The sequence below is a fragment of the Lepidochelys kempii genome, chromosome 10 (genome assembly GCF_965140285.1).
Source record: "Lepidochelys kempii isolate rLepKem1 chromosome 10, rLepKem1.hap1, whole genome shotgun sequence".
Taxonomy (NCBI): Eukaryota; Metazoa; Chordata; order Testudines; family Cheloniidae; genus Lepidochelys; species Lepidochelys kempii.
The window spans coordinates 6,879,898-7,123,690 of record NC_136389.1 but is presented as its reverse complement, the minus strand read 5'-3'; the positions used below and the strand labels follow the sequence as shown (position 1 = coordinate 7,123,690).

The 243,793-nt window shown below is 49.1% G+C and overlaps 4 protein-coding genes across 12 annotated transcripts; 2 read left to right on the top strand and 2 right to left on the bottom strand.

Moving 5' to 3' along the window:
- The first annotated feature begins 224 nt into the window (after positions 1-224).
- SLC5A10 (solute carrier family 5 member 10) lies at positions 225-82,756 on the top strand. Of its 2 annotated transcripts, XM_078854521.1 has the most exons (15): positions 225-355; positions 2,173-2,244; positions 4,758-4,862; positions 5,507-5,566; positions 6,470-6,574; positions 18,215-18,320; positions 21,669-21,749; positions 27,953-28,158; positions 31,893-32,028; positions 65,754-65,861; positions 68,466-68,616; positions 76,829-76,997; positions 79,500-79,715; positions 81,693-81,798; positions 82,524-82,756. In XM_078854521.1, exons 1-15 carry the CDS (start codon positions 242-244, stop codon positions 82,715-82,717), a joined length of 1,929 nt encoding a protein of 642 aa, XP_078710647.1. In that variant the 5' UTR covers positions 225-241; the 3' UTR covers positions 82,718-82,756. The 2 variants fall into 2 exon arrangements, with proteins under 2 accessions (XP_078710647.1, XP_078710646.1); XM_078854520.1 differs by lacking the exons at positions 18,215-18,320; positions 21,669-21,749; positions 27,953-28,158.
- Positions 27,496-60,433, bottom strand: FAM83G (family with sequence similarity 83 member G). The gene is made up of 5 exons (XM_073361792.2): positions 59,252-60,433; positions 44,071-44,238; positions 36,680-36,804; positions 34,598-36,056; positions 27,496-28,673 (listed from the first exon to the last, which is right to left on the bottom strand). Exons 1-5 carry the CDS (start codon positions 59,738-59,740, stop codon positions 28,248-28,250), a joined length of 2,667 nt encoding a protein of 888 aa, XP_073217893.2. The 5' UTR covers positions 59,741-60,433; the 3' UTR covers positions 27,496-28,247.
- Positions 82,757-83,624: 868 nt separating the features above from the next.
- GRAP (GRB2 related adaptor protein) lies at positions 83,625-120,013 on the bottom strand. 2 transcript variants are annotated; one of them, XM_073361789.2, is made up of 5 exons: positions 119,677-120,013; positions 111,770-111,867; positions 106,548-106,670; positions 91,235-91,403; positions 83,626-86,908 (listed from the first exon to the last, which is right to left on the bottom strand). In XM_073361789.2, the coding sequence occupies exons 1-5, from the start codon at positions 119,752-119,754 to the stop codon at positions 86,723-86,725; spliced, it is 654 nt and encodes a 217-aa protein (XP_073217890.1). In that variant the 5' UTR covers positions 119,755-120,013; the 3' UTR covers positions 83,626-86,722. The 2 variants fall into 2 exon arrangements, with proteins under 2 accessions (XP_073217891.1, XP_073217890.1); XM_073361790.2 differs by lacking the exon at positions 106,548-106,670 and having other exon boundaries at positions 83,625-86,908.
- A 42,120-nt stretch (positions 120,014-162,133) lies between these two features.
- EPN2 (epsin 2) lies at positions 162,134-232,028 on the top strand. Of its 7 annotated transcripts, none has more exons than XM_073361783.2 (9): positions 162,134-162,238; positions 193,735-194,504; positions 209,978-210,090; positions 211,714-211,806; positions 212,061-212,217; positions 219,313-219,486; positions 222,572-222,664; positions 223,895-224,110; positions 227,942-232,028. In XM_073361783.2, exons 2-9 carry the CDS (start codon positions 193,910-193,912, stop codon positions 228,277-228,279), a joined length of 1,779 nt encoding a protein of 592 aa, XP_073217884.1. In that variant the 5' UTR covers positions 162,134-162,238; positions 193,735-193,909; the 3' UTR covers positions 228,280-232,028. The 7 variants fall into 7 exon arrangements, with proteins under 7 accessions (XP_073217884.1, XP_073217887.1, XP_073217881.1 ...); XM_073361780.2 differs by lacking the exon at positions 162,134-162,238 and adding an exon at positions 162,933-163,054; XM_073361781.2 differs by lacking the exon at positions 162,134-162,238 and adding an exon at positions 188,669-193,042.
- The last annotated feature ends 11,765 nt before the right edge of the window (positions 232,029-243,793 follow it).

The following is a 243,793-nucleotide window of genomic DNA, read 5'->3' as shown; positions in this document are numbered from 1 at the left end:
GACTTGGCTTTGGCTTCCTGGAGCTGTGAGGAGCCATATGTTAGCAAAAAGGGGGAGGGAGGCAGAAGCCAGTCTGTACTTTGACAACCCGTCTGTCCACACAAACTACTTCGCAAAGCAAAAATCCCAGCTCCGGCTTGTTTAATGATCAATTCCCACAAGCAGCCAATCAGTTACTGAGTCAGTGATTGTCTCTCTGACACTCTGCTGCTTTCTCTGGGGCTGGGCAGGGAGCGGCGGGATGATGGGCGACAATTCCACCGCTGGATCAGTTACCCCTCTGCAGCCGTTCAATGTTGCTGACGTTATTGTCATCGTGGCTTATTTTGCCTTGAACGTGGCTGTGGGGATATGGGTAAGAGGGTTTTTGTTTAATTAATTTTCCTGTTATGTACTTAAATCTTTGCAATTTCTGTCTTCTCTCTCAGGACAGGTTTCTCAGGTGCCATCTGAAAGGATCGGGAACCTTGTTTTTGAAATCCTCATTAGTTAATTGCTTTATTTTGCTATTGCACCTTAGCAACGTGCCTTTCTGGACTTGAGCCTGTGAGGTGCTGTGGACACTTAGGTTCCACTCACTCCATCCCAAAGGTTCCCAAAGTGCTTTGCAAACTAAGGCCCTGATCCTGTAATTGGGTCTACCTGCCTGGCTTGGATTGCAAGATAAGGGTCTACACTCCTGATCCTGCAACTTAGTAGTCCTCAAACAATGAAAAAGGGCTCCTTATGTGAGTAGGGGCTGCCGGATTGGGCCCCAGACCACTCCGGTGGATCGCAGAGAGGGGCAGCTTGATTATCAGAGGGGCTGAGCACCTTCAGCTCCAAATGACTTTCAGGGGTGGCTGAGCACCTTGATAATCAGCCTGCTCCTACTTATCCTGCAGCACAACAGGGTGGAGAGAGGAAATTTTGGCCCAGGGAAAGCTACTCTTACTAAAAATGTCTTGGTTTCTCCAATCTTCTCTGAGAGACCCCAGCAAACTGCAGAAAGCTCGGTTTATCTGCATAGAAAGGGCTGAGTCAGTCCAACTAGAATTTGAATCTTGCAGCTTTCAGAACATGTGAAAAAGAAGCTTTATTTCTAATTGCGCTCATTGAGAAATGCTGTCTGAAAGATGTTCACTGGACTTGTGTGTTTAAAGTGAAGCATGTGTTTAAGTGTTTTGCAGGACTGGGGCCAGAGTACTCAGCGCCTTGCATGGCTGAGTCTTAAGAAGGCCAGGACACATGGCAGGTGTGGCCAGAGGGAGTCTGTCCAATAGATCCTACTTTAACAGACACAGATGCATTTGCAAATGTTTTTACCGCCCCTACATAATCCTTAACGGGAAATAATTGTTTCTATTTTTATGATGCTAACTGTTCAGCGAGACACGAGGTGAGGCCAAGTTAGAGCAGAACAGTGTCTCCTGTATGGGAACAAATTGAACAGCCTGTTCTACCTGTCTGGGGTCTGATATGTTTGTTAGTCAATCCACACACACACACACACGCCCTCAGTAGGAGGATCTATGGCTCCTGAAAGCACACCCCTCTCCCACTTGAGCTAAAGGAGAAGCTCTGTTAGTTGTGGTAGTATTAGGGGCCTGCTCTAACATCCGTTTCAGTCCATAGGAGGACTCCTGTTGACTTTCCGGGGTGTTGAATCAAACCTCTGCCCAGGCAAGGTTCTCAGCCTCTGTTGGCCTCCAGCCGTTGGATGTGAGCAGGGCTGAGTACATCCATGGTAGGATGGTGGTACATCCAGGCCAAGTCTTTCTGCTCAGCACTGAGGCTGAATATGACAGTCCTCTATGATTCCATGGCCACTCTTGCCTGATTGGCTCTATCCTGCTCAAGGAGCTGCCACAGCTGTCATATAATCATATGGCCTAGTAGCTCGTGCACTCGACTTGGACTCAGGAGACCTGGGTTCCAGAGCTTGCTCTAGCGTTTTTCCTCAGTTTTCCCATCTGTAAAATAGGGATAATGCTGCTGCCCTTGTGTGTAAAGCTCTTTGCAATGTACTTATCAATAGCTCTAGATAAGAGCTAGGTGGTGGTGTTATAATCATCCCTCCGTCACATGGCTCTTGCTAGCCATCCAAAGGCTCCTGCCCCTTGGTTGCTCTCCAGGATGGGTTTACGAGAGCAGGGCTGCTTTCTTTCCATGCTGATCTCCTTTTCTTCTCAGTCCTCATGCAGGGTGAATAGAAACACGCTCAGTGGCTACTTCCTTGCTGGCAGGAGCATGGCGTGGTGGCCTGTAAGTAGATGCCATCTCTCTCTCTCTCTCTCTCTCTCTCTCTCTCCCCCTTGCTCTAGCTTCTCTTCTGTCCCTTTATGCAGGACAGTTCCCAGCAGTCGGGTCTCACTCTTGGAGGTCTGTTGCAGAGCCATTGCCCCTATGAAAAGGAGGGAAGCGGGGTCTCTGGAGCAGTGGTGGCCCATGCTGTATCAACCCACCAACACCTCCAGTGCCCAGGGAGATGGAGCTAATATCATCACTCTTCATATGTCAGGGAGTTGCAATCTTCTGCTGGGTGTAGCGGCCTCAGTACCTGGCTTGCCACATGGGGTATCTCTTGTAATACACTCAGTTCAAACACCTTGCGATGAATCACCAGGCATCTCAGATCATGCCCCATGATGCATAACACAGGAACACACTGGATTCCCACCCAGGAGGCAGCCAGCATCAGCCCGCCCCTGCCTGACTTGGAGCTACGTCTCATTTCTCCAGTGGTGGGGTCCCTCTTTGCTGCTGCCCCTCTGAAGATCTGTGATCTGTTGGGTCCTGCCAACCAGGACTCAGACCCCAGATCAATGGGATCTATGCTTAACCTACCACTGCTCGGATGGCTTGGGGGGATCCAAGCCCCATGGTCTCCTATGAGATTTCCCCATAGCCCAGTCTAAGCTTGGGTAGGGCCATTTGGAGCAGCAGGATCTGAATTCTGTCCCTGCTATTTCCAAGCAGCCGTGCCTGGTTATGACAGCAGTGTGGTGACTCCCGCAAAGTCATAGGTGGCCCCAGATTTGTTACAACCAATATATTCATTCCGCAGTTCGTTCTTGTCTAGAAGTGCAGGTTAGCTGATCCCCTTCCCCGTTCCCCTTCCTTACGGCTCAGGTCTGGGCAGCATTGCCCAGTAATGGCATTTCTGCACTGTGGCAAATACAACGACATGTGATTCTCTGACAAGTGTTTGCATGAGGAAAAGAAAGCCCTGGGCTCCCAAATGCCTCCCAACAACAAGAAATTTGGTTAGCAGCCTTGTGAGTGAGCACATCCCAGGGCGCCTCTTCTAGCCCATGGGCCCTTTAAAACTGGAAGCTGTAATTGCACATCCCAGGCCTGCTGACTACAGGAAATCATACAAGTTTTCCTGGCTCTTAGGCAGAGGAGCAGATGCTCCTAGGAGCTGTCTGGGCTCTGAGGAAGGGAAGATCTGGACACAAGGGCTAGATGAGACCCTGAGGGGCAATGAGATTGCTTGAGTGGCTGTGTGTTGTTTTGGATCCTTGCTTCTAAGGCAATAGAGCAAAGCCCTGAGCAAAGGAGCTGGAATGGTGCCCTTGTTTGGAGCACGGCTTTGTCTTCTTTAGCTGGTGGATCAGCCCCTCCAGCTTACGTGGAGACGCCTCGTGGCCAAGCTGGCTCCTTGCAGTCTGCTGGGCGCTGCAGCCTGCTCTTTGCCATCCAGGTGAACCCCGTTTGAAACCTGTTCAGCTAACACGGGTTCCTTTGGCAGCATAGATGGAGCCACTCTGTTCTGCTTCAAAAAGCAGGTACTTGCTGTTGCCTGATTTTTAGGGGATTCATATTCTTGTTTATGTAATATGGGTTACAGGCTCACCTATTGATCTGATCAGAAGATAATAAGGTTCTTGTCCCAGAATCATGGATGTATGACTCAGCTGAGAACCAAATTCAGCCTTGCAGATTTTTCTGGAGATAAATGGAATAATAATCAAATGGAAAAGTAATCAATCAGAATGACAAAGGAAATAATATTGTCCTAGAGATACATGTGGTATTATACACCATAAAACTTCCTAGATTAACACTCACCCTTCCTTGGTAACCTGGTGGTAAGAGACGAAGGATCAGCCTCGCCTTTGGCATGCCAAGAGAGTCTGATGGTCCAAGTTCCTCAATTCTTGATTGGGAGGTGCAGAACTAAGGAGAAGCTAGAGAGCTGAAAGACTATAGAAGCTAAAACGAATCAACTAATTAACATGATGGTTTGCTTGTGTTATTGAGCCTGACCACTATGTGCCCACCTTCCGTGTCCAAACTTAATCTCCTCACCCACAAAATATCGGGGTATGCTTACACTCTAGGCTGGCATGTTCATACCTATTAATGACCATTAGCTCATCCTCACATCTCTCATTTCTGACCTAACCGGTTATTTCCACGTTCTTTGTGGTGTACTTGCTGAGCTTAAAGAGGCCATAACTTAGGTAGCCATCTATCTATGCCAAAAGTCTAACTTGCTTTAACTCATCCTCACTTTCCTAGGCTAAAGGCCGCGAACACATGTATGCTAACTTGCTTTAGCTCAACATACAGGATGTGGCCTGTAGGGTCCTTGCGGTATGGCCAAAAATGCTGTAGCCCAAATCCATAAATCTATTAAAACAAACAATCAAGCCCATAAGGGAAGATATATAAGCAAGCAAGCAGGCTAGCCCTATGGGATACGTAGCAAAGATGTTGTTGCCTAGCTAAGCTGTGCCTGCTCATGGCGCCTCCTCGCTTTTGGCCTGCAGATTGGAGCCTCCCTCTTTGCCAGCAGTGAAGGATCAGGGCTCTTTATTGGACTGGCTGGGACTGGAGCTGCTGGGGGAATTGCAGTTGCTGGCTTTGAATGGAATGTGAGTCACTTTGCCTTATTAAGCTAATCAGTCACTGGAGTCAGCAGGGACAGACAAAGCCTTACCCAGCTAATGGGGCATGGACATAACCCCATTAGGGCTGACGGGGAAATATGTGTAAGCCATGCTAAGCTCTCTGTATCCCGTTATAGGCGGGGCCACATATAGATGTTCAGGAGCCTGCAGATGTACTTGGTGCTTTAGTTCATCCCCTAGGAGCTCATGCTTCCAGATTCAGAGATCCCAAGTCCAACCCCTGCAGATGTCCCGACCGCGGCTGTTATGGCAAATTGATAGACCAGAAACAGGCTCCCTGGTTTTCCAAGCATTTCTCCAGAAGGGGGTTGGGCTCTGCATTAACGTAAGGCGTTAAAATGAAATCTCTGGTCATCTGGGGAGTCGGCAATGCCAGGTGCTAAGTGCTGAGATGGGGAGTGTCCATAGGGGAGTTCTGTATCCCACCCTCAGACACACCCATGCTCCACAGAGCCCATGGAGATCAGAGTGTGCATCTCAGGGCAGGGCTGGGCCCAGCTTGGGCCTCCTGCATGGGACCCAGTGACATTGCTAATATTAAGCTGGAGGCCCTGCTGCGGACAGAACAGTGATTTATCAGACTGTGCTGTGCCCCTGCTTCTCCGTAGGCTACCTATGTCCTGCTGGCGTTGGCCTGGGTGTTTGTACCGGTCTACATCTCCTCGGGGGTAAGTACCGTCGGAGTCTACCAGACACAGCCGGACAGCCCCACTTCCATAGCCATTACCAGATACTGTCACTGACTGGCTGCGACTCAGGGCAGGATCTGCGGAAACCCTAACCCTGGGTGAACTCTGCTGTCTTTGCCCAACCCTGTGTGAAATAGACCCCACCAGCCTGCAGGATGGGGTCCATGACACACACCTGGGCGGTTCTGATTCCACCCAGCAGAGAGCAGTGGGGTATGTGCGTGCGCACATGTGGCATGGTTCCTTGGTTGCAAACGCTGATTCCTCACTGAGGTGGCGTTATTAGCCATGCTCCTATTTCTGATTATATTGATACTAACAATGACTCTGTAGTGGTGCCTGCAGTGAAATCAGGCCTCCCACTTGTAAGCCGAGCTCAGTTCCTAGACTCATTGGTTCATTTCAGGATCTTACTGGCTGAGGGGCTTTTATAGCTTTGGCAAGGGGTATAAGACCCTAGACAGACTGGCTTTGTGTAGGGCCCTACGAGAAGCCAGAGGGCTTGGTCCTAGCTATCTCCCTCCCTGCCTGGCACCAAGCCCCACTCCTAGCCCCATCACCTGCCTGCTGGTGTCCTTTGGAGTACAGCGTGTGCCTGCATGCTGGGTGGCATGTGTCCTTTGTGGAGGTGAAAGCTATGTTTGCCTGAGGCTGCGAGGCTCCCCACAAAGCCCCCTTCCCCGTCCCGCTCTGGGTTAAGAGGGAGTGCAGCCATTCCTGGGCTCCGTTCGGCAAGGGGAGGTGTCACTCGGTCCCTCAGGCACAGAGCTCCCATTAGCCATGCTGGTGTTTCCTCATTCTGACTTGGGCTGCAGCTGCCTTTGGCAGGGGGCTGCCATGCCATGCAGTGACCCTGGGTCATACCTCATCTCTACCTCTCAGATTGTCACCATGCCGGAGTATCTCCAGAGACGGTTTGGAGGGGAGAGAATCCGGATGTACCTCTCAGTCCTGTCACTCCTGCTCTCCATCTTCACCAAAATATCGGTGAGTAGCCAGGACTCTGTATTGCACTGAGGGCTCTGAAACACTGGGTGTCCTAGAAGGCATCTGTCTGGCGCTCTCTGTCCACTGAACACCTGGGCAAAAGCCATGCAAACAGTCAAACCTGTCCAGGAGGGGTTTGGCTGCTTTGATGGTGTTTAGGGATTTGATTTCCAGCCAGTAGAGAGTTAACTCTGTACTCAGGCCTCTGAGGGAGAGCAAGGCTCTGGGAGGGAGCCCAGGGGACGCTATAAAAGCAGCTGTTGGAGGTCATGGAGGACGCAGAGCTGAACACGCAGGAGTTAGAAGAGTTGGGAGCCAGTGGGGGGTTGTCTGTACACCAACGATTAGGCCAGGTCTACACTAAAAAGTTAAGTCGACCCAGCTGATGTAGACAGCGCTAGGTTGATGGAAGAATTCTTTTGTGGACTTAACTACTGCATCTCGGAGAGACACGTTAACTGCTGGGAGAGCTGCTCTCGTCACTAAGCGAGTGGCTACACTGAAGCGCTCCACTCGAGTTACTGCACTGGAGCGAGCCCAGCGGGAATGGGAGTAACCAGCCTGGCACCACGCTCCTCTGGCTACTCTGGGCGATGGGATGAGCAGAATGATTGGCTTAGCGGCTGAGGAGTTCTACCTCAAGGTGCTGTGTCCCCACCGCATCGCTAGCTCTGGAGCAGAGGTTCCCAAATGTTTCTTGTTGCGTCCTGCCTTCCAAATCCACCAGCGGCCCCGTACCCGTACCCCTCTCATCACTGACACGTTGTATGTTCTTCTTCACGCTTCCTGTCTTGAGCCATCGGTCCATATTTCACTGTTAGGTGCGTACGGATATAGTGACAGTGTGCTGTATATATTATCGAATCCCACCCCCTAAGTTCTGAGCTCAGATTGGACGGGTGCTGGGCCCCTGAACCCGCGCTATACGGTGATTGGATGGGAGGGCTCCATATGTCAGCGTCTGCGTGTCTCTGTGTTCTCATTGGTACATCCTGAAGTAAATTAACTACCGTATTTTATATAACCAATTCCCACAGAATTGTAAAGCATCGTCTTGAGTCGCCTATTATGAAAATACAATAAATAAAATAATAAATCCACCATTACACAATTCCTCCCGCGTACCTCCCAGAGATGTCTCACGTGCCCCCAGCGGGACACGTACCGCAGTTTGGGGACCACTAATCTTGAGTCAGATGCACTCTGAGCTTCAATCCATCTTCATGGGCCAGCTAGCTTGAGCTCAAAGCACCACTTAACACGAGCTAGAGATTTTTGTGTGTGGACAGAGTTTGGGTTGGGGCAACACTCGCGTCATACTTTGACCTAGCCCTGTAGTGATGACCAGCCCTTAGAAGACGCTAAGTGCTAATAACTAGGACACTTTGTCTTCCAAATGAGAGGCACATTTGTGATGCTGTGGAGAGACTGACGGATAGAGATCACGATGCCGAACCCACAACATGCTCAGCGCTAACTTGCCCATTCTTGGCAGCCTCAGCAAAGAGGGAAATGGGACTGGGGAACTGAATCCCCCTCTCCCTTGCCTGTCACTTCTCAAGCAGCGATGCTTCCTGCTCGTCTGGTGGAAAAATGTAGCTGTGAATGTCAAATGTAGTAGGGAAGAAACCAACAGGGCTCAGTGGGAATTAATCTAAAGACCTGTAGAGTTTAATTAAGAACAAGATCCTTGCCCTGGGGTTTTGGAATCCTCCCATAAAATTGAGTTGCAGGGAGAGGGAGCTTTATTGCATTCCACTGGAGGGTCCTAACACCTGCAGGAAGTGTCTGATTCCCACAGGGTGGGTATAGCTGAGTCCTGGCCTTATTCAGGGTTTCTAGACCCTCACAGAACTTCCTCTCTTCATCCTCCTGGGCTGCTCGATGTGTTGTGAGTTTCTTGGGTGTAAACTGACCTGTAATCCAATGACACCAGCCTGGAGCATTGCACCCAGGGGCCAGGCCTAAGGTGCAGAGTAGAGTTGCCTGTTTTGGTTGGATGTATTCCTGACATAATCTTTCATTCCTGGAGACTCTAGGTCGATCCTGGAAGGTTGGCAACCTTACTGCAGAGTGACCTGGGACTGCAGGCAGTGAGGGGTGACCCAGATCTGAGCCACCTGCCACCTGCACCCCCCCAGAGAGGAAACAAATAGCCCAGGTGCAGAATGGAGGAAGAAATGTGCTGTAGGGCAGTGGTTCCCAAACTGGGGTTCACGAAACATTACAGGGGATTCTCGGGGACGAAAGTCTCTCACGGTGGTCAGAGCTGTCCCTAGGGACCATGGGCAGCCCGGGGCGGGCAGCCCGGAGCCCCTGGACTTCCAAGCGCTAAGCAGATCAAAGCAAGCATATCTATCACACTGAGGAGATTTAAACTTGAAGACTCCTTATAAGAACTGGAAAGGGAGGTGGATATTTTTTGCTGTTTTTAAAATTAGATAGGCAGCTAGTGCTGTTTTTTAAATTATTATGAAGAACAAGTTTCAGCTTTGTTGCAACATGCGTTATTTGCCTGGACTGCTCAAGACCTGACCGCTTGTGTAGGAGGAATTCTGTGAGTTGGGTTCTTAAATCCCTTCACGCTGTTTCACAGCTGATACTCCCTGATGAAACCTAGGAGCCTGGTCTTATAACAGGCTTATTCCAAGTGATACAAGCTACAAAAGTGAGCTCTTGGAAGAGTGTTGCCTTTTTCATAATGTAATAAAAATACTGTAATGATTAATAATAATAATTAATAATAATAATAGTGTATAATAAGCATGTCATAAAAACAAATGTTATATTTCCAGGATCACTGCTTTTATAATTTATACTCTGGGAAAGGAGAAAATCCCTGGAAATATTCATTTTTAGGAGGGGGTTCACGAGACTTGACATTTTAGTGAAAGGGGTTCACAGGTTGTTAAAGTTTGGGAACCACTGCTCTAGGGGGACAATCCTGCATGGCCTGCTGGGATAGGGATTGGATGATCTAATGCCTGGATCTGACGAGGTCTTGGCATGTGCACAGGTGAAACAAGAAGCAACTCACTAGTGGTAACACAACCTTGCGGGATCCGTGAAGCACTGTACCAAGGGATGTTAATAGTGAAATGTAGCTATTGCCCCACCAGAGGGCGCTCACAACCAGTTCACGCTTGTGCCTGGTCTGTGTAGTGTTGCCAACCCTCCAGGCTTGTCCTGGAGTCTCCAGGCATTAAAGATTAATCTTTAATTAAAATGATGTCATGTGATGAAACCTCCAGGGATATGTCCACCCAAAACTGGCAACCCTAGCTCTGTGTGTTCTGCCACTCCGAGCTGGGTGGTGACTGCTGCCCCATTCTCTGCCCACGTGGCATTTCCCAACACGGCCGCGGCTTTCCTCCAAAAAGGTTCATTCCCTGGATTTGCTTCCAGGAGCCCCAGCCTCGGCCCCAGAGCCCCCCCAGCTGCGGCCCCCTTACCCTTGTCCTCCATCTCCTGGTGGGGGGCAGGGGCGAGGAGGCGCAGACAGGGGCGCAACCCTCAAAAGTCTGGGGACCGCTGCTCTAGGCAGACTGATGGCGGAGCTGGATATAGTCATGATAACAGACAGGCCTTTGGTAGGGAGTCCTGGCCTGGAGGGACGAGAGGTTCGTGTGCTTGCCTACTGCGCATCCCAGTGAGAACTGGCTCCACATGCCGAAGTTCTTGAATCGGGCAGAGGCGTGATAGCCTTGGAAGGACTCGTTTGCCGTGGGAGCCGAGCACCTTCAAGTCCTGTTGTGACCTGTCAGGCAGATCTCCAGGTGTGCTGCTTCCCTGGTTCTGGGAGCTGAACATATGTTTTCCTTGTGCCCCGGGGTGGGGGTGGGGGGCACACCATAGTTTGGGACCTGACAGTTCTGCAGAGTGGCCCACAGCTGCACGTGTATTGTGAGGGATCGCAGCCTGAGTCTGAAAACGTGTGGACTGTTTCAGAGCTGTGGTGGGGAGTGGTGTGGCAAACTCTGAGGGCCACTTGAAATACAGGAGGTACTTCAGCTTGTAAGACTGGGATATCTGAGTTAATTTGATCCTGCCTTTATCCGACACAGCCATTCAGCCTTTCCCATGGGAAACAGCTGTTTTCAGAGGTTCAGCTCCTGCCCACTAATGTCTGTCGTGGGCTGAAAATCAGCCGGCATCAGGAGTAACGTTGAAGAAATGCAAGTATGGAATCCCCATTATTTGACAGCTAGCACTGTGTGATGCCACGTCTCTCTCCAGAGTGGCAGAGTTGCCCTCTCTTCCCTGGTCCTCTTTCCCACTAGTTGCTAGTTGCTAGTTGCTAGGATGCTTCTTTGATTTGTCTGGCTTCCCTTGGATTTGGATCGCAAATATCTAACTGTGCAGCTTGTAATGGCTGTTGACCTACACATTCATTCCTGGATGTGAAGGTCAGAAAGGACGGTTGCGATCATCTGGTCTGACCTGCATAGCACAGGCTGGAGGATTCCAAAGAAGATGAACTTTGCACCTTCAAGTCACTCATTGTGTTCTCCCTGCCGGGCACAGATTATATCTTGAAAGCTTTGCTGTTATTCTGGTGTTTCTCTCCACGCCTGGGCTTGGTGTCTCAAGCCCTGAGAGTCGCTCCCCACCATGTGTCTCTTCTTTGCTAAAACTGTAGCTCCTCAAAGATTTATTGTCCCTGCATTCCACCACGTTGGGCATTGTGATTACTGGTGAGTCTCAGCTGGTCTCTGACTCACTCAGAATGCACTTGTAAAGGAACTCGCCTAGACCAGGAGATTACACTGGCTGCTTGTGTAACCCACCCACCTCCTGGGTGTGGTGTTCTGTCCCATCTAGTGGCACCAAGACCACTTAGAGAGAGTGAAATGAGTCTGCTCTACAGCCTTAGCTAACAGCCAGTTGGCTTTTAGCTCATGCGGTAGAGGCTCATGCACTAAGCTCCAGAGGTCCCCAGTTCAATCCTGCCCGTTACACGGGCTCCATTCCTGGTGCATTTGGATCCAATAGTTGTTGCCAGCCGTATGTTGGGATGAATGTTTGCAAGCACACAGGGACAAACTGATCCAGTGTCCTGCCTCCTATGTGGACTGCTGCGGGATGCTTTAGAGGAATGCACCCAGCTAAGCAATGCTTTAGAGGAATGCACCCAGCTAAGCAATTCTATCCCTTGGGGGAAATTTCTTCCTGCCCCAGCTGGTGCCCTGAGCATGAAGGTCAAGAGCTCTATAGTGATTTCCTAGCTAGCACGTGCTGTTCTCGTGCATACGTCTGGAACACCCTGCACCGCAAAGCTGAGAAGCCGTGTCCCCGGCACTCCCTTTTTCCAGCAAAACAGCCCCTCGTGCTCTTGTACCTACCACATATGGGCCCACAGCTCTTATTCTGGCACAGCATCTGTGTGGGGAAGTGAGCCCTGCTGAGCGCTGCGATCAAAACCAGTGTCACGCCCACTAAGAGTGTGTCTTTGTCTCCCCCTAGTGGCTGGTCCACCGAAGACCGTGGTTTTCAACCTGGAGTCCATGGACCCTGGGGGTACGCAGACTATCTCCAAGATTTCCAAAGGGGGTTGCACCTCCATTTGAAACTTTTTAGGGGTCTACAAATGAAAAGAGGTTGAACACCCCTGACCTAAGAGATATATAAGGCTGCTGCTACTTCACCATCCAAGGGATTGTCTTTTAGCTCAAGCGGTAGAAGCTGATGCTCTTTGTGCTGCAGTGTGGCAGGTTCAAATCCTACTGCCAACTCAAGTGGGGTGTTAGACTTCAGGCACTCAGGATGGGCTTCCCAGGGGTCTTTGTCCCCAGCTAGAAGATGGCATCCTATAAGAATATACTGGAGCACCCTATCTGGGCTGGGCAGCACACTGTGGGTATCGGCCTGCTTTAAAGATCATGTATGGTCCCTAGCTGCTGCATTCCAGTGACGTCCTGGCTTCACCAGGGTCACAGGGTTCACCCCATTAAATCAAAACCCTGCCTTGCGCCTGTTTTCTCTCTTGTGCAGTGCTGACAGCATTGGGTAAGAGCCAGCTTCCAAGTGAGGTCACTCATGGGTGCAGGGAATGGCAAGCCTCCTGCCAAGGCCGTAGGGCCTGACTTCAAAGGCTTTGCCCTGCTTTTACAATGGAATTGACTTGTCTCGTGGATGGTTCAGGCCTGCTTTTAATGAGCTTGTTTTTGTCTTTGGGACGTCTTATTAACAAGTCACATGTTCTCTCATTGTTTGCCACCCTAGCAAAATTACAAAGCAGGCGGAGATGCCATGGCCTCTTCAGAGCCAGGAATTAAAGGCATTTGCACCAAGTGTAGCTGGCAGCAAACATTGTGAGACCTTAAGGAACCCAGGAGGAACAGTTATGAAATCTGCTCTCCAAGGCTGGGTCCTACCAGCCGGGCGAGGGGGGAAAAGTGGAGGCTTGCTGGGGTGGGATCGTTCCCAGGAATGGCAGCTTAGAAGCTGGCAAGTGCTGACATGAAAGACAGTAAATCATTCTGGAGAAGAACATTGGGAGCTCCAGGGAACGTGACGGACAATGGCCCCTTTTAATCCCAGCTCTATACTGGGATGGAACTGTGGTTGGCGGAAGCTGATGGTTCTTCATGCTCCTACCAATGGAGAATGACCCCCTAAATTAATAATACCTTGTGCTGGGACTAGTAGCTTAGGGGAGCGTGACCGGCATCCCGAGCCTTCCCCCTTAGAGTCTCAGGGTGGAGCACAGCCCTGGGTATCATTATTATTGTTATTGATGAGTTTCTGCTGGTCTCTGACCATTGCAGTGGAATTGCCTAGTCCAGGAGATGATGCTGGCATCTGGTGCCATTCCTGGGGGGCTGGTTAAGATAGCTGACCCAAAGTCCTATTAGGGCTTAGTTGCGGCTTCAGTCATGTGTTCTCTGTAGAAAGGTGCCCACATCAAGCGCAGCCAGTATTCAGTGCCACCCCCCTTGCCAGCCGCAGCAGAGAATCCAAGATCTTAATGGACCCTAGGTACTAACCTGGCCTCTCCTTTAGAGATGGCCTGGCCAAAATAGAGTTGAGGCAAATTCATAACCTAGCTAGAACATTAACTAAAACACTGACCATGAATGGGCCACAGCCTCATCTGGTGTAAATCAGCAGAGCGTGATTGACTCCAACACAGCTCGGTGGACGTCAGCTGAAGTTCTGGCCCCAGCCTGGGTGTTACATCATACAGTCATTAATTACGAACTGCACAGCTCTTCGTTAAAAAGAGTCAGATGTTTTGTTCAGTTAGGGGACAATCATGGTTCCCTTCCCTGAGGCTCTTGGCTGCTGTAGAAGGCTGCAGTAATGGCCATGGTGGGACTCCTTGGCAGACTGATGGGAGGATTCCTTCTTGCTTACCCCCAGCCCTTGGGATGCTGCAGAGAGAGATCCGCAATGCAAAGCCCAATTGCTTGAGCTGGGCACCGGTGCGGGGTCTGTGTCTTAGGCACCGAGAGCAGCAACAGCTCACATATCTCCAGCAGGGATGGAGCCTGGCAGGTCCAGCCAGGGGGCTGATTCCATGCAGCTCGGCAGAACGTGCTGTGGACACTCTTTGGAAGATTAGAGAACAGCGCGGGTCCCTCCCGTGTCCTGGCTGGCTGGCTCCTGGGAATGTTAGACAGGGCTGGTTCATTCTCGTCACCCAGTGTGAGGCTGGGCCCACGTGGCTGCGGTTTGCACCTCGCCCTCAGAGAAGCCTTGGCCTTGAGCTTGATGAGCTAGATCTTGCCCTCGATTCCACCCGCACAGCCCAGCCGCTAATCCCATGGAGAACGTGGCTGCCCCGCTTTGCTGAGCTGAGCATGACGCAGCTCTGCTGCGTGCATTGGACTGCAGCCCAGCACCATTTGTAGCCGGGACCCTCCTGATTAAATTGGCAGGCATCCCACCAGCTCGCAGAATATCCACAGGCTGCATTCGTGAAGCTCCCATGGGGCTGAGTCTTACCAAGTCCTCCTCTTCTTCTGAACTTGTCAAGTTAAAGGCCTGGGACTCTTCCAGTAACGTCTGTTGGGCCAGTCCAGCTCCCACTGAAATACTGCAGGCATGTTGGAGATCCTGCTGGCGAAGGAATGACTCCTGCACCCGGGTTCTGTATTGCAGAGGAAGGTGCTACAATCCCCCGTGACCTGCGGAGCTTGGGGCTCTTCCTGCTCCTTCCACCATCCTGTCTGCACTTCTGGGACTTCTCCTTCCTCCTTCCCTTGCTCCAAACAGAAGGCACTGCCCCTCTCAGGCCAGAAGCTGAGATCCTGGCGTGGAAGGTGCTATAGAAAGTGTGCGAGGGGTTAGGGTATGAATTATTATATTTAGCCCTTTCCTCTGTCGATCTCGGTGCTTTCTCAGGCTGTGAGCGAGTGTGGTTATCCATGTTGTACTCACAGGGAAACTCACTTGCCCAAGGTCATCCAGCAGGGACTGGAATAAAGGCCAGTTCTCTTGGCCCCTTGTTTGCTGCCTCCCAGGGCCAGTCTGGTCTGGGACCAAGTTTCATCCTGGAAAGGGTCTTTTACTAATAACCACCTCTCGCCCTTTGTCAGCAGGTCTTCCTGTGACCTCTCTGAAAGGCTCTGCTTTGGAAGCCTGACTAACTGGGGGCTGGCACAAGGAGATATAAACTACACATCCTGCACCAGCCTGGCAGCCCTAAGAACTCAGGCTGACTTTCACCCGAAAAGGGCTGAGATCCTTAGCTGGGGTAAATGAGTGTCCGTGGAGTTGGGCTGATTTGCACCAGCTGAGGATCTGGCCCTACATTTTTAACTAACCTCCCACTTATCTTTCCATGCATGCTCTCCGCTGGGCAATGGAAAGTCTCCCATGGGTGGCCATTTGTTTGGGTCCTTCCGTCCAAGTCCCATGGAGCCGCGTGATTCGAATACAGTGTGACGCCAGGAATGAGCTGAGCCCAGCGTGGTTTGTGAGAACCCGTGTAACTCTGGGCCAGCCCCCTGTGTTCCCTTTCCCGTCGCTGCTGGGTATCTAGAGAGTTGGGCCAAGTCCCCTGTGAGTCCGGCCAAGTCCCCTGTGAGTCCAGCCAAGTGCAGGGTCTGTGATGCTGAAACCACTTGTGATGGTCCAGCCTTCTGACCAGCTGTGATGCCACAAATGAATGAGGCTCGGCTGGACGGTGCCCTGGAGAGAGCTCTCCATGTGGGTGGGCAGGCCTCTCCCAGGTGTCCTAGCAGAGCTGCAGGGCTGGGGTTCCTCAAGGCATCTTGCTGCAATCTCATAGCAACATCTCCTCCTTGTGCTCCAGAAGCTGGTCTCACAGAACCCCTGGTGTGTGTTAGAACGGCTCCTTTGGCTGATCTCAGCGTACACCCAACCCTGGCGGCTGCAAATCTGGTGTGGTGGCTAGAGCAGGGGACTGGGAGTCAGGGTTGCTGGGTTCGATCCCTCACTTTGCTACTCTTTGCTGCCCAACTGCAAGCAACGCCCATCGCCGCTGAGTGCCTCAGTTTCTCCATCTGTCAAATGGATATAATCCTTAATTAGCTTTGTGGGGGGTTGAGCTTATTTTTGGCTCTGAGATCCTTGGATAAGAGGTGCTATAGAAATACAGACCTAGTGATTCCTCTAGTGTTTGCACTCAGCCTGTTTGCTCCTCTCCTGGCGTGGATCCTATCTGTGGTATGCTTGGCAAGAGATTCCCGCCCCCTGCCCAGTGCCATCTGCCCATGTGAACACCCCAGCTCGTGGCCCAGTGCCCCGCTGGGGATGGCCCAAAGCTCAGACAGGGTCAGCGTCCCACTCCCGCTGGCGGGGAGCGGGGCTCTGGGAAACGGCTTGGCAGGCTTTTCAAAGGTGGCAGCGGCTGCCAAGGGAACAAATCCAGTCAAGCAGAGAGGGATAGACCAGCCCTCCGCCCTTGCTGCACGTGTCACGTGTGCCCGCTGGCCTGCCAAAGGTTGGCAGAGACGGCAGATGAGTTTGCTGAGTAGACAGAAAACAGGAACCGAGGGGAAGAGCTGAGCTGCGGCGCAAAGCTCCTGCTGGCTCTGGATTTGGGGGCTCCCCTCCAGCCGTCTCTAGGTTCAGGGTCTATGGGGGGTCTGGATGCTGCACAGCCCCTGCGGCACCCTGCCTCCACGGGGGAGAACAACTCTTGTGTGTTTCCTGGGCTCCATTTCCTCCTGGGGGCCGTGCCCTCTTCCACTCTGCCTCCGGCTCTCCCCAGCCACCACGGCCTCTCTTTGGGACCGGCCCGATGGTGGATGTTGCAGAGATGAGGCAGCTTAATGGCCTTTCACGGCAGAACTGAGTGCCTGGCCTGGGGACTGGGAGCAGCCCGCCCCTCTTGTCCGCCTGGTCCATCCTCCCCTTGGTGCTGCGCCAAGTTCGCTGCCTTCCAGGCATGGGCGTGCCCCAGGTGAGAGACTCCAAGGTGTTGGGGCTCTGTGCCATTGTGCGTCCTATCAGCGGTTCAGCATAACTGGGAATTAGCATCTCTAGTTCCGAGGTAGCTGAGCTAGAGACCCCACCAGGGTCGTCTCCTCTCCCTAGAGCACCAGGGGAGAGCTCCCGCTCTGAGAGGATGACCTGTCCTTAGCCTGAAACGACAAAGATGTGAGGCAGTGGCATGGGGGACTCGGGGCTCCCGGGTTCTGCTCCTGAATCTTCTGCTGACTTGCTGCGTGACCTTGGCTGAGTCACTTGGCCGGGCCCTGCCTCAATTTCCCCACCTGGCGCTCACCTGCCTGTCAGGCTTAATGAGTGAATGTTTCTAGAGTGCTTCGAGATCCTCGGCTGAAAGTAGTGCTAGGAGGAGAGTATGCTAGTGAGGAGTTATATACCCTGGGGAGATGCTGAGTCTGGCTGGGTCCAGTTCTGCAGTGACCATCTGGCTTCTCAGCGGTAGGGTCAGCAGTGGGGCAGGGAAGAGGAGTAAATGGGTCAGTGACAGGCCTGATCCTGGCAGGTGCTGACCACCCTTAACTCTCCTTCATTCTGAAGGGACTGGGGGCATGCCAGCGCCTGGCGGGATGATAATACTCCCAAGCTTTTCTATAGCATTTGTCCTCCAGAGAACCGAAAGTGCGTCACCTAGGCGTTTGGTATCATTAGACTCGTTTTACAGCTGGGGAAACTGAGGCACGGAGCAGTCAACTGATTTGACCAAGGTGCCCCCAGCAGGCCAGCCCCAGAGCTGGGAACCGGAACCCAGGTGTCCTGAGTGCCACGCGAGGGTGCTAGCCACTAGACCACACTGCCTCCTCGTTAAGGATTAGACTCCTGCGTGAGAGCGAGAGAGGCTGGGTTGCCAGCCCTGACGACTATCCTACTCTATTTCTCTCCAAATGGGCCCACCGCGGGGAAGTGGCATTTGGAGCTTCCCTTGGCGTTGCTTGCCCAGCACGGCCCCGCAGGGCACTACTTGGGTGGGAAGGGCAGGTCACTCCCCGGGTTAATACCAGTGGTTCTGTGCTCAGCTGAAGCGGGCTGAGACCTCCAGCTCACATCATGCAGTGCCCATGTGGGGAAGCACTTACCTCCAGTTGGGTGTATGGAAGAAGGTGCTAAGCTCTGTGGTACCCAGGTTAGCTCTGGGTAGATTGTCCCCATTCCCACCTCTCCGGGTGTTGGCAGGGCATAGCCCTGGGCCTCACCCAAACGCTGTGTTCTTTATTTCACATGCAGACAGATCTGTACTCGGGGGCCCTGTTTGTACAAGTTTGCCTGGGCTGGAACCTCTACCTCTCCACCGTCCTGATGCTGGTGGTCACGGCTCTCTACACCATCGCTGGTAAGCCGCGAAGTGTTCATAGATCATAGGATCATAGAATCTCAGGGTTGGAAGGGACCTCAGGAGGTCATCTAGTCCAACCCCCTGCTCAAAGCAGGACCAATCCCCAACTAAATCATCCCAGCCAGGGCTTGGTCAAGCCTGACCTTAAAAATATCTAAGGAAGGAGATTCCACCACCTCCCTAGGCAACACATTCCAGTGCTTCACCACCCTCCTAGTGAAAAAGTTTTTCCTAATATCCAGCCTAAACCTCCCCCACTTTGGAGCAGGAAGGACTCCGAGGCCGGCACTCTGCTGGGCACACAGCGCTTACATTCCGCCCCTAGCTCCCGAAATACCTCTGGGCTCATTGGCTCGGGATTCCCTGCCCTCTGCGGCTGCACTCCTGATCGCGCAGCCTTTGTGTAGGTCCAGGGAAGTCAGCAGGACGACCGGGGTGAGGGCTGCATGAGTGAGGTTCTAATGTGCAGTAACTTCCGCCCTCTCCAACATGTGCCTTGAATTCTCTCTTGTGTATACGAACGGGTGCAAACGTCCGCACACGGGGGTGGGGGGGGGAGCTATTATTAATGGCCACCATTGTGACATCCCTACACTGTGACCATCCTAAGAGGGTCCAACCCCTTATCTGAAGGGCCTTAGCGAACGCACTTCACCACCGACCTCTCCGCGTGTCGTAATCTGTCGTGCTCTTCGGCTGCAAAGAACACCAATCTCAGCTCATTCATGCCCGGAGGGGAGGTAGTAACAAGTGTTCTCCCTGTTTTACTGGTGGGCTGACCAATGGGATTTCCCCACTCATTCATGGATAGTGAGGCTCAGGGCTGGGAGTAGAATTCATGAGTTCCTGGTTCCCACCCTGCACAGACCACCGGGTCCGATATCCTTGGCAGGCCCCTGAATTATTATCATAGAATACCAGGGTTGGAAGGGACCTCAGGAGGTCATCTAGTCCAACCCCCTGCTCAAAGCAGGACCAATCCCCAATTTTTGCCCCAGATCCCTAAATGGCCCCCTCAAGGATTGAACTCAGAACCCTGGGTTTAGCAGGCCAATGCTCAAACCACTGAGCTAACCCTCCCCAAAGAAAGAGTATCCTGAATTCTGGCGGCTGCTGTATCTCACACTGGCTGCCCACAGCCCATCTCTGGAGGTGGTTAGGACACCCAATCCTGCAATCTGGGTTTAGCAGGCCAATGCTCAAACCACTGAGCTATCAGAGGAGGTTCCCTTTGTTGTCCATGTCAGGGGAGTCACGCCAGCCCAGAAAGTTTGGCTCAATCTCTTCTCTTCTGTCAGTCAAAGCAATACTCCTCCCCAGTACCTCTAAACCAGGGGTGGGCAAACTATGGCCTGTGGGCCACATCTGGCCTGTCAGACCATTTAATCCGGCCCTCAGCTCCTGCCGGGCAGCAGGGTCGGGGGTTTGCCCCACTTCGTGCGACTCCCAGGAAGCAGCCGGCATGACCCTCCTCAGGCTCCTACGTAGTACACATCCGCAGGCACCGCCCCCGCAGCTCCCATTGGCCACAGTTCCTGGCCAATGGGAGCTGCGGGGGTGGCACCTATGGAAGGGGCAGCACACAGAGCTGCCTGGCTGTATCTCAGAGCTGGAGGGAGACATGCTTCTGGGAGCTGCTTGCAATAAGCACCACCCGGAGCCTGCACCCCTGAGCCCACCCTGCTCCCCAATCCCTTGCAACAGCCCTGATCCCCCTCCCGCCCTCCAAACCCCTCGATCCCAGTCCAGAACCTCCTCCTGCACCCCAAACCCCTCATCCCCAGCCCCACCCCGGAGCCTGCACCCCCTGCCAGAGCCCTCACACCCCTGCCCCAGCCCTGATCCCCCTCCTGCCCTCTGAACCCCTTGGTCCCAGGCTGGAGCCTCCTCCTGCACCCCAAACACGTCATCCCCAGCATCACCCCCAGAGCCCTTACCCCCCCGGAGCCCCCTCCTGCACCTTGAACTCATCATTTCGGGCCCCACCCCAGAGCCCGCATCCCCAGCTGGATCCCTCACCCACTCCCGCACCCCAACCCCCGATTTCATGAGCATTCATGGCCCACCATACAATTTCCATGCTCCGATGTGTCCCTCAGGTCGAAAAGTTTGCCCACCCCTGCTCTAAGCTGTATTCGGATGTCACTGTGATTCTCTGGTCCCCAACAAATTGTGTCCGCATGTTTTCTGGTCCATAGAGCATATGTTGGTGTTGGGTATTTAACTCTATGAGCTCAGAGAGTGGGTGGGGTCACTGAGCCATTGAACCAGGAGAACATCTCTTAAAATTCATGTAATCGAATCGGATGTTACGGGTTATGGGAAATCCAGAAATTTTGCCATGAGACGTGAGTCAATAGCTTCAAACCCTTTGCTACAGCTCAGCTACGTTTTAAGCCTCTTCTCTCCACTGGCCGAATTCCCGTCTCCCTAGGCGAGCAGGCTCGGATCAACCACAAGGATAAAGGGGTTGCTTGGTCAAGAGGGTGTGGAAGGGCTAAATGCACAGCGCTGGGCTAGACAATGGTTAATGGGGGACCGGCTAAGAGTGCCAGGAGCTGATGGGTGAGAACACCAGGGGAGGGTGTGGAATTGCTTGGAGAGTACGAAGCGGGAGACTTGGGGGCAAGGGGATGAAAGGAAGGAAAAGGAGGGATCCATTTCTTAGCAGGGCTCATGCGTTGGCTGGAATGGGGTCCACAGCCGAGTGCAGGAAGCCCCGTTGCTGGGTTAGTTACAAACAGGGCAAAGCGCCAAGGAATTATTTATTTGTATCCCCGTAGCACCTATGCGCCCCAGGCCTGGACGCGCGCGCACACCTAGTAATCACGGCTACTGTTCGGACAGCCCCGTTCTGTGACCTTTCTAAGAGGCTCTAATGGACTGAGACCCTATTGTGCTAGGAGCTGTACAAACCCAGAACACAAAGCTGGTCCCTGCCTGAGAGAGAGGACTGGGCTCTTGTGCTAAGGAGAGCGCCGCTGCGTGGCCGCTGCGTGGCCACAGCATGGCCTTCTGCGCAGGAGCGTGAGAACATGGCGCTCTCGCTTCAGCTCCTCTTTCCAGATGAACCCACCCCGCCCTGCCCCGTCCCCTTCCTTTTTATCCCGTGCGCTTGGGACTCCTGCTCAGCCCTGACGGCAAGGCCTGGCACTCAGCCGCCTCTGCACCGTCCTCTATGTTTGTGGGGGAGCGCAACACCCTTACGCTCCCCGCTCTGCAACTGGAGGATCAATAACCGACGGACACGCCTCCAGGTGAATGGTTCGCTTTATTGTTGACATACCAACAAAGCCTGGCCCTGTGCCAACTGAGACCCCTGTATCTCGTTCCTGTCTCGTGCAGGGGGGCTGGCAGCTGTGATCTACACTGACGCTCTGCAGACGCTCATCATGATAATCGGAGCTGCCATCTTAGCTGTAACAGGTAAGGCCAGGGAGCTGCACAGACATACCCCCTCCAAGGAAATCTCTTTCCTCATGCAACTCGAGCAGTCTTAAAAATAAATTAAAATACCTGATCTGAGCGAGTCACGTGCCCAGACGTTTAGGGTGAGATTCGCCGCTCTGCGGACGGCTAGCCAAAGCCTGCACCACTTACGCTCCCCTGTGGCCGTACCCCCATGTGTGCACGCCCTGTGGGTCTAAGTGCTGCACAGACTTCGTGCTGGGTCTCTGCACTGGGGTGAATTCCCCGCCGCGTGCCCTTCCTGTTTAATTGTTCTACGTGGCAGGCTCCCGGTATCCATGTGATCGATCTAGGATGACAGGCTGGTTAGGTGATTGATTATCAAGTGGAACTTCAAGTTTTTCTCCAGGTAATTCCCAGCTGTTGACTCCCTGGGTGTTATTTGAGGCATACCCGGAAGGGATCCACCCACATCAGAACGCAGCTTCCTCTGATCTTCTCTGAAACATGCACAGCAGAAGCCAAGGCGTGAGAGAGTCTGCGTTCCATGTGCGTGCAGCCAGGGAGCTGGAACCGGCGCTGGGCACTCTCCTCCCTTCCTCAGGGTCTTCCTCTGGCTTTGCTCTAACTTCATTCACAGGCATTTCCAGGTGCTCCTCACTGGAGCACCTGAGTGAATTTAGCCTCACAACACCCCTGTGAGGTAGGGAAGTCTCGTTCTCCACCTTTTCCGGATGGGGCACTTAGGCGCCGAAGGGTTAAGACACAATTTTCACAGTTGGGTGTCTACCGCTAGAGCAGGTCTACACCCAGAACGTACAATGGCACAGCTACGTCTCTTAGGGGTGTGAAACCCCCCCCCCCCGAGAGACGAAGCTCTGTTGCCCAACCCGCGGCGTAGACAGCGCTAGGCTGACAGAAGAATTCTTGTGTTGAACTAGCTGCTGCCTCTCGGGGAGACGGATTGCCTACGCTGCTGGGAGACCCCGTCCCGGGGCCGTAGTGAGTGTCTACACTGAAACACTGCCGTTGTGCTGCTTTAGCCGTTGGAGTGTACACACCCTAACTCCAAAGTTAGGTACGTCTACACTGGGGGGGGGGAACAATGTGGTGAAGAGTCTCGGAGCCTAAGTAACTGGCCTGATTTCAGAGGTGTGTCCCCCCCCGCCGCGCGTACAGCTCAGCACCTGTTCTTTGAGGGGGAGGGAAGGGCACAGTCTCTGATGCCATGTATTGACAGAAATCAGACCAAAGGCAAACAGCAGCCAAGGCTTCAACCGTACAAAAAGGAGCAGGACAATTTCCCCCCAAGTAGTAACCAGACCAGAACCACTGTCCTGACCCTAACAGAGGTGCAGATCAAAAAGAGGGCCGCAGAGAAAAGAGAACTAAAGGCCCTTGCATACTGCTGGGCATTCGGTGGCACCTTAAAGACGAACAGATTTATTCGGGCATAAGCTTTCGTGGCTAAAAACCCCCACTTCTTCTGTTAGTCTTTGAGGTGCCACCGGACTTCTCGTTGTTTTTATGGATACAGACTAACACGGCTACCCCCTGATGCTGGGTATTGTCACAGGTTTGGAGCAGGCAGCTGAACAAGACATCCTCTGTGTATACTGGTTTTGAATCTGGCCCCTGTGCAGGAGTGCAAGTTTGGGAATGGCATGCACACAGGTGTGCTAAAGTTCACAGTCCACTCATGTGGGGCTGTCATTCCCAAATGCCTCTTTGTCACCCTTTAGCGGCTAGATCACGCAGACAGGGTTGAATCCACTACTGCCACCCAAGTGCAAAATATCTGCTCCTTGAGCTCAAGCAGTAGAGGCCTGTGCAGAGGTCACAGTTTCGGTCCCCGCTGACTACTCATTCTGGGCTGTCATTGCAGAAATAGTCGACAGCACAATACTTTGAAGAATAGCCTCAAGTGGCCAAATCCTGGTGGGAAATACATGAACCACGTGATTGCACAGAGACCGAGTTTGTATGGGGTTCATATAACAAACAGCTTCCTCCACCAGGCTGTTCTACAAAAACTGAGCAATGACCACACAGTTGGAAGTAGAACTGGGCAAAACTTTTCATCTGAAATTTTTGACAGTTGAAACTTGCAGATCCCAGTCAACTGAAACATTTTGTGAACTTGGGTCGATTTCCGCAAATATTTCCAGTAAAAAAAAGTCGAACAAAACCCAATCGCCCTAAAAACAATTCCAAAATCTTGAAATGAAACATTTTGACATTTTCAGAAAGAAAGATTTCAGTTTTGGGGGTTGAAATGACTTTTGGTTTTGGAATTTCCTCCCCCCTATTTTGTTTACCCCCCCCCCAAATTTTATTTAGAAAACGCAAAAATGTAAAAAAAAAAAAAAAAAAAAAAAGTTTGAAATTGAATTAAAATGTTTCAGTTAACAATTTTTGAAAACCTGTTTGGAACTGCTAGCAACCCGACCTTATTGTTGTTAGTAGGTAAACTGAAGCAGATCGACCCAGGCCTCTGGGCTGGGATCCCCCTATCCAGCATTAGCCCGGGGCCGGCTCTCCCAAATGTGGGCATGCTCACCCCCTGCAGCACTCATGCGAACAGTCCTTGTCCCGCACGCACCTTGTTGTTGTGGCTCATGGCATGGTTACCACGGCAAGTCATTGAAATCACGGCCTAAATCCCTGATCCCTTTTGGCGTACACCACAAAAACGTTAATCCTGGTGTGTGAACTCATTGGGCGTTAACGAGGCAGCTGTGGGGCAAATTCTCTGCAGGCCTTCCAAACTGCAACATCCCTTTGTTGGTCCACACCTCCTGTGTGTGCAAATGCCAATGTTGCTGCATGAAAACTGCTGCCTTTGGAAATACTGCAGGTCCCGGAGCCCTGAGTGCATCTACCTGCTTTCCACTATGATTCAGCATTTGCTAACTGCCCGCACTTAGAGAGCATTTATTGTTGCTTCCCATCCGCCCAGGTCTTTGGCTCATCCGCACCGGGATTAACCAGGTGTGGGCGTGTAGCCACTTCCCCTTTCACAAGGACAGGGTGAGTTTACAAACACTGATCCTCTCCCCAATACTCAAAGTGGTGTTTGCGTGTGAGATGGCTCGAGTCCTCAGACAATGCTCGGAAAACATCCACCTGCCCCCTCTGGCTGTGGTCTGGGATTGAGGGTCCCAGGACTAAACCGCAGACTTCTGGGGCAGAAGAGACCATCAGGATCATCTAGAGTCTGACCCTCCTGCCCATCGCAGGATGTAGAACTTCGTCCAGCCGCTTCTGTAGTGGGCCCATAAGCTCTCCCCGAGTTACTGAAGTCCCCATCTCGCATGGCCATGGAACTGCACTGAAATGGCAAGACACCAAGGGGGGAGTAATGTGCAGTTCTGGGGCGTTTGGATCAGAGTTTAGCCAGGCTCATTTCTGGGAGGGGGGAAAGCCCCATCCCAGCATCCCTACCGTGCAGGGAGCGGGGGCGGGGGATGAAGAGGAGAAGGTAGATGGATGGATGTTTTTCTACAAGAGCTGCTCACGCTCAAACCGGCAGGAATCCAGGGCAGTGCTGGGCTGTGTCCTGCGGGAGGTCAGACCAGTGGATCATAATGGGTCCATTTGCCCTTGGAATCCATGAATAAAGTCTGGGCTCGGGGCTGCCATTACCAGAGTGTGAATTCTCAGTAACGAATTCCCAGCCAAGGATGCCTGTTTTTGGGAGCATCCGGCTTAGGAGTCTGAAGATTCGGACACAAATCCGCAGCAGGCTGGAGTGTGAAAGGCTCATAAGAACATAAGAATGGCCCTACTGGGTCAGACCAAAGGTCCAACTAGCCCAGTATCCTGTCTTCCGACAGTGGCCAGTGCCAAATGCCCCAGAGGGAAATGAACAGAACAGGTAATCATCAAGTGATCCATCCCCTGTTGCCCATTCCCAGCTTCTGGCAAACGGAGGCTAGGGACACCATCCCTGCCCATCCTGGCTAATAGCCATTGATGGACCTTCCCTCCATGAATTTATCTAGTTCTTTTTTGAGCCCTGTTATGGTCTTGGCCTTCACAACATCCTCTGGCAAGGGGTTCCACAGGTTGACTGTTCTTTGTGTGAAGAAATACTTCCTTTTATTTGTTTTAAACCTGCTGCCTATTTATTTCATTTGGTGACCCTTAGTTCTTGTGGTATGAGAAGGAGTAAACAAGACTTCCTTATCTACTTCCTTATCTGCTCCATGGGGCAGACCCAGCAGATGGCCAGGCCTTTCACCTGGCCCCCAGTTTTGGCCTGGGCCCAGAGGAGCATTACCAGGGCGTTCGGTTTCCATGGGCTGCACTGTTAATTCTCTCGGCTGCCAGCCGCTGTGACTTACGGGCACTAGCTAGTCATGAGGGTGGCAGCCCTGCCACAGACCCCTTCAAAGGGCACAGAGAGGAAGGGTGAGGGGACGGTGGGAGGGTCAATACTGATCTGGTAACCCCACGAATCTAACCTGCTGCTAATGCCAAGGTGCTGAGAGTTGGGCGGTCAGAGCTGGGGGTGGGGGGGCATTAGATCTGGCTCCCAGTTCAGGCCCCGCTCTGATTCTCACAAAGCAGCAGCGCAGAGGAGGAACGGAAGGCGAGATAGGGACAAGCTGCTCCCTCCACCCTGCCCATCGCTTTAAAATAAATTCAGCCCCAAACACGACAGGTTGTGCTAAAAGCAGCCCCTGATATCCGGGCCTGGGGTTCGCCCAGCCCTTCATAGTGGGGCTGCTTCCTCAACCTTCCCCCAGACGGCTACCTCGCCTCTGCCCCGTCCGCTGCGGCGTGGGAGTCTGTGCTTGGTGCCCAGCGGGGGCCTGGCCTGGGCAAGAGGAGACTCTGGCAGCTCCTCCTGGGCGTGAGTAACGGTCGCTGTGCCGCACCGTGTGCTGGGGATGGGATGCAAACACACCTGCAGCACCTGCTCTCATGTGAAGCTGCCAAAGACGGGGGTGTTCCCGCTCCCGCAGGGATTGGCTTGGAAGGGCGTGCTGAGGAAGGGGAGGGGCATCCTCCCTCCTCCTTTTGCAAGCCAACTATGTTGCCTTCCCATGCATCCGTGGCCAAAATCTCCTCCCGGCTAGCCAGGGTAATCCCACTGCCTTTAGCGGGGCAACTGCAAGGTGAATTTAGCCTCCGTCTCCCACCGGCTGCGAGGAAGCAAGCCTGGATTCCCGCATGGCAGCTCCACTCGGGGCTGCAGGCATCAGGGCTGTCGGGCAGCTGGGTGCTCCGCAAGACCCTTGTGCCCCAATGAGTGACACCACTACTTAAGCTGGCAGGACTGGGAGTGGCGGGGTGGCGCTGAAAGCAGGCTGCTGGTGGGGGGGGTCTATCGCATGGGGTTCATTTGCGAGTGGTTGCCCAGGCCGGGGATGATTTGGGGAGAGCGGGGAGCTAGGCCTTTTGCACAGGTGTCACTTTCACCCCCGGGGAATTAACTGCCCCAGAGAGAAGATGCCATTTCTCAGGGTACATCTGCGCTGCAGCCGGAGAGGTGAATGCAGCATGTCCAGACATCCCTGCGCTAGCTTTGGTCTAGCTAGCTCCTGTCCCAATAGCAGTATGGTCTAGCCACTCAAGTACCTACCCAGGACGCCTGGCGGGCTTGGACAGCCCACGCTCGCTAGGTCAAAGCGAGCTCAGATATGTCTACACCTCCTGCAGTCACACCTCCGCTCGCAGTGTAGATGGACCCTAAGAAAACCCAGCGAAGTGAGTCTGTATTGCACTTGGGTCTAGGTGCCCAGAGACGATGGGGCTATCAGGTCACTACCTAGATCGATACAAAATGGTCTGACCCCTGAGCCAAAGGGTGGACCCTGCACTTAGCCCCATCACGAATCAGGTCAGTCGCTACCTCCTCTGGTCGCGTTTACCACTTCAACAAGAATGTCCCACTGCCCGGGGACCTTTGTGCTTTAATAAAAGTGACTCGTTGGAAATACAAACTCAGTGGCAAGAGCGTCCCAATGGGGAGCCTGGATCCAGGACCCGGGATGTGTCCCCTGGGGGGGAGCATGAATCTACCAGGCCCAACTATGCAAAACACTAGCTGATGCATGTGTCTCTTAAATAAGAATAAAATTCCACTGTAACGTGTAGTGGTTCTTTCCCAGGCCCCGCCTCTCGGGGCAAGCGGGAAGGGAGGAAAGATTCTGCCAGCTGATCTGCTTGTATTTCAGTGCTCTAATCAGCCTCCCCTCCCCATTCCCTTCCAGCCTTTAGCAAGATCGGAGGATACCAGAACCTGGCAGAGGCTTATTTAAAGGCTGTTCCGGCCAAGATTATCCCCAACACAACATGCCACCTGCCCAGAGTTGACGCTATGCACCTCTTCCGAGATCCCGTCTCGGGAGACCTCCCCTGGACCGGCATGACTTTCGGGCTCTCGGTTTTGGCCACTTGGTACTGGTGCACCGACCAGGTAAATGTAAACATGTTCCCCCTCCCTCGCGGAATTGCACCTCCCCGCTCAATGGCCTCTGAATACTTGCAGTCCACCTGCTTTGGTGCCTACTGGTCCTTGCAGCTGGCGGCCCCAGGGAGCCTCCGTTTGGAGTCGGTGGAAACCTGCTGGCCTCCGCCCGCCTTGGTCTTGAGGTGCTTGAACTGTGAGAGTTTGGTGAGCGGGATGCCAAGTGGCATCCTCACTTCGTCCGCTGTCCTCTGGTTTTCTGGGAGGGAGGACAAGGGCTTGCCAGTTACTCTGCTGATGCCTTGTGAGAGGTGGCCGGGCTGCACGTTCCTGGTAGAACTGAAACCTTTGCTTTGCCAGTATGGCCGGGGGCTGGTGGTTGCGGTGGGTTTTTTAGCACTGGTTCCGTCTGCCTTGTATTTGCTGGGCCCTGGGTTTTTCTCATGTCTCAGGGTATGGACGCCCCCTCTGCCTTGTCCTGGGCATGCTGGGTTCCTGGATACATAGTGGTGGAAAGGCTGGCCCTGTTTGATAAAGACAAGAGAAGAGAATAATGGTTACTGGCAAGAACTGGTGGGACACACGCTCTTGAAGTGCTATGAGTGGGCCTGGCTTTGCCACTGACTCACTGTGCAACCTTGGGCAAGTCCCTTTGCTGTTCCCTAGCTATAATTCTCCTCGGGTTTGGGGTCGCTGGAAACCCCCAAGAGAGAGAATTAAGCCTTAACCCAGCATTTCCCAATGGGGTTTCTGTGATAGCTTGTCCTCTATTTCCCCCAGAAATTCACAGCATCCCGTAAGTCTCCAGAGATACCTCAATGCTCTGCCTCTGTACGGTAGCCTAAACACCCATTGTGACCCTCTGTGTGGCTTAAGGCAAGATTCATGCAGCTGCAAGTCCAGGCTCTGGGCTTGGAGGGGCCCACGGGCCAACCAATCTGAGTGGTGGGGAAGATGGCACCTGAGAAGGATGGAGCAGGAGGTGACATTGGTAGGGCAGGGAGCCAGCAGCACTGTAGCATTGTGGGAGTTGATTAGTTGTGTAGAGGGGCCTTTACATCGGGTCCGGGCCCCAATAGTCTTAATCCACCACTTACATAGACTGGATATTTGTCTCCCTCTGTTTCCATCCTATTAGCTGGTTAAATACCCTGAATGGCTCCTTTTCGCCCCAATCCTGTGCTGTGGGCTCCCATGCCAGTCTGCAAAATGGACGCAAAACCACACCCAAATCAGATGCCTCCACTCGTGCGGGAGGTCGCATTTCACACCCACTTCACCCCGGGGTAAATGTGTCAGCACATCCTGGGCGTGTCTTTGTCCCAGCTCTGCCCTGAGGCTGACATGGCCCCACACCCAAGCCAGAGTGGCCTCTTGGCACTGGATCCATGCAGAACAAACCCAAAGGTACCCAGCTGGACGGTGCTGTGCAAAAGCCCGAGCTGCGAAGGCTTTGAATGTGTTGAGACAAGAGCAAATATTTAGATAACAGAGACAATTGCTAGGAGCCCAGGCAATGCACCATGCGTGTTTCCACCACGCCTCGTCAGCAAACAGGATCCCTGGCACGAAGGTCTGAGCCAAAACACATGGGCTCCTTGCAGGTGACCCATTAGGCTGCAGGTCTGGCCCTGCCTCTCTGTGCCTCCTTCCCATAGCCTCCCACTCTGAATGGCTTGGGCCTCCTGACACCCCGCTTTCTAGATGGGAAACTGAGGCACAGCGAGACGAAGTGACTTGCCCAAGATCTCATGGAGTCTGTGGTGGAACAAGAACTCGAAGCTGGGTCTCTCCAGGCCCAGGTTGGCATCCCAACCCAGGGACCGTCCTTCCTCTCGAAGAGCTTTGGATAAGTGATGAGTGCCCCGATTGATGCTTGTCAGGTGGCACCTCCCCATCCTGCCCCTGTGCCATCTACTGTGAATCAGCCTCATTTTGGTTCCTTGTCAGGGGAAATCCCAGGCGAGACTGGCAGGCTGGTTCTCGTGCCGCGTGGCCGTGATTCAGCCGTGCGACTTCCTCTGAGTCACTGCGACAGGGACGCGAGAGCAGCCTCCGCACTCGGCATCTTCCCCGGCTGGTTGGACGGAAAGGCCGGGAAAGAGCCACTCGACTACCTGGGCCAGCCCCCGCCTGGGTTGGTCGCTTGGGTCTGTGGGCCTGAGGCGTGAGGAGTGAGCCCGCGGTAACTTCGTGGTGGCTGTGGGGTGCCTGCTCGTTGCAGCTGTAGACGACGGGTCAAGGCACAATGTCAGGGAAAGCCTGGCCGTTCTGACTTGGGACAAGGCTTCCGGCCCCTCCAGAGCGATGCTGCTGCTTAGGGAGGTCACCGACGCAGGCCTTTCCCGGGCCCCAAGATTACAACAGCAACGGGTCAGGGTCAGGAGCACTTGGCACCTCTGAACAGGTGGCCTAGTAATACAGAGAGCTGCTGAGCCCCTGAGAATGAAGCCGTGGGGGTTGGCAGGGGCTGTTTAGCTGAGCTGGGTTTTTTTGCAGCCCTTCCACTGACTTGGCTGTTTTAGGAGAGGCTCCGAATCCAGCCCTGCCATTGATGGGAGAAGCTTGGTGCCAGCAGAGACCTGGGAACCAGCCACCCTTGCTCTACGTTCTTGGCTTTGCTATTGAGTTGCTTGGGCAAGGCACTGAACGCCTCTGCCTCGGTTTCCCCATCTGTGAAATGGGAGCACTAATGCAACAGCCCCGTGAGTGAGGCTGCGTGGGCGGGTGTCTGTTTGGTGCTTGGAAGATGACAGTGTCAGGCCTCGCACGCTCTGGGAATGCTCCGTCCATTGTGTCCCCCCTCCTCCACTCACTGCTACGGCACCGCAGAGACGGGGACGGAGCAGTGGGATGCTCAGCCCGCGTGTAAGGACAGCACAGAGAGGCACAGCAGGCAAAGCAGGAGGGGCACGCATGGTCATGGGACGCAGTGAGCACTAGTGGGTTTGTGTGTGTAGGGTTGGATGGCAGGGCTGCCGTTTACATGTAGGTATATGTTTTTGAGGGGAATCTGGAATTTAATTGTGTGTGTGTGTGTGTGTGGGGGAAACGGCTCCTTCATTACAGGATAGAGAGGGTCAGTGTGAACGGGAATGTGCCACACTGAACCGAGGACTTAGCAATGCTTCTGTCTCTCAATATACACGGGCACATTCTCCTGCAAATTCTCCCCTTGCTCGAAGGCTTTGTCTACGCTGCACTTTCGGCGGTAAAACCCGCCCCCCACCGCGTAGTACACGACTACCGCGTAGTGTAGACACAGCCTCCCTGACACTGGGAACAAAGACCAAGAGCCTGTCACCGAGCAGCACTCCCGCATTGCCAGACTGAGTGTCGCGTGAGCCGCTAGCTCGGAACCCAGCAATCCCACCTGATTGATCTCAACCAAGGCCGAGCGCAGCGGCGTTCCTGCTCTGTTGTGCAAGGCTGCGACCTGCGGAGACGACCTATCCCAGCATGCAGTGCTCTCGCTTCAGCCCCGTGGCGGGCGAGGTGGAACCTTGCATGCAGGGAGCTGGGATCTCCAGCGGGGGAAGTCCATGGGCGGCACTGGGCCGTTCTGATCTTCTGGAATAATCCCAGCAGATCCTGTTCGGAGCAGAACTGCAGCCCTGCAGGATGCGAGGACCAGATGGGCCTGGGCTGCAAAATTTGGGTCGAGTTTGGACATGACACGGGGGTTGAGGCCCAATTTCTCAAGCACTAAGCTGCAACTGGTCATGTCTCCATCTCTTTTGCAGGTCATTGTGCAAAGGTCTCTCTCGGCTAAGAACCTGAGTCACGCCAAGGCCGGCTCCATCCTGGCGAGCTATTTGAAAATGCTGCCGTTGGGGATTATCATCATGCCGGGGATGATCAGCCGGGTTCTCTATCCAGGTGAGGTACAGACACAGCAAAGGGGAAGTGTCGGCAGGGTTTTATAATTTGCCTGTCACTGAGCAAAAGCCGCTGCGGTTCAGAAGGGCAGCTTGTGCCACATTGGGACAGCATGCTGAGTCCCTCTGCATGGACACTAGCCAGCCCGCAGGGTGCTCTTCAAAAAGCATGGGATTTGCCTGAGTATCCTTGGTCAAAAGTTCCCCTTTTCCCCTCCTAGTGTGTGCAGGGCACCGTGGGCTGCAGTCCCCCACCACAGAGGTGGCTGCATTTCAGTGGTGGTGTATGCATACAGCTAGTGAAATGCTTTGGAAGGAGTGTTATGTTGTTGTGTTGGAGATGAGGTGTTTCAATCCCAATTGGGTCTAGGGATATGTGTGTGGGCGGGGGGGGGGGGGGGGGGACAGGGTTAGGGCTGAAATTCAGTGGCACCAGCTCTTCTTATAGACTCATAGATATTAAGGTCAGAAGGGAAAATTATGATCATCTAGTCTGACCTCCTGCACAATGCAGGCCACAGAATCTCACTCACCCACTCCTGCGGTAAACCTCTCACCTATGTCTGAGCTGCTGAACTCCTCAAATCACGGTTTAAAGCCTTGCAAAATGGTGCAAGCTTTGCAAGATCATCTGATGTGGTGAGATTTCAGCAGCATCCAAATGGGAAATAGGCCCTTTCCACTTCGGGGTTCAGTTTGGAGCCAAAACTCCACAGACTGGCTGAGCTTTGGGATGCTGGATCCTTAATGCCCCACCGAAGTTCACAAAGGTTCAGAGGAGAGGGTTGCCGTTTAGGCCCATCGCTAGCTGCTGGGCCACATTCCTATCTGGTGTAACTCTTCCATTAATGACCCTGTGGATTCTGGGCTTCTACAGGTTACACCAGGGAGGAATTTGGCTTGCTAACGGCTGGTTGAGATTTCTTGTGTGTTCCTAATGACGACCACTTGACTCCTTGGTGTCTTTTTCCTTCAAAAAGAAGCTACTGTAAGAACCCTAATCACAAGACAAAGCTACCTGGCCAGTTTTTGGACACAGTGGCTGGGAAGCGGGGCCAGAGCAGACTGCTTTATAGCAATGCTTGAAAGGTTTTGGCACAGCCAGCTTTACGCAGTGCTGGGATTTTCGGATGAATGAGTAAAACTGCATTGGCTGTTCGCTTAGCATCTTCGCAGGGACGTATATTGGGTCTGGGCTGGTAAATTTCATTGCCTATAGAGATTAGAGCTACATTGAGGACTGGATCCTGAGATCCTGTATACCTGGGTAGCTCCAATTTCTGCCCGTGGAGGATCAGTTCCCGAATGACGGAACGCACTGAAAGGTGGAAAGGGAAAGCTGGCCCTGGACTAATTTTTGTGCCTTTAGAAAAGGAAATGTAGCAAGAGGTGAGCAGCGAACCAGCAACCTCAGTGTTCGATGCTAAAAAGCGGGGTGTGTCCAGGCACGGCCACACCTTGTGGGAACAGCTGTCCCACAAATAAAACCAAGCCCAAATGATCAGCATGTTCCTTGCTGTGGCTCTGCAGCGTGAGTAGGCCTGAAAAGTGCTGACTGCGGACTGTTGCAATGTTCTCCACCATCCCTATTTCACTGCACTGTCGCCGTGTGCCTCTGAGTCATTCCGCGCCAGGTGCTGTTCTCTTTGATGCTAATCGTTTTTTTATCAGGAGCTAAACAGCAAGCCTGGGAGGGACCTGCCTGCCTGGGCCACCCTGGCCCCACCTGTGCGTCATGCCATGGCACATGTGTTTGTTGCTGAAAGGGCCTTTTCCTGGAGCCTGAAATATGGCTTGGTGAAAAGAGCTTCACAAGGGGATGTGGGGGGCTGTTTCTGCTCTGCTCCCAGGTGGCCCTTAGCCCCTCTCGCAGGTTATGTCTGCACAGCAGCTGGAGAGGTAATGTCCCGCTTGGGTAAGCATACGGTCGAGCCACCCCTGGACGTACCTAGGATCCCAGAGGTAGCAGCATCAGGGCTGGCCTTATGGGTGGACCACATGGGCAACCACCCAGGTGCCGTGGTCTAGAGGCATGGACTGGGGAGGGCCTGGGGTGCGAGGTTGTAGAAGGGAGCTCTGGGCAAAGGTGGGGAGCCAGAGGGGCCTGTTGGCCAGGGGGAATGGTAGGGGGGGAGCCCCGAGAGGCAGTAGGGGTCTGGGGGGATGGATGGAGAGGCAGTGAGGGTCTGGGGGAGTAGGGAGCCCAGGGAGGCAGTGGGAGGGTGGGGAGGCAGCGGGGGCCAGGGCAATGGGGGTCGGGGGAGCCTGGGGAGACAGCGGGGGCCGGGGCAGTGGGAAGGAGCCCAGGGAAGCAGCAGGGGGTGGGGGAGATGGGTGGGGGGCCTGGGGAGGCAGCGGGGGGCAGGAGGAGTGATAGGGGAGCCTGGGGAGGCAGCAGGGGCTAGGAGGGATGCATGGGGGGCCAGAGGAGGCAGCAGGGGTGCCAAAATACAAGCTCGCCCAGGGTGTCATGGTCCCTAAAGCCGGCCCCGAGCAGCACGCGGAGCACAGGCAGGCTCCAGGGCAGGAGAAGGAATCAAAGAAGAGGCTGATATGACAAGCCATCCTACCTGCCCGGCCTTGCTGGCGAGTGCTCCCTTTCCATCCAGGACAGCATGCGGGCTATTGCCCGTTCCCAGCACACACCTGATCACCTCGGTAGCATCGTCCCGTCTCAGGCCCGTGTCCTCCAAGCGCACGTTTGGCGGCGACTGCAGGCTCCCCAGGGGGCTGACGTAGGTGCCCCGGCTGATGTGGGGGTCGCTCATTTTCCTTTGCAAGTGCAGGTTCCCCCCGTTGGGGATGTGATCGGAGTTGGTTCTCCGGAGCGGCCCAAAGCGACCTCTCACCTCGAAGAGTTCGTCCGAGGTGGAGGAGGCATTGGAGGGGTGGTAGCTGTGGGTGGCCGAACTGCTGGAATAGCTCTCCTGATCGCTGAGTGTCAAATAGTCCTCTTCATCGTCCTCCCCTTCCAGGCCGTTTGCGGGACACATGGCTGCTGTGCCCTGGGCTTCCTGGAATACGGCCGCCTGCCTCTTCAGCTGGTGATGGCTGGCCGCGGCTGGAGCTTGTGCGGGGTTTTCATCCGGCCTGTAATCTGCGTTTGCTTGCTCGGCCCCGTGGTGCAGCTGCTCCTTGGCGTCCCCGAGCAGGGCAGCCGTGTCTTTGCAGAGCACACCGCTTTTGGAGATAAAGTCCGTGACGTCAACTGTCCGAGGCCTTGGCACAGGGGGCCTGACGTCCATCTTCTGTGTCTCTGCGGCTGTGGGCTGCTTCAGGTGCTGGCTCATGGCCAGGATAGCCAAAGCTCCTTTCTTGTCCTCCCCAGGACTCCTTGCTTTGGGGCTTTCTACTGGCTTGGGAGCTTCCTTGATTGGGGTCGGAGAGGTGGCTGGAGAAGGCTCTTGGCTTCTCTTGGCTTTCAACTCCTTGTTCTTTAGCATCTGCCTGTGCTGGACATTGGCGTGGGCGACGTCACAGACCTTGATGCGGTTCATCTGGGACAGCTTCACATTCTTTATAGTGGGGTCAATGATGTTGATGTACCCCAAGATTTCGCTTGGGTCTGGGTCTGGCTCCACCCAAGTGGGCAGGTAATCGAACATGTTGGCCTTCTCCATGTTGAGGAGGCCAGGATGGATGGGTGGGGCTAGGTCAGCCATGTCGTTTTGCTGCTCGGCACTTTGGCCCTCGGGAAGGGCCTTGTTTTTGCTGTCCATCATGTTTCTGCCAGTGCCCACCTGCCTCTCGGACGACATCTTGCTGATCTGTTCTGCGCTCTTGGCCTTCACCAGGGCATATTTTGGGTTAATCAACTTCTTCACCACTGCATTGGCTGGGGTCACGGGCATGAGAGAGGGCAGAGTGAACGGCTCAGGTTCTGGCTCCTCGTCCATGGGAATGGACTTCAGGCTGACCCCCCGGGACATGAGATAAAGCTCCTGGAACTGCTTGTCAAACGCTTCCACCACCTGGCCGGAGAGGACTGAGATGACATTCCTGTCGGTCCTGGCTGCGGACCAGGTGAAGCTGGAATGGAAACCAATCAGAAACAGTCTGAGTGCATGGCAGCAAACCCGGCCTTGGTTCCCCTGCTCCCTGGCTTGCTATTGAGACTTGAATAACTCAACCCCGGGCCCAGTTCTGTGCTCTCTGGGGCTGGCTAGATCCTGCGGCCTTTTGGGCCGAGTTCATAAAGGGCTGCCTTCTACTGCTGCAAGGGCTTTATGTGCATCTCAGCCTAGTTGCTTCCTCAAACACATGTTCTAGTCCGGTCCAAGGGGCAGGAGCGGGGCCTTAGAAGCAAATCCTCACAAAACCACCACCTAATTTAGCAGGAGCAGCAGACTTATCTCAAGGCAAGTCTGGGGTTTGATGACCGGAGGTGAGAGATTGGGATTGCTGGGTATCGGGGGTGGGGGGCAGGTCAGGTTCACTGGGTGTCGAGGTTTGCAGGTCAGGATCGGGGTGCAGTAGCAGCTGTTACACCCACTGCATGCTGCCTGGTTCTACCCACTGCTCTGACTCTGCACTATCACGAGGATCAAAATCCCCTAAAAAATAAAACGCCGACCCGCACGGTTCCTCTGTGGCCCAGCTGAGGCTGACCCCGTCCGGCGTGGGAATAGCTGACAGAGCTGTCTCTGGATTACCTGTAGGAGCCGCACATAGCCCGGTCGCCATCCAGGAACATGAACTTCTGGGCTAAGGCACCTTTGAACTTCGTGGCCGAACGGGTGAAAAATTCCGTTCCCCCCGTGCAGCGAACGCGGAGATTCTGCAAAGCAAAAGCAAGGAAGCAGGTGGGAAAAGAGTCCCGTGGCCGGACAAAGATGCTTCTGGCCTGCCTCAGTGGACTCTTGTTTAGGGCTGAAAAATTGAGTCTCTCTCCCTGTTGATTTGCTCTTTTTTTAAATGGCCATTTCCATTTATTGCTCCCTCTGTTGGCCAGCTTGGGCTTGATTCTGCTCTGAGTGGCGCTGTTATAAATCTGGATTAACTCTGCAGAATTGGTCAGTGGTGCTCTGGTTTCACACCACCGTCACTGGCTCTGAATTTGGCCCCTTGCCTCAATAAAAAGGCAGAGCTCTTATCTTCAAAGCACCATTCAGACCTCTGCATAGACACTGACTAATCCCCACAATAGCTCTGAGAGGTGGCTCAAGCCTGGTTTACATGCAAAATGTCGATTGATTTAGCTACGTCACTCAGGGGTGTGAAAAGTTCACTCCTCTGAGCGCTGCCGTTAAGCCAGCCTGAACCCTGGTGTAGATGCAGCTAGGTCGATGGAAGAATTCTTCGGTCACCTGGATACTGCTGCACGGGGAGGTGGATTTACCTCCGTTGAGGGGAAACTACCCTTCCATCGATGAAGGAAGCGGCTATGGTATGGCGCTGCAGTGGTTTAAGTGAAGCGCTGTGGTAACACCCGTAGTGTAGACATGGCCTAAGTATTATCCTCCATGGCTGAAGGGAACTGAGACACAAGGAGGTTAACTGACTTGCTCCAGGCCCCACAGTGAGTCAGTGAGGCTCACCTGGGACTAGAGTTCAGGAGTTTGCTGCTTCCCCAGAATGCCTAACCTGGCTTTGTGTGGATTTTCTGCTTTCTGCTGTGATTATACCCTTTTCACGGTCACCCACTGGCTGGAGCCTGGGATGGGATCGGCCCTGGGTGAACCGCAAATGCTTGTCACCTGGAACGGACGTTCGGAGAGTGTTCCAAACTAGCTTGTACAGTTGTATTACTGACGGTGAAATAACTGGCCGCCAGTTAACTCAAGGTAAGAACGCTAGTGTGGACTGACCCGTAGGGACGTGGAGAATACCCCCATGTGCCTTCAGATCCCTGTATGGGAAGCACATTAGAAGCTAAGTGTTGTTGTTTACATTTCCACATCCAGGAAAACAAGCTAGAGGCTGACCTCATTCTGTCACCAGATTCAGTGCATCCCTGTTAACTTACTATCCTTTAACAGCGCATTAATCCAGCTCCTCCGTCTAGGCCAACCCTTTTCATAAGTTCACAAAGGACCATTAGAGGCTCTCGGGTCACACCCAGCAGAGCAAAACACCCAGGTCTCAAGGTATGTTTCATTCTCCCTCCTCCTCACTCTCATAGCAGCAACTGCTTTAAGTAAAATGTGTTAATCTCCAGTGGGAAGAAAACAAAAGTGAGCGCACACAAAGATAGATGACTGTTCAGAAAACACAACAGCCGCTTCCCCCAACCCCTGAATCACTGCAAACACTCAGCAGCTGCTTAAGAAACTGTCTGGCTTTCCCAAGCCTGTGCGGTATTCACCAAGTGCATTGAGCCTGCTTTGTAGACACTGAAATAACGACTTACATTTCTTTAGCAGCTTTTATCCTGCATGATCCGGCTCAAAGCACTTGCCAAATAGGGTCAGGTTCTCTGAGGTGTCCTGGCTGCTTTGCACCATTCTGGCAATTGACTTCCGTGGGTATTTCTACACTGCCAGCCTCCCAACCCAGGTAGATAGATTTGGGCTAGTGTGACTCTGTCCACCGGTGCCGGGAAGCTCAGTACCAGAAGCAGTCTAGACACCCCCAGTGAGAGCTAGGTGGGAGAATCCAACCTGGACTCTGTCTCCAGGGATCTGCTGTTCCAGTCCTGGCCCCGTCCACAGCTCTGCCAACGCACCAGGGTTCTCGCCGGCATCCCCCCTTGCGACTAGCCTGGATCTTTCCTGAGCTGAACATTAATCTTAATCTCAGGGCTGGGTGGCTGACATTTAAACACCACACAGCCCAGACGTATGGAAATCACTTCCCCATGCAACCCTGGCCAGGTAATGTGATGGGTAAGAGAACACCAGGCACCTGTCGGATGCCGGGGCTGTGTTGCCTACACATATATGAGCTTTCGTTTCTCTCTGTGCCGCAGTCCCTAGGACAAAAAGAAAAGGAAGACTTGTGGCACCTTAGAGACTAACCAATTTATTAGAGCATAAGCTTTCGTGAGCTACAGCTCACTTCCTCAGATGCATATCGTGGAAACTGCAGCAGGCTTTATATATACACAGAGAATATGAAACAATACCTATTCCCACCCCACTGTCCTGCTGGTAATAGCTTATCTAAAGTGATTTCCAGCACAAATCCAGGTTTTCTCACCCTCCACCCCCCCACACAAATTCACTCTCCTGCTGGTGATAGCCCATCCAAAGTGACAACTCTTTACACAATGTGCATGACAATCAAGCTGGGCTATTTCCTGCACAAATCCAGGTTCTCACATCCCCCCCACCCCCATACACACACAAACTCACTCTCCTGCTGGTAATAGCTCATCCAAACTGACCACTCTTCAAGTTAAAATCCAAGTTAAACCAGAACATCTGGGGGCGGGGGGTAGGAAAAAACAAGAGGAAACAGGCTACCTTGCATAATGACTTAGCCACTCCAAGTCTCTATTTAAGCCTAAATTAATAGTATCCAATTTGCAAATGAATTCCAATTCAGCAGTTTCTCGCTGGAGTCTGGATTTGAAGTTTTTTTGTTTTAAGATAGCGACCTTCATGTCTGTGATCGCGTGACCAGAGAGATTGAAGTGTGCTCCGACTGGTTTATGAATGTTATAATTCTTGACATCTGATTTGTGTCCATTTATTCTTTTACGTAGAGACTGTCCAGTTTGACCAATGTACATGGCAGAGGGGCATTGCTGGCACATGATGGCATATATCACATTGGTGGATGCCTGCACATCCACCAATGTGATATATGCCATCATGTGCCAGCAATGCCCCTCTGCCATGTACATTGGTCAAACTGGACAGTCTCTACGTAAAAGAATAAATGGACACAAATCAGATGTTAAGAATTATAACATTCATAAACCAGTCGGAGAACACTTCAATCTCTCTGGTCACGCGATCACAGACATGAAGGTCGCTATCTTAAAACAAAAGAACTTCAAATCCAGACTCCAGCGAGAAACTGCTGAATTAGAATTCATTTGCAAATTGGATACTATTAATTTAGGCTTAAATAGAGACTTGGAGTGGCTAAGTCATTATGCAAGGTAGCCTGTTTCCTCTTGTTTTTTCCTACCCCCCCCCCAGATGTTCTGGTTTAACTTGGATTTTAACTTGAAGAGTGGTCAGTTTGGATGAGCTATTACCAGCAGGAGAGTGAGTTTGTGTGTGTATGGGGGTGGGGGGATGTGAGAACCTGGATTTGTGCAGGAAATAGCCCAGCTTGATTGTCATGCACATCGTGTAAAGAGTTGTCACTTTGGATGGGCTATCACCAGCAGGAGATATTGTTTCATGATTTCTGTGTGTATATAAAGTCTGCTGCAGTTTCCACGGTAAACATCTGATGAAGTGAGCTGTAGCTCACGAAAGCTCATGCTCAAATAAATTGGTTAGTCTCTAAGGTGCCACAAGTACTCCTTTTCTTTTTACCAGCAGGAGAGTGAATTTGTGTGGGGGGGTGGAGGGTGAGAAAACCTGGATTTGTGCTGGAAATCACTTTAGATAAGCTATTACCAGCAGGACAGTGGGGTGGGAATAGGTATTGTTTCATATTCTCTGTGTATATATAAAGCCTGCTGCAGTTTCCACGATATGCATCTGAGGAAGTGAGCTGTAGCTCACGAAAGCTTATGCTCTAATAAATTGGTTAGTCTTTAAGGTGCCACAAGTCCTCCTTTTCTTTTTGCGAATACAGACTAACACGGCTGCTACTCTGAAACCAGTCCCTAGGACAGCCATTCTACTGCTAGCTGGAGAGGTGAGAGGCTCACGAGTGCTCTTGGGGGCCAGGGCTGGGTTAATACCCTGACGGTGAGCAAATTCTATGCCCTTTTTAGGGCAGGAAACCCTTCAGTCAGAGAGCCGCTTGATGGCTGGAGCCATGTGGCTGCATTCCTCAAGGTAGATATCTGCTGTACCAAGAGTGGTTTATGGCCCAGTGGTTAAAGTACAACCAGGAAAATCAGGAGTCAGGCCTGAAAGTGAAACCAGAAGATTCCCAGCCATCAGGAATTCGTGATAACAGCCACACGCCCATCTGGTGCACGAGGGCTTTTGATCATTGCTCTGCAGGTAGGTAGGATCAAAGGCGTGCCCTGCTGGCTTCAGTCACTGCTGGGAAACCCGCCCATCCGCCCTTTGCATTCACACAATGCCTGCCCTGGCTGATGGGCTTATGCATCCAGTGAGACTTGGTAACACTGGCTAGCACGGTCCAGATCTCTGGCCCTAGCACTGGAGAGAACTTTCTCACACAGCTTGCCAAAGTACGCAGATCCCTGACCTGGAACATTCTTGGATGTTTTCCAGAACAGAGGCTGCCAAATAGTGCTTGATATTGTGGGAGCAGGTGAAATGCCAGCTGAAGGACTAGCTTGAGAGCACCAAACCCATGGTGATGCCCTGTACCCAGTTTCTTATTTCTGTGTCGCAGACATTCGTGATGCTGTCCAGCCAGGAGAACCTGATCCCTGCCCCCCACAATGCACGGGCCTTGGACACAGGAACACTTTGATCTTCCCTGTTTTCTGCGTGTGGCGCACTATAGTTTAATCTCTGTGATATTTTGCTCTGCCTAGTTGTGATTCTTGATCCTACATGTTTCAGAGTAACAGCCGTGTTAGTCTGTATTCGCAAAAAGAAAAGGAGGACTTGTGGCACCTTAGAGACTAACCAATTTATTAGAGCATAAGCTTTCGTGAGCTACAGCTCACTTCGGTCAATATAAAAACCCCACCAGCATGATAATTCTCTGTTAGCTCAAGTGGCAGGGGCTTGTGTTGGGAGGGTCTGCGTTCTAGCCCTGTTGGGCCTGGTGTGGCCGATGTATTTAGCACAGAGGCAGCCATGAGATCCTGTTGCCAGGGCCTGGTTACAATACGTGTCTCTCCTGTTAAGATAAGGGGACAGGAGGACAGGGACATTGAAGCCAAGTTGCTCCCTGCCTGAGTGTGAACACACCCTGTGCTGGCAGATTCCTTCCGTTGTTACTCTCTCTCCATGGGTGCCGTGTCGGGCTGGGTGTTTGACATCACCGTGGTTGGAGCCAGCAGCTGTTCTGCTGCCATCTGGCCCTGCCTGCCATTAATGGGAATGACCAAAACATTGTTGACAGCTCGCAGGAGACGCTGGGGGTGTGTGTGTGTATCCCCCCCCATCCCGCCTCCTTGCTGTTGCAGCGTGTGGAGGCCCTGGAATGGGAAAGCCTTGTTTGTTGTTTTCAGCGGTCTCTTCTCTTCCCCTGGCTGCAGGGTTGCCTGAAGGCGATAGACCCAATCATCCCATAGGCTTGCCACAGAGCTACTGACCTGGCGGCCAGAGAGCCTGGCTGGGCAGAACCAGGCATGCGGGGCTGGAGACTCCACAGATCTTCCCCCTGCTGAATGGCTGGGCTGGGGGGCTGCAGAGGCAGCTCCGGGACCTTGGGGGAGGATTCCTAGCCCTTCCCTTCCCCGCTGTGTGTTTCACCTGTACCCAGATCAGCTCTTCGGCCTGCGTGCAGTGGGGACATGGGGCTGGATTACGCCTTCAGGGCCAATGCTCCTTGCTAACTTCTCCATCATGCCCCAGGCCTTTCCCACCTCCTCCAGCAGCCTCCGGGTCTTACACGTGCTACCGATACGGATAGCCTCCCCCACGCCTCAGAGACGCCTGTGCCCTGAAGAGACAGCCGGCCAATGGATCCTGGCCTTCCAAACATCCCCTTTCCCAGCAGCAGACAGAGCTGGGTGGGTGGGCTGCTGTGGTTTGGGCCTCACTGGGCACCATTATTAATTTGTATTTGTGCCCAGCCAAGCAGCAACGTCGGCCATTTCCCAGACAGGTCCACTCAAGGGCCTGCGGGCCAGCGAGAAGGCATGGATTGAAGCCCTATGTGGCAGCATGCTGGCCCAGGCATCAGCCAATCTGTCCTGCTCCTTCCCTCCACTTCAACCTCTTTGTATTTCACTCCAAGCCTGGCTCTGAGCTGGCTGCCAGCCACGCTTCGCTGGACGGCCTAGGCCTGGACATCAGCTTCGGCCTTGTCTACGGGAGAAACCGGCACTGATTTAACTCGACCGCTGCCGCCTGCTTTGTGGATGCTCTCAAACTGAAATGAGAGCGGGGGCTGGGGACACTGGTAGAATAACTCACTAGTTCTGAGCAGGTGATCTCTCAGCACTCTGCGAAGGAAGGCAGCATCGTTATCCCCATTTTACAGCTGGGGAAACTGAGGCACATTGCAGGGAGGTGACTTGCCCAGGGGAAGAGCTGGGACTAGTGCCAAGGATGCCTGATTCTAAGTGCAGCACCCTAGCCACTAGGCCCCACTACCTGGCTTAGCCAGCACTCCCCTTCATTTTATACAAACACTCCCTTCCCCCAGAGGTGCCCAGAGGGGCTAGCAGGGGCCTTGCTGGAGATCTGCACCCCATTTGTGCCTAGAAGGAAAGCTGGGCCTCAGGCGTGCTTGTGGGGATCACATGCCCAGCTGGCCTCTTTCTGCCCCCTCCTGAGCCAAGGCAGAGCTCTGAGAACGAACCAGGAGACGTTGCAACGACTCATGGCACCATCGGCTTTTCGGCCTTTGAAACGATAATTACAGGCAGCGCGAGCGCCGTTGCTTGTAAACTGGGTGAAAATACCAGCTGGAATGGTCTCCCCTGCCGCCGAGCTCCCTTTGTTTAGCCAGCTGTGGGCCCAGCTGTGGCGTCCCGAGTGAGAGGCAGCCCTCCATTTCAGGTTGTCATCCTGTGGGCGTGAGAGAAATGTGCTGGCCAGGGCACTCGCCAGTCTTAACGCTGTGTGCAGCTGCAATTCAGTGCCATTGCCTTGAGGATGCCAGTGCAGTGGGCCTGGTTCTCCCACACCCGGCACTGTGCATCGTCACCCAGCCAGGCTCGTGTCTGACATCCCTTTTCATGCATTCGCTGTGCACGGAGGTCACCTAGGACACCAGGGCAGAATCAAGTCCGATTTTTCTATCCTAGCTTCTGGTTGACTAATCCTGCTTGCCTATAGCAACCCACAGCATGGCACCATGCCCTCTGTGCCCCTCTTACCTTCAGGTGCCCGGCGTGCATCTGTGCTCGCTCGCACATCTGAAGGAAGTATTTCACGTTGGTCTCATCCACAATGATGTAGACGCCGACTTTCCGCTTGAAGCCTGCGTCCAGGAGGTCCTTGAAGATGTCGACGTCCGTGAACATGTCCATGACCACAGCCACGACCTGTGGAGGGAGGGGAAAGGGCAGGAGAGAGTGAGTTCAAATGATATACACAGGCTAGAGTGCCGTGAGTAGCTTCACTGACTGACCCCTGCTGTTCCGCCTCAAGTCAGGGACTGAAATTATTATTACTTATTACAGGATCCACGCCCCCCTCCAGTTGTGTCCCAGGTCCCCATTGTGCTAGGCGCTGTACAAACACAGAACAAAAAGACAGTCCCTGCCTTCCCTGATCCCTGGGGCAAGACCAGCCCTGTGAAATGTTTACTAGTCCTCAGTGTGGTTATACTGGTGCCATCCAAGTGTTTCTAGCCCTCTAAGGGAGTGAGATTTCCCTCTGATTTACCACGCTACTTTCCCCACCAAGGCAGTTCTCACATGATTTTATCTGCCTCTGGATTGACACCCGCTATGTAGAATTCTGCGTGGTACCAACAGGAAGCCAGCAACCCCCCTGTTCAAAGAAGATCCAACATCAGTCGCCAACTCTAGCGGACTGGGATGTAGCACGTGCTCAGTGCACGTTGGAGCTGAAGTTGGAAGCATAGCAAGACGGACATCAGGGTGATGTGAATTGAACTGCCAAGATCTTGTGATCTGACTAGGATGCAAACAAATGGGGCTCACCTGGTGAGGACCCCGTATTTCCCTGGCAGGGAGCTGCACTCGGAGCAGGTCCCAAGACTAGGACCAGTAGCACGAACTCCCATCAGAACCACACACACCCCCCCAGCTCAGGGCCCTGATCTTGCAGGTGCTTATGCACTGGTGGTACCTTTACCCATGGAAGCAGTCTCCTAGAAGTCAATGGAAATTACCCCTGAGGCCATGTCTTTATGAGAGCTGGACCTTACTCAGCTCTGCAAACTCACACTGTGCCTTGAAAATTCAGCCCCCCGCTGTGAATGGAGCCCTGGGGCTCTTGCTGGGTCCCCCCCACCAATACACAGAGGATATGGGTCAGTTACAGCTGCCAGCTATTGAGCCTTGACTCTTTAGCTCAAACTGTAGCAGCTCATGCTTTGAGCACCGGAAGGCCCTGGTATGTTGGCCAAGATGGCAGCCTTCACACACGCTTTGCAGAATGGAGACACCAAGATATATTATCCCCCTCTCCGAGAAGCTGGGCCTAGAACCTGGGTCCTTTAGCTCCAAAAACACAAGCGTCTACTGCTTGAGCTGAATGCACCCCCCCGTTTCCCCACCGCTGGTCAGAAGAGCCCCGTGGAGGAAGCACCCCTTGAAAATCCCCACGCTACAACTCCACTCTCCAGTCTACCTGAGGTAAGCGCCACCCGGAGCCCACGCCTCAACCCCCAGCCCCAGCCCTGAGCTCCCTCCCACACTCTGAGCCCCCTCCTATACCCCAAACCCCTCATCCCTGGCCCCACCCCAGAGCCTGGACCCCAGCCGGAGCCCTCACCCCCTCCTGCATGCCAACCCCCTGCCCCAGCCCAGTGAAAATGAGCGAGTGAGCGAGGGTGGAGGAGAGTGAGCGACAGAGGGAGGGGGGATGGAGTGAGCCAGGGCAGGGCCTCGGGGCGGGGTAGGGGGCAGGGCGGGGCAAGGGGGTTTGGTTTTCTGCAATCAGAAAGTTGGCAACCCTAGCCTGCAAATGCCTTACCTCTTGCTGCTCCCAGAAACACCCAAGATTCCCATATCCGAAGGATGTCAGAGCTCAGAGTATTGCTCCCAAATGCTATCCTCCAAGAAACGAGGCCTCCGTGTGTTAATTACTCATGTCAGGCCAGGCCTCAGCTACAGTGTGCCTCTTTGTAGACGGCCAGTTTCACGGCTTCCCCTTTTGGTTTAGGTGTGTCTTTCGCTCTGCAGCGGGGAGGAGGGGAGCAGGGAAACCTGACCGTAAAGCCACAAACATTGCCCGGATGATTTAGGGCAGCATTTCCCCACAGGTGTGCTGCGGAATTTTTTGAAAAACTACATATGAGAACCAAAAACCCTTCCCTTGTAGTTTGATTTGTGTCAGAGCCGTACTCTAACATCGTTAATTTTATTGTCTAGACTATGAATTGCAAGGGCGGTACACAGCTTAAACTGCGGCAATAAGAGGGTGAGTTGATTTGGAGACAATATGGTGACGTGCCTCAAAATAATTAAAGGTATCAATGTGTGCCGACACAGAGAAAAGTTGGGAGCCACGGACTTTGGGCCAGAGGTAAGACCTGCAGTGACGTTTCCTTCCTTCTTAAAAACTGGCTCGGCTGCAGGCCGGCAGTGTTGCTTGAAAGTCGCTGGCAGTTTGTCGTACTTACAAGGGATCACGCCTAGCTGCTCTGTTTAATCAGGTGCCGTGACTGAGGAGAATTTGTGCAGTTTGGCTCACTGGGAAATATACACTGGGTAGAACCAACCGTTCCTTTGTTGGATGGAAATACGTGTGTGTCCCTTCCACCGGGCTGCCTAACTACAGCATGTCATGGCTGGCTGTGTCGCGTCTTGCTGCCTGTCCTGTTTTGTTTATATGACCCACTGTGCTGGTTAGGATGCCGTTCCCTATGTGCAAACAAACACAGCTGTCAGAGTAGCAGCCGTGTTAGTCTGTATCCCCAAAAAGAACAGGAGGACTTGTGGCACCTTAGAGACTAACAATTTTATTTGAGCATAAGCTTTCGTGGGCTACAGCCCACTTCAAAAGATCCAGTGGGGGGGAGCTGACTCCCTGCTGGTTCAAAGCCACCTCCTGGTGCGGTTCCCCACCACGGGGACGTGTGCCATAATCCACCATAGCACGAGCTGTTATTTTGGGGGGGCCAGTAAGGAGCCATGGCAGGTTGCTGTGGCAGGGATGAGCGGCAGGGGGGCGATGCTGTTAGCCTGTATTGCGTGTGCGGCATTACTGTGTCCATAGCCATGGGCCGTCATCTTTGGGGCTCCAGTCCTGCCATTAGACAGCTCCATGACTGAGCTTTGCCCTCCGCAGCAGGAACGTCACCCGGCTCTTTAAACGCCTCCTTTCGCAGGGTCGTTTTAAACCCCAAAGCAGCACTCGGTGGAGCTTCGCTTGAGCTGTCCAGAGGAGAGCCGCATACCTGCCGTGGCCCCTGCGGGCTGGCAAAGCCTGCAGCTGGGCTGGGGAGAATTCCCTCGGTGTAGGCGTCGCACAGGGCATCCCTGTGCCCATCTCCCCTCATGAGCCCTGGTGCAAGAGAGGTGTGTGTTGGAGGGGTGGGTGTTTGTAGCGCCAAGTCCTGCAGGATTGCCATCCCTCGGATCAGCCCCCAGCCTCAGCTGCGCTTGGGCATTTGCTTCATCCCCAGGAGGCTTGGCAGGGCACACAACGGGGGCTTACTGTCACATTTGCCCTCCTTCTGCCAGAGCTGCGAGTTGGCGTGGCACAGAATCTTACCCTGTGTCTGTCTGGGAATTCGCCCCCTCCAGCAGGGCCTGATCTCAGGGTTGAGCTCAGCAGAACAGCAGTCGGAGCTGCATGGGGTTAGTCAAGTGACATGCAGGGCGAGGGGAAAGCACAGCTTAAAGCCAGCAGGGGTCTGTTCAACAGCCCGGCAATGCGGAAATGCCACGCGGGGATAGGAACCCAGGATCAGACCCATGTCCAATAGTCCGGTACCCAGTCTCTGAGAGGGCCAGCCCCAGGAGGTGTGCAGAACCCGGCAGTAGGCGCTCTGGGGAAAGTTTCCTCTCACCCTCTAGATATACTAGCTGATGCGTTGTCCCTTGTCTGCTGAATACCCCATCATTTATTTTGAGGCTCGGAGATTTTGGAGCCTGAGTTTCCCATGAGGCTTTGCACGCTGCATGGAGAGAGGCCATTCTTTCCCAGAGCTCTTGTACGTGGCACATATGTCAATCACATGTCAAACAGCTGATGCTCCACCTCCATTGTGCTGAAGTGCAAGCTAAAACCGGGACTCCATTCACTGCCTTGCCCGGCACGCTTGGGAATTCTCCTGCAGTTGCTGTGGGTCAGGAGACAGCACAGAGGTGCTGAGGTGTGAATCGGCTGGCTCCTGGTCTGGTTCATCACTTGCAACGCTTTACTTCTCTGTCTCCTCAGTTATTCCTAGGAGGCTCTGGGTTAGTAACTGCTTGTAGGAGGAGAATGGAGTTGCCGCGTGTACCGTGGTTCCCCCACTCCGATGAAGTGTGAGGCTCTGATGGGAGATTATCATTTGAGCTGGACAGTGAAAGTTAGCTGTGATGGGAGTACGTTGTCTGTGCACCAAACCCAGACACACATGTTGATACTAGGAGAATCCCTGGAATGTTTTCCTCGTACAGGTGCAGTAGAATCAGAATTATGCTTGACACGTATATTGCACCTTTCATCCAAGGCCTTCAAAGCAGCATAATTAATTTAGCATCACAGCACCTCTGGCAGGCGGGGAAGATTGATTATCATCAATGTATAGATTAGGAAACTGAGACACGGAGAGCTTAAGTGACTGGAGTGTACAGCATGACCTGATTTCCACATCCTGGTTATGTTATTTAGACTGCACTCCCAGGTGGAGTTTGTTCTGTTTTATGAATGGGATGCGATGCTGGGGTTGCCTGTGATGGCAAGGGACTGGTCCTTTCCTATCCTCTGGTCCTATGTCGGCTTGCACCTCCTGCCCCTGCCAAGTCATCTGGATTCACTGGAGGGTTGCTGGGTGTAGAAGCGTTTTAAGCGTAACTCAAGGAGACATTGGAGGGAGAGCTTTTCAAAGGAGCTTAGCATTGGCCTATATCTGCTGCTCCCACTTTGTCCCGTGGGAGCTTTGCCGCTGCCCGCAGTGGGAGCAGAAAGAGGCCTATCCCGAGCAGGTTTGAAAAAGCCACCCTGGAAATCTGCCTCCCGCCCATTGTTCCACAGAACCCCGAATCTCCAGGCCCTGGGCGTGTGTGCTCACGGCTGTTCGCATTGCAGCAGCTCGGGGTGGTGGGGGCACTGTGGCTTTGCTGGGGGAGCTTCCCGTGGCTGCGGTATGGTGATAAAGGGGCATGACCGAGAGGACATTGCAAAGGCAGACAGAGCCAACCTGGCACCCGAAACAGTGACTCGGGCCTGCTGATTTGTTTGTTTGCTTGCTGCTTACTCAAAGGCTCAGAGCTCGGCTGCAGCTCCCTGGCTGTACTTTGCCTCCGGAGCAGGGACATCACACGGCTCTTTAGACACCTGCTTTCACATTCCTGCGGGGGAACTTTCCCTTCAGGAGCAAGGAGAGTTGGAACAGAGCTCCCAGGAGGAAAGGAATCTGGGTGGTTCACTCACTTCGAGGAGACGTTAGGGTGCACGCCCACCCCTCATTGCCCCATTGGCTACCAGGAGTTGCTGCGAGAAGGGAAATGTTATGCTGGGTCTTTTATTGCAGGCATCAAAAAGAATCATTTACAAATGTGTTCTCCCTTCTCATTTACCTGGCCCTTAGCAAGGTTCAAAGCCCTTTATGAGCAACAGTGGATGAATCCGCCCACGTCCCATGTGCTGGGCATGGCAGTATGATCACTCCCATTTTACAGGTGGGGAAACCGAGGCAGAAGGGTTGACTGCCTGATTTGCAAGGATACGAAGTCCTCCTAGCTCCCGTTGACTTCAGTGGGGTACGTGGACTTATGAATATCAGGCTGTGAATGGCTCGCTGAAGGCTGGAAGGTGCCTCAATGTCATAGCCACAATTAGAACGGAAAAAGAAAAGGAGTACTTGTGGCACCTTAGAGACTAACCAATTTATTTGAGCATGAGCTTTCGTGAGCTACAGCTCACTTCATCGGATGCATACCGTGGAAACTGCAGCAGACTTTATATATACACAGAGAATATGAAACAATACCCCCTCCCACCCCACTGTCCTGCTGGTAATAGTTTATCTAAAGTGATCATCAGGTGGGCCATTTCCAGCATAAATCCAGGTTTTCTCACCCTCCACCCCCCCACACAAATTCACTCTCCTGCTGGTGATAGCCCATCCAAAGTGACAACTCTTTACACAATGTGCATGATAATCAAGTTGGGCTATTTCCTGCACAAATCCAGGTTTTCAAGAGGCCCTGGTTTTCCTTTCACTGATAGCGGTGTGAATCAGGAGCGGCTCCATTCCAGTTAATCAAAATGCATGCTGTAAATGAGGCCAGAGTCGGGCCCTGGAAAATTCCCAGTCCTGCTTTACTCCAGCACGATCTGGAGCCAGAACCTCCTGTGTCTTGAGCCCAGCTCTGACACCAATTTCCCCTTATGCCTTTGGACAAGTCTCTTTAGGCACCTAACCCCTGGGAGTGAGATGCCTAAATACCTCTGAGGATATGGGCCTTAGCCTCTCTGTTTCACTCCCTCCACGTGGAACCTGAGACCCTGGAAAATGGGGATGCTAATACTTAGCCCCTGAGGGTTAGCTGCAAAGGGCTTTGAAATGAAAAGAACGAAGTGAGTGCCAAGGAATAATCACCTACAGAATCTGTAACGTGGGAAACACCTTTACAAATAAAATCAACGAGAAACAAACCCACAAACCCTACATGATGCAGGTCCCTTCTAGTGACTGCTGGCCACGGGCAGTGGAGTTGGGATGGGTGCCTCCAGGCAGCATGTGTCCTAGGGTCTTGATGTTGCAAGGTAGATGGTATTCCCAGCCCCGAAGGAAGCTCTGTCCTATCTCCTCTTTGCATCGGCTGCTTGTTTCTGAAGGCAAAGCTCCCTGCCAGGAATCCGAAAGGAAGCATTTCTCTCTCTGCAGAGCAAAGTTGAGAGCCAGCGCTGCAGCAAAGCAACTGTGGGCCTCCCAGTGAAAAAACCCAAACCCCTCAGCACGTTCTGGCGAGTTTGCCTTGTCCAGGTTTGCTCACTGCCCTGCCACAAATAGCAGGGAACCATCCGGCCAGTGAAATCGATTGGCTTGTGGGATAGCCTCCCATGGGAATCCCAAGTGATCTAGAACACTAGGCTGAGCAAAGCCCTAGACAATGGGCTGTAGGGAACAACTGGGGTCCTGCTGCTAGGGCAGCGAACCAGGTCTCGGGAGACCTGGCTCCATAGAGTTCAAGGCCAGGAGGGACCAGGAGATCATCTGGGCTGACCTCCTTTCTCTCAGAGATCATGAAATGTCGCCTTGGGTACCCCTGTATTGCACCCAGTAACGTGTGTTTGGTTGACGCACATCATCCAGAAAGGACACCCAGTCTTGACTGGACAAGTTCTATTTCTGCCGTGGACAGAATGGGTGGTTGAATCGTGGGCAAGTCATGGCCCCTCCCTGTGCCTCAGTTTCCCCTTGTGTGCTCTTGTCCGTTTAGCTTGTAAGCTCTTCAGGCAGGGATTGTCTCTTGCTGTGTGTTTGCACAACATAGCCGAGCGCAAGGCGGGGCTCACGCTCAGTTTGGATCTCTAGACGCTGCTGCAAGACAGATTGCATATGAGGACCATGATTGCAATTGGGTGTCAGCAGGGGGTGGGCGAGGTGGCCTAATAACAAATCATTTCCATCCCCCATTCCTGTGAGAGTTCAAAAGCACAAGGTCAAACCCTGCTCACAGGTCCACCCGCAGGAACCTCCTGAAATCAGTATGAGAAGGGCAAAAATTCAGCTGCAGGATTTAATCCGCAAAGAATGAAGTCCTGTGTGCTAGAGGAAGCAGGAGGCCGGCACTCTATGCTGATTACAGCCCTTTCCGAGGCGTGGGGCACAGCACTGGCTGCTTCCCCGGCTCTGGAGAAAAAAGACTTCATCTGAAATCCTTCCCCTTGTAACTCAGATAATCAGTTACTCCCCTGCAAAGGGACCGGTCACTGCTGCCTTTCTGACTTTGGAGCATTTGACAGTATAAAAGCATTATGCTGGATCCAAGGCAGTGGGGAATCGGACCCTTTGCACACGGCGACTTTCCCCTCTCTTCGCCGGTGTGTCGTCAAGACAATTCCCCCCACTGAAATGCTTTCAGCTAGGTAAAAAAAACCCAAGTGGAGGAGAGCCCTAGATCCAAGCCCAGACACTCTCCACTCCATAGCAGATTCCAATTGGCTCCGTTGTCTTCCCTCAATCCCAACTCGTTGGCAAGGTATTTAGAACATGCAGCCGTGCAGCATTTTTGGATGGATCAGGTATTGAGAAACAATGGGGTGTTTTATCTAGGTCTCCAGCTCACAGTCCGTCTAAGGGACGTTGCTGTGCCACGTACAAAACCCGTTCCCATCCAGGAAGCACAAGGGAGGTCAGAATCATTTCAGGGTGCTTTGATCAAAACATGTGAACTGTGGGATCATTTTTTATAGGGGAAATTGGAATTCCTATTAACCTACTTTCTGCATCATCAAAGACCAACGTTTGGGCCTACTGCCTGTTTGTTTAATGAGCATATATTATCAGCGCAGAGTAAGCAGACAATTAGAGAAATAATGTGTTGGGAAAGCTATAAGTGGGATGACTAATATTAATTGTCTCTGTCCCTTCTCTGGTACCTTTCATCGGTGTCTCATGAAACATTCTGCAAACAGTAATTAATTGAACCTCACAACTTCCTTGGCAGGTAGATAAGGTTGATTATACTAGACATGAACCAGACCTAGAATCTCTAATGCAAACTCTGAGGGCAGATTCAGAAAACACTTCCTACAGTTTTGTTCCAGGCCAGTATTTTTGATACATTCTGATTTCAGCTCCGCTGGAGCCAAAGTCTTGTGAAAACAACTGATCGCTTGAGAATTCCCCTATTTGAGATGGGAGTACTCTTGAGCCGGTGAGGTTTTCAGCTGGTTGGGGTCAGAATTTCATGAGAATAGTCCATGAGATTTCAATGCCATGTCAAAACTCAGGTCTGCTTTAATCCTGGTGTGTTCTTGAACCTGAATCCTGCCCTAAAACTAATCTGAATAGTGCCTCTTTGTCTCGTGTCTATAGTTCCCCATTGTACAGATAGGGAGCACTGAGGCACAGCAAAGTCATTCACCAAGTCACTGGAAGAGCTGGGAATAGAATCAGGGGTTCTGCATTCCTTCCTTTGCTTTAATCACTAGGGAATACTCCCACCCAGAGACAGGAATAGAGCTCAGGACTCCTGCCTCCACATCCATAACCACTTTTTCTCCTGGTTACCATTCCAACTATGTCCCAAAACTACATTTAGTCCCTAAACTCAGCAAAATGTTTAGCCATGTAGGCCCCGATCCTGCAGATACCTACATGAGGGCTTAACTTTGTGTTTGTAGGATTTAGTTCTGACTCCCATCCTGTCCCATAACCACTAGGCCAGCGGTTCTCAACCAGGGGTACGCGTACCCCTGGGGGTACACAGAGGTCTTCCAGGGGGTACACCAACTCCTCTAGATATTTGCCTAGTTTTACAACAGGCTACACAAAAAGCACTAGCGAAGATAGTACAAACTACAATTTCATACAGACAATGACTTGTTTGTACTGCCCTATATACTATACACTGAAATGTAAGTACAATATTTATATTCTCATTGATTCATTTTATAATTATGTGGTAAAAATGGGAAAGTCAGCAATTTTTTAGTAATAGTGCGCTGGGACACGTTTGTATTTTTATGTCTGAGTTTATAAGCAAGTAGTTTTTAAGTGAGGTGAAACTTTCGGGGGAACGCAAGACAAATCAGACTCCTGAAAGGGTACAGTAGTCTGGAAAGGTTGAGAGCCCCTGCACTAGATAACGCTGCCCTGCCTGAACTTAGCACCCGGTGGGCATACATCCCCTTCGTCAGACTGAATCAGCGCAGACAGATGCACGTAGCTCTGAACAAGCTCTGAGAAGCTGTAGTCTAAATAACTGGAGTTTATCTTGAGAAAGCGAGCTGCTTCCCCCTCCGCCAAAGGAGAATTTGCTAAGTAATAAACACCCAGTGGAAGGGGTGTATGCCCTCCTGGCTTCCCATGGAGCATGCAAACTAAGCTGATGGCTGTGCTGGCATGGGTGCCCGAACTTTGCTCTTATGTAGACATCTAGCAGCCCCAGCGTTTTGCTTTGGTGTTGGGATTTTTCTTTCTTTTTCTTTTTAGTTTGGAATGGGCCAAATGTGCTCAGCCTCCAAATTGCGGCTGGCATCAGGGCTCAGTGCTGAGTCTGCATGAAGGATCGCTATCCTAAGCCAGGGAAAGAAAGGCCGCTGTGCTTCCCAGCTGCTTCAGAGCCAGACGCAGGGCAATGCCCACCCAGAACATGAAGCAACAAGCTGTCGGCAGGAGACAGTCACGTTGGCTGTAATAGGAAATTCCAGATGATGTAGGTAAAATGCCTTGTAGCACTTTTTCCATTTCATCATGGGATGACCCAGATGATCTAAGCGCAGTAAGAAGAAAACCTCTGAAGCTAGAAAGCGGCAACCGTGGGTATGGCAGAGAGAAGGTCTGACCTGGCTAACTTTGCAGGGATAGCAACTGCAAGCCTGCTCCATAGCTGATGGGGCTGCTACATCCCTTTACACCAGGTCAGGATCTGGCTCATACTCTCTTGAGTGGCATAAACAATGGAATGACCAGAGAAATCCAGCTACTCGTAAACTCCTAATAATCCCCATTCCTTTTAGAGCACCTTCTGCTCTAGGATCTCAAAGCACATCATGGAGGGCAACGAACAGAGTCTCACGATGCCCCCTGCCTGGGAGACTATCCTCATCAGCTGGGGAAACTGAGGCACAATGGGGCAGTGACTTGCCCACGGTCACACCGGGAATCTGTGGCACTGCTGGGAGCAGAACCCAAATCTCCTGAGCCCTTCTTGAGCAACTGGATCATACTTCTTGTCTCTCCCACTCCCCACCCCTTTGCACAAACCCTGCTCCCCAGCTAAATCAATCTGAAAGGCGCTGAATTGGTATGCTGTTGCAAAAGGATCCCCCTCCCCGCCATGCATGCATCTCTGGTCTGTCTGGAGCAGGGATTCCTGCTGCTGCGAGGCTCCAATGCAACCTCTTTATTTCCCCCCTCTGGGAGCTCAGCGTGCGGACGGGGCAGTGGTGGACACGGCCAGGCCCCCACGGGTGCTTGCTCCATTCCGACGCGCGCACACAGGGATGGCGACAGGGAGGCGGCTGGACAGGCGCGAGAGCTCGTGATGTCCATGAAATGCGGTGGCAGCGTCCCAACCAGCCAGGCCGCCTCCAGCAGCCGGACGAAGGGGTCTGGGCCAGGGGAGGGCCAGGGGCCCAGCCGCAGGCAAGGAGTGGGAATGCAGAGCCCATCTGCCTGGTGGGATGAGTCAGAGGGAAGCGACCAGAATGCAGAGCCAGCAGGGAGCGTCTGAACCAGGGTCAGGGACGATAGGCCAGGCCGTTCTCCCTGACGGTGAGGGGATGCTTTGCCTGGGTCCGTTCGCCCCGTATTCCATCTCCTCCCGCCACGTCTGCCACACAGCGATCGAACAGATGCAGAGCAGACCCGGCTGGGCTCTGCCTGCGTCACGGAGTCAGGGCGCAGGTGGGCGACCGTAGTCCATGGCCCGTTGCGGGGAGTGCTGGCTCGAAGCCCTCCCTGGCTTCGTATTCGGTGCCTCCTCAGGGGACCGCACCCCGTGGCTGAGGTGTCGACCGTCCGCCTGGCCCTAGCACCCTGCAGAAAGCTGGACCACGCTCCGCAAGCTGGGGTGTGGCTGTTCATTAGGCAGCCATGGGGATCCGCATTTCCGCACTCCCCAGCGGCAGCTCCCGGGACGTCGGCTGCAGTAGAAGTCGGAGGGACTTGGTCTAGCCCTGCATCGTGTGAACAGAAGGCTGCTTTGGCTCCAAACACCTCTGGGGGCATGTAGGGACAGGCCAGAAAGCGTTATGCCAGGGGCACAAGACAAAAACGACTCTCTTGGATCATCCCCCTGGAGCCCCAGTTTGTGCCTTCAGAGCCGAGCGTACAAGGGGGGGGATGAGAAACATTCTCCCCTCATTTTTGGGTTCCTTCAGCCAGCCCTTCCTTCCCTGGGAGACTCCAGCTCGGCTGCAACGACAGCCAAGCGGGCTGAGAGGGGAATTAAGCGCCTTCCTCCCCCCATCCCAAGCCAGGCTGAGGCCCACTCAAACGCAAAGCCGCTCTGCTACCGGAAGCACGTCCTGAGTGAGAGGTTTTCAGTCTGGTTTAAAGATGGCTCCCCTCTAAACTGGTTTCAGATGCTGTTTGGCTGGCGGCGAGGACTGATCATGGCACGTCTGAGAGAGTGAGGCCCCGGCCGCACCCGGCAGCCCGCGTTCAGAACTGGTCCAAACGTGTTCTCAGATCATGCTCTCTGCCTGCTACGGGGCCCGCTGGAAACCTGCCCTCTCCAAATACACAGCCCTCTGGCGATAAGGGCCTTGAAGACACACTTGGTATGGTTTATATTTGGATGAAGATTGGCTGTTATTCCCGTTGGGATCTAAAACATCAAGGAAGCTCCCTGCCTTGCTTTTCTGACTGAAAAGCAAGCAGGGGAGAAGGCAAATGCTCAGGACATGTGACCTCTGTGGCTGCTGATCCCCATTTTCTGTGCAGCACACACGGTGCAGCCTGCAGAGAAGGATCTGTGTGTACGTCTCAGATTACGCCTGGGGGAATTTTGCACCCCTGCGCACCTGCAGAATTTACGCCCCATGCAGATTTCTTTGGTTCCCCGCAGAAAAATGACTTTCTGATGGGGAAGCAAAGAGAAACCACAAGAGTGGTCATGCGACCCTCCCGAGCAGTTTGTTTCGGGTGCCCAGGGCACAGTAAACCACAGTGGGGCAGAGGACAGGACTGGGGAAGACCCAGCTGGTGGCTCCTACCCTCTGCCAGGCTCAGCTGCTAGTCCAGGCAGGGCTGGAGGAGATGGGAGTTCCTCTTCCCCTGTATGGCATCCGGCTCTGTGTCAGACCCACCTCCAGATTTCTATCCCAGCTGCAGGAAGCTCTGCAAACCTCCCCCACTGGCTTCCTTCACCCATCACTCCTCAGCTGCAGGGGGAGAGATCCCTGTACAGGGAGCTGCTTCCCCATCTGCCCAGCCCCCGTTCAGCCAGACCCTCACATACTGACACCCTCCTGCCGAGCCTCACCCTCCCTACACTCAGAACCCCCCGCCAATGAGTCCCACTCCTTCTTCACCTGAACCACCCCGATGAGCCACCTGGATCCCTACCCCACAGAGCCCCAACCAGCTGCACCTGGATCCCCACCCCACTGAGCCCCACTCCCCAGCTTCTGGATTCCCAAATGAGCCCTCCACATCCAGACCCCTCCCTGCTGAGCCCCAACCACCTTCACCTTGACCTTCCTGCAGAGTCCCATTACTGTTGCACCCAGAACCCCCCAACAAGCCCCTGTGCATCCAGATCCGCCCACTCCCAGATTCCTCACTGAGCAGCCCGCACCCAGATTGCCCCACATGGAACCCTCTCAATCCACACCTGGATTCCCCTCACACTGAGCCCCTCTACACTTGGATCCTTCCTTGCTGAGCCTGCCTGTCCCACACCTGGTGCACGTGGCACAGGGGCAGGGCCCTGGGGTGTTTCTGAGGCAGGCCTGGTCCTTGCAGCCTCACCGCTGAGTCCGTGCCCTGGGGGCGGGGGATTGCACAGTCGTCTCCCACCTCTGTGCAGGCAGTGGTATCTGCTCCCCTCTGCCATGCTGGAGCCTCCGCATTTATTTGACAAATAAAATTTGCAGAATTTTGAAGATTTTTAAAATATTGTGTGCAGAATTTTTAATTTTTTGGCACAGAATGCCTTCAGGAGTATCAGGTGGAAGAGTTTCCATACTGGAGGAAAGTGCCAACTCACGGCCCTCCTCTTTCACCCCAGCGCTAAGGTGAGGTAGGTCGGAGTCAGTGGGGACACTGAGGCAGGGACAGGTCAAGGCCAAGGTTGGTCAAAGCGGACACTGATTTTGGAGACACCTACTTTTCCGAGGGGCTGAGCCCCCCCCCCCCAGCTCCCGACGCGGCGCAGTCATGCAAATCACTCACCCCAAGCTGGGGGGCAGCAGAAGTCTGAGGTCACCTTTGAAAATGTTGGCCTGATGGCTAGCCTGGAGTCACACAGCCAGGCTGGGGCAGAGCCCCCGTTTGAGCCTGAATCTCCATATGTGGCATCATTGGACACCAAGGCTCAGCGCCTGCTCAGTCCCTGCGTTATTGCGGAGGGGGCATTCCACACGCTGGTCCCAGGAGGCCCTCCATACACAGCCCTCATTTCCTTAAACATACCTGTTCTATCTGCTTCCACCGCTTCCCCCGTCCCAGTCACCCTCCCTCTGGGTGAAGACACTTCCCAGACCAGTCCATCTCCATATCACGACTTCTCCATGTGCCATTCACTGCCCTCCACCAATATATTGTGGCTAAGTCGATCTCAAGGTCTTGATCAGAGCATTATTACATGCCAAGATACAGCAAAGCAGCTTGTTTTCATTTTTGCGAAGGCTGGATGTAATCAGGTGTGGGACCTTTTCCTTGGGGAGGGTCTTACCGAAAGTCTGCTGCAGAAATGGGGCAGATATTGTTTTTGATCAAACTTTCCTGGACTGTGCAAGCCACTAATCAATTTTGCATCATCTGTTAACCAGGATGAAATTGACAAGGACTAGCAGGAAGACCTTGGGCCAGATTCAGCCCTTATGTAAGCTGGTGCAATGCCAACAGCCGTCACCTGTTCACACCAGGGCAGAATTTGAACCCTTGTACTCTGCAGAGCCACGTGCGGTTCCCTGGGGCCCTGGAGATAATTATCAGGGGAAAGCTGATACTTTGGGCTTGGAAAGAAGTAGCAGCTCAAAGAGTTTGTGTTTTCTTATCCCCACAGCCTCTGGGTTGCCAAGGGTCCAGGGCAGTCAAAGAAAAGATTCCCATTGTTTCCAGGGGAAGCTGGATCAGGTTTCCAGCTCTTTCTCTCACCTGCAGCAAAATCTGAGCCATAAGTATGGGTGTGAAGCTTAATGGGGAAGAACAGATAATACATAAGATTGGCCCCTGCAGTCATCACTCAGCCAGACCTCCCTTGCAGGGCACTGGGGTAAGGGTTGCCTGGCTGAGAGGACTTTGGGATCTGGCCCGCTCTGGACAGCTGAGTTAACTCGTGCTCTAACAATCAGCATGCATCTCACCTTCTGAGCCTGGACAATCATCTTCCTGACCACCTCCTTGATGTGCGCTTGCCCGTTGATGGGCGGCTGCATGTACACCATGGCCCTGGTGACTCCCCGGTAGGCGGCGGTCTCGGGCCAGCCCAGGTCCAGCTGCGGGATGGAGCGGTCGGATCTCTGGGGCCAGTACTGCAAAGAGGGCGCCAACTCTCCCTCGCCCCCGTGGCTGGTGCAGTCACCGTCGCTGTCCCCGGCCCCGTGGCGTGGGATATACTCCGAACCCGGGTCGTACGTTTCCAGCGACTCCATGATCTTTTTAAGCTCCAGCTCGGAGAGGAAGTCCCGGATGCTCTCTTTCTTGAGGACCTCGTAGAAGGCCTCCGGCCCCTTTGAGACCAGGGCTTCCAAAGCCAGTCTCTGCTCCTCGCTGTAGAAGAACTCCGGCTTGGATTCGCTGGATCTCCAGTTGACATGATTGTCATCCAGACACTGCACCTGGGAGAGAGCCATAGCCCCAGCAAACCGTCAGACACAGAAGGGAGCCGATGACACCAGTGAAGGCTAGACCCTGACAATAAATAAGAGTTAATTATTTCCTGTTTTTTAAATAACTTAGCTTTTTTTTCTCCTTCTTGTGTTAGACACAGCAGCGGGTCCCCCTTCTCCTTCCTCCGGCTGGCTTGGCTTCTCCACAAAGCGCTCCCACACTCTGCCTCAGGTCTCCTGCCTCTTTGGCTATTTCCGCTCAGGAGATGCTGGCTTGGTTTCTCATTTACTCATCGGCTCTGCCCAGCCCAGGCGACCTCCGTGTGAGACAAAACCAGAGAAAAGCTGATTCTTCCTCTGACTCCCAGGTCTCCAGTGCTGCCAGCCAGGTGACAGGTGACTCGCTCGCACGCACAGATGCTTTGATAGGGGCACAATCCCTTGGAATCTTCTACCACCAGATCCACTTCCCTCTCGCCGCCTGCCCTTCCCCACAATGAGACTATAGAATAGAATAAAATAAAATACGAAGGAAAATAACCGTTTAAAAAAATCCAGAAAATCAGATAGGCAGCAGCCGTGGGGGTTTCTCTGTCTGATTCTTCCTGTCTTTATTTCTCTCTCCCTTGATCTGAAGTTCTCCAAATGGGATCAGCCGTTTTTTTTCCCTGCAGCAAAATCCTGCCTGTTGCTGCCTGATCAGTTTCTCCACGGTTCCTGGGGCCGGAAGCCGGATTCTTGCAGGGCTCTTGCCGGTAGGCAGTGTGGACATGGACAGGTAACAGCAAGAAAGGAAAAGAAGAGGGAAAAAAAAAAAAGAGTGATTCATAGCTCCGCCCTGCCCCACCTGCAATCACATGCTGCTGTCTTCAAACATTCCCAATATCTGCCTCGGCCATTAACCCCTTCGGGGGAGCACACACGCTTGCAAAGCCAGCCCTAGGCAGGAGGAGCACAGGAAGCTGATTCATCAGCCCTGCCAGCTCCAGCTCCCAGCACTGCTTCCTGGATCTTGCTCTGATGAGCAAAGGAGAGGGGCTGTCTGGGGCTTTCACGCTCTCGCTCCTGGTTCGTGGATTGCCAGCTGTCTGGGTGTGTTGGTACGGTGCCCAGCTGTGGTCCTCGAACTACCACCAGCTCCTGGAGCACTGGCTAAGCATGCTGAAAACTGTCCTTGGAAATGGTTATTTGAGTGGAAAATGGGGGTTTGAGGACAGGATGGGTTTGAATTGCCATGAAAACAAAACAAAGCCCCCAAGCCCAAAAGGTTTTCAGTGGTTATGAAAAATCAAAGGTTTCTGCGGGTACCACCCCACTCCATTTTCGGACCGGTTCTAATTGTTAACCCTTGCTGTACCAAGTACTACCAATCCTAATGGCGGCATTGGAACCCAGGGCCAACAGTGCTAACAGGATGAGTCCTTACCAACTGAGCTAAGAGAGTACCTCCTGTAGCTAGTAGCTATAGTAGACTTTTATCTTTTTAGGTGAACCAGCCTCTAAGGATGGCTACAATTTCATGTGCTTCCTAGAACTTGCTGCAGGAGAGTAAGTTAAATGAACAACTGGGAGAAAGAAAGAAAGAAAAAAAAACCAGGCTTTGTTAATGGACCGTGACAAAATCCCTTTGAGACTGTTCACTCTGAATTCAGCCAACTCTAAGGCAGCGGTTCTCAACCTGTCCAGGCGACTGTACACCTTTCAGGAGTCTGATTTGTCTTGTGTATCCCAAGTTTCACCTCACTTGAAAATTACTTGTTTCCAAAATCAGACACAACAATACAAAAGCCTCCCAGCACACTAGTACTAAAATTGCTGACTTTCTCATTTTGTCTGTATGAAATTTCAGTTTGGAAGGCTCACGAGGAAGGCTCATACAATGCCTCTTATTGGACCAGCTGCTAAGGGGAAGAGGGATCCATCAGGTCATAAAACCTACAATGGGATCACACGGTCTTGGGGAAGAATCTATTTGAACGAAGCATCAATTGGAGAAGACATGCACGGTCCAGTGGTCTGATCCCCGGCTTGTATAAAGTGTCTGGCCCTTAGCTTAAAGCTTGAATGTGCTGTACTCTGTGGAGTTAGTTAACCCAGGATGCATTTGGTGGTGATAGTGGTAATTATTTGTATTTCCGTGGTGCATAGGAGCCCCAGCCGCGGAGCAGGACTATGCTCTGCTAGGCGCAGTATAGACACACAACAAGATAGGCTGCCCCGAAGCTCTTACACTCTAAGACAAGAGACAGCAGGTGGACACAGGCAGACAGATGGGGGAGTACAAGGAATCAAATGAGAGGGTGTCTAAGCACACCAGTAACCTAGAAAGTTTCTGGGAGGCTTCGTGGCAAAGGAGGGATGTGAAGGAGGATAATGAGGTGGCCTTGTGGATGTTTATAGGGTTCTCCTCCCAGGTGGGAGGGGAACTTGGAGCCAGCACAAAGGGGATTGTTTGAAAGATTAAGACTGGGGGGAGGGATAGCTCAGTGGTTTGAGCATTGGCCTGCTAAACCCAGGGTTGTGAGTTCAATCCTAGAGAGGGATCTGGGGCAAAAATTGGGGATTGATCCTGCTTTGAGCAGGGGGTTGGACTAGATGATCTCCTGAGATCCCTTCCAACCCTGAGATTCTATGACATCTGGACTAAGTTCTACATCTGGGGGTTCAGGTTCTACATCAGTTCTACATCTGGGGGTTCAGGTCACCACTTTATGGGCTAATCTGCTCATTGGGTACTAAAACAGCCATCTGCCCATCCCAGAGCTGGGCCCCTTCCCTTAGGTGCCTATAGGCAAGAATGGGGCCCGTCCAGGCTTTTGTGTCTGCAGTGAAGGATCTGGGTTGGAAGTCAGTGGAGCTATGCCACTTTCTGCCCCTATGTTTGGTTTCAGTCACTGCCTGCCCCTGTGTGGGACCCAACCTGCCCCCTTTCTAATGGCCCCATGGCTCAGGCTGTGGCTTGTTTGGAACCGTCCTGTGTTCGAGTGTTTGTTGGAGCTCTGAATGCCTCTGTGTGGGGGGTGTTTCCTACATCCATCAATTACTTCTGATGATTATTTTATTAGCCACCTACTTGGTAGGGACGAGTTAAACCCGTGCCAAGAGCCAGGGCGGGCGCCCGCATGGCTGGTGTTGCCCAGTTGAGTGTTGTGATCAGGCACCCTCCACCCATTGCCCCCGGGCTGCCGCCTTTCCCTGTCGCTGGCTGAGCTGAGCTCCGCCCCTGCTGGGCTTGGGAAGGGAAGTTGTCAATCTGTGCCATCCAGCTGCAGCTCAGGAGTTCGGGCCTCAAGAATTCGTAGTATTTATTTTTGCCTCCTCGGGATCGATGACCCTGACCCAAATCCAGGAGTAGCCCGTAGCTAGCCAGAGGGAAGAAGACAATGCCCCTTTAGTTCGGTAGGGGGTCGCACAAGCTCGGCCACGGTCTAGCCCTGAGATTGTAACGCATCCCACGCCCTGAATAGTCTGCTTGATCCTGCCCCGTTGAAGTCAATGGGAGTTCGATCACTGACTCCTCAGGATCGGGCCCTTAAATCCGCCCTCCTGCTTACCCGCATCTGCTTTGGCTCGCCCTGCTCTGATTACAGCTGAGAGAGACAGCCAGGGCTGCTTTTCCCTGCGAGCTAGAAGACTTCCCTTCCCTGGCTCCAGGAGTCCAGGCGCCATGTTTGAGAACCGCACAGCTCGCTCAGCAAACTCAGACAGAGCTAACAGACAGGACCAGCCTTGGGTCCAGAAAAACTGGAGGCAGAGTTAGGAGTAAAGGATGATGCTAATTAGAGGACAGGCCATTTTGGTTATTCATTAGCTTTTCATCTGAAACAAAACTGGAAATCGCAAAGCGAAGCATCAGCACATGAGGGGCCTGGGATCTGTGCTTAGCTCCGCCACTGACCTGCTGTCTGACCACGGGCCTGTCACTTCACCTCCCTGCGCCTGAGATTCCCCATCTGAGAAATCCTGGGCTATGGCGAGGCTTCGTTAACTCCTGTTTGCAATTCACTGCGGTGAGAGGAGCTGTGGGCGGGCAGAGCTTATTGTTTTGGCTGCTTCATTACTAGTGCTGGACTAATACGAACATAGTACTTCGCCCTTCTAGAGTGCCGTCGTCCATCCAACGAGCTCAAAGCCCTTCGCAACCATTAATTAAAGCAGCTTTTTACAGATGAGGAAACGAGCCATTCAGCAACTTGCTCATGAGCACACAGCAGAGCCAGGACTAGAACACCAGATTTCCAAATGCCCAGACCCACCCCAGCTCTAACCATTATGTCATCCTGCCTAACCTGGGTTTGCTGGCTACAGACGGCTTGTGAGCTGCAGAATCTGGCTCGGAGTCTGCTCACTTGCAAACGTGAGGGTTTGCTCAGCTCAGTTTTCCCACCGGACTCCAGGAGGAGTCTGGCCTATTCTGTTCTTCTTATTTCTAACAGGCATCTATGCTGCTGACAGGTCAGTCCTGCTGTGGCTGTCCATGTTATCCCTGCCTGAATATTTAGGGCCAGTCAGTATAAGAAGTGCTGGGTGTTGTGGGGAGGAGGAAATGGCCTCTTCGCAAAAGTCCTTCAAACAGTCTGTACAAAGATCAGTCATGGGCTGGAAGGATGGAGACCTGTCTCTGCTCTGCCAGTCTGGTTTGCTGGAGAGCCTTGGATCCAAAGGCCCAGTCCAACCACCACTGATGTTCCAGGGAGTGACTCTAAAAGGAGTTAGATATGGGGAGTGGCTGAGGGTCATAAAGGAGAGGTGGAAATGAGTGTGGGCTACTCCCTCCCTTTGTTGAAAGGATTAAGAGGTGTGAAGCTGTAGATGGATGCGCTGATATTTACGCCCTTCGTTCAGTTCTGTCAGTTCCGCCCCATGATTTGCAGTGACGATAAAAAAGGACTCAATGCCCACGTAAACCCCTAAATAATTCGCATGCTGGTGCTGGGTGCTGGGCCCTTTGGGCCTCTGCCCTCAGAGACATGACGGGAGCTGCTGGGTACTGGTTCGGTTCCAGTGATTATCACAATGCCAGCTTGATGCCCTAGCAGTGATGGTTTTGAGTCAGGACACTGGGGGGCTGTAATCCTTTGGTCTAATTTTGGCGGGTGGATTCAGTCTGTGGGTGCGGGGGGCCCATGATGTGCAGGGGGTTGGACTAGCTGATCTGATGGCCCCTTCTGGCCTGAAACACCACAACACCGGCAATCACACCGCACTTTGCCAGTCCTGATCCTAACGAACGGATGGAGTGATGCTGAAGTGGGTTAGGAGAGTCCCGGTGATACCGTCCCTCTGCCCTGGGTGGGGACCAGGTCAGCTCAGAAAACTGTTAATAGACCATTGCTTCTTTCTATCGATGACACTTATCCGCTTCCTGTCCCCCCATTACCACAGGAGCTAAGCACCCCACAGGCTGTCATGTAATCATCCTCATCATACCCCTCTGAGGCAGGGCAGTGCTATTATCCCCATTGTACAGATGGGGAAACTGAGGCCTACCGAGGCTAAATGACTTGCCCATGGTCACGCATCTGGTGCAGAGCAGGGAAGAGACCCCCAGGTCTTCTAGAGCCTAGGCTAGTGCCCCTAACCATCAGGCCACCCTACCTTTCTTTCATTGCTAAGCCTCTGGTTCAAATCCAGTCCCAGGCCAGTAGCGACCAAAGGTTACTATCTGGTGGCAGGGGCGGGGCTCAGTCCAGTGCCCGAAGACAAGAGTCCCCGTTACCAAAACACTGATTGGCAGCCTTGTTGGCAGCCCAGGATGAAACAGATCCTGGGGAATGACACTTCACCCTCCCTGCCTTCGCAGGCGTCCACCCGGGGCAGGGCTGATGCCCGTCGGTGGGGGAAGCTTGCTCGGTAGCCACTCTGTGGGCAATCAGGACCCAGCTCTGCTCTCAGGCCTGCAGCTGGAGCTCCCGTGCGAGCCCTTCCTGGGGCAAGGGCTTGTACTCTGGTCACGCTGTGGCTCCCTTCGCCTGGAGCGGCTCCGCGGCCGGGTGCTCTCGGCGGGGTCGAGCTGCTTCTCTCCGTGTCGTTGCAGACGCTGTCAGCTGCGTCGATCCCGACGAGTGCGTCCGAGTGTGCGGGTCCGAGGTGGGCTGCTCCAACATCGCTTACCCCAAGCTGGTGGTCGAACTGATGCCCAGTGGTAAGTCCGGGCCACGCTGCTGGCAGTGCCGGGCCGTGCTGACGGTCTTGCGTGCCCGGGTGTGTCCTGTGGGGGGTGGGGCTGCTTCCTTTTTCCAGCCATGCCCAAGGGAGCGCTCTGCCAACAACAAAACCACCTGACGGCCTTGGGGCTTCCCACTGGAGGGTTCCAAATGAGGAAGCGGAAAGCGTGACAACTGGGGAATTAGCCAGGCTGTTCCAGGCCCTGGCAGGATTACAGCTGCTGCTGCATTTAGCACCCTGCTGGCCACCCCCTGGGTGTCCTTCCTAGGCAGAGGAGCGTGGGTTTCTTTGGGGGGGGGGTGGAAGGGGAAGGAAACCAGGATTTGTGCTGGAAATGGCCCACCTTGAGTATCATACACATTGTAAGGAGAGTGATCACTTTAGGTAAGTTATTACCAGCAGGAGAGTGGGGTGGGGGGAGAGAAAACCTTTTGTAGTGATAAACACCCATTTTTTCATGGTTTGTGTGTATAAAAACATCTTCTGTATTTTCCACAGTATGCGTCCGATGAAGTGAGCTGTAGCTCACGAAAGCTTATGCTCAAATAAATTGGTTAGTCTCTAAGGTGCCCCAAGTCCTCCTTTTCTTCTTCCTAGGCACTGATAACAGTCGCCTCTTTGTTTCCCTTGCTGTAAAACCACAGGTCATTGAAATAAGTGCCTGGTCGAATCCAAGAGCACAAGGCGTGGCGGGGGAATGGGATCTCCCCCCTGTAGTGAGGTCAGCAGTCCCTTCCACGCTTGGGTGAGCCAGGCCAGGAATCGGGGGATCCTCACTCGGCGAGTACCACAGCCTGGATCTGCGACCAGAACCCTCCCTTTATACCCCTTGTTCCTCCCCGGCCCTGTCTCTTCTCTCCCTCCAAGGACTTTGCACTTGGGTTGCACTGATTCTCACTTCGGGGGAGGAGGTGGGGCAAGTCGCTGGTTTAGGATACCTGGCCCCGCAGGTCCTGGTCCCCAAGAGGGCAGGTTAGCCTGTCACCCCTCGGGGGTGACATCAAGCACCACGGATGCATTGGCAGGAACAGGCGTCAAGCCATTGTATAATAATCCTTTGTCATAGGATCATAGAGGATCAGGGTTGGAAGGGACCTCAGGAGGTCATCTAGTCCTACCCCCTGCTCAAAGCAGGACCCATCCCCAACTAAATCATCCCAGCCAGGACTTTGTCAAGCTGGGCCTTAAGGATGGAGATTCCACCGGCTCCGTAGATAACCCATTCCAGTGCTTCACCACCCTCCTAGTGAAATAGTGTTTTCTAATGTCCAACCTAGACCTCCCCCACTGCAACTTGAGACCATTGGTCCTTGTTCTGTCATCTGCCACCACTGAGAACAGCTGAGCTCCATCCTTTTTGGAACCCCCCTTCAGATAATTGATGGCTGCTATCAAATCCCCCCCCACACTCTTCTCTTCTGCGGACTAAATAAGCCCAGTTCCCTCAGTCTCTCCTCATAAGTCATGTGCCCCAGCCCCCTGATCCTCCGCTGGACTCTCTCCAATTTGTCCACATCCTTTCTGTAGTGGGGGCCCCAAAACTGGACACAATACTCCAGATGTGGCTTCCCCAGTGCCGAATAGAGGGGAATAATCACTTCCCTTGATCTGCCGGCAGTGCTCCTACTAATGCAGCCCAATTTGCCGTTAGCCTTCTTGGCAACAAGGGCACACTGTCGACTCGTATCCAGCTTCTTGTCCACTGTCATCCCCAGGTCCTTTTCTGCAGAACTGCCGCTTAGCCAGTCGGGCCCCAGCCTGTCGCGGTGCCAGGGATTCTTCCATCCTACGTGCAGGACTCTGCACTTGTCCTTTGTTGAACCTCATCAGATTTCTTTTGGCCCAATCCTCCAATTTGCCTAGGTCACTCTGGACCCTATCCCGACCCTCCAGCGTATCTACCACTCCTCGCAGCTTAGTATAATCTACGAATTTACTGAGGGTGCAATCCATCCCATCCTCCAGATCATTAATCTTTATTTAATGCCTCTCACATGAGGACCTCAAAGCCATTTACGGAGGTGGGAGCGGTCTCACCTCTTATGTTCAGGGTAGGGAGCCTGAGGCACAGCTGATTAATGGCAGTGTTGGGAATAGAACCCTGGTGTCCTGGCTCAGAGTAACCTGCTCTAACCACTAGGCAATCCTCCGATGAATGTGTACCATGCCATGAGGCCAGCTGAAATCTTAAAAAGTGAGCTCCTGTCTGCTCTTTGTGGAAATTAACGCTCCCATGGTACTTTCCAGAAGTGCTAGAGATTGGCCACTCGCTGCTGTGCGGCATGCTAACCGGGCTGCTGCCTCCCTCCTCAGAGCTGGCTGCATTTCAGTGGTGCTGTGTGCGTCTTTTTTTATAGCCCATGAGTGTTATTTACATTATGGCGTCACTCAGAGGGCCCAGGGATCAGAGCCCTGGTGCCTGAGGTGCTGTCCATCCGAAGAGCTCACAATCTAAACTCACACAGCCTGATCCCAGGCCCCGTCAAGTCAATGGAAAGACAGTGGGCTTTGGATCAGAGCCGTATCACGGCTCCTTTGAGATGAAACCTGAAGGCCGATGGTCCATCTTTTTCTCCTCCAGGGCTGCGAGGGTTAATGATTGCAGTGATGATGGCTGCCCTGATGTCCTCCCTGACCTCAGTATTCAACAGCAGTAGTACCCTCTTCACCATGGACATCTGGAAGAAGATCCGGCGGGATGCCAAGGAGCGGGAGCTGCTGCTGCTGGGAAGGTAGGGGGATGGGTGGGGGGCAGGTGACAGAGTCAGACAGTCATTTTCCTTTTCATGAAGATTAATGTACAACCTATTAAGTAACAGCTCGCAGAAGGGCTGCAAAACCCTGTGGTTAAGAAGGATTTAAAATAGTATTTTATTCTTTATTATGATTTCATTTATAAAAGTGGTTCAAGAGCAAGTGGTGCTTTAAAAATAGCTAAATAGGCCTGATTGTGATCTCATTTGAATGGGTGTGAATCAGGAGTGACTCCACTTAAGTCAATAGGGTTCCACCAGTGTAAATCAGGAGTGACTCCACTTAAGTCAGTGGAATTATACTAGTGTAAAACCAGTATAAGCAAGAATAGTCTTGAGCCCCTGATTTTTGACCAGACAGTGTCCCTTTACTGTTGTGCTGTGCTTAGGACAGGGAATGTTTCATTTAGGGGGAAACAGTGTATGGTTAACCTAGTTCTTTTGTGTGATGGGGAGGGCCCTCTGAGGACTGGGAGCGAGGCAGAATGCAGGTGACAATAATAATAAAGGAATCTAGGTCATCACTTCAGAAGAGTTAGTTTTTAAATTCATCTACGTTTTGTTGAGACAGTTTGCGCTGGTGATGGATTGATGGCTATGGAGATGAAATCCTCTGATTTCCCCCCACCCCCTCTCTGGGCCTCACCCCTGACCTGGAAGCCCTCCCATGAAGGCTGAGGGGGTAGGGTCGTCTCCCCAGCTCTCTCCCTGCACACGTGGAAGGTGCTATGAAATGCAAAGTGCTCTGGTGTGCTAATGATGTTCATGTTGCTAATGGAGCAAATGACTTAGCTTGGGATGGTTCCTACAGACAAGATGGTCGGGAGGTCTCTCCTGTTTCCCCCCGCACATTCCCATTTCCTGATTCATCCCCCAGTGGAACCCATGCCTCAGTTTACCTGCCTATAAAATGGGTATAATGACACCGAAGCCACGCTCACAAATGCCTTGTGAGCACAATTAATTACTGCTTGCAAAGTGCTTTGATTGCCCCATGTTGAAAGGTGCTCCCTGAATGCACATGGTAATTGCTAATCCATTATGCTGGCCCATTTTACTGGGCTCCGTGTGCCAATCAAGTGCTAGACAACTCCTCATGAACCCAGCCCCATTTCCGGTGGCTGGGAGTGCTGGTGCCAAGTCAACCTCCTTGGCATTATTGTTGTCGGAGACACTTGATGGCAGGGCGAGCGATGCCAGGCAGAGGGCTGGCAGCAAAAAAGGGCAGGTGGCTTCCCGCCGCAGTTATTGTAACTTGTTGCTGGCTGGAAATAGAGCCTGGCTCCATATGGGGCAACTCATCTGATCCCATGCCACTGGCCCTGAGCTTAGCTCGCCTGGCACCAATGGGAGCAAGGCTTCCAGGGCTTATTACAGACAGCCTCTGTTTGGGAGGCTGGGGGCACATGCTGCTGCTCCCTTGGGTCCTGGGCTGAACAGGGCAGCACCTCGCGCCTTTCCCTGTGAGTGTCCCCACTGCCTCTGGCACCTGGGAGCTCCATGGGTCAAGGCTCTGAGGGCCCACTGCGATGTGGGTCCCTGCGATGGCTCTCTGGATAGGGTTGGTGCACGCTGCCTCCCCTCTGTCTCTGGGATGGATGAACCTGCCCCGAGACTCCGTAGCAAAGGGCGTAACTATGGCTCTGACTGCGATCTGCCTCACACCCGCTTTGCTCTGTTGGCCTTGGCAGAGTCACTCCGGATTTCCCCCGGAGAGCCGGAGCCTGGGCCCTGAGCCATCTGCTTGGCAGCACAAAGCGACCCCAATGCCAGTTTCACTGGCCCGGGGAGGATACCCCTTGCACTGGAATTGTTGAGGGACATGGAGCTGCCCCAGAGGCCCCCTAGGCCACCTCCCAGCACAGATTGCAGGATTGGGTGTCCTAACCACCTCCAGAGATGGGCTGTGGGCAGCCAGTGTGAGATACAGCAGCCGCCAGAATTCAGGATACTCTTTCTTTGGGGAGGGTTAGCTCAGTGGTTTGAGCATTGGCCTGCTAAACCCAGGGTTCTGAGTTCAATCCTTGAGGGGGCCATTTAGGAATCTGGGGCAAAAATTGGGGATTGGTCCTGCTTTGAGCAGGGGGTTAGACTAGATGACCTCCTGAGGTCCCTTCCAACCCTGATATTCTATGATTCTCCCTACAGTGTCAGGAGGGGTTCTCCCATCGCTCTAGGTAATCCACCTGCCTAGAGACAGTAGCTAGATCAATGGAAGAACTCTAGCGCTGTCTATGCTGGGGGTTAGGTCGGTTTCACCGATGTGGGTTTTTCAGGCCCCTGAGCCACGCAGCTGGGTTGACCTAACGTTTTAGCGTAGACCTGGCCTTAAAGTCAGCTTTCCCCTCCTCCCTCCGGTCGTGCGCTGAATGCAGCTTTCCCAGATCATGGAGGTTAGTTGCATACAGTGTTGCCAAACCTCCATGCCTTTAAAAAACCATGAGAATTTAAAAATAATACACATGAAGGTCTTGATTTGCATTCTGGTTTCAGAGCCGTCAGGGTGCATGTTTTCAGGCTTCTCTCTGCGACCTGGAGGGCTAGGAACTTAGTTTGTTTTAAATGCGAGCAGAGAGTCTCACGTAGTCCCCTGAGTCCAGGAGGTGGGGCTTTAAGAAGAAACACCAAATGTTGTGAGTGTAGGCACCACCGCATATATCTGGTAAAACCCTACAGCCACGTGTCTTTTCCTGTGTTCCCACTAACCCCCTGTGATTAATAAGAGCAAAATAATTTTAAAATACCAGTGTATTTTCTGCCTTTGAAGCTGTTTGTTTACTACTTGGACTTCTCTCAGCTCTGACACTAAAACTGGGCATGTCAGTTTCACCTCGGTTTATAGTCAGTTTCACTTTGTGATTTTCTTGGGCTAACACAGTGCTGCAATTTAGGGGTTGCAAACAATACAGAGAGAGGCGTATTTATTTTTAAACTGCAAGCATGTTTCCCTATGAATTTTAAAAAGAAAACACATGGGTGGCAAAAAATTTCCCCCCCATCCTTGGCTTTTCATCAGTGTGTTTTTTACCATTTGGAAAGCTGGCTGGTAGGGCCCCTTTATGGCCCAGCTTTTGCAAAGGATCATGTATTTTCACCTGTAAATATGCGGGGACAATTCCCCTGGCTGGTCCATCCAACTGAGACCAGATCTGATGAAACAGGAACATACCTCGCCTAATTGTTTTTCTTTCGTCTATTTTTGTACTCGTGACAATCCACTTGCTGGTGGGGCGTGAGCAGAAAGAGAAAGAGGCTGGAAAATGAAGTAACCTAATGTTCCTGTAAATAAAGATGCTGTCATTAAAAACCATCCAGCAAAAGGAAGTCTGGGAATGAGGCTTCTGCCTGCTAGATGATTCAACTTATTAGCTTAGCTCTTTCACAATGTGCTGATTAATTCTGGGCCAATAATACAACCAACTCGGCATGGCTTAGCCTAGGGAATCTGTGCTGCATAACTCAGTGTAGCAATAGTGATGTGATGTTGCACTCACCTAACACCTTTCATCAGAGGATGGTTAAGTGCTGTAAAAAATTATGAATCTGCAGGAAGTCAGGATCCCTGGGTCTTTATTCTTGGCTCTGCTGTTGATGGGTGTAAGTGGCTTAACCTCCGTGAGGCTTATTTTTTTGTTGTTGTAAAATACTTCAGGCTCTTGGGATGAAAGTGTAATTGTTTATTTTATGATTGTTCCTTGGAGTGGAGGAAGATCCGGGGCCTGTCACTGGTAACATGACAAAAATGCACATGTCTCTTATATACATTTACACAAGTTATTGGGCTCAAGCCATTGTTTGTGTAGTATGGTGTGTTTCCTAGGTATGGGGTTTTTGGCCTAAGAGATGGAGCTTCCCCAGCTTCTCTGGAGATACCAGCTGTTCCAATACCACAATGATGGGCACAGTATAACATAGCTCGATTGTAAGCTGTTTGGCGCAGGGACTCTCTGTTCTGTGTTTGTCCAGCACTTGGCACAACAGGGTCCTGGTGCATGACTATTGTTCCTAGGTGCTGTGATAATACAAGTAATAATTACTAATAATAGATGGGAAGACAGAGAGATCGACTGTGCTTTGTGGATACACTGTACAATCCACTGTATCTTGCTTCCAGGGAATACGTCCTAAGATTCAGGCTATAAATTCCTTTTTTTAATATCACTCCATTCCCCCTGCCTCCACCCCCGTGGATCACACTCATGTCTCTTGTTCTTGGCCCTTTACATCTTTCCATGGCTCGTAGCCTGTTACTCTCTCTCTCTTAGTCATCACTTAGCCAGGCTCTATAGATTTAGCTCTCTTGGTCTTGCCTTGTAAGCCAGTCCGCCCGGCCACCCTCCCCCTCGTCATCCTTCTTGCGCGTCTCTGCACTCCCTCTAGTTCCCCGGTCCCTTTCGGATATAGAGGCTCCCAGAGCTGGGGTGCGGTCTTCCCCGTGCGATTGCACAGTGCCGCGAATCACGATGATTAAGAATGACACACCTGGGGGGGCTTTCAGAGCTTTATCAGCACTAACGAGCAGATGACTAAACACAAGCTGATTCGATGGGCACAGACAAACCCTGATGGGGGAATTCAGGCCAGAGCATGCCTCAAAGAGTCAGAAAGTCAAGTGTGCCAGAGCCGGGGAGAGGAAATGGGAGAGGAATAGAGGGTTGCTGCATGGCTGAGGTGCTGCTATGTTTCACGGCACTCATAATGGACTGGAATTACCCGAGGCAGGGTTGCTCAGAGCTGTAACAGGAGAACGCTGCTTTGATACGAGGATGAGACCTAACCCCTTTAGGGTCTGTCTACACTGCAATGAATATCTGCGGCTGGCCCATGCCGGCTGACTCAGGCTCCCAGGGCTCGGGCTAAGGGGCAGTTTAACTACAGCGTAGCTGTTCTGGCTCGGGTTGGGGCACGGGCACTGGGACCATTGCAAGGTGAGCTACCCTGCAGTTAAACAGTCCCTTAGCCTGAGCCCCATGAGCCCCGGTCAGCTGCAGGTGTCTAATTGCAGTGCAGACCTACCCTTAGACATAAGCTAGGCAGGCCCCGCTGCTGGCCTGGGTTTGAGTCCTGAGCCCAGCCACCGTCTCCCTGCCACAGCGCTGCAGAGCGCAGGGAGAAAGTGTGCCACTCAATGGCGCCCACTGCTGGCTGATTCAGGAGCAGCACTGCTGCGTCCAACGCCAGCCCGCCTCTGCCCAAAGGATGCAGCCTTTGGGTGCATCTGCCCTGCAAGCGAAGGCGGAACTGTAGCCCGGGGAGCTTTAATCTAGCTAGTGCAGGCAATTGCAGTGACCATGTGGTGGCGTAGACATGGCAGCAGGCCAGCTACGTCCCCAGAGTCCCCAGTGGGCTTATCCTGGGCTGGCTAGCTCATGCCAAAGCCCACGCCACCACGTCCTCACTACACACGTTACAGGGCAGAGTCATTCCCGCTCCCTGGGGTATCTAAGCCCTGCGCAGAGGTGGGGGAGTAAAAAGCCCCCTTCGCCTGTTCTGTGGATAAATGGGGTAGTTCAGCCCCTAGGAGACAGACTCCCCCTGCCCTGCAGGACCCAGTGTCTCCCGGGGAAGGGGTTTCCCCCACAGGATCTTGTCCCTTGAGCTCCATGTTTGTCGGGGATCTGAGGGGTTGAAAGCTCCAGTTCGGTGATCAGCACTCGTCTGTACCCCTTGCAAGACTGAGTCCCGCTCAGAGATCTCCTGGCTGAGGGAGCGAGATGGGACTCTTTCCACGTCAGCGAGCTTTCTGAGTGCCAACCAGAGGCTGCCGTTGTGGTCACTTGACCACAGCGCTGCGTGTTCGCCCTCCCAGGGGTTAGTGTGTGGCCTCTCCAGCGCTCCCACACCTTGCTGCCCGGGGAGCTCCGGATCCATCTCAGGCTAGGACCTTGCCATTAAACTGCTGAGCCAGCCTTCTGCATAGGACCCTTGCAGAGCACTGACCGCACCCCAAAGCCAGGGTGCCACACGGACGTGAGAGAACTAGCCACAAACCGCGCATATCGCTGCAAGTGAAAAAGCCTTCTCCCCAATGAGGCGTGCATTTGCTTTAGGACGCAAGGCCAGACCACGACAGCAGGTGTCTGGGCGCATCCCAGCAAGCCCTGTGGTTCCAATCCTGTGCCGAAGAAATGCTCACGCTTCCCTTACGGACTCGTTTCTTTGGGCTGGCCGGAGTCCGTCTAGAGGAGGCTGAGGGCGGGCGTGGGCTTGGTTTGGATCTCACGCCGTCTGAGAGGCCTGCTCTCCAAAGCATCTGACCCAGAAGGAAGGGCCTTGTGATTATTATAATTAAACGGAGGGCATTTTGGCTGGGATATAAATAAAAGCAATCCCAGCCCTGCAGGCCTCAACCCTCTCCCTGACATGCAGCACCCTGCAGCTGGGGACGCAAGGTCAGAGTGCTTGGTAAGCCAGCCTGTTGTTGGGAGGGGTTTGGGTACCTCCAAGGCGACTTCAGCATGGACTTGCCAGCTGCTTTGGGAGCGGCAGGGACACAGGGTGGCATGCTCCATGAGCAGCAGCAGGTCTGCACTGGTGACAAAGTCGTCGGCGGTGAAATATGACTGTCATTAGCGCACTGAGCGGCTCCTGTCCCCAGTACCGTGCTCAGAGCGAGTGTTATGCAGATCGCGGTCCAGGTTTCGCGCAGTGTTTAGACAGACTCTGATGCACTCTGACCCTGGATCCGCTCCAGGTTAGTGTTCAGTGCCCCTTGGAGCACACAACACTGTATGGAGTGAGTGAGTTTTGTCGCTCTCTTCCTGCAAAGGGATCGGGCTCGGGGCAGTGTTCGTTGTTAGGCCCAGGAGCCGGGACCGAGGACGCAGCTGCCCTGGCAGGCTGGGGATACGTCGCAGCCGGGCAGCCAGGAGAGCAGGGGACCCTCAGGAGTGGCCGGTGTCCAGCCCGCAGCTGCGTCCCGCCAAGGAGGTGTAGTTGCATGTCTGCCAGGCGCAGTGCGGGAGCAGGGTGTCTCTCAGGGGCAGGGAGCGGAGAGGCAGCGGTGGAGCTGGGACTCACGGAAGTGAAACAGCTGCAGCCCTAGGCGCGCCCGGCTGGAGCCAGCAGGCTGCTTCGCCTCGGGTGCCAAGGCCCCCTATTGTTTCAGTGAGAGGCAAGAAGAAAACGAACCCTGAGCGTCTTTTCTCCATGTCTGGCTTAGGGGTGCGGCTCCGTGCTCTGCATTGCCCTGCAGGGCTCCCAGCCCCGAACCTCAGACACTGGGAACCCTGGCGCCCGTGCCTGGCATTTCGAACGGTTTGTCTGAGCTGTGCCAGCCGCACCCAGCACAGAAGGGCTGCAGTACAATCCACTGATTGGGGGGAGGGATAGCTCAGTGGTTTGAGCACTGGCCTGCTAAACCCAGGGTTGTGAGTTCAATCCTTGAGGGGGCCATTTAGGGATTTGGGGCAAAAATTGGGAATTGGTCCTGCTTTGAGCAGGGGGTTGGACTAGATGACCTCCTGAGGTCCCTTCCAACCCTGATATTCTATGATTCTATGATCCTCCCAGTTGCAACTGAAATACCTAGCGCTGGAGAAAGCCACAGTCCACTCTGGTTTCTGGAATCAGTAAAGGCCCGGCTGGCCTTGTGCTTTGAACTTCAGTGTGCGTCTACCCCGGTGTGTGATCGACTGGTCCAGGGGCCACAGACTCTTCCTAATGGGGGAGCATGAGGCCTCACCCTTCCCCAAGGCCTCGCCCCTGGGCTAGCCAGAAGCCGGAGTTGGGTTGGGGTAAGATCTGTGTGGGCAGCTGTGGGGAGCTGCAGACCCTCCACCTGCCCTGGATGGGGGGACTGGGAGGCGGGGACACAGGCTGGGGGCTGCTCTCAGAGCCCCCCACCCTGGGCAGGTGGAGGGTCCATGGCTCCCCATAGCTGCCTGGGCTCCCTGGGCCATTCTTAGCTGGGTTGGGTGGGCCCCCTCTGTTCTGGCGCCCCTGGACTGGTCCCTTCTGGCCTTAAACCCTATGCCGTGGGCACCATAGACAAGTGCCCCCCTAGTACCTTATGTGCGCTGTATGCTAAGCTCATGCCTGTACCTTGTGTGTATTGCATGCACTGGGCGGGCTTCACACGTGCATTCCTACAGGAGCATGTTACATGCCACCCGCTGGGGACAGCTCTTCCTCCTCTCTGCAGCTGGCAGCACGGCCGTTTCTTCACACGTGGCATTGCTGCCTCTTGCAGGATCGTCACAGTGGTTCTGGTCGCCGTCAGCGTGGTCTGGATCCCCATCCTGCAGAGCTCCAACAGCGGCCAGCTGTACGCCTACATCCAGTCTGTGACCAGCTGCCTCGCCCCGCCCATCACGGCTGTGTTCGCCCTGGCAGTTTTCTGGAGACGAGCCAACGAGCAGGTAAGCTCTCTGCCATTTCGTGGGGAGGGAGGGGGCCTTTTAACGCGCAGATGTTACACCTGGAAGAGACCATTGCGATCACCTAGCCTGACCCCCCTGCATATCACAGGCCAGACGACCTCCCCTGCTGATTCCTGCGTTGGCCCCGCTGCTTCTGGCGGAGCTGGAGCAGGGCTGTGCAGCCTTCTTCCATTTGCAGACCTCTGAAGCATTTCGAATGGCGCTGCAGACCCCTTTGGAAATCTTCGACACAGTCTGTGGGTCCCCAACGGTCCGCGGGCCGCAGGTTGAAAGCCTCTGAGCTCGAGCGTCTCTTGTAGAGTGCTGGCCTGTCTTAGCTGATGCGGTTCCAGTTGCCCTGGCTCACCATTGTTATTCCAGTGCATGCTGGCCGTCCCCTTGGGGAAGCCTGGGGTCAGACCCCGTTCGAGGTCACAAGGGAAAATCTGTTTGCTGCATCTCTGCATCGTCTCCACATTGAGACTCCCCATGCGGGCACATGGCCAGCAGGGCGGCAGTACCGTTCCTGGAGGGAGCCTTTTCCCGTCCATAGCATTGCACAGATGGCCTGTGAATTCTGAGGACGTTTCACCTTCCTCTGAAGAATCAGGTGCTGGTAACTGCTGGAAGCAGAGGATTGGTTTGGATGGGCCAGGGGTCTCATCTGAGGTGGAAACGCCTGTATAGCTGGGTCTCTCGTTAGGGGCACCTGGAATAAACAGAGGGGTGCAGGTAGCCTCTGGACCCCAGCCTTCCTGCAGGGCGTTGGGCTAGTCATGTGACTGTTGATCGGCTGGAGGGGCCCTGCATTGATTTGTGAGTTGTTGTCTTACCTGACTGCTGGTGAAATGGTCCCGTGACCCTCCCACCAAGTGGGACCCCCCCAGTTTTCCCTTTGTGGTAAGGAGGCTACTAGAAAGTGGAGGAGGTGTGGCAGGGCACGCAGCACATTGAGTCTCTTCAGGCCAAGGATCAGCCCCAGGAACCTTACACTCCTGTGCTCCTGAGGGCTTGAAGATCATTGGTTGCTTCTTCGGTAGGGCTTTTGGGGTCAGGCTCATCCATGAGGACGTGGCCAGTCCAGTTCTGGCTGGCTGGTTCTAGCTGCTGGCCCTGTCAGGGATTTCTGAAGAGTCTTGTTTGAGGAACCGAGTCCCAGTCCCGCAAAGAAGAACTGAAATCGTGCTTGCCTGCGTTTGAGAACAGAGCGAGCCGGTGGTTCCCCAAGGAACTGGTGGGTGGGTCATGTGCAGCTGGCATGTGAGCAGAGCCCAGGTGTTGACATGCAACGCTGCCCGACTGTGGCCTGGGAAGTTTTAAGCAAAGTGTCACAGAAAACTGCCAGGCAACTGCGCTAGCCAACAGCAGACTGCAACACGAGGGACTTTCCACTGCATAAATACGTGTTTGTTACATTCTCTTTAGTTAGCATCCTGGAAAGAAAAGAACCCAGCCAACGGCAGAACCTGTGCAAAGGGTCTTATGGCTGGCCAGAGAATACCGTTTGTATTACAGTACAGGAGAACCTCAGAGTTACGACCCGCTTGGGAATGGAATTTGTTCGTAACACTGGACAAAACATTCTTTCAAAAGTTTACAGCTGAACATTGACTTAATGCAGCTTTGAAACGTTACTGTGCAGAAGGAAAATGCTGCTTTTAACCATCTCAATTTAAATGAAACAAGCACAGAAACAGTGTCCTCACCTTGTCAAATCTTTGTTTTAAACTTTCCCTTCATTTTTTTGGTCGTTGACATTTAACGCAGTACGGCACTGGATTTGCTTGGTTTTTGTTTTGTTTTGGTCCCTGCTGCTGTGTGTATTTCTGGTTCCAAATGAGGTGTGTGGCTGACTCGTCAGTTCGTAACTCTGAGGTTCTACTGTATCACCTAACTACGATCCGGGTCCCTTGGTGGGAGGGGCTGTATATGCACAGTAAGAGACGTTGTCCTCGTTTTACAGACGGGCACCTGCAAGAGAGGAGATATGTCTGCACTGCGGCTGGAGGTATAATTTTGAGCTTGGGTAGACGAGCCTGGGCTAGCTTTGATCAAGACATTGCACTAAAAATAGCAACGTAGCCACTTGAATGGTAACCCAGGACCCCAGACGGGAGTGCACTCTGGCAGCTGGCCCATGTGGCTACTCTGCTATTTTTAATGTGCTAGCTCGATTCAAAGCTAACGTGTGTACAGGAAGCTGAGCTGCACCTCCGGCTATGCGGAAAGAGACTTATCACATGGGAAGTCTATGGCACAGCTGGGATTTGAACCTAGAACTCCCGAGTCCCACCCCAGGGCCTTAACCACAAGACCTGGCCGGGTCACCCAGGCTGCGGACACGGTAGGAAGCGCTCGCTGACAGAGGTGAGCTTGCAGCCGCGGCTCAGCCAGGAAGGGAGTTCAGTAGAGGAGAGCGTTCTTCAGCCCTCGCCCACCCTAGGGACATGACGGATTCCCGCCGGGGGAGGTGCCGTCGCCCTGAACGTCTTTGTTTTGCAGGGAGCTTTCTGGGGCCTGATGCTGGGGCTGGTGCTAGGCCTGGCCAGGATGGGACTGGAGTTTGCGTACCCTTCGCCCCGCTGTGGCGTCCCGGACGAGCGCCCCTCCCTCGTGAAGGACGTTCACTACCTCCACTTTGCCATCCTCCTCTGCGCTCTGACTGCCGGCACCGTGGTGGGGATCAGCTTGCTGAGCAGGCCCCCTGCCGAGTCGCAGGTGGGTAAAGTCGCCCGGCCCCGATGAGGATCAAGCGACATTTGACCTGCCCCTTGTTTCCCTCCCTGCTGCCAAGAGGCCATGGTGGCCGCCCTTCCTCGCAACCCCCTGCACAGGCCAAGTCCGATGTTGTTGGAATCTGGCGGGGGTGCCAAGGTGGGCACGTCAGGCAGGAGGCAGGTCCTGCGAGCAGGTCTCCTATTTCCACTTGCCCCCGCAGGGAAAAGACACAGCCCGCACCCTCCCTCCGCGAAGCCCTGATGGCACATGGCTGGCAGCAAAAGTCCAAAGCCACGGCCCATGGGCAAATGTACAGGTAAAGCAGCCCTGGGCTCAGCTTCTGCTCTTGGACCGGATTGAGGTTGGGTAGCCACACAAAGGAGCGCAGTGTTGAGCACAGTCACTGCTGTGGCATTCAGATCCACCCGGCACGTGCGCCCAGGCACGCGGATCCTTCCTTCGTGCAGGGAAGCCCCCATGTCCGGCAAGGGATGTGTCTCCTTGGGATAGGCGGCTCCTTCTCAGGATGGGAACAAGGGCAGTGATCACTGAGCTAAGGGCCAGGGAGACCTATCCAAATCCTCCAGCAAGAGGCACAGAATAGCTGTCTCTGGGGAACCGCCTTCGATGTCCTCTCTGCTCCACCCATGCCAGAAGGCATCCTGACACCAGACCGACCCGCTGTGTTCCGCTTGTTGGCGTTGCCCTACGCCTGGTGGACGTTATGTCACGTGAAAGCGGGGATGGGGCTTCGGAGCAGGGAAGGGTGATGAGCTCGCACCCAGAACACGCTATGGGGGGGAGGGACCCACACGCACATGGAAATTCCCCTCCTCCCCCAGTGCAGTGGCATTTGGGGTCAGGCCATTGTAGACAGAGGCTCCAACCATGGAGCTGGGCTCTGGGTCTGGACTTCCCCAGGGGCTGGGGTGTTGGTTCTGCTGTCCTAGTCTGGGGCCAGGGCGAGGAAAGGGAGATGGTTGTAGGTGTCAGAGCATGGGGTTTATTTCAGGGGAGCCCTGCAGCATGCAGGAGTTTGGGGTGCAGGGAGCACAAGGACCTGCCCCGGCTGTGGGCATGGCCAGTGACTCTCCTGCCCGCCGGCCGCTGTCCGAGCTCACACTATTCTGCACTGACCCACGCAGGCCCTGGGCCAGAGCCTCAGCTGGTGGACCTCCGAGTAGCTCCACTGAAGGGGGTGGAACTACCCTGATTTACAGCCAGCTGAGGATCCGGCCTGGAGAGGTCAGAGCGGGGTTCGAATCTGGCAGGTGTTTAGGGGAACTGTCTGCAGAGACACTGGCCAGGCTGAGCAGCATGGGGAGATCGCTGGGTGACCTCCCACCTTGGGGACTGGGTATGTCCCCGGGAACGGGCTGTTCCTGTCCTTCACTACAGGCTCTTTGCTGGGCATCCTCAGAGGAATAACTGGGCTCCTCCAATTCCCACCCTGCGGGTGAGGTGAGACGATGCTTCCCAGACACTGCTGCATTAGCTCCCCGGGTCTGGACACCCCCCCACAACAAGCTGATTCTTTGGGTTTACTAGGGTAGCACCCAGCGCAGGGGCCAGGATCAAACCCTCATCTGTGGGGCCGTGTCTGGAGGGCATGAGTGCTGCCAGGCCAGGTCGAGGGACCGCAGGGTAGCTGTGGCCGCACCGCGGGGGGAGAGCGCTGTCTCCGTGCTCAGGTAACGCAGGCCATGCGACCTCAGGTGTGGCCTCCTCTCACCCTGGGGGGAATTGGGGGCGGCTCCTCTGCGGGGGAGGAGAATCAGGCCTCAGACTCCAGAGCCTCAGTTTGCCATAGCAGCTAGTGACGCTGGGGGCCTCCGTTTTCAGATGCCCAACTTGAGACACTTGAAAGGGGCCCGGTGTTCAGAGGGTGGGTACTCGTCTCGTCTCCTCTCACTGTGCCGCTCTTCTCCTCTGGCTTGGCTGCTCTGGCCCCTCTAAGCTTCCTGCTCTGCGTTCCAGATAAAGAACCTCACCTGGTGGACCATTTCCCGGGGGTGCCTGCCTCCCGAGATCTCCATGGCCAGCGCATCAGCAGGGACCCGCTCACCCAGGAGAGGAACGGAGGGTACGTGTGATCTGATATTGGCCGGCCAGAGCTTGGGATGGACCCAATGCTGGGACTAAGAACCCAATGCCGAAGGGGTGGGCTGCGCTTTGAGCTGGGGGTGTCATTCCCACCTCAAGGAGACATACTGGATGTAGATCTGATCGTGCTTGGGCACTAACATCAAGGCGTGGGTGTGTGAGTGGCGGGAGGGGCTGGCCGGCATGAGTGCGTGCCTAGCGTCCTGGATGGGGATGTAGCCCAGCGGCTAGCCTCTCCCGCTGCTTGTGCGGTCGTGGCTATGCTCTGGCACGCTAGTTCGCTCCCAGCTACGGCCGGGATGTCTCCTCAGCCTGGGAATCCCAGCTGCAGACCTGCCTTTAGACCTGGAAATCTGCTGTGGCCTGCCGCATGTTCTGAGCACAGGGCTGGGAGCCAGGACGGTCCTGAGTTCCAATCCCAGCTCAGGGGGTTGGGGAGGGGTCAGGGTGCTGGGGGGGGGAGGGGTCTTTGTTTGTTTCAACCAGAGCCACGTGGGTTTGGGGATCAGGTTCTGCTTTGGGGTTGGGTCCAGTTCCCAAACTGGCTGCTTGGCCCTGCTCCCTCACCCCTTGAAACAGGGGCCCTCTTGCTCTGCGCATCCTCAGGCACAGCTCTCTTTGGCCAACCCTGGCCCATGTGACGTGTGCAGGGCAGGTGGTCCCCATGACTCTGTCCCCCTCATAGTCTCTCTCCATCTGTGACAGATTCCCAGGAGGGGGCGCCAGGGACCTGCCCCGGCATGGATTTCTTCCGCAGTTCCCAGGGGGCGAAGGCTGAGGGACCCCCAGCAAAGGCCCTGAGGGACGCCACAGAGGCCCCCTTCTGGGCAAGGATCTGCTGCATCAATGCTGTCATCCTGATGTGTGTCAATGTCTTCTGCTATGCCTATTTCGCTTAACCCGACTGCAGCCAGGCCATGTGGGGGAGATGATCGGGGGAAGGGCCAGGGGGCGGGGAGGGATGGGAGGAGGGGTGAGGGGGAAGGGGAGGAAGGTGTAGTGGGGAGGGATGGGGTGAGGGAAGGTGGAAGGAGAGAGCTGTGTGATTAATGCCCCTACATTCTGGGCATTGGAGGGTTTTGCAGCAGCTAGACTTGTCCCAAAGTTTTTCGTGGGCCAGAAGGTTGGAGTACCAGGGTTGGCACAACAGGTCCCTCCGGCCTCTTTCCCCCCCATAGATGTGAGATAAAGCTTGCCATAGCTCCTCGGTGAAATGTGTCGGATGCTCTCCCCAGTTCCCTCTGGCAAGGGGAGGTGGTGCTCGGGAGGGGCCCAGGCATTGAATAGCTGGGGGGTGTTTCAGCTCGGGGGAGAGGAGAGATTTGTGGAAGATCAAGGGCTGGAAAAGCAGGGGGGCTGCAGGTCAGGGCTGAGGTGCATTGGCAGAGCTGCATGGGAGCAGCGTGCATACCGGGGTGCCGTCAGAAGCTGAAGTTGGCTTTTCCAGACTTGTCCATTTTTGGTTTCTCCATTGAATATTGTTTGAGATCTAAGCCACTGACTCTAAAGAAGCTTATGGCAAAGACATTGCATGGTGCAGTAGCTTTGGACAAAACTGTCCTGCAGTTCTCTTATGCATACAGTAGACTGTTATGTCAGCCCTGGAGCATCTGTCTAGCCTGTATTTCTAGCTCCAGACGGCCTTCCTAAAATTGGAAATGGAAACCAGTCTCAGGTGTGTACCCCTCTTCTGTGTGTACCCCCCTGCCTTGTGTTTTCTCAGAATAACTTTTTATTTACTCTGAATTAAAATGCAGTTTGCAGCTAGAAGTTATATCTGCATGACCATCCGCAGTGCCTGGGGCATCCCTTGGCTATGCCGTCTGCTTGGTTGCTTGCAAACGATCACTGAATTATTGAAGTGTGTCGCTCTAGCACTGAAATCTGGGTGGGTTTCACATCAGTCCTGGAAGTACCGCCTTTCTGGAGGCTGTACTTCTGGGGAGTGACGCAATATTAGCCAATACGCTCTGGCCTAATGGGATGATGTCATCATAGAAGTAGCAGGTGTGTGTGTGCATACACAATTTCCCTGGATATGACACAGGCTAACAGAAGATGGTGATATCTGAATCATGGTGATATTGAACCGTGGTACATTGGTGAGATTTGTTTCCCTTGCCAACCACGTCACATTAACCTGGTCTCATTGTCTCTGGAGAGAGAGATCTGCTTTACTTTCTTTAATGACCTCAGGAAACAAGCTATAGATAAAAAATCAAGCTGATTGAATAGTAGTTTGGAAATAGAAGCTAAAAAGAGGCTTCTCCTTCCCCCTGAAGGTGTAGTCAAAACGTGACACCCTAATGCACCCCCGATATTAACAAGGAGCCCACTGCGTGTTCTGGGTTCAGACTGGTCTCGTGGAATTTACAACCTAGCCAGGTTTGGAGCCAGTTGGAGGGGAGCGGGAAGGTAGATGACATTTCACACGGTAGCACATGATGCTGTGTCGGGGGTTCTGTGGCTCAGTAGCTCGGTGCCGTCACGATGTCCATGCAGCTGATAAGCCGAGGCAGCCCACAGGTTTGGCTCAGATGTGGACCACAGTGGTCGTTCTTCGTTGCTAAGGAGGCCTGCCTCAAGCCTTCTTCAGCCAACTCAGGACAAGGCAAACATTAGTTCAGTAGCCTTTAACTTAGGTGCCCGTGAATAAAGTAGCCTTATAGTCCCAGGCTACCCTCTGGTTTTCAGTCGATCAGCAACGCACAAAGTCTGAGTGAAAGACCAAGGCACTAGTGCCAGTTTACAGCCTGAGTTCGGACGAACAGAAAATTGCCAAACGGACATGGACCGGCAGCCTATTTTGTCTGGTGCCGCCTGCTGCCAGTATTGACCAAAGCCTGATGCCGCAGAAGATGATCCCCCATAATGCACCTGACTGTTCCATGGGGTAAAACTTCTGCCCATGGGGTAAAATTTCTCTGGTGCTCTGAAACACTTGGACTTATGGTGCCCTTTGGAAGCTCTGAACCTAGCTATGAAACATTTTGCTTATTCACAGAAGTGGCTAATCCTCTTTTGAAGCCAGTTAAACCATTTGCCTGAATGACATCCTGCAGCAGTGAGTTCCATAGATTCATTACATGTTTCTTCGGAAAGCATTTCCAGGTTGACCCCTTATCTTTCTTCAGCTCAGTTTGCTGGCCACTCTTGTGGCCACTTTTTCCCTGAGGCTCAGGTAAGTATAGAAGTAGCACGTGTTAGACTCCTCAACTATAAGAGGCATTTGTAAGGTGCTATATGCTTTGTTCAGGCCACAGCCTTAAGTTTAGACCATTAATAGCATCTCGCTGAGCTCGCAGCTTGTAGCAAGCCCTGAAGCCCTTGTGGTGAGTTGGAGGAGAACAAAAAGGGCATCTTATGCCTCTGACCCCCCTTCTCTAACAGGTTTCACCAGTCTTTGCTTTTTAAATACACCATTTCTTCTCAGGGAGGCAGCCTGCAAGGGCATGGAGTTTTAATCTCTTCCTTCCCACTTGGCAAGATTCCCAAGTGTGACGCTGGCTTCTAAAAGTGGCCAAAACAACCTCCCCTCCCCCTCGCCCAACACACAATCCGCATGCAGTTTCTAATCATTGGGTCAAATCCTCAGCTGGCGTGAGGATGTAACTCCACTGACTTCAGCTGCATCACACCTGCTTTGGCAAGGTGGGATCTGGCCCAGAATTGTGCCATCCGTTGATAATGGGATGACACCAGCCCTGGGTGGGACAGAGCTACATTTGCATAAACAATGAATTCAATCACTCCACCCCGGGTGAGCGATGGAACACAGCTGGCAGCGTGTCAGAGTCGGCTCGTAACCAGGTGCCGTAAAAACCGTAGGGCCTTTTTGGTTGTTTTGTGAAGCCCTATTAAAGGTGCCAGGAATGCGCGGTCCCCTCCCACAGCCTCCTCGTTAATCACTGTGGATTGCACTCGCGCTGTTTGCTCAGGATCACTTCAGTGCAGAGAGCATCCAAGCAGGTCCTCGTGGCTCCAGGCTGAGAAAGATGGGAGAGATGCCCAAGCTCAAAGATATGTCTCCTGAAACGGCAGCTGGGGGCAACCTCTGTAAACCCCCCTGCAGTTTCAGGATGCAGGGAGAATGCCCAGGGACCCGCCAGGGGGACGGGACAGCTGCATCGAGGGCCCTGGTGTTCTAGAATGGAGAGGAGGTTTGGGCAAGGGGCAGGTTTGGGGCAAGTTGGGCATGGTGGCACCATGCCTACCTTTGCCCACCTACAGAAGTCAGTGTGCTCGGTTGGTCACGTCTGTATGAGAAACCCCCACTGGAAAGCCCCTGGCCCTGTGCCTGCCTGTCTGAGATCTGGGGAGGGAAAAGGGCTGATTCTAGAAGGAGGCAGGCAGTCAAAGGAACGCGCATTGGAAATACTTGGTGGAAGGGTTAATCTTAATCCTCTTGGCTCGACAGCTGCCTGACCCGGCTGCTCACAAGCCCAGGAGCTGGGAAAAGCCAAGCCCCACACGCCTTGCCCTCAGAGAGCAGGCTCAGTCAGTGGGATTATGATGGTTTATTGTGTGCTTGGCACTTAGCAGGAAGGTGTGAGGACAAAGGTCCCTGCCCCAAAGGGCTTGCAGTGGCGCTAGACGGAGGACGAAGAAGAAGGGATACACCACCAGTTGCCTCCTCTTCTGTCGCACTGAACACCCCGTGCGTAAGTGCCTAATGCAGGCTGCTTCTGCGGCGCACGGGGCTTCACCGGAGCACACAGTTCCCAGAGGTCTCAGGTCCGTCCAGTGCAGCATCCCCCAGTAGGGCTTTAAGCCTGGGAAAGGTCCTTGGTGCTCTGGTGACTTGTCCCCTAAAAGCTCTATGGCGTCAGGGCAAGGGGATTGCAGTTTATTTTGTAAGGGGCAGCCAGGGGGCGCCGGCGTCCCGGCAGCCACTGGCTAGCAGGTCACATGTGAACATGGTGCACATAGTTCCGTGGAAACAGGCCGATGCGCCCACAGATCTTCCCTCTCCACCAGTTGGGGTCGGGGCAGTCTAGGACCTCGATGATGTCCCCTCGGTAGAAGGCCAGCTGGGACGGATCTTGGGAGGAGAAGTCAAACTGAGCCTGGACGAACTTCGGCTTCTTCACCTGCAGTGAAACCGAGCGAGAGAGGAGTCAGGAGGGAAAGCCAGAAGAGGCATCAAAGCTACACAGGCAAATGCTGCTTCCCCCCTCTGCCCTCAGCTGCAGGGAATTACGGGCAGGTACTGTAACTAGTGCGGGGAGGGAATGCTGTCCGCCCACATGGGACACTGGGAGCCTCCCGGCAACGAATGGGCAGGGATGGAGGCGAGTGTCTGAAAGCGTTCGCTAAAGGGACCGTGCCCTGGCTGATGAGCCCAAACACGGACCTGTCCACGACCCACCATCACCTCTTTCCCCCGACTGACAACGTGGGGTCCTAGCCTCCACTGGGGTAAATCCACAGAACCCTTCCGAAGCCAAAGATTCAGGCTGATTTACTGAGAATCTGCTCCCTTCTCTTCACAGCGTGTCCTTAGGGAAAAGGGCCTCCGGAGATCCAGGATTGGGCCGCAAAGTCTGCGTCCTGAGCCGAACGTTCCCAGCCATTCAGATCTGCTCGCTCTGGCTCTAGATCCCTGCAACATTAGCTGCCCACTTACAATCCATCGACTTTCATCACATTTCCTTATGGGCCCGGGGCCTTGCTTTATCTGAGCAGCGTCCTAGAGGCCCTTGCGGGCCATCTGCCCCTTCAGAGGCAAAACAAGTCATGCCCCCCGGAAGCAGAGCTGCCTGTGCCCAATAAAAGTGAACCGAGGGCCAGCGCTCCTCTGCAGATTGCTGTTCTGGTTGGTGGTGGACTGAGTACACTGCCGGTTCCCACCCCAGCCCTGAGTGGCACGCTGTGCATTAGCCGTCAGCTAGCACTGTTACTGCTAGCCCAGGGATAGACCGAATCCAGCCCCTTTTCAGCCTTCCTCTCCTGTTTGCTTTGTTTTCCGCAGGCCTTCCATTTCTCCGCCATCAGCACGTTTAAGGACAGCTCTGCATGTCTCGGGCTGCACTGCGCTCCTGCGATTGGCTTCCCAACAGAAGCTGCAGGCCCAGAGCCAGGCTTTGCAGCTGAGTGGCAGGAGAGAGACTGGCAGAACACCCAGGACTCTGCAAACCTGGCAGCATGCAAAACTGTCTCACCTAGAGCTTGCGGAGGAGAGAGAGGCAGGAACCCCTCCCCCAGCAATGGGTTCAGCCTGAGCAAGGCCAGGATCCACCAAACACTTGAGACGCCCCTAGGCTCAGCCTTCTGCTGAGCTCCTCACTCCACAAACCTCTTTCCTTCGCTACTGTTTGGCTCCTTTACATTTACACTGCATTGTAAACCCAGGTCTGTGGGCTCCAGGCTTGTGGCTGCCGTGTTTCCTAGCCCATGCTTGAGCAGCCACATTGCGCTATAAACCTGGGGTTACAATTGCTGGAGCTGGTCTCACTGCCATGCTAATGCAGTCATTCTGCACTGCACAGACCTTCTGACTTGTGTCTGGGGCTTGAGCTGCGTCTACACTGCAAAACAACAGGACTTGACCCAACTCACAGTGGGACTCAGGCTCTGTCCCACCCCCACAGCATGGTCCTAGCACCCAGGTCCTGAGTGCTTGCTGATTCGAGTCAGACTGATTTGTGTGTGGACAGAAGGTGTGGGCTTGGGCTCAAACCTGAGCCCAGGCTTAGGGTGCAGTGTAGACATACTTCTCTCCTCCGGCAGGGGAGTCAGAGCAGCTAGCCTAAGCCCTTGCCAAAGGTAACCAGCAGCTGGGCCACCACTGCAGCGTGTGGGTCTCCCTGACCTTCATATGAGCAATGAGTTGGTCTGTTTACAGGAAGTGAAAGTTTCATGGCTCTTCCAGCACTCACATGGTATTGGGATTGTTTGTGGAAAGTGCCAGGCTGGTGAAAGCTGTGCGAATATGTCCTAATCTCGTGCAGGGCAAACAGCTTGTGAGTTCCCGTGTGGATTGGTGTGCGTGTGACTGCAATCCAGATCTGCCAGGACAGTTCTTAGGGCAAGTCACTATTGCAACCTAGGCTCTTTGCATTAATTAATCTGCCGGCACAGCAGGAGCTCCTTTCCGTGTGTGTGTGTGTGTGTGTGTGTGTGTGTGTGTTTCTAGCTGCAGACTTCCAGTGCTGCCAATCACCAGCAATGCCAGCCATCAAAGGGCTAGGAGGAGTCTACAGTCTCTGCAGGAAATCCTGCTACCATGGAAATACCTGCACGATGGGTGTTTCTGAGGAGCAGTGCCGAGGGAAACGGACACGGTGCTGCTGGGCGATGAGAGAGGAAGCACGCTGTAGTGGTTAAAGCATAGGGGCCAGGAGACTGGGTTCTGCTCTTGGCCCTGCTGCAGAACTGCTCAGTGCAAGTCACTTCCCCTTGCTGTGCCTCAGTTTCCCCACCAATGAAATGGGGATAATGACCCTTCCCTTCCCCCTTTAGGTGGTGCTGAGGCTGAAGTCATTACTCCTTGGGAGCTTTGTGTGGACAACACTAGAAAAGGGCAAAGTACTAACTGCTAGTGATAATGGCTGACATATTCAAAGCAACCTAAAGGGGTTAGATGCCTAAATCCCATTGACATGAATGGGAATTGGGTGTCCGGACCCTGTAGGCAGCAGCAGCTGGGTGGAAGTGTAACTGGCCATTTGTGTGAATGGCTGCCAGGATTCATGGCACTGACCTCTGCTGAACTATCAAGCCCCTATTGTCTGCCAGTCTCTGGTTCACATGCCAGTCTGTGGTTTTCCTAGCAGGCATGCGGTTTGCAGTTCTCCCTCGGATGACTCTCTAGAGAACGCATGTGAATACCTTGTGTGGAAACACTGACACATGCTAGCCACTGTCGAGTGATCTAACTCGAGTTAAGTACATTTGAGTGACTATAGTATAGACATAAGAATGGCCACACTGGGTCAGACCAATGGTCCATCTAGCCCAGTGTCCTATTTGCCGACAGTGGTTGGTGCCAGATGCTTCAGAGGGAATGAACAGAACAGGGCAATTATCGAGTGATCCATCTCCTGTCGCCCTTACCCAGTTTCTGGCAGTCAGAGGCTATGGGACGCTCAGAGCTTGGGTTTGCACCCCTGAGCATCTTGGCTAACAGCCACTGGTGGACCTATCCTCCTTGAACATACCTAATTCTTTTTTGAACCCAGTTACACTTTTGGCCTTCACAGCACCTCCTGGAAACGAGTTCCACAGGGTGACTGTGCGTTATGTGAAGAAATACTTCCTTTTGTTTGTTTTAAACCTGCTGCCTATTCATTTCATTGAGGAAATTCTAGTTCTTGTGTTATGTGAAGGGATAAATAACACTCCCTTATTCACTTTCTCCCTGATTTTATCGATCTCTATCATATCCCGGCTTAGTCGTCTCTTTTCCAAGCTGAAAAGTCCCCGTCTTATTCATCTCTCCTCATATGGAAGCTGTTCCATACCCCTAATAATTTTTGTTGCCCTTCTCTGTACTTTTTCCAATTCTAATGTATCATTTTTGAGCTGGGGTGACCAGATCTGCACGCAGTATTCAAGGTGGGGGCGTACCAGGGATTTATATGGTAGCATTATGATATTGTCTGTTTTATTTTCTATCCCTTTCCTAAGGGTTCCTAACACCGTTCGCTTTTTTGAGTGCCACCGCACTTTGAGCAGATGTTTTCAGAGAACTCTCCACCATGACCTCCTGGAGTGGTAACAGCTAACTTAGATCCCCTCCTTGTGTATGGATAGTTGGGATTATGTTTCCCTATGTGCATTACTTCTGCATTTATCAAGGTTGAATTTCATCTGCCACTGTTGCCCACTCACCCAGTTTGGTGCGATCCCTTTGTAACTCTTCACAGTCAGCTTTGGGCTTCATTATCTTGAATCATTTTGTATTGTGTGTAAGCTTTGCCACCTCACTGTTTACCCCCTTTTCCAGATCATTTATGAATACGTTGACCAGCACTGGTCCCAGATAGATCCTTGGGGGAAGCCCACTGTTTACCTCTCTTCACTGTGAAAACTGACCATTTATTCCTACTTTTGGTTTCCTGTTTTTTAACCAGTTACTGATCCATGAGAGGATCTCCCCTTTTATCCCATGGCTCCTTACTCTGCATAAGAGCCTATGGTGCGGGACCTTGTCAAAGGCTTGCGGACAGTCCAAGTACACTGTGTCCACTGGATTGCCCTTGTCCACATGCTGGTTGACCCCCTCAAAGAATTCTAACAGCCTGTGGCTGTCCTCTCTGTGTCCATTATACCACGTGTATTGTGAAGTGGCTGCACTGGGGCCTTGCCTTGTGATTTGGCTGGTGAGCAGTGGACATGCTGGGCTGGGCACTGCCCTCTCCTTCTTTCGCAACCCTCCTGGAGTGACCTGTGTGGACAGCCGAACAGCCCTGTACCTCATGGTTCTGGTTGTCGTCTCTCAGGAAGATCTGTTGCTTTTTGGCGATGGTTGTGGTTCTGTAGAAATCCACCAACTCATTCAAGGAGTTGAACTTTTCTTCCCAGAGGAAATATTTGCCATTCCTCTCTCGGAGTACCTTGAAATGCTGGACATGCTCCCCGTAGCTGTGGACACATTCAGAGAAGAAGGCTGTTATTCTGAAAGGTGGGTTTTAAAGCAGGGGTGTCACAACTCCCCTCCTCTCCTCCCAGAACCAGCCTGTAGAGAGATTTATCCAGCCCCTCCGACAGGATCTGATTCTATAGCATCTGAGCTTTTGTTTCTGGCCTGTGTGTTGCAAAAGCCAACCCCCTGGTTCCTGAACACATGGCTCTGCAAGCTAGTCCCTAAGGCCTCAATCCCCCGTGCGGACCCCTGCTCAACTTTACACCCACGATGGGACCAGTCGCACACATGACACTGGGCGTGTGCCCAAGTGTCTGCAGAACGAGGCCCAAGTGTGCAAGCTGATTTACGAACCTGATGGAGAGGAACTGTGGGTTCCAAAACACGGGCTACACATCACCCGCTTGGCGTCCTGCCTGCATTTGACTCTTCCCATCACTTGCACAATGCTAATAACTAATAACCTGCCCTTCACCAGCCCTTTTCATCTGAGGCGTGCCGGGTGCTTTGCACCTGTTAATTAATTACTTAAGCCTTGCAACACCCCGAGGAGTAGAGGAGTATTTTTCTAGCTATTTAATGGATAAGAAAACTGAGGCAGAATGAACATAAGTGGCTTGCCCACGGCTTCTCAGTGAGTCAGTAGCAGAGAAGGCAATACAGCCCAGATGTGGTGCCCAGCTGCCTCTGCTGACCATTCCTTCCATTGCAATCTGCTCTGTTAGCATGAACCAATATCTCCCCTTGCAAACAGAGGAATGGTCAGTATCTACTTCACAGAGGTGCAGACAAGGCCATATTCCTTGTGAACTACAGGACAACAGGTTTGTTTCCCACGCACCCTGGTAGTGGTAAAGCAGAGTGCGGCTAAAGATAACACATCAGGGTAGGTGTGTTACAAACACATGGATGGTGTTGCTGATAGATAAAAGGGTTGCATCGGCACTTTTATCCCACCCAGCTCATAATTATTCCTGATGCTTAATTGCTATTGATTGACATTGCAGGCCAATGACGGCTGTGTGAGGTGCTGGGCATGGCAATCTCAGCAAATATTCACTTCCCACTGTCGGCTAGAACTGCCCAGTGAGATTAAACATGTCTGTGGATAAAAGGAGGGGTGTATTCGAAAGTGGCAACATACAGCTTGATTTGCCTGAGTTAGGACAAACTTGTTTTTGTTTCAACACGAGCCCAGTGTCTGCTCAGGGCTGTGTGTGCTGATGCAGCTAAGGGGGAATGGAAAACACAGGATAATGCGGTGTTGGCTTTATTATGCTGTGAAGAGACACTTGCATTAATACTACGGATGGGCTGATAGATGTTGTTAGCAATAAGTGATCAGAACTGGGCTTTACCTGTCTGTCTACTCTCTGCTCTCCATTAAGGCAGAGTTAATGTTGATCATCAGTGTCTCAGAAGGCCAAGTGGATCTATGCTTAAACCTCTAAAAGCCAGGGAGTAAACAGTTAAGGTACATACCTAGTATAAACCCAGAGTAACTCCACTTAAGTCAATGTAAACCAGTGTAACTGAGATCAACCTGGGCTCCGGGTCGCTCAGGTGTGCAGGAGAAAAAAACCATAAAGGGTTTTATAAATCCAAGCTGACGCCTTGCACTGCCCCAGGACATGAACGGTGCAGTTGATGGAGTGCAGGTGTAATATGCTCCCCTGGGTGGTAGGGTGACCATATTCCCAAAGAGAATTGTCTCATTGTGTCCTAGGGCTCCCACCTCTGCCTGTGTCCATCTGTTGTCTCAGACTTAAACTGGAGGCTCTTGGGTCAGGGACTGCCTTTTTGTACTCTTTGTACAGAACCTAGCACAATGAGGGCCTAGCCCACGACTAGCGCTCCTCGGAGCAGCCAGTTGCACTGAAGAATTGGAGGGGAAGAAAGGAACGCACCTTCCCAGAAACTATATACAGACTCGGCAGCTGAAAGTCAGAAAAGAACAGCCCTGTTACTCTGCAGGATCTGTGCTGCGGATCAGAACCCTGCCCTGGTGTCTAAAGCCCATAAAACAGAATAGCCACCTGCATGCCATGGGCAACACAATGTCTTTTTATGAAATGACTTTCCGTGCCGGGAGGCTGACGTTCCCGGGCAGCTGGGATCACATCTCCCTTTTACAGCCCTGCTGAACAGGGAAACTTTCGGCACAGGGGCGTGGAGCTGAGCGTGCCTGGCCCTGCTTACCTTTCCCGTAATGACGGCAGGGCCCAGAGACACAGTCAGAGAGTGGCCTGGACGTGCCGTGGGGTGGTTGGGTGCTAACTGCCCTTTGTGACTGTAAAAATCTCCCCCCTGGATTCTCAGTTACTCCATGAGGCAGGACCAGAGGGCAGGGGGTTAAGAGGGCTTTAAGCTGCCTTTACGCTGCTGGTACCATGGGGTGGGTCGGGGCCCTGTGGTAGGTTAGATTGGCTTTGGGGTGGCTCTAACTTGTGCTTGGCTTCCCATGGACCCTAGGAAGCAGAAAATAGCCATCATGCAATTTGTATCCGCCGTGGTGCCCCTCGCCTGCCTCCTAAGCTGATGGCCCTGTTGTGGCCCTGTGACTGTTGGGCACCATCGCGGCGGGGGGCTTGGGCAGGGGGCTGTAAAGGGGCTTTAGTGGAACTGAGCCTCAGCCCTTCTCAGGGTTAGCATGCCAGATACATGCGGGCGCTAGGGGTCATGGGGCAGGGGAGGAGGGATGATAAACCCAGGGCCTCAAACGCTCAGGGACACAGGTGCTGTGTGCTCAGAACTCCTATGGGCTCCTGCTACGCCTGTGGGTGTCCAGCACCCCTGAAAATCCAGCTCCAAATCCTTTATCCCTTGATTGCTAGTGCTGCAGTGGGACAAAGCAAAGCCCCGGCTCGGGACATCTGGATCCGGAGCCAAATGCGTCTCTAATCTTAAGGCTGGCTGTGAAATCCCTCCCTCTTGTTTGTCCTGGCTTTGTTTCAGGGGGATATAAAATCTTCCCCCAGACTTCCTCAGCATTGTCCCCAGGGATCAGGGCAGGCTGAACCCTGGAATAACAAGGCTGGTGACTGAGCGGTGACAATTAGAACAGGGAGTGGCTCTTCGGGGCAGAGAGGCTAGCGGGTCTGGGCATGCTGTGGGAAATGCTGGAGGCCAGTTGTAAGGAAGGGGCAGCAAAGAGTTAACAGCTGTCTGAGCCCAGAGTTGCTGCAGATATTCAGCACAACAGGGGAGTGGCATGAGCAGGGTCAGTATAAATAGGAAACCTTGGGGAGGGTGGAGTTGGCTGCGGAAGGGCTAGTGTGACATGTTGTGTTGTTGAGGTTACAATACTGTGAGCGAAGGAAATGTTAAAACCCAGAGACGCATATGGCAAAATCCTTCCTTAGGGAGAGCAAGAGGTATGTCAAAGCTACTTTAAATGCAATGCAGGGCAAAGGAATGGTAACAAAGCCATGTTCTGTGCAGACACAATTACTCAATATATCAGGTGCACACACGCTCAGAGCTGGGTCTAGAGCCGTGGGTCTCAAGCAGGAGTTCGGGACCCCCTTGGGGGGGCTGCAAGCAGGTGTGGGGGGTCCGCTAAGCAGGGCCAGCATTAGACTCGCTGGGGCCCAGGACAGAACGCCGAAGCTCCACTGCATGGAGCTGGAGCCCGGGGCTCCAGGCCCCACCCCCTGGGGCTGAAGCCGAAGCCTGAGCAATGTAGCTTCGCGGGGCCCCCAAGCAATTGCCCAGCTTGCTGCCCCCTAACGCCGGCCCTTGCTGCTGGCCTGTAATTGCCAGGATCGCCTCTGGAGCCTTTTTTTTTTTTAAAAAAACTCAGCATCACATTAGCTATTTGCCTGTCATCTGGTTCAGAGGCTGATTTAAGCAATAGGCGACATACCACAGTTAATAGTTGGGCAATTTCACATTTGAGTTCCTGCAGAACGCTTGGGGGAATACCATCTGGGCCTGGTGACTTTTTACAGTTTAATTTATCTATTTATCCCAAAATCTCCTGTATTGACACCTTAATTCGGGACAGTTCCTCCATTTTGTCACCTACAAAGAATGGCTCAGGCGTGGGAATCTCCCTCACATCCTCTGCAGTGAAGACTGAGGCAAATAATTCGTTTAGCTTCTCCACAATGACCGTGTCGTCTTTGAGCGCTCCTTTAGCTCCTCGACTGCCCAGTGGCCATGACGCAACTCCTGCCCATTCGCCACCTACACTCTGTCACTTCTATCCTCTGCTCTTGAGATTAGGGGATGGACACGTAGAGGGTTTAAGACGTCTGTTCGGGATGGAGGGCTATACCTAGTGCTTCTCTCCAATCCCTGTGTACCGCCTGGAGTGCAACAACCATGCCTGCTGCATACAGGGCTGCAAACATGAAGGATGGGCTTTTCCAAAGCACTTTGTGTTGGCCTAACCCTGCTCTTAGTGAAGACAATGGGAGTTTTACCCTTGACTTCCATGGGTTCAGAGTTGGGCTAATGCTGACAGCTGTCAAAAATCCCAGGGACGGTGCCAGCCAGGCTGGAGTTTGCTGATGCAATCAGAGTTGTTCTGGGCAGATCTCTCTGTGATGCTGAGAGGTGTTGTAGACTGTCTAGTCATCTTCTATCCGGCAGTGGAAAACATATGTGAACTGATCAGATAACAGCCTCTGTGGGCCAGGTGTGAGGTCTACGCTCCCTTACTAGCTAGCAGGCACCATTTCCCTTGATCATCACACTTTTTTTAAAAAATGGGGGTGGATGGTCACGAGAGAACAAAACATCAGAGTACTTCCTAGCAGCGGCTCCACCAGATGGCCGCCCAGCGGATAAATACCCCTAAAGAAGGGGTACCCCAAAAGAAGCAGGCTGGGACAACGGCATGATCCAAAGCGTTTGGGAAGCATTGCAAGTATCAATCCAAGCAGCTGCACACAGCTGCCTTGTGGAACAGGACATACTTGATATCCTGGCGCGGTTTGACAGTGTCATTCAGGGGGCATGCAGCTCTCTATAGGGAAATAAAATGACAGTATCCCTGCTCCAAGAAGCGAATCATCTAAATCAGACACAGCACAGCCAAGGCAGAGACTAAACAAAGGAGGGTGTGTGTGTGGATCTGGGAAGGGTGGGGGAGTTCATGCAATAAGCATATTATATTGTAATGCCTGCAACCCAGGTGAGTTCCTGTTCTGTTTTCAGCTCCCATAGTAATATAATTAATTGTTAGGTGCTGACAATGTGCGTGACACAAACCAGACAGCCCCAGCCCCAAAGATCTTGCAGTCTATGTCCACAAGTCTCCAGGGAGACAGGATGCCCTGGGGAAGCCAGGACTATGGTTTGTTTATTATTAATATCATTGCTGTGAGTGAATGGAGGGCAGGCTGGAATGGAGAACATGTTCCCAGCGGAGCGGATCAGAGAGGGGCCAGATGCAGAGGAAGTTGTGGGGGAGCTGGAGGAAATGGGGAATTGATGTTGGTGAATAAAAGAAATGTGTGTGGGGGAGTGATGTAATAAGAGATTGTGTTGGGAGATGTAGGGTGAAGCTTCACCTGATTTAAATTGGGTGGCTCCATTGAAGACCACCTACATTGAGCTACACCAGCTGAGGAACTGGTCCATAAGATGCAAGGGGCGAGTACACTGCTGTGAGGACTGAATCTTGAGGTTCCTCGTGAGTGCAGGGATCTGCCTGCATGACTCAGATTGCAAGGTAGAGACCAACTTTTGAACTTGCCAACCCCACACTAGCACAGTTAGAAACCTCAAACTTGTCTTGTTCTGTAGCTCTCTCGAGATCTAAACATCAGGCCAATTTTGAAGTAAATCAATTTGGATTGAATTGAAGTAAATCAAGTGGTCAGAATTTAAAGTTTAAATTTGATATGTTCACATCCCAAGTGCTTTACCTCATGAACATTGGCAAACGCAACATTAATGAAGACAGAAATCTTAAACTTCTCTGGGTTTTCACTGATAAAACAACGCCTCGGGCATTTTTTCACATTACATTAAAAAAAAAAACAGAAAAAACCCTGAATTTTTTTTTCTATAATGAATTTTCCCTTTTTGTTTTCTTATTAATGTTTTTGCGGGTGTCTGCTCGGAGTTGATTACTGGAAAGTTAAACAGGGAGGGGGAGTTGTATAATGCAGTATTACAGCTAATAGCTTTGTGTGTGCTAATTAAGAAATAATTGAAAAGGAGAATAGTGATTAAAAAGCAGACCAAACTCTTGCAACATAACTGAAGCTGCTAGGCCTTTACCTCTTGCCGAGTCCTAACTGTGTGTGAACAATGAAGGGCTCGCAGCGCTGGCCAGGCTCTGGGCTCGGTGAGGCCCTGGGTGGCACACTGCTCCATGCCAGGCTGCAATGGCATACAGATCCCTCCCCGCAGTTGCTCACTTTCCACTGGGCTTCGGGGCAGAGAGAGCAAACCAGCTCCGTTGTCCCCGGGCAGTGTGTCTCTTTAGGGAGAGGAGGAGCAGAGTTGGTGACAGATGTGGGGGTGGGTCTAATCCTCTCCCCGCTCCAATTATACCCCCACGGTGCTACTGACACCTTCTGCCCCAGCACCTGATGGGTGGCTGGTCCCCTCCGCCGGGAGGCTGGAACATGCAGTGGCCTCTCGGGGTGTTCTCTGGAATATCGGTTTGACTTCTTCTTGCCTTCCCTCCAGGCCATCTTCTCTGGGTAGGGAGCTGGTGAGGGTCAGAAGGGGGATCCTGGCAAAGAGCCAGCGGCAGGCAGCAAGGGATTCCCCGCCGGAGAGGTGCACGTATTGTAGCACCGGGTGCTTTTGGTGCACAGAATGCAGGACCTGACACTGCAAGTCACCCCATGGATTTCCAGGGGAGCTAGTCAACCTGCGGGAGGGTGGCCCAACCAGGCCCCATGGATTTCCAGCCTGATTCTCATCTCATGTCAATTTTACACTGGTGCCCCTCCATTGACTTGGATGGAGTTATTCCTGATTTACCCCAGAGGGAGAGGAGAGTCAGGTTCATTGACTGCCGACTATCTGGGATCCCAGCCATGGCATTTGGTTCACCATGGTTGTTTGCAGCCTGACAGAGTATCAGAGAAGATCAGGCTGGATTCTGAGAGAGGAGCTCTCTCTGCCCATGGCGGATGACAGACAAACCCTGACAGATGCTTCATGGACACCTGATGGCTTCTGCCTCCATGGAATTGGAGTCTGGGTGGGCGCAGGGAGGAGCAAGGTGAGTTGGTGGGAACACACCCCATGGTCTCAGGTATAAGGGCTGCTTATAGTAGGACCTTTGCTCAAATCATTTGTTAATTGGCGTCCCTGGGCAATTAGCCTGCTGGCTGGGTCTCCCTAATTTCTGGATAGATGGTCAATGGTGTGTTCTGTGCTCCTGGCTTTTGGGAAACGCATCGCTATTGGCCTAAAGCATTTGGAAGGCATTGAGATAAATGGTGCCGGGAGCTCGTAATGAATGCGCACTCATCACTATAATAACACAGTAGCAGTGCTGATGTAGGCTGTGGCTTTGGGTGAGCCATACCCAGAATGCACACAGAACTGATCTCAGTGTTTTGTGAGTTACCTGGCTGGCTTTCCACCACCGGCCGATCGAGAGGCCTCCTCTGTCACCTCCATGTCAGCCGCGCTCCCCCTAGATTTCAGGAGGGGGCATGCATGCATGTTCTGAGAAACCTTTGGGCCCATGAGTAAATTAGAAATGCCCCCAGGCCTGAGTGGTGAAGAATGAGGCAGTTTAGCCGGGGGCTGATCTGAGGAAACGAAGAACATGCTAGAAAGGCAGCGATTCCAACAAGCGGCCACACTGTTAAAAGAGAAAAAATCCTTGAGCCTTTTCTTCCTGGTCCTAATTTCCCCAAACACCTTTTTAGCAATTCCTAAAATTAAACCTTAAGCCCCGATCCTACAACTGGATTAGGATGGGCAGATCCCTGCCCCCAGAGCAGATTCCACTGGCTGTCGGTGTATCAGCTTGTCGGACCAGGGCCATCCTAGGTATGGCAGTTCCTTGGAAAGTCGGTTGCATCCCAGGGATGGAGGCTAGTTTGAATGAAGGCAGCTAGAATCCAGACTGAGAGACTCTTCAGAGGAACAGACGTGTGCTGAGAGTGCACAGGGGAAGCTCGGTTGATTATTGCAGGGATAATAGCAACGTGTCTGCTACATGAGAGTAGAATGCATTGAACTAATTAGTGAATTCTCTCCCACCGAGCAGCTTGCAGTGTGTTTCCTGCATGTTACAGCAGGAGAGATTAAACCAGCCGGACCGGCTGCCCAGTTAGCTAACCGGGTGCCTTTCCCGTGGCCAGGTTGATGGGACCTGTGCTCTAGTTTGTTTCTAGCAGCAGAGTTCAGTGGACTCCTTGGGGTGGAATTTTACACCTGATTACATTATTCAATACTAATCCTTAGTACTGTTGTAGCATTTGTCTGGAGATCTCAAGCTGCTGTACAAAGGAGGAGAAAGTATCATGCTCCCCATTTTACAGATGGGGAAACTGAGGCACGTAGAGGGAAGGGCTGTCAGTGCTCACGGCAAGCCCTGGAGTCCTTCGGCAATTAGTCCGCTGGCTGGGTCTCTGTCATTTCTGGGTAGACGGATAGTGGTGAATTCTGTGCTCCTTGTTTTTGGGAAACATCTCTGTTGGCCTAAAGCATTTGTAAGTGCTTTGGCGAAATAAAAATGGAAAAGCAAAACCAGCAGGGAAGTTGGTGCCAGGCTGTCTTTTTGTTCTGTGTTTGTAAAGCACTGAACGCAGTGGGGTCCTGATCTGTGACCGAGGCTCCAAGACTCTGCCATAAATAATGCAAATAAAAATAGGACCTTGGCTTATGAGACCAGCTGTAGGAATGGCTGGGTGCAGCTTTGTGGCCTGTGCTGTACAAGGGGTCGCTTTGGATGATCATGATGGTCCTTTCTGGCCTGGAAATCAAGAATCCACAAATACATCTTCTAGTCGGCGGTATAGGAGAATTCCCCTTGGTTGCAACGGGCTTCTGCTGTTACTTTCCCTGCCGCCCGTGCCTGCCACTGAGCATGAATGCTGGAGTAAATCATCCACCTTATCTCTCCGATCTTGAAAGCAAGAAGCAGAGCAGCTGCAGAATCAGGCATTCAGTTGGAGCTCTCTCCCCCCAAACCCCGCCTCAGGATGGGGGTTTGTTGATCCCTCACAGGGGCTCATTCAAGAACAGCCACATGATTCAAATACTTTCAGGCTGTTGAGCTGGCCTGAAATTTCCTGGCGAGCGGGGCAGCTGCATGGAACTGGCTCCTCTAGCTTGGAGGCATCCAGTGGCTGGCAGGCATGTGACCGAACAGCTAAATCAGCTCCTGGGATAGCAAAACAACAACCCCCACGGGAGAGAGTGGTTTGGAGCCAGCAGCTTACAAAGCTTTGCAAAGGCACCGCTGACGAGCTGCTTTGCCAAATGATTTACTTGGCCTGATTTTTCCACCCTGTGCTTTGGGCCTAGTTCCGAGGGCCCCCAGTGGGAAACGTGCGGAGGCAGGGGCAGGGCTGTGCTTTTGCAAAATCGGCGGCGGCGCGGCCTAGTGACCTGGAAGACCTGGCTTCAGTTCCTCGCTCTGCCACTCGCCTGCGCCGTGAGCTTGGGCAAGACTTGGCCGCACGCCGTGCCTCAGTTTCCCCCTCTGTTAAATGGTGATAACGAGACTTTGTGAGGTAGCTGGAGCTCGACTGATGAGCAGTGCTAGGTCAGAGCTAGGGTTTATTGATATTAAAGCAGCTCAACCTAAAATTCATGAGTGAAGTGTCCCCACGAAGGCAGCATAGCTTGTAGCGGAGGGCAGGCTGAGAAAATCTCTGTGTGCTCCTTATAATGGACATGGACAAGCCATTCCCCCAGAGTCCATCCCTGCGGTGGCTGAGCTGTCACAGGGTCCTGTCTGATCGCCATTGTTCAGAGACTCTTATTTTTAAGGCCAAAGATTCCACTGGGATTTCCGATCCCAGCAAAGGAGAGGCGTCCCCAACAGCTGTGAGCCAAAGTGAGCTTGCCGGGGGAACCGGAGCCAGCCAAACACTGTGGCAGCCGAGCAAAGAGCTGATTCACCCCACTGCAATGAGGCCGTGACGGGGATTCCACAAGCTCCTTTGCGTGCCTGGTCAATACGCCTCAGGCATGAATAAGGATGTAGGTAAGAGGGGGACCGCGGGTCAGTGGCAGGACACTTGGGCTGGGGGTCCCAGTTTTGCGTGATCTTGGGCAAGTCCCTTCCTAGCTGTTTCCCTTCCTGCCTGCTGTCTGCTTAGACAGTAAATCACATGGGCTGTGCTGTGTTTTATGCAGCCGGGAATCAAACAGTGGGGTTGGGGAGGAGGCGAAGAAGGGATGTTAACGAAGCACTTGGGGGCTAAACTCACTCTGGTCCCATCCCAGAGTCTTTCCACTGACTCCTCTGGGCTTTGGATCAGGCCCCTGGCGTGTGACCTGGGCTCTCCTCGGGGCTGAGGTTTGGGATCCTCACAAGCAGAGGATCTTTGCACATGCCTGCCAGAGAGATTCACCAGATTAAATCCTGCCCTGTCGGGGTGGGACTGAGTCTGCCTCAGCCAGACATCACTCCAGTTGTGTTTTACAAACAGGACCAACGTTCTGCTAAAAGGGGCTGTAATCAGCATGTGGGAGCCAGAACGTGCCCAGGAACTGGACCTAGACTGTGGAACTCACTGCCACAAGAGACGAGAACCGCCACTGCCCTCGCCACTGGCGATGGGGATGCCAAACTCATTTCTGACATTCCTCCCGCCAGGCACAACACAAGCAAACAAACAAAAACTCTGTCAACTAATCACACTCTTTCTCCTGCAGGCTGGGAAGGCCGAAAAAAAGAGGTTAGAATCATAGAAATTTGACCATCGATTGCTGTTGTTTCTCCATTGAAATATTTAGAGGGCACTTAGGGACTGTGGTGGTCGCCTCCAGATAAACAGATAGACAATGGGTATGTCTAGGGATGGACAGATCACTGAGGAGTTCATTCCCCTTCCATCCCATCTTACTGGTAAATGGATCCAAACATTTATACTCCTGTGAAACCGACGACCCGGAACAGATGGAGGAAGAGGGGGGGTTGGAGAAGGGGCAAGGGCACTTGCAAAGATCTGCTCTCTTGTGGTCCCCCGGTTGCACATGCAGCCCGGGCAGGTTTGCAGAGCTGGGCTGGCGCTGTAGGCAATGCCAGCTCCACAGCGCCTGGAAGCAATTGCTTTCATTACCAGCAAGAGCCTCCTTAAATGCTTAATTAAAGATCTGCGGCGGGAGACACTGCCTGGCTGGAAAGCACCCAGACCGGCCTGGTGAACACCCAAGCCAGGGTGAACGGTGAACTGAGAGCCAAGTGGTCCATGAAACAGGCAGGGGTGTGGGAGACTGGGCATTTAGCTGTGCCTTAGACTGGAAGGGGCAGAGACTCTGATTATGTGGTGTTTGTACAGCACCCAGCACACTGGGGCTCTGATCTGACTGGGGCTGTCGTTTTCAAGGCTGACGGGCCCAGCTTCATCCTCTGGAGATGTTTGCAGAGCCATTGCACGTCCGAGCCTGGAGTGACAGGCAAGGCACGCAGGGTGACCGACTTTCTCCAGGGAGTGGTGCCCAGTTCCTTTGCCGCAGCCCCTTGCGAGATGTGCTATCGGTGCCCGGCTCTGGGAGCTACCGGCTGGTGGCTCCCGCCCAGCTGCCGTGCGTGGTTCTAGCTGGCACGCAGAGCTGTGTTGGTGCAGAGATAAGATCCGACCACGTGTGGCAGATGGCTTCGTACCCCCCTGCCGGTGCCGGGGCATGCGTGGGAGGATCTGGGGCTGGAGGAAGGCCTGCAGCGAGGGAGGGGACAGGTTTGCAGAGCAAAAAATAAACACACCAAAACCGAGGGCTGGGCCAACCGGCGTGAGATCAAGTGAGAAGCATACCTTCCCTCTGAGTGGGAACTGACCTGTCCTGGCTCCCAGTCCCCTGCTCCTACCACTCAGCCACACTGCTTAGTTGTGAGACAGTCCCCCACGCACCCCGGCTCCCTGCAGGGGATGCTTTACAGCCCCCAAGCCCACCACAGGGCCTCTGAGCCTGCCGGAGAGCAACAGCTGAACTGGTTTCAGTCTGGCTAAGATCCGGGGCAACAGGGCACCTGCTCCCCCTGGGTGTTGGCCAGAGCCCCCAAGGGGTGGGGGACATCACTAACACCCAGTGAAGCAAGAAACACTCTGCTCCCTGCTCCTGGGCCACTGAGGGGCTGAGACGCAGGGGCGATGGAGGCGCGCCACCATGTGGCTCCTCTCAGCCACTGCAAGCGGGTGCGCTGGCTGGCTCTGGAGTGGGGGAAGGGAAGGCTCTCTGTAAGGAACCAGAAAGCCAGCGTCTGGTTTCAATGGGCCTGTCGGTCATGTGAGAACAAGCCCGGGGTGCTTGCCGCACCAGCTGACCAGTGTGCCTCGGGCAGGGTGACAGCCCTCATGCTGCAGGGCACAGGGACAGGAAGAATTCGTCCCTTCCCGCTTCCTACCGTGCTGTGCAATGAGCTAACTGCTGTGCTGAGTTACGGAGGGGCTGGAAGCAGGATGCCTCGACGAGCTGACCCACTGGCCAGCTCTGCTCCCACGGCGCCTCTCTTCCGGTGAGATCAAACAATCTGTGAGCGCTAGCCAGCTGCTGTCAAAGTGACAGGGCCCAGCATGGACACCAGAGGCCAGACTGGCTTTGCCCATGTGCCTGGGAGCCCACTGAAAGCAGCCGCATTGCATGGGGCACCAGCGGGCCAGGTAGCCCCTGAGCTGAGTCCCTCTTTCACCTGGCCACGCTCCCAAACCAGAGCCCCTCTTGGCTCATTTGGGAGCTGTGTGGACCATGTTGCTGAGCGGCTCTGTGTCCGTGCATTAGGGTGAACAGGAGAGACTGCAAACCCGGGGAACAAAAATCACCAGGGTGGGAAATGCAGCTTGTGTCCGGTGTAGGGGAATCACACACCAATACTCTGTGGGAGGTATAACACGGAGACGCTGATATAGACCCAGAATGGGGAGGCGTTTGCTTTCTCTGTAATATCCCCCACTGGTGGAGGCGTCTGCCTGCAGATCCCGTTAGTCTAGCTCAGAGCACGGCCTGATACCTACAGTGGTAGCAATCCCCACTTCCAGGCATGCGGGAAGGAAGCCGCCCACCCTGAACCCGCTCTGCTGGCACCATATGCAGCAGCCCATCTGCTCACAGTACCCAAGGGCTCCAGACTCTGCACTGGCTCCCAGCTGAACAGACAGGCCAGTGTCCTGACAGGCAAAGCCTCCTGGGGGATTGGGTGTCGCTCCCTCCATGCCTATGATTTTTCCCAGCTGGCTGCGCTCCACTGAGACAATGCAATGGGGAGGCTCACATGTGTGGGAACTTCCCCAGGAGCTGAGTTTAGACTCTGGAACTCACATGAACTAAGGATCACCTAGGCCTCTGTTCAGAGCTAAATGCAACCCCCCCCCCTTCCTTCACATGCATCTGCCACTGCATAGCCACACAGCCAGCCCCACTGAACCATACACACATCAAGGTGCTTCTCCTACAGACCGGACAGCCACAAACAGCTGGGATCCCTGGACCCTCGTCTTGGGGGGGTGGTGGGTGCGGGGATCCCGGAACTCCTACATGGTGTGTGTTAATCCCATCAGCTCAATTTCTGGGGCATTGGCATCTCCTCCTGCCCCATACGCGGGCTCTGCCCTGCAGCCTTGCTTGTGGCCTCAGAAGATCAGTGCCTGGCATGGAGGGACCCCCCGGTGCTGTTGTTTTGGGGCCCCATTGCTCACACCTACAGCTTAAAGCCAGGTGCAGGTACCCAGCCCAAAGTGCCTCAGAGCATCAGCTGTCAGCATCAGGTGCCCTATTAGCCACCCGCTCTGCCCCTCCAGGGGGGAGCAAACAACATGCAGATGGGCACAGGAAAGCGCCATCGGCCCAGCAGGAACCATTGCGGGCTGGCCCCTTGTTCTATTCCTGGCTCCCACCAGCACGGCCTCCCTCTCTGCCCCGGCGCGCATTGCTTGGCCGCTCTGTGCCACGACTTCTCCACCACGCACCATGGCCATGATGCTGCCTGCCTCCCAGGGGGAGCTGTGAGGGCCAGTTTAGCCCTCTCCAGCACTCAGCTGAAATTGAAATAATTAATGTTAACGAAGGATGCTTGTCAAGCACCAGCGAGCACAGTTAGTACAGGCTACAGTCAGTATACCAGGCTCACTCAACCACCACTGAGATACAGCCACCTCTGGGGTGGGTTGGAGCAGCTGCTCGACGGTGAACAGCAACACTTCACAACCACTCAGCATAGGAAGCCACAAATAATACTGGCTCCTGGTGAAGCAGCAGGAGGGTGGAGTTTAAAGCCCTGGGCAGGGGGGCGGGGGGGTGTTAAAAGGAGGAAAACAGCCTTGCCCAGCATACCGGAAAGCAAACGTGACCTAAAAGGCTGGCGCATGCCGCCTTGAGAATATGCTGAGTTCTGTGCCGGTGTGATCCTGCCGGACTAAGCCCCAGAGCAGAGGGCAATGAAGTGCAACGACCTCTGTCAGGAAACAGCGGAGGAAATGCGAGTGCAGAATTTCCGCTGGTCGGCTGGGTTGGCCTCTGTTCAAAATTCAAGGCACTCTCTGTCAGTTCCAAGGAGCCCTGGGCCGGGGAAAACCCGCTCGCAGGGGAGCGAGGCCAGTGAGCCGCTTGTGCCAGGCAAACTCAGGCCGTGACCCGACATGGTACGGGCTACGCTGCCTTCTCGACGCGAGACGGTGCAACGAGTTGGTGCAGACGGGCAAACAAGACACCTTGAAATGCCAGCCTGGTCGTAGCCGCAGGGGCAGCCAGCTACGCCTCCGTAAGGGAGTCTGAGTGGGTATCGTTTAAATGTTGAGGGGCTGGAAGTGAAGGATCTAGGAGGGGAATCAGCTCCTCGGAGGGTGTAAAACCAGGTGTAAGGTACCGCCCACCTTTGACCGCCGCTGATGCCCTCTAGTGTTCCCAGGTGCAAATTGGAGCAGCTGACTATTGCTCTATTCCATCAGCGTGAACCACAGCGGCTTCATGTCCGACCCAGCAGGGATCCTGCCAGGGTACTGCCTGCGGGCCTGAGCCGTGAGCATCAGAGGAAGGAGCCAGCCACTTACTTCACAGAGATGGAGAATTCCCCCGGGGCGCTCTCGCTCTCGCGGATCAGGAAGGCTCCCAAGTGCTTGCGTTTCAAGAGGATTTCTTCAGCCAGATGCCTGGAGATCCTTCCCGCGTACCACCTGGAGGGGTCACACAAAGAACCGCCGCTGAGCAGGAGATGGCAGGCCTGTGACCCCCCACACACCAGCAAGAACTCGGGCCAGGCCCAGATGGGGCAGGAAGGTGTGAGATGACGCTGGGCGTTAGGTTACATTGAAGAGGGGGCCTCTGGCTGGACTGTGCAGAAAAATTTTAATGCCAGCTAGTTAGCCCTCCTGCGTAGCCCAAGCCAGAGATTCTTCCCCAGTGACTCCCATATGGAGCCCAATAACTTGGGGAACAGGGGCATGTGACATGGTCATGCAGCAGCTCGGTGGCAGAGCCAGGATTAGCAGCCAGGTCTCCGGAGTTGCCGTTCAGTGCCCTACCCACTAGACCACGCTGCCCCTCGGAGTCCTAGAGCTCAGGCACCTGCCAGAGCCTTGGTCACAAGCTGGTGTGGAGGCATTGCTCTAAAACGCAGCCCTCAGGAGACGGGAAGGGTCGAATGGGACACAGAGACTGAACAACCTTCTTTCACCCCGGAGGGGGGTCTGTGTTCACCTCTCCCTGAAACGCAGCCACCTCTGGGGTGGAACACAGCACTGTGTGGGAAGGGAAGTGCAGACGCCCGTCTCTGGTTGAAATGGTGGGGAAGACGTTAGGGCGGGGCAGGTGTAAAATTATCCCAATTTGTGCCCTTTCGCGTAAGCCGAGCAAAGCTATAATTAGAGCCCCATGAGCAGCCCTTCCACCTCTGCAGCACGGTTACAAAAGCCTTTCGTTGCACGTGTGCTGGTTTGTAGCATCCTGGCCCCGGCAGCAGCGGCTTCCCCGTTACTATTTGTGCACCACACAGGCCCGCTCACCCCATTGTTTATGTCTTCATCTTGTGGTTACCGTGGATCGAGGCCTGGCCAATTCTGGTGCCTGTCATTGGAGGGCCGTGATGCTAGCTTGGCTGGCAGGGAGGGGACACAGGAAGAGGGTGGACAATTAGACAGAGACAGCTACTGTGGCTTGGCTGTGTCATCCGGCTACCTCTGGCAAAAGCACCGGGTGTGTCTTAGATCAGAGTCCACCTGGAGGGAGGAGATCGTGCGGAGGACAGCGAACGACCTAGTGCAGGACAGCCGCAAAGGACGTTGCCATCATGGGGACAACTTAGGGTGGAGTCCACCATCTTGCTCTGCACAGAGAGCAGTGGGGAAAATGGGTTGCCCCATGGGCCCCTCGGGAGAAACGATTCAAAGGCTATGTCTACACTGCACCCTAACCTCGGGTTCTGACTCTGGTGTGAGCCCAAGCCCCCCTTCTATCCACATGCAAATCAGTCTGATTTGGGCCCAACTGTGATTTGGGGCCAAACCCTGTCATTGTGCAGTTTGGATGCAGCTTAAGCTGCAGACCCAAGTCAGGTCTGCGCAGAGCAGTTAGCATGGCGGTGAGACCCGGGACCAGCAATTGTAAATCCAGGTTTCCAGTGCAGTGTGGACACTCAAGTCCAGGCTTGGAAACACTGAGCCCACAAGCCTGGGTCCCCTGATGGAAGGGCAGCGAACCTCTCACATTCTCCAACTAGGGTCCTGTTTCTCCTGCCGCTCCCCCCTTAGGTCCTGCTCCCCGGTGTGTCAGGGAGGAGAGGGGGTGTGTGGGGATCAATCAAGGAGAGAAGGGGGGAGCTGTAACTTTGAGCCTCTGCCCCTAGCAGGGGGGTGCAAGGGCTGTGCATGCTGAGGGGACAGATCTGGTGTCCTCGAGGCTCTAAAGAGATGGGCTAAGCCACCCTGAAGGGACGGGCTGAGCTGGGGAGAGCGCAGGGGAAGCTGGGCTGGGATTGGTGGGGAGGGAAACAGCAGGTGAGTGGCCAGGGAGGGGACCCTATGGAGAAGTGAAGCAGAGAAGAGAAGGCGTCCCTAGCCGGGAGAGGGGGTGAGGCAGTGTTTGGGGAAGGGGCACCACCCTTTGCTATTAGCTTTAAACCCACGTGTGGCTTGAGCCCTCACTGTGGAGACATGACAGCCGCTAACAGCACCTGGGACGATGGGAACCCCAGCGATTTTGACAGGCAAATGTGCTGCTCACCAGTTAGTTTCACTTCTCTTTCTGGTCTGTTTCTCTCTGGAGCTAAAACTGTCCCTGAGGTTGGGGCTGCAGACGCTGCGGAGGGGGTTAGAGCTAGACAAAAGCCTTTGTCCTGTGGCCTGAAAATAACTCCCCGTCTAAGGGGACATGGTTGTCAGGCCTCGGGTTTGCAAATCCTTTGTCTGCTCAGTGTTTTAACCAGCCCTAGATCAGGGTCTTGAGGGCGTCCCTGTGACTCAAGCCATAGGGAGAGAATAAGGATGGAGAGAGCAAGAACCAACTTAAACCCACCCCTCCCTGGGCGGGCCAGGCTCCGGCTGGAGGCACTGGTGACCCACCGCCATTGGCTGGCTGGGCCCTTTTGATTTTATCATGCCATGCCGCAGCACCCGACAGTTGACCGTGCCCGGCCTGGACCTTATTGATGAAGCCCACACGCGAAATCCCTACGCCCATCACAGGACGTGGGGGAGGGATATCATGGAGGAGGACATGGGACTTCGCAGAGGAGGGGAAGGCCTGGCTGCCTGGCAAGTCATCCTGCCGTCTCAGCTGGTTACCACCCTGCCCGCTGCCCTGCCAGAGACTGGGAAACTCAGCCACAGACGGAGGCCCGGCCAGGGGCTGATTGCTTCCTGCATGAAACACCCCCATTGGCCTCGGCACCTCTCGGGGTGGACCCTACCAGTGGGAGTTAGGCACCCAGTGAGGATCTGGGCCCCAGCTCAGAGAGGGAGTCAGTGTCTGAGCTGGGGTTGGGCCGCTGAGTCCAGATCCCTGCGTTCAGGCCAACAGACCATGCCTCAGAAGAGAGGGGTGGAGTCCACTGGGAGACTGGGTCCACTGTGTGGACTGGGTCCACTGATGCTGAACCTGCCGAGCGGCCCCGGGCTGGCGTTACTCAGAGGGACAGAGTCTTCTCTCTTTCCCTGGCTCCAGCACACGACTCTCCCTCTCCTCCCCGCAGGGGGAAGTCACTGAGGATTCGTGGCCCCCTCATGCCAGGATGCCAGGAGAGAAGCGTGATCCGGCTCCCCCTTCTCCCCCGCAGGGGCACAGAGTTGTTTGCTTTTCCCGATCCTGGCCCAGTCTGATCCTGGCTGCTTGACCCAGGCCAGGCCTGCATGGTGCCACTGTGCAGCCCAGCCTGGCATGGTCCGAGAGCCAGAGAGAACCGCAGGGTCCCGTGTGTGACGCGGGATCCCCAGCCCCAGTTACTCCCCTCCCCCTTTATGATCATCACAGCATCACCCCTGGCTCTTCCGCAGCACGGGAAGTGCTGGGCTCGTCCCTGGTAAAGGCCGGTGAGTGGATTGGGTGCCTCGGCTGCTGCTGGATCCTGGTGATTATGCAAGGCTGCGACTGTGCTCCCGGCTGAGAGACGAGCCGTGCAGAAACACTGACTTAACCCTAGCCACATCCTGTCACTCGTCTCCCACGCTAAGCTCTGCACCCTCTCCTTTCCTGCAGCGGCTGCTTTATCTGGGGGGCACATCCCCCGGGGTCGGCAGTGCAGGGGCCGGAGCGATTCCCAGGGCCACTGTGAATGTTGTGGGGAGCAGGCGGCCACCCAGTCTGGGCAGGGTTGTACAGCAGTTTTGGGAGCACTCCTTCAGCTCCTCGGTTCCTCTTGCCCCTTGTCGCTCGTGAACATCCGTGCACGTGAGTGCTGGTGGGCTAGGAAAACCCTGGGGGTCACGGGTGGATGGGGCGCCAAGAAGAGCCTTCCCGATTCCTTTACAGCGTTACAGATGCCCAACCAGGGAGTGGAGACGATGCTGTGTGACTCGGGTGCCCAATCTTACGCCACAGGTGAGGACAAGAGTGGGACAGTCCCCGAGGCCGACACGCGCTGGGGTCAGTTCATGGTGCAAGAGGGAGTCACTCGTACAGGTGTGAAAAGCAAAGCTGGGCACAAACGACTTGCAAACAGCAAAAGTGGCTTAATTCTTCAGATCAACTATTTGGCCGGATCGGCTGAACAGTTTAGAAGAAACATCCTCTGGGCCAGACCCCAGTTGAACAGTGCTCATACCAGGGCAGTGGGGGGCAAAGGTGCCTGATGCCAGGGTGCAAGGAGAGAAGCGTGGTCCAGCTCCCCCTTGTCCCCACAGGGGCACAGAGTTGTTTGCTTTTCCCGATCCTGATCCTGCCCTGAGTCCCAGCAACTGCCAGGGGCTTAATTAGCCCAGGCACAAATTAGGGTAGCCCCAAGGTTGTAGTTTTTGCCAGTGGAGAAGAGCTCCCAAGGATCTGCCCCATTGGCCAGTCCCGCCCCAGCCTATTCCTTACACAGTGGGAGCTCGAAACAGCTGCATATAGTTGGCTACATCAGCCCTGGGCCAGCTGAGAATTAGCCTGAACTAAGGGTATCCGCAACTAGCCTTTTCGAGCAGCTTTCAACCCTCTTTGTGGTGCTGGAGCCATGCGAAGGGCCGTGGATCTCTGGGCTAGTAGGAAGGTGGTGTAAGATGCGGTCGCGTTAGTGGGAGTTGTGTGCCATTGGCGAACGAGTGGTACCTGCTGTTCTGCCAGCGTCCTTGGAAGGGACACCTCTGTGCCAGGGGATGGGGTCTGGAATCTTTGTGCCAAAGGTGGCACATCGCTTGACGGGTGATTTTTAAAAGGATAGCGCCTCAAAAATAATACTTTGCCTTTAATGTGTTTTCCAACTACAGATCACAAAACGCTTGATGAACAAGAGTGTCATTAGCCCTGGATTAACATGGGGGGAGGGGGCGGGGAAGCTGAAGCACAGAGATGTGACTGGCTTGGTCTGTGCCTCGGTTTCCCCTTCTGTGAAATGGGGCTCATGAATTACTTTACAGGCTTGGCGGACCACAGCTGCCATTGTGCTTTGAGACCCTCTGAAGGAAGAGGCCTTGCACAGAAATACCAAGTCCTAGTGCTCGTTATTTCAGGGGGGGAATACGGTCATTTCATTTTGTGCTCAACTGCTACCTTCTGAAGCGGGGTTGGCTGCCTCGTGGCCCAGGGCGGGCCTGCTTTGAACCCTCCAAGGCCCATGCGAGGTGGAAGCTCAGGAGGTACTTACGGGTGTGGCTTGACTTTGATGTAATTCTTCGGGATGAATCCTTCTGAGCCGTACAGCTCGGCTTTATACCAGTTCTGGTCGTCTTCCATATTCAGGATCTAAGGACACAAGGGAAGAGAACGTGCTGTTGAAATGTTTATTTCACTCTGAGCTGTTTCAAACAGAGAAAACGACCGCAACCTCCCATGCTGCCAGCTCCAGGAATCGAATGGGGCGGGATCGGAGCTGGCCCACAACGGAATATTTTTTCATAGGGAAACTGAGGTTTTGTGGAAAACAATACTTTTTGTTTCTTGCAGCAATAATTTGACGCGCTGTGCCTGTCTTTAAAACCGGCTTGATCCAAGTTCTGGGGCTGAACTCCCCTGGACTTCGGCACATTCCAAATCCAGCTCCAAATTTTGCCAATCACGTCCATTGCTAGGTCGATGGCTGATGAACTCAAACAGCAATTTCTATGCTGCTGCTCAGGCAGATACAAGCAGGAGGGAACATTATGGGCAGCCTTGAGCATTGATTTGGGATTTCTAGGAGAGCCTGTGCAAATGGCATACCCAGCCCTTTAAAATCCCTCCTGTCTTGTTGGAAGGGAGTATTCTTTTTCCTTTCTTTACAGAAACGCAGTGTTATTCAATGGAGCGCCTCCTGCAGGGCAGGAAAACCCTTGGAGGACAGGTGGGATTTTTAAAGGGCCAGGACAATAGGTGTGGCCCTGCGGTTTCAGGTTGCCAGTGCAGCAAAGTTTGGATACTCCTGCAAGAGACTGGCACGGGTGCCCATGGGGTACAGCTGTTCTATGCCAGCACCTCAGGTGACAGACAATATCTTACATGAGCATCTAAAGAAAGATAAATAGATCCATAGATGAACAGACAGATGTGGAGTTAATCTGGGCATCTCTATTTTAACCAACAGGAAATGTCGCTATATAAATAGAAGGGCCGATGCCCAGTTCAACTCTCACAATATTTTCCAGTACTCCTACGCAATGGGAAGCTCTGTTCAGTGCAGCTGTGCAAACAGGATTTGAAACCATTCACATCACAGTGGGCCTGAACCTGCTACTACTCAGATCAGCTTGATCCTGGGCGCCAGGTTTGTATCATTTTTGGTGGTGCCCAGAACGGGTCCAGGCAGAGTCGGGGGCAACCGCCTCTGGCCCTGCGCTTCGGGGGGCCCCGCACTTCAGGGGGACGTGGGGTCCAGGGTGGCCTGGGGGGTTAGCGGGGAACCTGGCACTTGCAGCAGCAAGCGACCTGGCCCTGGCCCGTTCTGCGTCCTGTGGTGGAGCTGGGCCCACATTCCTGAATATTGGTACTGATGGAAACCTGCATTTGGACCCGCGACCTGCACCATGTCTGCATGCCAGACTGGAGAGGCGAACGAGCATTTTAAACAGCAACGCGCTGAATAAACACAAACCAGGCTTTTCCTCCAAAGCACAGCAACCCCCCAACCCTGCCAGCAGCGCTCAGACCTGCAGAGGGGGTCCAGGCCCGAAGGCAGATTCCAGGATCTCTGGGAACAGACCCCGGGCTCCAGAAATGCTTCTGAGCAAGGCAAAGGGGTTAGGACCGGGGGGTGGGGGGGGAGCCTAGTACAACCAAGGCTGTGCCTGAGCAAATGGACCGGGCCAGCCCCCTGTAGGTGGGTCGAGGAGCTGAGATCCGGCCGATTCTTCTTCTGGCTGGGGGCACCGGGCTTACAACTAGAAGAGAGCCAGGTGAGTACAGCAGAGGCAGCCGGCTCAGCCCCCCACCCCCCGCTCTCTAGTGACCCCTTCTGGTTGATGTGAGGAACAGCATTAATGAGTGGCCCCAGCTCCCTTTGCACTGGGTGTCTTTGACAGTTCTGGGGTCTGAGCGAGTCCCTCCGGGAAGTGGGTTTGTGACCATGGAGACACAGAGTCTGCAACAGGCCTGTGAGGGAACGAGTCCAGCCCCCCTGCTGCTGTAGCAAACTCACCCACCCCAAGCCTTTAAAAAACATGCGTCGCACCCTTCCCCCCCGCCCCCCCCCCGACAAATCCTGAGACTGGTCTTAACACCATGAGATTTTAAACATCCTGAACTTGGGGCTCTTTGCCTGCTGGTGTTTGAGCTCTTCGCATTCACGTTTTCAGCCTTTTCTCAGCAGCCACAAGGGCTAGACACGTACCAGGTTTGTTCTTTCAAACGCAAGCTGAGATTCTCACGCGCTCCCCTGACTCCGGGAGCTGGGGCTTTCAGAAAACCACCACATATCATGAGACTTGTGATCCAGGCATGAGACTTGGCAATGCTGAGGAGAGCACTTTCCTGGGGCACGTTTTCTATTGCTTTTTCCTGCCTTGTTGTAACTGTTCCCAGTGGTGGGAATTCCCCTATGGCCCTCAGGAGCCGATTCAGGAGACTTGCTGACCGTGGGAATCACAGAATCATAGAGACGTCAGTCTGGAAGGGACCTTGAGAGATCATCTAGACCAGTCCCCTGCACTGAGGCAGGACCAAGTAAACCTCGACCAGCCCAGACAGGGGTTTGTTCAAACTGCTCTGAAAAACCACCAGTGATCCTACAACCTCTGTTGGAAACCTATTCCAGAGCTTAACTACCCTTCGAGTTAGAAAGTTTCTCCTACTAACCTAAATCCCCTTTGCGGCAGATTAAGCCCATTTCTTCTTATCCTTCCTTCAGTGGACATGTTCCCATCCTCTTTAACAGCCCGTAACATAGCTGAAGACTCTTTTCAGGTCCCCCCCCCCCTCAGTCTGCTTTTCTCAGGATTAAACATGCCCGTTTTTTTTAACCTTTCCCCAGAGATCAGGGTTTCTAAACCTTTTTGCCAGTTTTGCGGGGGGTGACTGTCTTCTCCCGGGAGGGGGTGGCCCTTTACCAGACACCAGCAGTCAGAAACATTGGCTTGAGCATTTTGGGAGCTGCCTTTTGACAGTGCCCTGGTGGATTCTGGGACAGGGAACTGCTTTAGCCACAGCGGAGGAATCCCCTTCTGTCTAGCTGAATTCATTTTTTCTTGTCTGGATCCATGGGTGGGGCAGGAGGGGAAGAGGGGAATTTCCACTCTAGACTCTGAGTCACGCGTCCCTTCCAAGAATGAGGGGTCGTGCTCACAGTCCAGAGCTATTTCACTGCCATGGGGCTTTCAAAGAAATCGAGTCAATGGGGAAATTCCACCCTTCTCATCGGGGCAGTGGTGCCAGGTGGCTAGCTCATTGCTGAAGCTGGGGAGCTCTTCAGGCAAGGGCTGCAGCAGGCTCAGCCCTTTTGCACACTTCCTAGTGAATTTAGCACTCATGCACGTGAGAGACGCTTGTGACAGCACTGGCTTGAACCAAACATTGCGCTTACCAATGGCTATGCCAATACCCCCAGCCCCTGCTGTCCCAGCCCTGGGCTTCCATTCAGCTCTGCCGGTGCCCCTCAGTCCTAATCTGGCACGAACCAGCTGGTATGGCAATGAGCTCTCCTGGCATCAGCAATGGTGCTGGTTTGGGGGCTTTGTACAAATGGGGACGGGGCTGGGACCCGTCGGACTCCTGTTCCTGTCTGACCTCCTCCAGCATTTGAACCCGAGTCGCTAGAAGGGAAAGGCTGGCTGCACACCAGCCCTCCTGCAGCCGTTCCCGCCCCTGCCCACTAGCCTGAGCCCCAATCATTGGGCTCATAGCAAGTTGAGTTTCCTGGGGACCCTCTTCCCCTCTGTCAGGATTGTCTCAACTCGGCCGCACAGAAGATAACTGGATGGGACTTTGTGTCTGAAGTTATTCCCCAGCCAGCCAGAGGGGGCGCTGCGGAGCAGCACTTCCTGCCCCCCCTCACCCCGAGCCCTGCCCAGCGCGCCAATGTAGCATAGCTGGGGAAGTACCTGTTTGTAGCACACCAATGGAAAGCTCTTGCCTTGCACAAGGGAAGCCGAGTTCCTGTCACAGCCCAGTGGGGTGGAAAAGGACACCGCTCCCCGCCTTGAAACCAGACCAGGCTGTGTCTTTCCAACCCAGCCAGGGCTTGCCTGAGCAATGCAAAAGCCAGCGCTGTCTGCAAAGCGGGCACCTGCTTCTCCAGCAGTGCCCAGGCCCCTCTGCTGTCCCCTCACGGCCTGGCCCAACGAGAGCCGAGTCCCGTCTTAAATGCCTGATCACAAACGAGCTAGCTGGCTAATGGCTCGGCCACCATGTCAGACACCCAATTCGCTAGGGACCATGGACGGTCCTGAGTTGGCTGCTGAGCGTCACGCTGCGCCGGGGCTGCATTGTGGGAGACGGAGGTGAGCTAGGCCTGCCAGATGCCCCTGGCGCTGTGGCTCGCACTGAGTTCTCCAGGCACTTCTGTGCAGCTCGGGGGCAGACAGACCCCAGGTGTGCAGAGACCGGCTCCCAAACTGGTCTCCTCTGCTTAGCCCAAGCCAGGCTCTGTCCTCCCTTCCTGCCTTCGGGCCCCTACCTCATGGCTGATGCGACTGAGGGGTTAGCCAGGCGCTCACCGGGCCTAGGGCCGGAGAAGGCCAGTGACAGGCACCATCTGCTCTGTGCTCCTGTTGCACAGCAGCTCCCAGCTGACTTAGCAACAGCCGAACGTGCAGAGCTGGCGGGTGGTTGCTTTGTTATTTCCTGTACTGGCAGTCGGCACTGGTGCCACCCTCCCTGCCATCTCCCACCTGCTCCCCCTCCCAGAGACGGTCCCTTGGCTGCGTGGCTCTATCCATAAATGATGTACCCGGAGACCTGGGTTCTATTCCTGCCTCTCTGCAGCCCGGGTGACCTTGGGCCAAACTACTCCCTGCTGTGATTTCCTCATTGGTGCAATGGGGATAATGCGCCCAAAGGCTAAATCCAGGCTGGGCCCTGTGCAGATGCCTGGCAAGAGACAGTCTACAAAGACAGGGTTAGTATCGGGCAGGTGGGGAACCGTGGCGTGGAGAGAAGAAGCAACTTGCCCAACATCACCCAGGAAATGTGTGGCCTTGCTGGGATGTGCACCTGGGCCTCCTGAGACTCCTTCTACTGCCTGACCCACCAGCCCATCTCTTAGAGGGCAGTGGCCCTGTAACTGCAAATTGCTGCTGTTAATCTGCTCATCCACACAGGGCACACGGAGAGGCTACTGGATGGTCCGAATGCTGCCCAATTTTTATTGCCACAGGCCTGAGATGGCGGCTCACAAGGGGCGGAGTGGTGAGCCAGTTTTGCAGGTTATCCTGAGCAAGAGGCAGTTGTTCTCTTCAGCACCCTACCCCTTTCTATTTGATCGGTGCTGCTCTGGGAAAATCCTGGGAAATAAACCAAACACCCAACCCAATACATTGTGGGTACAAAATTACATCTGCAAAAAAAGGGGCTAAGCTGAAAATCAATCATCATCTAATCTAATCTATCTATCTATCTATCTCCATTCATATCTAGCTGGCTAGCTGTGTTTATATCTCACTCATCACCATGTGAGCTATCCCTATAAACTCAGACCAGCCCATCCATGCCATGTCTCCAGAGGCATTATGTGACATAGGCCGTGCAAGTGTTTTTAGGGCCAGGATTTCGGCATGCTGGCATTACTCAGGAGCGATCGAGCTTGGAGTGGGCCCCGTTATTTATCACACAATAATCTGACATTTGCAAATGGTACTTTAACAGAACCGGTGCCAACTCCCGCATACAAAGTGCCTGGAAATATCACCACCGTATATGGAGAATTTCGCAAGCACAAGCCTGGGGAAGAAAGACTTTTCGCTGCTTCTACAAATTTTTTTCTTAACCAGTACGTCAGAGCTCTACTGAAATCAGAACGCTGGGGCCGTGTATTAATTCAGATCTAAAGCACAGGAGTAAATAAGTGTCCAGGTGAATCAACCATCTCTTCAGAGATTTACTGCTCCTGTTTGTATTCCAGGTGTGTCGAGCTGCCCCAACTGAGATCACAGAAATCATAGAGACATCGGCTGTAAGGGACCTTAAGAGCTTATCCAGTCCAGCCCCCTGCACTGAGTCAGGACCAAGTAAACCCAGACCATCCCTGACCGGGGTTTGTCCAACCTGTGCTTAAAAACCTCCAGTGATGGGGAGTCCACAACCTCCCTACTTGACCAGTTCCAGAGCTCAACTCTCCTTAAAACGTTTCTGCTGATATCCACCCTAGATCTCCTTTGTGGTGAACTGAGCGGATTCCTTCTTGTCCTATCCTCAGCACACACGGAGGACCCTTGATCACCATCCCCTTTATGACAACCTTGTACATATTTGAAGACTATCAGTCCCCCCTTCTCTTCTCTAGACTAATGCCCAGTTCATTCACTCTTTCCTTTCCAATTTGTCCACATCTTTCCTAACGCGTGGCACCTAAAATTGGACACCGTAGTCCAGCTGCAGTCTCACTAGTGCCAAGCAGAGCCGGACAATGGCAGCCTCCGTTTTACATATGACGCTCCTATCAATACACCCCAAAACAACATTTGCCTTTTTTGCAACAGCATCACAGTGTTGACTCATGTTCAAGTTGGGATCCACTGTAACCGCAGGTTCTTTTCAGCAGTCCTACGACCTAACCAGTGAGCCCCCATTTTGTAGCTGCGCATTTGATGTGGCCTGCCTAAGTGTCATTCTTTGCACTTGTCTTTATTGACTTTCTTCTTGCTGGATTCAGACCCGCTCTTCAATGTATCAAGAGCGTTTTGAATTCGAATCCTGTCCTCCAAAGGGCTTGCAACTCCTCCCAGCTTGGTGTCATCCACCAATTTCAGAAGTGTACATTCTAGTCCATCCCCCAAGTCATTAATGAAAAGACTGACCCCTGTGGGACCCCACTTGGCACATCCTCCCAGTCTGACAGTGAACTACTCACAACTACTCCCTGGTTTCTCAGCAGCTGCACACCCACCTTACAGTCATTTCACCTAGACCCCATTTCCCTAGTTTGCTATTTGTGATTGGAGGCCCACACATAAGAGACGGTTTCTGCCCAGAAGAGCTTACAGTAAAAATGAAGGGAGGGAGAAGGGAACTGAGGCCCAGAGCGATGGGGTGGTTTGCTCCTGGTTACAGGGGGAGTCTGCCACAGAGCTGGCAACTGAACCCACATCTACAGGGTCCTACTCCTGTGCCTAGACTGCAAGCCCATCCTCTCTCTGTGTCTCACTTTACCCGGAGGAGCTCAGCTGTGTCACGTGACACCTCATTCCAAGCTCATCTGCTCTTTGCAGTCGGCCCACTGCCAGGCAAGGTCTCTTTACAGATGTCCCGGGGATCCCCCTCAACCCACAGACACACACCCAAACGCTGCACGGGCAGGCTACGGGCTGGGACTGCTCCCCTGGAGCAGCATTGGGCCCCATCTGTGGAGGACTGAGCTGCTCTGAGGGCCAGATCCTCTCCCCAGTAAAGTCCCCGGGCAGCTGGGCCGTGGACGTCAGTGCAGCTAGGATCAGTAGTGGCAAGCAATGCCTCCTAGTCCTCCCAGCCCTTTGGGGTGGTTGGGTGCCAGGCCATGAAAGAAACAAGCCCGTCCACACCACGGATGCTAGTAGCTTGGGCTGGACACCCCTTGTGTGCCCTGCTCGGTCCTCAGGGCTTACCCGTCTCTCTGGGCCGCCACATCACAGGCGCTGTCTAACCCCACACCCAGCACAATCTCCCCCTGCTGCTGCAGCAGGTCTCAGGTGCTTTCTAGCTCTCTCAATCCCAGCTTCTGGGCCAGTACATTTCAGAGGCATCCTAGAGCCTCAGCTGCCCCCAGATCTCCCCACTCCCTAGCCCTCCCCCCGACTGGGATCCTGCAAGTGCTCGGAATGGCCATGCTGTGCTTAGGACATCTGTCTGATCCCTGGAGGCAGCTGGCTGTGCCCCTGTGTCTGGGGAAGCCCTTCTCCCTGGCTGGCGCTCCCTCGATAAGGAAACCTTCAATCCCTCACGGGGCAGAGGTACCTTCAGCGTGTCCCCCTTGCGAAAGGGCAGCTCGTCCTTCTCCGTCGCCTGGAAGCTGTACAAAGCCACAGACTCCATCCTGCGCCAGAGCAGCCGGTCCCCCTTGGCTCCCCGGCTCGGCAGGGCTCCCGGCAGCCAGCCCCTGTCTCTCGCCCGCTGCACCTGCCCTTGCCACCGGTGTGAAGCTGGGGTGCGAGGATGCAGCTGCGGAAGGGAGGGGCCAGACTGGCCCAGAAAGACCTGGGGGCTGTTCCGAGCGATGCTCAGGAAGAGGCGATGAAGCCCTTGGCTTCCTGTTTCTCGGCTTGGGCTTGCAGGCAGGCATTGCTGCTTTGATTTTTTTGTTTTCTTTTGTTTGTTAGTTGAGTGAGAGATTCTTCCTGCTGAGAAATCAGGCAGGAAGCCACTTGGCTGTCGTTGGGCGGGCCGGGGAGGGATCCCGGTCTCTGGCGGGAAAGGGAGAGGTTACATGGAAACTGATGCCCCTGGAGACAGGGAGATGGGGAACATGTTCTGGGGAGGAGAGTGTGGGCAGAGAATGGGGCTGGGAGTCAGGACTCCTGGGTCCCTTTCCTAATTCTCCTGCTGCCTCAGAGCCTGAGATAAAGCCCATTGAATTCAAGGGAAAGATGCAGATTAATGTAATTGGGCACTGAAACAGCTCAGTATGCAGCTACCTACGGGCCAGCCATTTGGCTGATCTGTGCCTCAGTTTACTGTTCTGTAAAGTCGGGTGATAGCAATGAGCTACAGTCCCTCGCGGGATGGTGGCTGCAACTTTGTAAAGTGCTTTGAGATCCTCAGACGAAAGCTTTTAGAGTTGGGCCGGGTGTTACCAACAATGGGCCCTGTAACAGGGTGGCTGTGCCTTTAAGGGGAGATGGCCCCCACTCGGCTCCCCCGGTGGGGAAATCAGGTCAGTGACTCAATCAGGGAGCGGCCTGGGTAGAGGAATTGCAGAGTGAGTGCAAGGCTCCTGCAGGAAAGATCCTGAGACACTGGGGGAGTTGTTCCAGCTAGGCAGGGCTGGGAGAGGCCTGCTAAAGCAAGGAATTGATTTAAACATTGTACACTTTATTTGGGGGATTTTGACTTTTCTTTTGACCTTTGATGGGAATCAGCCCAGACCCTAAGGATGGGTGTTGGGAACAGAGCGAAACCTGGGTTTGAAGTTGATTTAGGAACCCTACAGCGGGCTGCTGCAGAGCCACCCCTGGCCATGAGGGGACGCTGTTGGAAGCAGTGACCCGTTTTACAGCTCCGATTCAAAGCACATTCAAAACCAGGGAAAGACTTAATGTTCTGAGAACAGAAGCAGCCAGCGCCTTCTAGAAGAGAACGTGTCAGAGCAAAACATCAATGTCTCACATACTGCGATGTGGAGCATGTTAGAAATGCACAGACATTAGTTTCCAGATTTTTTTTTCATTTCAATGTGTAGCCCTAAGTTTGCAGTCACAAAGTTTTTTACATTCTGTTTCCTTAGTTTATGTAACTTCTGTTGCCTGTGTGAAAAAAGGCCATGAGGTGACATAGGAAACAATAAAAGTTTGTTATTACTTATAACAATAGTAAGTTACGGCAGCATCTGGAGGACTCAAACTTCTGTACCCGGAAAGATAATGAAGCAAATAATTAAGCAATCAATTTGCAAACACCTAGAAGATAATAAGATGATAAATTACAGTCAGCATGGATTTGTCAAGACCAAATCATATCAAACCAACCTGATAGCTTTCTTTGACAGCTTTCCTTCCTAACTGTCAGAGTGGTTAAGCACTGAAATAAACTGCCTGGGGAGGTTGTGGAATCTCCATCATTGGGGATTTTTAAGAACAGGCTGGACATACACCTGTCAGGGATGGTCTAGATAATACTTAGTCCTGCCTTGAGTGCAGGGGACCGGACTGGATGACCTCTCGAGGTCCCTTCCAGTTCTGTGATTCTGTGGTTCTATGAGATCAGGATTAGGGGCATCAGCTATCAAGGTTTTCCCAGGATCGTCCCTTTTTCGAGGCAGCTGTGACGGAGAGTCTGTAATGGTGCTCAATACACACTGCCAACTGCCCAGTTTTGGGGCTCAGGATCAGTCTGGATGTCCCAGAGTTTTGGATCTCAGAGGTGGCATGGCAGCCCTAGTCATGTGTTAGGTGCTGTATACACACACTCACATAATCTGGCGGAGCCTGCTTCCACTGAAGTCAGTGGCAGAACTCTCACTGACGTCAATGTGGCAGGATCAGGCCCATTGTGAGACAGTCTCTGCCCAAAAGAATTTACAACCTATACAGTCGAAACAAAGGGTGGGAAAATTTGATGGGATCAGCGTGCCAGGGGGTGACAGACCTCAGAGGATATTGGAAATGAGCCCCAATATTAAGAGGACTGCAAATCCAATATAGCTGCCTTGCTGTGAGAAAGGACTGAGTCACTCACAGCCAGTCATTTATTCTCTGAGTTTTTCTTCTTTTTTCTGCTGGTGGATGGGGCAGGGCAGATGGCAGTTTCCTCCCATTTAGTCAATTTCTATTTGGATTTTTTACCTTGGGAAGCAGCTGTGACTGTTTGTCATTTGATCTCTCTTGGCTTGCTTGTGATTGGCTAGACAAACCACATGGTACTTTTTTCTGTTCCCTGATTGGATGAGGGCATGAGGGTAACTGTATTTGCCAAGCAGAAAAATTCATGCCCAGTGAACCCAGAAGGGGGCAGCAGGAGCAACCTCAGAGTCTTGGGAAATGCTCCCTATGCCCTGCCCTCCTGCACAGGATGTGTACGGAACTGGGCCCCGAGCTGAAGCCTGGGCAAGCTGCAGGGGATTGGCTGAGACCCCCTGAGTGGGTGCATGGAATCTGGGGGAGAAGGGGGTTGCTGGGGTGCTGCTGGCTGGAGAGACACTCAGCCTTGCTGGCAGTCTCTCAGGGAGGAAGGACACAATATTTACCTCTTGTTTTCTCCTTGTCTGGCACCATCCCAGGAAGCACTTCCTGCAAACAGTGGGAAAATTCACTCGGGGCCAGGATAAAGGGAAGCGAGGGAGATCAGCAAGGCATCGGGCCAGATGATGATGGCATCTTCTGGGACAGAGGATGTGATGCTGAAGAATGCTGAGTTAGGGTGAAAGGTAAATACCCTGTATGCTCCAGCCCCTGTCCTCTGGGCCCAAGAGAATCAGACTGTGCATTTCCCTGGCTCCTGCTGCCTGAGGAGCTCAGAGCCTGGTCACCAGATGCCCTGAGGGTTAGGGCAGGGTTACAATCCCCATTTTGCAGATGGGGAAACTGAGGCACTGAGCGACTTGCCCAAAGCTTCAGAGAAAATCAGGGGCTGAACGTGGGCTTTTCTAAGTCCCACCCCTGAGCTGAGTCATGCCCACTCTTCTATGTTTCCTCGTCTGGCTGCTGCCCGTGTCACCCCCAGCATCAACCCAGGGCTGGAATTGCAGGGCAGGTTGCGGGGGCGGGGGGGGAGGCATTGGCAAGGCTAGAGGGGTGGGGAGGAAGCTTGCATTGCCTGCGTGTGCCTTCCCTCTCCGGGGTTGGGAATCTCCTGGCAGCTTAGCTAGAAGGCTTCTTTTGGGGTCAACCTTCACCTAGAGGCCACAAAGGTCCCTTGTTCTAGCTTAGGGCGCCCAGCACAGGAGCTTAAAACCCTGGCTTTAGCACTGATCCCTTTGCTGTAGTCTAGAGGCTTTAGATCATCCACAGGCTTTGCTGGGACCGGAGTCTCCAGCTCCCCTCTATCGGCCTTGAGCTAAGTGCCATACAAGGCTCCTCAAGGCTATGATGCAATTGTCCTGCTGCTCTTATCAGCCATGACTGGGGTCAAAGGAAGCACCTGGAGCAGGCCAAGAGGGTGAGGGGCAGGCAGGGTAAGTATGGGGCGAGGGAGGCCAAGGTGATCCTAATCACACTCCACAGCCCCTTATAGCCAAAATCCGGCAGCAGGAGGATGTGCAGTGTTTGTGGCAGGTCTGAGCCGAGCACAGCAGGGACTGGGACATGGCCCAAGCAAGCCAACGGAGGGGGAAAGCCAACGAGGAGAGAAGCACGTGGACGAAAACATTCCTGGGTCAAAGGGACGGATACTGGAACTCAGGCAGCTTGTTGTGAACTACTCTGAGAGGTGATGGGGGGCTGGGGAAGCCGTGTTAATGGAGGCTGCTCAAGGAGTGATGCGGGGGCTGGCTGGGAAGGTCACGTTAACAGAGGTTGCTCTCGGCTCTTTATCTGGGGAGGAGAAAGTGGAAGGATCAGACAGGGGAGGTCAGAGCCGGGCTGCTCAGCCTGGGAGGAGAAGCGGGTGTGCGGAGTTGCCCTATGGGCTCCCCGGGTTAGCCAATATTTGGGGCCTTGCTGGGTGGTTTCCGTTAGGAGGACAAATTGCAGATGGAGCCAGGTCTCTTCCTGGGTCCAGTCCTGTTTATTGACAAACCCAGTCCTGCTTCTCGGAACTCACCAACCGTGGCCGGCAGTTTCCTGGCTCAGAAGCCCCACGCCTGCCCCTGCCGGGCCTTCCGGGAGACTGGCTTAAAAATCATGAGATATTAAAAAACAATGAATGTCATTTGCCTTCTGCTGCAGGGCCTGGAGGGGTCACGGCTTCCCGCTTCCCTCTGCAGCCCCGAAGGCTGGGAAGGTACTTCTGAAAAGCTGAGATTCTCACCAAGTCACCGGGCTCCAGCCACGGAGGCTGTGGGAAAAGCACCGCATATTGCGAAACTCGTGGTACAATCTCATTATCGCGGGGCCTGACCTTCCCGTTCCACTCCGTAACACCGCGGACTTACTCCTGCTCTACACCAGTGTAAGAATCTGGCCCACGGTGGCATTTAGGGCTCTAATGGGCTAGCCAGCGTGCCAATGAACCATGTCGATGCACTGTAGTGTTGTATGATTTGCACTGTACCGCCATGGCCGGGAAGTGCCGTGGCTGGCGGGTTTGGACTTGTCCTGACATGACCTGGAACTGGAATTTTTCTGGTTCTCATCCCCAGCGGGTCGGCACCGGGCTCAGATGCATTCAGCAAAAGTGCTTGTTCGTAGTGAAACCGCTTCCTGCGGCAGCACAGGGCATGCCAGGCAACAGACTGAATACCGGGACCGGGGCCCTGCATTCGCTCTGAAGCGCGGGCTGGGCTTTCACACTGTCACCAGATCCAGCTCGCTTGGGACAGTGTAAAACGCTGCCGGTCCGTTTACAAGCTGTCTGCCGCACAGGCAGGACTGGGAGAGGCGGGAGGCTGCTACCCTCTGCTGGTTCTTGGTCCGCAGTGCAGCATCGTTCGTCCTTACGCTGTGGCGGGGACGAAGAGAGGCTGCTGAACCAAATCTGCCCTCAGCCAAATCTGGCGTGTTACAGGGTAAAATGCCTGTGTGGGACAGGAGTCTATAGATACCGTCCAGCCATCCTATTTTAGGTCTTTCAGGGGGGTCTTTTCCATCCTGCTTTGTTTGGATCCAAGTGGAAGGGGGTCTCCCAGGGCAGCTGGTTGGCCTTCAGAGCAGATGATCCTACCAACATAATGACAGGTTTCAGAGTAGCAGCCGTGTTAGTCTGTATCCGCAAAAAGAAAAGGAGGACTTGTGGCACCTTAGAGACTAACCAATTTATTTGAGCATGAGCTTTCGTGAGCTACAGCATCCGATGAAGTGAGCTGTAGCTCACGAAAGCTTATGCTGTAATAAATTTGCTAGTCTCTAAGGTGCCACAAGTCCTCCTTTTCTTCCTACCAACAGAGAGCGCTGGATGAGAGAGAGACTGGGACCTGTCTTGGTAGAAGACGCATCTCGTCATTCAATGTGAATTCAAACTATTTGGTGTTTCCGATCGTTCGGAGACGCTTCATCTGAACGACCTCCAACTTCTTTCCAATCTTGACAGCGCGGGACCGTGTTTCAGTCGCGCAGATCAGGATCCCGACCGCCAAAGCCTGGCGCAGCCTCCGCTTCCTCTCTCCTCAGTGGGGCATGTGGTGTGCGAAAGACGTTTTTGAGGACGTTCCCCATTCGCAGCACCGGCGTCGCGTTCCTTCTCGCTGCCACCCAACTTCTCCACAACAGAGCCGACGTCGGGGACATGACTGACAATTTCGACTGAGCGGTTTCGCCCACTAAGATGCTGGCAGCGTGTTCCAAGTCGTCCACCAGAAGAATTTGGGTTTTACCCCATTTCACTTTCAGGCCGGCTTTTGCCACTTAACTTTCCAGGGCTTTCAGCGCCGCAGCCCAATCGTACAGGAGGCACACCCCTACTGCCAAGAGTCCCGGGTATAATGAACTCCCCTTAGGACAGACGGGGTCCTGGTCCGTAACTGGCACTCCCAGCTGCCCCGATAATACAGATAATTAAAATAACAACACAGAGAGGAGCAGTTCCGATTCCATCCACCAGAGGACAGTGGCACCCATACACACTGGCCAGTTAGTTAATGAGCCTCTTACAGTTTGTATGGCAACTTCCACCTTCTCTGTATGTGTCTGTATATAGATCTTCTTACTATATGTTCCATTCTATGCGTCCGATGAAGTGGGCTGTAGCCCACGAAAGCTTATGCCCTAATAAATTTGTTAGTCTCTTAAGGTGCCACAAGTCCTCCTGTTCTTTTAGCCAGTTCAGAATGTCACAAGACAGCCGGGGACTTACCCGCCCCGGCTCCCCCTCTCTTGCTTAGGTTTAAATCTAGCACATGCAGAGTCCCCTTGCAGAAGGAAAAACCGAGCCAGGCCAAAGACAAGAGGCGAAAGCTGCTGCAGCCAGGCTCCCTCTCCCTGTGGCTCTGGGCGAGGGTGTGCGGAGAGCCCAATACCCAGACTGTGCCCAGGGCGAGCCTGGGGGAGCGGCAGAGGAGGGCGTATTTGGAGGTGGCAGTTGTTGGTTTTGTCACCGGGGGCAGCCAGCGTTTGAGAAAAGTGGTGGAACGAATGTGCAAAGCGTCGTCTCGTACAAGACCAAAGCTGAAAAGTTCTACTCAGGACTCAGTTGGGAGTGCCACCCCGCCCCACTATACAAATCCCAAACCCCCCTGGGAGAGGGAGGGTGGCCCCCATGGCTAGGGCTGCATCAGATGAAAAGGAATTGAGTTGATACAATTCCCACGCAGATTCCTGGGAACAGCTCCCAGAGCTTGTCTCTCCCGGGTGAGTGAGTGAGTCCCCCATGTGTCCCGAGGCCCACGCCCCACAAGTGCACACTCCCACCACGGGAATCCCCCAGTTCCTTCCAGTAACGACTGGTACTTGTGCTGTGACCCCACACCCGCTCTTTGCAGCTGGTCCCCTCAATCCATAGAGTGCCCTGTGGGTCTGCCCTGGAGTGAGGCTGTACGCCCCAGAGGGCAGTGGGGTGTTCTGGGCTCTCTGATCACTGTTCTGCCACTCGGTGGTCAATCAGTGATGGTAAATCCCCACTCCCGCCCTGGGGCATGAACACCCTGCGCAGTCTGAATGGCTTTCACTTCAGATAGACCAAATCCGGAGGCCTAGAATCAGTCCTCACTCGGGCAAACCTCCCATTGAGATCCAGGGGGTGGGAGCTCTGATGTTGATCTGAACAGAGCCCCTTTAATGGGCTCCCTAGCTTTGTTTGCGTGGCCCTGCGTTGCCGCCCTAAAGCCTGGAAAGTCAGGAAAGGCGCACCCCCGTCAGCCCAGCCATGTAAATTCTTGCTGCCGGACATCGCAGCCCCGTTTTCATTTCTCTGTCCTGGCCTCTGGTTTCACACGGACGCGAAGACAATGGAGACATTGGCTTGTACACGTCGTGTGTGGGTTCTCCCTGCCAGTGCCCACGGAGCAACTCGCAGGGGATTTTTCCTTGGGGGTTTCCACCTTCCTCTGCAGCAGAGGGTGTGGTTCGTAGGCTGGGGCCATCAGGGAATTTCTCACCCACTCAATTCCCTGCCATTGCAGGGCCTGGGACGCTGCTGGCAGCTTGGCCTCCCCTGTTCTGTGCTGGTGGCTCCTGACAGTTTGGTCTCCTGAGGGCTAACGTCAGGGGGTTCTGTACAGGGGTTTCAGGGTGAAATGTAACAGCCTAAGCTACACCGGAGGGCAGACCCTGCCCATGCTTCACCCCGAGGCTCCACCTTCATTCTGCCTCTCCCCCAAAGCCAGCGGGGGCAGCTCGGGGCTTGGGCCAGCCGGCAGCCTCTCTGCCTCTCCCCCAAAGCCAGCGGGGGCTCAGCTCGGGGCTCGGGCCAGCCGGCAGCCTCTCTGCCTCTCCCCCAAAGCCAGCGGGGGCTCAGCTTGGGGCTCGGGCCAGCCGGCAGCCTCTCTGCCTCTCCCCCAAAGCCAGCGGGGGCAGCTCAGGGCTCGGGCCAGCCGGCAGCCTCTCTGCCTCTCCCCCAAAGCCAGCGGGGGCAGCTTGGGCAACCAGGGCTGGCCTGGGCTGGTCAGCGTCTTGGGGCCACAGTGGGGGTGGGGGTCTCAGGGCTACTCTGACTCCAGTGGACATGGCGGGGCCGGCGAGGAGCAAGGCCTTGAGCTGGGTAGGGGCAGGGCCTCGGGCGGAAGGGGCTAGCCTCCCTGAACGGGGGGCTCACCCGCTGCCCAAGAAGTCAGACTAGATCATCTAATGGCCCATTCTGGCCTGAAACCTTATGAACTAAGAAAGCACCTTGCTTCCTCCCACTTGCTTTTTTCGTACTAGCTAGAGATGGAAGAAGCTTCAAGCCTCCCCTTGTCCATTGCTCGGGCAGTCCCTGGCTGTCGAGCATAGTTCTTCTTTAGATTCACCTGCTGATTCATCTGCCTCCCACCCCTGGGCTGATATTGCTACACACCGGGAGAAGAATGCAGTAAAGCAGTTACCGAGGCACAGAAAGGAAATGACAGTCCCAGCAGTCCAGTGCTCTGTACATTGGTCTTGTGGTTTGTTGGTTAAGGACTCAGGAGAGCTGGAGTCATTTCCTGCCTGTGACAGGAGGCAAGTCACTTCATTGCTTCTTCTTTGAGCCCAAGGAGCAGTGGTTGAAAGGCCATGCTGTTATCCCCATTTTACAGATAGGGAAACTGAGGCACCGAGAGAATAAGTGACATGCCGAGGTCACGCAGGGAGTCTGTGGCAGAGAATTGAAATGAACGGTCGTTCCCAGAGTCCCGATCCAGTGCCTAACCCACAAGGCCATCCTTCCTCTCTCCCAGAGACTTTGCTGGGATAGCTCCAGCTAACGGTAACTGCTGTAAAATGGCGCCTGAGAGCAATCAGCAGGGCCATTCTGTGCCCACCGCCTGGTGTCACATTCCTGTGAGACTGCAGGATGATTCACATGCTGAAACGTGGTAATAACTGATAGCCTGGCCTATGTGACTGGCTCAGTTTCAGTACATTTCCCCCTAGCTCCTGTCCGTCAGGGCCCTCCGAGCAATTGTTCCCTGGTGTGGAAGTCTGCACCCTTCACACAAGTGAGAGCGACCCCGTCCTGCTGGGAGACTTGCTGAGTCTGAGAGTGGACGAAGGGTCTGGTGGGGCGGGTCCTGGGACTTGGGAGGCCAGGGCTCAATTCTCTGCTCAGCCACAGAGCCTCCGTGTCACCTTGGGAGAGTCACTTAGTGCCTCAGTTCCCATCTGTACAGCGGGGATAAAAGCTCTGCCTCTCGGGGGTGCTGTGATGGTACATGTGTAACCCACACACCTTCTGGGTGTGGTGGTGTGTCCCATCCGGCGGCACTGAGACCACTTAGAGAGATTGAGTCTGCTCTTCAGCCTCAGCTAAGAGCCAGCTGGCTTTTAGCTCATGCAGTAGAGGCCCAGGCACTCAGCTCCAGCGGCCCCAGGTTTGATCCCGCCCGCCGACGCCTGGGGTCTGGTGGCATTCCACCTGCTCTGGCACTGATGAGGTGGTCAGATTCTGTGGTAATGGGGCCGTTAGGCAGGTGGCAGCAGGTCAGACCCCCGGGGTCTTTGCTTGCCGGGCTTGCTTGCAACCGCTGAGCGAGGCGCTCAGCCATTCGGGAATGGGAGACGCAGGAGGGCAGCTGCCCCATGGCGCAATGAGACAGAACCTAACTGGATGAGGAGCTGGCAAGTTACAGAGCCCATCTGCCCCAGCTCTCCGGAGGTATTTTCGGCTCTCCTGCAAACAGCCCAGGGAATGACTCATTCAGCAAAGTTAAGATCAATGAATGCTGACATTTAGCTGGCAGCTCAGAGAGGGGGTGGGGGTGTGCGGAGGGGGATGGGAGCAGGCGCAGATGAGGGTGTGGGGAGCCGGCTCACATCTAGGGAAGGCTGGGGTGCAAGCTGTGAAGTTCGGATCTAGATTCGGATCAAACGTTGCCATAGTTTGGAGGTAAAGGGGGGGGATGTGTGGAGCTAGGGTTCTGGTTTGGACTCATTTCTTAGCATAGGCCCTGTCCTCACTATACAGGTGCCCCTTTCGCAAAAGTTGTTCCTAACTTTTATGGTCCCGATGAGATGGGCTCCTGCTCTGCCGTTCTGATGGGTCTGATTTTGCAGAAACTACCCTGGTTTGTGCCCAAGTCACAAGCATTCATCCAAACTCCCCTGACAACGGCTGTTTGGACACAGGGAACCCAAGTCAGGGGGAAGAAAATCCTCACAAGCCCCAGGGCGCTTCCATCTCGTCCGTCTCCCCTCTACAGGTTTCAGACGCGTCCGCCAAAGTGTCTCTTTGGCTGGCTAGCTGGGGAAGGCCAGTGCACTCAGGGTTAAAACCGTGGCCAGGTTTACACTACACACCTCGATGGGTACAACTGTGAAAAATCCACACCCCTGAGTGACGTAGTTATACCAACCTAGCCCCCCATGTGGACAGCGCTACGTCACCGGGAGAGCTTCTCCATCAACATAGCCACGGCCTCTCAGGGAGGTGGATTAACTACACCGCCGGGAGAAGCTGTCCCCTCAGCACAGTAGTGTCTTCATTCAAGTGCTACAACAGCACAGCTGCACCGGTGCGTGTGAAGACAAGGGTGGTGCAGCCCCTTGGCGAGGCCTGTACGCTGAATCTTGCCGGATGTGGTGGACTGTCCTTTAAGAGACCAGGCAGTGGCCCACATCAGGAAGTGCAGCTGGCTGGATCAAGGTGGGTTGCATGCAGCTAACTCCAGACTCAAGTGCAACTGAGACCTGTTTGCTGAAAGCCTCCTGGGTCACGTCTTTCCAGCTGGCACCAACCTGAGGATGCCGCGGTGGGCCGGCGATTGCTGACGGAGGGTCCTGGCTTATTACAGCTTGTGGCAAGAAAGGGTATGTGGCAACTTGGAACCTTGGGGGCCCTAGGGAGTGAGGGGGCTGCTGGCTGGGGACAGACCCTGAGCCCACTGGCATATGAGGCTGATCCCAAACTGAGCCGAGAGCAGCCGCAAGTCCTGGGCTGTGTTTTCAGCCTCAAGATGAGTCTGACTCAATAACCCCCTGCTCATCTGGAGCCACCCCAAACTTTGTGACCTTTCGGGCCCTCTCTCTACATTGACTGAGCCCAGACTCTGGATCCCGACAGCCCTGGGAGAGTTTGGGTGCAGCCCAGGCCCGGCCCGGTTCCCAGGTGTCCAAAAAGGGACCCTCCCCAGCCTGCTGAAAATGAGCGAGTGAGGGAGGGCGGGGGAGAGCGAGCGATGTAGGGAGGGGGGTGGGGCCTCAGAGAAGGGGCGGGGCAAGGGTGTTCAGTTTTGTTTGATCAGAAAGTTGGCAACCCGTGTGGATCCCATTGAGGTCAGGGCCAGGGCTGCAGGAGCTTGTACTGTCACAGACAGCTCAGTCCAATCTGAGTCCCACCTCCCAGTGCTGCTCCTGACCCTGCCTGCGGCCTCCTGGAGCACTTTTCACCCGGTAACTCCAGGGGTCCCCATTAGCGCCCGAAGGAGAAGTGGCCGAGTTTGCATCCGCCCAATGTGAAATGTACAGGGGCCCAGAGATCATAGCCTAGGGCCTGATCCAACTGTCTACAATGTCTAATGGGGTTGTGTTGGGCAGATAACAGGTAGGGATGGCAGAAAACTGAGCAATTCCGGTTGTGCGTGCGTGTTGGGGGGGGAGGAGGGGCACAATAGCAAAACCCTCCCTGCGCTTCCAGTGTGGACTCTGTGATAATCAGTTTGTGTACAGGGGTCATTAGTCAGCAGGCTGTTTTGGAGGTGAGGGGTCTGGTTGCTTATGCAGCTGATGACAGAAGCATTCAGTGTAACTCCATATGTATTTATGCACATAACAGGCCCCTGAAGCGTACATGTGTGCTGTTAGCCCAGAAGCTAATTGGATCATTCGCCTCTTTGCATACTGAACTGAAATCCAGCTGCTGCCATTTGCAGTGCAATTGCTCTGGTTAAATGGGTGGTGGTGGGCTGAATCCGCCCACCCATTGTCGATGGGTTCCCTGGGCAGACCCTCCATGGGTACAAACATGCTGCTTTGTCACAGAACCTTGAGGAGGGGAAGGAAAATGGGAGATCTCTCCGTGCCTGGGTTCCCTATTGCACCCATCCCTCTAGTATTTAAGCACAGTGAAATCCTGGCCCTGTTGAAATCAGCAGGGATTTTGCCATTGACCAGAGTGGGGTCCAGATTTCATCCAGTATCCTTAGAGCAAGGTAATAGATTATAACTAATCTTCTACTTTTTAATCCCAGGATTTCAAAGCACTTTACAAAAGCATTATCATCTCTTTTCTAGATGGGGAAACTGAGGCACAGAAAGGCGGGCTAAGGCCCAGCTCCTCCAGGCTATTTAGGGGCCTAACCTCATCAGAATGAAAGGGAGTTAGGGCCTAAATACCTTGGGGGATCTTGTCCAAGGTCACAAGGTGAGTGAGTGCTGGGGCTGGAAACCGGGTCTCCCAACTCCCAGCCCTGTGCGCTAACCGGCAGACACTGTGCAGAAAGCAGCCAGCTGGTGCATAGAACTGGTCACAGACGGAGAGCTGGGATTTAGCAGTAATTACAGGCTGCTGAAGGCTGTGGACGTGCATGCACGTTCTCAGAGCTCTGTGGCCCGCAGGGACCACAGAGGAGAGCGTCTGGCGAAGCTGCACAGATGGCACTGTGAGCGCAACTCGCTGCCCCAGGCAGATCACGCCATCTTAGCGTCAGAAAGGGAATCCCTGCTTGACAGGCTGTTCTCGCTGCGGCTTGGGGAGATCTATCCAGTGTGGGCAGGAAGCTGGGGAACGAGCAAGGCTGGAACCTGCCGTGTGACGTGGGAGCGTCTTGCTTTACCTGTTAGAGCTGCACTCGCTTTATATTGTGGGTGCCGTGTGACCATAAACGACAGCAGGGCCTCGGACAAAGCAGTTTAGTGTGAGGTGTTGACATGGGCTTGCTTTAACTGAGTGTATCCCCGCCACTGAGTAACGCTGTAGCCAATCTGAGAGCACTGTCCTTGTGTTTGCACCTGCTCGGAGATCATCACTAGCCTGGGCTAGCATGGTCACAGGTCAAATCTCAGACCATCTTGCAAATCTGGGGTCTGTAACACATCACCTTCCATTCCTGAGTCATCTAGGAGCGTTTCAAAGTGGCAGATTGCTCGGAGGGCCTAATTCTGTTCCCACAGGCCCTGGTGTAAATCTAGAGTACTTCCACTGAAGTCAGTGGCATTACACCGCTGCAGAGAGGGTGTGAGTTAGAGGAGAATCAGATGCAGGAATCCACAAGGCCGGATTGTGCCCGTCCTGCCTCTAATGGACGCAGAAGTCTCCAACCGTGGCCGGGGTGGAACTGATGCAACAGGCTCGCTGCCCCAAACCGTCACTGTTCGGGTCTGTGACACTCCTGGACTGGGGGGAGGCAGGCGTCGGTGAGGTCAGGGGAACTCTTGTCTTGCAGGAGTCGCTCAGTGGATTTGCAGAAACATGCACCGGTCTGCACCCAGATCTTGGGCTCTTATGGGAACGGAGAGCTCCTTCCCTGAATCTACCACCTCAGCACGTTATAGCAACGCCACCCCCACTGTGAAGCTCCCAGCTTATCAGGCTTGGGATAAAGCTGTTTGGGTTTTCTTTTTTTTTTTAAGTAGATGTCTGGGGTTTTCAGATCCAAACAAATATGCTTTAAAAAAATACCCCCAAGGCACACATCTTGGCAGCCCGGCATTTATGAGCAACCCTACAGAAACAGAGCAGCGTTCCCAGCCCGGCATTCCCAGGCAACTCTACAGAAACAAACCCCCGTTGTCTGGGCCATCCCTAGGAGGGTACAGAGCCCGGGTGGAAGTGACGAATCCGTCACTTACGGGACTGACTGTGCCTGCCAATCGCACTGGCCCACGGAGCCCCCCAAAGTGCGGGGCCTGGAGCGGTCGCCCCGATGCACCGTACCCAAGAGACGGCTCTGCCCATAATGCAGCCCTATGATAACCGGCCTGTGCGCACATGCAACCGAGTGAAGCTATTTCTGTAAGGAAATTAGATCCCAGAGCTAAGCTTCCAGGGGGCTATTAGAAGCCAGAGGGGGAACTCGAAATCACAGTTAAGAAGTGCTAGAAGATACGTGACGCTGGCCTTTTCCCTTGGCTCCCACCTGAGTGTCAACAGCAGCTGCTGGGCAGAGAAAGAGATCTGACATGACTGCTTTCCAGAGACCCCTAAATACAACTCAGGCACTTGCCCTGTAGCCGTTCGCGGGCTTGGGGCCAAGGAATCAGGAACCCGGAGCTGGACGGCTTCCATCCAGCAGTCGCCTGCCCGCCAGCCAGGAAGATGGCCGTGCCAGGACTGGGAAGGTGGCGGCGGCCGCACCTTGCACCCGGGGGCCCCTGACCTCGAGCGCCCCTCCTGTGCCTACGGGCGGGCTCTGAAGACTTGCCCTGGTGGGTAGGTGCTACCGTCCGTCCAGGGACCCACTGGAAAGGATTGCTGTCCCTGTGATGAGGTGCTGCCGATGGCCATCATGGAGGTGCCAGTGTGGCAGGACAGCCCGTGGCCTCTCCTGAGGGCCAAGGATGGGAGCCACGGCTCCGCTGGGCTCTCAAGGGGACACCGGGACCAGAGAGGCCACTGTCATCTCTGTGAGGCTGTTGCCTCCCTGGGGGACTCCTGCCCATGGCAACCCAGACCCTTTGGGTCCTTCAGGGGTTCCCAGGAAGCATCACAGTGTCACTCGCCTTCTGAGCCTCCTCCGCACTCCCGCATCACCTCCGAACCTTGTCCCCAGTTCCCTCTTCTCCCATCACCCCCTTCTCTCTCCCTGCCTTGCCCCCTGCCGAGTCCCCTCTCCTCTCTCCATCATCCCACTCCCCACCCTCCCTACCCAGTGCCTTCTCCCCCATTCTTGAGAGGACTGATCATTGCTTTGTTCCCTCTCTTCCAGTCGGCAGGCTGTGAAATTCCCCCAGAGTCAGCAGAGCTGGGAAATAGTCAGGAAGGGGACCCCGAGCCCAGGGCTGTTTATTGTCTGCCTTACTGTGACGGATGCACCCAGTTCCTGGGGATTTTGCTCATGTCTGGGTAGGCCTGTTCCTGCACGTGTTTGCCTTTGCCTGTGTGCACCAAACCTGAGCTCATTATTCTGATTACAAGGTCAGCCTGTTCATTACCACCTCAGATCCTTCCACTTAACTGATGTACCGTACTCTGGAACAGCCTCTCTGCTCCCCGGGGGAAGATTAGACATCACATTTCAGGGATAAAGAAATCAAAGATTCATAGAGGTTCGAGGCAGGACATAAAACCTATGAGCTCATCTAGTCCCAGAGCAATGCATAACTGTTCCCTGTAGGGCTTTCTCCAGTCCAGCTGCAATTGCCTCCAGCACCAGGGTCTTACCCGTACACTAGGGAGGCTATTTCACAGTCTAATCAATTTCACCATTAGGAAACATCTCCTCATCTCCAGGCAAAGTTCCCCTGAGCTTAATTTCCTACCATTATCTGTAGTTAGACCTCCTTGAGCCACCCTAAAATATTCATCTCTTCTGCGTCCCTCAGACACTGGGGACAGTTCCCCTCTCCCGGCGTTGGTTGCTGCTTAGATGACCTCTGTATAAATGTATTTCTTTTCTTATCTCCTGTCTAGTTTCCTTCTCCACTCTGAACTCTAGGGTACAGATGTGGGGACCTGCATGAAAGATCCCCTACACTTATTCTTACCATCTTAGGTTAAAAACTTCCTCAAGGTACAAACTTTGCCTTGTCCTTGAACCTTATGCTGCCACCACCAAGCGTTTTAAACAAAGAACAGAGAAAGAGACCACTTGGAGACATCTTCCCTCAAAATATCCCCCCAAGCCCTACACCCCCTTTCCTGGGGAAGGCTTCATAAGAATCCTCTCCAACTGGTACAGGTGAACACAGACCCAAACCCTTGGATCTTAAGAACAGTAAAAAATCAATCAGGTTCTTAAAAGAAGAATTTTAATTAAAGAAAAGGTAAAAGAATCACCTCTGTAAAATCAGGATGGTAAATACCTTACAGGGTAATCAGATTCAAAACATAGAGAATCCCTCTAGGCAAAACCTTAAGTTACAAAAAGACTCAAAAAGAGGAATATACATTCCCTCCAGCACAGCTGATTTTACCAGCCATTAAACAAAAGAAATGCATTTTCTAGCTAGATTACTTACTAACTTAACAGGAGTTGGAAAGCTTGCATTTCTGATCTGTTCCCAGCAAAAGCATCACACAGACAGACAGAACCCTTTGTCCTCCCCGCCCCAGATTTGAAAGTATCTTGTCCCCTCATTGGTCATTTTGGGTCAGGTGCCAGCGAGGTTATCTTAGCTTCTTAACCCTTTACAGGTGAAAGGGTTTTGCCCAGGAGGGATTTTATAGCACTGTATACAGAAAGGTGGTTACCCTTCCCTTTATATTTATGATGTCTCCTCACCAACCTTCCAGACCCTTCCTCCTTGGTCTGTCCCTCCCTGAGACCCAGTCATCCATCATTTGGTGTCAAGGGCCATGTAAGCACCTTGTCAGACAGACAGATTTGATGATGGTTCACCAATGGCATTCGGTGGCTAAGTTTGTAAGGAGGAGACCGTCTCATGGACCAATATCCCCATTCCCTGTTGCTTGACTGTCAGAATGGTTCATCCGGCAGCCTGCTAGGAACAGGGTCTGCAAGCTATTGATGGTCCGTGGTCTGCAGTGTGAGAACCACTGCCTAGGAGATCCTGAACTGTGCACATAAAACAGGCTGAAGCAAACAGATACAATACCGTGTGTTGTTACCATCTGCCTTGTTATGTGCAGCGTGGCCTCTCTGGTATTGTCCAGTGTTTCCGGAAGCATGACCTCTTTTCATCCAGGGAAGGCACATCCCTGATTCTCACAGGCCAGGCCCGATTTTGATGGGGGCTGCTGTCATCAGCTCCAGAAGCAGAGCTTCCAAGGCCTTTAAAACAGTCCTGAAGTATTCGTGGGGGCTGACGTGTCTGTGCACCGTGACGCGTTGTCTCCCTGGGATGGTGCTGCACCGTGTGGTAGCAACCCAGACGCCATGATCACAGAAGTTCTGAACTGTGATAATCTAAGACCTTGTCTTCACTGTCGCACCCTGTCACCTCAGGGTAACTAATGCACGCGAGCTCTCCTGAGGTAAAAGCATAGTGAAGATACGGCACTTCAGTTTCATTGTGAGGTAAATGAGGCAAGGTCAGCCCTAGACCCACACCTGGGATTGACCTTGCCTCATTTTTCGCAGGGTAAAACTAGAGAGCCTTGTCTTCAGTATGTTTTACCTCAATTTAGGTCACAGATGTTAGTTACCTTGCTGTAAATACCATTTTTTAGAAGTAAAGAGAAGGACTCTGCCTCTGGGCCTCCATAGAGGGTTACCGATTGGCCCTGCCACACACTCTAGGAGAGGACTGTGTAGCTGTTCCCCTAACAGGACTGATGGTTGATGCAAGATCTCAGTCAGAGATTTGAACCGAGGCAAAAGAGGCAGTTTTGTCGCTGGAGAGTGGAGTTCTCGTCTTGCTGTAGCTCACAAGCTGTAGCTCACGTGGAGATGAGTTCCATGGAGTTCCATGGAGATGAGTTCCATGTAGGATCCCCTGCATTCTCAGGACTTGCAGGGACTGGGAGCACTGGGATTCCTGTCACTCAGCATTTGCAAGGACTGGGAGCGGGAGTTTCCCTGCCCATTGACAAGCTCCCATGGAGATCAGCTGCTCGGGATGGTGAATCATCTGCAGAACTTTCACACAAGATGTGGCTTTAGGAGCTAGCAAAACATGCAAGTGCTGGAACGTTTGACTGATCGACTGAGGCTGAGCGTTCAGAAAATGCTGTTTTGTGCTTAGCGCAGTGACAAGTTTCTGTATTTTGCTCATGGACACGCTGTACTAGAATGGAAGGAAATGTGCAGTTGATGAAAGAACTTGCTCTTGCTGGTTAAGATAGCAGCAGCACCAACAGTGAGGGCTCCCAGGTCCGCCCTTAATTCGTGGCAGATGGTCATCGTAATGCCGAGGGGCTGATTGGTAAAGCACAAGTGATTGTTAAAGCCATTGGCCGATCGCGCAGGTGCTCCTGATGCTCAGTGGCGTTTCAGAGTGGTTTGGGGACCCATAAGGAGAGATGCTGGATAGTTATTAGTATTAGGGTGTGTGTTACAGAAGCGCTTTGGGTATGTCTACACTGCAGCTGGGAGGGAGTGTCTCAGACCTGTCAGACAGACTCACACTAATGGGGCTTGAGCTGGTGCGCTGAAAAATTGCCGTGTGGACGTTTCAGCTTGGGTGGATGCTCAGGCTCTCAAGCCTGCTCCAGCTCGAGCCAGAATGTCCTTGCTGCTATATTCAATTCACTAGCTCAAGTCCCGCGAGTGCATGTCTCTCTTCCCTTATACTCCCCGACCATGAGCAGGGCCCCATTGCCCTAGGTGCTGTATGTACACATAGTGAGAGTCAGCCCCAGCTCTGAAAATCTTATAATCTAAGTAGAGGAGAGAGACAGAGGGTGGGAGGGCCAATGGAGATGCCAAGAGGAGCCCAAGGTCACACAGCAGACCAATGGGAGGGGAGAGAACCCTTGTGCAGTGCTCTATCCACTAGGAAATGCTGCCTTCCATATAAATGTGAACGTATTTAATTATTTCCCACAGCAGAAGAGCCCTACAGCGGACCATACGATTTTCCCCATTCAGACTGGATTAATCCCTAGAGGCCCTGGGTGAAATGAGTATGGGGGGACTCAGGGACGGTCCCAGAGGATGGCAGTCTGCACCCCAAAGTGCCATCACCATTGGCACTAAACTGCCCGCCCCCACCTTGTTTCACAGGCCAGAGAGCAGAATGGACCTGGAAACAGAGTAAATGTCACTCTCATCACTAGGGAGCAGGGTTGAGTCTCATTGTGGGGCGCTGTGGGGGAGCTTGCCTAGCGCTTCCTAGGCAACAGAGAGTCCATGGGCTCCAGGCAGCAAAAGGAATTCCTTTTCTCTCCCTCTCCCTGCTCCGCTTTGCAATTTGGGGGTGCTGGGCGGCTGGGTGGGAGTGGAAGACTCTGCAGGGAGGAGGGCTGGTGTGCCATAAATTGCCACTTCATTCAATTGCCTGGGGCTCCCTGCCAGTTTAATCAGTGTCCCTTGTTTACCTGCCGAGCCCCATATGGCAGCTGCCTTGGACAGCGGGGTTGTGACAGGGCTGGAGGAAGAGGAGGTTACGTTGGGAATCACCGGGGTGGTTGTGAAATCTCCTCGGGATGGAGGAGCCCCCTAGACGTGGCAATCTAGTTAGGCGCCATGGGGGTGTGTGCAGGAGGCTGTGAAGTCCAGTAGTTAGACTGGGGGTTCTGCTCCTGACTGTGTCTCTAGCAACATTTTCTCCATACCACAGGAGAGCTACGTGGTCTGCCTGTGTCCAGTACAGAGCCCCCCGTGCATTGATCACCATCCTGCCCTGGCTCTCTTCTGCAAGGGCCATGGACTGTGTGGGCAAATTGCCAAACCTCTCTGGGCCTATTCCTCGTTGCCCAGCACTGCCTTTAGGCAATGGGTTGCCTCCGCGGCGCCCTGAGCACAGGGGCGTTCGAGAATGGGCCAGCGGAGGAGTTAGGGGAGGATCGGGGGCTGGGAGGAGTTTGAGTCTGGGGCAAACCTGCACCCTGGCTATTTTGCACCATTGCAAAGCCCCATAAGAGCCCCTGAAGCCCCTGAGTGAACTGCGCACTAGTGCAAGGATGAATCTGGTGCTCTCTAGGTAACCACATCTGTGGTTTGGGGATAGTTCTCTGTACCCACCTTTGCAGAGCCCTGGGGGAGAGGTGCTATGTACATGCACACGGTTTAGAACTGAGCTCATGACAGAATGAGTGGCAAACGAGAACGGTATAACAATTCATTCTCCTCCTTATCGAAAGCTTTGGGTTTCCATGGAATTCAGTGATGCGACACCCCTCCTCCTCGGAGCACCCAGCATTTCCCCTCCACCCCCTGAAACAGGACACCCACAGACTGACACCACCCCATTCAGAATAAGTCACACCGAGCAAACAGCATGCCAGCCATGTGGAGTCTGGTTCTCCCTTTGAGCTCCAAGTCCTGGGGCTGTATTCATGGGAGGTGTTTGTGCTAAAGATAAACAGGACTGGTGACAGTATTTAAGAAGTAAACCCAGCAATTTATTAGCATCGGATTCAGCCAGTCACCGAGCCGCTTACGATGCAGTGCTTCTCCTGAAGCAAGTTCTCAGCACCGAGTCCATCAGCCACACATCCACACTGGCATTCCTCACCCACGCACCTAAACACGCACATCCTGTGCAGAAGGGACGGGACGATTCCTTCTGCCTGATTGCAAAACAGCCCAAGCTCTGGCACTGTAATGCTGCTGGGTTTGTGCAGAGCAAAGGCAGGAAAAGCCCACACCAGGAAGAAAAATATCCAGTGAAAAATGGAGCAGAGAGACTGAGAGAAAAGGGACAGAGAGAAAAATCAAATGAAAACAGTTTGGTAGCTGTGTTCCGTATGGCTGAGCTTTGGGGGGATTCTGTATCTATATGACATGCCCCACAGGTGGTCTTTCCCCGAGAGAAACATAGGATTTGAAAACACTGAATTACTCTTTGGAAAACATTCACGTAGCAGTTCACAGCTTGGAATGAGTTCGGAGAGTCCAAGAAGCAGTTTTAAGGGACCAGACCTTGAGGTCCTCATTCAGTTTTTACTCAGGCCAATTCCGAAAGAGTCTGGTCGTCAACTGGTGTGAATCACTGCAGCAGCACTGAAATCAGCTGAGCCTCTCTAATTTATACCAGTTGAGGATCTGGCCCGAATAAGTCTCCTTTGACGTTTGTCCAGCCCTGGTACAAATACATGTGTTCTACACACACACACACACATTTACATACATAACTCCAGAGCTAGGGCAGGATCACACGCCTAGGGCCTGTCTACATTGCAGTCAGAGAAGTGATTGCAGTACATGGAGACGCACCTGAATTAGCTTTGATCTCGCTAGCGCAAGTACCAATAGCAGAGAAGCTGGGGCAGTACTGGCTTCAGGGCAGGCTGTGCAAGCCCATTCAGGGCGTGGATTCAGGCAACAGTCCACGGCGTCACTAAACAGGGTTCTCAAACTGTGGCTCGGGACCCCAAAGTGGGCCGCGACCCTGTTTTAATGGGATCACCAAGGCTGGTGTTAGACTTGCTAGAGCCGAAGCTGAAGCCCAAGCCCCACTGCCCGGGGCCAAATCCGAAGCCGAAGCCCGAGGGCTTCAGCCCTGGACAGCAGGGCTCAGGTTACAGGCCCCCCAACTGAGGTTGATGCCCTTGGGCTTTGGTTTTGGCCTCCCTGCCTGAGGCAGTGGGGCTCAGGTGGGCTCAGGCTTCGGTCTCCCTCCTGAGGTCGTGCAGTAATTTTTGTTGTCAGAAGGGGATCGCGGTGCAGTGAAATTTGAGAATCGCTAGATTAAAGCAGCTCAGGTGTGTCTACATGTACTGCAATCACCCCTCAGATTGCCATGTAGACATACCCTCACACAGATTCACACACACCAAGGCCGGAAGCTATATTTACTCACACACACAGACGTATATCCCCTCACCACGCCAGATGAATACGCTCACCCTGTCTGAAAACACTCATACATGCCCACAGCCCTAGTGTTCAGCGGGGTTTAGCAGTGACTCGATCAGTCCCCAAGATGCTCTGCGGGGAAGTGACTGCCCACGTATGGAGCTATCGTGAGCTGAGGCTGGAAAATGGCTCAGCATGTGTGTTAAATAGAAGTTTCTGTTCGAAGAATCAGCACTTTCCATCCGGACTCGATGCCAGGGGCTGAGTCAGCATCTTGTCAGTGTTATGCATAGAGAGAGTTAAACCCCCCCCCCCGACCCACGAGTAGGAACTTGTGTCATTATTTCCACCTTGGGGTAAGCAACTACACAGAGGGGAAGGCAGGGGAGAATCAGGCCCACAAACCCTCTTCTGCTATGTGGCCACACCTGGAGTGGAAGAAACCGAAAAGAAGAGAGAGGGTGCACAGAGCAGACATGCCATGCTCAGCCGGAGAATGTCAGAGGGAGCAGGGCCGGCTCCAGGCACCTTTGCAAGCAGGTGCTTGGGGAGGCATTTAGAACGGGGCAGCAGTCCGTGTCCCGTGGCGGCAATTCAGTGGCAGCTCCACCGGTCTTCTGGGCGCGGCGGCAATTCAGTGGCTGCTGCTTGGGGCGGCCAAATTGGTAGAGCCACCCCTGAGGGGGAGACCTCCTGGGTCAAAAGCTTAGGTCCGGATTTGGATCCAGGATTTCCTGGAGTTCAGATCCCAGGTGTTCATAGCTGGGGTTATGGTTTGGCCTGTTACTGAGCTGGGAGGCAGCTGCGTTCAGATTGAAGAGTTCCCCGGCAAGGTTTTTGGATTGGTGATTTGGGTTAAGTGCAGCTCCGAGGCAGTGTGATCTAGCAGAAGGGGCATAGCTTGGGACTCAGGAGACTTGGGTTTTATTCTCAGCTCTTCCACTGACCCTGCGGTGAGACCCAAGGCAAGCCACTTCCCCGCTCTGTGCCTCAGTTTCTTCTCCCGCCCTTTGTCTTACATCTCAATCGGGGCCTCAAAGTGCTCATGGCATATAAATCATAGCAGCAGCCTTCACAGAAGGCCTGGTTCTGTCTGCTCCCCTTCCCTTCTCTCGGTGGCCCATATACACCACTCCTCACTCCGTCCTTGCTCCCACTTCGGGGCCCCATTGTCGCACATGTGCACAAAGAACTCCACTTACCTGTGGGTGCTGCCTGGCTGCCCTTGGACATAATGGGCTTGATTCTATAGCCCACTTATACTGGCTCTACGCCAGTGTGATTCCAATGGGGTTACTCTTGAGTGACAGCAGTGAGATCAGAATTGGGCCCGTTCTTCCTTGTCTCCAGTGCTCCAAAGGTTTGTACCCTTCATTACCCATATGGTCTTTGCACTAAACCGATACACAGTCAATGCTGCTGTAAGTTGTTTGAATAAATCAATGAAACGAATGTGGGATGCTGTTCAATTAAACATAATACAGGGACAGGGTGGAGACTGCTTCTAGCCTGCAGAATAAGTGATTCAGTCACTAATCTGCTATGATCATTTTTGCAGGGGCGTACGCTGGCTAGATTCCAACTGGGTAAGAATCATATGCTGCCTACCTCAAATCCGCCTTGCAGTTTCAGAGGCATATTGTGTTCTACTTTGCATCCTCTCCAGAATGATTGTGTGGTGTTTCTGTAAGCTGCCAGACAGCTGCTATGCTGCACACCAGAGGTGGTTGCATTTCAATGGTATGTGAAGTGATTCCTGGAGTGTGAAGTTCCTGTTGATTTCACCAGGGGTTACATGCACCAGTCTGAGGGCAGGATTTGGACCCTCATTTGCAAAGTGCTTTGGGATCACTTAGGATGGGGTGTGTTACGTAAAATAATAATAATTAATGACTGCTGTTACTAGAGATAGGCCTGAACTGGAACAGACAATCTGAACACCCCCAGACTTCGGGGAAGTTCAGATCTAGGTCAGAGCTTTTGAATTGGGGCCGGCTTTATAATTGACCAAAGCAAAATAGTGACGTTTAACGCCCACAAAGTTTGGGTTGGGATCTGCACTTTGCCACTTGGGCCCACCTCTGATGATGACATTTGAAAATGATGTTCTGAGGTCATCAAGGCCTGAAAAGCCTTGAGGCCCGTGGCAGAGAGCAAATGTATTGAGGCTTGCTACGGAGAAAAGAAGTCAATGAACCAGGCCATCCATGAATAGCCCTCCAGGGAGAGATCCCCGGAGTGTTTGTTCTATAGCCTTGGATAAAGGCTTGAGCGAAGCTTTGGAAGAACAATGAAAAGGCACTGCAGCCGGGGGGTGTTCAATTACTCCCGCCTGGAACACGTGTTTTTACGGAGACCAGCACTGAATGCTAATCTGAGGTGTCGCCGTGCTCTTTGACTTCCCCAGAGTTATCCCAGATTTATGCTGGTGCGAAGGATAACAGCGTCTGACTCTGGATTAGACACACGCTCTTTGTGACTGACAGGTTTATTACCCGTCTCCACGCAGGAGGATGGATGGGTCAGAAAACCAGGGGGATTCAGAAGGGTTCGGTGTGGGAAGGAGATTGTTAACCAGGGGGGCTGGGAAACAGCTGAAGCTCATTAGGCTCACTGGGACAAGTAAAAGGAGATCTAGGTCAACAACTGAGGGGGGACTGAGCAGGCCAGTTGGAATGGATTGGGGGAAAGTCTGGCTCTCACAGGGGAAATGCAGGAGATTTTAAGTTTGGTTTGGTTTCTGTTTTGAGCGTAGGAGGTCTGACGAGATAAGAGATTCCCTCAGGGTTGTGCTTGTACACAGCTGGGCTTCAACTTGAATCTCACTTTACCTTGTTTAGTTTCCAAGCTGCTTTGAGGAGGAGAGGAACTAGTTTAATGTGGACTCCAAAGCATAGGGTGGGGATGGAGTGCCCATCCCTCTGGCCATAAGTGGTTGCCTGATACCTTCAGATGCTCTTCCTCTCCAGCCTGGACTTCACTCTTCACTACCTGTGTGTAATTTGGACCAACCGAAGTCAAACTGCATTGCCCCCATCAGACACATGCACTGGTTGTGTTGGAGGCCCTTCTCAGGGTGTTTTCTGTGAACGTAGCTCAGGATTTTGGGATCTGAGCCTGGGGTTTTACTATCAGTCTTCTGGACCCTGGCACCCTGGTGTCTGGTGGGAAATCTGGGATCCAGTGTTTTACCTGTATTTGTACCGTTGTTCAAGCTAAACCGAAATAAGGCTGAGTTGAGAGTCCTTGCAGCCTGTTGGACTAGTCTAACTAAAAATGAGTTTGAAATAACACCTTTAGCTAAGCCGGTGCGATTCCAAATGCAGAAACACCTCCACTACTACGAAAGCCATGAAAATACAAATACTAAGTAAAACTGCCGCAAATTCTCTAACAGGGAAAGCAAGGGAGGGAAACGCTTGGGCCATTGACTTCAATGGGAGCACAGTCAGACTAGTCTCCCCAACCAGTACCACTAACAGCTGAAAGAAGAAATAGAAGCAGAGGCCTGTGATTTGGACCAGGGCTATTTTCCCTGGAGGAAGTCTCCTCTCTCTGCTCAGACACCGTAGTAGAATAGCTCAGCAGCGAGTGGGCACGGTGGAGGATGTGTTGCTTTTGCTGGTGGAACGTGATTTAGGGAAAGCCATGAGCTACCAGACTCGGTGACATCCAGACTCTTCCTGACACTGGAACCGATTCCGAGCAGCTCCCGCCCCGGCAGTGACAGCTGTTATTTTTTCTATGCCTTTAAAAAAATAAAAAATACCCTGCAAAATGTGTGTGGGTGACGGAAACGGTACTGTCGGTGCAATGACTCAGCTGTAAGTCTGTGACTTCGGCGAATACAGATATATGGAGAAATTGCGAATGATCCGTGTGGGGAGGTGCCGCTTGCTCTAAAACACAGTTCGCACACATGGTAGAATCCAAACTCAACCCCGTCCTAGGGTCTGCCCTTATTAACAAAGAAATTATCCATACGATAACATAAAGGTCAGCTCAGACCTTCTCCCAGGTGCAGCTGTGGCTATGGCTCTCAGCTTCCATCCCTGGGATTGATCCTCTGTCTCTTGAGAGCTGTTTCCCACTCCGCTCCCTTCATGTCCAGGTGGAGTAATGAACTACCCCAGTGCACTGACTCCTCCAGTTAACCCTTTCCCAGCAGAATCAAAACAGGGTAACAAGATGGAGCGTTTCAGGTAACCACAGCCAACCTGTTACAATTAGTTACAGGGGAGCTTGAAATGGGATCCAGAGCTCTTCCTGCACTCGTTAATTGTTGTAGTGATCTGGGCTTAGAGAAGAGACAGGTCTCAGGTGTAATGAATATAAAGGATTCTTGTGTCTGTTGGACACACACATTGTATCCCTCCCTGACTTTCCAGCTCTAACCAGCCACACACTAACTACAAACAGCCAGTTCTGTCTGGTGTCCCCACTTGACCTGGACTCAGCAGTCACGGAAGGGCCTGCTGGCTGCACTTCAGTCATTTGTGGGGAGAGTCATTCTTCAGTCCGTTGGACTTTCTCAGTCACTTGGTCAACTCCAAGTCCAGTCCTCCTGGTGGATGTTCTTGAGACCAACTGTTCCCCGGGAAAAAAAGTCCCATCAGCAGGGAGGGTAAACAGTGAGATTTACTGCTATTCCAGCATGCGCTGTGCTGCAACTGGGCATAAAGAGGCAAGCAGCACTCACTTCCGCCGCTAATAACTTTCCTCATTTAGGTCAAAGTGTCAGCCAGAGCTCACTGAACTCTGCCTGTGTAATTGCTGCAAAGGGACAGGAGGGAAGGGGCTCAGGAAAGAACAGAGCCCTGTGTGGACTTCCTGGCCAGCGCCAGTGCAGATGGAGAGAGTCAGCTGGCGATGACAGGGGCGGGAGGAGGGTTTGCTTGTCTGTTATTTCCTTGGGACGAGGATGCATGTGTTCCTGCGTCCCCTGCCTAGCTGCTGATAATCTGTACAGCAGGCATACGGCGAAGGAAGAGCGAAACAGACTGCTGGCCATGGGCCCAGGCTTGTTGTCATTCATGGAGCTCTGGATGTGCTGTTAAATCCCACAGAATTGGAGCACTGTATTCCTCTTGAAATGATCTATTCAGAGGAGAGATATGGAAGAAGAGAGAGAGTGAGCAACAGGAAGATGGAGCACTAAAGTCTTCTGTTTCTTACTATGGGACGGATGCAGGTGCAGCTGTCAATTCCCAGGGTGCTTTGATTTGTAGGTACCATCTTTCCTGAGCCGAAAGGGGAGACTGAATCAACCCAAAGCCCTTTGACCTTTCCATGGGCAAACCCTGAAGTTTGTTGCTTAATTTTCATTCTGATCTATTCATGCTGCAGTTACATAAAAATCCTCTCTTCAGTGGCGCGACAGTGACTTACACCAGCTGAGGATATGGTCCTTTATAACTGTGTTAAACAGGGATTTTGCCCGAGTGAGGCCGGAGTGAAAATTGAGCAGAGATTATAGGCTTTGACCCAATATGTTTAAGTACCGCTGGACTTTTCTACGGGGACGTGTTGGATTCTGATTTCAGTCACACCTGATGTGTAAACCCAGTATAGTTCCATTGAAGCCACTCCAGATTTCCATTTGTGTAAATGAGATTGGGATCGGGTCCATCTATTTTAAAGGAATATTGTCACCTAGGTGAGATCCAAAATATAGGGTTTGTTGAGTTCTTCTTTTTTTAAAAAACAATTATAAAATATACCTAGAAATGTTTCCTTGCCATGTTAAAATACAATGTCAATAAAGTTTTTTTTTTTTTTTTAAGAAAATACTCTTCTCCTGCAGTGTTTGAAACCCTAACATTACGGCACTCACTCAGCTAGTTCATGAGAACCCCAGCGTGAAATGTTCCGAAGCCAAGTGGAATTGACCCATATATTTCAGCATCAGATGTAAATGCTAAAGGTAAGACAACAGCACAACAGGTGCAAATGAAGTGTGACTTGAAGAATTCTTTCAGCCTTCATCATGTAAGGTACTTTTCCTAACACAGGCAAGGATGGTTTTTAATATATATATATATATATATGGAGAGCGCTCGAGATCAGAATGTTTCTTTCAATTCAGATACACCGTGCTTCTCAGCACAGGTGGAGAACGCATCTGAAATGCAAATTCGTATTTTTTATTTATTTCACAATATTTATGGAAAACTCCAAGGATGAACAAGACCCTGATTCTTCACCCCTTGCTGATGCAAGCAGTCCTTACTCAGGCCAGATACTCCCGTTGATTTCAGTGGGACTCCTTGGGTGAGTGAAGGATGCAGGATCAGCCCCACCCTTTGAAATACTACCAGTCATTATTCATAAAAAGCATTGCAGTGCCAGAGCACCCTGCCATCTCAAAATACGGACTCTTAGGTGACAGCTGGCTGGAACAGCATGTTGTGCGCACATGTTGTCTTGTTGGGTTAATGTCACTGGGGGGCTTCCTGCTGTGTTCAATAGACATTGTGGAGGTTTCAGAGAGCGTATGTTGTCTTGAATGCAGTAGCACTGGACGTGGCTTGTTCCATCCTTTAAACCACAAGGAATTTGGCTTCTCTCTGGGCTTTCCAAAGGGCAGAGGGTTTAAAAACACACAGGGCATCAGGGAGGTTGAATCCCTCTTGTCTTCATTTGCCGTCAGAGTTTTGAACACGGGTGAACTTTGCCCCAGCTTTAAACTGAACAAATAGAACAGATCACAGTGCACGTGGGGGTGGGTTAGGTTATTGTCCTCCATCGCAGGGGTTGGCATGGTGCAGAGGTCCAAACTGGGGGAAATAATAACAGGGTTTGCCAGGTGGCTGGGAGACCTAGTCTGAAATTGAGCATTGCGCCTGTGCAACCTGGTGAGCAGCTGTTGCACTCACATCTTAGTTAGTGCATTGGGTATAAAAGGCTGAACTTGCTCCAGTGAACCCCTGAAGATGCTCTCAGAGAGGCTGGGGTCTCTTCCCAAATTAATTGGGAATTACTATGTATTACTATGTATTCTTTGATGGTCCTCATGAGTTTATTGGAGTTGATAGAGTTGCACCAACTTCTGCTAATGATGATTTTGAGCCTGTTTTATACACAGTGTAGGGATAACTCCTCCACCCTGAAATGCAGCCAACTCTAGGGTGGAACTCAACAGCAGCTACACACAACAATTGATAGAGGGGAAAAGAAGACTAGATTACTCAGGGGAAACCAGAGACAGGAATTTAGGGTGGAAGAATGTAGGGCTTTGGCCTAGAATCTAGCTGGGATAATGGAGTGAATACTCCAAATTCTTATAGAGAAAAGCATTTTGAGCTATTTGATGACCACAAGAGGAGAGGACCTTGGTTCTAAGAACGTAAGAACGGCCATACTGGGTCCATCTAGCCCAGTATCCTGTCTTCCAACTGTGGCCAGTGCCAGATGCTTCAGAGGGAATGAACAGAACAGGGCAATTATCAATTGACCTATTCCCTCTTGTCCAATCCCAGCTTCTGGCAGTCAGAGGCTTAGAGACTCCCAGAGCATAGCGTTCTACATTTCATTAGCAGTGCAACACAGAACTCCCTCAATATCCACTCCTATGTACACTTAGGCCTTGTCTACACTCGAGGTTTAACCCCACTTTCAGCCATCCATGGCTTGCAATCAGTGTAGCTGCACTGACCCAAACCAGGCATGCCACTGTTTGCACTGGTTGAGCAAGCCCAGATGCCAAGCTGATGACTAAAATCAGAGCTAACCCCCATGTATAGACAGTGTCGCTCTTGAATCCCCAACAGCCAGTCCCCTGGGTTTTCCTTGGAGGTTTCCACTCCAACTAGTGACTAGGCCCAACCCTGCTTAGAGTATGAGAACTGACGAGTTCATAGTCTGAAGATGGTCGTAGGAAGGCAGATGCAGGGAAGGGTTAGTGAAGCACATAGGGGAAACAGCAGTAGCTTTCAAGCTAGTAACAATGCAGTGACTGATACAGGCTGTGTTACGTAGAACAGTTGGCTCTACGTTTTTTGAATGGCCATCTAATATTTCCGTGGCAATTTAGGCACCCCCTCAATGGGCTAGCAAGCTTCTTACAAAGAGTGGTGTGCAGTGAAAGGTAGCCTCATAAAACCAGGTTTGTATGTTTTAAAGGAAGGGAGATTTCTTATCTCCCCTCCTCCTTGAGCAGGGTTGTGTTAGCCATTCCCTTGATCCCATTCAAAGCTCTCTGCTGAGCCAGATGCTTTGGCCATTACCCCGGTGAAGGAGCGTGCTATGCCTTTAAGGATCAGGCTGGAGCCTACAACCAGCTATTTAAACAGGAAGGGGAAACTGAGCTGGAGAGAGGGGATTAGAAATTATGCAGGCTGTTATGTCACTCTCTCTCACCAATCTCGATTTGTCTCCTAACAATGAACTAATCCCATTAGAGCAGGACCATACAGAAATTCTACAAAGGTAGGTGCGTTCCTGAGCTGCAGTAGGTGAAGTTGGCACTTAACCTTTGGTCTCACAGCTGGTTAAGCACCGTCATCTCTGCACGGCTGGCCTGGATTCTTCATTGCAGAGTCATTTAACTCCCAATTCTGCAAATCATTCTGGCGTGTGTTTAAATCCATCCCTGTTCAGGAGAACCTGTAAACAGTGCTTCAGCGCTTTATTGAATTGGGGCCTTAAACAAGTGCAGAGCATCGCTGTTTGGCTTGCTGATGGGTGATGCTCACTTTGTACAGGGCTAAAACGAAGGCACAGTGTCCAAGGCAGTGGGGAATCATGTTGTTCCCAAATCCAAGTGTTCAAAACTTCTGAGTCAGGCTACCCAAAATCATGAGACTATTCTGTTTTTTGTTTCTTTAAAGAAATTTAAATAATAATGCAGGCAGGTTTCTTTATATTTGTTTTCTGCATGTTGAGGCTTTACGGTTTACACTTTCAATCTTTTCTCCCCAATTCAGGAAGGCTAGAAACTTACTCTCTTAAAAAAGAAAAAACGGAAAGCCGAGATTCTGATGCAGTCACAGGGCTCCAGGAGTGGGGCTTTGAGGAAATGCCGTGTTTCATGAGACAAGAGTTGTCAATGCTGATCCAGGCTCGCGCTTTATAAACAGCCAGATAATGAAGGGTTGCAAGTGGAACGATAATACAGTGCAACTGACTTGGGGTGCTTACAAGTCTCATTTTATTCCCTAGCTAGAACAAGGCTTCTGCCAAGATGCTCTTGCATGCATCATCACAAGGGTCAAATTAGTGGTTTCAGCAGAGGAAACCACTTGTAAGACACAGCCCAGACGTAAGTTCTTTCTCAGGCTATGGCTGCACTACAGTTTAAGTTGATGTCGCTCAGGGATGTGAATTAGCCACCCCTCTGAGCAACATAACTTATGCTGGCTTAAGCGCCGGTGTGGACACCGCTATGTCGGTGGAAGAGCTTCCCCTGCCGACATAGCTTTGGCCACTCACGGGGGCTGGAGAAATTAAGCCAGCAGGAGAGCTCTCTCCCATTGGCTTAGAGCGGCTACATGGAGAGCTTACAGCAGTGCTGCTGTGCCCTGTAAGCTCTCCAGTGTGTAGCCATAACCTCAGTGTATAGCAATTAGAGGCCTAGCTCAGCAGGTGTCCCAAGCTTTCTTCCAGCTGAGTGGAGTCCTACTTGAGTCAATGCCCAGACAATGCCCAGACAATCCAGGTTTACTTGACTTTTGCTTGTATCGTTCTGGTTATCACCTTGTGCATCAAATCTTAGCCATAGTCAACCCATTTTTAACATGGTACCAGCCTGATGTGACTGTAATACACTTGCATCCATGCTTAATATTCCTTACAAAGTGCCTTAGAACCGTTTAAAGAGACTGCTTGTGGGGTTATGCCTGTCTATGGTCAGCCTACTTGTCGGATGGGTAAACTGAGCTACAACAGTGCTAACAAGAGCCACTGATGGGGTGGAAAGTGGTGGCAGCCATCATATTTTCAGCAGAAACATACTTCCCACTTGTTTTTCAGTACAGTTGAAGCTATCCTTAGAGCCCTGCAGATCCCCGGACATCCGCTTTATATCCGCTGATATCTGCATCTGCAGATGTGGATGCGGTTGTATTGTTTGCCATCTTTGCAGATCACGGATTGGATGCAGATCCAAATTTTTGTATCCACACAGGGCTCTAAGATAAGGTGCTGGTGCAGGTGTGGATCGCGGGTCAGATACAAGTTAATTATCAGGGATGTGGCTCGGATGCGGATCCAAATGTTTGTATCCGCACAGGGCTCTAGCTATTGTGGTACAAGCCCCATCAGAAACAGGGTCATGAGCTGCCAAAGCCGGTTCCCATCTGTGCTGGTGTTTGAGCTTTGCTTCCACTGATCAGTGCTACATGTGGTTTTAAGGATTGAACTAGCAGTAATTCCTCTGACTTCCTCTACTATTTACAGTCAGAAAGGAATCCTGTGCTTCTCCATACCACTCAGCTCAGAAGAATGTGGCAGCACGTGGGAGTGCCAATTACAACCAATTATAACCTGACCAACAGGTCCTGGCACTCCAGGACCTACTGAAACATGCTGTCCTTGCGAGAGAAAGATTTTTCTTCTGTGCGTGTCTGAACCAGGCTTGAACTCGTTGCTTCAGGGAGACACGTGTAGCAATTGTTCAGCAGTAGTGTTCAGAACTGAGGCTGGCCCAAATAAAGCGGTGGGACCGAATATATCGCTGCGAGTGTTTCTTGCCTTCAGGGCTGTCTGGTTCCTGTGCCTTCCTGACACTTTACGGTGAATCTTTTCCAGCCTGTGTCCTGAATTTTCAGTCTGCTTGTTGAGGTTTAGGGACATCTATTTATGACTCTACATTATTTTTATTATTTATTTGTTTGTATTGTGCTAGGCGCTGTACAAACAGAGCAAAAGACAGTCTCTGCCCCATATTTGCATTCCAGAAAGTGGGACTCTTATGAGTGTATTCAGTGGGAGAGTGGGAGAAGGAGTAATATTAGTTCAGTGACGAATTTAGGGTGTTGCTCAGAGGTCACTAGGACCTTGTGTACTCTCAGATTATTTTGCTAAAACGTCCCCCTGTTGCTACCAGTGTTTCAGCTCTGCTGTCTGTAGCCATGATAGAGACACTAGTGTAGAATGGGTGCCAGCTACTGTCATGTCACCTAGTCCTGGGTGAAATGACACGGTGCTTAAAATTTCAGTGGCTTCCAGCACCTTGTCTACACTAGGATTCCCACTGTTGCTGCCACCAAAGGAGCAGAAACTGCGGGAGCAACAGTGGGGAAGTTTTAGGAAGAAAAAAAAGCTGGTGTAGACAAAGCCTGTTCCCCGGGACCGCGGGTTATGAACCGGCATTGTTCTCAGGTTGGTTTGCACTGTTGGGGATGAAGGGGCTGTGAATGATTAAGGGCTGATGCACTTTTATGGATGACTACAAAGGGCCTTCTGCCCCTTCCTCCCCACCCCACTCCTCTTTCATTTAATCTGTGTGATGTTCCACCCTTGGAAATTTGAGAGCTCCTTGCACGGCATCAGCCTTTGCGTGGGAGGAGTTTAGTTTGCTTTCTTGGTGGGTTTTCCATTCGACAAGGAGCATTTAGAGCCTCTTTCTCTTTGTTTTCCAGTCCCTGTTTTCTCATTGCAGCCATGGGGTTGGTTTTATGGCCAGCAGTGCTAACTTTAGGGATGGGCCAACTGGTGTGAAGTAAAGGAAAAACTCCCACCCAGACAGAAAGGCATCACCTTATCTGCACTGGGGATTTGCTCTAAATACAAGCAGCCATTGTTGGCCCACTGTTGGTGTAGCTGCACCAGCACAAGCCCCAGTGTAGACAGGAAAAGCCACTGTTTGCACTGGGGGAGCTTACCCCTTCTGGCAATCAGGCTAACCCAGTAGTTCTCAAACTTTTGTACTGGTGACCCCTTTTATAGCAAGCCTCTGAGGGCGACCCCCATTATAAATTAAAAAAACTTTTTTATATATTTAACACCATTATAAATGCTGGAGGGAAAGCGGGGTTTGGGGTGGAGGCTGACAGCTCGCAACCCCTCATGTAAGAACCTTGCGCCCCCCTGAGGGGTCTCGACCCCCAGTTTGAGAACCCCTGGGCTAAGCTATGCCTATTTGAATTGTTTTATCCTGTCTACACATGGGGTTTGCACTGGTATGGCTAACTCTGATGGAGCAACCTGCAGTCGGGGCAAATCTCCAGTACAGACGAGACTTACGACTCTTTTCTTTGCTAATCTTTTTTTACTGGCATAACACCCGAAGCGTGGATTGTCAACGGTTCCCTGTAGATAAACACCAGCAATAACCAAACTCATCCTTGATCTAAATACATGCTAATGGTGAAACATGAGGATGGGTAGAGAATATATTTAAATGTTATGGAATTTTATAGACACCCAGATGCTGTGGTGAGGGGCACATTAGAGAAAAGGATGTGAACATTCACCCAGAAACGCAAACCGACCCATTCTCATGTTCAAAAAACTGGTTAACTCTTTGGCTAGATGGGTAGTTTTGACATGTGAACACTGGGGCTTCCATAACCGAAACACTACAGGAAAGATGCTATTCTTGGGTTATTTTTTCCCCCCAGCCAGAAACAGGATATGCCAGCAATCTCACCAGATTCCCAGCCTGGCTTTTGGATAAAGAGGTCTGGCTATATCTACGGTTGCTGTTTGTATTATGGTAGCACCCAGTGGCCACGGCCCCATTGCGCTAGGTGCTGCACAAACGTACTGAACCTCTGAGATTTGCCCATCACTACAGAACACGTTGCCATAGCGGTGAGTTTGCTATCACTCCTCGGATTCCAGTCAAACTGCAACAGTAACGTGGTGTGAAATTCCATTCTGGTTTTCTCAGTATAAATTGCAGGGAAATCTCCCCAGGAGATGGAGTGGATTTAGTCAGCTGTCTATTTGGGTGGACACTGGGTCTTAGTGTTGCATATGTAGCCCACACACCTCCTGGGTGTGCTGTTCTGTCCCATCTCGTGGCACCGAGACCACTTAGAGAGAGAGATAAAAATGAGTCTGCTCTATAGCCTTAGCTAACAGGCAGCTGGCTTTTAGCTCATGTGGTAGAGGCTCATGCACTGAGTTCCAGAGGTCCCCGGTTCTATGCCGATGACCGGGGTCTGTCGGTATTACATGTACACTTGAGCTCATGCTATAGAAGGTTCTTGTTCTACACCTTCTGAGCGAAGTCTGGGATTTGCATTGTGACTGGTAGCAGAGCAGGTAATGATTAAATAGGCCCTGGATACCTTCCCTCTAGAAGCCACCAAGAATCTGAGTCTCCTCTTACTTACTCCTGGTGTAACCATGTTGATTTCAGTAATATCACTCCAGATTTACACCAGTGTTAACAGGAGACTCAGGCCCTTAGTCTTCTTTGTAGTTAAGATGGTACTTTCCTCTGGGCATTAGACTTTGATGCTAAAGTGCAAGGCCTCCTGCATCCTCTCTTGTTATCTGTAGGTTCACCGGTGGTCACTGTGAAACTGCTCTAATGGACTGTTCTGCAGTCTGTATGGTTGGCCGCTTGATTAAAATGCACACCGAGATAGCACTAAGAACAGCCCCAGGGGCATTGTTACCTGACCAGCTTTGATCGATTGTTCATTAAGCTCTTCTGCTTGTCGGTCAAATGTGCTCTTTTCCACTTCCCTCACTGCATAAAGCCCCCCATATTCCTCTTCATGCCAGATATATTATCAGACTGAATAATGAGCACAGTCGCCAGCCCACCGAGGCGATAGGAGATCAATTTTGAGGCAGTGCTACGCAGCAGGGAGTTCTGTTCTCTCTTCCTTTTGCTCTGCTGGCTTTTCGTAAATACTGAGTTTCTGTCTTTCTCAAAAGAAAAATCTGGAGCCAGGGAGGAGGATGGACTAGCTGACCTCTTGAAGTCCCTTCCAGCCCTACATTTCTATGGTTCCACGATCTGCGGCCACGTGAGATACCTGTGGAACAAAACAGATCATCTTGACATTAGTCCCTCATTACAAAGGCAAAGAGGAGCTGGCAGCAGTCTGAGGACAGCCCCAGGCCAAGGCGGGAGCATCTCAAAGGTCAGGAGACATTCTTTGGTAATGAAAAGCTCTGAAGGAAACTGTGTCCAGGCTTCCTTGCTGGCTGGAAGCTCTCTTGGATGTAGAGCATTGGGAAGCTGGAAGTCAAGAAGTCTTAGTTCTAGAAGATGCAAACTCCAGAAACCACAGGTTCATTTTATGCCCTTAGAGTAGACCTAGAGACTCGGAGTTGCCTCCCTTTCCTCTCTTTTCTCTCCCTCCATTGAAGTGGAAGGTGGTATTAAGTACCCCAATCTTCGCTAAATACTTTTGGGCTGATTCTGCAACTTTGGAGCCAACAGACCCAATGAGACTGCTTGGGTGAGTGCTACCCAGTGTATATAAGGGACTGGGCAATTTAGGAGCAACAAGTGACTTCCATTCATACTAGTGATGCAACAAAGAAAAAGGCCCTCTTTCTCTCTTTCTCTTGATGGGACAGAACACCACACCCTGGTGGTGTGTGTTACACTTGGTTATGACTAGGTACATGGCTCTTAATGTCTTTGGTGAATATTCCTTCCAAGAAAAACACCCAATTTGCTTGGGCTGTGTTCTCACCCCCCTTCCCATCAACGTTCTAATGAATGAATGGGTGCAGAAAGAATGCCTTTTAAGTGACTATTAGAGAATATTTGGAACTTGTAAATATGAATATTTGCTCTAGAAGAAGGATTCCAAGAGCTTGTCTATATTGTGAATGAAACCAAAATAATTATATCTGTGTAAAATGCCCTATTTTGATAGAACTTGAGATGATTCTGAGGCTTAACTAAGGGCAAGTCTACACTTAAAACACTGCTTTAATGAAGACACTTTAAGGCGATGGGAGAGAGGTCTTCCAACGGCGTAGTTAATCCATCTCCCCAAGAAGCAGTAGCTATATTGATGGGAGAAGCTCTCCTGCCAACATAGCACTGTCTACACGGGGAGAGGAGAGGTTAGGTTGGTGTGGATTTTTCACACCCCTGAGTGATGTAGTTATACTGATATAGGTCTGTAGTGTAGACCAGACCTCAGTCAATATAAAGGCACCCTTATACTGAAATAAGGGAGTCCATACCCAAGCCCACATGCTCAGGGTCTAACAGTATTGATTGTTGCCATATTGGGGTTTGGGAAGGAATTTTCCCCCAGGTCAGATTGGCGGAGACCCTGAGGGTTTTTCTTCTTCCTCTGCAGTGTGGGGAATGGATCACTTGCTGGTTTGAACTGGAGTAAATGTGGAGTCTCTGTAACTTGAAGTCTTTAAATCAAGATTTGAGGACTTCAGTAACTCAGCCAGAGATTATGGGTCTGCTACAGGAGTGGGTGGGGTCCTGTGGTCTGCGATGGGCAGCAGGTCAGACTAAATGATTATGATGGCCCCTTCTGGCCGTCAGGTCTGAAAGTCTCTGAGTCTTAAACCAAAATAACTAAGGATGTGTATTACAACTGATATATTTATTTGGTTACATGAAGACAAGGGCCTAAGAGTTAAACTCATCCAGTTTGGGAAAGGAAACCATACCATATGGACCTGGTGTGTCTGATCAAAACTAGCCACAAGATAGCTCAGATTTTGAATAGTGATCACTTGCAACAAACTGCTTGTGAACAATTTACAGAACAAATTGGAGGTGGAAATTATTGTGAGTGACGGGAATACTAAATCAATTCAATAACTTTGTTAGCACCTTGTTGATAATTCAGAAGGCCAAAAAGAGGCTGCATTTATCAAATAATTCTTTGCAAATTATTCATTCCGCTCTGATGATAATGGTCAAATTTAGCAGCATTTTGTTGTTGCTGCAATTTTAATGAATTTGCTTTGCTCAAAATTTCCAAACCTGGGGGCCTCAAATTAGGCTCTTAGATCCGTATTTGGGCACCTAGATGGGCCTAATTGTTCAGAGATGCTGACCAGCCCCAACTCCCCTCCCACTGATTTCAGTGGGAGCTGAAGATGCTAAGCACCTTGAAAAATCAGGTGGCTTCTATTTGGGTGCATAAATATGGATTTAGGTGCCTAATGTTGACAATGTTGGCCTCTGCTTTTAAACTGATTCCTTTAATGACCTGTAGGTTGGGAGTGGGGAAAGCAAACCAGTAATGGAGCAAAATGACAGTGATTTAGAGATTGAATTTCATGCAGCTAGAATCATGCATCAGTATAATGAGATTCAGTCTTGTTTGGATGCAAGGACTGGAGACAGAAGAAGAAAACGTGATCCACCAAGCCAGCTCTCAGGAAATGGGAAACAATAGAATGCGGAAATCAAATTTCAAACTGTAGGGCTATATTTATCAAGTTTTCCTTAGAATTTTTACAGGTTTTTTTTCTGGCCTGGTTGACATATGGCCAGAGTATCAGATCATCATAGAGCATTGTTGTTTGTAGCCTATTCATTAATGCTAAGCTGGGGGAAAATGCACTTCCTATTGTGAAATGCTTTCAGGGCAGTGTTCCTGTTGTGTCATTTGAGCCATGGCCGGACACTCTAAAACAAACTCATTAGCTAATTAATGACTGTCCCCCAGCCCCATGTGGCTGTACTTGCTGTGTAAGCAATATGCATATCATCACTGGCATCAGGAACAGGGCCCCTTTGTGGCTTTCTGGCAGCCACTCTGCTAGGCTAGCTACCACAGTAGCCTTGTCTAGGCTGAGCCAGCAGGATCTGCACCCACTTTTCCTTAGCTAGGAGATTCTCTTCCGCATGGTACATTGCATGGCGGTTCCCTTTGTTAGAATTCTGTAGATAGTACAGTAATTGGAAAGGTCTATTTGCTCCACCTTCAACCGGCTTTGCACATGGATTGCTCTTGGGCTGTGACAGACACTGAGGTGATAAATTGGTTCTGATGAGAAACTGGTCTTGTAAACAAAGGCTTCTAACTCTCTGACTCCCGCATCATTGAAAAGTTGTGAGGTCTCCAATATTCGATCGAGTGTTCCCAGCAACTAACTAAGCACCATTCCCACATATTTCCAATGAGGGGCTGGGTAACAGAGGAGGACTGGATGGAAAGCCTTTCACTATTAGGTGACAGGTCCAGATCCCAGCCTAGAGCAGTGGGGACCAAACGTGGTTCCTATCCAGCAGGGGCCATAAATTAGCTGTGTGAAACAAGTCTGGCCAGCTCAGCTCTGTCCTCAGTAGGGGTGTCTCCATCATACGAAACCAGCACCACAAGTGGCCCCCATGCTGGCAGACTCAGTAGAGTGACCAAGGACTGAATTGGATAGGGAGAAGGAACTCGCCTTTTGTTCCCAAAGGTAGTCCTTCTGGGCCAGAGTGGAGGAAGAAGGGGTGGGGAGAAGGCATCATGAGGAAACTTGTTCTGCACATTTTCTGTTAATGGAGGACCTCATTCCACAGGTTCTTTTCAATAGCATCAAATTCACATGCATAAAAATATACAATTTCCACACACCTTGGGCTTCATCCTCCATTTATCCATTGCTGGTGGTCCTAGAGAAGAAAAAGGGGACATATTCCTTCAGATACGGTTCATCATTTTAAACATTTTATTCTCTCTCCCAAGTTTCCTTCTGTTCCGGTTTTAATGGTGCTTAGCACCTCCCACTCAAGGTCTCATTGTGAGAGTCAGCATCACAGCTGGCATCAGAACTCAGGAATTTCTGGCTCCCCAGCCATCTTTAAACCACTAGGACAGTGGTTTTCAAACTGGAATGTAAGGCACTGGGTCGTGGTGGCTCTGGTCAGCACTGCTGACCGGGCCGTTAAAAGTCCCATCGGCGATGCTGCCTGGCTAAGGCAGGCTAGTTCCTACCTGTTCTGACACCGTGCTGTGCCCCGGAAGTAGCCCGCAGCAGGTCCGGCTCCTAGGCGGGGGGGGGGGGGAAGGCACAGGGCTCTGCGTGCTGCCCCTTCCCCGAGCACCGGCTCCGCACTCCCATTGGCTGGTTCTCAGCCAGTGGGAGCTGGGGTGGTGGTGCCTGCCGGTGAGAGCCGCACTGAGCTGCTTATGCACCTCCGCCTGGGAGCCGGACCTGCTGCTGGCCGCTTCCAGGTCATAGTGCGGTCCATGGTGCTGGGACAGGCAGGAAGCCTACCTTAGCACCCCCCTGCACTGCTGACTAGGAGCTGCCTGAGGTAAGCCCATGCCCCAATCCCCTGCCCCAGCCCTAAGCTCTCCCCAAGCCCGGAGCCCCTTCCTGCACCCCAAATCCCTCATCCCTGGTTCCACTCCAGAGCCTGCACCCCCAGCCCTGACCCTCTCCTGCACCCCAACCCCCTGCCCCAGCCCAGAGCCCCCTCCTGCACCCTGAACCGCCCCCATTCCTGGCCCCACCCTGCAGCCCTCACCCCTGTACCCCAACCCTCTGCCCCTGAGTCCTCCCAAACCCCTCATCCCGAGCTCCGCTGGGTTGCGGGCATCAACAATTTTCTTCAACTGGGTCCCCAGAAAAAAAGTTTGAAAACCACTGCACTAGACTAGGCTGCCTCTCAGAACATTTCACTCTTTGTGTGATTCAGAGCAGATACACCTCCTTTGTACTGAGCCTGATCTGTAGACCACGAAGGCCAGTGGGAGTTTTGCCATTGATGTTGGTGAAGACAGGGTTGGGCCCCAAGTTTGCACTGAAGATTGTGATGGTCACTGGTAGAACAACACCTTCTAATTGACTTTTGTTCTCAGGCGTTGTTTTTTTTTTTAGAAAAATTCCTGGGGAATTTGGTTCTTGTGAGTGGCTAATAGCCGGAGCCAGAGCCAGACATACAGGAGGCAGAGCTCTGCTAATGCACTTCACTACTGATCTGTACCAGCCCTGGCTCTCTCCTGACCAGAGATCAGAGCCAGCGCTAGGCATAAATAGTCTAATTGCTTAGGGCCCCGAGCAGCTCCAGGGGACCCCATTAGCTTTTTATTATGTATGTGGAGGCCCAAAATATTCCTGTTTAGGGCCCCCAATGGGCTAGCACTGCCTTTGCCAGAGATGACCAATTGCCTGGAATTGTTTAATGGTTTGGTGATGGGAACAAAGGTCCAAAGAGGACTAAAATGAGACTACTAAATTCCTTGGACCTGTGATCCTGGGCAAGGATTATTCTCAGAGGTGAGAGTCAAGCGCTTTAACCCCCTTAAGTTGCTTCGCTCATATTTAGATGACTGTTGAAGCACCTCAAGCATTTCCTCAAGTGAGTTGTGGTCGCAATAATCAGGAGTCATGACCATACATATGTCTCATTTCAACTCCATTAATAGAAGCTTCTTAATGTGATTCTGAATTCTTCCCAGATGCATAAAGCCATTAGTTTGTACTGACTAACTCAGCACAGGAGAAGGAAGATGATGTGGATTTATCCACAACTCCATGTATACAGATTCTATGCTAGTCAACTAAGCACCTTACCTGCCCTCCCATCAGACACCCAGGACCTCTCCCACCCAGTGGCCAGCCGTGAACTGCCTATCTTGAAAAATAAACCATGGGGTAGACTCTCTTCCCCTTGCCAATGCCGTTCTTCCTCCCTAGTTGATGAAATCCTTGTAACCCTCTCCCAGTTAGCTGAGTTGCTAAAACTCTCTGGAATTCCTGGCAGACATCCCCAGTTCTTTGAACCACCCAGCTGCCCAGACTTTCATTCCCAGATGTGCTATGTGGGTTAACAGAAGTCTGTCTGATATCCTGCATATCTTCCTTCACCCAATGCACTGCAAATACCAGAGTTGTCCTTGCATGCTTGTAGCATCTGGAAATAGAACTTATGATCTTCAGCTTCCAAAGCGTGGGCCTCCCACCCAGAGATCTAAGAGCTTGGCCAGGCCCAGGAACTGACACAGACATGAAGGCTGTGTCTAACCTAGAACTTTCTTCCTCTGAGTTCCCACTGGTGCAGTGTCACAGGGAATAGAGCTAGTGTTTTAACCTAGCTCAGAGCAGGTCCAGATGACATTGTGAGGAATGATGGTGGCTGCCAGTGTCTTGTCTCCACTAGCCCTCCATCAGTGGGGAATATGAAGGGAAAAGTCTAGGGCAGACAAACAGATCTGATATAATTCCATCCACTGGTGGGACATGCACACCACAGCACTAAAAGGAAATAAGAATTCATGTAAAAGAACAGCACCCCGCTCATGCTTTTAATTAACAAACAATATTCTCAGAGCTTGGATGTATCTCCTGAAGTCAAGGATGTTGCTGATACACAACCTTATCACAATTCAGGTTGTCTTGGTATTTGCTGCACTAGAGACAAAGGGGCAGGGGGCGGAAATCAATTTTTTTTCTCCCCCAACTGAAAAAAAGGAGGAAATTGTCAGCGGAAAAAGATTTGTTTTCAAGTCTCTGGGGTTGGGGCAGGGAGTGTAGGGGAGATTTGTGGTGAGGGGGGAACGATTGGCTGAGTGATTTTCAGTCACTCCTGGGAGTGGGTGTGGTAGGGTTTGGGGAGGGGAACTAAGAACTGTGGGGTTTTTGGTCACTCCCCTGGCAGGGTGGGTCTGTCAGGATGTGACAGTCTGTGGGAGTGACATTTGTAATGTCCTCTTGGAGCGCACACAGCAAAATCCTTCCTCACACGAGGGAGACACGTTAAAAATCTGCCTTAAAGCTACTGCCATACATGGCCCTTGGGGGAGATCCCGCCAGGTGAGTGTGCTTCCATGGGGGGGGAGCTAGGGTAGGAGCCACCTAGTGCGGCGGGAAAGGGGAGATGGACTCTTGGCTCTTTCAGAGATTTGGGAAGGGGGACAGATGTGTGAGGAGGGGTTAGGGTGGGTGTAGATCAGAGGTGGGTGCCCTGAGGAAGGAGAGACTTGGTTATTTGCCTTGGTCTCACTTGGCTGGGGCTGGGGCTGGGGCTGGGGTTGGGGGGGGGGCGGATTTCCAAGCCTGTCCCCAAAATGATTGGGTTCCCCCTGCCCAATCCGTAAATTTACAGAGTGGGATCCCTGGGAAGGGAGAGGGGCTGGGATTTCCAAATCCCGCCCCCCCCCCCCCCAAGGGGGGGAGAGTCTGTGATTTCCACGCCCCCCCCCAAAAAGGGGGGAGAGGAGCTGTGATTTCCATGCACCCCCATAGAGAGGGGAGCGAGTCTGTGATCCCCCCCCCACAAAAGGGGGGAGAGGAGCGGTGATTTCCATCCCTCCCGCCAAAGAGGGGAGAGGATCCGTTCCCCCCAGATGGGGTCGGGGAGGGGCGGGGCCAAGGCGGCGGTTCTGGGCCAGGCGGCTCCGCCTTTCGCTCTCCGCGCTCGCGCCCGCGCGCGCCCCCGCCGGGAGGGTGGCCTCGGGGACGCGCTCGGGAGTCGGGCGCCTCTGCCCCCCCCCCCACCGCCCCGCAGCCGCCGCCATGTTGGACGGTGCGTGTGGGTGTCACAGCCAGCCAGAGGCGGCGGCGGCGGCGGCCGGGCAGCCAGACCCCCGGGCCCCGCTCCCAGCCCCGCGGCGGAGGCGGCGGCAGCAGGTCCGTGGGGAGCCGGGCGCCGAGGGGAGGTCCCCTGCGCTGTCCCGGGCATGGGGGCAGCTCCCCGCCCCCCGGGGGGATGGATGGGGCAGCTCCGGGGGGGCTGGTGGGGTCAGGGGGCTCAACGGCCTTGGCGGGGGGGCTGAGGGACGTGTGTCCGGGAGGGGGGGGCAGGGCTGTGTAGCTGAAGGGGAGGTGCGGGGTGTTTGATGGGGCAGTTGGGGGGAGCTGGGGGGTGGGGGTGTGTAGGTGGAGGGGGGAGCTGGGGATTGGGGGGTGGGGGTGTGTAGGTGGAGGGGGGAGGTTTGAGGGGCAGGGGTGGTAGGTGGAGGGGGGAGGTTTGGGTGGGTATGGGGTGTTCGGAGGGGGGAGGTTTGGGGGGCGGGGGTGGTAGGTGGAGGGGGGAGGTTTGGGGGCTACGGGGTGTTTGGAGGGGGGAGGTTTGGGGGGCAGGGGTGGTAGGGGAGGTTTGGGGGGTACGGGGTGTTCGGAGGGGGGAGGTTTGGGGGGCAGGGGTGGTAGGTGGAGGGGGAGGTTTGGGTGGGTATGGGGTGTTCGGAGGGGGGAGGTTTGGGGGGCGGGGGTGGTAGGTGGAGGGGGGAGGTTTGGGGGGTATGGGGTGTTTGGAGGGGGGAGGTTTGGGGGGCAGGGGTGGTAGGTGGAGGGGGGAGGTTTGGGTGGGTATGGGGTGTTCGGAGGGGGGATGGGGGAATCTGGGGATTAGAGGCTGGGGGGTGTATCTGCAAGTGGGGTTGGTTTTGGGGGTATAGGGTGTTCGGGGCAGTTTGGAGGATCTGGGGATTGGGGGGTGTATTTGGAAGGAGGAGGTTGTGGGGTGTGTCTGACTAGGGGGAGGTTAGGGGCTCAGTGTGTTCCCGGGGGCAGGTTGGGGGCATGGGTGTGTATTTGAAGAGGGCAGGTTTTGGGTAGTTTGTGGGGAGGCTGGTGTTCTGTGTGTGTGTCTGGAGAGTAGTGGTGGTGCCTAAGGGTGTGACTGTGACTGTGTGTGCAGCTCTGGGCCTGGAGAGTGTGTGGCTGGATTGTGTGAGTGGGGGGGGGGGGAAGGGTGTTGGTGTTGAGGGAGGTCTGCGGTTTGTGGGGGTAATTTGTAGGGTTTGTTTGAATGTCATGAATGCCCTTTGGGTTCTAAGTAGCCATTGTTGTCTCTGTTAGGATGGTAACAGCAACTAGTTCCCATCATGGCAGCAAAGTCCGTGATCACAGATTTCAGACTTGGAAAAGCATTTCTAGGAATAGCCAGAGTCTTTATTAGCAGGGAAATTATTTTCTTACAAAAAGAAAAGGAGAACTTGTGGCACCTTAGAGACTAACCAATTTATTTGAGCATAAGCTTTCGTGAGCTACAGCTCACTTCATCTGATGCTGTAGCTCATGAAAGCTTATGTGTGGGGGGGCGGAGGGTGAGAAAACCTGGATTTGTGCTGGAAATGGCCCAACTTGATGATCACTTTAGATAAGCTATTACCAGCAGGACAATGGGGTGGGAGGAGGTATTGTTTCATGGTCTCTGTGTGTATATAATGTCTTCTGCAGTTTCCACGGTATGCATCCGATGAAGTGAGCTGTAGCTCACGAAAGCTCATGCTCAAATAAATTGGTTAGTCTCTAAGGTGCCACAAGTTCTCCTTTTCTTTTTGCGAATACAGACTAACACGGCTGCTACTCTGAAACCTATTTTCTTACAGTTTCCCTTTTGTGGTGTAACGTATACTCTGGTATTGATTAAAAACTGCCTGAAGGGATTCACCATAAACCTCCAAACTAAAGTTTGGAGCCTCTGTTTTCATCTGCATATGCCACAACTTCATGTTTTAAATTTACCTGGCTACAGGTTTCACTTGAATTTTGTTGGGTTAACTTCACAGCAGTTTACTCTATTTTTTAAAAAAAATTCTCAAGTTTTAGACATAAGTTTTGAAAACTGTATTTTGTTTGCCGAAGTAGATGTATGGATAATATCAAATGGGGCACCAGTATAATGTTTTTCTAGGCAGACTGGTATTGAAGCTGTTGAGTGTTGTCCCCCCTCTTCCCCTCCAGTTTTGGTGGACTTGCTGCTGCAGATTAGTTGTAGGTGGTCAGTGTGCATAGTTAATTGTGCTTGAACTATGTTCAGTCTTATTATTGTCATTTAAATAAAGGATTATTGCATATTAGCTTGATATTGATTTGATTGATGATTTGTTTCTGGTAGCACCAAGAGCGTGCTATGTGTTTTCTACTTAGTCACATAAAGTATAAAATTAGTTACACTTGTGGTTTTCTTTTCAACTCTTTGAGAAACTGATATTATTTTTGTATTTTCAGCAAAGAGATACACTGTATTTTAGTCTCGCTATTTGCTCTGACTCTTCAGATATATTGCAGACATCATGAATTGTGTAAACTGGGACTTCTGGCTCAGGATGCTAGTCATTCTGATTCTTTTCGTTTGAGCTTTGCGTAATGATTATCTGCCCAAACATGTTTTTCTTTTATGGTAATATGGAGCTTCTTTTGGATGATTTTATACGGCGTAAAATATGGCCGAACATGGTTTTAGAAAATTGGAATGTTAGAACACAGTAAAACGTAAAACTTTGCATGCAGTTTTACCTTTTTTAGACTACAGCTTAGTTTGGGCAAAATAGAAAAAGGTAAACCTTTTGTAATACTTTTTCTGGAATGGACGGATACTATTATTACACTCCTTCCTAAATGCTATGTTTTCAACTCATTTTTCAATAAATTATTTTCAAACAAATTCAGATGTCCTCCTTTCTTTTGATCTTAAATGTTTGTTGCGTTGGCTTTTCATAAAGAAGAGCACTAACATATACCAGTGAACGGTCAAAAGTTTTAGCAATTGGTAAACCAGGCTGACAAATTTTCAAGTATAGATCAGTATTTTACTGACATTTTCAAAGCTACCAAGGTTTAAACTATCCCTAAATATGAATGTCCCTAGGTTAGCTAGATTTCATACTAGCTGGAAAGCATTGTGATGAAGTTGGCACCTATATGTAGGTACTGTTGCTAACTGTGACTTGCCTGACTGATATATAATAAAGTAAATAGAAGCATACACTAATATGGCATATCATATCCTATGTGGTGTTACATAGCAGAGATAAGACTGATTATTTTAAGCCACTTTTAAAGATGCTGATAAATGAAAACAAATGTTAAGATTTATAATGGTCACTGCCAGGCTTGCTAGGTCCCAAATGTAATTTAATAAAGATTTTTAGGTTAAGTTATAATGCTCTAGAGAAAAAACAATAACCCTTCAGCCTTCCAAAACCATAGTTACAGAATGCCATCTACTCTCTTGGCCGACCCACTAGTAGAAAATCCAGGGTGTCTGGCTTGTATGAGTGCAGTAATGCTATCTTTCTGCTTTGCCTTGTTTTGATGTGGACAGGCAAGGTATCAAAATATATTGGTATCCTGCTGCCTTAAGTGCTTCAAAGAGCAGGATTTTAGTATATTTCAGTACCTTGCCAGTTCATAAGAATGCAACAGGCACAGTGGAGAGGAACAATGTGCATGCTCTTGTAAAACAAAATGGATAGGTCTAATTTTGATAATGTCCTTTTATTGGGCTATAGTATCAGTGAGTGCTGCATAGTATACTTAAACTCCCAGAATTCATGATTTTTGGGTTGCTGGTGTAAGATTGCTTTTCCTATTCTGTGAAAAAAAACCTTTTCAAGCCACGCACTTGTTAGACAGTATGTGAATTCAATGAGCACAGCTTTCTTGATCCTGCCCTAAAATACTGTTTTAAAAATTGAGCCCATTAGCAAAGGGGGCAGCGTGGGTGAAAAATACGCAAGCACCAACTATTTTGTCCTGGTATTTTACTATTGCAGTTGTAACTTTGGATTTAGAGATCTAGGTTTTCGTTGGCTATATTAGATAATGTTTCTAAAGTGTTGATAAATGGAGAGATTGTGAGATTAACTTCTAAAGTTAGCTAAAAATTCCATTAGAAAGGTGGCTTTTACAACCCATCCATTGAGCTGCTCTCCTCAACAAGACTGATCTAAGTAAAAGAGCTCCTTTTAAACGTTGTTTATCAATTTATTGAAATGACAAACTGATAAAAGAAATGTAAATGTTGGTATTTTGTCCATATCTTGAAGCTTAAACGTTTATCAACTTTTGCTTTTAAAAAGAGCACCAACTTAAAAAAAAATTATGCTTCAGTCTGAAAATATTTTGCCTACTAGTGTTAAAAGTAACTCCTTAGGGTTTGTCTACATTTGAAAGGTAATTTGGATTAAAGTAGGTTGTGAATTTTTGAAGTGCATTAGCTATTCCTGAATAACTCCATGTATAGACAAGCTTCGAGAAGCATAACTGAAAGATTAGAGGGAAAAATTCTCTATCTTTTCAGTGGGTTCACTTTGTGCATTTGGCAGCACTGTGTGTATGGTCAGTTTAATTTTTGCCGCATAGCATTTAGCTATTTTCCTCTTGTTAGTACTGATTTTTCACACATCAACTGGTGAGAGAACATTACAAATAATAGGCAAATGTGATTTTGTAAAATCATAAACACTGATGTGAGTACTTAGGCATGTGTAATACCTATAACTACTTTTAACACCATGTTTTGAAATTTATTACATTTCAAGTGGTTTCCCTTTAAATGTAAGTAACTCACATTTCTGAGCTGTGATCCTACAAACTCTCATATGTGCTCAAATTTACTCACATGTAAAGTGAAACACATGTATGAGTGTTTGCATGATTGGGGCCCTGGTAAATAGAAACAAATTGATGTTACGAACTATTTTTGTGTGTTTCCAGATTGCTTGCAGACTCGGATTCAGTAATATTTTAATTTTGATTGTAGTCTACTTTTACAGTATTTTTATGTGGAAAGATACTTGTCAAACGTACATATCAATTTATTACCCATATAATACATGCCCCAGATTGTGTGGATTTCCTTCTAAATATTATGTAATATATTAAAAGCATAAACAGTTCGAACTAGTTAAGTCTCTCAAGCAATATTCCCTGGATCCCTTCTAATAGCATCCTAGGTTCCTGGTGGTGCTGGGCACTTAGAGCTGAATAGTCCAAAGTCTAAGAAAGTTCATTTTCCTAGATATATAAAATCTTGTTTTCATCAAAATAAATCTTCTCAAGTTTTAGAAATATATCATCTGTTTTCCTTGAGCTGCTTAATATTTGTTGGTCTCAATTCCCGTATCAGACTTCTTCCTCTGATGTTGCACTATTCTCCCTGTAGATTGTCAGCTGCTCCTTTCTGTGCTCCCAAAGCTGTGTTTGTAGTTAGCTTTATTAGAGTTGCCTGCAGTTGCTGAGTCCCCTGAAATGTAGGTTTATTTTAATAAATACAGAATGTTGCAAAGCATAGTAAGTATAGGATGGCTTTGTTCCAGAAGCCATACTGTAGGGGGAGTTCTTGAGTTGAATCAACTCCCAGACAGACAGTAGGGTACAAAAAGTTTTTATTGTCTTTGTTCAAGATCTCCTATTCCTTCTTCTACTTTGGCCTCCACAATCATACTACATCTTGTACAATTGGATACATATATGTTTTTGAATTGTATTAATGTTTGACACCTGAGTGAGTTCTGGTATGCTTTTTCCTCTTCCTGTAAACTTCATCACCCTAAACATCTAGATCCAAAGTCTTGACAGAAATCCTCTCTTATGGTACCCTACAATAAGTCTACTTAGCTGCACATTAAGGGCTGATGTTTAATTTTTCTAGCCTGTAGCACAATATTTGTTTTTTTTATATTCACGCATTCTTTGTTAGAAACTCTCAAAACTCTTTTGTTAGATTGCCGTAGGTTCTCTTTATCATTTTACTGCACTCAAAAGTGTGCTAGGCACCTCCCTAAGATGTTGCATTTTTTCTTCCATCAGGTTGGTAAATCTGAAAGTCAGTTTGCATTGTTATGAGTCCACTGTGGTGATAGTTAAATGCAGGGTCATTTTTACCATGCGTGTGATTCTAGAAGTGACTGTATAAAGATAGACATGGGGCCTGAGGATCTTGGAGTAGATGACATATCTCCATCTTTTAGGTCTGAAGAAATTGCCCCCAAACATTTAATTCACCTAATTACTTCATGACCCTACTCCTCATTTTGACCTGATAAGCTTTTCTCCAAGTTCTCCAGATATTCTCTTACATAATGTAGTGGTTTCTAAAACTAAGTTATCAGTCTTAAGTGTTTTGGAAGCTGAACATAAAAAGGAAAATCAGAGAGTTTATGTCTCTTGGGCCTGTTCTGTTTGGCTGTTAGTTACAACAAATCATAGAGAAGTCTTTCAGAGTGTGTATCTGTATTAGCCTCAAATAGCATCAAGGATGACTTATAATCATATTTAAATTCTTCTTGTTTCTGTACTGCATTAGAAATCTTAATTTTGAGATTTATGGTCAGTTGTGTAGTTTTCTGAACATTTACAAGTGCTATAGTGTTAGAACAAACAAAATTTTAAGTAGGATCTTTGCAGAGAACTGTATAATCTTAGTACAGCTGTTAAACCTGCCTGGTTAAACCACTTCTGCACACTTAAATAAAAATGTCTCATTTACTATTTGTTATCTGTGTTTTTGTCAATTGCAATGCGTCCCACTCTGAGTTTGTTTTGTAACTTAATAACTTTTATCTTAATTGTGCAACCCTTACTCCTGCTGGTGAGCAATTACTCTCACAAACAGTTCTTTTAACCTCTGTGGGACTATTCACCTGAGTAATTGCTCACCAGCTTGAGTATGGATTGCACAATTCACAAATGAGACCTTCATTTGCAAGAGGTATAATACTAAAAATTCCAAGTAATTGATTTATGCAGTTCTTCTATTCAGTGAGGAAGGGCAAACCAGTGTGTTTTAAAGATGGCTTCCTTTCAGATTTTTGTCTCCCAAATTTTAATAGTGTGATATCTGAGGTGGCTTCTTTCTTCTTGAATCAGTTCTTAATCTGTTCACATTTTCTACCTTGGAAGTCTTCAAGAAATGTCTAAAAGCACACTACATGGTGTGGCTGAACTTTGTTTTTTGAGTTATTGCTCTTAGGGCCAGTACTTAGCCATTCTTGATCTTTAATATTTTTATCCTAATTTTATGTCTTTATATTGTCTATTGTCCTGCCTCAGACACGTGCATAGTGACACACTCTAATTTCTTTCTTTTGCAGGTAGAAAGCCTGCCCTGATTCACGCAGTTGTGTATGTCATTAGCTGGGCAAAAGCAGCATCAGCTAGCACCTGGGTGAACAGAAGCTTTGTCTTTATCCTTATTTTCTTAAGGGTGCTACTGTTTGAAGCAGCAGTGATTCTCCAGGCAGCTTCTATTGCCCCAGTTTTTTTCTCCCTTAATGTTCAACGCTGTCTGGGCAGGGGCAAGGCTTGTACCAACAAGAAGGCAGAAATAGGAGAGGGTAGGTTGGTGGACTCTAAGCATATAAAATTAATGTCAAAATAATTTTAAAATATAAAGATAGGCCATTCATTAATCCTGATTTTCACTTCTAAACATGAGTATAACAGTACTTATAATGACAGGTTTCAGAGTAGCAGCCGTGTTAGTTTGTATTCGCAAAAAGAAAAGGAGTACTTGTGGCACCTTAGAGACTAACGAATTTATTTGAGCATAAGCTTTCGTGAGCTACAGCTCACTGAGTAGTTTTAATATGGCCTTATTCTCTATTAAATGTCTATGGAGAAGGTGATCTGTCATTGGAATATATGTAAAGGAAAGCAGTGAAATAATTACTTGAAATCCAAAGCTTTAAAGCTTTTAATTATTCAGATACCTAATTAATCAGCAAAGCACTTCACCAGCTTGTGATATTGCAGGAGTGTGAATAGGAATGGCTGTTTGGGAAGAGGGTGAGATGTATGAATCTTACACCTACCCATCAAGTGAGACTAATAGAATTTTTGTGAGGCTTAAAAGGACCGGTGTCCAGGTATTCTATCATTTAAAAAAATGTTCTCTGCATAATAACCAGTTGGAAGTATGCAACTGACATCTGTTCTCTTATTTACTGAAATATTTTCCTCCTAAAGCATGAACTGGCCTATTTTATGATTGCTAACTAGTGCTGTGTTTCATGCACTGACTTTTTAAAAGGCTTTGAAGCATTTGTTGTGAGGGTCAGAAACAACTAATTTTTGCTGTTGTGCAAAGTTCACATAAGTTAAACGTTCAGTTTACCAACCCTGTAGTGCATTTCCCAGAAAGTAAAGATAATGCCTTAGTTGGTATGTTGGTAGATTAATAGTGAAGTAGGTGCCAAGTACCTTTCTCATTAGGACGGTGCAAATGTAGACCAGAAATCATTAGTTAACACTTTAACCATTACTTCCGAGAATCTCTGTAGTGTACTCCCATCTGTTTTAATACATATGATAGCTGCGTGCTGCTCAAAAGATCCAGAAGGTTGTTAGTTTTCATTGCTGTAAACTTTATAATGGTGCAGCCCACTTTTTTGGGGCACTTTTTGCAAAGGAAGACTAACTGTTTTATCAACATTATAAATCTTTTTACTAGGCTAGCACCTTAATGAGAGTTATTTTTTGTGCTTAAGTTCTTCCGTAAATTTGGTATGAGCATGAAATATGCAAATATTCTTAAATTGATTTCTGCCTTTTTTTCAGAATTACGATTGCATTGGAATTGAAGTTGTAAACCTTTCTGTGATTGTTTAAAAGTTTGGAACACACCAGAATGTATTGAATTTTTAAAATTAAGAGAAGGATTGGGCAAAATCACTTTTTAACTGCTCCACTGCAGAGAACTGTCTACATATCATCAACGAGCAGATATTTGTGTGTAATTTTTAAAATTTACAAATTGACTAATTTATGAAGTATTGGGAATTCAATAGACTAAAATGCCATTTTCAATTGATGGTTAAAATGATTTCTTAGCATAACTGGTTCAGGTAAGCAGACTGAAAAGTATAATTAGGAGTTTTGTGTCCTTCATCTTCCAGTTAACAGTAGCTATAGTTTAACTGTTTTAATTTCATGAAGATATGAATTTACTATGCCTTCAAGAAAGCATTTTACGCTTGCTTTCAAAAGTCAGAGCATGTCTTATAATTTGGCATGCATAATATTAAGAAATACACTGCCTGGTGGTAATTCCATACTTCTGTGTTGCAAGCAGGTAGATTTTTGAAGGATCTAGAGTAGGATTGTTTTATGGGCTGCTTTTAATATCTATTTTTATGTGTTTTTGAAATACTTTTCAGTTTATGACCCCGATCCATTAGAATGCTTAAGCATATGCTTAACATAAGGATATGAGTAGTCCTGTTGGCAGGGGACTACTCAAATGCTTAAGGTAAGTACTTTGCTGGATTGGGGCCTTGTCATTATCTTGGATAGCTAATCAAAATTTCTAAAATAATAGTATTCTGAATTCAGCAATGGATTTTGTTCTATATATCTAAACGTACAAACTGGTTTGAATGCTACAGGATAGTTCAGCCAGTCTTCTTTTAACCTTTCGTGGTCTGTTTGCAAAGTTTATGATTCTTCTGCAGTCCTTTTTTATTCTCCTGAAATCATATTCACTAACTTTTCTATGAAGGGGTTTCTTTCTTTTTTTAAAAATGGAGGATAGGGAAGGGAAGCCTTGTGCTGTTTTCTATGACAGTACTGCATACATGAAATATTTTGGGGGATTTTTAACATTAAAAATTCAGAGACTGAAAGTCTACCAGTTGGGAGGGAAAAGGATTTTCAGTTAGGGCTTTTGTCTACCCTAGAAGTCTGTACTGTAACTGGACACTATAGTTAAAGAGGTGCACCCCCCCCCACCCCCCGTGTGAATGCAGTTATAGTGGTATAAAGGAGCTTTATACTGGCATAGCTATTCCTATAAGGACAGGTTTCAGAGTAACAGCCGTGTTAGTCTGTATTCGCAAAAAGAAAAGGAGTACTTGTGGCACCTTAGAGACTAACCAATTTATTTGAGCATAAGCTTTCGTGAGCTACAGCTCACTTCATCGGATGCATACTGTGGAAAGTGTAGAAGATCTTTTTATACACACAAAGCATGAAAAAATACCTCCCCCCACCCCACTCTCTTGCTGGTAATAGCTTATCTAAAGTGATCACTCTCCTTACAATGTGTATGATAATCAAGTTGGGCCATTTCCAGCACAAATCCAGGTTTTCTCTCCCCCCCGTCCCCGCCCCCAACAAACCCACTCTCCTGTTGGTAATAGCTTATCTAAAGTGATCACTCTCCTTACAATGTGTATGATAATCAAGTTGGACTATTACAGACATGAAAGTTGCGATATTACAACAAAAAAACCTTCAAATCCAGACTCCAGCGAGAGACTGCTGAATTGGAATTCATTTGCAAATTGGATACAATTAACTTAGGCTTGAATAGAGACTGGGAGTGGGTAAGTCATTATGCAAGGTAACCTATTTCCCCTTGTTTTTTCCTACCTACCTTCCCCACCCCCCCACGTTCTTGTTAAACCCTGGATTTGTGCTGGAAATGGCCCACCTTGATTATCATACACATTGTAAGGAGAGTGGTCACTTTAGATAAGCTATTACCAGCAGGAGAGTGAGGTGGGGGGAGGTATTTTTTCATGCTTTGTGTGTATAAAAAGATCTTCTACACTTTCCACAGTATGCATCCGATGAAGTGAGCTGTAGCTCACGAAAGCTTATGCTCAAATAAATTGGTTAGTCTCTAAGGTGCCACAAGTACTCCTTTTCTTTATTCCTATAAGGGAAGGGGAATAACTTTACCAATGTGTCCTCTTTATAGCAGTATAGTTGTATTCACCGTAGGACAGGGGTTCTCAAGCTGGGGGTCGGGACCCCTCAGGGGGTTGTGAGGTTATTACATGGCGAGTCGTGAGCTGTCAGCCTCCACCTCAAACCCCGCTTTACCTCCAGCATTTATAATGGTGTTAAATATATAAACAAGTGTTTTTGATTTATAAGGGGGGGTCGCACTCAGAGGCGTGCTATGTGAAAGGGGTCACCAGTACAATAGTTTGAGAACCACTGCCCTAGGACTTTTACAAGTATAACCATATTGGCTTAAAAAAATCAATCCTAACTGACATAATTGTACCAGTAAAACTTTTAAGTATACTCCAGGGCTTTTGTTTTGACTCTTCAAAAAAAAAAACCCCAAATCTTAAAGCCCCTTTTTAACTTCAGTGCCTAATAAACATGAGAGAGACTATGTTAAATGCATGAGGTTCATGAAGATCAACCTCTGCTGTATTTTTGTTGAAACCCCTGTTTTAATTATTTTTTATTAAAAATAGTGATTCTTGCATCGATTTCTCTTCATGGAATACCCAAATAGGAGGGATTTAAGCTCCACCCCCTGCTGACACAACCACTGTTTGCATGCTAAGCAGATGTAATAGCATTCCCATCTCAATCACACCTCTTTACTTACAGGTTGCTAAATTGTTTTGAGTAAAGCTGTTATATTGCTACTCCCAGCCTAGAGGGCAGGGGAGAGGAAAAAACTCATTACAGCTTGGTGATTAACATATTCATGGCATTTGTAATGTCACTGTTTCACAGAAAACAGTTTATAGAGCTGCTAAGTATATAGGGGTGTGTCAAAAAGGCAAACATCAAGGAGGAATGAAAGTCAGAAGAAAAGTATTTAAAAATATTAGAGGGATTTAAAAACATACATGCTTACATATAAGAGCTGTTAAAAATTCAAAAAAAGTATTGGATGTCACCTTTAAAGATTTAACACGCTATTCAGTTAAGATGTGGGAGCTCAGGATGTGGCCCACGCAGTCTCTGTCTACACTGGCAAGTTTTTGCGCAGTAGGGCAGCTTTCTGCGCTGTAACTCCCGAGGTGTACACACTGCCCGCCACTTAGCGCGCAGAAACTGCACAGTTGCAGCGCTGTTTAAAAAAAAACAAAACTAAACAAACCCCCACCCTGATGAGAGGTGTACAGCTTTTCGTGCTGGGGGTACAGTGCTGCGGTGCCACTGTAGAGGGCAAGAAGAGAGAGACAGTGTAGACAGCAAGAAGAGGGACTGAAAGGAGAACGCGGCGTGTCAGAATGAAGCCACGGAGTAGCTCTTAGGCGTTATGGAGCGCCAAGCGGACACGCTCCAGGCGATACTAGCTCTTCAAACCGAGCAGCTCCGTGCCTGCCCTCCACTGCAGCTGCTGTCGGAAAACTTTTCCCCGTGCACTCCCCAGACACTGCCAACGCACTCTTACAATCTCCTGGCCCCAGTCTGTACCCGCTGCATTCCACTCCTGCCCCGTCACAGTCCAGCCCTACGGACTCCCAGTACCCACTGCACTCAACACTCGTCCCTCTGCAGTTTAGCCCTGCTGAAGTACAGTACCTGCTGCACTGTACTCCAAAGGAGAAGGTTGGATATGATACCTGAACATACACAAATCTTTAACCGTTCCAGGACCTCACCTCCTCCTTGGACCCTCTCTTCCCCCGTTCCCCTCAGTACTGATAATTTTTTTTGTTTTTCTTTCTCCTCCGGTTGTTGTTTTTTAATAAAAGAACTGTTTTGGTTTGAAAGCAACTTTTATTCTATTAGTTGAAAGCAAACAGAGCCCTGCAAAACAGGCAGTTTTCTTACACCTTCATAGTGCATCGTCTGCACCAATCACAATCACCTCCTAGCTTTACAAGCACTGCACTCCCAAGCATAGCAACAAATATTAGTGGCTTTCAGCTTCAAATTGCTGTCTCAAGGCATCTCTGATCCTTATGGGCCTGTGCTGCACCCCTCTAATAGCCGTGGTCTCTGGCTGTTCAATTTCAGCCTCCAGGTGCTGAGCGTCAGCAGTCCAGCACCGAGTGAAGCTTTCACCCTTCCCTTCACAAATATTATGTCGTGTACAGCGCGCGGCTATAAGCATAAGAATATTGTCGTCAGCCAGGTTGGCCTCCCATATAGACAGCGCCAGCGAGCCTTTAAAAGGCCAAACGCACACTCAACAGCCATTCTGCACTCGCAAAAAGAAAAGGAATACTTGTGGCACCTTAGAGACTAACCAATTTATTTGAGCATAAGCTTTCGTGAGCTACAGCTCACTTCTACACTTTCCACAGTATGCATCCGATGAAGATCTTTTTATATACACACAAAGCATGAAAAAATACCTCCTCCCACCCCACTCTCCTGCTGGTAATAGCTTATCTAAAGTGATCACTCTCTTTACAGTGTGTATGATAATCAAGTTGGGCCATTTCCAGCACAAATCCAGGTTTTCTCACCCCCCCACCCCCCACACAAACACACACTCCTACTGGGTTTGTGTGTGTGTGTGTGGGGGGGGGGGGGGGTGAGAAAACCTGGATTTGTGCTGGAAATGGCCCAACTTGATTATCATACACGTTGTAAGGAGAGTGATCACTTTAGATAAGCTTTTACCAGCAGGAGAGTGAGGTGGGAGGAGGTATTTTTTTATGCTTTGTGTGTATATAAAAAGATCTTCATCGGATGCATACTGTGGAAAGTGTAGAAGTGAGCTGTAGCTCACGAAAGCTTATGCTCAGATAAATTGGTTAGTCTCTAAGGTGCCACAAGTACTCCTTTTCTTTTTGCGAATACAGACTAACACGGCTGTTACTCTGAAACCTGTCATTCTGCACTCGCTAAGCCTGTTGTTGAACCACTCCTTGCTGCTGTCAAGGTGTCCTGTGTATGGCTTCATAAGCCACGGCATTAAGGGGTAGACTTGGTCTCTCAGGGTCACAGTGGGCATTTTGACTTCCCCTATTGTGATCTTCTGGTCTGGAAAGAAAGTCCCTGCTTGCAGCTTCCTGAAGAGGCCAGTGTTCCGAAAGATGCTTGCGTCATTCACCTTTCCAGACCAGCCTGCGTTAATGTCTGTGAAATGCCCATGGTGATCCACAAGTGCCTGGAGAACCATTGAGAAATACCCTTTCCGATTAATGTACTCGGTGGCTAGGTTGTCTGGTGCCAGAATTGGAATATACTTGTCATCTATCACTCCTCCGCAGTTAGGGAAACCCATTTGTGCAGAGCCATCCACAGTGTCACGCACGTTGCCCAGAGTTACGGTCTTTCGGAGCAGGATGTGATTAATGGCCCTGCACACTTCCGTCAACATGAGTCCAACGGTCGACTTTCCCATTCTGAACTGGTTAGCAACCGATCAATAGCAGTCTGGAGTAGCCAGTTCCCACACTGCAGTCGACACGTGCTTCTCCAACGACAGGGCAGCTCTCATTCTTGTGACCTTGCGCTGCAGGGCTGGGGTGAGCTCATCACAGTCTCATGAATGTGGCTTTCGTCATCTGAAAGTTCTGCAGCCACTGCTCATCATCCCAGACGTGCATGACGATGTGATCCCACCACTCGGTGCTTGTTTCCTAAGCCCAAAAGCAGTGTTCCACTGTGGTCAGCACCTCCGTGAATGCCACAAGCAATCTTGTGTCATAGCTACTACATGTGGCAAGATCAATGTCGAACTCCTCTTGCCTTTGTAGTTTAAGGAATAATTCCACTGCCACTCGTGATGTGTTAGAGTGAGCAGCATATTGATCAACAGTGCGGGATCCGTTCCTGCAGACCGAAGAGGCAGAGCATGCAGTACACAAACGGTTGAAAGATGGCGCCAAATGTGGACGGAAGCACAGGGATTGCTGGGATGCGAAGCGATGCATCACGGTGCATTGGGACAAGACCCAGTATGTCCCGTGACCCCCTCCACCTCCCCACAACTCTTAGCGGCAGAAGAGGAAGAGATGCTTTGTGGGATAGCTGCCCGGGGTGCACCGCTCCGAATACTGCTGCACCTGTGAACACGCTATTGCAGCTGACAGTGTGAACACACAACAGCGGTTTCCCTTCAGCGTTCTCTGAGCTGCGCGATAACTCTGCCAGTGTAGACATATCCTTATATACTGAGGCATTTTCTGTGCCAGAGAATTTCTTGAAAATTTCACCATTCATGCTAACAGTGGTTCAGTTTTACCTCTTTCGACACTGGGAGTGCTAACATAATCAGCCTGTTGGTTTCTGACATCATTTTCAGCACCATTTAATTGGTCTTGTTATGAGCTGAGTTAGATGGCATGATGCTGAAAATGATGCCAGTGGCCACTGGCTGATTCCTTTAGTACTTCCAATTTTTTCCCCAAGAACTTCCCTAGTGTAGACAAGGTTTTACTGTACACAAGGCTATAGATAGGTGAATAAATCAGGTGCTGAATCTTTTGTGCACAAGCTGAACTGGTGCTGATATCAGTAAGAGTAAACAGAAATAAGCTCAGCTGAGCACTGTTTTGGAAACTATGGTTAATTCTTGGGTTGACCTGCAAGAAGTACTCTGCCAAAACCAGGGAAGATCAGATGTGACATTCCTGACATCTGTAAGGTTTAAAAAAACAGAATAGTTCTCTTCCATGCTTTTGTTGGAAGACCAGTCAGGTAATTTTTATACATCCTGCAGAAACACATAATGTAAAAAAAATGCAATTACTCCCCTCCATTCTCCCCCCCCCCTCGTTTTCAGATCACCTTTAAGACTGTAGCAGTTTCCCATCTTTGACAACCTGTCCTTCCTATTCCCATCCCAATGCTCTGTCCATAGAAGTGGAACAACAGTGAATTTAAAGTACTTCTACCTTTCTGTTATGCTAATTTTTGAAACATCAGCAAGTAAGTGTTTGTTTTGTTAACGTTTGCTCTCTTGTGTTCAGAGCACTATTAGCATTTAGGAAAAAACTCTCCTTGTGGTAGAGTAAGGAGATTGTCGGTCTGTAGTTCTGTAAAATGGATAGCATGGACGGATCTGAGAAGGTTGAGTCAAAATCCAAGGCACTGTAACATTTGCAACAGCCTTGTGTTAAACAATGGAGTTCTTGTTTACAAACTGAAACCTCAATTTAATATTTAACAATATCTGATTTAAACATTGACAAACAGAGGAAGGCGTGGTCCCGCATACCCTTTGCAGGTAAATGGACAATGGCAACTTCTTGAGAGCAGGCTGATGATGACCTACTAAGGAAAAAGATGTCATCTGCTGCAGCTCTTTCAAGGATCTGACTGGCATGGAAACACTACCAAGCACTTCAAAGGGGATAACAAAATTGAGGGTGATCTTAATACACCCATTCCCTCTCCTTTAATGAAATGGTTGCTGTCAGCTTAACGCACATATGCTGGAATTTTACCAGCTCAAAATGCAGTCAATAGCAGATTCAGCACGATGTACCCGCACATTTAGGGGCAGTATTGACAGATTCATAGCCCCCTCTGCCAGTAGATGGACATCAATAGGTTAGAGCAGTGGTTCTCAACCTGCGGCCCAATCAGCACACAGCTGCAGCCCATGTAGCATCCTCAGGGCCATACAAGTAGTGTGTGTGTGTGGCCCATATAACACATACAGAGAGCTGCATATGCGGCCCACAATGGTAAATAGGTTGAGATTCACTGAGTTAGTCTCCTGTGCAATTTGACTGGGTATAATGGAACGCCTTGTGGGGAGGTAGAGGGAGGGGAGGAAAGAGGGTATTGGGGGAGGGGTCTCTAAGCAAAAGAGTAAAATGGCCAAAAAGCACAAGAGTAAGCTTGACTGCCCCTTCCTCATCTGAGGAGGGAGAGCTCATTCAGAGAAGGAGGAATCTGACAAATGCATGATTAAGAGAATAACACTCTGGGAGTATCTCCAGAACAAGAGGAAGAGAGTGAAAGAAAACTTTTCTTTTTTAAAATAAAAAAGAAATGCTTCATGCTTTTTCATTCCATATTCCTCCTCCTCTTTGTCCTGTCAGTTGTGGTCAGCGGCTCTTGTTCTTCATCTCTAAGTTTTCTTGTCAGAGGAGTCCTCTAAGCTGACACCATTGACCTACCCATGTCTACTGTGGGGGTTAGGTCAACCTATCTATGTTGCATGGGGTGTAAAATATTTCACAGCCCTGAGTGATATAGCTAGGTTGATCTAATTTTTAGGTGTAGACCAGGCCTTGTCTTCACTACAGAGTCAGCCTGGGCTCTTACCAATGGTGCAAGTAGAAATAATTTCTTGCTGGTACTGCACTCATGGGAGGGACACAAGGGAGGGGGTCATGTGACTTCCCCACGTGAGCCTCCATGTTTCTGATGGAGATGCATCCGATGAAGTGAGCTGTAGCTCATGAAAGCTTATGCTCAAATAAATTGGTTAGTCTCTAAGGTGCCACAAGTACTCCTTTTTTTTTTGCGAATACAGACTTACACGGCTGTTACTCTGAAACATGTGACTCCTCTCTCCCCTGCCCCCAGCCGGGGGACCCCATGCTCTCCCCGTCCCCTCCGAGACCCCCCTTTGTATATACAAACATAAACATGCATAACTTCTCACTCCCCCGCCCCCCAAATATGTAGTATTCAATTTGTTTATATGGGAGTTGGGTGAGGAGCCATTTCAGCATATGTATGACTTACTAAAGGACAAATTTTAAGTAGAACTGTATCCTAAACTGCTTTATGGTATTGTACCCCAACATTGCATTTCAATGGGGGTTTCAACTTCCTTTTTAGGAACAGACTCCTGAAACTGTTATCAGTTCACAAAAGGGGTCCATAGTCCTGCAAATAGTCCCATTGTCTTCAATGGGATTGATCAAATGATTAAGGATTTACAGGCTTAGGTTCCAAGTTTCTAAGTTGTTCTGGACGAAACTGACCATGCCTGAGCTGTCAGATCGGATGGAGCTTCATTTGAATAAAGGTGGGCAGATGTGTGATAAGTCTTAGCTCCGTTGCTAAGATGAGGAACGTATTTTCAGCAAAGTTCTTGGCAGATTCCTGAGGCAGCTGGTTTAAAGCCGTCAGTGTCCGGCATTATAATAATCTTCACTTATAGTTCTCTCACCCACAAAACTGGAAAATGAGGCATTTGTTTTCTTTGTTTTGCTGCTCCAGTTCCAGTTAACAAAATGCATGTTAGACTAGTTGGCTGCAAAGAAGAATTCTATGTACACTGGGGACAACACCTGATTCCCGTCAGGCTGCAGAGCTGGGCTGACATCAGAATCCAAACATCCTCTGGTCAGTGCAAGCAGAGGAATTCCTCAAATGATTTTGACTTGATGTGATGCAGTATGGATGTCATGGATAATTCAGACCAATGGGGAGAAACAGAATCAAGAACACTGTTTAAACACCTTCTGTCCCCCCACTCCTCTCATCTTGAGGATTCCTGACCAACGTAATGGCACAATACATATACTAACAAACTTAAAGCCTTTGTTTAAGTTTGTTAGCACATGTATTGTGCTGTTAAAGCCATATAAAGAATGAATGCCCTTTAAGGAGCAGAGCGCAGCTCCCTGACTGGAAGGGAGGGCTAGCCCCAAGTCTTTCCGGTACCCCGTATCTGCTGAAAATTTCTTGCCGGTACTGCGTACTGGAGGGTACCACCCTACTTGCACTCCTGTCTTTTACTCAGGTACTGTTGCCAACCAACTCCTGTCCACACATACAGTCCTCTGGCTTGAGTCTGCTGGTACTTTATGCTCTGCATTTTAGGATGGGCCAGGTCAGAAGGAGATTACTTTGACGAATAAAAACTGCTGCTCTTCCATACCTGTATGGTGTGAAGCAGTTGAACTGGGTGAAGGAAATCTAAAACTCAGAGTGAATAGTTCGACAGGCTGAATTGATTCGTGCTGGAATGTTAATTGAATTTTGAGCTGAATATTCCACAGCAACATTTGTTGTTTAATTAGTTGTATCACTGTAATACCTGGGAGCCCAATTTATGGTCCAGGACCCCATTATGCTAGATAGTGTACAAACTTCTGCCTTGTATTCATTTGGAATTTCAAGACAAGTGTTGGGTTTGTTTAAAAATCACATTAATTCTGTAACCAAAATCTAGCTTGAAACTGTCAGAAGTTGTAAATTTGACCCACAGACTCCTTTAGATAGGTAAGATGCTAGAACACTATCTAGAAAGAAAAACTGTTTTTGTCTGGATTAAGACCTCAATATGCACAGATTTAGCTGCAATTCAAAATAACAGTAATAGTTTTATGGTGAAAGCCCAATGTATAGCAGAAAATGTACATAATTTTCAGTGGCTAAAATTTTGAGCTAATTATATGATGTGAGCACACTGAATACTTCAGATAGATGTGTTTACATTTAATTCACATTTTCTCTTGATAAGAAGTTTACTTTTGCTTTGCAGGCTTCTTAACTTCTGAAACAACAGGCACACTTCATTAACCGGTAATAAATTCTAAACGAAATGTCCTCCTACAGGTATAGCCCCAACATGCCTTAATTTTCTCTCCCCATGTTCTTTTGAAAGTCTCCCTCCACCTTTATTTCAGTCTAAAATAACACCCAAGTAGACATGGTAATCTGCATTTATTTCAGATTTCTACACTTTTTTTCTAATTTTGGAGTACACAGTATAATTTTGGTTATTTTCCTTACCCTTTACTAAGGGGAAACTGAAGTGCTCTCATTCAGGTAGGTATTTTCTATTGTACTATTACTATTGCATTAATCTGCATTTAGAATGTTTGGCTCAGTGCATAATGGCTTGACCTATACTCATATACAGTTCTATCGTCTTCTATTATTCATTACCTGTCTAGTAGTCTCTGTATTACTAGTGAGAAATAAAGCAAAACATGAAATGAAGCTTGTATACTGTCAGTGACATTTGACCTAGCCATAGGCAAAGGAATGTGTTGTTTTTAAAGAGACTCTGCCAAAGCTTGTAAGTCTAAAACTAGATCTACTATGTAGCTGTGACTTGGATCATTTGTCGTGATCTGCTCCACTCTTCCAGAGAGTGTTGCACTGTATTCATTCTGGAACACAGTTGCTTTTCTTTTCAGTAATACCACCTGTGTTACAGGCTGCAGAATGAAACATACAAATCAAGTCCTGAATCAAAGTGACCAGGTGATTAATTTATGTTCAGGCACAAAGTGAAACTTGCCATTCGTTTTTTCCTTTTCAGTAAACTATACTGGTATGTAGAGATACTGTACATAGAAAACTCAGCTATTATAACAGATGATAGGTCCTTTAAAATTGCATGTAATAAAAAGTGGTTTGATAAAATATCTGATTAATGTGGGCAGTGATTTAGCTACACAATGGATGTCCATACACCGTGATAAAAATTAAAGATAAAATGATCCCTTGGAGCTTCAGGCTCTGCTGAAAAATCAGCATGGAATCTAACAATCTTGTAAATCCTGAATATGCAGACATTTGGAGAAGCATATCTTTGTGCTCTAACTCTTTCTTTAAAGAAACCCTTTGGCCACCTGTCCTTCATGAAAGCTGGCTTTGTCCTCTTGTTTATGAAAGGGGAGTGGAAAGCTTCCAAAATGTGGCTTTTGAGGTCGTCCCCCCCCCCAAAAAAAAATTAAAAGTTTAAAGAAGGCCCATGTTTAGACCTCAGAGAAGGGGGACTGATTTTTCTCTTGAATTGAACCCTTGGTCAATCCCTGCCTCTAATTAGCTTTCTTAAATAATGTGTGAGAGAGATTGAAGAAGGGTATGGGGCTGGCAGTAAGTTCAGTGCCTTCATTATATTGCTTTGTTATGAATCAGTAGGTTTTCTTTTGCTGTACAACAGCACTGGAAAGCTAATATGTATCCTTATTGTCTTTTATGCATTTTGCTAAGCTTCATAGCTTCTTTTAATAATCTTCTTCGAGGCATTACAAAGTACAATTGCTCCTTTTCCTGTTTGGCTGTGGAAACAAGTGTTTGTATTACAGTACTTGAATGTGGACTAGGAAATACAACAATACCCATTTGGTTATCTATTCATTCTATAAGAATTGTTTATGAATATGGCAAATCTGTGAAACAGAATCAGTTTGAGCCTGAGGATATCTTTCAAAGTGGTGTGGAGTTAGAGCATGAAATCTAAAATATTTGAAGCCATATAGGACTATAAGCATATATCCAGTATTAGAAAATGTATTTGCATACTATCATTTTTCTGGACTGTCTTATTAGCAGGGTGGATTTGATTTAAATCAAATTGATTAAATCACAAGTCAGGAAGACTCGATTTAATTATGGATTTCTACATAAAAGTGCATTCTTGTTGGTTGTTATAGCCGTAATATGTATTCTTCACAACTCAGAGATAGATGTAGGTTTCATTTTTAGAAGGTACACACTATACATTTTTAAAGTGATTGATTTTGAAAACTTTTCAGATCAGTTTTACAGCTATATCAGAAAATGAATGATTGGTTATTTCATTTACCAAAGGTAAATTGAAGCAGATATTTATGAAGTCATTGGGAGGTGAACTATCTCCAGTTCAACAGGTTAATGATTAATATTTGGAGGATTTTCATGCCATGCTGTATTAGGAGGAGAACATCACCTGACAGATATTTAAATTGTTTTATTTAACTAAAACAACAACGTTCTATATTCTGGATTTTTTTCTTCAACAGAAAACATATAATATTTTAACAAAACAAGCATATGAATTTTTGAATTTAGCTAAACATTCAAGTTTTTTAAAATCAGGTTTGTTTTTGTTAAAATTGTTTAACTAAAATAGTTAAATGAATTTTTTTGTTAAACAAAAATTAAATTGACTACGTCAGCCAGGTGAACATGAGAAACTTACAATATTGGCTTCTGCAGCTAACTCAGTCCTCTTCACCTTCATTTTCTTGTTTGTTCATAATCTAGAAAAGAAAAACAAGCTTTCCTGCTTTTTCAGGTCCCAAATGATTTCTCAATTTGGAATGAATTAGTCCAAAGGAAGAAAATATTCTTTCTACACCAGCAGAAGCAGCTACTGCTGTTAAAAGTGAGATTAACACTTCAACAATCTCTGAATCCAAGTGCTTAAGTGACTTCCACCAGTTCACTGGTGTTACTCTCTTTAAAACATCATCAGCAAACATATATTTCTTGAATGGTTCTTATTCCCAAACTGGGTCTCTTTTACAGCCTGCTGCCATTATAGGGTTTCCCTTTTAGTGAGAGAATGGTATGGTAGATCTCAAAATCAATGAAGGCTATACCCAGAAAGACATCAAGACTTCTGGAATATGCTGCTCAAGCAGTTTCACTTTTATTTCTACTGCCTGTCCCTCCCTTCTCACATTTATCTCCAGATTTTTTCTCCTTGTCCAGGTCTGTTCCGCCCCCCAACAATCTTCTGTTCATTGAACTTTTTGAAACTTTGCACTTTTAGAGAGAGGTAAGGGATTGACTCTGTGTACACAAATTTGCAGAGGGACAATAGGGTTGAGGTCTGCTATTTCTCATATCTTTCTATCCATCCATCTACCAACCAACCAACATTTGTGCTGTTAACAAGCATGTTATCTCTGGAGACCCAAATCCACAGTTTGAAAACTGCAAAACTAAGCATCTCTGATGGTATCTTCTAGACTGAGCACTGAGTCCCATTGGGTAGATAGAAAGATTATCCTAAATAATTTATACAGAAGCCCCTGGAACCCCATAAGATTGGGCCCCTAATCCATGAACTATTGGAACTCATTTACAAAACTTTTCTTAAATATTACATGAATATTTTATCTCATACTATGGAATTAGAATTTATAATTCCTATTCCATGATGAGATATCTTTCAGCTATAATATATCTTAATTAAAACTATCTTTAGATAGGTTTTTTCCCTCAAAAAGCATTTTATAAAAAAAAATCGGATTTTTTTTTAAAGTCATTGATTTTTATCCACCCTGCTTATTTGTGTATTCTGACTAAACTCCTTCATGGCAGGTATTAATGTATTAAGTAAAGGTAGTCTTTTTTTTGTACGTGGAAAGTGAGGACTTTTCACACAGTGTAGCTACTAAATTATAAGACAATTTACTTGCATCTTCCAGGGAGCATTAAAATGTAAGCAAAACAATGTTCCAAAATTTAGCAACTGGTATTAATAGCTGTATTAAGCAATGGTGTGTAATAACATGGTTTGTCCTGAATATTTACAAAATGGATTTTAATATAGCAGTATAGGATTTGCCATAGTGGATGTTATCACTAGTCTTTCCAGTCCGGTATTACCAGGTTGCTACTTCAAGTTATAAAACACAAATCTGTGTGTGTGGCGGGAGGAAGGAAGAGTTAACCTTAACTTCACCAGTTCCTGACTTGAACTCTTTACTTTGAAACTGAGAGAGAGACAGTGGGGAGGTAATATCTTTTATTGGACCAACTTCTGTTGGTGTAGAAGATACAAGCTTTTGAGCTACACAGAGTTTTTCAGCTCTTTTTAGCTCAAAAAGCATGTACTCTCCACCAACAGTAGTTGGTCCAATAAAAAGTTACCTCGTCTACCTTGTCTTTCTCTCATCCTGCGACCAGCACAGCGACAATAACACTGCAAAATTATTTTGGAACTGTAATATTCCCAATTAGTTTTTGTGTGAAACTTTAGGGATAATATAACAACAGATAAGTATTAGCTTCATTCGAGTTGCTCCTGCTTGTCTTAGGGTCTATATTTGACTCAGCTAGCTTGATGTTAAAATATGTGGCATAAGGCATGTCTTATGGGAGGCAGCATGTGGATGAAGCAATTGGACTGAGAGTTGGGAGACCTGGGTTCTGTTTTTATCTCTGCCACTTGCCTGCTGTGTGACCTTGGGCAAGTCAGTTCACTGTGCCTCTGTGTCCCCTTGCACCCTCTGTCTTATCTAGTTGTTTTGTAAACTCTTTGGGGACAGAGACTGTCTGTCACTGCGGGTACAGTGTGTAGCACAACGGGGATCTTGGCTGTGGCCTCTAGGCTCTACAGTAATACAAATATTTTCACATTAAGAGTTAGTCATGAATGAATGGGGCTGGGGTTTGAGGATCTCTGGTACTACTAATAAAATGTAGTTTTGTATTGTATAGTTGTGTAAACCACTCCTTTCCATGTACTTGAAACTGCACACACAACACTGTACAGATGTTACATTAATCCATTGTGTATTTCACTTTTCTAGAATATGAACACATTTTTAGCTATGTCTGGCTGAATCCCTTTTTATGAATGTAATCTGAATCTTTGTGAGAAAATTTGCAGATCTCCCTTTCTTGTAGGAAAAGGGGGGAAAATTGGATATTTTTGTTAAAATATCTTGTTTGTAGAAATGTGTGCAGTTTAACCTGTTTGATAACTCTCTCCTGAAGTAGTGTGATAATTAGTACCAACAGGTCAAAAAGGGCATTTTTTTCTCATGTACTGATAGTAATGACTAATCTAGCTTGTATGTGTATTTCTTCCTCCCAGTATGTCCTCCAGCTAAAATCTGGTGTCTGTGGTCTGGCTGTTTTAGTTTTAGTAATATTGAAAACATTGACGCTAACGTCTACTTGATATGAAAGGGATATTTACACCTGTATTTTTTTCAGTTTTAGTTGCATACTTAACTTGACCCTGTTTAAATTTTCTTACTGAGTTTCTTGCTTTGAGTGAAGGCTATTTTATCAGTGTAGACCAAGGGTCGGCAACCTTTCAGAAGTGGTGTGCCGAGTCTTCATTTATTCACTCTAATTGAAGGTTTCGCGTGCCAGTCATACATTTTAACGTTTTTAGAAGATCTCTCTCTATAAGTCTATATTATGTGACTAAACTACTGTTGTATGTAAAATAAACAAGGTTTTAAAAACATTTAAGAAGCTTCATTTAAAGTTAAATTAAAATGCAGATCTTATCAGTTTAGTGCCGTGGTTCTTAACCTGGGGTGCACACACCCCCTGGGGGTGCAAGATGCCCTTTCTGGGGATGCGAGACGTGAGATTTTTTTAGAAGGTAAATCATCGAAAATACAAATTAAGCGCAGGCACATAAGCACAACTACTTTGTTTCATCAACCCTATGTATTTATTAACATTATACATTTTTTAACGATTACTGTAATATACAAAGTTTTAAAGTTTTTAAGCTAATGTAGTGTAATTTTTGATAAAGGGTGAGAGAACATATTTTGAGAACTCCAGCCCATCAGCGGGCTGAGCGGGGCCAGGTGTAGTGTATTCAATTGCTCCCCATAGGAATGTGCTACTTATGGTGTACTGCTTATGGCTGCCAGGCCTGGTGCTCTGAGCGGCATGGTAAGGGGACGGGGAACAGGGGTGGTTGGATATTCGTGGGAGTCCTGGCGGGCCTGTCAGGGGTTGGAGGTGTGGATAGGGGTCGGGGCAGACAGGGAGCAGGGGGGGCTTGGATGGGGTCCCAGGGCGTGGTTAGGGGCGGGGGGTCCCAGGAGGGGGTGGTCAGGGGACAAGGAGCGGGGGGGGGGTGTTGGATGGGTCAGGGGTTATGAGGGGGGCAGTCAGGGGGCGGGAAGTGGGCCGGCTGTTTGGGGAGGCACAGCCTTCCTTACGCCGGCGTAGTGTATTCAATTTCTCCCCGTAGGAATGAGCTACTTGCGGAGTACCAGGACTGGCAGCCGTAAGCAGTACGCTGTAAGTAGCACATTCCTATGGGGAGAAATGTAATACACTACACTGGTGGACAGAACCCCAGACTGGTGGCGGGCTGAGCCGCTCAGCCCGCCGCCGGTCTGGGGTTCTGTCCGCCAGCTCCTGCCAGCCGGCGTCCCGACAGCCAGCCCCACTCCGCCTGCTGCAGGCCTGGGGTTCCGTTCACCCAGGCCGGCAGCGGGCTGAGTGCGGGTGGCGGCCGGGACCCCGGCTGACAGCAGCGTGCCAGTAAAAATCGGCTTGCGTGCTGCCTTTGGCACACGTGCCGCAAATTGCCAACCCCTGGTATAGACAAACTTCAGTGTGTGGCTGTACATTTCAGACCACTCAGTGGATTCTATTGAAATCTGTACATTAGGTGGATTTATATTGCTTCTCTTTTGAATTGTTTTATTAATGTCTGTGTGCATTGGCCTCATTTCTGTGTTTGTCTTAGCAAACTAAAGATGGTGGTTTATCTCTTGTGAATTTCATTTAGTCTCTTGGTTCAGATCTGATAGGCAGAAATAGTCAAGAGTCCTTCCATCTGCATTCGATATCTGAATAACTGTCATGAGGAGAATCCTTCAGGGTTATACATATTATGAAAGTGTTTGAATAAGACCTAAAGGAAATTGAGAAATTAGATATTCTCATCACCCCACCCCCAAGATTACTCCTGACATTACAGGTAAACTGTAGTTTTCTCTCTTCAGAATTGCATATTCCATTCCTATTTGTACAAAAGGTGACAAAATTATTAGAAAATAGAGAAAAAGTGGCCCACTGTGATAGGCAGCAATATTAGGTGGATGAAATTTTAGGGACCTCAGTTAAAAAAAGAAACCACCACCAACAAAAAGCCTTGGCTATCCCTTTTAAGAAATCTGTTCATGTTGGTGGTCCCTGCAGCTGCTTTTTGCAAAGAGCAATAACTGTAATAAACAGGTTTTACTTTTTGCTGCAGTTGCAATTATACTGTTTACAATGGGGACTGTGATTTTTTGTTGAAGTTGCAAGTATATTGTACTTTGTATTCGTTCATTGGTGAGATGCTAATTCACTAAGGCCTCTTAAAAGAATCCTAAATTTTCTATGAAAATAATTGTTTTCTATGAAACCAACTAATCATGCGTTAAAAATGTTCTTTCTTTATCAAATGGCGATATTTAACTTTTATCTCAAAGGCTGTTCTCGTATTCTCCAAATGTTAAGGTCAAGTAAAATATTAATTTTATAAGAATGGGGAAGCAGATGAGTTGTGTATCTTTTAGTGTTTGCTTTATGAAGTGCCAAGAACTTGATTTATTGCTAGTGACAAAATAACTGAAAAAATGAAATTAAACTCTTGGCACATTTTTATTTTAGGTAAAGCGAATTAACACGAGATGGTCCTTCCCCCAAGCCCTTCTTTGCTATTTTTAATAGGATAAAATGAAAGTCACTCAAAATACTAGGTTTCAGAGTAGCAAAAAGTGGAATAGCTGGACCAGGGAGGCAAAATGTTTCTAAACTGGGTCAAAAAAGGTACCATGTTAATGATTGGACTCAGCACTGTTTTGCTGACTCATATCAAACAAAGCTATTTAATTAGCAATTGAAATTGCATAATTATTTCAAGGTATGAATATGTAAAGTATCTGAATGCTAGAGTTTGCACTGTGTAACAATCTTATAATTTTCTACAGAAGTACAAATGATCAAATGAAGTCTTTTAATTTTGTTGAAGAGCTAAGAACACCTTTGTTTCTGCTGCACCTAATTCAGTGTGCTCACTTATTAACATAGCAAACAATTTCATATTTTTCAAAGTGTTCCTCTTTAGATCCCTTTATTCTATTCTGTCTACTGCAGGTTTACCACTTGTGCCTGTAACATATGCCACTTTCTGTTGCTACTGCAGCACATCATTCAAACTGGGAGAATTAGACTATAATCAGATAGAGTTCCCATCACATGCCAGAGTGTATACACATAGTGCAAACTCACTCATTTCCAGTGTTTGGCTTTATTGGTAACTCAGAAATAAATAAAACATAAGCCTCAACCTCAGCCTTTCCCCCAAACTTTGGATTCCCTGCAGACCACCTTTATATTGAGAGAGGCTTCAAATCCCACTTGTATCTTGGGCTTTGTCTTCACTACAGAAAGAAATGTTTTTTTCCTAGTGCAGATATGGCCAATGTTGGGGATAATTCAGTCTACCTGCTAGTATGATTGACCATCATATACCCTTTACTTTTATGCTGGGGTTCAAGCACCTGGTGACTCAACAGAGGAAGCTCTGCTCTTGGCCCGTTTCAGGGCATAGCACTGACTGTTTGGTTTCCTCTCTGTTAAAATAGGTGCTTCAGTCTAGGGCACATTCTTGAGTGCAAGACGCGTGGTTTCTTACGCACCTGATGAAAGTCAAGCAATAATTAAGGGTCTTTTCGAAGGCTACTTCACTTTGAAATACTCCTTTCTAAAGCTTAGCGGAGGAATGCTAGTTTTTTATATGAATCCTCCTCCAAGGGTCTTGGACTTAATTATGCTGTGGTTGCTCTTACTTAGTAGTTCAGCTATGGATGTTGAAATTAGTTTTCCAAACCATGTCCATTTGTAACACTGCCAGTTTATATGTAGGTAGTTGAAGTTGCTTCTTGTTGCTGTTTTTATTACTTACCTCTTTGTTTTTTTCATAACATTGGGCACCCAATAACCTTTTCCCGATCAGATGGCTAGTCATGTAATCCTATTAGTATACTTGTATTCCTCTGATTTTAGGATTAGTATCCATACAGACTCGATGTATCCATCCTCACCACTCAGAATTGTCTCATATTCTATGGAATTTCTTAGTATAGTACTATTCCCTCCTCTAACCTAATCGGTACTTCACGTGTAGTTTATATCCAGGTATTGCAGTATCTTTTATTTTTTTTATGCCTACTGTTATTCTGAATGTTCTTGTTATCCATATAAATATCCAAGCCTTTTCTGAATGGTGCTAAGCTCTTGGCTTCATTGTTATCTTGTTGCAAAACTTCACCAGTTTTTTCCCCAGTTATGGAGGGAGTGGAGTTCAGATGTTTAGATGGGGACTCCTCTGCCAAGCTGAGGAGACTCCTCTCGGAGCAGTGTAATCTCTATTTCCTATCCAGATGCTGCTACTGAGCTCTGTTCCTTCTGGTGTTTGTCTGATGATAGATCAAAATTCTTTTCCTGTGAGTTGGATTTAAATAAATGTAAAGGATTGCACTATGCTGATGCCTTTTATTTGAAGTCTGTTTTTAACTCTTATTAGAGAGACAAAGTGGGTTAGGTGTTTGTTGGTGTTTGTTTATCTTTATTGGGCCAACTTCTGTTGGAGAAAGACAAGCTTTCAAACTTACACAGAGCTTTTCTTCAGGTCTGGTCTTATGGCCAACTTAATTTTCTGCAATACTTAAACTATAGTAGTTTGTATCTTAATTCTTCCAAGAATAAATATTGAGACAGATTAAAAAAAATCTATAATAATTAATCTTGTGGTCACTGATCTTATTTGTGGAGAATTGTATTCTTGAAAGGACATATTCTTTTGTACTGTTCTTTCACTGTTATAAAGTTGTACATTTATTACTGACTTAGAAAAGTTATCTTCCTAAGTTGAACCCTAATTCTGCCTTCATTCAAAATGGCATCATAGTAATCTGAAGAATGATGGTAATGTTAAGCTTGTAATCAGTGTGTTAATTCTCACCCACGCCTTTTGTTACAGATAGTGCAGTTTCTTATACAAGTCTGGAGAAACATTACTGGAGAACATTTTTAAAAGTACAATCCTTGTTCTGCCAGTGTGGTAACTTTTTCCTTCTGGAATCGGTGTTTTTTGAGTATTTAAACTGGTTTTATTAGTAATTTGTAAAACAATGCAATGATTTTTTTAAATTTGAAAATCAAAGGATATAATTAATCTTAATACAATTGACATAGTAAACATACAGCGTTAATATCTGAATGTCTGTTCACTTGAGTAATGCATTGTAAAGCTTAAATAGGCCTCTGCCAATTTGAAATCTAATCATCTTCAAAAAAGTTTAAAAGGTTTTGCATTCATAAAGCTTACAGTTGAGTTCCCTTGACAATATTTTGGATTTACAATTACATTTTCCTATAATTTAAAACAAATCCTTCCTCTGTGCTATGTGAAATATGCTTCCAAGCAGCAGAAACTGTGACTCTGATAAACACATAGTGCTGTCAAGTAAACAAACTGTTTTCCCTCTGATCTGCTTAGCTTTGCAGGTCACCTTGAATGCATTATTCTGCTGCCCCTCTTCAGTGGCTCCCAGTTAAATGTAGAACCCAGTTCAAGGTGTCTGCCCTGATATTCAGTGCCCCCTATGAATTTGGCCCTGGATACCTTAGAAATAGTGTGATTAGTTTATAGGAAATTCTCACGCTCCATGACCATGAGTTCCCACAACTGACACCTCCTCATCTATTGTTGGGAGTGGACTACATCCACCCTGATGGAATTGGTCACCCTGTCAGCACTGGTTCTCCACTTGTGAGGTAACTCCCTTCTCTTCTTGTGTCAGTATATTTGTCTGCATCTGTAACTTTCACTCCATGCATCTGAAGAAGTGAGGTTTTTACCCACGAAAGCTTATGCTCAAATAAATCTGTTAGTCTTTAAGGTGCCACCGGACTCCTTGTTGTTTTCACAACAGCTATGTTACACTAGAACACTGAAATTATTAACCAACAGAGGGAGACTCATGAGGGCAGGAGACTGAACTTTTGAAGGACCTGGACCTGACTGGAATTTGCTCCCATGAGGTGGACCTGACTCTGGAACTTGATCCTGTGAGATAATTACTATAGACCTCACAACAAAACTAAATTCACAACTAATTTCTTTGGCTTAGCTTTCTCTCGTTGTCAGTGTGCATTGTGATGAAACAACCTGTAAACTAATCAGAGTACAGTAATAGACATGTTCTTTTTATTGTATATTCTAATGCTTTTTTTACTTTTGATATTTATGTTGCTGATTTTAAATAGTGTGAATTTCCAGCAGTTAATCTTACCTTAGTCTTGAGATAAGGAGCAAAAGTGGGTTTCGTCAAGTAAAATGCACTAGGGACTTTGAAAACACACCTTCAGTTGACTTCAAAACTTTGGACAATTTTGTTGGATGATTTTATTCACAAAAGAACAATTAAAGCTACAACTAATTTTTTTTTTAATTTTCTTCTTTTTAGGTTGTTGTTTCCCGTGTCTTGCACCTTTTTCCTGAAGGGAGGAAATGATCTTAGGAGAACTTGTTTCAGATTGATCACTGATACGGAGTCTTCAAGGTCCAGAAACTTGCACTGGGGGAAAAAATTAATCTCTTTGAAGGTTTTTTGAAGTTTGTCTTATTAAAAGGGGAAAAAAATGACGACTTCGTCTATTAGACGGCAAATGAAAAACATTGTGAACAATTATTCAGAGGCTGAAATAAAAGTTCGGGAAGCAACTTCCAATGACCCCTGGGGTCCTTCTAGTTCCTTAATGACTGAAATAGCAGATCTGACTTACAATGTGGTAGCCTTTTCTGAAATTATGAGCATGATCTGGAAACGGCTGAATGACCATGGCAAAAACTGGCGGCATGTGTATAAGGCCCTTACTCTGTTAGATTACCTGATTAAAACTGGCTCTGAGAGGGTGGCACAGCAGTGTAAAGAGAACATTTTTGCTATTCAAACACTGAAGGACTTCCAGTATATCGATCGAGATGGTAAGGACCAGGGCATCAATGTACGGGAGAAGTCCAAGCAGCTGGTCTCTCTTCTGAAGGATGATGAGCGACTCAAGACAGAGAGGGCCCAAGCCCTGAAGACCAAAGAGCGTATGGCTCAGGTGGCCACTGGAGTTGGTAGTAACCAGATCACATTTGGCCGAGGTTCCAGTCAGCCTAATCTATCCACTAGCTATTCAGAGCAAGAATATGGCAAATCTGGAGGCTCTCCTGCATCTTACCATGGCTGTAAGTACAAATAATCAATAGCATGTAAAAATGAGGTTGGTTTTGTTCTGTAAATCTACATCTTTTTCAGAGCTTTCAGATTCTGATTTGCAGTTATATGAGAGAGGAAGTGGAGCTTTCTAGAATATTAGTGTACAGATCACAAGGGGTTTTTGCAGTGACTGAAACGCTATAGGTCTTCTGGGAAGTACTAATAATGCCTTTACAAATTACTAAGCTTAATTGCTAGTTGGGGAGAGGGTGAATATGTTGATTTAAATTGATTTATAAAACAATTTTACTTCCCTTGTTCCAAAGGTGGTGAAATCCCGCCATTTCCATGAATGGATTCCAATGTTTAATATGACATGTCTGACTGGGGCAGAGCAGCAAAGGGGATTCTTTCAGTTAATATTCTGCATATGTTTCCAATTTTGAGAGGTGTGTGTGATGAAAAGTTTGTTTTGTTTTATACTTCATCCTTTTAGGTTTCTTTTCAGAATTCTACTTTAATAAAATCAGCACAGGGAATTCCCTTGCATCCATCAGTTTGACCAGACTTCCTTTTATTTTGTTGCTATTTCATTTTAGTATGAGCATGACACTTAGTTTACGTCATTGCTCAACAGTTCTTTTAAACAAATACCGTTGTAACAGTTCAATACTTCAGTGCTTAATTCTCCACAATACACATTTGTAGTATCAACTGTTGGTATACAAACATCAGTACAAAATACTGTTTCATTCTAAAAATTAACGAGAATACAGTGCCAAAGAAATGGGTTCTTTGTATGCTGCTTGGGCCCACTTGTGTTATGAAGTCTGGTTTGGCACTTCTTAACATAAGTAATGATCTGCTGAAGGCTGCTTTGGCTGAAATCTCAGTGGTTGTGGTATAATGCTAAAGGAGAACTTTTTTTTTTTTAAATGAACACTTACAGTATCTGAAGTGCTGTAACAGAGTCAATGGTGAATTGAATAAGTGTCAGTTATAACAATAATCTTTCATTTGTTGGGCCCTTCATCCTAAATTATTACTACCTCTCAAGTTATAAATACAGGAATTGCCTTCACAGCCAATGACGTGCCACCCGCTTGTTGTGCGGAAGGCAGCAGCAATTTAGCAGCACATAGGGTGACCAGATGTCCCGATATTTTATAGGGACAGTCCCGATATTTGGGGCTTTTTCTTATATAGGCTCCTATTCCCCCCCACCCCCGTCCTGATTTTTCCCACTTGCTGTCTGGTCACCCTAGCAGCACATAGCAATATTGCGCAGCAGTTTAGGATAGGCAATGAAAAATACTTTATCTATTTAAAGTTACAGAGAAAAGCACATTAAGTGTCCTTATCCTAACTGGAATTTTATCAGGCACCAATCCTAATACTTCTTTCTTGTGAAAAATACCATGGGATCTTAAATGATCCCAAGTACTCCGAGCCCCTGTTTTCCCTCTTATTAGAAAAACCATGGAACATCCAACCACTGAGTACGTCTTTTTATCATGCTGGGGCATTGTTTCAGTATTGACTCTGAAAGAAGAGCATCTTCATTGTGTCACAAGGATATTAGGTTTTCTTTTGAGCTCTCCCTTCAGAGAACTAACCTAATCGAAACATACTTGGCTAGGAGATTAGGATGAAATATCATGGCTCTTAACTTGAATTGATTTATTGAATCAATCCTCACCATGGTATGTTAATAATGTCTTGGTTCTATTCTTCAACGAAGTAGGTATATTTAAACATTTTTATTTGCCATACTAAACCAGATAGCAGAGGTTCAAACTTTCTTTTGCTATATTCATGCTGCAGGAGAAGGTATCCTGCTGAATTCTTATTCCTTTTATGTTTTAGGAATTTTATTGTGTGCTAGATAGCAGAACCATGTTCAGGTCATTCTTTCAAAACAAAATATTAGTGTCATGTGTATCATTATTTGCTTTTACTTGTGCACCCGAGTGTCTTCTCCACATCTTTATTTGCAGAACCACTTGTGCAGCAAAGATTTTTTTGAGCTCCTCAGACACCCTCAAGTAAGGAAGCTTTAGAAACTCCGGAGCTTCTGGCTTATAGCGTCCCCAACACGTTAATGCTAATGACCAAACATTTTGCTGGGTATTAAAAATATTCTTTGAAACAATCCAAACAACAAATTAATTACATTTTATTGAGCTTAATAGACCAAAGCAACATCTACAGGTGAAAAGAGAACCAGAAACTATTTCAAAGCAGCAGTGTCCATTACCAGGGGGAGTGGGAGATTGTGTGGTGGGGCACAGAGTATTACATTGTGAGCAAAAGAAACCAAAAACAAAACCCCAGAAATTTAAAGTCTTCCCTATTAGTGTAGAATTAATTTAGGCTTTAAAATAAATAAATAAATAAATAAATACAAGATAATGGAAAATCCTGGTTTCCATCTATAGACCATTCAAAGGAAGATGAGTTATGTCTATCTGCATTATCCTTTCTTCTCATATGGTGTGAGCATGTAGCTCTATTAAACTACGTTGAAAGAGTAAACGTTTCACTTTGCAAGCCATTGGGAAATATCCTTGTAAGTCAGGGGTGGGCAAACTACAGCCCAGGGGCTGAATCCGGCCCATCAGACGTTTTAATCTGGCCCTCAAGCTCCTGCCAGGGAGTGGGGTCCGGGACTTGCCCCGCTCCACGTGTGCCATGGCTCTGCGCAGCTCCTGGAAGCAGCAGCATGTCCCACCTACGCGTGGGGCAGCTAGGGGGCTCCGCATGCTGCCACCGCCCCAAGTGCCGTCCCCGCAGCTCTCATTGGCTAGCAACCATGTGCCTGTAGACGGGACAGTGCACAGAGCCACCTAGCTGTGCCTCTGCATAGGAGCCGGACTGGGGACATGCCGCTGCTTCTGGGAGCTGCTTGAGGTAAGCACCTCCTGGAGCCTGCACCCCTGACTCCCTCCAGTGCCGCAACCCCCTACCCCAGCCCTGATCCCCCTCCTGCTCTCTGAACCCCTTGGTCTGAGCCTGGAGCACCCTCCTGCACCCCAAACCCTCATCCCCAGAGGGGCCCCTCACCCCAACCCTGTGTCCCAGCCTGAAGCCCTTTCCCACGCACTGAACTCCTCATTTCTGGACCCACAACAGAGCCTGCACCCCAAGCTGGAGACCTCACCCCCTTCCGCACCCTAACCCCCAATTTCATGAGCATTCATGGCCCGCCATACAATTTCCATACCCAGATGTGGCCCTCAGGCCAAAAAGTTTGTCCAACTCTGCCCTACAGTTTAATGCAAGTTCACCTCAACATAGCCAATTAATCTATGGGTGGATTTTTATATGGTTCCAAACTTCTACTTAAGGCCACCGTAGCTATTTAGGTGCAGGTAGACAGATAACCACAACACTTCTTCATATATTTATTACTAGTATTTTTTGTTTTATTGCTATTCAAAATATTTTGTACTTTTGAAGTTTGGGTGTTTGCTCTTATATCTAGCTGTATTAGTATAAATATACATTTGGGATTAGTTCCTTGAATAATTGGCTTGGAGAATTTGTAGATAATATTTTGCTTCATTCTTGCTAGACAGCTTATAGGAATTCTGGATAATACCTCTGAATTTTTAATCAAATGCTTTTTGTGTACATTCCTTTTACTTAAGATGACGTTTATTGTGATGTGGCTTGCACACGTATAATTCTGGTTTCGTGAGAGATGAGTTTCATGAAAGTAAACCTAAAAGGGCTCACTTGACAGTTTTATGTAGGAGTAGTCATGAAAATAGGGGTAGTGGGGTCCAGTGCACCAGACTTGATGTTGGAAACTGGGGTTCTATTCTCAGTTCTGTCATTGACTTAATATGTGACACTGGGTTGGTCACTTAACCTTTGTGCCTCAGTTTCTACATATGTAAAACTGGGGTGATGGTGCTTAGCCATAGATGTAAAGCATTTGGTGATCTACAAATGATGATCAGTAAGAGCTTAGTACTGTGATGTGAAATGTATGTTGTTAAATAAATAAAATTGCTTGACTGGCAGGAGATTGACAGGGAGACTGACAAGCGGTGGAGAGGTATTCAAGTGTTTGTATTTGTAATTGGAAATTTATAATTGGAAGATTATTTTCAACACAATGTTCTTGCAAATAGTCTTATTTTGCAGTAACTGTTAAAGCTTCTCTACTTACCATCTGCAGCATTTCCATTTCTTGGAAAATTGCTGACACCTGTTTAAACCCTTAACTATGTAATTGTAGCTCAAATTCTGAGTTTTAAAATAACACCAGACTTGAACTCTAATTCCCAGCCACTGTGGAGATACTGACATTTACATGATTTTACTTCACACTAAAATAATTCTGAATCTACCGTTCTCAGTTCTTTATCTGATATTGCTAATATATGTTCCTATTAACATACAGTTAACAGCATGTGAACTTGATCACTTCTTCCAAAAAAGCTTTATTCCTTATTTGAGGATGTTTAAATTTTGTGATGTCGCCTTTGCTATTAGGTGGGTATCTGCCCAATATAAGACAATTTCATGCACTCTTTAATCAGTGCTTAGAAATTATACCACAGTGATAGACACCTTGGGAGTACTTATGAGCCAAATTGATGGGATTTTGAAATCATTGGCAGGATTCTTATTGTTTTTGGAAGTTAAATCAGACACTAAAATAGACAGTCTAGAATTTTTTTTATCCTCATGAAATCTCATAGTAATGCCTAGGATTCCCAGAGATTAAGATTTTTTCCTCCCTAGTTCGCTGGCTCCACAGCAGTGCTTGGGGAAGGCTTTGTCTAAACTAAGAAAGTGCACTGTGTTGGGAGAGAACATGTTAAACCCGACTTGGCGATGTTATCTTGTGCAGACGAGAAGTGTTTCAAAATGTTCGCTGGTCAGGGTTAATCTGAAGAGCCCCCCAGTTTCCAATGCGGGTAGAATGCACCGGGGAAGGTCACTTTTTACACTTGTGGCTATAGCATGTATAGCAAATCCCCAGTGGTTACAAACCCCATGCCTCTATTTCCCCGTCTTTAAATGGAGATAATACCAAGTTTTGTAAAGGTCTTGTAGATAGTCTGATGAAAAGTGCTCCAAGGTCTGGTCTAGATTAAAAAGTTAGGTTGACCCAGCTATGTCACTCGAGCGAGAAATATCCCCACCCCTGTATGACCTAGTTCAGCTGATGTAACTCCTGGTGTAGACAGTGCTACGTCAGAACAGTAGAACCTTGGAGTTATGAACACCTCAGGAATGGGGGTTCTTCGTAACTCTGAAATGTTCATAACTCTGAACAAAACATTTTGGGTTGTTCTTTCAGAAGTTTACAACTGAACATTGACTTAATACATCTTTGAAACTTTACTATGCAGAAGAAGAAATGAAACAAGCACAGAAACAGTTTCCTTACCTTATCAAATCTTTTTTTAAACTTAATCTTTTTAGTAGTTTATATTTAACAGAATACTGTATTTACTTTTTTCTTTTTTTGTCTCTGCTGCTGCCTGATTGTGTACTTCTGGTTCCAAATGAAGTGTATGGTTGACCAGTCAGTTCATAACTCTGGTGTTCGTAACTCTCAGGTTCTCCTGTAGAAGAATTTTTCCATCAGCCTAGCTGGATGAGGTGGATTACCTGTGCTGTCAGGAGAACCCCTCCCATCAGTGTGTAGATAGTGTCTACATGGAAGCACTACAGTGGCGCAGCTGCATCTGTGTTGCTATAGTGTTTCAAGTGTAGACAAGCCCTAAGTCACAAAGTATTTTCTCTCATTGGACCAATATTATGATTTGAAAATGGGAAAACTCTGATGCTTGATGCCTGTATGTATCATTACCTTTCTGAGCCAGCCAAATTACTTTTCTCTTGATTCTCAATTTTTAACTTATTTCTTACACAGACTTGTAGGGTGGTATTTTAGAGAGTTGTGTAAGTGGTATATTATATTCAATGTTGAGCTGAGAATTTGTGTGTTAAATACTATTTCAAAGGAAATGAATGGTGAGAATTTGAGTTGTCTCCATAATATGAAATGATACTTCACCTTTCTGAGAATGTTTTATAAAGGTTTTATTTCCGGACTCCCTGCAAGTATATTCAGCTGATCCGTAACAATCCACTATTTCAAATAATATCCTTTCCCCAAAGCTTTACTTTAGATATCTTTAGGGGCCGTTGTATAATTATGTTGTAAAGCTGGAGTAATCCTAGGGGATGTATTATTGTAGCAATATCCATGTGTTGATATTTGCAATGGCAGTTAGAATGAATATTTTTGCTGTTTTATTTCCTAGTAAAGTCATCTGCGAATTAAGCCCAGTAATGTAGTGTAAAACTAAAAAAAGGCAATCATGTTGACAATCCTGCCTTGATACCAAAGGTGATTTGCTGCCTTCTAGTTTTAAATCATCTATGATTGATAATTTTCAAATTTTGGGCAGTTGCTTAAAAATTGGTAAACTTTAAAATCTTATATATATGCTGAAGTGAGTTATGTGAAATCTTATATCAAAATTTTACTTCATTTCAAGTTAAATTAATACTCTTGATTTAGTGCTGGATTGAAAGCATTAGAAACCAAAGCTGCATCTCGATGCACAGTTACCTGTAGCACCCCACCCACCAATGTGCCTCATTCCTGACCCAGTGGGCCACCTCTAGGGGTGAGAAGAAAAGTTTTTAGTCCAGGAAATTGAAGTGATTGGAAGCTGTGTGTGAAAATCAGTTCAGTTTTTTATGGTAACCATGGATTTGGGTGCCCAATTTAGGTATATCGTAAAATTTCTGTGAGAAATGTACTGATCAGTTCAGTACGTAGCTTTCTTGCTGATAAGTGTTCCTAATACAAAACACAATTATGGGTCTCAGTGGTAATGGTGTTTGACATGGAAACCTATTCTCTAAGAATTTGACTGAAACCACCAACCGTTCCAATGTAGCAATGTTTTTAATGTTCACCTTAAACATGAGCCTAAATTAGACATCAGACTGCAGGAATCCTGCATTATTCTGGGATTGTACTGGTGTCAACCAGTCCTCAGCAGAATAAGAGTGCAACAATGTTGGTCTGTTTCAGTGTTGCACTCCAGCTGGGGCATGTGTTCAAGATTCTCAGCTGCTGCTGAAGGACTCAAGAAGTTGCACAGGTGTTTAGGGAGTCAGACCTTTCTTTTGTCTCAAACTAGCCCCCTTTCCCTTCCCTCCCACTCCCAGCAGCACCTGAGAATCACATTGTCTTCATCATCACAGCTTCCCAAGATTCTCCTTGTCAATCTGCTGTGGCTACTCAGGAAGCACACTAGGCTACAGCAGGAGGTATGAAGGCATGATCAGGTGTGTGTGGAGCGTTTTAAGAGACCTGAGAAAATTCATAGAAGTGGAGGGAAGAAATGGAGAAGAGAAGTCAATTGCTTGATTTTTGTGGAGAATGTTATATCTGTATTATATTTAGTTGGGCTGGTAGCCAAAAGGAACTCTGAAACAAAGCTTCTCTTTCTTTCCTTTCCCATCTTGCCCTATGAATGAAATAAACTTTATCTTGCTTTTAAAGGACACTGCTGTATTAGGCCCAAGACGAGGTGTACCCTGCTTCATTTTGATTGTATCCAGATATGCTTCCTGTATTTTCCCCTTGCCTATCTGCTGCCTCTTTCTGAGTATGTACTAGGCAGTGTGTGACAATGGACAAAAATCCTGCTCTCTGAAGCACTTGCAGGGCAGGATTCTTACATGTTTTAACACCCTGGCACAGCCTATGTGAACAGAGCAGACTAGATGGACAACATGATGTGCACATGGTGCCCTGGTTTCAAACAATCCTCTCGCCTTGAGGCAGTAAATGGGTTTCCTAAACGAGAATTTAGAATTCTGTTTTACAGTCCAATTTTTAATGAAGAGATAGTGACAGGCAAGATGGCCTAAAAAGAGCATTTCTAAAGTTTGCAAAATTTAGAGCTGTCTTAAAGTTGTTTAAAGAATTTTCCTAAGTAATCTTAGATGTGTGTTAAAGTCTTAAATCTGTATAGTTTTAACGTTGCCTATTAGTCATATGAAATTTTTTGATTTTCAGTTTTTGCTCTTCTAATTCAGCCTTTCTCTCTGACTCAATATAAAGAGAATGTCAATTGAATTAATTAATTGGACTTCTCACCAAAGGAAATTCAGAATACTCATGTTTGTAAGGTTTTTTCCTGTGTCCTATGCTACAGCATCACCAGGCCAAATTCATCCCTGGTGTTCTGTCAAAGTCAGAGCATATACAGTAGTGAGGAAAATGGACCAGCCTGCATAAGAACAACTCTAATTAGTCCAAGGGGGTGTGAAGAGCTCATTTATTTTCTTGGGCTGTGTGTCTCCATTGACATGTCATAGAATCGTAGGACTGGAAGGGACCTCGAGAGGTCATCTTGTCCACTCCTCTGCACTCATGGCAGGACTAGGTGTTATCTAGACCATCCCTGACAGGTGTTTGTCTAACCTGCTCTTAAAAATCTGCAATGATGGAGATCCCACAACCTCCCTGGGCAATTTATTCCAGTGCTTAACCACTCTGACAGTTAGGAATTTTTTCCTAATGTCCAGCCTAAACCACCCTTGCTTCAATTTAAGCCAATTGCTTCTTGTCCTATCCTCCAAGATTAAGAAGAATAATTTTTCTCTCTCCTCCTTGTAGCAGCCTTTTATGTACTTGAAAACTGTCATGTCCCCTCTCAGTCTTCTCTTCTCCAGCCCAACCAAACCCAATTTTTTCAGTCTTCCCTCATAGGTCATGTTTCTAGACCTTTAATCATTTTTGTTGCTTTTCTCTGGACTTTCTCCAGCTTGTCCACATCTTTCCTGAAATGTAGTGCCCAGAACTGTACACACTACTCCAATTGAGGCCGTATCAGCGTGGAGTAGAGCAGAAGAATTACTTCTCAAGTCTTGCTTACAACACTCGTGCTAATACATCCCAGAATAACGTTTCCTTTTTTTGCAACAGTGTTACGTTGTTGATTCATATTTAGCTTGTGATCCACTGTGACCCTCAGATCCTTTTCTGCAGTACTCCTTCCTAGGCAGTCATTTCCCATTTTGTATGTGTGCAACTGATCTTTCCAAAGTGGAGTACTTTGTACTTGTCCTTATTGAATTTTATCCTGTTTACTTCAGACCATTTCTCCAGTTTGTCCAGATCATTTTCAATTTTAATCCTATCATCCAAAGCACTTGCAACCTCTCTTACCTCGGTATCGTCTGGCAAACTTTATAAGTGTACTCTTTATGCCATTATCTAAATCATTGATGAAGATATTGAACAGAACTGGACCCAGAACTGATCCCTGTGGGACCTCACTCATTATGTCGTGTGTAGTCTGTTAGGCATCACTTTAAAAAAAAAAAAAAAGACAACTTGATTAATTATCCCTTATAAATTACTTCGTGTACCACAAGAACTCAAAACAAAGATGAATATTGTTACTGTAATCAAACTTTTCAATAACAATACATGCTTTAAACCCCTCTCTCAAGATATGGCTAAGGGAGGATTAAAGAACTGATATAAAAATCACTACTTAATTGAAACAAGTTGTAGGGATCTGTTCAATATTAGGTGATTTTCAAAATACAGTTTACCAGTTTCTCAGAATGGATCGGATAACAACTATTCATTTTTTTGCAAAGCAGAGAAGTGATGCTTTAAATCTGTATATTCATGTACTGTGTATCCAGGTAGGTGTATTTTTACCAAAAAAGATAGGATGTTATGTATTTCATGAGCTACAGTAACTGAAAAAAATCTGACGGGTGTGTACTGGTCTCAGGTTTGAGCTCTTCGGTGAATGAATGAATCTGTTTTTAGTGATCAAAAACGAAATTGAATCTGAATGAGAGAAATTTCAAGGTTAATCCATAAAGTCAGTTATTCTCCCATCAATCACTAAAAACTGGAATGAGACATTCCAAAGTTGATTATGAAGACACTGTGCAGTAAATCTGACTTCTTCTTTATTACTTTATTACATGCCATAATTCCCCTCCTGGCATCGAAATACTCTTTTATATCAATAGACTCATGGAATATAAATTAACTCGTAGAATGTACTATTTGTATGCTACATTTCACAGTTGGAGAGATTAGATATTGGTTCTTTGGAAGTATCACTTCCTCATTATTCTGTTTACCTTATTACTGTCTGATTAGACTAGCATACAGTATCTGTGTATGGTTATGGATGGATTGGTGTCCATTAGTAGGATGGTGCACAGGTGGTGGTATACAATTTTTAGTCTTGCATTAGTTCACTTCTCCTTTCTTTACATGATAGTTTCTGTGATCTACACATAATAGCAATGCCTATCACAGAAGATACCATTGACTTTACAATCAAGCTGGACCATTAAGTGAGTGCCTGGGGCAGTGGGGTGGAGACTCTTTTGCCCATAGCATATAAAATGGCTTGGTATAGATATGCTTTCCAAAAATTGTAGACTAAGTATCTGGGTGAAAATGCTAAACCTATTTTTATTCTATGGCTGATTTTCTACTAGTATCAGCAGTGTTATTGTTTACATCAATGTCAGTCTGTTTACTCTGATATATTAATGGAAACCTTTGGGGTTCTCCAGCTGGCTTTTAGGTATAGCCAAAATATAATAAATGATGAGTAAATACGTATGAAAGACATCATAGCTGGTAATAAAGACAGATGGTAGAACAGAATCCCGCTTTAGTGATTAACTGAAGTTGGAAATTATTTCTTTATACTGTAGATAAACTTGGTGAGAAAGCAGGACAATCACATTTATCACTGTAACAGCAAATATCCCACACAGTTGTTTCCCTGAAGCCTAGAGATGCCTGAATCTGAAAATGCTCAAAGCAGTAACAAAGCAGAGCTTAACAGGTCAGAATTGATCTATTCAGTTCCATCTTACATAAACATCTGAGTTAATGGTCATGTGCTTTGGTATAAGAGATTCTTTGTGTGGCAGAGATACTGTTACTAAGGCAATAACCTTTATACTGGATCCTTGCAACTAAAACTTATTATGCAGTAACCAGCCGATATACAGGGACAGTTCTGATAATGCAGGAATTTAAAAGTGGAGTTGCTGGACAAAAAAGTCAATACTAAATAACACTGGTGCATTTTATTTTAATTCTTTCATGAAGAATTTATTGATGGCCACATCAGTGCAAATGCAGTTTTATAAGGACCTCACATGGTTTAATTAAAGATGTTACATTTTCATCAGTGTTTAATAGGAAGCACAGCTGAGAATTTCAGTTAGACAAAATAACTTTGAATGGGAACTCCAGAATGCAATTTTAATTTAAAATTAATAAAAACAAATATGCTGAATTACTGAAACTTCTAAAAGATGTTTAGGCCATTTTATGTGGCTTGCTCTTGTTAAGAACTGTGTTCAGTTCCTGGCACTGCTGAATACTGGTCACTATTGGGAACAGTGAGGTATAAGGCAAGATTATCATTCTTTAGCACGCTTTTTTCGGAGATAGGAGGAAATGGTGGGAGGGGGAGAGTTGAGTGAATTTCTTCCACTCATTCTTGAAGCTTTTAGTGTGGAAATAGTTGGGATATTGCAATTTGTATGTCCCTACAATCTGGAATTACTACAAACACAAGCTATAAGAAGCCCTTTCCAAGGGGAGATGGGGAGAATAATAAAGGAGTTAACGTAATGAGCCCCACCACATAATTTTGAAGCCATGCTAGCAACAGCTCCCTACCAGATATTCTATAGCACAGATTAAGAACACTGGTAGAGGGGGAAAAATCATTGTGCACAATATTCAAGGAAGCCAATCTAGGTTCTCACGGACAGCAGTCTTTGTTAGTATACTTTCATCTGCAATGTAGAAAGGGTTTAATAGTCTATGTAGTGTGGAGAATCATAAAAAATTATTTGTATTTTTCTTGTCACTTTCCTGTACTAGTAATCTGCCTGCATTCGTTCCTTTGGATCCCAGATCCATGTTGATGCCCCAGTCACTGCTGCTGTTTAACACCTATATTCCACCTTCGGAGGCAGTTGTGAGAAGACAAAACATGATCTATGTGGGGCTATGAAATCAGCCCTACTCAGCATATTTTTGTCCTTTACCTCCAGCCTAGACAGAATTGTCTTCCGTCTGTCATGATACACGAAGGAAATAAAAGCCTGGATGAGGAACAGCTGGTTTAAAATGATCACAGGATAGGCTGGACTGGTGCTAGCTGGAAGAGAAGCATTTTGAGGACTACCCATGGGCATATGGTGCTGTCCAAGTTCAAGATAGTGTGACGCCTAAGGCTTGCTGGGCTCTGTACTGATGTTGGTTATCAAGAGTGGCTTTCCATATTTGGGTAGCAAGAACACTCCATTTCCCCCGTGCCCCACATATCCATCTACTCCAGGCTGGACTATTGTAATTCACTCTACCTGTGATTGTACTGGAAGTTTACAAGGAAACTGCAGCTTCTGCATTACATTTAAAAAAAAAATTCTTAAGAGAACACACTACACTAATGCTACTCACAGGTTTCCCTGCTTGTTGCCAAAGCCACTGGTAGGATACTGGTACCGGTCTGCAAAGCCCTTAACAGGGTAGGCCCATGCTATCTCAGACTGCTGCTTTTGTCAGGATCTTCTGTGGCAGCTGCTATTGTTTGGCATGCTATATTTAAATGAGCCCAAGTATAAACTTGAGCGAGGCAGAGGTTGCAGTGCAGGACTCGCTTCTTTACCAAAGCCCCCCCAGAAACCCAAAAGAGAGCACAGGCAGCACATCAAAAGGCAGAAGCTGAGAGCTAAAGAAAAAAGCAAGAATGACGTTGTGATTAAGAATGAAGCTGGTTATTTACTTAGTATCTTTTTTTGCTTCCCCTTTGCCATTCATTCACTTGGCAACATTTTTGGAGCCTTTTATATTTTCAGAGCACTTCAGATCTTTTGACTTTTCTATCTAGAGCCTTGGTTTTCAACCTGTGGCCCATGGGCCTCTGGGGATCCGCAGGCTATGCCTAAGATGCACCTCCATTCAAAACCTTTTAGGCATCCGCAAATGAAAAAAGGTTGAAAATCCGTGATCTCAAGGAATTACGTTCTTCTCTCCAAAAATGGAGATGTAAGTATGCAACTCCATGAAATTCAGCTGAGTGTATATATATAACTGTGGGTTGAAATGTGTAAATGAAGTGTGGAGATCTCGATTAGTGATTGGCATGCTAAGATTTGTAGAAGACTGGAGGTTCTTCCCATGTGTTAGATTCTTTTGGCCTTGTTTTTTGGGAGTAAAGGGTACTTTTGAAGCAGTCAAAACTTGGATATATGGAGAAGAGGTCTGAGAAAGTAAGATTGGCAGAGGTTGCAGTGGTTAAATAATGTAGATATCATTAGAATTCAAAGTAGTGGGCCTGGCTGACTGGTTTGGAAGTCGAAGGATCAGTACAGTGTCAGAGTATATAGTTCAGGTCTTAAATTCATCCATAACTCCTTTAGAATTGGAATGCAGTGGAAATGGCATGCTGAGTCGGAGAGTAGGGAGGAAAGGGAACTGCCTCATGTTGCTCTGGAGCTAACTTTCCGCAGCATAGACTTCCTCTAGCGTGACTTTCCAGCCAGAGAGAAGGGTTGCTGAAAAGGCAAAATTCATACCAGTTGAGGAAATGTTATTGGCTAGAATCAGATGGAGGGGTAATACACTTATAAAAGGTGATTAAAAATTGGGTTTAAAAAGGCCATTTAGCAATTTAACTTTTAAACACGAAGCTGTGCTATTTAGAAGAAACATCCATTTTTCCTACTCCCTGGGTAATCTAGCTTTCAGTGTAAATGAATTTTTACCTTTTTTTAATAAAATGTTAGTGGATATTTCAAATGTTAAACAGCATGAGTCACGCCTTGGTAAAACAATGTTTGTGTACACAGAAAAATCTGTGACAGAGCACAAAAACTAGTTAATAGTTGTTCAGTGAACATAGTGGAGTTCTAAACCTAATCGGAGTGTCTTGTTGCTATTGTAATACAAATTTCAGAGTAGCAGCTGTGTTAGTCTGTATTCGCAAAAAGAAAAGGAGTACTTGTGGCACCTTAGAGACTAACGAATTTATTTGAGCATAAGCTTTCGTGAGCTACAGCTCACTTCATCGGATGCATAAAGTGGAAAATACAGTGAGGAGATTTATATACACACAGACCATGAAAAAATAGGTGTTTATCATACACATAGTAGGGAGAGTGATCACTTAAGATGAGCTATGTGCTGGAAATGGCCCACCTTGATTATTACTTCAAGAGGTTTTCTCTCCCCCCACCCCACTCTCCTGCTAGTAATAGCTCATCTTAAGTGATCACTCTCCTTACAATGTGTATGATAAACACCCATTTTTTCATGGTCTGCATGTATATAAATCTCCTCACTGTATTTTTCGCTGAAGGCATCCGATGAAGTGAGCTGTAGCTCACAAAAGCTTATGTTCAAATAAATTGTTCTAAGGTGCCACAAGTACTCCTTTTGTTTTTGTAATACAAATGTTACAGTTGTAAAAAGGCAGCTTTGACACACAAAGAAGCATTTTTTTTAGCATGTAGTCTTTCATCTTTGATTGCTTTTCATTGCTGTATAATGACATGATAGCATAGGTTTGCAACTAATTCTCAGCAGATAAATTCTTGACCTTTAGAAGACTTCTGTAGTAGTTATAATACAAATATCTATACCTGCTATCGTTTTCTTTAAACAAGGCTGTTTATGAAATATTGCATCCTACCTTTAAGATATTTCTTAATACTAAACTTTTAATCTTTTTAATTAAATCTTTTTTAATTAACTAATCTGTTTGAATGAAATGTTTTTGCAGAGAATAATACTATTTTATAAACTGTATGTGTGAATAGATTACTTATGTATCCAAACTGAGATGGGGCATTAGTTTATAAAAATGTGGGTGGTATCCCTTTTCACCTACGTACTGGCTAGCTCTCAGCAAAGTATCTTACTGTGCTGGAATGTTGGTGCATGTTACAGGTACTTAAAACATCTCTTGAATGATTAACCACATAGTTTATGAAACCAGTGATCCCATCTCTAAAGCTCTGATTTGCTGTGGCATTATTTTATCTAGCAGCCATTGTGGTCAGATACTCAGTATTTCTTGGTATTATAATCCGTGTTAATAAATTAATCCCTTGTTTTCCAAGCACAGTTTTCCTCTAGGCTCTCAAACTCTTCCAGAAATCTCTCTTTATAACTTCTGTCGTCTTGTTTGTTGACATCATGGAAGTGAGTCTGATCTTTCAAGGAGCTGAGCATGTTCTGTTCTCATTTGATGTCAATGGGAGTGGTGAGTCCTTGGTGCCTCTCAGGATAAGGCCCAGTATTTGTAATTCTTGGCTTGCAAGAGCAGCTGTATAGAAGTGAAACACAGTGTAAAGAGTGAATTTAATCAGGCATGTTAAGAGGTTCATAAAGCTTCATATATACGCTCTTATGTTCAATATGTTTCTCTTCCTTCAACAGCTACATCCCCTCGAGTTTCTTCAGAGCTAGAGCAAGCACGACCTCAGACAAGTGGAGAGGAAGAGCTCCAACTGCAGCTTGCATTAGCAATGAGCAGAGAAGTTGCGGAGCAGGTCAGTTTCCTGTGTATTACAATCATTCTCTGTCTGTGCTCTGACTGCAAAGGGGAACACCATCTTCCATGAACGCAATTTGGTTTCACTCCTGGTGGGGAGCTGTGTGAAGCAACAGCCATTTTGGACTAGGGCAGCTGTGGCTTCAGACCCATTGAGAATAAGACATGGCACCCATTTTGAAATGAGCCATCTTCTGTGGAAGAACGTTATTGTTCAGTCCCTCCTGAACTTTCAGTTATGAAAAATTATTGCAAAAAAAGATAAATCCTTAAAAAAACAGTATACAAAATTTCAATGAGTTGTAACTATGAACTACTAAGATTGAAGAGCGTGTTATTCTGTTAAGATCATTTGGGACCAAAAAAAAATAAAAAATGATCTGACCTGGAATGCTCATTTTCCTAAATCACTCATTTTTAATTAATTTTAACTCAAGCTAGTCTTGTGATTTGATTTTTTTTTGGTAACTTCACAGAAAATTCATTCTGTATTCACAGTAAATGCTGTAATATTGGGGAGATATTATACTCTTAATACATAACAAAGGAGTTGCATCTCAGCTATACATTCAAAACTCACCCTTAATTATGGAATCATGCCAGGCACTTCCATAATGATCTTCAACCTTTTTACAACAAGCATCAGTTTAGAATTGTACATTAAATACGAAAGTCCTTATGTCTGCAAAGGGATACCATAAGGAAGAGGATTTTTTTCTCATTTAGCAGTAAAGCTGGAAATAATGAACTTAATCTAAAAGAAAATATATAACTATTGGGGAATAAGATCAAATTCAGAAAGTGGTGATGGAATCGAAATCATTTGAAATAAAGTCACAGTTTGGCATAAACATATTAGAGATGGCCTAGAGATTTTAGAATCCCACAAAAAGGTGCAGAGTTCACTAGAAGAACTACTCTTGGTTCCTTGTAGACCTAAAAGTTCTATCAAATGTTGAGAGGTTTCAGAGTAACAGCCGTGTTAGTCTGTATTCGCAAAAAGAAAAGGAGTACTTGTGGCACCTTAGTCTCTAAGGTGCCACAAGTACTCCTTTTCTTTTTGCAAATGTTGAGAGACACTGACAAAAGCCAGGAAATCTGAAGTTAAAGCAGATGCCTCAATCTTAAATGTTTTAAAGAGGAACTGGTTTATAATATTTTGAAGATGGAATATCTGCTTTCTTTACATTCCCTCGTCTTTGTTAGTTCATTTAAGTCGTCTTTGTTTTACTCATTCTGCGAAAGTTATAAAGAAAACAAACTTTAAAGATTTAAAGAAACAACAAAGATTTCAAGTGGACGTGTATATAGGTTTAATGATCTCGTCTTTAATATTAGTGAACTAGGGTCAGGTTGTTTTGGCCTGTGCATAAGTGGGGAGTTATGCCCAAAGAACCCTCATCACATCACGTGCAAGGGACAATCTGTCCTTTGTAACCCACTGCACACCTCTCTGGTGCAAATGCTCCAAAGGGGGCTGGCAAGAGTTGAGACCGTAGCAGGCCTTCTCCCTGCACTGGCCTGCCAAGTGGGCTAGGTTCATGGAGGGAGCAAACTACACCATTTTAAAGGAACAGTCTAGCCCAACAGTCAGTATCAACAGTGTTGATTTCCTTTGCAGGAGGAGCGCCTCCGACGCGGAGATGATCTGAGATTACAGATGGCTCTGGAGGAGAGTCGCAGAGACACAATTAAAATTCCCAAAAAGAAGGAGGTAGTGCCTTCAATTAAGAAATTCCTGGTTATGCTGCAAAATGATGAAATACAATCAAATATAGCTTAATCTGGGCCCGTATATGCTTTGGGATTTTGTTGTGGTAGATAAGATTCATCCATGCAGGTTAAAGACCGTGCAGCTGATCAAGGGTGTGTAACAGAACAAAATATTGCTTTGTGACACGATGGGCATGTTACCTCAGGGTAATGTAGTCCTCTTTATTAAAGCTTAAAAAATGTTTCTTCCAACAGCATACAACTTTGTTGGATCTCATGGATGCACTGCCCTCATCAGCACCAGCCCCTCAGAAAACCGAAACCTGGGGACCCACAGCTGGAGCAAACCAAACAGACCCCTGGGGAGGATCTGCAGCTACAGCTCCCACCTCTGACCCATGGCAATCATTTGGTAAGAATAAACACTGCCAGAAGTAGTGCTGAAAAACCCTTTTTGGTGCTGACTCTGTCCAAGATTTTCTATATGTGGGCGGACTGACATACTCTATAACGTAAGTATTTTGATCTAATGTGGTTAATTTTTCAGATAGCTTAGTTCATCAAAAGAAAACTATAATGGAAATTTTAATCCATTTAGTTTGATTTTTTGCCACTGTAGTTAGGTTTCATACCCCAAAGGGAAGGAAGTGGTAACTGATTTTCCGTTTTTCCCTTGGCAGCAGAAACTGTCTCTCTCATGCTGGAGATACTCATACTCTGACTTGTAGTTGTGCTCAGCATCATAGATTCAGAAACTATATTAGACAGTGACAGGCATCTAAGTCAGGTTGCTATAATTAGCAGTCCACAAGCAGTGAATTACAATGTGTTATTACTGTTCTTAATGAAAAAGTGTGTTTATACTGACATAGAGTCAATAGTAAATCAGTTAAATTGTCTAAGTAAGTTATTTTTTTATCAACAAAACTATACTGGGTGAAATCTAACTTTAAATCTATTTTAATTTTAATCCTTTATGAAACACTGAAGATTTCTTGACTTGAGCGCTAAATCCAAATGCATATGTATTTGATGTGGAAGATCCGAAGCTGCTCATGTTAGAGGGCTGCATATTTAATTTTCTGGGTGTCTTCCCTATTCTTTTTGCTGCCTCTGTAGTGTGCCTCCCAGCAAAATCCTTTTGGATTTGCCAGGCCTGTTTGGTAATCCGCTTTCAAGGCCCAGAGACACACAGGCTGTCCAAAGAGGAGTTGTTTTATATGAGAGCGTCCACAGCTCTTACAATGAGTCTTCAAACAGATTCATCTTTGGGGACAGATCCAGACAGCATGGGCAGAGAGAAGCGTTTCCTTTCCCTGAAGTGCCCGATAGTTTAGTTCTGCCTCCTCAGCTGCAGGCAGTTGTTTCCAGGATCCCCTTCTATAGAATGTTGTGGGGGAAAATTAATTAAAACAAATGACCCTTAAAAATTACTAGTTAAAATTCTGACGCATATCATCTGGGTTGATTTGCTGAGCTATGTAGTTGGGTGGAGGATGTATTTCCCAGAAGCTTTCTGGATGGGATTTGTTCACCGAGGTTCAGAAATACAAAGATATGTGGGAATGGCAGAAAACCCCTGAAAGCAGGGGAAGGCCAAGGATTGCTTTTTTGGAAATCCCTCAGCATTGATGGGGGCCTCTGCATTTTCTGTAATCTGCAGCCAGGGACATCTAGATGGTTTCAATCCAGCCAGGAGTGACTCAGACAGGAACCAAATTAGTCTAGCTCAGAGATCCAGGAGAGCTAGCTATAGGTGCTCTCCTCCTTAATCCTTTCCCCGGGGCATGAAGGAAGCAGACAGTTTGTGAAAGGATGTAAAACTGCTGAGGGCCACATTGTAACAGCCACTGCTCCTGGCTGCAGTCCTAACCCACTGTCTATTCCACTCCATCTGCTTCTCAGAGCAACTGGTAACTAAACAGCTCAAACCCATAAAAAATCCCAAGTACCAGTAATGGGACGTGTTGGGTATCCCCTTCTGCCATTATACACCCACTTCTGTTCTTCCAATATCAGCTGTTAACCACATATTTTACGCATCTGGCTCTTATTCAGATGGTCTACCACCTGCAGCCAGCTTCAGTAGCCATAATCTGTTGGCTGTTTTCTCCAACCTGAAACCAAAGGCCTGCGTTCTATCTTCTGGAATCTCCATTCATGGGCTAGAGTCCTTCCTTTCTCCAGATCCCCTCGTTGCAGGCCTCAAGCCCCTCTATCTCCATTAGGACAAGACAGTAGACTTTGAAATGCCAACAAAATAAAAGCAAAAATACCAAGACTCCCTAAAAAGCCAGCCGTGTCGTATCTCATTCTGAATGCGACCCAGAGGACTCAGCTATTGGGTGTAGGGAGAAAAGGCAATGCCCAGTGCCACTGTAAATTTAAAAAAAAAAAGTGAAAAGACCATCCCTCTTATTCCTCGGCTTATATGAGACACAGGACTCCTAAGAAACACAATTAAAAATCAAAAGGGACAAAGCAGGATAAGTCTGGCTCATGGAAAGAGGGCTATCTGTAAAGGTTCTGATAGTCCTGATAGTGGCACTCAGGCATGAGGAAGTTCATGTTTACCCCTTCATAGATGTCTTGCTGATCAGGGCCTCCTGACCAGGTGGTGGTGAATTAGCTAACAGATCTTTCAAACGTATGGGTACAAGTCATGATCATCTGGGACAGGAGCCAGATACCACTAGTTCATTTTGTGCCCTGGGGGGTTCAAATGAACACCATAAACCCTCAGGACATCCCTGTTGGCCAAAGTCTCCCCTTTTCCCATCCTGCCATAGTGATCAAGATCCCACAGAAGGTTATGTGACCTCAGTGATGGTAGACAAAACCTGATTGACAGGTAGGAAAAATCACTTTTCTCCTCATTCTTCCCTTCTCTATGATCAGGAAGTCCCGATAGCAATCATCTCCAGCTGATCTACAGGTTGCAAGGTAGAGCGCTTAGTATTGAAGCATCGATGTCTTCTCATTTTAGCACTGTGTGCAGCTGCTTAGCCACTGGGTCATTATTTTGTTTTAAACAGAGTTTGCATCTTCATCTATGACGAGCAGTAAAACATGAGATCAGAAAAGGTCAATCAAAGTTCTGGGGTTTTGAGACTGTTTTTTATTTTTTAATAGGAAAAATTACATCAACCTTGTGATTTAAGAAACAAGCAAAAACTTGTCAGTGGATGGTATTAGCTGCAGCTGTTGAGTTTCCTGTCCTTGGCTCCCAACTTTATTAATGCCATGTATAACAACTCCTCGTTCTTGCTTTCCAACTACTTGGCTCCCAAGGATAGTCTTGAAGATGTCAGGTTTATGAATCTTGACTGCTAGTAAAACAGTGACTCATTAAAATAGAGGATTTTAATCCTGCCTAACTATGCTTTGACAGTTCAGTAGAGGGAAGAGGGGTGGGGGAAGGTAGCTTCCTAAATGCTCTTAGTTACAACTGCTCTAATTTTGTGATCTATCTTATGAAAGAACAAAAGACATTTTTGAAAGCTTCCGTTTATCCGGAGTAGTGTCATTAGCATTTCTTGCATGGCATCATCAATCGTAACTCACCACACAATGCAGATGAAGGACGTGTAAATGCTGGAATGAGAGTAGCCGTATTCCGATAGAGCCCTTCAGCATTTCCTGTGCTGTAGATGGAACACAAAGATGCCACCTGTTGATGAAAGTGAGCTAACAACTCTGCAAATCGGAACTCATGCTGGTATGCTCATCTCCTTGTTTCCTAGTTGGCTTTCATGGTGCTGCTCTTTAAACTGAGGATTTGGTTATAAACTGAAACAACAAGGTGAACTGAGATACAGCTGTCTACTACAAGAGTGGCTCTGTCCTGTTCTTGTATTAAAACATTAGTTTCCTTTTTATACTTGGTCTCTGTTGAAATCTAGTTTTCGGAAAAAGGGTGTATGAGAACACACATTCTAACTTGGAGATAATCACTCCTAAAGGGTTATATGGATATGTGATATAAAAGCAAAATTATTTGCTTTTATTATTTTGGGCTGGTAAGTAAAATTTTTTTGGTTTGGGGTTCCCGTTCACATACTTGCATGCTGAGTGCAGGCATGTATCTAATAGAATCATAGAATATCAGGGTTGGAAGGGACCTCAGGAGGTCATCTAGTCCAACCCCCTGCTCAAAGCAGGACCAATCCCCAATTAAATCATCCCAGCCAGGGCTTTGCCAAGCCTGACCTTAAAAACTTCTAAGGAAGGAGATTCTACCACCTCCCTAGGTAACGCATTCCAGTGTTTCACCACCCTCCTAGTGAAAGAGTTTTTCCTGATATCCAACCTAAACCTCCTGTTAAGGAAAAGTTAGCACATGTGACTCCATTTTGGTTTGGGTCCCACCTTTGTTTAAATGCCAGCACATCATACACCAGGAGGAGTGATCCTTAGATACTGAATCCCTGTGAAAATCCTCCTCCTTGTCTCCAGCCTGCCTTGACTCCCAGTATCTGGTTTTTGTTAGTCTCTAACTCCCTGTCTCTTGGCCTTGATGTGAGGCCTCCCATTCTGATAATAAAAGTTACTGATGCATGGCTTTAGGACCATGCTGTGTAATTAACATACTAGAATAGCATGAGGAATGCACCAAGCAGGGATAGGTGGTAGATAAGACAAGGGTTTGTTTATTAGCTAAGGTTTCCGATGCACGAGGGCAACATGCTTTGCTAAAAAGTATATAACCTTTGTATAATCTGTATTCAGGGTCCCCCCCTGGCTAGCAGGGGGCACCATGCTCGAGCGTAATAAACTTAGTGTCTTTTGGGTACTCTGCAGTTGTGGACTTTGTTTCTGTGCCTCAGCCTAGATTCGAACTGTGCGTGACCTATCAGGTGTAATTCGTAGCATTGGTGTGCGTGTCCTATCAGGTGTAATTCGTAGCATTGGTGTGCGTGTCCTATCAGGTGTAATTCGTAGCATTGGTGTGCGTGTCCTATCAGGTGTAATTCGTAACACTCCCCCACTGCAACTTGAGACCATTACTCCTTGTCCTGTCATCCGCTACCACTGAGAATAGTCTAGATCCATCCTCTTTGGAACCCCCTGTCAGGTAGTTGAAAGCAGCTATCAAATCCCCCCTCATTCTTCTCTTCTGTAGACTAAACAATCCCAGTTCCCTCAGCTTCTCCTCATAAGTCATGTGTTCCAGTCCCCTAATCATTTTTGTTGCCCTACAATACATTTGCTGCCAAGTGTTGCTTCCTTAAAGATGCTCCTTGGAATCTTCAGACTATAAGGATGACTCCTAGGCACCAAAGTGCTCCTGTTGAGTCGGTGGCTGCATCATAAATACTGATCTCTTTGTGATGCTTGTATACACTGTCAGAGAACGTTGTTAAAAACTGTGTGAAACTGTAGTAATGCCTCTCCAAAAGGAAACATCAAAGGAAGGGCTGGGGCTGCTCTTTCTGATTGCTACTGCTTGTTGCAGATAGGTAGGAGGTCTGCAGCAAGTACTGGGTCTGGGCAAGTGAGAGGTGGAATTGAGTTGTTTTGTGGGAGATGGGGAGGTGATGTTGGTAGGGGGGGAAATACTGTTTGGTTGTCTGTTTGCCTGCTCTTTCTAGTGCTGAGCAGAATCTCACACTTCACCACCACCCCTCGTTATGGGGGAGGGGACACAGCCAAGAGCAGGCCTTTCAGACTTCTGGCAGTTTGCTGTTTTGCCTCTCGGATTGAGCCTGAGACCAGGTTCACACTATAGATGTCTGCTGGCATAGCTATGCCAGTCAGGCATTTGACGAGATGAGGCCTCTGACCAACGTAGCATAGAGCAAAAACCTCTAATACAGACACAGTTATACCAGCAAAGCTGCTTTTGCCAGTATAGCGTATTTCTCTTTTGGGGAGAGGACTGGAATGAGCTATGCTGGCGAAAGTGCAGGTTTGCTGGTATAAACTACATGTACACTAGAAGTGCTTTCCTGGTACAGCAGAGCTGTAAAGTGTAGCCCTCACTTGAGGGTGAAGTCCCAGCCTCACTGAAGTCCCAAGTTTGGCTTCTTCAGTGGGACCTGCATTTGAGCCTGAGTGCTTTTGTATGAAGAAAAGGAGGACGTGTGGCACCTTAGAGACTAACCATCCGGTGGAGTGAGCTGTAGCTCAGGAAAGCTCATGCTCAAATAAATGGGTGAGTCTCTAAGGTGCCACACGTCCTCCTTCTCTTTTTGCGAATACAGACTAACACGGCTGCTGCTCTGAAACCTGTTTTTGTATGGCGATGTAGGAGGGTGGAAGGAGGACACTTGGGCTGAGCAAAGATTGTGAAGAAGTTTGACTGGCATTTGATCACAAGGGAGGTTGGCAGGGAAAGGGGGTTTATGTGAGGATGATAATAGCAAGAAATATGACTTTACTTTCAACACACTGCTGTTTTGTTTTTTGTGTCTGTCTTGTCAGATCATAAGCTCTTTAGGGCAGGGACTCTGTCTTCGATTCAACCCCTGGTTGGGGCCTTTAGGTTTTACTGAAATATAAATAATTTGGGGGTTTTGTTCTGTGGGAGTGAAGAATCAGGCTTGAATCATCATGCACTGAAATAGGGTGGATCAAACGTGCTGTGTAGGTATCTTTCATTAAAAATAAGAGTCCTGAACTTGCATATGAATAAAACCTTAGAGAAGGGATCTGTATTGATGGTGATGGATAATTACAGCCAAAAGTAGTCATTAAAGTAGGGAAAAGAACAGAGAGGATGATTTGGAAACAGATGGGGACAATTTAGAGAGGGCCTATGGCAAGAATAGTGATCACAAGCGGGGAAGAAAAATTGTAGCTCAGAGAAAGTTGAAGGATTTGTTTTACAAAATTAAAATATGGTGGAAAACGGGAGAGAGTTTCAGAATGGCTCATTTTAAGCCTTTAAGTAGGTTTTTCCCTGAACACTTCAAGTTTTTACATTGCGTCCTTGGTTTCTTTTAGATAATGGCTTATAGAAATGATCTTTCCCTTGAGTTTATTTTAAATGTAACCTGTGATTTAATATGTCACTTTCAAGCTGAACAATAATTCTGTGCCATGGTGAGTGACAAAAAGAAAAGGAGGACGTGTGGCACCTTAGAGACTAACCAATTTATTTGAGCATAAGCATCCGATGAAGTGAGCTGTAGCTCCTGAAAGCTTATGCTCAAATAAATTGGTTAGTCTCTAAGGTGCCACAAGTCCTCCTTTTCTTTTTGCGAATACAGACTAACACGGCTGTTACTGGTGAGTGACAGTTTGCCCTGAAAGCAAATTGCTGCACGTTTAATTAAATCTTCAAGCGGGAGCTTACTTTTATTCTTTAGGAGTCTTCCACAGAAAGTTGTTGTCTGTACTTGTAGCACGGCAAAATTGATGTAACACAGCGTCTGATTTTTCACAGGTTTCTCTTAGTGCTTACTTTGCAGAGGGAGTGTTTATAACTTAATACAATTAATTGTCTAGGAAATCTTTTCCAAGTGACTTTATGTCTGATCTGTGATTCAACTGTCTCTTGTTGCAGGTGCCAAGCTAGCTACTTCTGTTGATCCATGGGGAGCACCAACTGGATCCACTACTCAGTCTCTCTCCAAAAATGTAGACCCTTGGGCTCCTTCTCAGTCATTCTCTGTAGCAACAAAAGCTACTGTAGATCCATGGGGACCAGCAGCTGCAAACAAACCTATTTCCACTTCTGGTAAGAGACTGTTTACATTTGACATCCTTTCCAGTAAATAGGCTGTACTGAACCTGTGGTATAAGTGTGCATGCCTTTAAAGTTTGTTTGTTTGTACTGAGGGAGTTACTTTTTCAGCCTCTAGTCATTGACTAACTTAAGGTGAGATGTGGGCAGTTGCTAAATGGAGTGGGTAAAAGAAACAGTTGCACTGAAGGACTTGTAGTACTGGATTTCAAAGTAAATAAGACCTATAATTACTCCTGGGGAAATTCTTCACCACTGCACATGCACAGAATTTATGCCCCCCGCAGATTTCCTTGTTTCCCGGCAGAAAAATGACTTTCTGACGTGGAAGCAAAGGGAAGCCACAAAAGCGGTCATGTGACCCTTCCCAGCAGTATGTTTCAGGTGCCCAGGGCAGCCGGCAGAGAGGTAAATCATTGTGGGGTGGGGGTGAGACTGGGAAAGACATGGCTGGTGGCTCCTACCCTGTGCCAGGCTCAGCTGCTAGTCCTGGCTGGGCTGGGGGAGATGGGACTTCCTCTTCCCCTGCCCATCATCCGGGGCCGGGTCAGATTTCTCCCACAGCTGTAGGAAGCTCTGCAAACTCCTCCTCCCCCCCCCTCCCCCCCCACGCTTCCTGCACCCATCACTCCTCAGCTGCAGGGGGAGGGGTCACTATACAGGGAATTGCTCCCCCGTCTGTCCAATCCCTGTGCATCAACCCCCTCATACCCAGACCTGCCCACTGAGCCTCACTTCCCTCGCCCGGACCCAGAACCCCACCCTACTGAGCCCCAGCCAGTTGCCCTTGAATCCCAACCCCACTGAGCTCCAGTCCCCCACATCTGGACACCCCCACTGAGCCCCCCCGCTGAGCTCTATCCCCCCACTCAGCCCCCCCACCCCCCGAGTCCCAACCACCTTCACCTGGACCCCCCTGCAGAGTCCCATTACCTTTGCACCCAGAATCCCCCAACAAGCCCCTGTTCATCCATATGTCCCCCCGCACCTGGATCACCCACTCACCTGCCCACACCTAGATTGCCCTACATAGAATCCTCTCAACCCGCGCCTGGATCCCCCCAAGCTAAGCCCCTCTGCACTCGGATCCTGCCTTGCTGAGCCTGCCTGCCCACACCTGGTGCACCTGGCACAGGGGCAGGGCCCTGGGGTGTTTCTGGGTCCAGCTCCATCCTTGCGCTGTGTCGGGGTTGGGTGCAGCCTCACCGCTGAGTCCGTGTCCCAGGGGAAAGCTGCACAGTGATCTCCCACCTCTGTGCAGCCAGTGGCCTGTGCTCTCCAATGCTATGCTGGAGCCTCCACATTTATTTGACGAAATTTGCAGAATTTTAAAATATTGTGCGTGAAATTTTTAGGCGCAGAATATCCTCAGGAGTATATAATAGACTTTAGGACAGACATTTCAGTGCTGCTATTTTGAGTCAGAGCATTGCATTTGTGTGGCTCTTTCCTCCAGACTCCCTTTCACATCCTCTCCAGTCTTTACTTTATGTACACCTGCCACCCAGTTCAGCCATGTACCTGTGACTGCACTGCTGCCATTGGTCTGCTCTTTAATTAGCTAAACATTTAGTTTCCAAAAACCAGAGAATTAAAACAATTTGAAAATGTCCGTCGTTCTGAAGCTTTCAGTGTGGTGACTTGCTGTGCAGAAGGATGTCTCTGTAGATGGAAACTGACAGTTCAGGGTTTGATCAGCATCCAGTGTTCTGCGGAGGAGGTTTTCAAAGGCGCAAATGGGAGTTCAGTGCTTACCTGCCCTTTGGGCCTTTGAAAAGCTCCCTCTGTAAATTCTTACGTAACGAAGTGTAGAAGGTGCTGCTGCAACTCCTTGCTTATCCCTTGTGACACTGCTCCCAATAACCATAATAGCGGGGGTAGGGATGGGGGGGGTGCATGGGTGCCATGACTTTCTGTGCTAAATGAATTCTTTGCAATCATAGAATCATAGAATATCAGGGTTGGAAGGGACCTCAGGAGGTCATCTAGTCCAACCCCCTGCTCAAAAGCAGGACCCATACCCAATCATTCATCTCTGTACATTTTATAATAAACTAAGGATGTGTATGTGGAATGATGTCAAGATCATGTCTAATCTAAGATCATGTCTGGCTTTTTATGGAATGTTTTAGAAATAATTCTGTAAAATTCATGAGACTAAAGATATTTTATAACTTTCTCTTTTTTGCTGGAGATAAATAACATTTGCAATACAAAATCTTTACTTGTATTCTGTCTTCATAATTTATCTCTGTGAGCTGATTGGTTAGACGCCTCTAAGTGTCATTGTGATGATTTAAAATGTAATGAAGCTTAATGCTAGCTATTTAAAAAGTGACTTTCAAATTCCAACCCTGTTAGGTTTGGGGTAATATAATTACTCTTTATTTACATAGGTTTTTTTCCCTTCCTTTTTGCTAAAGGTGTTTCCACATCTAGTGAATGTGTCTTCTTCACTGATTGCAGAGTAAAGCTAGGCTCCCCTTTGCTTAGCACTCTAGCACCTTATCTACGCCAGGTACTGAGCACATCTTTTCTGTTGCCCTCCCAGTCCCTTTAATCTGTGAAACAAGAAGCTGAATTTGGGAATCAAATTCTTATCCCAAGTATGGCCACACTTACATTCCATTTTGCTTGTTATCACTGGCTTATATCCATGCTTCTAATTCCAGTACTACATAGAATTTGTGATGCCGGTCCCCACAGCATCTGGATGCACCACTTGATTGCTCAGCTAGTTAATATGTATGCTACCTTCTATATTGGGCAGTAAAATCACTGACCATCTCCACTACAACCTAAAGACACTTAATTACATGTGCCTTGAAGGCCCTCCATCATGAAAAATCAGAGGAAGATTGTACCGTAGGTAAAGGCCAAATACTGAAAATGCACTGCTACTAGTCCTAAAGAGTTTGGTCTCTGGGGTAATGCCAGCTGAACCTTTAATGGCCATGACAGGACACAGAGGGAAATGGTTTCTCAAGTAATGAGTGGTTTAGAAATTGCTTTTAATCGTACTGGACATGATGCAGGTAAAGATCTGTTAACGAGAGGTGTCGTTTGTTCTCCTGATCAGGAAGCACGTCGTTTGGCCTTTTCAGTAATTTGAATGGTGCAGGGAAAGATGACTTTTCTGAATTTGATAACCTTCGGAATTCCAAAAAGACAGGTACGGATCAAATGAATGCTTGGCAAACGGGCAGTTTTGTTGGTAATCTTAGGAACAGGTTTTTAAACCAACTGTTAATCTTTTTATGACAGAAACAAGATACACCTTTCACAGTGGAAAAGTTCAAACTGGGGAGTAGGTAGAACTTGTTGCAATTGTTGCAGATAATGTAGCAATAAAAGCCAGTTGTTACCGCCATGTAGCCGGACCTCCGTGTAGCTCAGGCTATACAGTTTCATCCTGTAACCCCTGCACTGAGCACAATGACTTACGCTTAATTAAACCGTATCTTCCGCACGTGTTTTCGGTGTGAGTCATGGTGACTGGGTGAAGGCCGTGAAAGGAGGCAAGGAAACAAAGTAACCTGAGAGATGGTTTGTCAAATAGACATGGAAACACTTGTATTCAACAATAGTGGAAGAATTACTGAAAGTCCACTCATGTGGAAGTTTGTATTTCACTTAATGAAAATGAAACTGCTAGACTTCAAAAATGTAAATGCTTTGAGACTCTGTACCTCTTTATAAGGGGCACCTTCTGTAAGATTGGTGACGTAGCTCAGCGTTGGTCCAGGTCCCCCTTTTAAAAGAAATCGGGCAATTGAGAAATGGCTAACACTGAATGAAAAAATATACCAAGATGATAGTTCAGAGGCCACAGTTCTGATGCTTATGAATATCTTCTCCATAGAGGCTATTTATTCGTGTCTATATCACAGCACACTAAAGAAGGATGTCAAGGTCAGTTGGGTAGAAGCGTTGTTTATATTACACTGCAGTTGTAATTCTGCTGTTCTACACTTTTGTGGGATACTTAGGATTTAATGACAGGTTTCAGAGTAGCAGCCGTGTTAGTCTGTATCCGCAAAAAGAAAAGGAGGACTTGTGGCACCTTAGAGACTAACAAATTTGTTTGAGCATAAGCTTTCGTGAGCTACAGCTCACTTCTTTTCTTTTCTTCTTTTCACCTCCTTTTCTTTTTAGGATTTAATATATTTAACAACCTGCTAAAAGTGTAAAACATACTTGGCAATTTAAACAAAATTATAGTATAAAATCAGATTCAAGAGTATATTTTTAGTAATAGAATGAAATCACTTGCTTCCTTCATCAGCCTTTTTTTTGTCTTGCATGATTATAATACATTGTGAACAGCCAGATCACTGGTTTTAGTAAATTGTAGCATTTAACATTGTGAACCTAACAGATTGTTCTTGACTTTTTGTTACAGCTGAGTCGGGTTCCACTTTGTCATCCCAGCATAGTGGTACAACAAGTCCTGATCTCTTTGATTCTCAGCCCACGAACATGACATCAAGCAAACAAAGTGCAGCTCGGAAAACCCCCGAATCTTTCTTGGGGCCCAATGCAGCTTTGGTGAATCTGGATTCATTGGTGTCTAAGCCACCACAACCTGTTCCATCATTGAATCCATTCTTAGCTCCAGGTACGGCTCAGTACATCCCTTTCCAATATATAACTTTGTTTAATCTTGTCTTCCAAATTTGTTCTTGTAGAAGAAACCCTGCTCACCTCTGGTGCACATAGCTCAATCTAAGTCTTGTACTTCCTGTTTTGCTTGCCATGCTAGACTACTTTTTCCAGCAGGACTTGCTCTGTTGCAATTAGGAGGGAGAGGCAGCATGGTCTTGTGGAAAGGTCATGGATTGATACATGGAAGGACTTGGGTTCTATTCCTGGCTCTGCTGTGTTATCTTGGGGGCAGGGGCAGTGACTTCAACTCTCATGATTATTTACTGTTTGTATTACTGTAGCACCTACGAGCCCCATTCATGAACTAGGACCCCATTGTGCTAGGTGTTATACAAAAACAGAACAAAAAGACAGTCCCTGCTCCTAAGAGTTTACAATCCAGGTATATAATACAACAGACAACAAATGTAGGAATACAAAGAAACAATGGGTCCATATTGTTTAAATAGAGAAGACAGGCATAGGACAGGGAAGCGGTAGAACACACAAGCATAGTGAATAATGTGATGGCAACAAATTGCATGGTAGTTCCATAATTTTTTTTTTGCCTGTTTCCCCTCAAACATCTTGTTTGTTTATATCAGAAGCTCTTTGAGGCTGGGAATTTTGTACTCTGAGTTTGTATGCTGCCCAGTCCAGTGGGGCCCCTATCTTGGCTCGTGCCTAGGCACTCCTGTTACACAAATAATAAATTCTAGTGCCCTCCTTTATTGTTTGTATCATCCTAAGCCCTAATAATTGCTTCCTATTCTTAGTCTAGTCCTGTTGGGCTGGATCCTGAGAGAAACTATCCACTTCAGTGGGAGTTGCACATGTTGAGCAGGCATTGGCTAGCCATGTGTGCATTGTTCCTCTCAAACGTGAACATAAATGCTAAAAATAATATATTCAATCAAAAGTATTAAAAGCTGCTATATTAAAACATGGAAGAGCTATAGTAAATAGAGATGAAGGCATACTAAATATACTCCATCCCCTGCGAGGTGAAGGTGGCACCCTTCGTAGGAGACATTAGATATTACTTGTGATACTACGCTGGATCCTAAAGGCAAAGACGAAGTGAGCATCAATTCAAGTTGTGTTTAGATATTAACTTCTAGAGAACATGCTTCTTTCTCTGCCATTTCTACTGGTGTAGAACTCCACCCAGCTTGTTCCAGCAAGGCATACTCAATATTGTTCTGGGCCAGTCCTGGCTGATTATAGTCAGTGTTCTTTTAAAAACAAAAATAAAAAAGATGAGTGCGTTATGAAATCATTTTGAAATATAGTCCACAGTACTGGAGCATTGATTGTTGGTATAATCTGCATGCTGCTCATCACCCCCCACCTAACAAAAGAAAAACAAAACCAAACAAAAAACCCCACCGAAAGCCTGGACTCTTTCGCGCAGAATATACCTGTGGCCCTCTTAATTCTGAATTGCATTAAAATATCAAAATATATTGCACTGTTAAAGCCCTCTAGGGAGCTCTGAGTGCACACCAGCAGGGTTTACGCAGACCAATTAATGCACAACACATTAATGCACTTCCAAAATCACAAGCTGTTTGGTTCCAAAGTGCCCAACGCACTTTTGAAAATGGGACTTAGAAACTTGGATTGCTTCAGCCCAGGTCTACACTATAGACTTAAGTCGGTATAACGGCGTCTCTCAGGGATGTAAAAAATCCACACCTCTGAGCAAAGCATTTAGACTGACTTAACCCCTGGCGTAGACAGTGCTACGTCAATGGGAGGGCATCTCGCATCGACAGAGGTACCGCCTTCGTGGAGGTGGATTAACTATGCCAATGAGAGAAGCTCTCCTCTTGGCGTACAGTAGAACCTCAAAGATACGAACACCACAAGTTCCAGACTGACCAGTCAACCAGACACCATGTGAAACCGGCCGTAACCAATCAGGCAGCAGCGGAGACACACACACAAAAGCAAATATTGTACTGTGCCTGTGTTGCATTTTAAAGGTAGGCAGATCTGAGCTGCCTGTCCCCACCCCTACCCCGAACTGCACGCACGGGGCACCCACTTACAGCTAGGAGTTGAAGATGCTGAGATTCACAGGCAAAACTGAGAGTCCCCGCTGCCAGCCCAAGGGAGCCAGAGCAGCACTGGGGTCTGCACTGCTTTCCTGTAAGTTTTGGGTACTGTTTTCACACCCCCTCCCCTGGCTGGGGGGAGGTTGGGAGGCTGTTTTTGCATGTCACCACCCCATCCCCCCCCCCAGGAGGGGGACATGCTGTTTTCACCTTCAGCCCACCCCCACCCCACTCGGGAGGAGGACAAACTTGCCCTGCAAGAAGTTGCCTGCAGGGAAGCTGCCAAGCTGCCTCTGGAACCTGGCCTGAAGTGTGACCTGCTGGAGCTGTGTTTTGTTCAGAGTTACGAACGTTTCTGAGTTATGGACAACCTTCCTTCCCGAGCGTCTGTTGCAGTAGTGTTGTCGCGGAAGCGCTGTGGCGGCCGGATTCGAAGTGTAGACCTGACCGTAAGCTCTCCTGAAGATTTCACCACTAGCCTCTCGCTACAAAATCTGTTTTTGTCTTCAGTCTCTCCCCACAGCCCTGGCACCGTTCTTCAGGCAATTTTATTGATGACATGGGAAATAACGGTTTTCATTAATGCTGCCAGCAGTACCAGAGTGCAAACAAACTGTGTTAAGGGGAGGCGAAGCCTGGTTGTGCTCACTCCAGTCCACATTTCAGTAGGATATGGCGGTGCCATAAATAGGTCGTCCCCTCAGCTGATCAAAAAGAAACCCGTGGAAACTAATCTGCCATTGTAGTTCTCCTGCAAAAAGGCCTGTACTGTAGTAGCATTTATGACTCTTTATGGTAAAGACTAAGTGGTGTTGCCACGGTAAACAAATAGAAGAAAACGCTTACTTTAATATCTTTCTGTGCACTGAAACTTCTGTATGTGGTAACCTGCTGTGCGTTAAGATTATTTAAAATGCTGGTCATTTGTCTTCAATATTTTTTTAAAAATATTTGTTTATGAAATTCCTTAAAATATTGGGGAAAACAGAATCATGAACAATGGTTCTGAGCAGCTTAGCACTATTCAGCTGTCATATCTGTCATTAGCAGTTGCTAGAAAAAGTTTACTCGGGTTCACTGGGCCATCCAAATAAGTCTAAACATCTATGGCATAAAGAATGTATAGTGTTGGCAGTGGTTCAAAGACTTCAATTGCTGGGAAAGTTCTTTGCTTTTTCCAGCTTTACTGTAATTCGGAAACTGCTTGTTTACATTATGAATTCCTGACAAATCTCAGAGCCAAATACCTGAACAGCTTCTAAACTGAGTGAAATGGCTGAAATCTTGGGAGGAGAGGGAGGGAGAACAAATGTACAGTAGCCAAAGTGCAATAAACTAATAAAAATAACCTGTAATTATCTGTTGCAATATATCATCAGAATGTCATGTTCAGGCACACTCCTGATTGATGAATTCAGAATCTGTTTGTACAGCTCGTCTTACAGAAGACTACCCATCGGTGTTGTGGTATTCTGCTGGCATTCTTAAAGATGTAGTGGGACAAATTATAATTATATATCCACTGAAGTAAATGGAATTTGTGCCACTGAGAGAGACATGTGGCCCAGTATATGTCAATGGTATTGAAAATCTCTTTTACATTAGAAGTGTTTGTTCTTTCGGGGTGGTTGTTTTTTTTTCCGAGGGGAGGGGAAGGGCAGTATTATCTGTAAATATACATGGCATGCCTGCAAAACCTTGACCTTTCTGAAGCTGCATTCTTTTTTTCTCTCTCTTCAAACTAGGGACAGCTACAGCACCAACTCCAATCAACCCCTTCCAAGTGAATCAGCCCCAGCCCCTCACACTAAATCAGATGAGAGCAAGTCCCGTGATGGGCACAAGTCCTTCTTTTAATGCTGTGCCAGCAATGAGCATGGAGCCAATACCTCTGTCTTCCATGGCACCGGTGGCTGTGGGAATGGCGCCGTTACCAGCTATGGGCACCATGGCATCTATCACTCGAATGGGCCAGGGGATGAACATGAGCATTGCAGGATCAATGACCCAGCCTCTTCATAGTACGGGAATCCCTCCATCGGCATCCCAGCCCACAAATACAACTAATCCTTTCCTCCTATAAAAACCCAATCGAAGGAACTTTCTTTTCATAATGTTTCCAAGCTGAAGTCTTTGGGGAAAAACGAACAGGATCTGCTTGGACTGAACGGCGTGTAAGCGACTTGGAAGTAGATTTGCAGTTTACAGTTACGAACTTTGAAGAGTTGTCTATACTTACCAGTTAATCTAAATCTAGTCTTTGCTACAGACGGTACCTTACTTTGGCTTGTTGAGCATTACATGAAATGTTCAGACTTTTCACCAAAGTTAGATTATGCCCATTTTGTTACTTTGTTAACCATTTCAATACACTTTCTAGGGAGAACCTGCCATTTTAAACTCCATTTGCTATTTTGTAGATGTCAGATAATGTGCTGGATCCTAAAATTACTATTACCTACATCTGTCATTTCCCATGTTCATATGATAGACCTGAGACTGGGAGTGCTAGTGAATGTTTTTGCACATAACTATATACAGTTCTAGACTGTTGGTTCACCCATAGTCCTTATTCTTAGCAGAGGGCCCAGAAGTCTGGTTTTATGCATTAAACATTGCAACACAAAATCTCACCGCTTTCTGATCGGCAGTTTGACTGAGAAAGCAAGCTTGTCTCGAAAGGAAAAAAAAAAAAAAGCTGAAGAAAATTCTCAAGTTGTCAAGTATAACGTGTGCTGTTGTATGCAGTGTTGAATTGTACACTACTATCTAAGGACTATAAAGGAACTTCCCGTGAGTGGCATGCTGCACTCGTGCTAAATGAGTGTTCTGCTCTGTGCTTGTCCAGTAGTGACTTCGTTTGGAAGTGATTGTGTGTATTTTATTTTTATTTGACTTACAATGTGAGATGAAAGAAAAACAAAATACATCGGGACAACTTTGAATTCAGTTTCGTTGGGGCAAGCTTTAAAACTAATTCAGGCTTAACCTTGCTATATGCAGTTACTCTTGTATACTTTTGCACATATTTTGTTTTTAGTACAGTTTCATATTTGAGTCTGCAGAATAACCGAATAGTCTTTTTTTTTTCTAATTTTTATAATGTGGTTCTTATTTAACTGTCTAGGTTTGATAGACTTTTATCAGGTCAGGCTGAAAAATTAAGATATTGGCCAATGTCATTTTTATGGGTTAATGCCCTCCTTTTATTTATGGTTTTAGCTCTTTGTTTCTGTAAAGAAAATGTAAAAGGGAAGATTAACACTAAAATATTTTATTTTTGAATTAAGACTTTATAATGACATTTAAAACAAATTCTCATGACTAATTACTTTTTAGAGGAAATGAATTTGAACATATTACTTAAGACTATGTTTAGAAAACACTAATGCTGCCTTTCCTTTAATTCACTCCCCATTTTCTCACGATTACCAAAATGGACAAACTTCAGCCTCTTTAAGAAAATCATGAGGCTGTTTTCCCTGTTGTAATCGTGACTTCTTGACATTTTAAAAATTCTAAGTCTATGAAAGTGACTCATGAATCTGACCAGCTGATGTTTTTAACTAATGGTGCACTCCATGCCAATGGCTGGTTCCATTGACAATTGTTAAGTTTGAACGATAGAGTTTTAACTCGCATGTCTTGGATTCATCAGCACTAAACGGTGCGCAGGTTTCAGTCAGTGTTACTGGCATAAACCTGGCCTTCTCTAAGATGGCAACATTTTAAAAGCTCTCTTTTCACATGGTATGCAAACATACACCGGGCACATTTAGGGGAATGTCCTAGAGCTTGTAACTTCAATTGGAGCATCTCTGCCTATGAACTGATGTACTTTTTGGTGGCCTTTCCCTGGATTACAAAAAAGCTGAAACAAATTAATGGCAGAACTCCACTTTCTGATGTAATTATACTATGTGGATTGTAACAGCCCACATTAATGTGCCATATAAAGGAAGGACTGACTGGTGTGAAAGGAACTGGATTTGTATACTTTTGCCAGAGTAAAACTGGCTCAAAAACCAGCGTAACCGGCGTACAGTCACACATTTTAGATGTGTAGGTTGGAGTAGATCTCAGTGTATGGAAAGCTGAATGCATGGGTATTTCTATGCAGATTGTTCTATCCTCTTGTTGCTGTTGGGTTTACAAGTAGGTTTCAGAATATTAACCTGCTCATATTTTATGTAGGAGGAAAAATGACTGTCCACTCCCAGAAAATCTTCAAAAACAAATTGTCCGTGTTGTCTTTCAAAATAAGGAAAAAGACTTTTTGGACGTTATTAATCAGTAAAGGCCGGGCAGGGCATAATTCTTGCTATTGGGTTGTGATAGAAGCAAATGGAAAAAAAAAATTTCCAATTGGTCTGGGCAAGATTTACTCCATGTTGTTTTCAGTTTAATTTTCTCAGCTATGGAGTTAGTTCATTTGATATTTTCCCAGGCTTTCGGTCAGTCAGTTGCTTGTATGTGCCAAGTGTAGATGAGGGCAGCATCCATTCAGTCAACAGGTTCTGACTGCAACCTCTGAAAGACTTTAGATAGCTTCGTTTGGAGGCAGGATGGAGCTGGTCATATTTGTAATTCTTTTAAAATCATCTGCAGCTCAGAGTAATGAGCTACCCTCCTGGAGTGATAAAAATTTACTACGGACCTGGTAGGGAACTTACATGCTCTGGTTGAATAAAGCTGCCGAGTGGCAAATTGTAGCTTTTACCAGCCCGCTTTTGTAGGAGTGATACTACTTTTTACATACATTGCACAATACACCGTGGCCAGGCACGCCGTCTGAGCAGTGACAAGCACGTCTCATGGTGCTGCAGAGCCCTCAGTCAAGGACGTTAACGCCCTTAAGATCCCCAGCCTGAAGTGTGTGTTGGGATACGAAATCACATAAAAATGAGACCACGCAGGTGGTTTGGTAAATATCTTTTTGTTTCTTCGATAGTAGGCATACCTGCGTCTGCAAAGATCTCATGCATACCGGTGGCTATAAACAGCGATGAAAGGTTGTTTTTGCCCTAGCCAATCAAAGCATCGGTTGTGTCCAGAATGTTAAATCCATTTCATGGTCACATTCTGAATAGTGATTAAACTGATTTTCTTTCTTTTTTTGATGGAGCACATCATGTGTACCTGATCTCACTCTCATTTCTCCAGACACCCCCCTCTCCACCCCCCGCCAGATAATATGGTGCTTTTCATTTAAACTGTTAGTATCCCAGAATAGCCTTACTGGTCAAATTGACCAAAGATAAATAGTGTTAATTATTTTGTAAAAGCATCTTGGTATAATTTTAAGCCCAAAAATAAGCTCAGTTATTTATTCAGTTTTATACTATGTAAAAACTAAAATGTCTTGAGGGGACCGGGAAGGGAGACCATAGTGGGTTGTGCTGTTTACAGTCTCTTTGAAGTCCCATAGCTAAGACCGCTTTTGTTATCAATCTTCCCTTTACTGTTGCCGTTTCTAATGTGTACTGTATGTATTAATATTGCACAAATTGTGGAGAAATATACGGTTTATTTTTCACAGCAGAATCTCACAAAACTCGCTTCCTTTACAAGTGTTACAATTGAAATATTTACCAAACTGGTTTCATAATACTGGGAGCAGGCTGCTTTTTTGAATTTGTGCTGACTATTGACATTATTTACTGTATAAATATAATTTATCGTTTGTACTATTGCACCATAATGTTCCGTATCTTTGTGTCATTTTTTTCCCTAGCGATGTCACACAAATGTGATATTTAACAATGCCATCAGAACAGTGGAAAGACAAAGGGTTGTAGGCGAAGGGTCAGAATTAAAATTGTATTGCTTATATCCTAGAGTTGCGTTCCTTTTCTGCTCAAGTGTAGCATTCGCATCCTATTTAAAAGGGATACGTTTTTAAAAGGATGTCATTTTAGGATGTGGTCCAGTATTCCTGGAAGGCAATGGGTTGGATCCGACCTTGAAAAGCCTAAGGTAAAAATCCAGATCCCAAGCTATATCTAACAACGGTTTAGAGCAGTGGTTCTCAAACTTTTGTGCTGGTGACCCCTTTCACGTAGCAAGCCTCTGAGTGTGACCCCCCCACAATAAATTAAAAACGCTTTTTTAATATATTTAACCCCATTATAAATGCTGGAGGCAAAGTGGGGTTTGGGGCGGAGGCTGACAGCTCGGGACCCCTCATGTAATAACCTCGCCAGCCCCCTGAGGGGTCCCGACCCGTAGTTTGAGAACCCCTGGTTTAGAGTAATAGTTCTCATAGTTATGAGTCTGGTTTCCCTTGCAGGTTCTGGTCCCTTTCATGGTCAGAAGCAGCAAGCCCTGGGAAAAATGAGTATTTTTTTAAAGAGACCATCCTCATTTCGTTCAGATTCAGCGGATAGTCCTTGGTAATCCAGTAAAACAGAAATGTTGGTAGCCTGGCCCCGGCCACGTGGCTAAAAGCTATTCTAAATAGCACCAGCTTTTAAACACTTTCACTTACATCAGAGGAGGCCTGAATAGTTCTGCATATACTGAGCATGAAATGTTAAAAGTCTGATGAAGCCTTAGAATCCTAGAATATCAGGGTTGGAAGGGACCTCAGGAGGTCACCTAGTCCAACCCCCTGTTTTCACAGAATTGGGGCCAGGGATCTTTCAGGGGCACAAGCCAACCACTCTGCAACATGAAGTAGGAAAAAACTGCCCGTATTGGCAGGCTATTCCAGAATTGTCCGCTTTTGGACAGCATGCACCTTTCTCCGTGGCCAGTACCATATCCCTGTGGCTGAGGATGGGTATGGGACTTAGATGGAGTACTGGTCTGATTAACATGGCACCTGTAAGTTAGAAAGGCAACCTGCTGGATTTGTCAGAGCCTTTACTGATAGAAAATCCATAGTGGATAATAGCCTAGAAAATTTTCCAAGTCCCCGTGCTTGCACTGTACACACGATGTGCGATTAAAAGGAGTATTATCAAGCAAGCCAGGGGGTCGGGTAATACAGATGTACGTTGAAGCAAAGATAGATGCAAGATCAAGAGGGATATAGAGGAGGGAGGGAAAGGTCGGCATGAGTCTATGCAGCAACTTGAAGCTGAACTTTGTACTGGACTCTGCAATGTGCAATAATCAGTGGAGATTCAAGGGTGGGTGTGATGCGCACTCTCACATCAGCAGCTGTCGAAAGCTCTGCAATTTCTTGTGAACCATGCTTCCCATAAAGAAAAGGAGGACTTGTGGCACCTTAGAGACTAACCAGTTTATTTGAGCGTAAGCTTTCGTGAGCTACAGCTCACTTCATCAGTTGCAACCGATGCGCTTCCCATGTTCGTGGTCCTTTGTATTTATCCTGTCTTTAGTGTTGGCATTGCCTGCTGATGACCTTAATTGAAGTGGCCTAGCAGACCTGTTAACCCCGAGCCTGCCTGCATTTGGCTGATGATTTCAGTTTCTGATGCTGGATGTTCGAAATGGATGTGTACTTCATTGCCGTTTCGAGAGCTCTTTGGCAGGAAACACTCCACGATTTCTGTAGTCGCTGCTTGCTGCCGATCAGTCTGATTAGAAGCAATCCGCTAATGGTAAAATTGCTGTTGTGTCAGGAATGCTCTTGTTAGGAAGGGGTGGGGGTGGAGAAGACATGTAGCTTTCTATGTAACATCTCATCTCACATTTGGGGAGGGTAGGCCATTAAACCTGCTGTCACCTGTGCCTGTAGATGGGAATATTCCACAAATCCATCACTACAGTGACACTCCAATTCCCCTGGGGCAACTGTGCTCACCTCTTTGATTCATTTGACTTCAGTCTCTGCATGTGAAATGAACCGATAAACAAGCCATCTGCTACCAGAGATGACAGCCCAGATCTCTTTCCCTTCTGGTGCTGGTTTTTCTCACAGGTTGCTTACCTTCTGCTCCTATGGACAGCGACTCTTTTGTGTGTTCATCATAATTCCTCTGGCCATTTCCCCCCTTCTTGTGAATATTGTTTGCTGTTTTGCTATGGTGCCCATCCCAGCCCCTGAGACTCCTGTCATGCGCTCGACTGTGGGAATACATTTTAGATGCACATCAGCTAGGAATTGGGTCTATTTAAATTGGTTGTTAAATCTTTCCTACCGCAGGCGAGATGTCCCAGTTATTTAGCAAGGGCTTGAACTGGAAATTTGATGATGGCTTGTAGCATTTTAAAAAAAAGTACCTGACCATCACAGTCCTTTGTAAGCCAAAGGGGCCACTGCGGGCAGCATCATTGAATGGATAAGGCAATGGACTGGAGGTCAGTTTTGTTCTGTTCCCAGCTGAGACCTTTCTGCTCTTGGACCATGGGCGAGGCACTTGCCCCCTGTTTCCATTTCTCCTTCTGCAAAAGGGAGAAGTGTGATCATGTGGATTATTGCAGCACCTCGGAGGCCCAAGCCTGAGTCGACTGGCACTGGCCAGCCCTGGGTTTTTCTTTGCTGTGTGGGCGCACCCCGAGTTATTTTAAAATTGGACTGGTTGCGTTCGGTATCCTATCCTTATGTCCGTATGCATTGAGCTGACCGAAAATGCCTTAGGACTGTGTGAGCTAATGATTTGGCAAGACTTTGAGAGCTGATTGCAGTCTACATTGAGAACATTGAACTGAGCTCACATGCATCACTGAGCCTTCTAAAGGAGGCTGCCAGCCTCCTTCCAGGTATACTTCACTGTCACATCTTTGAATTCGGACACGATTGAGCTAATAAATACAGGAAGTTTATTTTAGCGCTAAGGATTGTAAATAGCTAACCGCCAGTGTTGTACAGAGTTGTAACAATCCCAGCTCGTAAGGCATGACTGTCAATTGATTGTAAACTGTAATTGCTGAGGACATGGTATTTCAATGAATTTAAATACCCTGTCCCCATTCCCTTTGGTGCTTTAAAAATCCCTGGCAATTACCCATTACGCTGGTTAATAGGCAGCAGTCTGGGGATCAATAGGGGATTGGCAATCAACCAGTGTAATCCAGCTGAGTTTTCTGCAAAGGTCAAAATGGTAAATTGTAAGTGGCTGGGAGAACTGGAAATAACGTGTGTGCAGAGCAATCAGGATCCGATAACCAGAATGTAGAAGCTGTGCAAATCTCCAATTCCCTGGATGTTTTTTAAAACAACTATAATCACAAAGATGCAACAATATAAATTTAACATTTTGGTCTCAAATTACCTGAGTGGGAATGTGGGAGCAGTTCTGAGATGAGGCTACAGGAATGGGGTGTTCTCTGCCCCATCCACCCCCCCACACCCCGGCTCTCTGTCCCCTGACCGCCCTGGGACCCTTGCCCCATCCAACCACCCCTTCTCCCTGACTGCCCCCGGACACCCTGCCCCTAACTGCCCCCCACCGCCCCATCCAACCCCCCCTCCTTCGTGACTGCCCGCCCCCGGGACCCCTGCCCCATCCAACCCCCTCCCCGCTACCCAGATTCCCCGCCCCTGACTGCCTCCCGCCACTCCCTCCTCTCCTTCCTGACTGCCCCCCCCAGGACTCCTGCTCCCATTCAACCCCCTTGTTCCCCGCCCTCTGACCACCCCGACCCACACCCCCAGGCCCTGACCACCCCCCGAACTTCCCATCCCTCTTTCCAACCCCTCACTCCCTGCCCCCTTACCGTGCTGCCTGGAGCACGGGTGGCTGGCGGCATGGCTGCCCCAGGACAGGAGGCTGCGCCGCTCAGCACAGAGCACCAGGTCAGGCCAGGCTCTGCACCTGCGCTGACCCAGGAGCTCGCAGCCCCATGCTCAGAGCACGGCGCCGAAGGCACAGTGAGCTGAGGCTGCGGGGGGGGGCCAGCCTCCTGGGCCAGGAGCTCAGGGGCCGAGCAGGACAGTCCTGCGGGCCAGATGTGGCCTGCGGGCTGTAGTTTGCCCACCTCTGATCTAGCTTCTACAGAGGTGGGCCCAGGAAGGCTAGAAGAACCAAACTGCTAGAGATATGCAATGATGCAATCGACATGATTTTTCTCCCACTGGTACAATTTCAATAGAACAGTGTGTTATGGACCATCTTCCATGGCACGTTACCTTCTCTTAAAAATGATAACTGTTCTGTAATATTTTATCCCAATAAATCCTTAAATATCATTTGATGAAAAAACGGTTTGTGATTTCTTGTGCCTCTCACAGTTTCAAGGGAATGTCTGAGGAGTAACTTCAGAGCTTCTAAGTGATTCAGGAAAAAAGTTTTCCTGGCTGACGTGCCTCAGTTACTGGGTGTGTGTACTGAAACTGCGATGGTACAAACTGGATCATGCTTCCTTTCAAGTGCCCGCCTCCCAGGTGCTTAGTAGTCTGTCCCAACTTGTATTTAGCTCAGACACGCTGCTTCCTTCCCCAGACCTAAAGAAGAGCTCTGTGTACCTCAAAAGCTTGTATTTTCCACCAACAGAAGCTGGTCCAATAAAAGTGAATACCTCACCCACTGTCTCTCATAAGTGAATGAGCCAGGTTCACTTCACCTGCAAACCAAATGTATTACTGAAATCTTGGATAACTGTGTAATGCTTTGCACTTCTTTTTAGCACACCTGAATGGAGTATTCTAAAATACTTTAGAATGGTAGCGTCCCCCTCGAGACGAGAATGCCGCAGCAATTTACCAGTGCACCGCATTTGGGGGCAGAAAGTGGGGTATAGTACTGTATACAGATGAAACTGCAGGGGAGGGGAAAACCAGGTAGTCAGGAAATAATTACCTGATGGTTTTTGAGCATTATGCATTTTAAAAGCACTATGCAAACCTTCAATAATTTCTCAGTGCTTGAGGTAAGTGATTTCCCATTTTCAGATGGAAAGATCAGCAGAGAACTTGATTTATTCAAGGCCTCAACAAGTCAGCGCGAGAGCCTGGATTAGCATGCTGGGCTCCCAGCCCAGCTCGGCCTGAAATCTGACCAGTGTTAGCACCTCTGCTCTGACAGGTAAAACGACGGGCACTTTAACTTGTGTTCACATGAGGGCCTTGGTTTTAAATCGCACCTAAATCCAGTACATCTAGCAGGACAGTGCCTCCTGGTGCCGTCCCTGGACACTGGCTCTGCACTGACTCAAAAGGAAAGAGACACCTAAAGAGGATTGGGATCCATGGATTAGAACCACAAATTGTCATTCCTCCGTGGATAATGTTGAGACAACGGTATAAAGCACCTAATGCTACCACAATATTACAAGGTGTCAACACTACAAAAGCAGCCAAGCCAGTTGGAGCATACCTAAAATTTTACAGTGCAAATGGGACCTCAGCGGCGCTCCATAACTAGGCAATACCTTGTGCCTGGTTATGGTTCCTGCTTGCAGCATGGCTGGGTCCTGTCCAGATTCGAGATATGAACTGAGGCTGAATAGGTCAGGGGACAGCCATGTTTTAACCGGGCAGCCTGGCTGTTGTGTTTGCAGCACAGGAGGGGGCCCTTCCTTCGCTTCAGTCCGCAATCTAGAACTTATTTTACAGCTGGAGAAACTGAGGCAGAGGGAAGCCTGAATAGCTTGGGCTACACAGGAGATCTGTGGCAGAGCTAGGAACAGAACCCAGACCTGCTTCTGGAGAGGAAACGTGGCCTGGTGGTTAGAGCCCTGGCCTAGGTGTTGGGACCCCAGGGCTCAGCCCCCTGCTCTGCCACAGATTTCCCATGTGACCTTGGGCAAGCTGCTTAGGCACCGTGCCTCCAAAGTGCTCAGCCCCCTAACTCCCACTGGAGTCCATCCTTTGAGGGTCTGGGACGAAGGGCAAGTCTACGCTACAAGATCGTTGACCTCAGTTACGTTGACGTACGGCCACCGCAGTAATTGCAAGGCTTGTGCATCTCCACGCCGCGCTCCTGGTGTCGGCGGTGCGGGTCCTCACCGGGCACCCTTGCGCCGATTGAGCTGTCCGTGTGGAGCAGCGTGGGACGGCTTCTGATGGGCAGTGCCAGTGGATGAAAGTGTCTCAGCGGTTCTCAACCTGCGGCCCAATCAGCACACAGCTCCAGCCCATGTGACATCCTCAGGGCTGAACCGGTAGGGTATATATTGTGTGGCTGTGGCCCACCGTAACGCACAGAGAGCTGCATATGCGGCCCACAACGGTAAACAGGTTGAGAACCACTGGTCTCCACGGACGCTGCGTCGAACTAGCTGCATCGACACTGACTCAACGCCTCTCGCGGAGGTGGAGTTAAGTCGCTGTGGTGGGCCAGTTACATGGGTGACATTTTAGTGCAGACGCTTACAGAGATAAGTTGATGGAAGCTGCCTTACCTTGGCCTAACTCTGCAGCGTAGACCAGGCTTAGTCTTTGTGTTCCAGGTCCCCAGCAGTGAAATGGGGAAATAAGCATTGCCTTAATGGGGGTGTGGAGAATAAAGATTACGGAGCCTAACGCTGGGCCCCATGGTTTGGAAATCTTCGCCTAAATTAAGTAGTTTCTGGTATTTGTTAACCTGCATGGCCGACTTGGCTCTGAAGGCTGGAGACTCTGGAAGGGTCTTCCCTAAAACTGTCCTGTGCTGTTTTCCAGAGACAATGATCTCCCCCTAGTGGAGTAAATGAGTATAGCTGAAGCCTCTCCGGAACAGCTGGGCTCCGCATTTCATAAAGACCCACCGTTCTCGAAAGAAGATCAAATGTGAAAATAATGTAGGGCCAGAACACAGTTACTGCCGAGATCTGTCTTAGAAAGGTGCATTTAACTGTAATGATGTCCAGGCAACACTTCACTTGCCCTTTTGAGACGTTCTAGCCAAGAGGATTAATTTCATTTTAGTCGTGTTAGTTATTTAAAATAATCAGCAAGAAGCCTTGGCAGGTTCTGCGTATGAGGCTTTAGTTAGAGCTTGTGTGTCTAAGTCCCTTTCTCTTTGTTTTCTGCCCTGAGGGATTTAGAGAATTTGAGAGCATTAAAGCTTGGTGTGAGTTCCTAACTGTCGTCCGATGTTTTGTGTGTGTTCTCCCTATGTGCTGCCCCAGCTCTGCGCAGACAGCCAGCACAGCAGATCTTGAGCGAACCACCAAATGACCACCAGATCCGTTAAGGTGCAAAGGCGCTTGGTCAGGTTTATTGTTGATGAAGCATGGTGCTCATGCCCCGGCTCAGTGAGTACAAGGACACTAACATACGTATGCCTGTGACAATGAACGCAGCTCAATCAGTGGTGGGACTTTCCACTGTCCCCTCGGCTGGACAAAGGCACTGCCTCTGAGATACATCTTTTTCACCAATAAAAACAAATTATGTATCACCCCTCTGCCATAGTTAGGTGCCACCCTCTGACATGGCTAACCATCACCCATTACCTTGTACCTGATGGTTTGATCAGAACATTTTTATCCATGCTGTTATCCTGACCTTATCTTTAGGATGGGTCAGTGTGTTTCTGTTATCTTTGGGGAATGTGCTTATATCCAGGTGTTCAGGTACCACCTTTCTGGAATGTTTGTGTATATTTTCTTATGCATAGCTCTACTTAGGAATGTGTTTCTGCAATATCAGCCCCATTCTTGGCAGATTCTGTGAGCAGGACCTGCCTCTTGCTCACAACTTAACTTTGCTTTATATTAGCAAGTTTTGACCATTACTTAAGCCCAGGCCTCATGTTTCAGGCCCTCTTCTTACTACATTTCCCCACTTTTTGTCTTTTCATGGGGACGACACTTACCCATCGTCCCGGAAAAGCATAATGCATGGACAGAAGATGACCCAGTGGGCTAAACACTGTTATGCGGTTACCTTACCTTATCCATACGTTCATGCCCCGCCTGTCCTTTCGTCTGCACATTCCCTCATGCAACTGATGGACAGATTTTAGATTTTAATTGATTGTAATCCCTTATGATGGGCCTGGGAATGTTAGGCCCGGAACTTTGATTGAGGAATGTAGTTCTCTGACTGAACCTTGGTGACACATCCATGTAATTAATATATAGGGATGATATAGATAAGAGATTTATATGTGTGTTGTGTGTACATATGCATAGCATGTCTGGGTACGTATACCACCACCTTATACTCAAGCATAACCATTCTTTTTCAATTTGGTATTGTGATTTGGCCCTTGTGGAACTGCAGATCGCAACACACTTTTTTATTAGGGCAATTACAGTTAGCATTTGTATTATTATTAATAGTCGGCTGAGTGTTTTGAGATACTGGGATAGGGATTATTACAGTGTGTCCCACAGTGCTACATACATATATATATATATGAAGTAAAACAGAAATCGGTAGTGTTACTACTCCAAATGAGGCCTTTATATAGAAATGTCTTGTAATTAGAAGACTGAACTGTCCATCCACGTTATAGGTTACCCTTACTGCTGGTTGTCAACCTCTGGTAAGCTTTTGTGGGCAGGAAACGGGAGGGGTTAGCTTCTCTGTTCCATGGGTTGAACTGCTCTGTGATATACCAGCAGCTGACGTGGATCCAGCTGTTTCTTATAGCTGCTGTCTTCTCTAGTGACTGGACAGTCACTTCTAACCTAGTGCTTCTAACCTAGTGACTGGGCAGTAACCAATTTACGAAATATTGCTGTGTCAGGATTTAGTGTTGGTATCCAGACACCGAACAAGATTGTTTGGAATAACGTGCCTCAGTTAGGGTGCCAGGTTTCAGAGTAGCAGCCGTGTTAGTCTGTATTCGCAAAAAGAAAAGGAGGACTTGTGGCACCTTAGAGACTAACCAATTTATTTGAGCATGAGCTTTCGTGAGCTACAGCTCACTTCATCGGATGCTGTCACTGACCCCAGAGTGTGATGGGTACTAACAGGGAATTTGTTTACCCAGTTTGTAGTTACATGTAACTTAATTTTTTTTATTTTTTTTACCAATTTGTGTTTTTTTCTTGCCTTTATGTTGTCTGCTGATTTTTACCTGTGTGTTGGTTAAACAGTTTCGCAAAGTTGTGCACATGATGTACAGCAAGAATCTAGTAATACAGCAAGCATGCAGTTGCTTTTACATAGTAGCCAAGTTTAAATTAACCGACCATGGTTTTCAGCTTATTGCCAGCTTAACTGTCCATATCGGGTAGACTGAGGTGTATTTGACTTTGTATTTATAAAGCACTTCATTTTTTATTTTTTGTTATGGCTGGGGATTTCTTCACTGTATTCTGATATTTTCTGGTGTCTTTGTGGTGTGATCTAGAATATCAGGGTTGGAAGGGACCTCAGGAGGTCATCTAGTCCCACCCCCTGCTCAAAGCAGGACCCATCCCCAACTAAATCATCCCATATCTTCTGGTGTGTTTGGTTTGTGGGATGCAACCTTAAACAGGGATGCAACCTTAAACCTTATTATTTAACACAATAAAGTTTTTTGTTTTACATTTTTTGTTTGTTTTCAGTAGCCCATATTTAATACGCTTATTAACTTGGTCTCTATTACATTGTAAACACCCTACGTCTTTTATAACACAAGCTATGCTTTTGCAATAGTTGTAGAGACATTCACTCTTGCTTGAGGTTCATTACTAATATTTTATACTAAACTTTTATACTAAATATTTTATACTAAGGCTTACCTGCTAAAATAGAGGCTCACAATCTTTGGTGAGAAGGTGTATTGCTTTCCCCTGCTGAGCACTTGGTTTTAGCAGGAGTTAGTGAAGTCATTTTTACCAAGCTTTCTAGAGTTAATTTGATTGTGATACCAATTCCACGGTTACATGTTTAGAAGCACAAATGTTAACAGCCACTGCTTCCATTTAACACACCATAAAAGAGAAGTGTATAAAGTTAAACCAAAATACATTTTAAATGCAAGTATGTGCAAACACTTTGAGGGTATTAAATTTTCATGACTCTTCGCTGTGTTTGTGAGACAAAGGTGGAAACCTGTTGAAATGGTTCGGCTAGCTTTATGCATAAATTGCTGTTTTAAAACATTTTTTACCACAATAGTCTTATCACTATATTTCAAAGTGCAAACAAGTTTATCAAAATCCAAACAAGAAATTGGCATTTTGTGAATATTACCTTTACCTTAATGTTGAGGTTTCCCTTTACATTTTTTGTTAGAATAAAAAATAAAAATAAAATTAAATTAAAAATAAAAACCAAAAACCTCAACATTAAGGTAAAGGTTGGGGCAGACGAGCTTCACTGAACCAAAAAGAAAATAAATCTTTCTTGAGCCAGGAATCGCTCTGTGTAAAGCCAAGCCCAGCGGTTGGGGTTGCTAAAGGTGTTGTAGGCTCTTTGTGATGGTTTATTGGCAGACAGCTTCCTTTCAGTGACAAGCTCATTTCAGTGGGCAAAGCCCTGCTCCCCACCCGGAGGTGCCTATTTCCAGATTGCTCCTCAAAGTTGGCTTTTGCCTTTGCCCAACTCTGCTCCTAAGGCCTGGCCTCAGTTGCCCTGTAAATAACTGAAATTGCCATGGGGTCAGGAAGGTTAGTCAGACCTGAGCACCCTCCCGCACCCCAACTTCCTCCTGGAGCCCGTACCCTGCACTCCGGAGCCCGTATCCTGCACTCCAAACCCCTTGGCCCCAGCCCGGAGCCCACTCCTGCACCCCAAACCCCTCATCCCTAGGCCCACCCTAGAGTCTGTACCCCCTGCCAGAGCCCTCGCCCCCTCCTGCACCCCAACCTCTTGCTGCAGCCCAGTGAAAATGAGCGAGTGAGCAAGGGTGGGGGAGATCGAGCAATGGAGGGGGGTGGAGTGAGAGGAGGTGGGGCTGGAGAGAAGGTGGGACGGGGTGGGGCAAGGGCATTCAGTTTTCTTCAGTCAGAAAGTTGGCAACTCTAGCAACACAACCTTCCTAAAGTTGGGGGGGAAGCAGTAAATACGGGGGCAAAGGGCCATTTGCCAGGTTGAGAGAGATTTCTGATGGCCCTTCCTTTTTCCAGTGGGCAAAATAGGTGGGAAAAGATCAGAAGGAACAAGGAGGCGAAGAAAAAAAATCCCTAATCCAGACACTGCAAAGGGAAAATTGAACTGTTTTGGATCCCCGATAGCCAGGACAGGAACGTTCCCGTTTTATCTTGAAAACCCCTGTGGCAAACCTGAGCTGTGGGATTTCTCGCTGGCTCGAAGGGTCAGCTCTTCGGGGCTGTGATCTCAGGTCTGCAAAGGGCCCTTGGGTGGGTCACCCCTGCGGTCTCGACTGGGAGCTCTCGAGGGCAGGGGCCGTGGCTGTATTTCCTGTCAAGAGCCTAGCACGGCTTTGGATGTAACAAGAAGCTTGCGTGGTGCGGACAGAGATCCACCCGCTTTCCCATGGCACAGGCCACACGGATGGGGTTCCTACCACCACCTAAGGTGCCATGGCGACCTGCAAATGGCCGATGCTCCTGCAGAAGCGAAGGCAGGGGAGGTTTAGTGGTGAGAGCACGGGCAGTGGACCAAAGACTCCTGGGTTATGTTCTGGGCTGTGGAACCAATTTGCTCCGCACCTCAGTGTTTCCTTGTGTAAAATGGGAACTCCAGGTGCCCCTGGGACTCAGCTAATGAATGTCTGTAGAGGGCTGGAGAGCCTTGGATGAATCACTCTGAGGACAAGGGAGCAGTACTTACTTCTTCGAGGCTCCAACTGAGATCACGGCCCCATTGTGCTAGGTGCTGTACATACACATTGTGACAGACCATCCCTGCCCCAAAGAGC

What these genes read in the sequence shown, in the direction of transcription:
- SLC5A10 (XM_078854521.1), top strand. Translation starts at nt 242, where the DNA reads ATGATGGGCGACAATTCCACCGCTGGATCAGTTACCCCTCTGCAGCCG. An exon ending in ACGTGGCTGTGGGGATATGG is followed by an intron (nt 356 to 2,172) that starts GTAAGAGGGTTT and finishes TTTTCTTCTCAG; the next exon opens with TCCTCATGCAGGGTGAATAG. An exon ending in GGCCCCCTGCCGAGTCGCAG is followed by an intron (nt 79,716 to 81,692) that starts GTGGGTAAAGTC and finishes TCTGCGTTCCAG; the next exon opens with ATAAAGAACCTCACCTGGTG.
- FAM83G (XM_073361792.2), bottom strand. Translation starts at nt 59,740, where the DNA reads ATGGCTCTCTCCCAGGTGCAGTGTCTGGATGACAATCATGTCAACTGG. An exon ending in GCTATGTGCGGCTCCTACAG is followed by an intron (nt 36,057 to 36,679) that starts GTAATCCAGAGA and finishes TTTCCATTCCAG; the next exon opens with CTTCACCTGGTCCGCAGCCA. An exon ending in TCGCCAGCAAGGCCGGGCAG is followed by an intron (nt 28,674 to 34,597) that starts GTAGGATGGCTT and finishes TTTATCAAACAG; the next exon opens with GGCCAGCCTTTCCACCACTA.
- GRAP (XM_073361789.2), bottom strand. Translation starts at nt 119,754, where the DNA reads ATGGAGTCTGTGGCTTTGTACAGCTTCCAGGCGACGGAGAAGGACGAG. An exon ending in GCAAGGGGGACACGCTGAAG is followed by an intron (nt 111,868 to 119,676) that starts GTACCTCTGCCC and finishes TTGTGTCCTTAG; the next exon opens with ATCCTGAATATGGAAGACGA. An exon ending in ATCAAAGTCAAGCCACACCC is followed by an intron (nt 106,671 to 111,769) that starts GTAAGTACCTCC and finishes TGACCCCTCCAG; the next exon opens with GTGGTACGCGGGAAGGATCT.
- EPN2 (XM_073361783.2), top strand. Translation starts at nt 193,910, where the DNA reads ATGACGACTTCGTCTATTAGACGGCAAATGAAAAACATTGTGAACAAT. An exon ending in TCCTGCATCTTACCATGGCT is followed by an intron (nt 194,505 to 209,977) that starts GTAAGTACAAAT and finishes TTCCTTCAACAG; the next exon opens with CTACATCCCCTCGAGTTTCT. An exon ending in GCAGAGAAGTTGCGGAGCAG is followed by an intron (nt 210,091 to 211,713) that starts GTCAGTTTCCTG and finishes TTTCCTTTGCAG; the next exon opens with GAGGAGCGCCTCCGACGCGG.